Here is a 262,500-nt window from a genome sequence, read left to right as displayed (position 1 = left end):
AATTTTTAACCCCTTTTTTCACTTTTTCACCATTTTGCGGGGGTCAAATCTCCAAATTCTTGCCACCATCGTGTTCTACGTCCAAAACTACCCCAAAAACATGTGTCACACGGTATTTAAATGTTATTTTGAAAATTCGACTTTGTGTGACCTTTGGTGACCTGACCTTGACCTTGACCTGTGCTCCAATTCGCTTTAGACACAATGAGACTTTTCTTACATCTTTTGGGCACATGCCAAGAAATTTTGAGCTCGCTGCTGTCGGTAGTTCGGTCTCTGGGGCCCAAAATGAAAACCCCTATTTTTTACCTTTGACCTGACCTTGACCTCAAGTTTGACCTGAGAACCAAATTTAAGTATTCATCAGATGCGTCTTGTTTAGAGCTTTCGTTTGCCGCCTCGCCTGTCCCGCTGCGACTAACCGTTCTCGAGTTATGGGCTGGGGACGTCTGACGGCCCCCCCCCCCCCCAGCAAGTGGAGTTATGAAAATACCCCAGCAAATGCCGGGTTAAAACAAGTTTTAAATGCTAATCGAACACATCTTGTTGAGACCTTTCGATCGCTGCCATGCGCATCTCGCTGCGACCATTTGTTCGCAAGTTATAGGCTAAGGACGTTCACTACCCCTCTCCCAACCAGATGGTATAAAAATACCCCAGCAAATGCCAGTATAGCTCCTAAACTAGCAGCGAAAAGCAGAAAAAATCGACAACGGTTCGAAAGTACAACACTTGCCCAATCTTATTATGCCGTCAGAATTAGGTGCCAAAAATAACGTTTTTATATAAGTCTAATTGAATATAAGCTTATGTAGATGTCTGCAACATGTTGCAAACTCACTATTTAGAGTGCAATCAGATGAGTGAGCCCAATGAAATTGGTTATGAACATGATCACAATAACCGTGTGCATCATGTGCAGTCGTTTATTTTCACCAATAAGATGTTCATTCATGAGAAAAGAGCAATTCAAAATCTAGTCGAAATCGTTCAGATAGCCGCTTCATTCCCTAACCGTCAGTTAGACTGTGTTCGGAGCTGAATATTGGCCGTGACATCGGTCTCATACTTATTCACGGCACGGCATCGTATCCTATGATCAATTTCGAGTCTGTGGGTATTAATTTTTTGCACCCTGAGCACGTTTCATTTTTCGGCATTTCTAGCGCTCCTGGCGGCCGGCCGGCCTACTGTGCGGTGACGCCGCCGGCCAGTGACAGCTGACCTTTCCGCCGGCCGTACTCGCCTCCGGTGTGGGTGGCGCGGCCACGGGGACGGGACGGGGGAGGACGCCCACTGAACCCTATTGATCGGACGCGGGCCCGACTACGCCTGTGCTCTGTTCTCGCCTGGGGTTTCATTGAGCGTCGGCGTGCCGGCTGAACGTGATACGATAATCATCGACCCCTTGAGCGCGACCTCCGCTGGAGCCACACCCGGGTCCTATAAAGAAGGCCACTGCGGGGTAGCCAGGGTTGTATACGACTCAATCAATAGCAATCAATTCAATCACGACAAATTTGGGAAAACAATCAAATCAATCAAGTCAGAGCAGTTTTCGGGAATTGATTCAATCGACTCAAACGCGACAATGAAAGGAATCAATCAACTCAATCAAACGACTCAAACCAACACATACATTAGGTTTTTTGCCCCACCAACTTGGAAAAGTGTCCATAGCAGTCTGGTGTACCTACCTACCTACCTTCCTACCTACCTACAGAAGAAACATAAAAATATTGTCATTTAAAATTATAAATTGCCATGCCATTCAAAGTTTCTATGTAATAAGGATGGATACCTAGTGATGGACAGGTGGATCATGATATTGAGGTTCAATGGGTAGAATTGGAGCAGAAGTTTCATTTAATGGGTGCAAAATAACCCAGTAGTTCATTCGCCCCTTAACCCAAATCACCACCTTTCACCTACAGGTTGTCAATTTAATTTTGGCCATATTCCAACTCCATTTACACTAAATATCAGATATTCCGGTTGAAAGTTGGCTGCTCGGATTTTGGCAGTGTTCGTGATTTGGACAATTTACCCTACACCACGTCTATTTTAATGGATAATATGCATCAATAACATATTAACCATAGGGAAATAGAAATAAATATCTTACCTGCATGTGACGGTTTCGGTTAGACAGAGACTGACGGGCAGCCTGAAAATCTTTCCACACAATGTGCATTTGAGGCGTGGGATGTTATGTTGTCAGATTGGGAAGAAAGAGATTTGAAGTATTTAGCAGTCCACGACTCTGGACGTGGCATGTCAATGTTAGGTACCTATGTGAAGAATTCAAAACATTTAATTGCAATACAATTTGAAACTGTTAGGACTGGGGGATAAGGATGAGGATTAAAAATATACTTAAAAGGAAATGGAGAGGACAGGGACTCTGGAACCACAGGATAAGATAAGGACAAAGTAAGCAGGAACAAAGAAAATTAAAACGCGAAAACGGCACGGTGCGACTGCGAATAAAAGAAAACGTTTTGCCATTAAGTATGCTAAGCTTTTATAAATCCTTATTCTACGTGTTTTGATTTTTTTGTAAGATGACGTCATTGATTATCATGTACTATGGTAGATCATCATAAAATAAATCGGTTGTACAACACCAATTTCGTTTTAATTATTATTTCATTTGAAATAAAACCACTTGATAATATTTGGTAAAATATTTTAAGGAAAATGAAATGTATTAAATATGTTATGCTTAGGCTCTCAGGAGAAAAGGATCAACAAACGTTCTGCTGCAATTTAAACAATGCAGCAAATTAGCTATTAATTGGTATACGTAAACGTAATTAGCGAGACGAAAACGGCGCTTTTGTTTCAGTTATTTTTGTAGGGGTTTCAGATATTTATAGAGTTCAGTGGGTTGTTTCTGAGAGGAGATGTGGATATGTGAATTATTAATTAATCACTTTATTAGTATATAGGGCCTTGCACTTTATCATCTGGATTAAAAAAAAAACGTTTCCTGCTGAGTGCAGAAAGGTAGGTAGGTGCATCGCCAGGTTCTATCACCAGGATTGGAGCAGTTATTGCAGTTGAAAGTCAAAGTTGGCTGTTCATGTTTAGGCCCTGTTCTTTATTTGGCCATCTACCCCATATTGCAGTTGTGATGACAATTGACAAGCAGTTTTCAGTGTAGTTTTGAGATCTTTGATGTCATCAATTGGTGTCATTATTTTTCATCAACTAAAACTTATTTGAACTTTCCATTCAATCGACTCAATCATACGAGTCACTCTAATTTTCGGGAATCAAATCAGTCAACCAGTCGCTAAAGTCAAACGAGTCAGTCAACCAGTCATCTCGAAAAGTCAATCGACTCAATCCAATCAACTCAAAATACGCGTTGAAACAAATCAATCAATTCAATCGACTTGATTGGCATACAACCCTGGTAGCCATGCACCGGTGAGGTGTGCCAATGGCCGGCTCACACCGGTCCGTCGGTGTCGTGCACCCTCATACACTGGTGGGAGTGTCCGCAGGATTGAGCCAGCAGCGTGGGACCGACTGCGCGACGGGGCGGGCTGTCTGCGGACTGAGTAGGTATCTGTTTGTCCGCGGGACTGGGTGTCTGCGGGACCGGGCCAACTTAGCACGTACCGGCCGCCACGGCCCGTCGGCCGGCCGATCGGACTCGCCGGCTGTTGTCTATTTCGGTCGGCCGCCGACGCCACGTGCCGGCGCCGTGGTGGGTGGACGGTGGGTGCCGACTCGGTGCCGAGTGGGTGCCGGGTAGGTGGTTACTGGCTAGCTGATCGCGCCCGCCCGCCGCCCGCTGCACTGGTAGGTGCTCGGTGGTGCTGGGCAGTGGACACCTCCCCGTCAGACAGGGGAGGTGTCGCCGTCGGGAGGTCTGCTGTAAGGAGGCGCTGCTCGGCGGCGCTGGACGGGTCCCCATCAGACAGGGGAGGCGAGCACATGAGTCCTAGTCGGCCCACGCTTTAGGCTGGTGGAAGGGCAGCGCCGCGCGATTTGACTGTCTGCGGAGACGCGACTGCGTGCTGACTGCTGATGTAGCGCTGGAACCTGAGGCGCAGGGGAGGGCAGGTGCTGAACCCGCGGCCACGCCTGGGGTGCAGAGAGGTGGTACCCCGGGTACAGGGAGGTGTCCACAGGTGCTGAACCTTGGAATGTTCCCGGAGAGCAGAGACGGAGGGGGGGGAGGGGCAGGTGTTAAACCCGCGGCCCGCGGTCATACCTGTGGTACAGATGAGCGTCACTCCAGGCACTAGGTGTTGAACCTTGGAATATGTCCGGTGTGACTATCGAGATGTCTTTGGACATATCACTGGATACGTGGTATAAGATAAAGATATTAGATACGCCTAACGCAAGATGCCAAGTGGCTGAACTATTATTTCTACGCCCCGCGTCTCGGTACGACTCGGCTGGTTGGGGTGGCGAGCCTGCTGAGAGCTGCAGCCGAGGACATGCAGGTGTCCCGAGGTGTGACGCTGGCTGTCGAGTGTTGACGTGGTCACTGGTTAATCAGCTGAGGCTGCTCTGTTGTCTCGCTATATTGTGCCAACGGGGTGTCGGTGTCACGGGTCTCTCCGGTGCTCCAGGGCGTGCTCCGAGTGCTCCTACAAACCGCCACCTCTCCATTAATGATTTAATGTCTGTGAATCAGGCCACGAGCGCCATTCATTTGGGTGGACTCGGGCCGGCTCCCAGATGGGACGGGGACGGGCTGATGGAGCGAGCTGCCCCGGTCACAGACCGCTCCGGTCGGCGGCTCCGGTCGGCGGCTCCGGTCGGCGGCTCCGGTCGACAGCTCCGGTCGGTCGCTCCGGTCGGACGCTCCTTTCGGCGGCTCCGCGTCACCTGTGACGCCGTAGCCAGGAGTGGGAGGCCGGAGGGGGGGGGGGGGGCGGAATGCCGAGCACCGGGCCGGCGCGGCGCTATGCCCAAAGTCTGACTGAGGCCGGCCGGGTGGGTAGGTGAAGAGGGCTGCCGTCCTGGTCAGAGCTGTGTAGTGTGTACTCGTATTCACCGAGTGGGGAGAGACTGGAGAGGGGCTGCGGTCCTGGTTAGAGCTGTGTACCAGCTGTGTACCGTGGTATAGTAACCGGGTGGGTGAAGAGGGCTGCCGTCCTGGTCAGAGCTGTGTACTGTGTATTCACCGAGTGGGGAGAGACTGGAGAGGGCTGCCGTCCTGGTCAGAGCTGTGTAGTGTGTATTCAGTATTCACCGAGTGGGGAGAGACTGGAGAGGGGCTGCGGTCCTGGTTAGAGCTGCGTACCGTGGTAGTACCCTGGCGTACTGGTCGTTTGACCGCGCGAATGTTGATTTAGCGGCTTCATCGAGCGTCCCTAGCTCCGCGGGACAAAAGCCATGCCTACCGCTAATGAAATGCGGATCTTGTTTAGCGCTCCATGCTACACTGGTTTTTAAACGTGTCTCAAACAATGGACGTTAGTTGTAAAGCCCATCCTGGTTCACTGAGTGGTGAACTTGTCCATTGCCATATCCAGTGCATATCGAGCGATCCGCCATTGATTTCACGGAAAGTCAATGAACTTAGGAATGTTTCATTATGCTTACTTTTATAATTTTGATTTAGGTTCCTATTAGAATCCCCGCGGGGCGGTTTGATCGCGTGTGTCCCAGTCCAGTTTTCTCTAGTTGCTGGAAACACCCGGTAAATTGTGTGTACACCACACCCTACATGTAATTAGCGGTGTCAGTTGACATTGAGTTGAAGCCTGCCTCGTATTCAGCACCTGGTCTGGTGGTGCTGCTGCAGGGTCGGCGGCCGGTCCGTGGGTCTGGTTTGTGGTGCCAGTATCCCGTGCCGGCCGTCACCCCCCCCCCCCCCTCCCCGGCGGCGCCGCTGGCGACCGTACGGACTTCGGACGGCGGCAGCTGGCCGGCCGGCTGGCTGGAATGCTGGGCCTCTGCCGTGGCTGGGACCGCCGCCGACCGCCTGCACTGTGTTCAGTGGCCGCCTGGACTGTGTTCAGTGGCCGCCTGCACTGTGTTCAGTGGCCGCCTGCACTGTGTTCAGTGGCCGCCTGGACTGTGTTCAGTGGCCGCCTGGACTGTGTTCAGTGGCCGCCTGGACTGTGTTCAGTGACCGCCTGCACTGTGTTCAGTGGCCGCCTGGACTGTGTTCAGTGACCGCCTGCACTGTGTTCAGTGACCGCCTGCACTGTGTTCAGTGGCCGCCGACCGCCTGCACTGTGTTCAGTGGCCGCCTGCACTGTGTTCAGTGGCCGCCGACCGCCTGCACTGTGTTCAGTGGCCGCCGACCGCCTGCACTGTGTTCAGTGGCCGCCTGCACTGTGTTCAGTGGCCGCCGACCACCTGCACTGTGTTCAGTGGCCGGGCCAGCGCCGGGGGTCTGTTCAGTGGGTGGCCGACGACCTAAGTAGGTGTGCTCAGAGGTCAGGCCCTGTTGGTTCTCTGCCATTGGACTTCTTGGGCTTTTTAGGTCCTCGGTATTCGCCCATGTGACCTTTCAACGTTGTGACGGGGGTGGACAGCCGCCAGCCGGTCTGGTAATTACAGCCCCCTGAAACCTCTACATTTTGAAGGCAGGTTAAGCATGGATTCACTAATTACCGGTGAGCACTCGTGAAAACCCTCTGCCGTGTCCATTGGACCCGTCATTTCCGGGGCCTGTGGGCTGAGGGCGGGACTTGATGAGCCTGACGGCCGAGCACCAGGGAGCGTCGCCGCCGCGATGTATGTGATGACATCGGTGTCCGATCCGGCGTCCCGCCTCCCGTACTGCCGTATGTCTGTCGTATGTCTCATCATCGGAATGCTGCTAACACACTGGGAGTATTTGGACGAGTACTTTGTCCAGCTGCACATTATTGACACACCGAGCTGAACACAGGTCACCCAGCTGAGCATCTCAAATGTGGTCTGATTCAAGCCATTCAAGCCACCTTCCAAGCACGAAATTACCAGAGATTGTGTCAAAAGGTGTCCGTGGAGAGTGGCAATGGGCCGGAGTCGCCGTGCAGGTACCGCTCTGAACCTCATCCTGATCCGCTCTGAACCTCATTACTGACGAGTTAAAGGGACCCTCCCACCTTCAAAAAAGTTAATGAATTGGCATAAAAGTGATGTAGCGTGAATCACAAAGAGCGAAAATGAACATCTACCAAATTTTACCGGAAAATATTCAACCGTTTTCGAGATATAAGACTTTTATTTTTGTTTACTTTTTGGGAACTCCGCTGTTTCTATGACGTCACATAAAGGTTTTCTTTACGTCGGCATTTGGAAGCAATAATTTGGTATCAAAGTGCGACAAATATTGCGCGAATGATGCGTTTATCTTATCAAGGTTAATATATGATGGCCAACAAAGGATTCCAGGACAATTCTTCTTATGGCATTTTTTCGTATCGCAATTCTTCGTCTGCAAATCTTCGTCAGGGCATTTATTCGTATCGCATTACTTTGTCTCGCATCAGGGTATACGTATGAAAATCGGGTCGCATTTCTTCTTCAACGCAAATATATGCAAGAGTAAGCATTGATGGACAAATAAATGCACCGACGAAGATTTGTAGACGAAGAAATGCGGACGAAGAAATATCATGCGAGGATTCGTTCGGGTACCATGACATTTATGTGATTTCAAAGTCAAGGTTCACAGCTGATCTGCTAAATCAAGCCAAGAATCCAAACTATCAAAAAACTATAAATATTTGTTTGTCTGTCACAGAGGTCTCAAGCAATATAAGGTTGACATATGTTGAATCAAAAATCTACTGCCACAACTCACATCTCCTGCCTTAGTTTATCAATTATCATTATTGTTTTAACTTGCTTTCAAGAGAAACAGAAGCCAGTATCTGATATCACTTCAGATGATTGTTTCAAGATCTGAGTTCAAATGGAAATAAAAGCAAGATCAAGATGAAACAGGGATTATTGCTGTTAAAGTAGTTTGGCCATGATACAACAAGCACATAAATCATTAGCCAAATCAAATACTGGTTGGTTTGTCAAGATGTTTGTTGTCTGTCGTCTGTCGAGCTGCTATGAACACTGAACGCTCTCACTCTTACTTTAAAGAGAGTAGTTTAAGTTGAATGGTAGTGAGCTGTAATTACACAAAGCAGCTATTCAGTGCTCACATCAAGCCAGGCTAGGAAATGGCATCAACTGTGGTGGGAGGAAGCAGGTTCGGCAGGCCTATGTTGTAAACTTCTGTTGTGTCTTGTGTTTGATCAACTGATGTTTTCTGCTCTGTTTTGTGCAGTGATAGTAGCAGGTAACTGCATGCTTGTCAAATTATGTGAATAAACGAATTCATAACATTGCATTTTTCTCTCCATGCAAGGAACAAGTAAGATGTTGTAGAAAATGTAATAGAGGGCTGCATTGCTGATTTCATGCACTTTATCAGAGCTTTATTTAGAATTGCTTTCCTGAAAGCTACACACAGGCCACAGCACTGAAATTCACAATGTCATAGCTTTTGGCAGAAAAAAGAAAAGACTTGCCTAGGTAAAATTGGCTGAAAGTATGGCAGAGCAGGTCTTGATGCGTATGCCCATCCGTGTGCTTGCCGAAGCCGAACTGACTGCAACACATTAACTCTGACCCACCATGGTGGCTGGCATATCCTGAACTTTCACCACTCTAAACAAGACAACTTTCAGCCCTCAGCATTGTATTAAAACACTGTACATGGCAGTTGACACTCAAAATTTGTTTCAGTGCCATCCACGGACAACATCAGTCGCCATTCACCAGGCCAGTAAAAACAGAATAGATAATAGCTTCAAACCCATGTAGTCAGAGTTACTAGGTCTGCACCTCAAAACAAAATCCAGGCGACATTCACCACGCCAGTAAAAAAACAGGTAGGTACTCAGGTAACGTAACAGCTTCAAATCTGGTAACATGTTGGTCGGACTTAACACTACCATATGTACATGGAATAATATGATACCAAACAATAGTGCAACCATTCTGGACAACAAAAGTGTATGATAAAATTAATTTAGAATACTTTGGCAGCATGATTTACGAGCACAGGCAGGTGTTACCTACCAGCCTTCTCAATGCTCGTAAAACCAACATTGTACCGGGTGTCCCAAAAGTAAGGTCATCATTTGTTTTGGCCACACTGCCAAAAATACGCGATGGATAGATATAAATAGGACATCATATGAAAGAGCATTTTATAAAATTTTATTCTGACATACATATGAGTCAATACATTGGCTCGTAGCCCCACATTAGCTGCTTTTCTACATGGCTACCATTTCGGGCCGCGTGCATGAATAGACTACGTTTGACTTCCTCCACTATTCTGGAGCGATTCTCTGGTGAGATGCCGCCTATGTTTGCTCGAAGGGATCATCCTTTAGTTCTTCCCGGCTCGTTGGGTTGTCCTAAAAGACAATCTTTCTGTTGTGTATCCAGAGAATAAAAATATGAAGGTGTAACGTCAGGTGACCGCGGAGGCCATTCAATGGCGTTGCCCTGACTGAAAATTACGGGATCTCACATCCACTCTCGGAGACAATGCATGATCTTCAGGACGGTGCAAGCATAGTCTCCATCCTGCTGAAACCACTGCTGGCTGATGGTGTCGGCACAGCTGCGTTGCGACGAGCGGAAGAACCACTGGGAGGACTCTCGGCCACCTCTCTTGATTTATTGTCACCCGATCCCCGCTGTCGTCCTCAGGACCTCGAAGCACAGGTGGCTAAGTATACATGCCCTGTGCGTACATTACACCTTTTTTCTGACGTTTTACCGGTTGAGGCGAAAATATGCATGAGTTCAGAGATAGGGCGAGCTGATAGGGTCTGCTTAGGGCCGAAAACTGGGCGGTATTTACCCTTTGTTTTAATGACGGACCCTCTCTAAGAGTTGAATTTCGACCTTCTCAGTTTTATGCCTACTGCTCGGTGTAAATATGATCAAAAATGGTTTAAGCATGCAAGAAAATAATTTTATGGATGTACCTTGCACGTGTTAAAATTGGAAGTAATTCGGACTCTTACTTCTCGAGATATGTAAGTTTTAAATCATGACCTTACTTTTGGGACACCCGGTAGTTTTGATTTTACCTTACATAATAACACACTTGGCAGCAATGGCACATTTAATTTAACACTGTGAAAAGACCAGTTATAACCACTTCACAAGCACAATTGCACCTCATGCCGACATCCTTTTCCAAAGACAGTCAGCAGCGTCTTTCGTCAAAACTGGAAGATCAATCCCCTTTCAACTGTTAACATCAAAAATATTTCTTCATGGTGTGATCTCCTATGGAAACCTTGCGGGAAAAGAATTAATGTCAATTGTCAGCTCTTCAAATTTCTTTGGACTTAAACTTGCAGTACCATATCCAGTTTGCTTTGATATTTTGTTTTTCATTCCATGTTGAAGTTGAACACCAAGCTCCAGATATAGCAGGCAGCTTGATCATCTTCGGCCTTGGTATAATATCAGTCCAAGTTCCAGTGGTGGGTATCTTCTAATATTCAAATTAAAATGAAAAGCAATAGGCTTTCTCAGCGCCGACGACGGATTTCACGTTGATAAAAAAGGGAGCTCAAGGTCAGCAAAACTCGGGTTCAAGGAATGGCGGGCGTTGAAATGACTGCTGACGTCATCAACAAACCGCTAATGGTTAAGAGATAGGGACTAAGCTGGTCCCACCCTGAAAGTAAAGGGAAGAAATTTCTTGAACACCATAAAGCTGCGGGGGTTGCGACCAGGATAAATGGTGGTTTCTGAGCCTGGCCGCAAACTTGGCTATCTCAACTCAAAACTAATGTTAAGGTGGGATGGTCCCTTTAATCCGGCGCGGGCAGGGGCTGTCACACCGGGGGGACTGATGGGGACTGATGTGACGGCGGGAGGAGGCGGCCTCCATTCAGGTGGAGTGGGTGCCTGTCGGCGCCGGTGGCGGCGCCGCGCCGCGCCGCGCCGCTCGCGCCGCCCTCTCGGCGGCTGGGCCGCGGCTGGGTCCGGCGGCCGGCCGACGCCAGACGCCCGTGAGAGGCCGCCGCGTGAGGTGGTGGTGCTGTGTGTGCTGCGCGGCCGGCGCGCGACGGGCCGCCGCCCGACCGCCAGTGGCCCTGTGACAGTGTGTCTCTGTGTGTGTTTGTGTGCCGCGGCGGGCCCCGTGTGACGGCGCGTGTGGCCGGCAGGAGGCGAGGTGCCGATGTGAGCCGGCCGCGGCAGCGACAGACGCGGCTGGGACCGCCGCCGACGCACCGCCGACGCCATGTACAACTCAGCCAACAACCCCATGCTCAAGGGCTATGTCTCCAGGTGAGTGGGTCTCCGGGCGCCGCTGTGACCGCTGTACTGGGTGGTGGGTGTCGGGGCGGTGTTGGCTGGTACGGGCCCGCCGCCACCCCCGCCGCCCCCGGCGCGGCGCGCGTCACCGACAGCTGGTGGAGTGTTTCGTCATCCTCGGCGGCGGCTCCGGCCGGGCCGGTGCTGTGGGGCTCCCCGTCCCTCTCCCCGCGGCGGCGATCGGCACACCGAGGGGCTGCGGCCGCCGGGCTCCCCGGCCGGACCGTTACACAGGGGGCCCTGATGATGTTAACTCGTGCCTGTGACCGTGCCGCCGTGTCTGTCGTATGTCGCTCGCTGCGCTCTGCGCTCTGTGTGTATGGTTACTGTAACTGGTGCGTGCTCCTGCTGACCAGCGGCGTATTTAGAAAATCGCGAAGGGGGGGGGCCAAGGGTTTGGAGGGCGCCACCTCACCCAAGGAGGGCGCCATACGGTCGCGAGATAAAAAATCGCTCAGTGGGGGTTGGGGGGTTGGGAGGCGTTTTTTACCATGCCACCAGTTTTTTTTTTTTGCGTAACCTCGTATAGGTCGTGCTGCATTGATTTTGCATCGTGTGTATTCATTATACTCCAGGTCACAAAAGGTCAAGTGTTCTTGAAATGCTGCGCCGAAGGAGCGCGAAATTTTTGAAAACAACCTTTTCCTCCGCTTTTTAGGCACGCCTTTTATACGATCACTGTTCAAAGCTCCTCTCGCTCTTCTACCAAATTTGAAGGTGTAAAAAATACCTAAGGTTTGGTCGGGCCGCTGCCACACAAACTGTACAGAAAGCTTGGCTCATGGGTGTCGATGTATAAAAGTTTATTGGCGGTGGCATATCTACGCACCAGATCACCGTATCGGATTGATACCGGAGCGCGAGATGCGTAAACATCATCCAAATTACCTCAGACCAGCCTTCATAGCCTTCTCACAGATGCATACAGTGTACCCACATAACCAGTTTCAATCACCGAAACTTCAGATGCCTGCTGTTGCGCCCGAACCTGTTGACAATACTTAATCGTAATCCATATAGATGCCATGATGCACGTAAAGTAGGATCAATCCGTTAAGACCAAAGACGTGTTTTATGCATCGTAGAGCGTAGATAGTTTTGGTAGGTATAGATACTTCATTCATTGTGCTGAATGCACGTTCATTTGTGGCAGTTTTCACAGGCAAGACATCAACTATGTGCAATAGAACGACTAAGTTGAAAAACATGCAAAAGGAGTAAATAAATGATAGGAGGGCAGCGATCAACGGATGTTGCCAATAGGTAGAAGGGCTGCGATCCACAGGAGGGCACTAATAGGTAGAAGAGCCCCGATCAACATCCCGAGTTTCGACAGTAGGGCACCGATAGGTAGGAAGTTGGCGAGCAGCAGGAGGGCGCCAATGGATAGAAGGGCAGCGATCAACAGGAGGGCACCAATAGGTAGGAGGGCGCCGATCAACAATCAACAGGAGGGCGCCACCAGGTAAGAGGGTGGCGAGGAACAGGAGAGCACCAATAGGAGGGTGGCGATCAACAAGAGGTCGCCAATAGGTGGGAGGGCGGTCATCAACTGGAAGTCGCCAATGAGCGGAAGGGTGACGATTAAAATGGGGGTGGCAATGGTGAGGAGGGCGCCTTTGCTCAAGAGGATGACACGAACAGGAGGGCGTCTGTGCGGAGGGCGCTGGTCAACAGGAAGGTGCCAGTGGATAGGAGGGCGGTGATCAACAGGAGGGTGCCAGTGGTTAGGAGGGCGGCGATCTACACGAGGGCGCCAATAGGAGAAGGGCCCCGATTAACATTCAACAGGAAGGACAGGGAACCAATAGGTAGGAGGGCGGCACTGAACAAGAGGGTGCCAAAAGGGAGAAAGGCGGCCTTCAAAATTTCACATGAGGGCTCAATAGGTAGGAGAGCGCCAATAATTATGAGGACGCCGATCAGCAGAAGGGCGGCAATGTGTAGCAGGGTGGCGACCTACAGGAGGGCGCCTTCGGGTGAGAGGGCGCTTATTTACAGGACAGCGGCTTACATAGGCGACCACCGTTACGCTTAGAGAGCTACAGCCTACAAATGTGGTTGGAGGGCGCCCGAGGGAGCCCTCCAACCGTATTTGGAGGGCGTATTTGGAATGGGCGTCCTCCGAGGGCGCCCTCCATCCGTATTTTCCCTGTAAACACATTCGCGATTGGAGGGCGCCCTCCAGTCGCGATTGTTTTTCGATTCGATTATATCACAATTGCATTTGCGATTGGAGGGCGCCTTCGGCGCCCTCCAATCGCAAAGGGCGCCTTCGGCGCCCAAGGGGGGGGGCCATGGCCCAGTGGCCCCCCCCCTGCCTACGCCCCTGCTGCTGACTGCTGTGTGTTTGCCGTCCGTGCCCCGCGCCGACGGCTTCTCCCTGAGATTATTGGTCGATATCGCCGGTCTGTGGGTCTGTCGGCTCAGCCAGGACAGCTCAGGGAGGCCGGCCGGCGCGGCAGGGGGTGAGCAGAGGGCCGAGACCAGAGGGAGTGACCTGGGAACATTCCGAGCGGCGCCGTCCGCGCGTGTCTCTGGGCAGAGGCGGCGCAGCAGGCTCCCACTCCCCAGTTCACCGGGTCTCCCGCCGCGGACCGGTGTCACCGCCGGGATTTGGTTTGTGTTTACGGCTAAGTGTGCAGCTCACGGGGAGGGCCGCCGCGCCGTGGGCTCGGACCGGCTGTTTACGCAGTGACGACCGTCCCACCGATTGTTCTGGAACGATCACCGACGGCTGCTCCAGCGCGTGCGAGCGGCGTCTATGCCGCCACGCGTGCGTCCTCTCTCTCCGTTATGAAGGGGCGTTCCGAGTATAGAGGTGCGTCTCCAGGGCCACCTGGACTGTGCGGTGTATGTGTGGGGGGAGGGGGGTCGGTATGTGGTTCGGTCAGTGGCCCGTGCCCTGGTCCACAGGTGACGGGGGGGGGGGAGGGGCGGCGCTGGAGCGGCCCAGCGCCTGTCGGCTCGGCACCCGCCGCCAGCCGCCGGGAAGCGCGCGCGCGCCGCGGTCGTCGACCCGCGCCACCTGATGATGCCCTTTTTGCGGCGCCCAGCGTGTTTTCTCACAGACGGTCCGCGGCGTCCGGTCGCCGCGACTGGCTGTCCAACCGGGGGGGGGGGGGAGGGCTGTGGCAGCTCTCGACAGGGGAGGGCTGTGGCAGCTCTCGACAGTGGGGAGGGGCCGCTGGTTCCCCTGGCAGTGCCGGACGCTGCCGTGAGAGCCGTATTTGGCGCTGACAGCTGCACCTAGTCTAGAAAACTGTCTGCTCTGCAGTGCCGCCGTCACCGCGACTGCCGCTGCCATCGCCTCTCGACAGGCAGCTTTTTTTGCGGACGGCGGCTTTCACCGGTGGGCCGCGGAGCGTGGCGCCGAGCGTGCCTGTGAGCGTGGCGCGGAGCGGGTCTGTGGACGGCCGGCGCCGGCTGACCGCTCTCCGCTCAGCCGGCACGGGGAGCCCCTGGCACTCGCCGTCCATCACCGCAGCGCCGTCGGGGGTACAGCTGCACCCTGAACGGTACAGATCTGTCAAATGGTGTCACCCACTGACTGTCCAGTGCCCACCGGCCAGCACAGTGCCGCAGCCGAGACCGCGGCGCCAGCGGCACACGACTGGGTGACGGGATTGAAACCGCCGTTGGATTGAAACCGCTCGGGCCGCCAACATGGGTCGGCACGAGTGTGATCTGGGCTTGGCGCCGAAAATAGAGATGATACTCGCTTTGACACATGGATACTCTCGGAGAATCCTTTTGCTAATTACATAAGGCTCTTATCTCCCACCGGCAGAAGCTGTGATGTTTCATAAGCTGAATTGGTGATGAATTATAGCTCCACGTAAACTCGGAGGCAGCCTCCATCGGTCGTTCGGTCGTCAGTTTCATTGTGTGATGTTTCACAACCGTTTGGTTTCGCTCTCGCTGCGCGGCAGTCGTCCGACCGACATTTGTTTGGTATCTGTTCTCTCACCGGCCGCCGGCCGCCGCGGCTCCTCCCTGGGCGGGCCGGAGCGGCGGCACCACGCGCGACCCACTGCCGAGACCGGCTCACCGTTACCGGACGGACCGTGACGTCACTCTGACGTCACGCCGGGCCGCCGTGCAACAGAGGAAGGAAGCCGGCCGACCGGCCAGCGGAGCCGGGTGGAGTGGCCGGCCGGCCGGCCGAGCGGAGCCGGGTGGGGTGGCCAGCCGGCCGGCCGGAGCGGAGCGGAGCGGAGCTGGGTGGAGTGGCCGGCCGGCCGGGACGGAGCCGGGTGGAGTGGCCGACCGGCCGACCGGCCAGCGGAGCCGGGTGGAGTGGCCGGCCGGCCGGTCGGGTCCGCCGCGCCGCTGCTGGTCGGCGGCTGGCCGGCACCGGAGCACAGGTCAACGACCAGGGCGACACGCCGCGCCGGACCCGGACGCACCGCCGAGCCGAGCTGCCGCAGCCGCCGCCGTCTGTCCGCTGTAAGGTCCCACCGGACCGGGGCCCGCGGCCTGGAGCGGGGGCACTCGGTCCGCGTCGCAGGGCGCTGCGGTCCCCGCCAGCCCCCGCCGCCCATCGCTCCCTCCCCGACACGGCGCGGGAGTTGCTGAAACGACCGAGCTCTGGAACTGAGGCACCCAGCACACACGCACATACCGCCCACAGACACCCCGGTGACCCGCCGACCTTGGCCGGGGTAACGGTCGGCCGCCGTGACGCGCACCCCGCCACCGGCGGCGGCGGAGCGCGGCGTTTTGGGCCTCTCCGAGCGGGGACGCGGTGGCCGTGGAGGCGCCCGGGTACCGCGCCGGCGGCCGTGTCGAGGTCGGTCGGTCGCCGGTCGTCGGTCGTCGGTCGCCGGTCGCCGGTCTCCGGTCTCCGCTCGCCGCTCCGTGTGGCGGGGACGGTGTCCGTCTGTCCGACCAACGGGCTGTGCGCGCCCCGCCGGCGGTGCTGCAGCCGACCCCGCGGCCGGTGTGACATTTAGTGGCGCCCTGCAGCACTGCGCGGCCGTCACGGCGGCCTCAGGACGGAGCCCCGCCGCTGGGCTGTGGCCGCCGCCGCACCGACCGCGGTCGCTCGGCGCTCCGGTTCTGTTGCCCAGCTGGAGGCTGTTGATCCAGCCGCGCCCGGCCCGCTGCGGGCTGCCGCGGGATGTGGGGTGTGTGGCGCGGACCTCTGAGCGCCGCCAGGCACCGCCACCGGCAGCCCGTCCGACCCGTGTTCGGTGTCAGCACAGCGTCCCTCCCCGTGTGACACGGTGTCGGCTCAGGGTCCCTCCCCGGGTGACACGGTGTCGGCTCAGGGTCCCTCCCCGGGTGACACGGTGTCGGCTCAGGGTCCCTCCCCGGGTGACACGGTGTCGGCTCAGGGTCCCTCCCCGGGTGACACGGTGTCGGCTCAGGGTCCCTCCCCGGGTGACACGGTGTCGGCTCAGGGTCCCTCCCCGGGTGACACGGTGTCAGCCAGGGTCCCTCCCAAAGCGAGTGGTGGGAGAGAGACGGAGAGATCGCGAACGGAACACGGACCGCGGGGTGGGATAGCAGCGGGACAGTGGGACAGCAGCAGGTCAGTGGGGCGGCAGCGGGACAGTGGGACGGCCTGGGGAAGGACCTCCGACGGCGATAGCGACACTCACGGTGCTGACATATTGCAGTCAGAGGCCAGGCGAATGTCCACGTCACATCTATTTCGGGCTCCGTGGCTGGTGAAGCCGAATGCTTTGAAGCAGCTTGACTGAGGATTATACACATGGTGTGTAGCGTCATTTCAGTTGATGCGCAGTATGCCATTTAATTAGGCTGGGTTCGTTTGTTGTGACGCTTTGAGTGCTATCTAATCTCTGAGTGTGTCGTGCCTTTATGTTGGCCGGTGCGCGGGATGGCCGTGCTGCCAGAATAGCGGCGCGGTAGCTCGGGCTTTGAACAGCGCGGCGTCAGGAGGCCCGCGTCGGTAGCGGGGGCCGCCGCCAGCCTCGCCCGCCGTCCGTCAGCTCACAGTGCAGCGGTCGGGCCGTGCCGCCTCACCTGCACTGTCGTGATTGGACACATTCTGATCGGCGTGCCGCCCGCTCGCGGCTGCCGCCCGGTGATGCAGCTCCCGGCCGCGCTGTGACCGAGGCCTGTGGGCCTGCCGTCTGAGTTACCCGCAGCGGCTCCAGACCGCCGCTTCCAGCGCCAGGAGGGGCCGCTCAGCCACTCCGTCCGTCACCGGGGCCAGGGGCCGCTCAGCCACCCCGTCCGTCAGTGGGGGCAGGGGCCGCTCAGCCACTCCGTCCGTCACCGGACTCCGCTGGCGGCATTGTGTGGACCGCCTTCCTCCGCAGAACTGGTTTGCACGAAGGTCGCATTAGCTGGCGTTTTTACGGAGTGTCGTGTACGGTCCCACTGCCGTGTCATCAGTTGGAGGCCGCGGATCCGGAGCCGCAGCCGGACCCGGACCGATCGGTCCCGGACGCCGCGCGCCGGAGAGGACCCGGATATTCCCAGGATAGATCCCCTGACACGGCAGTGGCGGGCCGGGGGAAACGGGTCCAATCCGGAAATACCACGAGCTGCAGCGACTCGCGAAGGTGTCATCCACCGTCCAAATGTTTATTGTCGTTTTGTTCATGGTTCTTACAGCTACATAGGCGATTCTTTTCAGCGTATTTTCACCGAATCTCAATCGTACCGTTCTACTGTTCTCATCGTGGTCCCAGTTCTCATGAAAAGGCCACGCCACCTGAAGATGCCACAAATTTCGTTCACGGACGGCATAGCCACAACCTGCAGAACCACATACAACTCTCCAGTGTACAGCGTAACTGGCTGCGATCAAACCGTGGCGTGGCCCTAATCCGCCCCGCACGGTCCGGACCTGCCGTTCACTCGACTCAGTCGGGACCTGCCTGCGGTGCTGGCTTCAGGCGCTCCAAGGTCATGTCGGACTCAGCTGTTGCATTTACAGACGCCCCCCCCCTCCCCAGTCGGCACTGTGCTGGGCCGTCAGGGTGGGGTCGGTGAGGTCGGGCTGGCACCGGCCCCTGCTGTGGGGTCGGCAGCGCCGTCTGATCCACTGTGACCCGGCGACAGGCATTTCCAGCGCCGTGTGATCCACCGCGACCCGGCGACAGGCATTTCCAGCGCCGCCCGACACACCGCGACCCGGCGACAGGCATTTCCAGCGCCGTCTGATCCACTGTGACCCGGCGGCGTATTCGCCAATAGTATTACACGAATCGGCCCGACCAATAGCGTGCCTCTTGAGTGACGTCAGCGTGGCGTCATACGTTCGGTCCTCGCCCTTGGTGGAGTCTATTGAAGCAAGTTTTAACTTAAGGACATTTAAATTCCGTCGCACGTGTTGTCGCCGTGGCGCAATGGTTAGAGTATCGGAGTGGTGATATGGAGGTAGGTGGTTCGATTCCACTCGGCGACATCAATTTTCGTGTTATCTGTCATTGTGCGTTTTTTTTGGATACATTTGCAACGGCGTGCACCTAAGAAATCAGAGGTAAGCATTCTTCAAATGAATATGTTGCATACCTAAGAGAAATATTTGCAGTCCAACTGATTGATTCGGTTTCGGTATTTTCCAATGGTTTTTGTTTGAATTTGGTTTGGTATCGGTGTTCTGATTTTCTGTGATTGACAATTGACATCACTAATGCATAGTGCATACTGCATACTATGCGAACGTAGCCAATGGAAAGACAAATGGTGCTGGGCGATGACCATTGATCAATATTTCTCACTGCCAATGGGTGATAGCACCGAGCACGCAGCTCCTGCTGGATATGACAGGGGTGGCGCTGACCTTTTGAAAGTAGGTGGCACTTGTCAAGGTAAAGTACCTAAAAGTAGCGAAAACTAAGCTAAAAATCGCACGCTGGTTAGCATGCAATTAGATAGTTTTCATGTAAGAATCACCATGCACAAAAAGTTGGGCATAGCTGTTAGCGTAATCAGGGGACGAGATTATCAGTTTCCAGCCGTCAAAGGCGTCATCTATAGGAGCTATGCCTTAAAGGGACCCTCCCACCTTCAAAAAAGTTAATGAATTGGCATGAAAGTGATGTCGCTCGGTTCAGAAAGAGCAAAAACGAATATCTACCAAATTTCATCGAAAAATATTCACCGGTTTTCAAGATATTATACTTTTACTTTTGTTTACTTTTTGGGATCTCCGCTGTTCCTAGCGACTTTATTTGAAAGTGCGGCATTTGTTGCGCGCAAAGCAGCATATACCACTGCGTGCTACAAAACGTTTTAGTCAAACATTTAAAGGTAGTGTGCCACCTTTGAAAGATTTCCCATTTTATTTTTCCTAGGATAAGAAGCTTCTGTTTTTACCTAATATCGCAAAAAAAAAAATCAAAAATGGGCCTGGAATAGTGCCTTTTTCGCCTAAAAGTTAATCGGTTTTTAGATATGTATAACAACTGTAGTGGGCTCACCTGCAAACAGGCGTCGGGCAACAATCGCGAATGCGGCGCACTTGTGACAATAAGCAAAGGTCATTATAGTGTTACGACCATACGACGTACGGGAATGAGTTATCAGCTGTCTAATCGTAGACAACACAATGTCGAGCCTTAAACTGTAAGCCCGTATTGGTACTGTTTCTTTTATTTGGCTGTCGAACATTATTTATGGTTTGAAATATGATTTTATGTAAAATAATTGATATGAAAAAGCCGTCTTATAAGTTATGACCCCATTTCACCACACGCAAGTGGCAGAAATGACAATGATCAGCTGACGCATTTTTATTGGCCGAAGTCAGAGCGCGCGGCCCGACGCACCACGCGTATTTGGAAATTCCGACCTCGACGAGCATCAGAAGCCACCTAACAGGCGTGTTCGAAACCGCAGGAGATGATGATGAACGGGTTTATCGAAACTTGATTGGATGAGCATATCGGTAATAGCGATTTCAGTGTGTGCATTTATTGTTCATAGTGGTGTGAAATGTGGTTGGGGTACGACCGACAACCCGTCGGGGCGAATTTCGCACTGGGGTACTCAAAATTTGAAGAATTTAAGACGTTTCCATGAGTTTTGAAGGTATGGATAAGTTCTAAAAATCCGGTTCTCCTTATCTGGGCCATTAACTCCATACGGTCCAAGAAAGCTGGCACACTACCTTTAACGGACGTTCGAAAGCCTGATGACGTCATCAGATTCCCGTAATGGTTAAGAGATAGGGACCACGCTGGTCCCACCCTGCAAGTAAAGGGAAGAAATTTCTTGAACACCATAAAACTGCGGGGGTTGCGACCAGGATAAATGGTGGTTTCTGAGCCTGGCCGCAAACTTGGCTATCTCAACTCAAAACTAATGTTAAGGTGGGAGGGTCCCTTTAACTATAACTTTAACATTTCTGCCACCAGGGGATCGACAGTATCGACAGTACCGTAACACAATTGGTATTTCAGGTACAGACTGCAACTGCAGTTCTTTTGCAACTTATTCCTTAATCATATGAATACTTGTCATAGATTTATTGGGCGTACGATATTGGCGTGCGAACTTAGGGCCTAGGGGCCAAAAATGCGTGTCTAAAACCGACGTCTTAGAAAAGAACCGCTAAAGCAGGAATCGATCCATCGCCCTTTCGCTCATCACACCGAGACTCTAGCCACTCGGCTACGACGACACACTGTCTATTGAATTGCCATATACAATTAGAAAAGTCTCAACTCAAATCTGGCCTCAATGCATGATTGTCACGTCCGATGGCTATGACGTCGCACTAGAGATGTCGCTATTTGGTGGGCCGATTCGTGTAATACTATTGGCGAATACGCGACCCGGCGACAGGTACTTCCACTGTGGCGCCGGGCAGTTTTGTAATGCGCGACGATTGGAGAGCGGAGGTTATGGCAGGCACCGAGAGGTGGTCATGGCGGGTTGGATTATGTCGGATGGATGAATATACTCATTCAACCTCTGTGCTATAGAGGAATGATGTAAGGATACCAACAACGCGGCACCGCACCGACTCGTAAGCCCGAGGTGTACGATGGGGAGAGGGACCGCGTTTAGGCAGCGATTGGAGGAGGCTGCTCGATTGGTGAAGTGCAGTCCACCCACATTGTTTCTAAGGCCCACTGGCGCTCCGAACTCGATTCGAGACGAAAAGCACCAATGAATAAACAGACAAACGAGCTGCGAGCCTGATATATTCCCTCTGGTTGCTGAGGTCAGGGGCCACGCAGGGTCGGCAGAGGCTCTCCCCTGGTCCCGGCTCCCGTCGGTGGGGCCCTGTGCCGCGGACCCTCCTCTCGCCGGTCGGGATCTCGGCGGACGGGTGGGCTCTCCAAGTAATCTTGGGCTCTCCAGCGCTGATGTCTCCGGCGTGCAGCGTGAACAGGCGCGGTCGGCCAGTCGCTGGGCACCGCTTCCGCTATGTGCTGCGCTCAGGCGACGGCGCCGACCCGGAGACTGGTTACCATCTGCTGCCCAATTAGAGGCCGTTTTCGAAACCATGAATGGTGAAGGGCGAGGACGAATCTGATCTCCCAGCCGACTTAACTACCCGGCTATAGAAACTTAGCCATTTGTATATAATTAATTTGTATAAATTCGTGATCAGCACCCCGAATATTCCGAACGTTACGTACAACAGCCGGGGTGCCTTGTAAAGCCGCAGTCGTTTTGAGAGAGGCAAATACACATTTCGAAATATTTTCGAATGCGTATCTCGACTTTTCCTGTTTGTGGCCAGGGATGTGCCGTTAGGTATCCTTAGTAAGTGTAACACACGCCTTTCTCCGTGTATTTTGTCCGTTTGTAATTTGAAACACTGCTGGTGTGACGCCGTGCCGGACCCGTGTCATCCCAATCCAGTTAACATTCACCCCCTGCGCCGCCGTTTTACGATCCCGGCCCAGATATCACCGGTGTCCGGAGTCCAGTGGCGGATCCAGGGGAGGGCAAAATGGGCATTTGCCCTCCCCAAAGCCAATTCGTGTGGGCAAGACTATCTTTTTGCCCCTCCCAAAGCATGTAGCGATGAGAAAATCTAATACGGCGTCGATGCCGATATGGACGAAAACCAGGTCTTCTTTCCTTGACGGCCATTCCGAAGTAAGGAGCTGACCACTGGCTGCTGATATTTTGGGTCGGTATGCTGATAGATGGAACTCCCTGAAGTCTGAACTGAATGCATGCATATGCATTATGCAGTGTGGCCATGGTGTGGGGTAACACGGGGCAAGATGCCCAGTCGGGTAAGACGCCCACCACCCTTTTCGAAACTACCTAAGCAATCCACAGTTTTTTCGTTTGTTGGGAGCCTCAGCGCTGTGGAGCGTTCCGCGTAAAAAAACGGTGGCGTTCCGAGCCGCCGTTTTCTACATTTTTTCATGTGTTCTGAAAATTTCAGACCAAGGTCTCTCAAGGTCACGAAGTCACTAAGTCACGTCAAGTGACATAACCTAAAAACAGTTCCAATGCTTGCCATAGCTAAACCGAGTGACGGATTGCTTTGAAACTTTCAGCAGTTTATAAGGGCAACAGTACCTACCTATGTATAAAATGTTAATCGCATGATTTTTATATCGGTGACCTAAGGCTAGGTCAATTTTGCGACCTCTCCACTAAAAGTCAAGAGAAAATTGAAAGGCGTCTGTTTTGGGCAAACCTGTCCGTTAGCTCTGTTGGTAAAGCAGCAATGGAGTCCCGGTAGTGAGAGCCCGGGCTTGAGTCGCTCCGGCGCTCGACATTTGAGACTCCTGACGGGGATGGTCTGAGGTTGGTGGAACCAGCCGGCAGCCGCAGCCAGTTGAAGTCAGGAGTGGGACAGGCCGTGTCTGGCTTGGAAGGGCACGTTAACTTTGGCATCTAAATTCTCCCGTCACCCGGAATTACGCGATCGGACGGTAGGGGTCGGGCTCTACGCAACAAGCTCTGCTTAGCGTGGGCTCCGGCTCCGTCAATCCGTCCTTTCAAACATTCGTGCTAAATTTATAAAAAAACGTCATTCTTAACAATACCGAGTTACAACCTAAACAGGACACAGTGAACCGGAAAATGGCACCCGTGACCCCTTCTTATGTCCCTGAGGTCATCTCAGGTCACGAAAGATGTGCAACAGTTTGCAACAGTTCGCTAATAACTTTTGATAGAGGCAATCTAGAGCAATAGAAACCCCTTAGATGTGTTCAGCTTGACAATACGGATCGACTGATATGCAACGCGACCTTTTCCGGTCAGGTCATGACCTTGACCAATTGTCAAAGTTTTAAGTTCACTCTTTAAGATCAAATTATAACTCATTCGACGCGTCTTGACGAGAGGAGCACGATGTCGATAGAAGTAAAATCTTACAAGGTTTGAGTCAAAACTTATCGCAGAAAATCCGCTCCCGTAAAAATCGTATATTTTGGCAGTTCCCCCTAGAGGCTAAGCCATTCATCTGAGGTCCAAGCTGAGGGAATTATCCAGAAAGAGCAATAACAGGCCTCAAATCAGTTTTTCTGGGGTGCTCTAGCTCTATTCGTTTCCGAGTTATGCGCCGGTTTTTCAAAAGTTGTCGAAACTGGATCTAAATATTATCGAATTCGGCCTTTGATGGCCTCTGGTGACTTGACCTCTGACCTGGCCTTAAAAGTGGCTGGGGTTATTTGGTCATTACGATTGACGATCTTTCAAACGCCGCCTACCGCGTTTTGCTACGTGGCCCAGGAGCCGAGTTAGAAGGTAGATGGGGGTTCAAACATCCCCCAGGGTCGTGAATCTCCAGGAGCCCCAGCGCGACTGCGCACGGGTTAACATAGGACATTTTACACCATCTTACCCCGTATATGGGTAACATGACCTTTCCTCTTTGTAAATCGCAAAAATGAACAACTTCCCTTCATCAGGAACACTGAGCTCTTGCATACATTCAAGATAAATAACCAATTGATAAAATAGCATCACAAGCTCGTTTGTAATAAGGAAAACGTATGAGATATATGCATTTTCTATTGAGGTGGGCGAATTGCTAAAGTGACCAAGTGACTTTACTGGCATTGTAAAGTCACTTGGTCACTGACGCGGTGGTGGGTCGGGGTCGCCGATGGTCGGCTAAACTTTTGCCCTCCCCAAACGGATCGGCTGAATCCGCCCCTGGTCCGGACTGCTGCCATATGGGCTCCGCTCTCCCGGTCCCCCTCTTCTCTGTCGGCCCGTCTGATGTAGGTGTGACCGGTTTATCCGTGTCGTGCTCCGGCGCCGTCCATCCCCGTGGCCTCTGGGCGCCACCGGCAGTTTTATAGCCGACCAATCGGCCCAGGGCGACCCATTTCGGATCGGCGCCCGCCCGTCCGCCCGTCCGTCCGTGTACCCCTGCGTCCGGCCGCCACAGTAGTCGCTCTGTGGGCGGCCGGGCGCCACAGCGGCGCGGCGGTCGGACCGGCGCGGCCACTTCCGTCCCGCCGAGCGCCGTGTCGTGACGGCCCTTTCCCACGGCGCCGGCCGTGACCCGTGACGGCGCGCGGCGCCCGTCACCGGTGGAGCGGGCCCAGCGGCGCGCCCGTCACGGGGGGACCGGGTGGACGGCGCGCCGGTGACGGCGCCTTGTACAGCGAGAGCGGCGGCGGAGTAAATGTCGAAGGTGGAGTGCGATGGGACGACATCGCTTCTAAACCAAAGAGGCCGGTGGGTTCGCCCTTAGACTGCAGGATGCCGGTGGTGTTCACAGGTTATTTACGATCAGTGCAGCTGGTGGCGTATCAACCTGGCTCGTGTGTCAGCCTCTGTTTACATTGGAAGACTCCATCCAGATGGTAGCATCGCGGGCCTCAGGCCGATCAAAGGCGTGCTTTTGTCTAAGATAAGGACTGTCATCCCCAGCTCCAGTCCATGGGGTGAAGAGAAAGCTTGACATTGGGGCCTTGCCGCCAAAGGCTTGCTGTCCGGTGCGAGCACCCCCCAGTCCCCATTACCGGCCATCACTTGACACACCTGCTGCGGTCACAGGTGCCACGTCTAGTCGGCACTCGCTCGACGGATTGGTCTCTATGTTCACCCAGCGCTTCTTCTCTTGTCTCTCATCTTCTTTGGCTGTCTGTGGCCTCATTTGCTCTAGTCGGCTCTCCTTTCCGTTCTTATCGGGCATCACCCGGACTTGTACCTATGTCTGTTCTGACGGTAGCCGCTCTCATCTTTTCGCCTAGTCTCTCCTTGGCATACTTTCGTTCTCTCTTTTCTTCTCCTGTCACATCACGGTTCCTGTTTACTTTTACCTCCGTTGTTTTCCGGTACCTCGTCTTTGTTTCTTCTTTCTTCTCATTTGTTTCCTTAATCATTTCTTTTCCCGCTTGTTCCCGCCCGATGCCAGGTCCTGGTTCCTCTCCCCGCCGACTTGCGTCCGTCCGTCCGTCTGGTCCGTCTGTCCGTCCGTCCGTCCATCGGTGCGTCCCACTTGGCGCGCCGACTCTGGCCCGAAGTCCGGAGAGGCGGCCGGAGCCGGTTTCACCCCAGAACAGCGCGTCACCGGTGCCTCTGAGAGCGAGACGACCGCCTGAGCCGCCTCCGCCGACTCTGCCCGGTGTTTGTACACGCCGTGAGGCAACTCTCGGCAAACCGGGCGGGCGGCTGTCGGCTCCAAGGCTGCCCCGCGATAAGGCCCGGCGAGCTGTGAGCCTTGGTAAGCTGCGAGCTCTCGGTCGGCATTAGAAAGGGGTCCCCGAGCAGAAACCGGTGCCTTTGTTACGTCTGCGACACTGGCCGGTGCCGGAGAGAGCTGGGGCAGTGTTCGCTGCAGTTCGGTGGGCTGCTTCCACTGTTGGTGGCGGGGGTCGGCGCCGACCTCATGGACAGCGGGAGGGTACTTCCCCAGCGGCCTGATCGTCTGTCCCGAGTGCCTACTCAATGGTTATTCCTTACACTCCCACCTCGATTACGGAGAATGGCCCGTGCCGTTTCTAGACTAGCTGGGAGTCACTGTGTGCCCCATGGCCGGACTGGGGGTGCCCAGCTGGGGTTGCGTCCGTCGTCGCCGGGAACCGTGTCCTATGGACCGCCAGCCAGTCTCCCCCAGCAGCAGCTCGGGCGCGGAACGGGGGCGGCGGTGGCGCCCAGCAGGCGTGACACGTATGTACGTCAGCTGAGGAGCCAGCGGTCCGCGGGGGACGGGCGGCCAGCGGAAGCCCAGAGAAATCACGGCCGGCGCTAAAGGTCACGATGAAACCGGTACCGGGAGACGGGCCGGCCCGCGCCCGTCTGCTCCGGATGGCCGGTAATTAATACAGTCCACTGCTCCCCGCGCCGGCCATTCCGCTGATGTATGTGAGAGGCTGGCAGGCGGCGACCGGTCCCCTGGAGGGGGTCCGGGGGTCTGCTGTGAATTTATCTGCCGCCCGCTCTGTAAGTCCTTCGACCTGTACATTATACAGAGCCATGGCGCACGATCTGGTCCATGGTCCAGGGTCTGTGGCCCTTGGTCTTGGTATCGTGGGCCGTGGATGTTGACCTTGGCCCGGGTGGGTGCGGGCCGATTATACGAGCTGCGATTTTCCCTTTAAACCACAGGTAAACTCTTTGGCTCGATTACCCAATTCCGAAAACTATTTGAATCCCGCACACCAGAGTGTCTGCCATGTGTATGAGATGGCCGTTGTAAGTCAGCTCCGGCGAGCGCTGTGAGTGCGAGCCCCGGACACCAGTTGGGTGGCTCCGGCGTGTAGCACAGACGGATGGGACCCGCTCGGAGACAGTCGGGCCCGTTTCTAAAAAGGCACACCGGCATCCCGTCACACACCGGCCCGGGCGGCCATTCAGCCGTCTCGTCCCTTCCCATCCCTTCTCTTTGCGTCCCGTTTCTAATTCTGTTCCGTTCCTTCCGGTCCGTTCCACCGGTCCGGACCAGTCGGCACTCCGCCGCGGCCCGCTGACCTCGTGCGAGCGTGTTGCGTGCGCCTGGGTCGCCGCCACGCCGCGCGTTGCACAACGTTGCAGCGGCGCTGACTGTGTGTCGGCTGTTCGATGACGGCCTGCTCAGAACCGGCCCGACACGGCTCTGCTGCGCTGGTGGGAGGAGGGACCGCCGCCCCAGGAGGGTGGACGGGTAAACGGCGGTCCGGCGTTCCTCTGAGCTCCGGGACCACCCTCGGGGAGGCCGGCGCCATCCGACTCTGATTACGGCACCCCGGCTAATGGCAGATTAGCATAACGAGCCGGCCGCTTGTGGCCGCTGATGGGGGTAACTTCCGGTCGGTACCTGGCTGTCCGACACAGTCTGGACCGCCTTACCGGGCTGATAGCCACGCGGCGGTCTCCGTCTGACCGATACGGATCTCATCTCCTCACCAGTCACCAGGGCGGGTCCTTTCCGGTCGCCACGGCTATAAGGGACTGTGAAATCTGGCGACAGGCCGGCACAGGTGGACAGAGGCGTGAAGGCTTCTAGTGCCAGCGCGGTGTCACCCCCGGGGACCGAAAGGGTCACCGCCACCCGCTGTGAGACCCGCTGCGTCCCCGCTGTGACTGTGAGCCCACCGCCCTGTCACTGTGAGCCCACTGCCGCTGTCACTGTGAGCCCACTGTCCCTGTGACTGTGTAGAGGCGTCTGACGGCCACCCGAGCTGATGGAGGAGCGGACCTGTCACCGCGTCAGCCATCTGGCTGTGGTCTGTGTGTTACAGCAGCAGTCAGCGCTCTGCGGGTGGCGGGCTGACCGCCGCCCAGCAGCCCACCGCACCTGCCACCGACGACAGGACGGCCTAACGGGGTGGTCAGATACATGGCCGGGAGGCTGGTCTATCGGCGGGACGGTCGGACGGGGAGCTGCAGCGCCTGTAGAGGACACGCTCCTCGGCCGGCCCGTCGCCGCTCGGCCGTGGGTTTTCCCGGTAATCCGCGGACCGGCGCGGCCGCTGCAGCTTTCACCTGGCGCGCCGAGCTGCCGCGGCCGTCCGACCCGCGGCGGCGGCGGCGGCGGCCTTGGCGACCGCGGCGCGGCGGCTCCGAGCGCCGGCCGGCCGCCTCACGGACCGTTTTCCTGCGGCCGACCGCCACCGGCCGCTCCGCTGGTCCGCTGACGACCGCGGCGAGCGGCGACCGGCCGGCAGCCAGAGCCGGCGCCGGGCGGTGACAATGGACTGTCTGTGGGTGCGCCGCGGCCGCCGGCGGCGTCTCCGTGGCATGGGCAAAAGGCGGGCGACCGGGCGGCCGTCCGGTCCGGTTCTGGTCCAGGTCTAGTCTCGGATCCTGCCGGCGGCGACAGAGCGTTGTCACACAGTCGCCGTCTGATGAATAAGGTCCGGCTGAGACCTGTCGACTCACCGACGACACTCGATCACTGGATATCACCGCCGCATGCCAGGAGAGAGGTGCGAGGGAGGGGGAGAGAGGCCGAGCGGCGGCGCGGGTGACTGGAGGGATCCTCCCAGCGACAGCCGTTACCCAATGCTGTCAGCATCCAGTGCGTGGAGGTTGGGCAACCATAGTGCATTTCCTTTTAATTAGCCCGCATCCCACTCATCTGTTGTGCACGTACGCACGCACAGCGCATTGGGAAACCATACTGGGCGACATCTGTGAGAGTTGTGACGAACTTCGAACACGGCCATCGCGTCTGCTGGGCCGTGCCCCGGCTCTGGTATCGGCCCGTGGTGACGTCACGCGGCCGTGACTGTGACGTCACGCGGTGGCGCGGGGCAGACGCGGCGGCGGCGGCGGCGGCGGCGGTTGGTGGGCACTGGCAGGGTCAGGGACGGCCGGCCACACCCGGGCCCCGGGCCGCGGCGGCGACACCCTGGACAGGGTAACGACTGAGAGACGCGGCCGACTCCGCGCCCACCTACACGGCTCAAACTGGCGCTCATGGGATGTGCTGAGCTGAGTGTAAAACCGGGCTGAGGCCGGATACCATGCCCTCCACCTGCCGCCTTTCGCCACCGCGTCCTACCCTCAGCGGCTGTCGCCTTCCGCCGCCGTGTCCTACCCTCGGCGGCTGTCGCCTTTCGCTGCCGCCGGCCGCCGCCGGTGACCGATCTGCCGGGCGGTCGGTGGCGCTGCGCCACATCATCCCCTTGGACTCCGACGTATGCTGCGGCTCGGCGTATACGAACTGCGCCGTCCGTGAGCCGCCCTGACGCACCGGGCGACGTCCGTGAGCCGTCTGGAGGTCACCCCGCCCCGCCGGTCACGACTGAGCACATACTCCGTGGGACGGCGCGAGGGCTGCGGCCGGGGCTCCGCCAGGCCTCGCGCTGGATCGGACCGGCAGTAGAGACTGGAGTTCTGGGACTGGAGCCTGGGACCGGAGCCTGGGACTTGGACTGAATGTGAGGCTGCTCAGGGGGACCACTGCTCCGCTCCTGAGCCGCTGCTCCTCTGCCCGGGGTGAGACCGCCCGGGTGCCGGTGCCGGCGGCTCCTCTGCGCGGGATGGACGGGACGCCCGGGTGCCGGCGGCGGCGGCTCCTCTGCGCGGGATGGACGGGACGCCCGGGTGACGGTGCCACTGCCGCCGGCGGCGGCCCAGATCGATTGGCCCGTGTGCCGGCGGCCCGCTGGCGCACGTGTCTGCCGCTGCCGACGGCGGGCGGAGCAGCGCCGGCCGACGGACGGCAGCCGTCCCCCTCCCCGCGGGCCGCCGACAGCCGGCAGCTACCGTACCCCTCCCCGCGGGCCGCCGACGGCCGCGGCACGGCGCGTAACCGACGAACGCGGCGCGTAGTCGCCTCATCCCCAACAGTTACAGTGGCAAAGGGGTGGCAGAGCCGGATGCGTCCTGCGGGACGGGAGTTATCGAGCCACCATTATTAGCGTGTTTCATCCGAGCTGATATCGTATTTGGCTATAAATGAGCCCGTAATTGGCACGTCCATATATCTGACTGCAGCACGCCACGCCGTCCGGAACAGCTCAGAGTCCCAGCTGACCTCTGATCACCCGGGGCAGGTCGGAGTGTGGCGGGGGTCAGTGGCGTGGACGGGGCCGGAGGAGGTGGATTAGTCGGTAGCCCGGCCCCGGCAACGAGCCCGCTCTCCGTGCCAACAGAGGATAGTTTTTGTGCCGCCATTGATTGATGGTATCGTGCCCGACCGCTGACATACTTTTTCATCTCGCTGCCGTTGTTGGTACTGAGAAGCCTACATCGAGCTGAGATATTGCTGTTCTTATGTTTTTTTTCGTCTATGTGCCTGTAGCCTATTTAATGTGAATAGGTGAAGAAAAGTACAATTGGAAAAGGAACTGCTGCGATGCATATTGTGACCACAGCAATGCTATCGTGACCCGTTGTTGACTGCTGAGTTCGTTTTGTGGTGACCTCTCCCCGGCATGTTCTCACCTCCCCGTGTTCAATACTCATACCAGAGCCTGGTCACAACCGGTGCCTCCCCTAAGGACGGCCACCTGCCGCTTATGGGACGTGAAACTGGTCCGATCTGCGCCCTCTGGGATCTGATAGTTGTCCCCCTCTGGCCGTGCCCCTCTGAGGTCGTCCGTCCCTCCTGTACCCACGTCCCACAGCCAGGAGCGGGACCAGATGACCTCCCTCTGACCGCCCTCCCTCCCCCCTGTACCCACAGCCAGGAGTGGGACCAGAGGACCTCCCTCTGACCCACTCCTCCCTATACCCGTCCCACAGCCAGGAGCGGGACCAGATGACCTCCCTCTGACTGTGTCCCTCCCCCCTGTACCCACAGCCAGGAGCGGGACCAGAGGACCTCCCTCTGACCCAGTCCCCCTGTATCCACAGCCAGGAGCGGGACCAGATGACCCCCTCTGACTGTGTCCCTCCCTCTGTACCCACAGTCAGGAGCGGGACCAGATGCGCGAGCGGGAGCGCAAGTCGCGCAGCCAGATCGCGCAGCAGGCGGCGCGTGACACGTTCATGGAGCAGGCCAGCGGCGCCGAGTTCGCCGAGCCCATCAAGGTCAGAACTCAGCACTGTCAGAGGTCACCGGGTCACGGCCTGGCCGACGGGCCGCATGGGTACCGGGGAGGGGGATTGAATCGTACAAGGGGGGGGGGGGGTGTACAAAAAACGGGATGTGGTGTAGTATGGTTCGCACGTGGGCTTGTAAGGATTATGGTGCAATTTAAGCTCCTAATTGTCTTGTTTTATCCAGCAATCATACAGCAAAAGAAGCTTATTTAAAGGAACTGCTGCTGTGAGTGGCTATTATGATCTGTATGAGCTACACGGCTGATTTTCATTAGATTTGTCCTGCATCTTCCCTCTCCTAACATCAACCTAGGAGTCCGTGCATCCTTCACATGCTTTCGACTGAATGAAAGCGAGTTCTGCCCGTCGAAGAGGTCAATTAAAGCGAGATCTGCCCGTCGAAGAGGTCGAGACAGAACAAGTATCCATTTGGTGTCCACTATCCACGGTATCATCTATCGTGCATCCAAATTGTATAACACATTCGCCATAGATCATCATGTGAACCACCTTAGCATGACTTCTTTTAAGCGCCACATTCGCAAAATGTTGGCTGATGCATCGTGATTTTTTTCGTGACTAGTTAGTTTATTTTAAGTGTCCTCGATTTTGTTCTCATGAAGATGTGTGTGTGTGTTTTTATAACTTGTTTTTTTTTATATACCGTGCGGTGTTACATTGTATGACGAGGGTATTGGAATAGCCCATTTTGTGTGGAAATACCTGACGATGTGAAATAAATAAATAAATAAATATTGGGTAATGCGTCGGAGCACAGTGTTGTCCCCTTCTCATTAGGTACTCGATTGTACCTGAAACCAGTTTTCGGTCTGCCAAGGTCAAAGATCAGTCGATATAGGTAAATGCCTGCTCTATTCTGTGTAATCGCTGCCATTGAGTGCAGCTAACTGTGGCCGGCGCTGTGGGCCCCTGTTCCGACACCTGTGGGGCTGGCCCGGGTCGGCGTGAGGCACACACACAGGTGGTGACATTGAACAGCGGCCGATCAGCGAACCGCTCTGAGCCGCCGCTGTGGTGTGGCTGCTTTTCCTGAACATGTGTGCTACACAGAGGCAGCGTAGTTATGCCGTAGTAGCTTCGTAATGATTTCCCAGTGCTGGTAATACACATGTATCAGCTTACTTTTAAGAGTTGAGTTTAGAGGAAGAAATACGCCGCACGATGCGTACTTAGAGTACCTACCCTCGCAGTAAAAGGTCAGCCAGCGAAGCTGCGCTGCAGCGAACTGCGCCGGGCGGACGGAGCTGGTGTGGACTGGAGGTAGCCCCTCGCCTGGCGCGTCGGCTGTGGTAGCTGGGTAGCTCTGAGCAGTGAACTGCGCCGTAACTAACGCCGTGGTACGGTTTGGCGAGCCGCTCGGTCGTGCTGTTCCTCAGCGCCGCTGAGACCGGCCGGGTCGGGGTACCTGTCCGCACAGACGCCCCCCCCCCCCCGGCACTCGGCACTCTAGGACGCTCCGACACTGGCTGCTAGCGCCTCGCTGGCCGCCATGGTGCGCGACTATCGGCGGCTTTCATTTACTCATATTGATACTGGAGCAGCCGCGCACCGTAACGACGCCGCGCTGTGACCCCCGACACCGCGCTGTGACCCCTGGCACGGCGCCGTCAGAGGTCAGAGGTCAGCGCCGACTGGCGACCACCCGGGTCCGTCCGTCCGTGCTGAATAGGCGCACGGTATCGAGCGCTGTCAGTGTGATGTCGCTCAGATGATATTGCACTGTTGCAAGTGGTCGTAGCGCCATGGTTTCGTAGTAGTTCCTCAGTAGCACTGTTCTTTAGCACCACTGCACCGAGTCACCGCGCCTGTCTGATAGCGGTAAGGTGTGTGCGGCTGTTCGACAGTTTCCGATCGTTTCGTCAGTCATTACCATCTGATTCATGCCCTCTCCGCCGCGGCCCGCGCTCTGCACGTGCACGACGCGTAGCGGCCGGCCGGAGTGAATCATACGGGCTGATTGGCTGGTCGGTGTGTGAGTCAGTGTGGTTTTCGGTAATGTATGGCGCTCTGGGCCGGACTGAGGGCGATGAGCGGGCCGCTCAGCTGACCGACCTCTGCCGGCCGGCTGGGAGCTCTGCCAGCGTGCGGCGGGGACGGGGCGGGCCGCGGGGGCTTGCTGGCAGGCGCGGACGGCGGAGACGGACTGAGTCATCTGCTCGTGTTGGCTTGCTAGCTTTTACCATCGCTTTCATAGGCGTGTGGAAGGGCCGACAGAGTCCGCTCAGCCAATTCTAGTCGCTGGGAATTTCCTAACTCAGTGGTACGCTTGGTCTGCGGCATACGATGCTCTCCGTAGCTGCTAGCTGGTGTAGCGCTCAGGTTACAGCTCTGCTCACCGGAGCCACTCTATCGGCGCCGAGTCCGGTCAGAGTCAGAGTCAGAGTCTCGGAGCCGCCCCGGCGCGGCGGAGCGTTATCGTCCGCAGGTGTCCCGGTTCCCATCGGCCGGCCGCCGTCCGACCGCGCCGGACGGCACCGTTGCCGGGGGGCGACGCGCCCCGCCGCGCCCAGCCGGTCAGCACCCAGATCTGGGGTGCTGCCTCAGAGCTGCTCTGTGTCGTCCGAGGGCAGAGGCGCCCAGATGTGCATCACACACCAGTGGCCACTGGCCATGGTCCCGGGTCGGCCTCTCGAACAGAATTAGGCCGTTTTCTCCGTACCCAGCTGCTGACGTAGAAATGTGTGAATGTGGTCTCACGTTCAATAATGGATGCCGCCATCCCCTCCCTCCTGCCATCAGCTCTGGTAGCGTGCTCACTGTTGAGCCGAGCCGTGCGCCGGGCCGCCGGGCCGCTGTAACAAAGGCCTGCGCCGGCCGGCGCTGGGGTCACAGGGTCGTGTTCCCGGGTGGACACGGTGACCCCCGGGTGGACACGGTGACCCCGGTCAGGCCGGCGACAACCAGTGGCGGCGGCCTGTGCGGCAACTCTGCCCGGCGGCTCACTGGGCCCGTCGTGCAAGGCGCGTCTCATCAACCTGCCTCAACTGCGGGAAAATGATCACGCAGCCTCGGATGGAGTGATCCCTCAGCACTGATTGTCCTCAGAATGGTCTGCCTGTAACGCTAACCGGACGGTGGGATGTGCAGCCGGCCGGTCTGCTGTATGTGGCGGCCCGCGCCGTGTGCAGCCGGCCCGTATGCTGTATGTAGCGGCCCGCGCCGTGTGCTCAGCCGGCCGGTGGGCTGTATGTGGCGGCCCGCGCCGTGTGCAGCTGGCTGGTGTGCTGTATGTAGCGGCCCGCGCCGTGTGCAGCCGGCCCGTGCGCGCAGTGTGCAGCCGGCCCGGCCCGTGCGCGGTGTCAGTGCCAGCGCCGGCCGCGCGCGGTGGCTGTCGGCCGCGCGCGCCAGTCGGTGCCGGCTCAGTTCGGTGGCGTTCGGTTTGTTTACGGACGTGCCTGTCGTGCCGCCACAGCCGCGGGGAGGGGGGGGGGGGGGTAGCAGAGCCCGCTGTTGGGCCGCCCCGGCAGCAGGCTGAATGTAATACCCGTCACTGTCCGCAGGCCGGGCGGTAGGTATGTGGGAGAGCCGCCGGTTGGAGGCCACTTGCACTGACGCGGGGTGGCACCTACTGACTGACACACTCAGTCTCTCGAGTTCTATCACCCCAGAGCCCCAAATCATCCTCCGAGTGTAATCAGCCCGATGGGCCGGCCGACACGGACAGCGCGGCCTCCGGCCACCCCGGGCGGGCGGCCGTGCAGTGTCGGTGTTGCTCGTAGGTTGCTGGCCCGCTCTGGCGGGTCAGAGGCGCGGTGCGGACCGGGTCGGCGGCGTCACCCGATACTCTGTGCCGCCAGCCGCTCGGCTCGTCCCGCGCTGTTTGTTTTCCGGCGGGTCCGGGCTGCCGGCCCGGCCCAGCGCGCCGCCCCGGCGCCCTCCATAGAGAACGGGTACGCCGCACTGAAGGGCGGCCCGCTCGCCATGCACGTGTCATGCCCGAACACGGCTGAGCGGATGGCGCGGCAGCGGACGGCGCATGGAGTGGGGTTTTCTGCGGCGACTTTCCTGGAGGTGTTTGTTTTGGTCTTTGGCCGGCGGGCCGCTGCCGCCGCCCGGTGTCGGACTGACACGCTCGGCGGCCCGTCTCTCGCCCCCCCCCCCGCGCCGCCGTGCCCGCCGGGAGGTCAGCCGGGTCGGCGGCGACAGGCCGGCCCGCCGCCCGCTGTTTGTTTTGGGTGACGCGCTGTTGGTCCGGCTGTATCGGCGATACGGGCGCCGGTCTGCGGTGTGGCGCGGCCGGCGGGCCCAACTGCGCACTGCGCAATGACCCGCTGGCCGCTGCTGAGCTGCTGAGACCATGGCTGCTGAGACCACGGCTGCTGAGACCCGCGGCTGCTGAGAGCACGGCTGCTAAACACGGCGGCTGCTGAGAATTACGGCTGCTTAAAACCATGGCTGCTGAGGCCTGAGGCGGCTGTTGATACCCACGGCTGCCGGGATTTGGGACGGCTGCTGGTACCCACGGCTGCCGGGATTTGGGACGGCTGCTGAGGGTGACATGCTGTGTGAGTTGTGACCGATGGCTCACATCTGCTGATGCCGAGTGGTGACGGATATCAAAGCCTGTTTGCCGAGATCTGCGGGACATCGGCCGCCGACTGTCGTGTCCAGACAGATTTCCCCGGACAGTCACTGTTGTGTAAGCGTCCGGGTGCGTATTATTTAGGCCAGGGTTCATAATGTCCAGGGCACAATGTGTCCAGTGCTCCAATTGGCCAGTGCCTTGAATTGGCCAGTGTTCACATTGTCCAGGGATTACATGGTCCAAAAGTGGCCAACTGGCTGCAGATAGGGTAAATTCAAAGAGGCCAGGGCTCATAATGTCCAGGGCACGATGTGTCCAGTGTTCAAAATGGCCAGGGTTCATAATGTCCAGGGCACGATGTGTCCAGTGTTCGAAATGGCCAGGGTTCATAATGTCCAGGGCACGATGTGTCCAGTGTTCAAAATGGCCAGTGCCTTGAATGGGCCAGAGTTCATAGTGTCCAGGGATTACATAGTCAACCCAACCCAACCAAACCTAACCTAACCTAACCTAACCTAACCTAACCTAACTTAACCTAACCTAACCTAACCTAACCTAACCTAACCTAACCTAACCTAACCTAACCTAAGGTAATGATGTTTGCCTACCAGGGATAAGGAAATAGTTTCTCGCATGAATAGATTGCAAGCAATAGTAAATCAAATATTTTTAGGTTAGGTGGTTATGCATCAGGCTTCAGGCCTTCGGCCTGAAGCCAGATACATAACCACTTAACCTAAAAATATTTGATTTACTATTGCCTGTAATCTCTCCTAAGGCAATGCCTTCGGCACTGCACTGCTTTGCATTGAGCTGATTCCGTGTTTTTTTACATAATGACGTCACTTTCAGTGACTATGTAATCCCTGGACATTATGAACTCTGGCCCATTCAAGGCACTGGCCATTTTGAACACTGGACACATCGTGCCCTGGACATTATGAACCCTGGTCATTTCGAATACTGGACACATCGTGCCCTGGACATTATGAACCCTGGCCATTTTGAACACTGGACACATCGTGCCCTGGACATTATGAACCCTGGCCTCTTTGAATATACCCTATCTGCAGCCAGTTGGCCACATTTGGACCATGCAATCCCTGGACATTATGAACTCTGGCCCATTAAAGGCACTGGCCATTTTGACACTGGGCATAGCGTACCCTGGACATTATGAACCCTGGCCAGAATGAATGCTCCCCTAAGCGTCCACTTTCCCTCTGCGGCGGACCCAGATGGTCCGCAGTGTGTCGGGCTGAGCAGAAGCCCAGTTTATTTTTATAATCACGCCATTCGTCGAGGCCCAGCTACATATTTTTTTTTAATGGTGAAACGTAGTTTAGTTGATGCAGCACCAGTGTTATCCTCGATGCGCAAGCGATAGGCATTTGTTTGTGTGTCACGCTGTTTCCTGTTTGTGTGATGTCGCGGGCTGCCGGTGCTTTAACCCTAGAACGCCTAGGGGGGGGTATCAACCCCCCCCCCCTGAGGTTTTTTTCGAAGTGCACGCTAAACGGCTTGTCGTAGCGGGCTGAAATTTTCAATACCCTCTGGGGCAACCTTTGCGCATCTTTTGCCGAAAAAAAATTGATCGGGTCATGTCAGGTCACGGAGTTATGACGTCATAAGAGGTACAGCCTCCGGCCGAAGTTACCAAACGTGTGCGCCGAATCCCTAGGTTTTCTGCCGGTGATACCCACATTGTTTGATGGATCATGATGAAACTTCCCATGCATGTTGGGGCAAGCATTGGCTATCGTGTGGTGCAAGAAAATTGACCGGGTCAGGTCAGGTCACGGAGCTATGACGTAACAAGAGGAACAGCGTCCGGTACTATTTTTGAAAAGCGCCCGAACCACTATTTTGCTAATTCTTGTCACCTCAATGGGAATATGCAGCAATATTAGCTTCTATAGGGAGGAAATGGACCTCCCAAATCCAAAAATACAATCAGATTTCAAAAATTTAAATTTTGATTTTTCGAATTTCTGCCGCCGACTGTGACCTTGCCGACTTCCGGCGCTCCCAACGCGCCATTTTTAGAGCTAGGGAAACGAAATACATACCAAACGATAGAGAATTGATCAAGGAACACGATAGTGAAGGTTTCAAGTCGATATCTCCCACCGTTTTGCCGCAATCGCCGCGGAAAGTTGAAAAAGTTTGATTTTTCGGAAAATTTGACCTTTGACCGGTCATAAGTAGGTCAAATGTTGACCTAGGACCAAAAATATACCACCAATCGCGAGATCTCGTTGAGAGCAATCCGTTGGTTTTTTCCGCTAAGCTCTACGACCTTCCGTTTCGAAACGCCAGGGGGGGGGTCGTAACACCCCCCCCCCCCTGGTCGTTCGTGTTATGAGAAATGGCGTGGTCGTGCGAGGGTTAAAACGCCGATTGTTTTGATCCCCGTCTGACCGTATGATAATGACACCCCGGTAACCCTGCAGCACCCCTGTCTGGCCCTGTGACACTCCTGTCTAGCCCTGTGACACCCCTGTCTAACCCCATGGCACCCCTGTGTGACCCGTCGCTGACGGCTGCTCCCCGTTCGTCCACAGAAGCGGCAGAACCCGCAGATCACGGCCATCCTGGGCGAGTTTGACCGTCTGGCGCCCATCATGCGCTCGGAGCACGCCAGCGCCAGTCTGGTGGGCGCCGACGTGATGCCCTGCACGCCGGCGCCCGTCCACCAGGACCACGACCACCTGTTCGAGGCGCCGGCGCCGGCGCCCAGCCGCGCCGCCATGCGCGCGCCGCCGCCGCCGCCGCCACCGGCGCCCGAGCGGCGGCCGGCGCGCGTGCCGCTGCTGCCGCCCCCGCCCCCGCCCCCGCCGCCGGCCCCTGCCCCGGCCCCGGCCCCGACCGCGCACCACTCGGGCCGGGCCCCGCGGCCGCCAGCCAGGAGTGAGAAGGTGAGTGCAGCCGCCGAGGGCGTGTGTCGAGGGTGGTACTGATGCGTGTCAACTGTCGTTCCTGTCCCCTGTTCCTGGTCCCACACACTGGATGTAGGTGGTGGTCGCCCCGATCAGAGCCGTTCAGGGAGCCGACCGTGGCTGCCTGTCGGTGGAGTCCGCTGGCAAAGGCCGCCCGGCGCCCACCTGACCGCCGCGCCGGTGGGGCGGCCCGACGGACGCACAGAGGGTGGTCGGGTGGACGGACACTGCAGAGTGCAGGGTGCCCAGCGGAGGAACGACGGGGCTGGGCAGCTGATGGGTGGTCGCGGGCTGAGGAGAGACCTCACCCCGCGACTGCTGGTGCTGACTGCTGGCCAGACCACCAGTTGGCAGTATGCAGTGGCCTAACCATGGCAATGCATTACACATTCGGGCTCTCTTGCTTTGTCATACGAGGACGCTGCAAAGACAAGGCTGCAACTAAAATGTGAACATAGTTTCAGGTTCGATTTGTTTTCTGCTCGGGAATGACGTGTCGCCATGCCCGGCGTCTCCTCTCAGTTAGTCCGTCTCGCTCCGGGTTTGTTTGCGTCTCCCACGTCTGTTTGGTACTCGCGCCGTCCTCCACCCTCACGGCCTCTGTGGTCGGGCGGCTACCGGCGAGCTCCCAGCTATTGCGAGCCTCCCGCCGACAGTCTGCCGCTGTTGACTCGGCCCCTGATTAGCCAAGAGAGTCTGTCGGCTCTGCCGGCGCTAAATTGGGCGGGCGGCGACCCGGCGGCCGATAGCGCGACCCCGCAGTGTGGGGCGGCGCGGCAGGTCACTGTGACTTGGCTGGGACCTGTGGGGCGACCCCTCAGTGTGGAGCGGCGCGGCAGGCGTCGGTGGCTGTGGCTGGAACCTGTGGCGCGACCGCCGGCTGTGGGACTGGATGGATACATGTGTCTGTGGCGTTTTAACGCCTGTGAGGTGTCCCCGCCGGCGGACCAGCAGGGTATGGCGGTGCGGACTGCGGACCGTTCCGGGCGGTAGTGTGACCGCCCAGCTGCCTGCCGGCTGTCTGCCCGGGTCAGGGAGCTGGCACACTCCACTATCATTCCCTGTCCTCTGCCGCCGTCAGCGCTGACTGATGAATAGGGTCGCCGCCAGCCGTAACGTGTAGCGGTGGACACTGGAGTCTGAGCGGCCCCGGTGCCGCCGCCAGCCGTGAGATGTAATGGTGGAGCCACTGCTGAGACGGAGCGGCCCCTGCTGGCCCCTTCTGTGGACGGGGCGGACAGGCAGACCCGCCGTCTGACCGCCCGCGGCCTCTGGATAGGGCGGACAGACAGACCCGCCGTCTGACCGTCCGCAGGCAGACCCGCCGTCTGACCGTCTGTGGCCCCTGGACAGACCCGCCGTCTGTCCGCCCGCGGCCTCTGGACAGACCCGCCGTCTGACCGTCTGTGGCCTCTGGATAGGGCGGACAGGCAGACCCGCCGTCTGACCGCCCGCGGCCTCTGTCGCCGTGCCGCCTGTCGATGGCCTCTGTCGCCGTGCCGCCTGTCGATGGCCTCCGTCGCCGTGCCGCCTGTCGCTGTTTACGCAGAAGGGGGCCGGTGGACTGTCCAGCCTCCCGGCCGGCCGGTCGGTCCAGTGTTGCCGGGCGCTGCACGTCCAGCCCGCTGACCCAGCGCCGGCTACCCGCACTGCGCCAGCCGGTATGTGTCGTATGGGTTCTCAGTTATCATCCAGTTCAGCCGACCCATCTGCCGAGACCGCTCTGTCAGCTCAGCTGGAGTACGACGCCCCAACTCTGTCCGACAGCCGAGTGTAGCTCAACGCCCCAACTCAGTCCGGCAGCCGAGTGCAGCTCAACGCCCCAACTCAGTCCGGCAGCCGAGTGTAGCTCAACGCCCCAACTCAGTCCGGCAGCCGAGTGCAGCTCAACGCCCCAACTCAGTCCGGCAGCCGAGTGTAGCTCAACGCCCCAACTCAGTCCGGCAGCCGAGTGCAGCTTTCGGACTGGGCTGAGCCGTGCGGTGTTACCGAAAGGTCGGCATTCCCGCGTGTCGTTACCGGCGCCGCGCTGGTCGGCGCCGGCGGCCGGCCAGTGACCCCGCCGGCGGTCCCTGACCTTTCTGGTCCGAGTAGTCTCCCGGGAGGTCGGCCGGGTCACCGACTGTCCACGGCGTTCTGACCCGTCCCCCATCTCCCCCTCCCTCCCACCGTGCACTGAGGCTGGCGTCACGTGTTCGCGGCTAGTGCCGACGACAGACAGCTCTTCCGCGTGGCCAAGGCCGGGAGCTAACGGCCGCCGCCACCGCTGAGCCGAGTCCCACCTACCGGCGCGGACGGCAGGGACCGGCGCGGCGGCTGACGGCTGACGGGCGGCGGTACCACGCATGACTGTTAACGTGACGAGAGCTGTCAGAGAAGTAAAATAGTGTCGCTGGCGGTTGAGCTATGTGTTGTCCCCGTTTTTCGACTTGCAGCGCTACAAGTGTGTGAGAATCCTCACCAATCGATTCGTGGTTCAGCAATGAGCGCAGGCTAGCGGCATGCGGCGCGCTGGTCACGCTGTGCAGAGTGGTCCTTCGGTCCAATTAACGGACCGACCATGTCCCGGCTGAAGGCAACAGCACAGGGCCCGTGTGGTCAGACGCGGGCTTGGTCCATTTGAGAAACTCCGGAGAGGCAACGCGGGGTGACGGGAAGTTGGGAAGACAGGATTGTCGGACTACTGAGAGCTCATGCCTTTCTGCGGAACCGTTTTGTTGTCTCAGGCACTGAGTCACTGACTAAAGCGGAAGTGCCAGGCAGGGATTTAACGAGTTGACATTTCTCGTCCTGTGCTGCCCATCCCATCCCATCTCGTCCCGGATGAAGCCGGATTTCCCCTCCCTCAGCGGACCGGGAGGACCGGTGCGGTGTTTCCTAACTGGGTGTGATCGATACCCCGGCCCGTGGTGGTGGCGCCGGGCGCTCGGACTGAGGTGGCGCCGGGCGCTCGGACTGAGGTGGCGCCGGGCGCTCGGACTGAGGTAGCGCCGGGCGCAGACATTCGCTGGAGGGGGGGGGGGGGGCAGCATTCCGGGCCGCCTCCGGGCAGCACTCGGCCGCCCCTGGCCGTCAGCCAGCGGCGGCAGCCCACCGTCCACCTCCCCCCTCCCCCCTCCAGTCAGGAAGGGACTCGGCTGGGTCAAGGCCGACCGCCGGCGCCCGGCGCCTGACCAAGGTCACGGCGCTGCCGTGACGTGTTGTGCCGTCCCGTGCCGCTCCCACCAGCCGCAGAGCTGATTACTACCGGGGCGCGGGACACCGTGGGTCTCTCCGGCCGCCCGTCTCTGGAGCCTGCCACCGCCTGGGTTACTGTGCCCCAGTCCTCTCGTCGGGTCCCGTTGTCACCCTCCTGCAGGCAACCATACCACTCCAGTATTGGTCGTGTATACGGGGCAGCCTGCAATGCCGAGCGGGGTGCCGCGGGCGGTACTGGAGCTGCGCTAACGGGACCGGGCTGGCGAGTCGGCCTCTGAAGGACACCGGGAGGGGCCGTGCGCCGGCGGGGGCTGGTGTACCCCAGACGCCGCCCTGTGCTCCGCCCAGTGTTGGCCGATGTGTTACTGCTCTCCGGCCGCGGTTGCGTCAGTATGTTGCTGTCACTGCCCGGCAGCTGCCTGAGCGGTGAGTTCGGTAGAGCTCTCTGCAGGTTTGCCTGCTGGCTGCTGGCGGAACGCGCAGGGAAAGTGGCCAGCACGGACCGCCGACCGCCGACCGCCGCCAGACACGGCCACGGCCGCGGGTTGGGACGCCGTGTTTCGATTGGCTCCTTAGAGTGACGGCTTCCCTCCCCCCGCCCTCTCCGTCCCCCACTCCTGGAGTGACGCTCGACGCCCGGCGGCCCTGACGTCACGGGTGGGCGGGGCCCCGACGGCCGAGTGACGTCACGGGCGTGCTCGGTGGGCGGGACCACGTGCTCTGAGTCGGGGCGGCGCACGGCGCGGGGCCGCGGGCTGCAGGCTGCTTCCGGGGCTTGTGCCGCGTGACGTGGCTCCACGGATAGAGGAGTGGTCGGCGGGAGGGACCAGCCCCGCTGGGATTCCCTGCTCTCAGCTGAGTGGGTCGGGTGGAGTGCGGTGGTCCGCTCTGCCCCGCCGCTGTGGAACTGTGACACGAACACAGACACTGGGTTAGTCACTGGGCCGTCACGCAGCTCTGTCACAGGGCTCGGTCCATCAAGACGGCCTGTTACCGTGATGATCCCCGATGTCGCGGAACAGGGACGGTGTGCCGCCGCTCCCAGCCCGATCGGTACGGCGGCGGACGGGCTGGCCGTGTGCGCGAGCCGAGGTCGGCCGGCGAGAGCTGCACCTATCGGCGGCCATCAGCTCCCCGTCCAGTGTCCGGCCCGCCGCGGCTGGGACGGCCTCTGGGGGCGCACTGGGCCCTCTGAGAGCGGCCATCAATCGATGGTGACGGGTGGGGGCGGCGCGGACCACCGCGGCCGGCGGGGAGCGGCCACCGGCGCCAGTCACCGGTCAGGGCCTGACTCAGGGCCGGACGGGCAGCGTCCACCAGTCACCCTGCAGAGGCCCGGCGGTGACCAGACTGCCGGCGAGGGGCCGGGAGTGCACGGCGGTCGTAAGGACGCCCGGTTTGTAGCCGCTGCGCCGCGCTCGGTAATCCATACTGAGCACGCCGCTCCTTCCGGGTCGGGGATGAGCTGCGCCTGCCGGGCCGGGGATGAGCTGAGAGTGCCCGGCCCGGCCCGGCCCGGTGCCGGTTTTTACGCCGACTGACTGGGTCCGGCGTGCCGCCCGAACGGGGAGAGCTCGGGGCTGTGTCCGCCCGCTCTCTGTCCGTATAGGCCGTGGTGTATCAGGCTATCAGCGGCGTGGTGTCTGCCGCGGCGCGAGTCGGCTCAGCGCCGCCGGCCGCGGACGGCGGTCGATGCTGGCCGCGGTCCGATTCAATAAATCTTCGCCCGATCACGGCACGGTCGAGGACCGCGTCCGACCGGGACGGAGGGAGATGGAAACGGAGACAGAGTCAGTCCGCGTCCGACCGATACTGAGACCGAGGGGGATGGGGACAGAGACAGAGTCAGTCCGCGTCCGACCGATACTGAGACCGAGGAGGATGGGGACAGAGACAGAGTCAGTCCGCGTCCGACCGATACTGAGACCGAGGGGGATGGGGACAGAGACAGAGTCATGCATTAGTTAGTGATACAAACGTGGAAAATGAAAATTGAGACTCTGGCAATGGAGGAAGCGGTATCGGGAATGAAGGGGCGCAAGGCGGAATAGGTTTCATGGAAACGGTGTTATTGTACTTTGTGAGTCGACATGCTGAAAAACGCGGCTCCTCGTTCTGTTTATGCCAGGTCACGCTGTTAAAAACTTAAAATGGACGCATGTTTTTTGTTCAAGTTTTGCCACACCGAAGGACGGTAGCGGTGTGACACTGAGGACCACGGGCTGGTTCACTCCCGGCCATCAAATGTGATCACTTTATGCCCATTGCTGGCGGCCCACACCCGGTGCTAGCTGATGGCGCCGTGCAGGCCGCGCGGCCGATGTCTGATGTATCGTTTTGCAGGCCGCCGTCAGCTGAGGAAGCTATTACTGGCGGCGGTGTTTGGTCGGCTCGGTGCAGTCGGGTCGCCGAGTGGCGGTGACGGCGGCAGTTCACGCTGTCCGACAGCCGGCTGCTGCAGCTAGGCAGCTGTCGTAGGTACAGCTGTCGGCTGTCAGCAGCGGCCAGCGGCGCGGTCACGACTCGCGGAGACCGGACTGGAGCGACGGCCGAGCTGTGGAGATAGGGAGTGAAAATATTCGGCGTACGAGAGCGGCGAGGAGAAAAGTCACCATAGCTCAGAGACGTGACTGTGGCTGTGGCGCAGCGGACCGGAATCCAAAGCCTGCCAAAAGTCCCATGAGAAGCTCAGAGCGATGATGTGCTTTGACGGTGTGCTGCTGGCACGGTCAGGTATGGTTGGCCGTTGCGCCGCGCCCCCTTCCAGCGCTGGCCTCCCCAAACCGGTCCCCACCGGCCTGGTAGCGGCCGTCTTCTGCCGGCTGCTGCTGACCCCGTGTCACCGTCTCCCCGTCTCCGGTGTCCCGCCACCCGCTCGTGCTCCGCTCTCGGCGGCCGGGGGCCGTTTTTCGTCGGCCGTCTGTCGGGACGCGGGCTGCGGTCTCGCCACCTGGCGCCGTAACGAGCTCTCTCTCCGACACGGCGGGACTGGCGAGCGGGGCCGGCAGCCCCCAGTCCCGGCCCAGCCCCGGCTGCCGGGAGTTCCCGGCTGCCGTGGACCCGCTCCGGGCCGCTCACCGCTGACTGCCGACCGCCACCCGTTGACGCAGGAGAGCACGGTCCGCGTCCAAACAAACAGCGGCCGCCGCGCCGCCCAGCTCTCCCGGCTCTCCCGGCTCTCCCGGCGCTGTCCCGGCTCTCCCGGCGCTGTCCCAGCTCTCCCGGCGCTGTCCCGGCTCTCCCGGTGCTGTCGAGCCCTGCTGCTGCAGTATGACGGCTGTGTGACTGCCCGGAATATGGTAAATGTAGCGCCCTACCGGTCTGACAGCCTCAGGAGTGTGTACTGGGGACACGGCGTACCCCGGAGGGGGGGGGGGCTAACCGCTCAAACTCGGCCGCCGATCTTTCGGAGTGAGCTGGTCTGCGCAGCGCCTGATTGAATTTCCTGTCCGCCGGCTGGTCAGTCAGTCAGTCAGTCCGTCTCTGATCGGCGCCGGCCCGTCCCCCACCACCCCGACGGTCGGTCCGGTGTGGTCCGGTCTGTTAGACCCGCCGGTCCGCGGCCGAACTCATCGCCGTGTGCGGCGCGGCGGGCAGCAGCCCCGGCCGGCTCTGGCTGGCTGCTCTGCTCTGGACCGGGCGGGTGGACGCTGCGCACTGATGGTGTCCCCTGAGCGGCCTAGGGGTGATAGGGGTAAGGGTCGGCGGTCAAGCCCAGGGTAGATGGTGCTCGGCAGTCTGCTCCAGATTGCCTCAAAGCGCTTCGCCACTTCATTTCCTGTCTCATCTTCTATTTTTCATGCTTCCCTTTTGTGTATCTCTCCTTTGTCTGCACTTTTCTCTCCCCTCAGTTTCCACTCTCCCTCTCGCTCCGGTCGCCGAGCTGCTCTCGCGGCCGGTGCGGTGTGGACCGAACCGTTCTCAGGCTGTCGTCTGCGTCCGACGGCCACCTGCCCGACCGCCCCCCTCCGCCGAGCTCCCGCCGAGCGAGCTGGGGCTGCTGGTCGGCGACCACCCTCCCATTCAGCCCTGCCCACCGGGCGGCCCTGAACGGGCGCTGACGCGGCCCGCCGGCCGGCCGCCCGCCGTGGAACGGGGCGGATGGAGCTGTGGGACGGGACGCACAGGGACGCGGGACAGGACGATACCGGGCGAACGCTGCCTAGAGATTGCCTTGAGGGCACGATTCCTGTTGCGTACCCTATCGCTCATCTGCCGCTCATTATAAATTGTCAACGAAATCTGTTGGCGCAAATTGACCTCAGCCGTCTTGTGTCCTAAAGCTTTCATCAAATAAACGAAATCTGTGAGATGTTAATACATTATGATGGCTTCGGTACAGGTCAGGCGACGTTCGTACCCTGCAAACACGAGGCTACCGGGCTGCGGGCGAGCTCCGGCACGCCTTTTGATGCTGTTTTAAAACGATTGCCGGGTGTGACAGCTCATCAGCATTCAGCTCCAGAACACCAAATGCTTCCCGTTTCCATTGCATCATCTGAGCTCGGGCTGTGTGCTGTGTGGGCGCTTGTCTCGAAGTTGATCGCTGTCTATGTTTATCATGCCGGCTATGACAAAGCTCTTGTGGTGCTCTTGTATCGACATGTGGTGTAATCTGTTCATTCATGCATTCAACATGCGTGCTTTGTCAGCTTTCTGTGTACTTGTGTCAGCATCTCTGTCTGGGACTGTGTCGTGTCGGTGTAAGCGTCCCTTCTCCCGTCTGACTGTCTGACCCCACCCCTTTTTCTGTCCACAGCGGGACCGGCCGGAGCTGACCACGATCCTGCAGGAGATGGTGGGCCCGTTCCCGGCGCTGGTCACCCCGCTCAAGGTCAACCCGCCGCCCTTCCAGTTTCCCGCCTCCAGGGTCAGTACTGGACCGCTTAGCGTCATCGAGAGGCAGGGCAAGGGCAGAGGGAGTCTCCGAATCACTCGCTGGGCCGCATAGGAAGAGCCGGGGCACGGCTCCGTCAGTCACTTGGCTACAGGGGAGCGTTAGGGCACGGCTCCGTCAGTCACTGGGCTACAGGGGAGTGTAAGGCATGGCTCTGTCAGTCACTGGGCTACAGGGGAGCGTTAGGGGCTAAGGCACGGCTCTATCAGTCACTGGGCTACAGGGGAGTGTTAGGGCACGGCTCTGTCAGTCACTGGGCTGCATGGGAGCGTTAGGATGCGGGCGGCAGGAAGTCACTGGGTCAGTCACCGATTCGTCCGACCGTGCTGCCGTCCCAGGTGGACGGGTATAGGTTGGTGGCTCGGTTGCCTCGGCCCATGTGAGTCCGCAGGTTCAGTGGAGTCTGTTTGGGGTAGATTGTTTTACCCTGGACTCCCGGGGGCGGTGGTGTTGCCGCGGCCGGTCCCGCGGGCTCCGGTAGGCGGGTGGCTGGTGGTTTATCCGGCTGTACTGATCACGGCTGTACTCAGATCAGAGACAGACACTCTCCCTGCGCCCGTCGCGGCCCGCCGTTAACGGCGCACCGTTCGCCGTGCCGAGCGGTGCAGTCGGCGCGGCGCCACGCCGGTGAGTGTGTTGCTCAACGCTGACCCCGTCACCCGCCCCGCCTCACGGGCCGGGGGGCGGTGAGGCGCCGCGGCGGAGAGACCGGCCGAGCACGGCGCTACGCCGCCGTAGTCGGAGCACGCCCCCGGCGCGGCCGGCTTGTTAGCCGGCCGCCCGGCGCCCTCGGCAAATAACGTCATTTCACACGCGGCCGCCGCTTAATGAGGTGCCGCGCCGTGAGGGCGAACACCGGGTGGCCCGAGCTTTACCGGTGGCCGGAACCGAGTCTGAGTCCGCCGTGAGCCGGGGGAACTGCAGGTCTGTGTCCGCCGGGGTGAGGGGACCGGTGTCAGACTGGTATCTCTCCTATACCAGCGGCTGATCACCTGATTTGGGTGTGTCGAAGTGGTGGTTCACATACAATATCCTCATCTCTCAGCACCCGGTTATCTCATTACGACCAGCCCATTTGAAGGCCATTTGCAGGCGCTCGAGCCCGGTACTCATGTTTCCGGCATGGAGATAACGCTGGAGCTTAGTGGTGGAGGTGAGCCGCTTTGTCCAGCCAGCCGCTGAGCGGTGCGGCGCCATTTTACGTCGGGCCGCTATCGTTTGGTATTGCGAGCACACCTGGACCGGCGGAGATTGGAGGGATATGTGGCCGTACGGTGGCCAGCGGGCAGCGGCCGCCTGGGCCGGCGGAGATTGGAGTGATATGTGGCCATACGGTGGCCAGCGGCCGCCCGGAACTGCGGCGCTGTCGGCCGGTGACCGTCCCCAATCAATTCGGCATCAACTGTGGTAGCTGAACAGAGTCGCGATCCTTATTCACATAATTGGTACCTATATTTGGAGGCTGAAACAGTCCCTGAATGCTGGTGCAAGCAATGTGTCAAAATTTGTTGGATTCTTGTATACCTAATGGCGTGTTGGACATATCTGTCATCAATGCACCCAATTAGTGCTGCTTCATTTCTGGAAGGAATATCAAGTAGGCGTTGAAACTAAAGCACAAGTGTTTGCCGACTGCTCACGTTCACTCCATCACTACCTCAGTGACTGGCTCGACGGCAGCAAGTGATAGCTGATCAGTGATCCTGATAACCGATTCCATTCATCAGCGATGGTCGGGATGATCCTGTTTCAAGGCAAACGCACCTGGTCGCCGCTTGGGTACCTGGCCCTCACGGTGGTCTCGTGACGGCGCCGTGATCGACACGAACCTTCACCGGGCGCGGCAGTCGGCCGAGCGGCGGCCTGTGTTTGCAGCTTTCCCTGAAGCCGGCCGGCTCGGAGGCTCGGAGTGGCGCCGCCACTGCCATCTGTGGGCGGCGGCGCCAACTGACGGCGGCTGCCGCCCGGCGCGGCGGGGGCCGGTGTCGGTACTCGGCCGGTGGCCGCCGGTAACCTATTGATCCCGGCACGAGTCGGGGTATTTGTGGACCGGCTCTGATTCCGTCTGAAGACGGCCAGCGGTGAGCGCGCCACGCCGCACAGCTGTGGGCCGGTGACGAACCTCTGATCTCTGACAGAGGTGTGGGGCCGCTCCAGGGGCCGGTGACGGGACTGCTGGGCTCTGACAGAGACGCCGCGCCGTACCTACCGCCGCGCCGGACCGGTGACAGACCTCTGGGCTCTGAGTTCTGACAGAGACGCCGCGCCGTACGGCCGGCCGGTGACGGACCTCTGAGTCCTGACAGCCGTCAGTGACAGCTAACAATGGTCAGCCCGCAGCGGCCACTTTGGGGACCGGTGACGGGTCCACGGGATTCCGCTCAGGGTACCGGCCGGTGCCGCCCTCCCTCCCACTCCCTCCCGGATATATGGACCGCCCCCAGCCCCCCCCCCCCCCAGCCTCTCTGATGGGCTCACACCGAACTGGACGCGTCACGACGGCCGTGCGGTGTCGGTGGGGCCGCATTCCGTGCTCTGATGGAACGACTCTCGGGGAATTTATCTGGTGGTGATGGGAAGGGTTGGCGTCTGTTGGCTGGATTATCTGTAGCGCCACGATGGCATTGATGATAAACATTGAACATTGAGATGGCGCGTGGTGTATTTTGTAAACGATCGTCAGCTCGCCCTGGGGTCCATTGCAGAACCGCAATGTAACGGTAGCCATGGAAAATTAATTTCACGTCCCGCTGTTGTCACAATTTATAATGTAGAGGCATCTTGGAACGGTGCGGCTGGCATGGTGACGCCTCCTTTGGTGTGGTGCTATTTGTGTTTCACTCGAAACGTGTCGGCCTTTCGGGAACGTCCCGTTTTGGAATGGAGCTGCTTTGCTGGGCGTTTTGAGACGGTACTTGGCGTCGGACAACAAACGGACAGACACATGGATATATAGACAGACAGACAGACGCATGGATAGACAGACAGACGCAGACAGACATGGATGAAAGACAGACGAACACTGTCGTGACCGGTGACGGTACGGCGCGGTGACCGGGTGGAGGCCTGTAACTGGGTCAGAACAGCGCGCGCGCGGCGCGGCCGAGCTGTCGCCGGCGCGGCCACTCGGACTGGGTCAGGGCTAGCCGCCGCCGCCGTCACTGCGGCTCGGCCGGCACCCGCGGCCCCGCCGCCCGTCACCCGTCAGCGAGCCGAACCCGCTGGTTTCACGGGACGGCCGCCCGGAATGTGGACGGAATGGCTCCGAGCGCCGCTGACGCAAACCCGTCCAGAGCTGCTGGGAACAGGTGATGACACGGGTGCGCGCAGTGAATAAAGAATGTCGGGTCGTGTGCGTCCGGGACGCACAGTGGACCGGTTAGCGTCCTTCTGTTGTCACATACCGCCTGAGTAAGGAGCGCAGAACAGTGTTTCAGACGCCGTCCTGTCTGTTCGCCTGAGGCAAACTGTTTCGGCAACGGAACCCTCTGGGTTTCTCTGCTTCCTGCCTCCGCGATCTGTTAGGGCTAGGGGCGTGGAATCTCCGCGGGCGGGAAGGGTTAGGGGCGTGGAATCTCCGCGGGCGGGAAGGGTTAGGCGCGTGGAATCTCCGCGGGCGGGAAGGGTTAGGGGTGTGGAATGCACACGGACGGCCAATGTAAGCGGCATTCCGGGCGGCCGACCAGGTCTGCCGGCAGCTCTCCGGACTCCGGAGCGGTGCGTCACCATTTGTGACGGGTCGTCAGCTGCCGGCCGCTGACTGCTGACCGCTGACCGCTGGCCGCTGACCGCTGACTGCTGACGGGTGCTGATCGCTGACCGCCGACCGCTGACTGCTGACGGGTGCTGACCGCTGACTACTGACTGTGGGCCGGGTCCGCGGTGGTCCGTTTCCACTGAGAAACGGACGGGTCGCCCCAGTGCTGAAGAAGAGGGACGGGTCGCCCCAGTGCTGATCAGTGTCCGGCGGCCGAACCGGGCCGGTCAGCGGCAGGAAGTCGCCCCATGTCGAAGAAGCTTGAGGTCATAGTAGATACAACATTCGTCGATGACGTACTACTGGCAACGGTTGATTTAAATTGGAATGGCCTATGGTACTTTCCACGTTCAACATTTCTGCAGCTGGCGAACCGTTTTGGACCACACGACTGTAAAAAGGGGCTACCAAATTCTAATCGGCATGGTTTGCCAATAGGTTCACAGATATGTGTCGTTGTGAGGCCGGCCCCACCAACGGTGACCGGTCGGTGCCCTCACACCGTGCCCGTCCGGCGTGCACGGCTCGGTGGCCCGCGCGGCAGGTGAAAGTGGCGAACAGGTTTGTGTTTGCCGACCGCCGGACACTGGTCACTGGTCAGTGGACGGCGCCGGGCCGGGTCAGCTGGTGGCCAGCGGGGGGGGGGGGGGGACAGAGACGGGGACACGGGGCACTACGGGGCGAACAGGAGGGGCGGGGCACCGCGGCCATAGGGCGCAGACATGTGGCGCTGTTGGTACCGACAAAGTGCCGCCGGTCGGTCGGTCGGCTGTGGCCGCGGCGGGATTTGTGTCTCCGGCGGCGCTGTGCCGGACAGGCCGACGGGCTCGACGGGCTGACCGTCGGAATGCCTGCCACTGTTTCCTCCAGGATAGATTCCCGTGACTCAAGGCATTGCGTTGATGATAATAAATAACGCCGCCACCTTTTCGCCTCCATTCATTCCATTGAGCGTCGATTCCCGTCTGTTTTGTGCCGCGCTGTGTTCGCCGTACGAGTGCCGCACTTTGCCGAGTTGTGAAGTGTACCTTTGTGATGTTCAAGGTCCCTCTTTAAACACCTGACCGCCTCATCTCCGTCTGACTGTCTGCTACCTGTGACTGTCCCTCTGTCTCGCTGGCCCTCCCCGTCTGACTGTTGTCTCCCGTGTGTTTCAGGACGCGCCCGTCACGCCGCTGCAGCGCACCCCGGAGCAGCACGGTGAGTCCGCCGCTGTATGTGCGGTAGTTGTGAGCGCGTCTCGCTGCGTACTGGTGTACACAGTCGGTGCATTGAGGCCGGTACCGACCGGGAACGGGATCGATCCGCGGAATGGGGCCGGCCGTCGCAGACCGCTTTAGTTCACACCTCGGCCCGCGCTGCAGTCGTTACCTTCCCGGGTTGGCCCCATCAGAAGGGCGGCGGGGGACGGGATGTCTCACTGCTCCCATATACCAGTGCGGACAAATCACACTGCTCCGCCCCGCACCCACAGCCCTGTGTGATGTCCTTGGGTATGTTCGCGTGTATGTGTGTGCGTGACCTGTGTGAGTCGCTGTGCACAGCTGAGTGTGCAACCAGCCGCTGGCTTGGAGCTCGGTGGTGCGCTGAAGCTGGGCAACCATTGATTGGAGCGGCGGGCGGCGGAGCGGAGCGCGGCCGGTCACTCGGCGCGCTGACCGGGCCCGGTGTGACGCCCCGCCGCCGCCGCCGTCCCGGCCGGCTGCTGGTGGTGCGCCTGGTCTCTGCCGGACCGCTGACGGCCCGTGTGACGCTCGTTACAGGTCGGGAGCCGGCCGCGCCGCGGGACGACACGGAGAGGCGGCGCGGCCGGCCGGCGGCGCCGCCCGCTCCGACGGCGCCCGGCCGGCCGGCCGCCGCGCCCGCGCCCGCCCCCGCCCCCGCCTCTGCCGCCATACCGTGAGTAGCGCTGCTATATCGTGATTACGCGTCTGAGTGTTTGATCGGTGGATTGTTTCTAACCTTTTATTGCTCTCAGACGTGGTTCCTCTGGCGCAATGGGCCGTGTTGTACGCGAGTTTGTCCATACTGTTCACATGACCAGCCCTGTCTGCGTTGGTTTGCGTTCAGTGAGTGCAGCACACTGTGTTACGGTAGCCCGTGTTACGGTGCACGCCGCACTGGGACCGTGCAGCCGCCGCGGGGGAGCCCCCCTCCCCCAGCTGCACATTCGGACCGTCTTATTACCGACACGAACCACGGTCACGGGATCAGCAGTCGGGGGTCGCCGGCGCTCGACGCGGCGTGTCATTATCGCCTGTGCACGGAGGACGGCAGTATCAGATGGCGCATTTGTACCTCGCCGCAGCGGTTTTAATCAGGCCACCAGGAAAGGTGTGGTCGTGACATATGCTGATAATTTCCAGCGTGATAGAGATTGCTGCAATGATGTGAGGGATTGAACACAGCACTGGTACTGTCGTTATGGAAGCGCACTCAGTGTAAGAAATGAAACCGATGCCCGTGCTTGGCACATGCTCATTTGGAACTCATTGTCCGGTCAGGTTTCAATAGAGGCCGGCTGGTTTTCCTTGTCGTGTAACTGCTGAACCGGACGGACGGACGGACGGACGGACGGGCGAGGACAGCACGGTCGGCTCCTGGGCCAGGGTCGCGCGTGTCGCCGCTCCAGCTCAGCTGTAACGGAGGCGCGGTCCCTCGGCGCACTGGTCCAGCCTTCTGTCGGAGGACCGGACTATTGTAACTCTATTTCAGGAGGCTGAGAACTCTGACTCCGCTGTGATTCTGCTTCAGCTCTCTGTCTGAGGGCGTACTACCGTGTTTCAGCTGTCGTTCGGAGGACTCTGACTCTGACTCTGCTGTGACCCTGTTTCAGGTCTCTGTCGGAGGACCTGACTCTGTCGGAGGACTCTGACGATGACTCGGCGGCGCACAAACACCAGCAGCCCCCTCAGCAGCCGGCGGTGTCGGTGTCGGCGTCCCGGGGCTCCGGCCGCCTCTCCGATCGGTCCAGGTCAGTGCGATCGGCCCGTCCTCCAGGGGCACGGCTGTCTGTGTGCCAGCGGGGGTAACGGTCCAGGTCAGTGCGATCGGCCCGTCCTCCAGGGGCACGGCTGTCTGTGTGTCAGTTAGGGGTAACGGTCCAGGTCAGTGCGACCGGCCCATCCTCCTACCCCAAGGACACGTTTGGGGTACCGGAGGCTCATAGGTGGAGGTGCGGGTTCTGTGCCCCAGCAGAGATCACAGACAAATTACTGACTGACGAGATGCACGAGCACGGACGGGTCGACGGGCCAGCGGAGGACGTGGACCACAGTGTGCAGTCAGGTTGTGCAGTCAGGTCTGAACCAGAGGTCAGTGGTGACCGCTGGTTCCTCTGGAGGTCGCCGTCGGTAGGTCAGGGTCAGTCTCGGCCCGCCGCACAGTGTGGCCAAACGCCAGATTAGCGCGAATTTAATCAAAAAACGAATTTTGGAATTTTGACTTTTTATAACTATCAGTCGATAGGAAATTGTCCAAAGTATGTCAATATCACAATACTTTGGTTCAATGTCTTCCTTTCGGTGTCCAAAAAGCTAGCTAAAGTGGACATACGCAATGCCGGTCCCGGCTGTGCTGAAATCGTCGAAAACCCGCGTCATGTTTACAACACATTTTGGCGTAATTGTCGGAAAGGTTTGGAAATAATTGGAGTGGCATATGACTACTGCGCCTATATTTGATAGTATACCCGAATTCTATAGGTATCCTTGGACTAACCGATGAGTTATGCTCATTTGAAAATGACCTTTTCAAACATCCCCTGAAAACACTGTCCATCTTAAAAACGTAGAGATATAAGAAAATGGCCAAAAAACTCCACGCCAAATCTACTATGAGAAGATTCGCCACACTTTTCTGGACATGATCCATTCAAGAAACCCTGCCCCAACCTGCCCCCCGGCCTTTGGCTCAGCTTTGAACGTATCGGGTTGGCCCGCCCGGGGAGGTCCGGCTACAGGGTGGGCGCGGCGGCGGCTCCGTAACGTTACGCGGATGGCTCAACCGCTGTATTTCTGACTTGTTATAGTGCAGAATACGGTCGCCAATGAATAAATCTTGACAATTTTTCAACCCTCGCCCATGTAGGGGGTGAGGGTGGGGGTCGAAAGGACCCCTCTCGGTTTTTCGCAAAAAGCTCATGTAAAAAGCGGCCGATCGCGACGAAACTTTCAGTACCCTCGAGTTTATCAATTTTACACCTACCCATTAAATTTCACGACCCTGAACCCAATGACCTTTGACCTGTGACCTATTTCTCGAGACCATGTTTGGCCGGAAGCGCGATTGGGCGTATGTTTGCTTGCATTAGCCGCGCGTTTGCAGTCTTTTCGTGGTTTCAAGCGTCTAAACATGTGATATTATGATGTTGGTCCCATGCATTATGGTCGGTGTCAAGATCACTTGAAGGTCAGGTCAGTTCAATGACCTTTGATGACCTTGGTTCACCTTTTTTAGTTTTACATGTTATCAGACTAGTTTTTGGAGCTGATTTCGGATTAAGTAAACATTTGAACATTTAGGAAGAAGTTTTGGTGCATTCGTAACATGCAACGAAGCTGTCACTGGCGGTTGACACCTATTTTATGAATACCCGGCAGGACTGGTTGGTCTGACCTGACCTGGCCCGACCTACGTTCGCGGCTAGCAAAACAATACGGGCGAGGGTTAATGACATGAAGGTGCTTATGGTGTAAGTCTTTGTTTTTACTCTTATTGCTGAGGTTCAGTCCTATCGTTGCGTGTATTTCAGCAACCATCTACCGATTCATGTGCTTCACCAGGAACATTCACACAGAAACATAATTAGATGTTGATTTTTTTTTTCAAGCAAACTTTGGACAATCATAAGAATTTACCAGAGAAATGATGGGAATTTCGTAAACGATTCCTCCTCCTAACATGCCCATCATTGCTGGGACCCACAATTTTATGCCTCTTATTTGCGGTTAAATTCCAGGATTTCGTAATCAGAGTCGGAGTCGTTCGGAGTCAACAGTTCTGACCCTGCAGTCAGAGTCGGAATCGGAATCGATTTTGGAATCCGGACCAAGACTCGTAGTCTGAGTCACCGAAAATCCATCGACTGCGTGGACTTGCCATGGCTGCGGAGTCAGAGTCCGAGTCGATCGTATAAGTCAACAGTTTTGCCCGGAGTCAGAGTTGAAATTGACTTTTGAAAGCCGTAGTCGGAGTCGGAGTAACTCCATCGACTTCACAGCCCTGGCCTGGTAAGCACATCACCCGTCGTAAGCTAGTTCTCCTTACTTTTAGAGGCGGAACTATGCCATTATATGTCAGCAAGCATTTATAATGCATCGTAAAAGGTCTCACATAGGTTTAAGTGTCAATTTTTAAACCAGGAAACAATTTTCAACGGATCCGAGCAGCGCTGGGATTTAATTCGCGCTAAACTGGTGTTTGGCCACACTGTGCGCCGTCGGTAGGTTAGTCTCGGTCGCTGTCGGTAGGTCAGTCTCGGTCGCTGTCGGTAGGTCAGTCTCGGTCGGTATCGGAGGGTCAGAGTCAGACTCGTCCCGCCGTCGGTAGGTGGGGGTCAGTCTTGGCCCGCCGTCGGTAGGTCAGTCTCGGCCACTGTCGGTAGGTCAGGATCAGTCTCGGTCCGCTGTCGGTACCGCAGCTGGTCAGTGTCGGTGCCGGGAGGTCGGTCTGTCCACTGCCGACTCCGGCGCGGCGCGGAGGGCGGCCGAGCTGTCCCCGCTCTCCGGCCGAGCTGTCCCCGCTCCCCGCTCTCCGGCCGAGCTGTCCCCGCTCTCCGGCCGAGCTGTCCCCGCTCGCAGGGCGAGCTGTCCCCGCTCTCCGGCCGAGCTGCCCCCGCTCTCCGGCCGAGCTGTCCCCGCTCTCCGGCCGAGCTGTCCCCGCTCTCCGGCCGAGCTGTCCCCGCTCTCCGGCCGAGCTGTCCCCGCTCTCCGGCCGAGCTGTCCCCGCTCTCCGGCCGAGCTGTCCCCGCTCTCCGGCCCCGCTCGCCGGCCGAGCTGTCCCCGCTCTCCGGCCGAGCTGTCCGCGCTCTCCGGCCGGCCGGCACTCCTTTCACCCAGCCTTGGCGGCGGATTTCGCCGCAGAGCGGACCGCGCCGCGTTCCGGTTCCTCCGGTTTTTCGCCGGTATTTGATGGCTCTGCCGCGGCTCGCCTCCAGAGGAGCGCCCCCCATTAGTTCCATGTTTCCGCTGGTCCAGGGACGGCGGCCGGCACGGCACCGGTGGCGCCGGTGTGTTAGAGCGGCGGGGAGCCCGGAGCGGGGTGTCCCCAGCTCGCAGTCCCCAGCTCGCAGACCCCCAGTACTGGACCAGACCTCTGGACAGTCACAGGTCACACCTCGCTGTCACAGGTCGCACACCCACAGTCACACTCACCGATCACTCGATCGGCCTGCTCTCCCCACGTGTCGGGCTGTTGGGTGGCTGCCAGCCCCTCCCACCCCCCTCCCACCCCTCTCCCACTCCCACGCTCACTCTCCCCGGCGGCTCGGCCGTGCCACGTGACCCACTCCCGCCGGCCATGGCGCCGTCACGTGACTGGGCTGTGGATTCGGCGGCCGGGTCACGTGATGTGTCGGCGGTGTCGTGAGTCGGTTTGAACAGGTTTGTCGTGGCCCGCGGGCCGGCTGCGGTGGGTGCTGGGGACGGGGTGTCGTCACTGGGCCTTTTCCTCACCGACGCCCACATGGGACGTGCCGTCCTGAGAGCGGGCTGGAGCCCGGGATCACAGTGTGTTTGAGCCGTCTATTTCGAGCGGCGACACCAGTACGCCACACGTGATCGGGGACTCGGGAGTGACGAAACCGGCCGGCTGGGAGAGCAGCGAGTGTCGGGAGCGGGAGCAGGGGAGAGCAGCGAGTGTCGGTAGCGGGAGCAGGGGAGAGCAGGGAGTGTCGGGAGCGGGAGCAGGGGAGAGCAGGGAGTGTCGGGAGCGGGAGCATGGGAGAGCAGGGAGTGTCGGGAGCGGGAGCAGGGGAGAGCAGCGAGTGTCGGGAGCGGGAGCAGGGGAGAGCAGCGAGTGTCGGGAGCGGCAGCAGGGGAGAGCAGGGAGTGTCGGGAGCAGGGGAGAGCAGGACCCGGCGGCTGTTTGTGTGTCGCCGCGGTCCGACCAGAGGCCGCCGAGGGTCACACTGTGACTGTGACCTGCATCTGCACCCGCCCAGTGTGTCGGCGGAGGTGGGCTGGGTGCGGCCGGCCGGAATGGCACGCCCTGCGGCGGCCGCTGGTGGAACAGAGGCGCGCTCGGCCGATTTCCCGAGCCGTGTCACTTTCCCCGGCGGAGCGGCTGACCGCTCCTGGCCGCCGGATGTCATAGGGCCTCTCACGGCGGCCGGTTCCGTCTGATCGATCCCGTCACCGGGTCAGCCCGCGCGGTCCCCAGCTCTCTGTGTCAGGCTGTCAGCAGGAGGCCGCCGTCAGCTCTCACACGAGATGATCGCCGAGCTGTGCAGTTTGTGTGTCTCTGTAGTCTATGATGTCCGCTTTAGCGTATCGTCTGCCGATTCGCTGCTGCGGAGACGCCTACTATGCCGCCCTCAATGAAGCCGCCTGTGTAGTATGCGATGCAGAGGCCCGGCATAGCGGCTGCGTCCCATTCGGTGTTCGGGCCCCGAGCTCCGGACATCGGTATTTATCGCTCAGCCTGCCGCAGCCAGCGGCCCACCGGGCTGATCAGCGCCGCCGTCCGCAGCTGATCCTGTGGGTGACAGAGATACAGTCACCCGGGTATCCCCGTCATCCTCTGGGTGACGGGGACACCCGCCAAACGGGCACTGCAACTGTGACAACTGTGCTACAGTGCTACAGCTATTGTTACCGTATTTAGGTATATCCACTCAAAGTCATGAGGCACGTCTAACAAAAGTTCATGTCAACATATCAACGCCAGGGCTGCGGAGTCGATGGATTTTCGGCGACTCCGACTCCGACTCCGGCTCGGGTTTCTAAAATCGACTCCGACTCCGACTCCGACTCCGGTCACAACTGTCGACTCCGACCGACTCCGACTCCGACTCCGACTCCGACTCCGCAGCCCTGATCAACGCATGATTGTCACGAACAATGTCTCTATATTTATGTTACCAATGTATGCAGCTGTAACTGCTGGCCGTCTGATCTGCCACCTGTGTTTGTGAGGGGCCGGGCTTTCCGTGTCCGCTGACGTCTGTTCGAGGCGGGGTCGGGGGCGCAGCTGCCGCCGGCCCGCAGCCGCCGGGGGGCCCCGAAGGGGGCGGCTCTCGGCTCTGTCCGGTGACGGCCCGAATGGAGCCGTGGCAGGCTCGGCGGGCCGCCAGCGGTGGCAGCAGCGAAGGTGGTCAGAAGGGGACGCGCCTCACCAACAGCGCAGCGCTGTTGTGGAGCATATCACCCAGTCCCGAGTGGAGCTCTTTTTGGCCTAGTAGTGGCCCTCAAGGCGCCGCTGTCGCCCGCTACCGTTTAGGGCTGACGTGATGAGCATGCGCTGATAAGCACCTCAGTGTTAGTGGCTCAGCGTGCGGCGAGCCCGTTCACTGGTGTGTCCGAACGCGGCTGGTGTGTGTGCTGTGGCCCCGCTGTACCTCGCTGTGTAGGTCTGTACTGCTCAGCTGCCGACTGATCCGGGCGGCGGCCACACGCGGCTCGCAGTGGCGCGGTAACCTTTAGCCGCTGTTTACCGTGCTGTTTGGCCGGCGCCGTATACACCGGCCGACATTTTGCCGGTGTGCAGTGTGACACTGAGCGGGTCACGGGCCGGCACACGGGGCGCCGGCCGGCCGCTCTCTCTCCGCGCCGCCGCCGGCCGGGGCGCCTCTCTCCGGACTGAGCGTGCGGACCGGACCGGCTGACCGTGACCGGGGCGGGCGGCCGGGGCGACACGGAGACGTCGCGGACTGACTGAGCGTCGCAGCCCGGCCGGGGACCGCCCGCAGCCGCCGGCCGCCGCCGGGGTGGCTGGGGCGGACGGGCGGGGAATCCACGGGGTAATGAAGCCCCTGCTCGGGTGGACAACGGGCGGGTCCTGCCTCGTCCTGTCGCCGCCTCTTCCAGCGATGGATGACGCCTTCAGTAGCGCCGGAGAGCTGAGGTCTGTCGGCCGGCCGGCCGGGCCGTAGTGAGCCGGTGCAGTTAGCAGTACCACTCAGAGCCGGGTGGCTGGCCTATCGATCCTGGCCGGGTGCTAGGCGCCGCCAACCGACCGACTGGCCAGCAGCGGAGCTCAGTTAAAACGCGCGCCACGCTGGCGACTTGATGACCGAGCTGCCGGGTCGGCGGGGGAGTTACGGGAAAGGTCCGGGAGTCGGGGGAGTCACGGACCAGAGGGACGGCTGGGGAGTCGGGGAGTCACGGATCAGGCAGGGTCGGCGCTGGCCGTGGGGCTGCCCCAGATGGCGGCGCGGCTGCCCCAGGTGGCGGCGCGCAGGGACCAGCAATATCATGACTCTTATCGTGACAGTTCTTTAGAGCTTCCGCTCTGGATTGCTAACTATCCATATTTGTTGGAATCTGGAACTTGCAGGAAGCTGGATTGGCCCTGCAACTCACAGTATTTTACGATCCTGCGGGCCTGACTCAACCTGGAAAGGGCGTTGGGGTTAACTGCCTCAATAACGTCCTGGCTGGCAAGCATGACTGAATGATAATGCGCTACGCGAAAGGGCATGACGCCGCACGGAGCGAGTAGCAGGCGGCTGCGTGAGGCGGTGACGGGCGCTCTCACACCCCTGCTTCCGGCTGCCGCTGCCGAGGTGCCGGCCGGCGGAGGAGCCGCTCGGGCTGTAGGTGCCGTGAATCATTGTCCGGCCTGCCGGCTATCCTGGCGCTCCCGGCGGCAAGGCCGGCCGGCCGGCCGGGCTGCACCGTTACCGGTCCCGGTCGGGGCGGCCGGAGACGGGCCGACACGGGTGGGTCGGACGGGCCGTACGGCCGGGTCTCCAGTCAGACACTGACGGCGTGGCGGGGCGGCTCGGTGGGAGGTGTGGCCTAATGGGAGCTCGGGAACCAGCCGGAAGGAATGACTTGTGCACTCGGCAAGACATCCTAGAATCCCGGAAATCAAATATATCCAACCTAATTACAGAGTGTTGGCATGGCTCCCATCATCATGTTCGGATCATTAGAGTTTCCACTCGCTGCATTAATGCCCTCTCAGCGTGCATCGGCAGGAAGCAACAGTCTCGATGGCGCCTCGGAATGCAAACTTCTGCTGCTCTGTGTGGTCGGCTCTGTCAGCCGCTCGGATGCAGGCCGGGGAGAGCGGCTGCTGGCGCTGGGTATCTCGACCATCTGTGAATTAATTAATTAGTTAATGACACGGGCGGCTGGCGCAGCGGGCCGGTGTATCACCGGGACAGCTCCGACCGCGGCGGCTCGGCCGGATCGATGGCCCCCGCAGTGGGTTTGTGCGACGTACGCACACGGCGGGAGACGCGGGACAGAGGTGCCTCGACGGTCTGCTCAGACGCCGTGGTGAGCGTGACAGCGACTAATGTAGTCGCTATATTGTACTTCTAGAGCACGGTCCGTTTTGGTCCGGGTAGAGCCGCAGCAAGTTCTGTGCCTGGTATGACACAACGGGCACCTATAAGTGGCCACGTCAGACCCGCGTCGCTGCGCGGTGGCGAGTTCGCTCCTCTCCAGCAGAGTCCAGCACACACCACTCCTGCACACGCTCGTCATTACCAAACCCAGAATGAAGACGGCTCCACTGAACTCGCACGACTGCAGCCTGATGGTCTAAATTCGAGCCCATCGCTATTCCCATGGGCTGAACTTGACGTCAGAGCTGGTGTTTTGACCTCTGCCGTGACCCTTGGTGCACCGTGTGCCCCGGCTTTCTGTGTGCTCCGGTGACCTTTTCGTGACCGAGCCGTCGTCCATCACTGCTGAGCGCCACTGCCGCCGCCTGCTGCTGGCGGCCCTGTCCTGTGGACCGCTGTGAATTCACGGGTACTGGTGTGTGGTGGTCGGGTGGGGACAGATGGCGACTGGTGTGGGGACCGGAGTTCGTCCCGCCGTGTGCTCTGACGTGTGTCCCGCCCGCCGTCTGACCGTTTCTCCCGGTCTCTGTCCGCAGGCCGTCTCCGTCCGGCTCCGCCGACCGGCCGGCAGCGCCCTCGGCCAAGTCGGCCGCCGCGCCGGCCGCCCCCGCCGCCCCCGCCGCCCCGGCCGCGCGCGTGGCCTCCAGCTGCTCGTCGAGCGAGTCCGGATCAGAGTCCGAGTCGGATGACTCTGCCGACGAGCTGCGCCCGGTGCCGGCGGCGGCCGAGCCGGCGCCCGGCTCGCCGGCCGAACAGAAGGTGAGCCGCCGACCGCGGGCGCCGCCGATCCGACAGAGCTAGTCGGGGGCGCCGGTCGGGCCTTCAGAGCCTGTGTCGCCGTCACCGTGACCAGGTTCTGCACATCCCCCCCCCCCCCCTACCGGCTCTTACTGTCGCCGTGCCGTCCCCTTATGTAGCAAATCGCTGCATCCTCCAGCGCGCTCCACTGTTTTGTTCCTCCATGCATCCCTATGTTGCCGGTACAGTGTCGTCATTTTCCTGACCCAGGGTTTCCCTTCCTTCCACCCTCCCACGTGTCTCCACCCTTCTCACCTTCTTCTGTGACTTGTCTCACCCTCTGTACCGCCTCACACCATAGGACCGGGGGATGCACCGCCCTCCGTGTCCACCCTGTGTCACAGTCCACCACAGCAGTCACCACCTCGTCGGACCGGGGGTCGACTGAGAGACGAGAGCTGTCCATTAGGGCCGCACCCGCCCGGCTGGTTCTGGCTGCCGGCCACACAGCGGGGCGGCTCTCCGGGCCGGGCTGGGTCTCTCTCTCTCTCTCTCTCTCTCTCTCTCTCTCTCTCTCTCTCTCTCTCTCTCTCTCTCTCTCTCTCTCTCTCTCTCTCTCTCTCTCTCTCTCTCTCTCTCTCTCTCTCTCTCTCTCTCTCTCTCTCTCTCTCTCTCTCTCTCTCTCTCTCTCTCGCTCTCGCTCTCGCTCTCGCTCTCGCTCTCGCTCTCGCTCTCGCTCTCGCTCTCGCTCTCGCTCTCGCTCTCGCTCTCGCTCTCGCTCTCGCTCTCGCTCTCGCTCTCGCTCTCGCTCTCGCTCTCGCTCTCGCTCTCGCTCTCGCTCTCGCTCTCGCTCTCGCTCTCGCTCTCGCTCTCGCTCTCGCTCTCGCTCTCGCTCTCGCTCTCGCTCTCGCTCTCGCTCTCGCTCTCGCTCTCGCTCTCGCTCTCGCTCTCGCTCTCGCTCTCGCTCTCGCTCTCGCTCTCGCTCTCGCTCTCGCTCTCGCTCTCGCTCTCGCTCTCTCTCTCTCTCTCTCTCTCTCTCTCTCTCTCTCTCTCTCTCTCTCTCTCTCTCTCTCTCTCTCTCTCTCTCAGCTAAAAAGGCTTAACTTTGGCCCACCTCGCTCAGTGGTCAACAGTTGGCGAGGAAACCTGTGCCGTTCTGTCCGATGACATGTGATGATGACGCTGGTCTGTCCGATGACGTCCGTGTCCGGTTGCAGGAGGGCGGCGACAGTCCCACCAAGCTGGGCGTCCAGTGGAGCCTCAGCTCCATCATGGGCAAGGACTCGGCCAGCACGCCCGTCTCGTCCATATTCGACGGCACGCCCGTCAGAAAGGTGCGCCGGCGCCGCCGCCGCCGCGCCGCCCTGGCGGCCGCAGCGCCAAACATACTCGGCCGCCGCGCCGCCCTGGCGACCGCCGCGCCAAGTGGCCTAATACATTCATCCAATTTTGAACCCGGCCTTCACTTGCATTAAATTTCCCTTTCACTTTTTCATACTAGTGCTGGAATAAGCTGCTCAGTCATACATGGGCTCTCTCCATCTGACCTGTACCAGTGTACGGCTCTCGCGAGATTAAGCGGTAGGTTTTGCACTTTTACATTTCCGGTTATATCTCAGAAACTAATCGATCTACGATGAAGCTATTTTACACGATCATGGCCGGTTTTGTTACCCAACAAGTCGATCGCATCTTCAACACTTAAAAGCTTGAGACTATGAAGATAAAGCCTGAAGTACACTAAATTTTCTAGGTGCAAAACCTACCGCTAAAACCCGCGAGACCTGTACCTTATATCCGATACAGTGTTCTGTTGACCAGCTGTGCCGGGGTGTGCGTTATGCAGTGTTTTGACCTCCGTACTCTTTGTCCGCTGGCAGCTGTCGCCGCCCGAGTTCCCCGGCAGCGTGGACCCCATGGGGCCGAGCAGCGCCGAGCCGCTGGACGCCGACGGTCAGGACGACGGCATCTCCATCGAGGACCTGGTCACCCAGGTACGTACCGCGTGCAACTGCACATCTGCCTCACAGAGGGTTCGGTCACCCAGGTACGTACCGCGTGCAACTGCACATCTCTACAGAGGGTCTGGTCACCAAGGTACGTACCGCGTGCAACTGCACATCTCTACAGAGAGCCTGGTCACCCAGGCTAGGGCTGCGATGGTTTACAGATCGGGCAGGCTGGTCGATTTCGGGTCCACCCTTCTCGTACGTGGTTTACGGCGGGCCAGCGACAGCTATTGACCGCCCCTTCTGTTGCCGTGACTGACCGCCGTGTGCCGCCCGCCCAGGTGAAGTCTGGCTCGCCGCTGCTGCTCTCGGACGGACCGGCGCCGATGGAGATGTCGGACGACTCGTCCGGCTCCGAGGACGAGCCGCGCCGGCCGGCCGAACAGCCGGCGACCGCTGCGGCCGGCAGCAGCGTGCGCTCCACCGGCGGCGGCAGCCGGCCGCGGCCGCGGCTCTCCGCCCTCAGTGAGAGCGATAGTGAAAAGGTGGAACGCTCGAAACGGCGCGCGCCGCCGGCCGAGGGCGCGCCGCGCCGGCCCGGCCGGCCACGGGTCAAGCAGAAGCCCTCACCGCGGCGGCCGCCCAGTGACAGTGACTCGGACTCTGACGCCGAGGCGCCGCCGCCGCCGCCGCCGCCCACCCGGCCGCCGCGGCCGCCCGGCCGGCCGCCCAACCCGCCGCCCAGCAAGGGCAGCCTGAAGGCGGCGGCACCGGTGGAGGCGGCGCGGCCTGGCCGGGGCCGCGGCCGGCCCAGCCCCAGCTACCCGTCGCGCGAGATGATCAGCACCACCGACTCGTCCGACTCCGAGTCGGTGCCGTCGGCGGGCCGCCGGGTGGCCGCCGCCAGCAGTGACGACGACCGGCCGGCGCCCAGGGCGGCCCCGGCCCCGGCCCCGGCGCCGGCGCCGGCGGCGGCCGCCGTGTCCGACTCGTCCGACTCGGACTCGCCGCCCAAGCTGGACGCCGGCGGCGTGAGCACCAGCGACGCTAACAAGAAGGCCACTGTCAACCGGCTCTTCTTGCACCGCGTCAAAAAGTCGACGCCGCGCGGCCGGCCGGCCAACTCGAGCGAGCGCAGTGAGGGGCACGCATCCCCGGCGGCGGCGCCGACGCCGCCTGCCGCGCCGCTGGCGCCGCCGCCGGCGCCGGCGCTGCTGGCCGCGCCGGCCGTGCCGCTGCCGCCGCTCAGCCGGCACAACGGCGTGCCGGTACTGCGCTGCCGGATAGAGAAGCGGCTGGTGCAGCGGACGGACGCGCGCGACGAGCCGCCGCCGCCTCAGACGGAGCTGCGCCGCGCGGACGTCAAGGCCGAGCCGCCGGCGGCGGCCAGCTCGGTCCGCTCGACGGCGTCGGCCGGCTCGCCGGCCACCTCCGGCCAGAAGCGGCGGCGCCACGACTCGGACCGGCGCGCCAAGAAGGAGCGACGCGACGAGGCCGCCTCCAAGTGAGTACCGCCGACCCGGCGCGCGGGGAGGTGTGCTGGCGGGCGCAGTGGGGTGCGCCGGGGGCTTGGTGGGGTGTGCCGGTGGGCGCAGTGGGGTGCGCCGGCGGGCTGGTGAGATGTGCCGGCGGGCTGGTGGGGTGCGCCGGGCGCGCGGTAGGGTGTGTCTGGGGCTGGTGGGGTGTGTCGGGGGCTGGAGGGGTGTGTCGGTGGGCGCATTGGGATGTGTCTGGACTGGTGGGCTGATGGTCTGTGCCGGCCGGCCAATTGCAACCGGTTTGTGCTGGCATGTCTCATGTTTCCAGCATGCTGGGAAGTGTCTGTGCGCTGGTCGCTGTGATTGTCGCAAGTCAGCTGCGTCCCCGTTCTCACCGGTTTTCGCTGAAAACTGGAAAAGTCATCACGTCTTTATATCGTGAGGTGTTCCCAACAGCCTTTCACAGCTATGCTCTCGGGACTTTCCTTGGCCAAACGTTAGAACAACGCATTATTCCACGCATGTACGCAGAAGCCATAGCAAGAAGCCATAACACTCAAATTGGAACTGATTATAGGTATCAGGCTGTGTGATGGAATCATTCTAGTTTGGCACTCAAGCAGTTACACCTTTTTTTACTTCGTTTAAATTGACGCAGACTCGTCTTTTTCGTTGAGGCTTCCGTCGGTACGGTTACTGACAGTTTTACTGGTCATATCCTGTATGTTTCACCTTGTTCGTTGCTGTAAAGCTCTATATGACTCCTCGTAAACGTCTTATATGCCATATGGCAGCATTGAGAACCACGTAGTAACATCAAGTTTCTATTCGCTACCCCATTTAGTATGGGTAACTTAGGCGATGGATCTGGGAATCTTTCCATGATGTCCATTCAGCTGTGCTGTGCTGTGCCGCTGATTGTGCTGAGTGGTGTGTGCTGTTTCGGTTGATGTGCTGTTTCGTCTCCCGATCAATGGCCGGCCTGTGTGGTCGTATTGTGTGCTGTGCCGGGTAGTGTCCTCCCCTGAACCCGCTGATGGCGCGGTGTTGCCGGCAGGCGGCGGCTCGGCCCCGTACCGTTCTGTGTTTTCATTATGTGTGCTGTGCTGGGTGTGCTGTGCCGGGTGATGTGCCCCTCCGCCGGGTGATGTGCCGTCCCTCCCGTCTCTGCCCGCTGACGGCTCGGTCTCTGCCGGCAGGCGTCTGCCCGGCTCCGTGCCGTGCTGTGCCAGTACCGTGTACTGTGCTGTCCAGTGTTGTGCTGTGTGCAGTGTCGGGTGATGTGCCGCTCCCTCCCGTCTGTGCCCGCTGACGGCCCGGTCTCTGCCCGCAGGCGGCGGCCTGGCTCCGTGCCGTGCTGTGCCAGTACCGTGTACTGTACTGTCCAGTGTTGTGCTGTGTGCCGTATCGGGCTCCCTCCCGTCTGTGCCCGCTGACGGCCCGGTCTCTGCCGGCAGGCGTCTGCCCGGCTCCGTGCCGTGCTGTGCCAGTACCGTGTACTGTGCTGTCCAGTGTTGTGCTGTGTGCCGTGTCGGACTCCCTCCCGTCTGTGCCCGCTGACGGCCCTGTGTCCGCAGGCGTCGGCCCGGATCGGTGCACTCGAACACGCCGTGTGGCGCCGGCCAGCCGGCCGACCAGCCACCCGCCGAGGAGGACGTGCCGCTGGGGAAGCGACGCGCCGCCGACGAGCCGCGCACGCACACACCGACCGGCGGCCCGGCCGGCCAGCACGAGCACAGGGTGAGGGGCGGTAATCGGGGTACCTACACACGGTGGTCCGGCGAGCACGAGCGCAGGGTGAGGGGTGGTAATCGGGTACCACACACGGCGGTCCGGCCGGCCACCACAGGGCGAGTCTGTAATCGGGTGCCTACACACGGCGGTCCGGCCGGCCAGCACGAGCACAGGGTGAGACCGGTAGTCGGGGTACTGACACACGGCGGTCCGGCCGGCCAGCACGAGCACAGGGTGAGGGGCGGTAATCGGGGTAACTACACACGGCGGTCCGGCCGGCCAGCATGAGCACAGGGTGAGGGCCCGAGGGGGTGGTACTCGGGGGCTTACAGTGAGAGGCGGCTGCAGCTCACGGCGGGACCGTGGGTGGACCGCCACTGTGAGACTCCAGGAGCACGGTGACGGAGCTGGAGCTTAGTGTGAGACATATGAGACGCAGTGGGTACATAGGTATCAGGGATGCCAGCCACCGGGGACGACACATGGCTGGGAGGTTAGTGAGACACAGAGAGGGCAGCTAGACACAGCGCTGGTGGCCGAGTCCAGGGGCTCCGTCTGAGCCTGTGTTTGTGCCGGCGGACTGAGTCGCCACCGGCCGGCGTCCGGGAGCTGGCTGCGCCACATTTGTCCGTCTGACTGACCGTGTGTATGTGTGTGTGTCGGCAGATTGAGTCGCCGCCTACCGGAGTCCGGGAGGCCGACAGCAGTACAAACCCCAGCGCCGAGCCCTACGACAGCAACGTACCGCAGGCGCTCTACACCAACCAGCCCTTCCCCATCCCGGCGTGAGTACGGGCTCCTCCCCATAGCGGCTGAGCTCCCCGCGTGCGTACCGGCTCCTACCCATAGCTGCTGAGCTCCCGGCGTGAGTACCGGCTCCTCCCCTACAGCGGCTGAGCTCCCACCCTTCCCCATCCCGGCGTAAGTACCGGCTCCTCCCCTACAGCGGCGTAAGTTACACCAACCAGTCCCTCCCCTACAGCGGCGTAAGTTGCACCAACCAGCCCCTGCCCATCCCGGCGCGAGTTGTACCCGCTGTTTTGATGTGTGTGGACCGTTGCCGATTTGCCTTTAGCGCTGCCTCCCAATGGGCTGTATGTAACTATACGGCTGTGCTATCGCCAATAACGTCCAGTGAATGCCGCCGGCCTGCAGCCCCGCTCATTTCGTCCCCAGCTGCCATGTTCATTGTCCATTATTGTCATGTTCATCTCATCATCGCATGGATCATTACATCATCACTATTCATGCACACAAAATCGTCTACCAAAAGGTTAATATCAAACAGTGAAATGAAGTAGGCGCTACCGTCCACTGCACGGTCGTTCTTTGCCAAGCTATCGTTAATCTTGATACTTGTTGGCCAACACACGAACCTTTCAGTGGCGTGCAAGCATTCCATTCTGATTATATAATTATGTAATGATCACCGCACTGCCAGCTTTTCATAATTTATGCATAGGAGCTTCCGACCTGATATATGTTAAAGTTTTACTCTTAAGTGTGGAGTTTTGTTGGCTGGAGTCATTGTTATTTTGAGCGTCATGCTTTCAACGTTTCAATTAGTGTTCATCAGACTTTGAAATATTTTTTTGCACATTTCTTACTATTTATAAAATTGCATTTTGCCATTTTGTATCAATTGTGATGTTTCGTGCTTCAAATGTTTAATTGTTATCAGTATCTTTCTTTAACTGTAACTGATGTATGCGTATTCATATTATGTGTTCTTCTTCTGCTATTCGATGCATTTATAAGACATGCTACGCTAGAATAGATATAGCCTAGCTGCTATGCCTCTGCTGGAGTCCTTCACGCTGCGCTGTCCTGCCTGAGGCCTATGAGTTTGCTCTGCACTGCCTGGTACCGCTATCGCTGGTCCGCGCGCCCACTCTGTCCTCGCTGACGGCGCCGCCGCCCCGCGGACACTCGGTCACCGTGTGGAAAACCGGGGAGCTTCTATCGCAGACTGTCGGCGGCTCCAGTTTCTGTAGCGCACTGCCAGGGCGCCTAACTATAGCGAATCACCAGCGGCTCCTTCTGTAGTGAATCGCCAGAGGCTCCTTCTGTAGCGAATCACCAGCGGCTCCTTCTGTAGTGAATCGCCAGAGGCTCCTAACTATAGTGAATCACCAGCGTCTCCTTCTGTAGTGAATCACCAACCAGCGGCTCCTTCTGTAGTGAATCGTCAGCGGCTCCTATAGTGGGCTGTTGGCGACTCCTTCAATACAGTAGAAGCCTACCAGTTGCTTTTATACCGGAACGTGTTAGCGGTTCCTTTGGCGAAGTGACGGCGCTTTCTGATATCTGATTATCAGCGGCTCCTTCTGTAGCTGACTGCTAGAGGCTCCTTACATATCTGACTGCCAGCGGCTCGTGGGGCCTTTTTGCCTCGCAGCTCTCCTCAGCTGCTTCTCTGCTTTTCGACGCTCGAATGCTTGATAGATCTGCAGTCGAGACTTGATTGCCTCTGTTTTAGGCATTGCTGTCGAGTGTCTGGATAGTGAGGCTTGGATAGATATAGCTGATTCTGGTTACTGATTGCCTCGGCAGTCGGCACTTTATCTCGCTTTTTGCTGATGGCTTTCGAGAGCGGGTTGACATTTTTGCTAGCCACAGCACCATACTTAAAGATATCTTACTTCTTCAATCAACAAATCTTAGTGTTGAACCACAGTGCTTCCATTTAGATCGGCTTGTCGCTTCTTCCTGGCTATCTGTCCGTTTCTCAGTATCGGTTCGGCTCGTCTATGAGCCGCCCTCCCTGTCTGTATTCGAGGCATGCATGTGGGCCGGGCCGCTGTGCCCCGGCCGGTCCGTGGGACGGCCGGCCCGCCGCCGCCGCGAGCGTGACCGTCTTCTGGGCTCTCTGGCAGGACGTCGTGGTTTGAGGCGCGCTCGCCGTGCGTAGACTCGTGTCTGGACGAGTACGTGGATAGGTGGGTTCCGCCGCGCCCGCGGTAGGTATATCGAGTCCGCCGGCCGCGCGCGACACGAGACTCAGGCCGCCGGGCCTCCCTGACAGACGTACCGCGCCGCTCCTGACTGCTGTCTGGCTGTCAGGGGCTCCCTGACAGACGTACCGCGCCGCTCCTGACTGCTGTCAGCCTGTCAGGGGCTCCCTGACAGACGTACCGCGCGGCTCCTGACTGCTGTCTGGCTGTCAGGGGCTCCCTGACAGACGTACCGCGCGGCTCCTGACTGCTGTCAGCCTGTCAGGGCTCCCTGTCATTCTGACCGGCCGGGTACTGGGCTACTCTGACTGACGGACGGGGCTCTGAGAGTTTATGACTGTTGGACCGGACCGGAAGGTTTGGTGGGTGGAGGGGGGGATGCTGCTGCTTATAGCACCCCATTCAGGAGTATCTGGCTAGTCGACAGTCTGACTGCCTGACCACCTGCGGCGGTTCTCTATAGGCTAGGCCATGCTGGGCCGGCTCGCTGTCCCAGTGACTACAGACTGATGTGGTCTGGGGTCCGGGACGCCTGGTCTGACTAACCGTCAGACTTGTAGACTGGTCTGGCTGGGAGACGCCTGGATTGACTGACAGACAGTCTGGATTGACTAATTGACTGACAGACAGACAGACAGACTGACAGACTGACTGGATCGGCTACCCCCAGACTGAGGTAGCGCCGCTCCCAGGCCCGCCCGCCGCTCAGGCTGCCCATGTAACCGCTGAGCGCTCCTCGTGTGTCCGTTTGCTGCTGCATGCCTGCCGATAACCGCTGCTGTGCCGTCGCGACTGAGCTATAGCCAAGCCCAACAGCAGTCCTCGTACGCTCAGTGTCTAGAATACATACGGGGGTGGTGACGATAGCTGAACGTCAGATGGTGCTTCCCCGCCTGTCATAACGGCATTGAACTAACGCGGTCAGAAGTCATGGTTAAAACTAGCAGTCAACGCGATTATCTATAAATCATGGCATTACTTTATTCATCTTTCACTCTCATTTAAGAATCATTTCATTCATTCATCATCATCTATCTCATCGTCACGATCGCCATTGTAGCCTGCTCGGTGTATCCTGCAGCCTGCGTCCCCCCCCCCTCGCCCTGTGTACATATCACCTCCGGTGGTGTTGGCCCGATACCGTGACTGTCCTGGAGGCATCTGCGCGGACCCTGCCCAGCCCCAGTCCCGGGGCCGGCCCGGGCCGGACCGCTGGGTGGTGGCCGTGACCGCGCACTGGGGATGGACCGGTCACCGGGGGTGTGACCCTCCTCTGACCGCCTGTGACCCGCCTCCCATACTCGCCCCTGACCGGCCCGTACCCCGCCGTTGACCCTCCTCTGACCCTCCTCTGACCCGCCCGTACCCCGCTTCTGACCCGCCTCTGATCCTCCTTTGACACTCCTCTGACCCGCCCGTACCCCGCTTCTGACCCGCCTCTAATCCTCCTTTGACACTCCTCTGACCGGCCCGCACCTCTCCGCTGACCCGCCCATACCCCGCCCCTGACCCTCCTCTGACCCGCCTCCTTTGCTCGCCTCTGACCCTCCTCTGACCGGCCTCTGACCCTACTCTGACCGCCTATTATACCCTATACCCACCACTGACCCGCCTCCTGTACCCGCCCCTGACCCGCCTCTGACCCGCCTCCTGTACCCGCCTCTGATCTTCCTTTGACCCTCCTCTGACCGGCCCGTACCCCTCCTCTGACCGCCTCTGACCCACCACTGACTCGCCCGTACCCCGCCGCTGACCCGCCCCTGACCGCCCCTGACCACCTCTGACCGCCTATTATACCCTATACCCTCCACTGACCAGCCCGTACCTCTCCCCTGACCGGCCGCTGACCGGCTCCTGACGGCGTCCACAGGGGCGACCAGAACCAGTACCTGAAGCAGGCCCGCTTGCTCAAACGTGCCGCCGACACCGAGCACGACCTCACCCTGCGGGTCATCAGGTGGGTCAGAGGCACCGGCGGCGGCCGCCCAGCCGGCAGATGACTCTCGGAATGACCCTGTTTTAGTGTTAAACACCAGTAAAACGCCTTTTGGGCGAAGAACGAGCGAGCGAGATAGTGAGCCCTGCACGTGCGGAAGGGCGAGAGGGTACTTCCAACGGGCTTGCGCAAAGCACCCTTCTAACCGGTCGCTAGCGGTGTACCAAATTTGAACGCAATCGGCCCAGCCGTTCCTGAGATCTGGAACAGGCATTCTGCACGTGCGCACGTGCAAACGGGGTCCAAACTGACTTTTGCACGGCACCCTACTAACTGGTCCCCAACCGTGTACCAAATTTGAGCGCAATCGGCCCAGCCGTTCTCGAGATCTGGAAGCGCCCCCTCCACGTGCGCACGTGCAGTAGCACTTTAACCGCAACACATGGGAATGCATTGCCTGGTGGGTGTCTACCTGTATGCCAAGTTTCAGCGAAATCGCCCCAGTAATTACCGAGTTATTAAAATGGGAACAAATTTGACACCTCTTATTGTTGTATTTTGCACGTGCACTGGGGGTGACCCACAGGGTTGGCATTTTTGCCGGCAAAAACTAGTTTATGCCATTTGCCGGTTTAAACCGGTTTTAACCGGCAAAAACTGGCAAAAACTGGCAAAAACTCAGAAATATCACAATGCTATGCCTAGACATGATTTTGAACAGGAAACATTTTAAGGAGAATTCGGTGAAAGCTTTATGCTTTCAAACAGAAGCGACATTGACCATTGAAATGTTTCATACCTAACTCAGAATCATTTTCATGGGCTATCCATAAGGAGCTAGTAAGATGCCTTTTGGGGGTGACAAATGAGCCAGTGCAAGGGTGACTGGGTGAGTCCTGCACAATCAGAAGTGCGAAGAGGTATCTGCCACTGATATGCGCACGGCACCGCATGGCACCCTACTTACCGTGGCCGCCTTGTCCCTGTCTCCCCTTACATGGAAAAACATTCCGTTGTGGATGTCTACCGACATGCATAGACATTTTAAGCAGGGATAAGTAATGAGGCAACTTCAGAATGTTTAGTGCATCTATGTATATAACTACTAGAAATGCATTTGTACATTTCAAATCCATTCCTAACTAGACAAGTTGAAGGTTTGGCCATCTGAGTTTTAGCCAGTTTTTGCCAGTTCTTGCCACCAGGGTTTCTGCCAGCCGGTTTAAACCGGTTAAAACCACTGGCAAAAACCAGTTTTTGCCACCCCCTGCCAACCCTGGTGACCCACATGCATCGAGAGTATCCTATTTTTGGTAGAAGGGATGCTGCTACCCTACAAAATTACCGCAAGACAATCGCCCAAGCGGCTGCTGAGATATGAGCCTCTCAAAATCACTACTTTTGCAAAACAGCTTGAACACCCTTGACTTTTCACGTGGCACGTGCCACGACGGTCACTGAGATGTATCAAAAGTAGTCAATTACGGGGTAGAAGGGATGGGGCTACCCAACAAAAAAGACCGCAGGCCAATCGGTCCAGCGGTTGCTGAGATATAAGCCTCTCAAAAGCGTTACAGGCCGGGCCGGGCCGGGCCGCTCATGCTGAGATTTTTCCGTTATATTGAAAAGACTCACTTCGCTCGCTGCGCTCGCTCGCTCGTAACAATTATAGAAGGGTGTGTAATACAACGGTCCCTATAGTCTGACCTCGTTTGACCTGACATAAAGCCATATGGTCATGTGCAATGTGCATTTTGCAGTTTGAAGTCAGAATTCATAACGAGTTGTTTTTTACTTGTGAGCCGTTGCCCGATCGTCGTCTCGCCCCGCCCACGCCATCCAGGCGGTACACGTACATACACATGTACATGCACTCGGGCGGTGCTGAACTGTACACCTGTCTGGCCGTGTGTCTGTTTGTCTAACCGTCCCGCCCCGCCTATAGGTACACCCAGGCTGTACATACTTACCCGCAGTCGCAGTACTACTGTACACCTGTCTGACCGTACCTGTCTGTCTGACCCCTCTCCCCGCTGACAGGTACACGCAGGCGGTGCTGTACTGTACACCTGTCCGACCGTGTGTCTGTCTGTCTGACCCCCCCCCCCCCCTCCCCGCCTACAGGTACACCCAGGCGGTGTTATACTTCCTGCTGACGGCCCTGTCGATGGAGAAAGACGCTGATGACGCCGAGAACATGCTGGTTATGCTCAACGACACGCTGAAGCTCATCAAGTGAGTGGGACGCGCCACCCTGTGGGCTGGTCGGTGGGCTGGTCGGTCGACACCCTGTGGGCTGGTCGGTCGCCACCCTGTGGGCTGGTCGGTGGGCTGGTCGGTCGCCACCCTGTGGGCTGGTCGGTCGCCACCCTGTGGGCTGGTCGGTGGGCTGGTCGGTCGCCACCCTGTGGGCTGGTCGGTCGACCGCGGAGCCCTGGGCTCAGCTGAGCGCTGCTCTGGGTTTGTGTAGCTGACATTAGTCCGCCCCGGGTGCGGCGGTCCAGTCTGTGCTCGGCGAGGAGCCCAGATCCCCCGTATCCTACATACGCACCGGTCTGTGACCCGGCCGTGCCGCTTGCGCTGTGGGACGCTGGGTATGACCCCTCCCTCGTCGGCCACATACCGTAAACTGGGCCGGCCGACCATTCCCTGTGAGTGTCCCAAAATTGTAATTTGGCTTGGGTGTTAGAGGGGAAATTCTTCTCGAAAAAAGAGGATACGAGTGGAAAATTGCCAGTGAGATAAGGCCCAAAGAGTGGAAAAAGGGATTGATGGCTTAATTTGTATACACGTAGTAAAATATAGGATGTTAAACTACCACCCATGCACATGTTTTTTTTTTCTATAAAATTGGAAGTGGCAAATTGCTCTTAGAAACAAGAGATGAGAGCACAAAATGATTTTCATTTGGATGTCGCTTCCCGCCCAAATAAACACATTTTGTGACACTGCGGCGGGCCCTGTCTGTGTCAGGGACATGCTGCGCCTCTCGTCGGCCACCTATCGGAAGCAGGGGAAGCGGCCGAGCCACATCGACCGGAAGCTGCAGACGCTGCTGCTCCGCTGTCAGGGCCTCATCTACCTGCGCATGTTCAAACTCAAGGAGCCCGAGCACAAGAAGGCGCAGCGACAGATCTCCGACTTCAAGAACCAGGTGCGCCGCCGCACGGCACTCGTGTGTGTATATGTAGGGGGATGTAGATATTAAAAATGAGTTGAATTGACACTGTTTGATGATGGTAACTGCACAGTTCACCGTTGACCTTTTCTAAGGACAGCTGTGCTGTGCTGTGCTGTGCTGTGCGCCCGCTGGTGTTCCCTGTGTCCCGGTGGTCGGTGTTGGGGTGGTTGTTGTTGTCTCCCCACGGCCCCCAGGCGTAGTCAGTGGTCGACGTGTATGCCGTCCGCCCCGGCCCTGTCGGCCTGTCTCCCGGTGGGCTGGACGTGCCGCCCCTCTGTCCGGTTAGATGTCTGACTCGCCGCCCCGTGTCGGTTAGATGTCTGTCCCGCCCGCGCGGCTGTGTCGGTTAGATGCTGTTCTGACCCGTCGCGCTGTGTCGGTTGGACTTTGTCTGACCTGCCACACTGTGGGTTAGATGTCTGACCCGCCGCGCTGTGTCGGCGAGATATCTGACCCGCCGCGCTGTGTCGGTTAGATGATGGACGAGTGTCTGACTGAAGACGGCCGGGCGTACCAAGTGCCGCGCGAGCTGCTCCTGCTCATGATCAAATGCAACGAGACGCAGGGCCACCTGCGGGACTGGCTCGACTACTGGGAGCAGGCCGACGAGCTGATGCAGCCCGCGCCCGACATAGGTGAGCTGGGGACGGCGGGGAGTGGGGAGAGGCCGGGGTCCATTGGTGGGGGGGGGGGGGTGCCGGGGCGCGGGACAGCGGGGAGTGGGGAGAGGCCGGGGTGGGGGTGCCGGGGCGCGGGACAGAGGGCATAGTGGATGACAGCGGGTGGAGGGAGGTATGTGTTTTAACACGCGCACTGCAGGGGGGATTGTTTTCAACCCCCCCCCCCCCTGTGGTTTTTCGCAAATCGCGAGAAAACGGCGGCGCGTAGCGCCGCCAAATTTTGCATACCTGTTCTCCCAACTTTTGCACACCTTGAGTAAAAATTTTGACCCCAGGTGACCTATGGTCAGGTCACCAGGTCAGGTCAAGTGACCCTACCTCGAAACGTAAATTTCGAAGTTTGCAATCCCACCAAGCCCACAGTTGTTGAGATATGATCTTGAAACTCACAGGAAATAGTAAAGTCATCACGAGCTACAACTTGTATATCTCGGAATTTTTATATCGATGACCTAAGGTCAGGTCATTTTTGCGACCGGCCCATTATAAGTCAATGGGAGAAATTTCAACTTACTCTGAATGCCATCCTATGACTTCAATACGCTCAGGATCATAGTATTACAGGTCCCTGTTGGTGATTTCATCGAAACATATCACTTATGACCTTTGGAAGGTGATCTCCAGGTCATCTTAGGTCACCTGAGGTCACCAGCGGTTTTTCTTCAATAACTTGAGATTGAATAGAGATAGAGACTCCGTTCGACGTTTATCGTGTTTTTCTCGTCAATGCGGATCGAATGATATGCAACATGACCTATTTCGGTCAGGTCATGACCTTGACCTGAGATCAAATTTTCAACTTGACCTTTCGGGGTCATATTATATATCATTCGATGCGCCTTGACGAGCTAAGAACGATGGCGTTCGAATCGATCCTCTGTCTTGTGTGCAAGACAAGCTATTCAAGAAAAACTACCGCGAAATTCCTGTTGTGAAAATCGTAACATTTTGTCTTCGGTGACCTCTGGTGACCTCGTTTTTGACCTGACCCAAAAATGATCTTAGTATTTCTTGTAGATCTCATCTCAACCTATCCAACGCCGTTTACCGCTTGTCGCTACGTTGCGCCGTTTTCGAGATCTCAGGGGGGGTTGTTTTCAACCCCCCCCCCCCCTGCAGTTCGTGTTCGGCTCAGACCCGCTGCAGTGCGCGTGTTAAAACTAGTCTCTTGGACACTAATGAACGTTGATCTCTGAGAGACGGAGTGTCGGCACGGCTACCAGGCCGGGATATTGACGAGGGCTCTGTGAGCCTCGGAGGGGATTGACTCGTTACTGCCTGGCCGGAGCAGGTAGGCTTGTGCTCGCAGCATGAAGGCTGTAGCCATGACGTGTTGTGGATATACATCTCCCCCGGGTGGTGTGATTGCTGACTGTGCGCGAACAGTACTGCTCTGATCGGTAGTTACCGCCTCGGCCCTGGCTGACGCGCCCGTTCCGTGTGCCCGCAGGGAAGTTTTTCGCCGAGATCGACCGCACGATGGGCGGCCTGCTCAACACGAGCACGCTGCTCCACCTGGTCTACTACATACGCGAGACGACGCGCCGGCTGCAGGCCATGCACACGGGCGCCGCAGTCTGAGCGCCGCCGACCGGCGCGCGCATCACAACCGTATCAGGGTACTCCGTGGCAATCCGAGCCGGGCAGCGGAGCCGCGGCGCCGGCCGAGCTTCCCTCCGAGGGCGGGCGCCGCGCCGGGCCCGGGCCGTTTTGTACCGGCGGCGCGGCCGGCGCCGCCCAGTGCAGGCCGGGTTTGTATTTTTGTACGGATCATCGCCATCGCCGGCCGGGCACGCAGACGCCGGCGGCAGTATCGCCGCGCGGCGGCCACCAGTCCAAACCATCGCCCATCGCTCTGTCTCTCTCAGTCCTCACACACCGGTTGGCGGCGGCGGCCTGCACCGGCCGGCCGCCGCCCCTCACACGATGCCTTGACAAGGCAGCCGTCCTGCCTCCCTGTCCCCGCCCTCCCATCCCCCCGGTCACGGTGCCTCTGGGGCAGTGCCCCGGCACACGCCGTCTCCCTCCTCTCGCTCTCCCCTGTCCCCCTCTCCCCGCCCCGGGTGCCGGGCCGCCGGTCTCAGCCGGCGCCCGCCCCGCTCCAAGTGCCAGCGTTACCGGATGCGTGCCTCCCCGTGTGCCCTGCCCCGGCCGAGTACCGGGGCTACCCCGCGCCGTCAGCCGGCCAGCCACACTGATGGAACGGTACTGACAATACACGTTCGTATATTGGGTATAAAACAGCGGCGTGGCCCGAGGCCGACCGTACACGTATTTATTTTGTTTGTTTAAGCTTCCAGGAGGCAGCATTGCGTCCAGCGAGGGTATTTTTGTAAAGACTGTTGTACATAGGTGCGGTGCAGAGTGTTGTGATGCAAGCTACAAATGAATGATGTGTTAGATCATTTTCATCCGCAGTCCGCACCCCAATAAACGTGTATGACGTGGCTGCGGCGTGTGTGCCGGGGTTGTGGTGGGCGGACCGCGCGCGCGCTGGGCTCAGGCGGCCTGCTGACAGGGCGGGCTACCAGGACAGTGACGAGCCGTGCTCATCATCATCACCAGCTATAACGCCAGCCGGCGTGAGGAGCACGGCGGATGGCACAACAGGTGGAGCGTGGGAGTCGGGTCAGAAGTGAGCTGGTGGCTGAAGCAGCTGCGTGACCCCGAGTGGGCCCCTCGTGGACTCGAGCGGAGGATGGCGGACTGCAGAGGGTCCGGACACACGGTCGGCGGGGCGCCTGAGGCGGCGCGGCTGTCTGCACTCCAGCCGGGGAGGACCGGTCGCTGTGCCCGCTGAACCTGGCTGCACATACCGACTGTTGTGGGCGTCGCCGGCCGTTTTTTACTGCGTGTCAGACGTATGTGGCGCCGGACGCGACTGTCTGTACATGCTACAGACTCACAGTGACCGACAGGTCAGCCTCGGCGGTTACGGAAGGACAGGACACCCGCCAGAAAGGTTGCGGCTGGATCCTGAAAGTGGGACCAGCCGAGAATACTTTACTAACAGGACCAGCTGCGCTATGAACTGTGCGGTCGGGTGGCGGCCCGGCGGCGCGGCTGTCCGCGACCAGAGCAGCTCCGAGACCGGCCACCTGGCGGGGACACTGCTCAGGGGTTGGCGGGCACTGGCGCTTGGCGGGGACACTGCTCAGGAGTCGGCGGGCGGAGGTGGCGGAGACCGCGCTCGGGGACGGTGGACGGAGGTGGCGGAGACACTGCTCAGGGGTCGGCGGCCACCTGGCGGGGACAGCGCTCGGGGGTCGGTGGACACCTGGCGGGGCCACTGCTCAGGGGTCGGCGGACACTGGCGGACACACTGGGGTCGGAGGTCACCTGGCGGAGACACTGCTGAGGGGTCGGTAGACCAGTGGCGTATCCAAGGGGGGACCCTGGGGGTCCTAGGATCCCCCCTGGAGCCTAGACAAAACGTTTTTTTATAACACGAAAAAATTGAAATGACTTCAAGGGCCCTTTTGACCACTTCCCATTTTATTCGCAAAAAGAAAAAGTATTGTAGAACTCTTTTAGGGACCCCCTGAGGACTATAAGAGGACACCTTTAGGCCAATGAGGGGCCTTGTGAAGTAAACAGAGGGCCCTCTCAGGTACACAGAGGGCCCTTTCAGGCACACAGAGGGCCGTCTCAGGCACACAGGGGGCCCTCTCAGGCACACAAAGGCCCTCTGAGACACACAAAGGGCCCTCTCAGGCACACATAGGGCCCTCTCAGGCACACATAGGGCCCTCTCAGGCACACAGAGGGCCCTCTCAGGCAAACAGAGGGCCCTCTCAGGTACAGAGAGGACCCTTTCAGGCACACAGAGGGCCCTCTCAAACACACAGGGCCCTCTCAGGTACACAGAGGGCCCTCTGAGACACACAGAGTGCCCTTTCAGGCACATAGAGGGCCCTCTCAGGCACACAGAGGGCCCTCTCAGGTACACAGAGGGCCCTCTCAGGCACACAGAGGGCCTTCTCAGGCTCACAGAGGGTCCTCTGAGACACACAGAGGCCCTTTCAGGCACACAGAGGGCCCTTTCAGGCACACAGAGGGACCTCTCAGGCAAACAGAGGGCCCTCTCAGGTACACATAGGGCCCTCTCAGGCACACAGAGGGCCCTCTCAGACAAACAGAGGGCCCTCTCAGGTACAGAGAGGGCCCTTTCAGGCACACAGAGGGCCCTCTCAAACACACAGGGCCCTCTCAGAGGTACACAGAGGGCCCTCTGAGACACACAGAGTGCCCTTTCAGGCACACAGAGGGCCCTCTCAGGTACACAGAGCGCCCTCTCAGGCACACAGAGGGCCCTCTCAGGTACACAGAGGGCCCTCTCAGGCTCACAGAGGGTCCTCTGAGACACACAGAGGCCCTTTCAGGCACACAGAGGGCCCTCTCAGGCACACATAGGGCCCTCTCAGGCACACAGAGGGCCCTCTCAGCACATTGCCCCAACAGACGGTAAATAACTTTTGAAAATACCAATTTCCAATTTTAGTGTTTTCTGGACCATAATTTTGCGAGGAATCCGATGGTGTGGTCCCCGAAATCTGAAAAATTTCCATTTTGTAGATAGCACCTATTTTTTTGAAAAATAAATATTCGTCAGGCTTAATAGTCAAATAAATTGGAAATATAATGAGTTAATTTTTGTAACAACACTAGAATGTGTCGAACATGAATTAGAGATATATTTTAGCTGAGATGATACTATATCTGCGCATACATGTACATGAACTAGTACATTAACCCTCGTCGGCCGAGAAGGGGTGGGGCGGGTGCCGCCTAATAGGGCTTTTCGCGATAGCTTAAAATTCGCTTAGGGTAGACAGCTGAAACTTGGCATACCTAATCTTTTATTCAAGCTGGATCTTTTGATCTCAACTGTGTTTTCAGGTCAGGTCAGGTCACTGACCTATGACGTCATAAATGAGCCTCTGCGAGGTCCTCAGATGTTGCAACTTTGCAACGCCCTCAGTGCCAGAGGAACTTTCACAGGAAGATGAAACTTACAGGACGTAGTATCCTTCAGAGGTCTCACAACTTGTATATCTCGGATTTAACCTAAATGTCACATGAGGTCAGGTCGGTCACGTGACCTCACCATTATAAGTCAATGGGGGAAATACGAAAACTGTTATTTTGGCGCCGGTAAAGATCTAAAACTATCCCAAGCACATGAAATCGTGGTTTCATGATCGGACCTTACAAAGAGTACATGAAACCACGATTTCATGTGCTTGGGACAGTTTTAGATCATTTCCGGCGCCAAAATAACAGTTTTCATATTTCCCCCATTGACTTATTAGGGTGAGGTCACGTGACCGAACTGACCTCATGTGACATTTGGGAAAAATCTAAGATATACAAGTTGTGAGACCTCTAAAGGATACTAGGTCCTGCAAGTTTCATCTTCCTGTGAAAGTTCCTCTGGCACTGAGGGCGTTGCAAAGTTGCAACTTCTGAGGACCGTGCAGAGGCTCATTTATGACGTCATAGGTCAGTGACCTGACCTAACCTGAAAACGCAGTTGAGGTCAAAAGATCCAGCTTGAATAAAAGATTAGGTATGCCAAGTTTCAGCTGTCTACCCTAAGCGAGTTTTAAGCTATCGCGAAAAGCCCTATTAGGCGGCACCCGCCCCACCCCTTCTCGGCCGACGAGGGTTAATGTACTAGTTCATGTACATGTATGCGCAGATATAGTATCATCTCAGCTAAAATATATCTCTAATTCATGTTCGACACATTCTAGTGTTGTTACAAAAATTAACTCATTATATTTCCAATTTATTTGACTATTAAGCCTGACGAATATTTATTTTTCAAAAAATAGGTGCTATCTCCAAAATGGAAATTTTTCAGATTTCGGGGACCACACCATCGGATTCCTCGCAAAATTTTGGTCCAGAAAACACTAAAATTGGAAATTGGTATTTTCAAAAGTTATTTACCGTCTGTTGGGGCAATGTGTCAGGCAAACAGAGGGCCCTCTCAGGCAAACAGAGGGCCCTCTCAGGTACACAGAGGGCCTTTTCAGGCACACAGAGGGCCCTCTCAAACACAGAGGGCCCTCTCAGGCACTCAGGGGGGCCTCCCAGACACACAAAGGGCCCGCTAAGACCAGCAGAGGGCCCCTTAAGACTAACAGAAGGCCCTCTGAGGTACCAAGGTCAATTTCAGGCCAAAAGGTGTCCTATGAGGCCACCAGACGGCCCTCTTATATCAAAGATAGTCCCTGGAGGTCACCGGAGGGCCCTCTGAGGTGAACAAAGGGCCCTCTCAGCCGCCTCAAAGAGGGCCCTCTGATGTCGAAGAGATCAAAGAGATCAAAGAGGGTCCTCACTCCTCTAAGGCGAATGAAGGGCCTTCAAATGCCACAAAGTGCCCTCTGAGGCCACTGGAGGGCTTTCTGAGGTGCTATGAGGCTATGTCAGACCATCATGAGCCCTATGAGGTCATCAGGCCCTCTGAGATCAAAGAGCGTCCTTGGAAGTCATCGGAGGACCCCTTGAGGCCCCTTGAGGCAAACAAAGGCCAGAGGGGCCCCTTAGACACCATAAAGAAGTAAAAAAGATCCCTCTGAGGTCAAAGACAGCTCTCTGAGATGTAATAGGGCCATGTGAGGCATCCGAGGGCCCTCTGATGCCACAGAGAGGCACCCTCTGATGCCAAAATAGGGTCCTCTGAAGTCTAAATCCACCAGAGGGCCCTCTGAGGCGAACAGAGGGCCCTAACATCCACCTCAAAGAGGGCCCTCTGAAAATCAACTGGCCCTCGGAGTCAGTGTCCCAAAATTGTATTTTGGCTTGGGTGTCAGAGGGGGAAATAGGTCACCCAAAAGGGGGATAAGAGTGAACAATTGTCAGTCACAGCGCAGTCGGAGCCCTCTGAGAAGGCCACTCGAGCCTTACAACAGAGGGCCCTCTGAGGTGATATGAAGGCTATGTCAGGCCACTATGGGCTCTATGAGGTCATCAGGCACTCTGAGGAAAAAGCTGGCCCTATGAGGCGAACAGAGGGCCCTTTAGGACAATCAGAGGACTTTTTAGGCCAACTAGGGACATTATGAGGCCTGAACAATGGGCCCTTTGGGACACAAACGGCCTCTCAGGCACCCGGAGGGACCTCTTTTCTAAGGCAAACACGGGGTCCCCTTAGATGATATGAGGGCTTTTTAGGCCACCAGGGGTCTCATATATTAGACCAACATACGGCCATCTGAAGTAAAAGAGGACCTTTTGAGGTAAAAAGGGTCCCTGGAGAGAAAACAGAGGGCCCTTTTGGGTACTCAGAAGGACCATGGGGGCCACTAGAGGGCCCTTTGAGGCCAGAAATGGACTCGTCAGACCGAAAGGGCCTGGGCCCAACCCAACAAAACAATCAAAGCTCTTTTAATGCTCTTTCTGTAAACTGTGCTCAGATTTGACCTAGGCCTGTCAATTCTACACCTTTTAAGTCGGAACACAGGCTCCACACCACAGGCTCTGTAGGCCTGTGGCTCTTCTTGCGAAACCTTTTTTTTGGGGTCGAAAATGGCAGAACATGACGTCATTCTGACGTCATTTGCGGCCAACCTATCATAGCCTCTGGAAAAAAATTGGTCACAATGTGTAAAATGGATGCCCAGAGAGGTCCTGAAAGTTTGGTGGCGATATTTGCAGTCATTTAGGAGATAGCTACGGAAGAGGACAGGGGGCCGTTTCGCCCCCCCCCCTCCCTACGGGGCGCGGGTTAACGCCCTTTCAACTCAGGCTACAAGGGCCCTTTTGCCACTTAAGGGCCCTTTCAACCCAGTCAGTCAAGGGCCCTTTTGACTGCGGATCCCCCCTGAGAGAAATCCTAGATACGCCACTGCGGTAGACGGAGGTGGCGGAAACAGCGCTCGGGGGTCGGTGGACACCTGACGGGGACAGTGCTCAGGGGTCGGTGGACACTGGCGGGGACAGCGCTCAGGGGTCGGCGGACACTGGCGGGGACACTGGTCGGGGGTCGGTGGACACTGGCGGGGACAGCGCTCGGGGGTCGGCGGACACTGGCGGGGACAGCGCTCAGGGGTCGGCGGGCAGAGGTGGCGGTGTTGGCGGGCACTGAGCGTTTGCCGCTCCGCGTGTGGGGAAGACTGAAGTAATCAACAAGAAGTTCGTTCCGAACATTATGCATAAGGAAGTTAAATCCGAGCTTACGACATTGTCCCTTTTTTAGCAGTTTGCCTTCGCCCCTCCGCAGCTTTTCAGCAGTGGCGTAACCACGTTCAACGAGCGGTGCGGACAAACTGGCATATGGGGAAGCATCCCTCAGAGGGGGAGGGGGCATCACCTAAAGCCCTAAGGGAAGGGGGCGCCTGTGGTGCCCTGTGCCTGCATGCGAAAGAGGGGCGCCTCTCAGGTCCATAGGGGCGTCTGCATGCAAATGAGGGGCGCATATGTGATATGAAGGCCATAGGGCACCTCTATGCGAGGGGGCTGCTGCATGCAAGAGATTGGCATTGCATGCAAGAGGGGTGCAGATGAGGCCTGTAATGGCACCTCTGACATGCCTACCCTGCCTCTGACAGCCATAAGGCGCCTAAGTGCGAACAAAAAGGCGCCTATGAAATTTATAGGGTCACATCCATGCGTAAAAAGCCGTCTTTTATCACGGCGATTTAAAAGGCCCTCACAATTTGCCCAAAGCCTTATAAGAGTTTGCCGACAGACGCGTTAGCCCAAGCCCATATATGGCCTTGGCCATACCTATATGCCTATATATAGGTACCTATACCCTTGCCTATAACTATATAGGTGATACATAGGTAGGTATATAGGGCCTTGCCCATATGTTGATTGAGTCGGATCTGGTCGGGTCAGTCATTGGCATTGGTCATCAGTGGCCCATCACGGAAAGTTGCAGAATCCTGCATCTCTAATGGACAAATGTTTACGGTCGTCAAGTTAGATGTAAGTGAATCCTAATCTATAATCTAAGATTCGGAATCAGGTGAGCCCCTACGATTTGGACCAAACTTGGTCAGTGGATAGTACGTAACGTCCTGATTACGATGCACCCAAAATCTAAGCTCGGCCCGCCATATTTACGAAGTTACGGATGTTTGAATTTCAAGGTCATTCGGGAGAGCCCCTGCGATTTCCGTCAAAATTTGTGTACGGACACTCTAGATGCTCCTCATTACGAATATCACAAAATTTAAGCTCGGCCCGCCATATTTACGAAGTTACGGAGGTTTGAATTTCAAGGTCATTTGGGTGAGCCCCTGCGATTTCCGTCAAAATTGGTATACGGACATATTACATCCTCCTCATTACAAATATCATAAAAGTTAAGCTCGGCCCGCCATATTTTTCAAGTTACGAAGTCACAAAGTTACGGAGTTTCAAGGTCATTCGGAGAGCCCCTCCGATTTTCGTCAAAATTTGTATGCGGACACATTACATGCTCCTGATTACGAATATCGTAAAAGCTAAGCTCGGCCCGCACTATTTCAAAAGTTAGAGATGTTTGAATTTCAGTGAGTTTCAAACGTCAGTAACTTTTGAAATAGTGCGGGCCGAGCTTAGCTTTTACGATATTCGTAATGAGGAGCATGTAATGCGTCCGCATACAAATTTTGACGAAAATCGGAGGGGCTCTCCGAATGACCTTGAAACTCCGTAACTTTGTGACTCCGTAACTTGAAAAATATGGCGGGCCGAGCTTAACTTTTATGATATTTGTAATGAGGAGGATATAATATGTCCGTATACCAATTTTGACGGAAATCGCAGGGGCTCACCCAAATGACCTTGAAATTCGATCCTCCGTAACTTCGTAAATATGGCGGGCCGAGCTTAAATTTTGTGATATTCGTAATGAGGAGCATATAGAGTGTCTGTACACAAATTTTGACGGAAATCGTAGGGGCTCTCCCGAATGACCTTGAAATTCAAACATCCGTAACTTCGTAAATATGGCGGGCCGAGCCTAGATTTTGGGTACATCGTAATCAGGACGTTACGTACTATCCACTGACCAAGTTTGGTCCAAATCGTAGGGGCTCACCTGATTCCGAATCTTAGATTATAGATTAGGATTCACTTACATCTAACTTGACGACCGTCAAATGTTTAGGTATGTGAAACATGCTCGCTCTGCTCACGATTTGAGCATGCCATTTGGTTCTGAACCCTTTCCAGTCCACTCCAGCTTCCTGTTAGGTTAGGTATATGGCAGGTGACGAGTTAACAAAAATACAAATATATTCATCTTGAATTACTATGTTTAAGAACCTGCGTTTCAAAAATCCCATGAAAAACGCTTGAAAGAAATGATCGGTTGCGAGTCACTTTGATGTAGTTGATGCTGACTGATGCTGACGAGGCACACGAACACTCGCTAGTCGAGTTCATTGCACTCGTAGGCGAATATGGCGCACAAAGGAATTTCACGCATTGTGATGTGTGGGATGCGAGAGGTGGGCAGCTGTGATTGATCGTCGGGAATTTTATGCATTTATCGAGTTATTTTGCTCTATAGTTGTAATTCACCTTTAAATTAATGTGAACAAGAATAAGCTTGCTTTTGTGATTGGTACCTCGTTTCGGTAGGTTGGCTTCACTGACCTCGGAAATAGATGAGCATTACCGTGACTTCAACTTGCCCTCCAGATCAGCGCAGCTAAAGCTTGGGAGGTTTTTAGCCTTGACTTGGATTAAATTACACTGAAGTGTTCATGTTCTGTAATTAAAGTGATCATCCCATCCTAACATTAGTTTTGAGTTGAGATTGGCAAGTTGGGGACCCTGGCTTGCACTTACCGGTTTCAGTTTGGGCACCCACCCCACAGCATCAAGAACTGCTTTAATTCAGAGATATTTAATTTCAAAATTGCAGTTTTCAGATTGTAAGGGGGATCTGAATGCCCTCTTAGAATTTGTGATGTCAGCGGAGGCCTAACTTTTCAAATTTTATGCTATAACTATCAGTAAAATGTGGTGGTAACTGGTATATGCTGCTTTGCTTGCAATATCTGCCGCACTTTAGTTTAAGGATGCCAAATTATTGCTTCCAAATGATATCGTAGGAACAGCGCAGGTCCCAAAAAGTGAACAAAAGTAAAAGTAATATCTTGAAAACCAGTATATTTTTTGGTGAAATTTGGTAGATTTCATTGTTGATCTTTTTGAACCAGGGGACATCACTTATATTCTAATTCCATTAACTTGTTTGAAGGTGGGAGGGTTCCTTTAACCTTACTCGAAGGCCGGGGCCTTATTTTGAACTATATCTGATAACTTACCTTCATTACAGTTACCTATCAAGGCAATAACCAGGCTGAACTGTAATTCTGATAAAATCATTGACAAATGCTCATCATGACAATTCATGGTGATAATATTTGAACTCCGAAGGGAAGACTGCTTAGATAACTTTCTGCACAGGACAGCTCTGAATAAGGTGAGTTGGTGTGTTGGGTAGGGGAGAGTGGGGCCAGTTGAACCACTTTTTATATATTGACATGCACAGGAGATCTAGTTGTCATATCGAAAAATGCACAATGCCATGAAAAAAATATGCTCTTTTGGCTTTATTTTAAGATATGTAAAATTATGTTTCAAACATATTTTGCTGCCAAACGCATGCTTATAAAACAGCTCTACGCCCGTTTCAAATGACCCCGATGCGAGGGTCAATTGAACCAGCCCATGGGGTCAATTGCACCTATCCTTAACAATGGGATGTTTTCCTCTTTAAGGCCACTTTCTTAAGGAGATATTTTGTCCGGTTTACTTTTCCAAATGCTACATTCAATAGGTCGTTGGAAAGCTAAAAGTGCAAAGTTCCTCATAATAGGTGACATAAAGTACATAGACCATGGTAAAATGGGCGGATGAGAAAAATGAGAAATATCTCAGGCTATAGTGTGCTTTCAAGCAAACGGCTGGAGAAAAGGGGTCAAAAATTGAGCTCTATTAAACTACTATTTCAGTTTAAAAGCTCATTTCAAAGGTGGACTATTTCCTTTAATGTTTACAGCCCCTGAACAATAACCATTGCAAAGGTCACCGGGGTCCATTGAAACGGCCTGTGGCCCTGTTTCAACTGACCCTCAGAGAAGCGTTTCAATTGACCCCATCCGCTCCCGCCATCTCGCACGCGCCGTAAAGCACATGTCAAACGAGCTGGAGGGACGGCATCATGCTGAATGAGGGGCCAAATAAAGTGTTATTCCGGAGCCAGGAGTTCTTCTTTCAGCAAACAAAGGTATATGAGATATCACAAAATATTCATAAAAACGATTTGTCCCAAACGCCCCTCAAAAACACAAAAACAAGTGTCAAATCAAAATTACCGTCCGTTTGCCGACCAAACGCCGTTGACAAAGGAAGTGGTCGAGCGCGGATGCGCAGTGGTGTCGGCAACGCCATATGTTGCATACTGTTGAAAATAAAGCCATGTTTCATCTGACCCCGTGTTTCAACTGGCCCCGCTCTCCCCTACCTAGTTGTAAAGCAGGTGTCACACTTGCTTTTTTGCAACCAAGGAGACGCACTATACCCAGACATACTTTCTTATCAAACCAAACTTAATCAAACCTAACTTAACCTTACCTACAACCTACATACTAAAACATACCACCTAAACCTGAAACCTACAACCTAACCTACAGCACCTGTCTCCCTGGTTGAGAAAAGTGTGATGCCTGCTTTACTGCTACTGAGTTGAGTGTTGATAAATGTTTTTAATGTAACCACAGGAACAATACAAAGCTATTGCATTGATTAACAAAGAGTGACAAAGTACAGGTCTCGCGAGATTAAGCGGTAGGTTTTGCACTTTTACATTTCCGGTTATATCTCAGAAACTAATCGATCTACGATGAAGCCATTTTACACGATCATGGCCGGCTTGTTACCCAACAAGTCGATCGCATCTTCAACACTTAAAAGCTTAAGACGACGAAGATATAGCCTGAAGTACACTAAATTTTCTAGGTGCAAAACCTACCGCTACAACCCGCGAGACCTGTACATACATAGTTAGTGAAGTGTAGCAAAGAGCTGCTGCTGGGTAGTGCCCCTAAAATGCTGCCCATGGTCTCAGTTGTTGATCTGACTGACTGGCCTGAATTGTTTTCCACATGCTCTCAAGCAAGGGCACTGTTGAATATCTAGATAGAGTATGTAGGTACCTATTCATTGTAAATTGATGCCATTGTTAAAGGTAGACTGCCACCTTTTTTCCACAAAACGGTTTTCACTAGAGCTGAGCCACCTATGTCCCAGACTGAAGTCGGTTTTCCGAAATTCGAACCCGTTTGCGAGAAATCGGAGACCAAAGTTCAGTTTGATGCCATTTTTTTAGTCCAAGAAAACCGACATCTCTACTGTTTATCGATAACTTTGAAACATGAATTTTCTTATCTTTTGATAAATATATGTCAAAACTTTGATTGTTTCGAGATCAGAGAAGAATTTTGGAGTGTCAAAATAAAAGTTAAACCTATATATTCAGTAGTTCATTTTTTCCAAAAAAGTGTGGGAAATGGGGTTTAACATGGGCCAGACCCATTCCAAATGAGCCATGATTTTTAAATGTTTTACGAACTTAAATGCAAAATAAATTAAACATGGCCAATTTCTTATGAAATCATATATTAGTAAATCATAGAATACCTTACTTTTTCAAATAAAATGTAATAATCTTATGACCTTGAAGTCTAGTGATGTGTAAACATTGTCGCTAGACATTAACCGATTGATAATTGTATGATAATCGACAATTTTTTTTCGCGATTCACGTGATGATACTTTGTCAGGTGAATTCTAAAATTTTGTTTTGTCCAGGGAATAAATCATAGGCCGATCTGAGAAAACTTTTTGAAGGTGGCAGTCTTCCTTTAAGGTAAATTTAGACCCTTTTATGCAACTGGAGCCTGGCCCTGACCTTTTTTTTTTTACTGATTCTGCTTTTATTTGTAGATTTTCCTCCAGGGACCCATGCCATTTGGTCATGAATGAGGAAGCAGGTGGGAGGGTGATTAGTGGTAACTAGCTTAGGCACATGCTGAAATGTTGCTAAAAAGCAAAATTACATGCAGAAACTGGAATCTGGGAGCATCATAAAATCACATGGGTTTCCATGCTTGGGTTGTTGCAATAGTATGTACTTAAATTTCACCAGTCTCTTTGTTAGGTAGGTATGTCTCTTTGTCAATGTTAAGTGTTAAGTTATTTCAAATTTCACATAGGTGCCTATATGGAAACATCTTTAACAATAATGGCGCCGATGGCCAATGTACCTAGTCCAAGCGCCCAAAAACCCCTTAACAATAATAAATAATGTTGTGAATGGCTTGCTTTTTAATGACTCTTGGCCAGTGTCCCTGCAGTGTACAGTGAACAAATGCTTTAATTTGTTGTCTATATTGGTAGCAGGTGTGTGGGTTGTGACCCAAACTTTACAAAAAGGAAACTATTTTAAACATTAGAGTTATTAAACAATGTCCAAGCCTTTCATTGTGCTTATTGACCAGTAGGCAATAACTCTCAGTCCCTTGTTGCTATGTAGTTCTGGCCAAGTCTTGCAGTGGCAGTTGTCATACCAGTGTTAAGTTCTGAAATCATCAACGTATTTGATTAGTAGGAGAAATTGACATGGAAAGGGAAGCAGTTAGCAGACATTTGCTCACGCTCCACTTTTCATTAATGGAGAGTACATGGTACGCATAGAATGGGGAGCTCCCTGCCTGGAAGAATGCTTGATAATTGTATGGTACCTTCTTGTGCGCCCAGAAAGTCCTCGTATTATTTTCCCTGGACATTTTGTGGGCGTTGTTGATTGTCCTGGTAGGCTCCGGGTTTGCTGGCTGCCAAGTGCCATGTCCCGTCACTGACCAGGTCTCGGGGCGGTGGCTGTGGTCGGTCGGAGGCGTCCCATGTCCCGTCACTGGCCAGGGCTCGGGGCGGTGGCTGTGGTCGGTCGGAGGCGTGCCATGTCCCGTCACTGACCAGGTCTCGGGCGGTGGCTGTGGTCGGTCGGAGGCGTGCCATGTCCCGTCACTGACCAGGGCTCGGGGCGGTGGCTGTCGGGGGGGGGGGGGGGGGGGGCTGACCGGCCGTGGTTCCGCGCGGCGTCTGTCCCGGGAGGCGTTGACTTTGACCGTGCCACCACGTCAGGGAACGCCAGGCTTTTGGTGATTTCCAGGCTGAATGTGTGGTGTTGACTGAGGTTCTTACAGAGTCCACTTCCCCGGTGCCTTTAAATCGTGTGTCATTGCTGACTCAGTGGATATGGGTACCTCTGCTTATCTTGTATAACTATGTGCCGGGCTCTTCAGCTGCAGCTCATACTAAAGTGCCTACTTATTTGCATGTTAAATCCACCATAAGTATTCACCATATCATACACAAATATTGGGAGTGTCTGTGGTCAGGTATGATGGCTCAGTTACCTTCGCTACACTTGACTGAGGCGTCTAACCCCAGTGTCTGGGTGCGCCCGGCACGGTCCTGCGTCTGCCACACGGGGCTCTTGGCGTCACGGCTGTGTCGTGGCCCACAGGCGTCACCTCGCGGCTCCAGCACGGCGGGGTGATGCCGCGGGCTGTGCTGCCGCTCGTGCCCTCCGTCTGTGGCCGATCGGCTGACCCGCGAGGTGGTCGGCGGCCGGTCCGTCGTCCTCGGACCGCCAGCTCCGTCCCCGGACTGAGTAATCCTGCCCGGACTGAGCGGTGGTCCCTCAGCTGATAATTTGGCTGACCATTGTGCCTGGCTGCTTGGGCTGGCCCGTTGGTCGGTCTGTCTGTGGCTGTTTCGTCTGTCTGTAGGTCCGTCCGTGGATGTCTGCTGGCTGTTAGGTCTGTCTGTAGGTCTGACCGTCGGTCTGTCTGCTGGCTGTTAGGTCTGTCTGTAGGCCTGTCCTTGGAGGTGTGCTGGCTGTAGTCGGCGGTCGGTCGGTCGGTAGTGTAGGTCGGCCGCTCCGTCGGCGGTGACGCGGCCGCCGTTTTCCGAGCTGGTCCCGTCCCCTCCCCGTCCGCCGGTGTCGGCGACTCCCCCTCCCCGTCCGTCGGTGTCGGCGACTCCCCCTCCCCAGCAGACAGTCACCGCGGAGTAAACACATCAAGGCGTTCGGCCGCGCGGCTCCGACCCGACACGACGGCGTCAGAGTGCTGCGGGCGGTGGACGGAAGCCATTCCAACGGTATTCACTGCGTGCCCACCATCCAACACGGGTGGAACACTCACGGGGGGTTGAGGAGCGCGCTGTTCCGTGTCTGTGGCGCTGCTCACGGACTAGCCGTTCGTCGCAGGCGTCTACCGTGTAGCGATTCGTCTTGTGCCGTTCGTTTGCAAGTGTGGCTAGTTGCAATCAATTGCCTGTGGTCTCTGGCAGGCCGAAACATGTATAGGTTTTGTACTTGAACAAATCGACCCATTTGTCCAGGGCTGTTCCCAATCTGTCGAATATTGAGCGGGACGAGCCCGGATATTCTCAGTTTTGGAGCGCCACCTTGCAAACAGCGCGCCTTGTCGCTATGTTTTGTGCACACGGAATGGCCGCAGTGCTTCCGCTGACCCCAGCTGTGTGGACCGGCTCATTACAGTGCAGTGCGGTAAAACTGTGAGCCGAATCCCGGCCAAAACAATGGGCCCGCTGAGGACGTCCTGTGCGCGGTGCGGCGTCGCTTGCAGGCCGCCCGGCCCACGCCGGCCCGCGGGCGTGCTCTGTATGTCATCGCCCGTTTGCGAGGCGGCGACTGGGTAACAAGCCTGTTCTTTGTAAGCAGCCGAGTCACCGGCGGCGGCGCAGACACCCCGGGCAGAGCGCCAGAGGGGCTGCACGCAGCACCGCCAGCGGCGCGCTGAACCGGGCGACCGGGGTCTGGGTTTACCAGTGAACGCCGCTGCATATAAGCTGACACGGGAAGATTGTCAGCATGGATAATTCTCTTGCTGCGTTTACCAAATTCGAATAAGTGTTCCTCTCATATGTTTCGGAGAAGTGTGACAAGGTTGGGTCATGGGCTTTCCGGTTTTCCGGTAACGGTATCTAATTAATATCCTAAAAGTGTTTGGTTTCTATTGTTACCTGTATGTGTTCACTGGATTGGTTTGCCGCCTACCATCGCCGGCTCTTTTCCCGTCATTCAGAAATCGGTGAGCTTGAGCTGATGTCGGCTGGCCATTTGCCGGCTGCTGCCACCATTATTCGTGTTTCTAACAGGGATCGCCGTCGATGAGCTCTGTAAACACAGCGTCCACACGCCGGCCGCGAACGGTGGGTGTGCCGGCCGCGTACGGTGGGTGTGCACCAGGTCGGGGCGTGCCTGCCGCGTACGGCGGGTGTGCACCAGGTCGGGGCGTGCCTGCCGCGTACGGCGGGTGTGCACCAGGTCAGGGGCGTGCCTGCCGCGTACGGTGGGTGTGCACCAGGTCAGGGGCGTGTCTGCCGCGAACGGTGGTGTGCACCAGGTCGGGGCGTGTCTGCCGCGAACGGTGGGTGTCGGCGCGCGGTGCGGCGCCTTTGGCACGGGCCGGCGGGCGGCGGCGGCGCGCGCCCGCGTCGGCCGCCCGTTAGGTGCCGGTTTTTGTGCCGGCACTGCACGGCCTCCGGAGGCCGGCGCCGATGTGTGCCGCTCTGAAGGACACGTCACCGCCGCGCCGGCCGTCTAGCGGCCAGGGCCTGCGCCTCGGTCGGCTGTTTGACACGGGAGCTCGATCAGGGGCGGGTCGCCCGGTCGGCACCTCACGCTGTGCTGCGATACGGCAGCAGCCAGCAACCCTCGTATCCGAGCCGTGTTTCGCAGCCGCATGCTCTCCACTCCGGTGCGTTCCGTCACGGCTCTGAGGAAATTCGACATACCGGTGGGAGGCTTCACCTGATCCGAATCCCATTCCAATGCTGTTTGAATTGATGTTGTCCAGACCAGTTGACGAAGATTGTGAGTCTCGCTGCGCATATTTTGGGCCGCGTCTTGGCTGGATTGTGACACTTCCCTCAAGGATTGGATAATAAATAATAATATCGGAAATTCCTCTTTGTTGGTATAATTTTGTTATAACGAATGGTGACTTGTGACTTTTCGACGGTTGAGCAAGGTGGTTCGCTGAGTGGACTTTTCCTCTTTCGCATATGGTTTTGCTGAACAGCAGACGCCACTGCACTGCCCCCTGCCGGTGCCGAGCGGCTGCGTTGTCTTTCAAGTGCTCATGCTCTTGCTCATTCTGCATGGTCCAGCCGTTACCTTCCCCAGATTTTCAGTCTCTTTTTCTCGCTGTTCCCTATCTGCCGAGCGCCGACTGGCGTGTGGAGTTTCTCTATCTCTGTGGACGGTGGAGCGACTGTGCCGCCGGTGAGACCCGCCCGGTCCGCCGCCGCCGCTCGGTCCGCCCCGCCGCCGCCAGTGCCGAGCGTGGCGTGGCGGCGGCAGCACGCGACGGGCGAGCGCGGCCGGTGTCCGTGTGCAGGACGGCAGGACGGCGACTGTGCAAGTGCGGTGGCCAGGGACGGCTCGTGTGCAGTGCGACGGCTGTGGTGTCCGGGAAGTACGCCGCTGATATGGTGATGTCGGGGTGAGGCGCGCACCCGCTCTGGTGACTGGCTGAGTCCGCTCGGTGCCCGGTGGCCGGGCCCGCGGCCCAGCCGGTCGGCTCGGTGCGGCCGCGCAGCCGCCGAGTCGGTGCCGACGCGCCGCCGACGACAGCGACGCGCTGTGACCGGCGGGCGGCGGCCGCGCGCACAGCGGCGGCGGCGGCGCTATTTCTGTGAGACGCAGCGCGCCCGGCCGGGTGACGCCGGTGACATCGACAGCGGCTGAGGTCGGCGGCCGGCGAGCCCCACCCGCCGCGGCGCGGACACCCAGCAGGTAACTGAACCTCGCCTATCGGCCGATCCGGCGGCAGCAGGCTGGCTGCCGGCCGGGTCGCCGCGCGGACGACCCATGCGGGCCGGCCCAGGGCTGATAGGGGTAGGAAGGGCGATATCGCCGACTACCGGCCTCCTGTCGGTGCTGTCGGAATTTACCCGTCTGTTCAACGTGCTGTGCTGTGGTGCTGTTCCTCGATGACAGATTTGTCCTGCTAGTTGTGCTGTTAATGCTGATGCTCTTTGCTGTTAAACCAATTCCAATGACAGCGGTGGCTCGATAAGCACCTGTTTCGCATTCCAGCGTGCTCTTGATTTGGCTTCCTACCATTTTTGACCGCCGGGGACGGGTATCACTGATGGCACACGAGGCTGCCGGCACGCGAGGCCGTTTCCTCCTACCCCTCCGCTGCCGGCTGCCGGGCCGGCCGGCCGGGTGGCTCATGCAATGCAGAGCTCTGTGGGCCGCCGCTGGCGCTGCCTGCGGGCGGACAGCTGCACTGTGCTCACAGTGACTGTGTGCCGGCAGCTGCTCTGCCCGTGGCTGCGCACGCCGAACTCGGCTGCGGACGGTGCCGGGGCGGGATGGCTCACTAGTCACTAGTCTTCCTGGACCATGGAGGCTGTCAGCTATGCCTCCCACCGGCTGACCGCCGCGCCGGCGGAACTCGCCCGTCCCTGACCGCGCCGCCGGCCGTGACGGCCTCACCTGACCGGCGATGGCGCCCGACCAGAGTTATCACCGGTACGCCATTTACAGCTGCGGCGCCGGCCGGGCGGGCACAATGTCGGCTGCAGCGGGCAGCCGCCGGGCCGGGCAGCTGGCTGGCCGGGGTGGGCCGAAGGCCGCCCTGTGACTGGGTACACTGAAGGACGGTGGGGGAGGAAGGTGAGGGCTGCTAGAGCCACCGGTCAACGGTCGGGACCGCTCATAGGAGGCGATTGCTGACTTATGAGGACGGTGTCAGGCCGCCAGTGATTCTGGCTTTGGGAGGTGGTGATGGATTTACTGTCGACGGTCGATTGGCCTGCTCTGCGACACTGAAGGTACTGCTGGCTGGCTATATGACGGTGACCAGGACTATCCTGGCAGGTGTTTCCGGCAGTGGTGGGCGGGAGCGGCGGCAGACATTGATTAGCTCGGACCCGCCCCGGTCCGGAGGCAGGGATCGCGCCCCGCGCGGCTGAATCAATGGAATCCGGACACCTGCTGTTCAATTATTAACGACAGTCGACACTAAGTGCGGGGCTGGATTTGATTGTATCCGAACAATCATGGGGTGTCTGTTGGATGCCTGAGAGGGTGGTTAGTTTTCTGCAGCCGGTGTCGATCTGTTTTGTCACCATTCTCGTGTTAGGCTGTTGCTCTCGAGCTCTCAGGTATGGCGCTTGACAGTGGCGTTTTAGCGTTCCACTCGCTCATTTTTCGTTTGTGCCACTACCTAACTAGAAAGATTCCCAGCTTTGTTTTCATTGTTCCTTGCCCATCTATACTTACAAGCGACATATAACTACATATAAAGCGTGTATAAAGCGGCTCTGAAGCTTGTCAAGCGATTGGGCGCGGACAGGTGCGGGGACGACGCGACACTGGGCCACCTCCGGGGAGTGTCGTTTGTCCCGTTTGTCGATCTAAATGCAGATGCTCTGACTCATGCCGGCCGGCCTGGGCCGAGCGGCGTCCGCGTCACATGTCGTCCGGCCAGAGTCCGTCCGGGATTCCTATCTCGGCCGATTATGATGTCCGTCCGTCCGTCCGTCCGTCCGTCCGTCCGTCCGTCGGTCCGTCCGTCCGGTCTGGGACTGGCGGGTGGCGGTGTGGGCGGCTGCGACTGTGCCGGCGGGTCGCACAGCGCACTGCTCCCGCCGCGCCCCTGAGGCCGGCAGACCGACACCCCTATGGCCGACAGACTGCCGTGTTGCGGACAGACCGGCTCCACGAGCGGCAGACCGGCCCGTCACGGCAGCGGCACGCCTCCAAATCGGGCCGACGGTACACCTCGCGGCCAGGGGCCGAATCGGGCTGGTCGGAGTTCGAGGAAAGTCTCTGTGCTGTCGATGCGGGCTGATTGTTCCCGATCGGCCGCTGTTGTAGGATGTGTGAGTGGCGAGTCGGCGACCATCTGGGGCGACGAACAGCGCCCTGCCGTGCTCTGGGCGGTGGCTGCGGAGCCCATGTGGCCGGGTATCCGCGCCTGCCGCGCAGCTGCGCAGCAGACGAGGCTGTCGCCGTCACCCGGAGCTGAGCTGCGGTGGGGACATCGGCCTTATTAGGGCCAATTCACTCAGTTAGCCGCTCGGGGGCTGTCCGACTGCGAGATCACGTCTCACTTTCAGCCATCTGACGGCACTGCCCTGTGCAGTTGATGGCCTGCGGTCTGGGACGTGCACAGCGCTGCCCTGTGCAGCTGTGCACAGTGCAATGGCCTGCAGTGTGCACTGGAGCGTTGTGTGTGCACGCGGTAGCAGTTTGCGAAGCACGCCACTGGGCTGAATCTCACCGTGGCATTTTTACTTTGTATTCCTTTTCACGCGTGTGACGCTCGGGCGGGCTGTGCTGTGAGCGGCTGCCGGCTGTGGCCAGCCCGGTCACACCGTGGTTGGTACGCACACCGCCAGCGCGGGCGGGTTGTCGGCCGGCCGGTGGGAGCCGCGGCCCTGGAATGTGGCCGTGCGCCGCCGCCGCGCCGGTGACCCGGCCGCCATCGGGGTCACGGGATCGCGCGCGCCGGCCGCGCCGGCCGCCAGACGCAGGATCTGGGCCAGTGCCGGCGGCGGACGAACAGCGCGCGCCGGCGACACTGTCATCGCCGGCCGCCTGCGGACTGTGGGCGCTCTGGACCGGGAAATGGGACTTCCATGGGCTTTGGCTGGGTGCTGATGAACTATTCATCAGTGGTAAATACTGGTATGCAAATGAGTCATTTGTCTGCAGTTGCTCTGCTCGAGCCCATATAATTTCCGAGTTATTTTTATGTAGGCTGGCGCGGCCCGCCGTCTCCGCCGATATTCCTACACACTCGGCCCGCCGTCTCCACCGATATTCCTACACACTCGGCCCGCCGTCTCCGCCGATATTCCTATACACTCGGCCCGACGCCGTCTGGCTTTGTGCCGATGATTTCCCTGGGGGAGGTCTGTACGGCCGTTACGGGTCGGGGACGGCACGTCTGACGTCACCCATAGTGGCGCGTCTGCCGGAGACCGGCGAGCAGCACCGCCGTCCCACACTGCCAGACTCGGCTGTTTGGCGGTGACGTGTTGATTGCGGCTCAGCAAAGGCTTACGGCCGGCCGAGGCGGGATGAGCTGGCTCAGAGCGGTGCGGCGCCAGGACGCCGTGACGCTGTGTGTGATAACACCGCGGGTCTGTCCGGGGAGTACCCAGACGGCCTGCTGAGCTCTGTATATCCACCGAGAGCTGATGGCGGTGGGTGTGTGCTGGAGTCTCGGTGGTGACTAGAGATGCCCCAAATTTGCAATTTCATTACCCGCCCCGCCCCGCAGCTACCCCTTGCCCAACCACAACTACCCGCAAGCTGATTTTGGCTGAGCCGAACCCGCAAAAAACCCGCAATCTTAAAAACATACTTTTGCAAGAAAAAAATACAGCTGAGTCAATGCTAGAGCTATATAAACCTTACTTGCTTCATTGCTGTGCAGAAAAAGACAGCCAAACAAATAGTAAGGACTTGAAATTGCTATGCTAAGTCCTCAGGAAGTGCACACTGGATAGTGGAAAATGAATAATGCATCAATACATTTGAAATTCCTTTCTGAAGAGTTCAGTAAAATCTTTCTCTCACCTTACCCTTCAGCATTGGCTGAGGATCAAAATTTCACTCTGGCTCCCTCTCAATGTTAGGCCTCTCACTCTGGAATGATATTGTTATCAAAATGAATGTTGATATAAAAAGATATGCGATTTCCAGTTAAAAATAAATAGTGACACAGTGAATAATGAGTATCCAGTCGATCTACATATCCAGTCGATGTACACATAAAACAAATCTTGCAAAATCCCAGCAAAAACCAACTATAATAACATATATGGCCTTGCAACTAACCACCAATGAACCACGCATTTCTGGAAACATGCGTCAGAAGCGTCACCAACAGCTGATTGCGAGGAATGTTACAGCGACTAAATTATTGCGGCCGTAGTTAGTCGAACTTGTTGCGAAAACACTGTTGTATAATGCATATTCATGTGCCATTCTGATTAAATTATTTTACACAACAGCTAAAGTTTTACAATTCAGAGGTTAATCACCGGTTAAGAAATAAAGAGACAGTAAATGCTAAATTAAATGTAATGATTTTATAGATGGTCTTGGTAATGCTCTCCGGCTGGTCATCTGTCGGCATACAAATGATAAGGACGTAAACAGACAAAAGAAATAAATGCGACCAGCTACGTGGTTTTGTAACATGTATAACTGCTATTTTGAGGCATTCAAAAACCAAGACAGAAAAACTGATTGAAAATTATTGCGTCATCAATGACAGCTTTCCTTCGCCTCAGAGACCAAAATTGACGCAGTCAAATGCCAATCCTTGTCAGAATGTCGGAAGTGCGCCAGTATTGTATTGCGTTATGTTTGGGCCGGCCAGTCCATATTTTGATTTTTTGTAAGGGTAATTGGTGTGTTATTTTCGTAATATAGGGTGGAACAGAACATAGAGTAGGATAGGTAATCAATGAATTTGCATCAAATTTTGTTTAGCTGATAGCTCTTTTTTTATGCCGACCAGACGCAAATAAAGTAACATGTGGCATTTGCTCTGATTTTCAACATCTCATTTAAGTCTGGGTTCTTCCATAATGTATATCTAGTGCACACTGCACAGTGCACATAGACTTCAGTTCAGCTTCCTATAAGTTTGCTTTCAGGGTCTTTTATGTTTTATGGAATGCTTTCATCAGCATTTATTTATGCTTATTAGTAGTTTATTGCTCGTACCCTGGTTTGGTCATTGCCAGACTGTGGATGCTATTGCTGGTTGTTTTCAGTTTTGCATTTGAAATGTGCTTCCTTGGTATATTTTTATATTTGGTTCTGTTTTAAAAGTTGTTTTGATGAATATTGTATTGTTAACCTGAGCAAATGCACTTGGCATTGTGTTTTGCATCTAAAAAAAATAAAAAATTATAGGTTCTTAAGTCTGACCGCCAAATACCCGCCACACGACAAGTTTTGCTTCTCGAACCCGCCAAAAACCCTGCGGGTTTTGAAAACCCGCAGAAAGCGGGTTCGCGGGTTCAAAAAGGGCATCTCTAGTGGTGACAGCAGCACATGGACCGGCTGACGGCTGGACGGACCACCATCGGCCGCCATGTTTCTGACGCCGGCCGGACCGCCGCCAGGACGGCCGAGGGCCGGAGAAATCGGCCGGGTCCGCTCTCGCTCGGATGTCCCCGCGGCAGCCAGCCGTACAGAGGGACGGACGGACGGACGGACGGTCGGACTGCGCCCTCGGCTACGGCGGCGGCTTGATTGGCGTGGCCGTCACGGCGGGTGGAGGCGCTCTCCGTCCCTTCAACCCGCGGCCGTCGCCTGCACGCCGCCCCGACTCGGCACGGTGGAGCCGCTGACAGTATGTGGACGACATCATATAGGCATAGGCAGCGGAACAGGGAGGGCACCGGGACACCGTGCCCCCTTTGATTTTGGCATTTTAGCATTAGCCCTATGGGCGTTGCATGGATAGAATGGGACCAAAAGTCGGCAATGCCCCCCCCCCCCCTTAATTGAAGGTGTTCCGCCGCTACTGCATATGGGGTGTGAAGGGAGATGTGAATAGTGCGGGCAATGTCAGCTGGATATGATCAGTTTTTCCTGGGACTGATAGATATGGCGCTCTGTCGTGATGATTGCTGTGGCCGGATTTTACGTGAGTCGGCTGTCGAAAATATCAATAATCAGTTACTTCGTATGGTGGCGCTCCTGGTCGATTTATTCCCCGGTCAAACAGCGCACGATGAGCGCAGCCCTGTGCTTCACCTAACCTTAGGTCTGGCCGACCTTCCCTTCGACCCATTGCCGGGCCCAGGAATTTCAGCAACCCGCAGCTCCGGCTTCGGCTGCCGCCTGCAGGCCAAACGTCGATGCAAAGTGGCGGCGCGCGGCTCCACTGACTCACCGCGGGAGGAGCGGGGGCGCATATGGCGGCATGGCGCGTGTACGCGGCGGCCATGGGGCTGTCTCGTGCGATGGGTGCTGCCGGACGCCGGTGCACCAGCCCGCTGGCCAGACGCTCTGCTCCTGTACCACCCGGCACCGGATGTCCCGCGGTGCGCAGGAACCACCCGACCCTTTGACCCCACGGATCGATTTCGTCGGCTGATGGTCGCTTTGTTCAGGCTGAGGACTGGAGACTTTAATAGTTCCGGTGGCATCGATGGCAGTATGTATAATGCCATTGCTGCTTCGGACGTGGGTCTACAATCTACATCGTCACCTTCCCAGCGATCCAAGAAGCCTCTGGCGTGTGCTAGCTCCGTCTGTTTATTCCGTGATGGTGAATCAGGGGCTCCAGCGGCTGCGGGTTTCTGGGAATTACAGTGACTGGTAGGTAGGATGATGTGAGCGGGGGTTCACTTGGCGCGTCCGTTCAGCCGCGGTCATGGCGGGCGGGAGAGCGTGTCACCGTTCCGCTGACACATCTGTTATCTCTCCTCGGGGATCGTTCGCTGCTACTGGATGGTCTGCAGAAGTTCACGGCAGGCACTGGTGACGTGTCCATATTCGCTGACTATTGTGCTGGTTGTGCTGGGTTCCAGGCTCCAATGCATTTTCGAGCAACACCTTTTGATGGCGTGCATTTTTCTCGACCAGCGCATTCAGATTTCAGGACTGCAATATGGGAACTCAGGGAAGCCAAGCTAAGATCCTGCTATTCTCTTGGCCACTGGTGGCACACCATCCTTTTCTCTCAAATTTAAGGGGATGTCTGGCTGATTCAGCTGACCCCACTCCCTCGCTCAATCGGCGTCACTCCGGCTGGCTGCATGCGGCTCAGACTCGGCGTTATGGGACATACATCGCACCGAGCGGCCGCCCGATCTTCCAAAAAAGGGGCAGCAAAGCGGCCCATGTGGTGAGCGGCATACGCGATGGCGCCGTCACCGTCCCAGCGTCCGCAGGCGGGCTGTTCGGGAGAACTATGGAGGGTCCCCCTGGCGCACCGGCTGCTGAATACCAATGACGCCCTCACAGTCGCCTCATGGGCCCACAGCCACATTCAGATGAGGGATTGGTGTGGCTTTGGATACTGTCCGAGGCAGGTGGCGCCGTCGGCTGCAAAGTGGTCGCGCGTACAATCGTCCAACCCACAACTGCTGATTGCTGATTGAGATATAGGTCATATCGCAAAGCCCCGGGGCTTCGCTTTGGCCCGCGAGAGCCGCATTCGCTGTTATCCGTGGGATGATACATATTCCACATCCTTTGGCACCGACGCTACCCCGTGGTGATCCTTTTTTCGTGCTTTTTTTCCACTAGTTTTACTGCGTGTTGTAACTTCAAGTTTTGTAGTTTTCATTTGTCTTCTCATGAAATGTGCAAATGAAGGGAGACTCGTCCCTTTGCTGATAACGAAAAACCCGAAAGCAGATACCGACTTTAACTATCTTCTGAGAGCAACCGTCTCCTTTCAGACCGAAGCGCGGGCTCTTTTCAGGGCCGAGGCTTCTCGCTCACGGCTAATATCACGATGTGGTGAGACTCGGAGATGGGAGTTAACCCGCCGGGTCACGTTATTTACGGACCGCTGGGTCACGGTGTTCACGGGCAGCCGGGTCACGGTATTTACGGGCCGCCGGTTCACGGTATTTACGGGCAGCCGGGTCACGGACCGTGAATGCCGCCGGTGCCGCGCCGTCGCCCACCAAAGCTGAACGGGTGATGCACACAGTCGGCCGCCACAGCCCGGTGAAAGGCCGCTGTGGGGGGCGGCCGCCGCCCTGGCTGGTGGCAGCGCCGGCTCGGGTCGGCTGGGGCGGCGGCGGCGGCAGGTGTCACCGGGTCACTGCTGGTCACGGTGAGTGATTGGACCCGGCGGCGGCGGCACCGAGCTCAGGTCCGCCGGGGAGCTCAGTGGCACCTCCGTGGACCGGCCGATCTCGCCAGCGACTTTCCAGGAGCGCGTCGTGCCGCGCCGTCGGTCGCTGCACCGCGTTTCTCCGTTTTTACTGGGGACTGTGCGTAAGGCCGGCTCATGGCGGCGTCTTTTCCTCGCCTCAGCCTCGAGCTCTCCCCCGGTGCGGACGCCTCCGCCGGCGTGCCGTTAGCCTAAGCGGCATTGTCTGCCTTCTCGTCGGTACCAGTGTCGTCATTTCGGTGTATTCCTCCACTCGGCTGTGCTGTGGCCCTCGTCGGTTTCTGTGCCAGTCACATACCAGATTTCCACGCCGCCTGCCAGACCGGGCGTATGTCGAGCTCTCCATTGTTGACACACACATTTCTTTCAGCTCCGGCCGCCTGCGGGGCTGTGGACCGGCCGCTCCAGCTGCTTAGCTCGGGTGGTGCCGGCCGTGTGCGCTGGTCCGTCAACTCAGGTGTGATACCAGCTGATGCAATCCGGCGGGCTTCCGGCTCCGCGCCTCAGAGCGGTGACCCCTACGACCTTCCGTCGTCCTCGCGCGCCGCTCCGCAGAGCCGCCGCGACGCCGCCGCGACGCCGGGGACACTGCGTGGGCGATGGAGCGTGTCACGCGATGGCCCGTCACTTTGTCACGGGAAACGCCGACGCCCGACCGCAGCCGGGTGGGGCTCGGCGACGGAGCAGAGAATACGCCGCGGACGGAGCGGAGACGGAGCGAGGACGCTGCCTAACGAACTGTGCCCGGCAGACCGCAGACGGCTGGTTTGGTAGAAAAGGCCCTGGCATAGCTTAGACCTCCTTCCGGCTCTGACAGAACTACGACGGGGGGACAACGACGCTACCGGGCATGTTTATCGAGCAACTGTCGTGTTAACGGGATTCTGTCTTATCTAATAATGACCATGAATGCCTCTATTGAACTTGCCCTCACTTTTTATTATCTCAGCTACCTGGACTGCATCTGGTTTGAGACGTCAGGTCGGGTCAGTGGCGGGGACAGCCGGCTGCAGGTGGCAGTGCGGCCCGCCGTGGCTCGGCCGGCGCGCCTCTGCGGCCGCCGTGTGCCGTCACCAGTCCGCGCCGCCGTCGTGGCGTCAGTGGAGCATGTGGCAGCCCAACTGTGGCGAGTTTCCCGCCGACGACGGACTCGCTTTTACTCGCCGCCGATTTCTACCTGCATTGTGTTTTGTTGCAGGCCTGTTTTACCTGGCTGGGCTGGGCTGGGCTTTCGCCGGCGGCCGGTGAATGCGTCGTTTGGTGGAGAGTACCCGAGTGGCCGCCGACGATAAACACACCGCGCCGGAGGGGGGGGGGACTCGCTGTGACGTCCGTCACGGCCGGTCACGGTGGCCGCTCGCGGGAAAACGTGACGCCGGCGTCGAGTGTACTCCGGTGCCGTCATTCAGGGCGCCGCGCCGCTGCGTCTGGGCGGCCGGCGGCACGGGGCGCCGCGGGCCGTTCAGCCGGGCGGCGCTCCCGGCGGAGAGATACACAGTGCACACTGACCCGTGTGCTGGTCAGGTCAGCGGCCTCCCTGCACGGGCTGGTGACCGCTGTGGTGCAGCTGGTGCCGCGGGTCGCGCCAGGTGCGGTATGGCTCAGTGTTCCATTTTTCAGACTTTTTGGTGGCAAATTACACCTAATGGGGAAAATACTTTCATCCCTAAAATACGAATGACCGACTTAGCGTCCTCTCTGAAAAAAGTTTCATGTATTTCCAACAGCCAGTTTACATGTCACTTGACAGGTTGATGCACCCACATTTTTGTTTCACAACCTGTCAAGATTCTGACATGAAATCCTGGTTTATCAGTTGGCATACAAATTGGCATTATACCATTTTGCAAATACACTTTGGTTATTTATTTCCTTTTTTCTCATCCTACGATTTTTTTTTCTCCGTCAGCACACCCATCCAAAATCCAATTTTAGAACACTGGTATGGCTCCCCATTGTTCACTGCCGGCCAAGGTCACACCCCGTGGACCATCTGGGTCAGCCGCGCCCGGCTGCAGTGACGGCCGTCAGCGGCGTCTTCCAGCGGGCGCGTCTCGTGTGCTCACCCCGCGGGCAGGTTCCCATCGGGCGCCTTTGTCACCGAGCGGCGGCCGGCCGTCGGCGGCGCCGGCGGCCGAAACGTGTGAACGTCGCCGCTCGGTAGCGGGCGAGGAGTGCGCCGTCCGCGACCGCACGTGACCGCCGCGGGGGCAGGGCCGCCGTCTCCGTCCGTGCCGCGGGCTCCGAGCAGCGCCGGTCTGCACCGGAGCAGCGACAGGGGCCGGTCTGAACTGCCCTCCCTCCCGGTCACAGCGGGTCCGGGCTCCGGCGGATCCGGGCTGCCGGCTGGGTAATGGGTGCGGACTGCGGATGACTGACACGGCCGGCAGGGGCTTTCCAGTACCACCCCCTCACTTCCCCGGCGCTGCCCGGCTCAGTGCAGCGGCCAACAGCTGGTGTTTGTTTGTTTTCCGTTCGAGCTGGCATGCAGTGAGGCACTGGGCTGCCTCCTGTTGCAGCCTACAGTACAGTGGTTATGGAGCTGGCGGAGGAATGGCGCCAGTCTCCTCCGCCAGCTCCTCCGTCTCCCCCTGAGTTCGCGGGCGGGACAGTGGGCTCGGATCGTCCGGCATGTCCATGCGTATGAGGGATATGGCATGTTGTCAGTTTTGACTGCTAGCTGGAACTAAAGTTGGAATGATATTTGCGGAAGCCAGCTAGTGGAGCTCCAAGATTGTCGCATATGAGAAGGCTGCTAGCGAAGTTGCTCTTCTCTCGCGGGCCACAGGCAGGGGTCGGCCCGGCCGTGTGTCCCGAGGGACGGGGCGACGCTGCAGTGACTGATCTGTTGACATTACCGACATGTGTCGGTGGACGTCACGGCGCATACCGGGCTCAGGACAGCGACTACCGTGCACAGATACCGCGTTCGTGACACGAGTTTTACACGCGCCGGGCGACAGCTACCCGTGTCTTGTCTTGCTGTGACGGAGAGATTAAATATTGTCTCTCTGCCGCCGCGCTGCCCCGGTCACGGGGTCCGGTCCGGCCCGGCCAGCAGCGCGCTGAGAGACGCCCGCCGCCTCTATTGATCGTCTGACGCCGCCGACTGGTGACGTCAGGGGTCGCGCCCGGAGCGGCCCGCGGTCCACAGTTAACACCCACAGCTCCATCTCCTCCCCGACGGGACCACGCCCCGGTTACTGGCGCCCGGAGCGCCCGCGGTCCACAGTTAACACCCACAGCTCCATCTCCTCCCCGAGAGGACCGGCTGCCCCCGGGAGCGGCCAGCAGTTCACAGTTAACACCCACAGCTCCATCTCCTCCCCGAGGGGACCACACCCCGGTTACTGGCGCCCGGAGCGGCCCGCGGTCCACAGTTCACACCCACAGCTCCATCTCCTCCCCGAGAGGACCGGCTGCCCCCGGGAGCGGCCAGCAGTTCACAGTTAACACCCACAGCTCCATCTCCTCCCCGAGGGGACCACACCCCGGTTACTGGCGCCCGGAGCGGCCCGCGGTCCACAGTTCACACCCACAGCTCCATCTCCTCCCCGACGGGACCACGCCCCGGTTACTGCCGCCCGGAGCGGCCCGCGGTCCACAGTTAACACCCACAGCTCCATCTCCTCCCCGAGAGGACCGGCTGCCCCCGGGAGCGGCCAGCAGTTCACAGTTAACACCCACAGCTCCATCTCCTCCCCGACGGGACCACACTCCGGTTACTGGCGCCCGGAGTGGCCAGCCGTTCACACACCGGGTCTCCAGCTCCTCCCCGAGAGGACCACACCCCCAGTATCCTTCAGTGACTTCTGTGTTTTGGCCAAGGTAGGAGCACATATTGAATGCTCATTGCTCATGCTACGTTTCGTTGTGTGCGGTATTTCGGGGTTCCATGAATATAACTACATGCATGCCTACTCATCGCGCGTTCCACCCCTATCACCTCTTTATTTTGGATAAGGGTTTCAACTTATCGATAACTCCTGACTTTCATCGAGACCATGACCATTCCTAACAAAAAGTAGGTAGTTTGATTGGTTTTGGTGTCTAGGATCGCCGAGTCACCACTCACCATCCTGTCCAGTGCCGGTGGCTGTCACGGGTGCCGCCGACTCGTTCCCGTGTGGGGGCGTCACGCCGGGTGTCTAGTCACCCTTTCGGAGGCTGTGGACGGATGCCGCCCGAATTAGACCGGGGCGGGGGGGGGGGGGGCGGCAGACGGCGGGCACTGCTCGTCTGTCGTCTGTTGGTGACGGCGGGAACCCGTCGCCATGCGGCCGGGAGCCGGCGCGGCGGTACGCGCTGCCGACCGCTGTAACCGCCCCGCACCGCCGGCTCTGGGGACGCGCTCACCGCCGTCAAACGCTAACCTGCGGCGTATGTGGCTATTGGGCGGCTCTGTGGGTAGCGGGCAGCGGTGCTTGTGGGTTCCCTGCTGGGTCACACAGCAGGCGCCGGGCCGGCTCGGCCGCAGCAGCAGTGCCCGCCGTGCGAAGGTCGTGTTGGGCCGCGGACGTGTCGAGTGGCCGGCGGCGGCGCTCGCGCACGGCAGCGTGTAACGGTAGCTGCCCGATCACGTACCGGCCGTGATACGCCGTACACTGTGCAGGTGCCGAGTGCCGCACATACGGCCGATCCGGGCCTGCGTGTGACTCGGCACGCTGCGGCCGGTTGCAGCGGCTGTGAAAGGCGGCTTAGCTTTTCCACCTTGTGCATTTGGATGGCATTTGGATGAACAATAATCGTCACGAAATGAAACACAATTGTTGTCTTGCACATCATTCGCACAGTAGCACGGAGTCGTCTTCACGTTGTAATGGTGTTCCACTCAGCACTAAGTCAGCTGCGCCGAGCTGCCGCGGCCTTCCCGGGCCGCAGGGGGTCGCCGGACGGCTGCCCTCGGGACAGCGGTGTTGAGGTGCGTGCCGTCCCCGGTTAGTGCCGGTCCGGCCGGCTCCGGTGTTCATGTGATGGTCGGCAGGGCGTGAAACGGACACCTCTAACACCGCTTTGTTCTGGACCGAGACACGCCACCCGACCATGCGGTTAAAGTGCCGCGGCGGACAGTGGAGCGGACAGTGGAGCGGAGAGGCTGCCGCCGTGTCCCCACCCGCGCTCCTCCCAGGGATCCTCTGGGAACGGCTCGGGATCCTCCGGGAGCGGCTCGGGGTCCCCGTAGAACGGCTCGGGATCCCCTGGGCACGGCTCGGGATCATCTGGAAACGGCTCGGGGTCCCCGTGGAACGACTCGGGATTCTTTGGGAACTGCTCGGGATCCTCTGGGCACGACTGGGGGTCCTCTGGCAATGGTTCAGCCGTCCGTCCTATCTCCCCGGTGCTAGCTCCGTCCGCCCCCCCCCCCGGTCCCGTCCGTCCTGTCTCCCCGGTGCTGGCTCCGTCCGGTCCGCCCGGTCCCGCGCAGTCCCCCGGTCTCCTCGTGGCTCCCTCGGAACACCATCTGCCCGGATGCTGAGCGCAGTCGCCTAAGGCAGCCCCGGCGCTTCCGGCGCCGGTCGCCGGTGAAGCGTTATGCGCCTGCCTCCTTATCGCTTCCTCCCCAGGGACAGGGCGTCGGAGTCTGCCCGCCGCTGGAGGTGCTCTAGGGGACGGCACACTGCGGCCGACCCCCGTTCGCTCCACCCGCGCGGCCTGACACTCAGCACGACTGAATTCCTGCCCTTCTGTCCTGCTCTCCTCTGTGGTCGCCGTTTGATGAGCCTGGACTGTAATCTTGGCGGTTACAGGACGAAGCGTCGACGACATGCGAGACGGCGTAAAGCGACGAGGAAATGCTGTTTATCGGTGTAAAACTGATAAACAAATGGTGTTTATCTTTCCCGGGAAGATAAAGTCGGTTTACGGCGGCGAAGTAGTTTGTTGGGTGGCGTCCAAAGTCGAACGCCGCCGAGCTGTGTTGATCCACCGGGTGATACTTCAGAACTGTTGCTCAAACAATGACGCATCGCCGTATAGTGAGCCGCCGGCGCGGGCTGGCGGCGCCACGCCCGGCCATTGGGAGCCGACCCTGGCAGATTCTGTCGGCTGCAGCGCAGCGCAGCTCTGATGGACGACCGAACGGCCCGGCAGTCGGCGGCGTCACGGGCCTCAGCTGGCTCCTTCTGCCGAGCGCACGGCTAAAGTCAATGAATGCGTCGCGTGCGGAAAGCACACGTGAGTCAGCCTGCACTTGGACGGGACGCGGGGCCGCCACAGGGACGGCCGCGGCCGGGACTCGGCCGGGACGGACAATGGACGGTCTGACTTTCCTGCTGGGTGGGGCTGCTCCCCTGTCGGCTCGGCGGGACCCGGCGCGGCTCGGCAGCCGCCGGAGAGCTGTGTTCGGCGCCGTCAGGTCCCGTAGGACTACCGGCTGCCCGGCGCGTGCCTGTCCTTTGTGCGCACTGAGACACCGCCTCCCCCTCTGTGTGCACGGGGAGGCAGGCGCTGGGAGCTGCTGCCGAACTCGGCGGGCGCTGTGGTTCGCCTCCGGCGGGGACTCCGTAGCACATGTAAGGTGCACCGAGGGGGCGGGGATCTCCTGGTCGTGTTCAAACAGCGAAACCAGTACACCCAGCACGAGTTGCCGAGTTATCACAGAGCTCTGCGCGCCTACCCCGTGTGGTCGGTGGGATCGGGGAGCGCCAGGACCGCTGGCACTGTATCGAGTTTCGTTCGACCGGCGGCGGCGCTAGTTCGGCACACAGATCGGCGCCCTGAGCTCCGCACACAGACTGTTGGCTTAGTAAACACTCGAGATTATTATCGGGCGCCAATGTTTTGACACTTGACGTGGCTCTCATGCTAATAGGTCTGGGATTTAACAGATGGATTTACATTGAGGAGCTTCACACATACGTTGCAGGGAAGGGAACACGGGCGTGGTACGGCCCTCCAGCAAAAGAGTGGTTGGTTAGCCTACGTGCTTTTGGTGTAATAACTTTGAATGACAGGGACACTCCTGTAAAATGTCTCAATAGAAATAAGAAGAGGGTTCGTGCACACACTTCGGCAATGGTTTTCAACAGCCATTAGACGTATTCATCAGTGCAGATCGCTTATTGTGATGTTGGCAACCAACCACTAAATACCTGGAGGGCCGTACGTGTCTCCCGCATTGACTTGTGTCTGTGTGACTGAGTGGAAACTAACCCCCACTGTCTGTGTGTCTGTCCACAGGCAGGATGTCGGTGTCGGCGCCGGCCAGCTGGTCCAAGTCGCAGAACCCGTACCGGACGGCTCCGGCGCGGCGGCACCGGCGCCACCTGGTCAGCCTGCGTGATGTCAGGTCAGTGCCGCGACACACGGTAACCCATGCAGTGTAACACCAGTCGGCACCTGGTCAGTCTGCGCGATGTCAGGTCAGTTGAGGTCATGTCAGGTTATTACCGGTCAGGTCAGCTGAGGTCGGATCAGGCCAACTGAGGTCAAGCCAGCTGAGGTCATGTTGTGTCAGTGCCTACTGCCTAGTCAGATGAGCTGAGGTCAGGCCGCGCAGACTGCAGCTCCGTCACCGTATGGGGACCGCTGGCAGCGGCTGACGTCTGTATATCGGCGCCCACGGCCGCTGCGCCGGGCCGTGGTGAGAGGATGTGCCGCGCCACATGGCCCGAGGCTCAACCGCCGAGCCACGCCACAGGACACGGATGTTTGGTCCGTCTCCGGCCAAACAATGGCTAACCGGAGCAGCCCGCCTTAGAAACGCGACCCGGCCGGTGTGGTCAGGGGCATTGTTTGGAGCTGTGAACAATACACAGCACTCGGGTGAGGGGCAAACACTGGATGGCGAGCTTCTGGGCTGGTGTTTCAGAGACAGGCGTGCCGCTCTAATTGCTAGGCGGATGCCATCGATGATCGAGTTGGTTTGCTGAAATGCAGGCTGACCGCGAGTTGCCTGCAGTAGTGTATGTGTTAAGTGTGGGTATTGACGACTGGACCTGTGCTGGCTCAAGGTGGTTTGTGGCAGCCGATACTCAGCCAGGCATGCACAGCTTGTATCGACGGCTGTGGCGAACCTGCTGATCGCTGTCCATACCCACATGCCTCGGGCTCTCCTACGGCCACTGGTCGGCCCAGGCAACAGCTGCATCGGCGCTGTCAGGGCGGGCCTTGCACCCAGGTCCCAGCATCTGAACTGGCTAGGCCGGGTGCCACAGCTAACCTTCATTGCCGCTTAGGAACTGTCTCATTTTGGGAACATTGGCGCCGTTGATGAACATGAGTGCTCACTGCTCTGTATCCACTCTTGTCGCCAAGTCTCGCCTCCGCTCGATGGCTGCTCTCGCCAGCCTCGCTCGCCCGCCACGCACGGACAAACTCTCGGCGGACCATGTTGACCCGCCGCAACCACACAGTGCCGATCGGTCGGTCGTCAGTCGGCCGATCGGTCGCGCTGCCAGCTCTGCCGTCCCTCCCTCTCCGAGTGGTGCGCTCTGACCTTCCGTAATGTATGGCTGCCCAAGCCGGCACGGAGCGGCCGCCGCCAGCCTAATGCGGGGCTGCGTCATCGCACTAGATCGCCACAACTACGCATAGCGAACAACCATCTGGAAAGCGAACGGGATATGCATACCAAAATTAGGGGATAGTACGTATTTGGTGGTAACTGGAACTGTGTGTGGTCAGTACCTTTCACATTTGGTCTGATGTTTAGCTAGTTTCAGTGCCTACTTCTATAGCTGTACACAATTAGTTAGCAGCAGTGGATAGCCTATATCGCCCTGGAGCCTGGCCTGCAGAGTGGGAAAACCCTGGTCATCAGATGGGCTGCGCCCTGGGACGAACCGCTAGTCCGGCCTCGGGTGGACCTCGGCTGGACCAAGAATGACCGCACCGCCCTGGCGCCGGTCACCGGCCTGCACGGACCGGCCGTCCACGCGGAGGGCCTCTGCGGACCGGGCACCCGCGGGCGGGGCTCGGTCCGGCCGCGCGTGGAGCTGAGGAGGTAGTCTCGACTGCACTCGGACCGCATTCAGTCAGATCTCTGAACAAACTTGGATTTGATTCGCAGGGGATTTGACAGAGTTTGTATGGGATTTAGCCCCCACGCTGATACGAAATCCCCAACAAATCCTCTGGCAGTTCCGGCTATCAGTTGGCGGGGTATTCTGTCCACCAGCTCCAGCTATTCTGTCCACCGGCCCGGGCTTTTCTCCGTCCGACTATCGAACAGTCGCCATCAGGGCTGCGGAGTCGGAGTCGGAGTCGGAGTCGGTCGGAGTCGACAATTCTGCCCGGAGTCGGAGTCGGAGTCGGAGCTGGTTTTTGAAAGCCGGAGTCGGAATCGGAGTCGGAGTCGCCGAAAATCCATCGACTCCGCTGCCCTGGTCGCCATAGAACGACGATCTCCACTGAAAGGGCGAGGGCACACGCAGCATCAGACACGCGGGGTCGTGTGGCGGACCTCGGCTCCGGTTTCCGTGGACAGGGCTGCTCCTGTACCGGCGGGCGGCGCGGCGCCTTGTAAACCGGTACCGGCGGCCCTGAGGAGGCGAATAGTCCGTGACCCGGCGGTCGGCGCTCGCGGCGGACGGGGTAGACGGTACCGGCGGCTCTGCAGAGGTGACCGGGTCCGTAACCCGCGGCAGCAGCGGCGCCGTCCATCCCAGGCCGCTATCCCGGGCAGCATACATACACCTGCTTCTGACCGTGGCAATAGTGAGCGAAACGCCACGCTAGCTCATCGCATTACCCAGAGCATACATTGACATCCAGGTGAGCTGTGGGGAAAGCTAAGGGGAGTCGCAAACAAGCGAGGAACTGCTGTCAGGGCGGTACGAAAGTGAGTAATTACGCTATTGCTGGACAAAATCAGCGCTGGCTTGACTCATTGAGGGGCTACTTTTCCTGGATCGACATCAGCGCTGGCCTGTGTGCTGTGATTCAATAAATGCATTAAGCTGAGGAGGGAAAACGCGTCTATCGGGAGCGGTTTCAATTACTCAGTGGGCCGTATCGGAGTGAAATCTGAACGGGCCTGCGGAGAGAGTGGAGAGCGGATCTGCTGGCGGAGCAGATAGAGCGGAGGGCAGCTGCGACAACTGTACTGGCGGCTGGCGGCCGAGTGGCTCCTGCAGTCACTGTTATTTGTGGTGGTAGCTGGCCGCGGCAGACGGGTCAGGTGACAGCCTGATGTGGTGAACGTTCGCCTTTCGCTGTCCACTGTTCAGTGACCGTCTGACTGCTCGGTGACTGTCTGTGCGGCGTGCAGGGATCGCTTGCCCCCATCGCCGAGGAATCACCCCGCGCCGCTCCCGTCACTGCACCGGCGCAGCGGAACACGCTGGCTGGTCGACCGTGCGCTGTTCAGTGCAACAGCGGTTTTGAGGTTTCGATCTGAACAGTTCTTTACGGGCGGCTCTGTGGGAAGAGCTCTATGCGACCAGCTCCGTATGGGCAGATGGACGGTTGTCTCCGTGCGCCATCAGTTCACGGGAAGGACCGGGGGCGGCTGGGCAGTGGGCACCACAACAGCCAGCGGCCGTAGAAGAGCAACGTGTTGTGCCACTGGAGCCACACTGCCTGCCCATGGCCGCCGATAGGGTGTCGGACAGTAGGGGGAGGGGAGGGGGACCCAGTCCGGCAGACGGAAGGGGCGTGCCAGTGACGTCGCAGGCTGTGGGAGGGGTCGTGATTGGAGCTGTGATTGGAGATGACCAAACGGGGCCAGAGGAGGATGGCCGGAACGAGTGCCGCCGATCAGTTCAAACACCGAACAATGCTGACCGCGGGGAGCCGCCGAGGTCAGATGTGTCGATTGTGAGTGTCGCGCCATGTCGGAGCTCTGACCAGTCATCGTTTCGTCGCTGCGTCGCCTTCTAAGGCGTCTGTTTTACCCGTTCTGCGCCGTGCCGTCGCACGTCGGTCGATGCCCGGCGCCGTCTCGGACGGCTGAATCACACGGACTCTGCCGACAGCTCCGTGATAGGGCGGATTAGCAGAGACGGCCGCTGTGGTAGATTCAGCCCTCAGTCAGCCGCCCCCCCCCCCTCTCCCCTCCCAGACGGCCGCTGGGGCCGGTAGATTCGGCTCCAGCCCGCAGCCGCCCGGCCCGCCCCGCCGTACAGGCGAGGGATGACATATGCGATCTGACAGCCCCCGGAACCGCCGACTGGATGTGCTATGGTGGGAACCCGACAGGCGCTGAGTTGGAAAAGGGAATGCCGCGCGCGGCTGGGACCGACCCGGCTGCCGGAGTGGCTGGTCACTGGTTGGCTAGCTGGCTGGCTAAGTGGCTGTTTAGCTATCTGGTTACCGTTCGACTGATTACGGTCCGCGCTTGCTCCGTCACCAGTGCTCTATGAAGTCACACCAACTCCCGACTCCGTGTCAGCTGTCCATGACATCTGTGCATGCAGCTGGCTTTCACCACTGCTACTTTGAGCTGCATGAGACTTGGCTACCTTGCCGCCCTGATAGTTGCACAACAGCATTTAGGTAAGTAGCATGTTGAGTCGAGATACGTGACTTGGTTAGTCAAACATCATTGATCAGAAGACCCATTATTGACCTGGCCTCGACCCCTCGCCTCATGGCGCTTTATCCTTCCATTCTAGATCGCTAATTCTAGACCCTGTCTCAGTCTGTTTGACCTCCACGACAGGGATAGAGCAATGGTGAGGGTCTGCACTGGTGCCAGGGGTGTCGTTTTCCGAAAATGATTGGTAGGGCCCAAAGGCGGCGGCCGGCCATATGTGACGGGGCTTAAAAGGTAGGGTACCCCCAAATCTGCCTTTCTCATCGGATTTCGGCCACTCATTTTTTCGCCCTGGTCATTGACAAGACAAACCAAAATATAAAAAAAAAACATTTCGGAAGTCTAGGTCCTCACCGAGCTCCATGCACAAAACGTGCAGATAAATAGGCAGTTATAATAGTGTCGGAGGAATGCACGCCATTCTGAAAGAGGCCCACGGCACGGCTGTGCTGCAAGGGGCCAGGAACGGTTTTGATGGCCCAAGCCGAATGAAAAAGACTGCTGCGGGGCCAGGAGCGGCTTTGAAGGCCCGCGCCAATTGCAATTTGCAGGGTTCGACAACTAACGAGGTCTCGAAACACCACGATAGTTAGAAAGGCCTGCTTGCCAAAATAAAAGGATGACAGTACGAGCCGGCATTCAGAAAGTTACCTGCCCGACCATGAAGAAGTAGAGAGATACATCATCGACTTATTAGACCAAAAAGTTCATTTATTCAAATAACCACCGCTAAGACAAACACATTTCGCGCAGCGCTTCGGGAGAGCCCTCAAAGTCTCCATAATCAAGTGGGTTTTGAACCCATCCCACGTCCAAGACGGCTGCTTTAGTCTCCCTGCAGTTAGCGAAGTTGCCACTGCTAATTTCCTTATGTTGGGGTCCTGGGGAAGAGGTGGCAACCAGAGGGTGCAGAGTTCGGAAAAAAGTGGATGCGACAACAACTCGAAGCCACATTTCATCGCTTCACTGATCGTCACCCGGCCGCGCATGTACGCAAGTGCGTGGACGTGGATCAGGTGCACACTTAATCAGCTTCCCTATAGCCTCTCCTCGATGTCTATCGAATGGACGCACATCATCAATTGTGCGCCCCTGTTTTAGAAAGTTGACAAGCAAAGCCCCGTCGGCATTCCAAAATGCAACCGCTATCACCTTGCCGACTAACTTCAACTCGTAACACTCATTTGGTAGCCGTTACTCGGTGTGCTTCCACTTGCGCAACTCGGCACGGTGTCCCTTAGTGACACCCACGTGACACCCACAATTCCTTTACGGTGACAAGTCAATGACATCTTCTAGATATTCGAAAATGTTTATATTACTTGTATACCGCTGACGAAGTGACAATAATACAGTCACGAAACTGTCCGGAAAAGCCGAGTACTTTAATTCTAGATATTCGATAAAGGGGCTAAAAACACCGCGCTAAGCCTCCTTTCGAGCTTGCCTTTTCTCTGCAGAGTCCGCAAACGGGGGATACATCTTGCAGAGATCTTAAACATAACATGATAGATTCCAGTGGCGTAGCCAAGTGAGGGGGGGCGGGCACAGGGGGCACGTGCCCCTCCCATCGGGTCCAGGGGGCCCTTCGGGTCCCTGCGGCGCCAATCGGCCGCTGAGGGTCCACGCTGGCCATATTTCGTCTCAAAGGGACCCCACAGGGCTCGTCAGAGCTCAGCAGCTCTAAGCGGTCCCACGCATATCTGTGATGGCCATAAACCAGTGTATCTGAGGACCCCGAAACGGCGCTTAAGAGGGCCCTCACCGGCGACTGTGCAGGTCCCACACCGGCGCCTCTGAAAGCCCCACACATGTGCATCTGACGGACACCCACCGGTGACTTTTGCGTGGCCCACACCGGCTATTCTGAGGATCCCACCAGAGTCTGAGAGTACCGTGCCGTTCTCTAAGGACCCCACTGAACTTCTGAAGGTGCTGCCGGCCTCTGAAGACCCTTTGCCGGTCTGAGGAGTGAGGACCCCTTGCCGTTCCCTGAGAACCCCCTGCCGGCTTGCGAAGGGTTCGCGACAGCAGCTCCTACGGCCCAGCAGGCCACACACATCTGTGACGACTGTACAAATATGTTTATTTGCTTATCTGTTTATTTTGATTTTTTGCCAACTGATAAGTGACAAAAGATTGGTAGGGCTCAGCGAACATTGGTAGGGCCCAAATAAACATTGGTAGGGCTCGGGCCCTACCAGGCCTATACAAAACGACGCCCCTGACTGGTGCTGTGATTAGATACAGTTCCATGTGTGATGTATCTGTCTCGCAGTGGTACGGCGGCTCGGTCCGCCGACCTGCCGCTCCCCATCCCGTCCCAGACGGAGCCGCACCGCTCACTCACGTGTCTGCCACGCCGGGCGCCCGGCGGCGCTCGGCGGATTTACGGCATTGTTTTCGTATTTGTTTGATTGACGACCGCGTTGCCGCGCTGTGAAAAAGGGACCTCGCTGGAGCGCTGCTCACCTGACCGCTACCTGTGGGCTGAAATGTAACCTGTAGTTTGCTGGAGAGTGTGCAGATGGCGTGGTGGTCGCGGTCCGCCGTCAGCCCGGTCTGGATCGATCCCTCCATGGCGGTTCCGGTGGCCCGCCGAGCTGTGGCGCCGTGCACAGACCCACGTGTGGTCGGGCGGTGGCGCGGGCCGCGCTGAATTAGACGCAGGTGACGACGGCCGGCCGGCGAGCCACGCGAGATCCATCAGAGGCTCACCGGGCTGAGGGCTGACGGCGCGGCCGTACAGACTGCGCTCAGTACTCATCAGAGGCTCGCCGGGCTGAGGGCTGACGGCGCGGCCGTACAGACTGCGCCAGTACTCATCAGAGGCTCGCCGGGCAGAGGGCTGACGGCGCGGCCGTACAGACGGCGCTCTGTCGCTCTTGGCGCGCACGCATGAGGCTGCTGTTGATTTTAGTCGCGGTGCTCATTTGCGGCGAGCCCTTCAAAGAGTCCGGGTGTGACAGTGAGCGATTCGCCCATTGCCCTGTGGCCGGGTTGGGTCTGCGGCCGGTCGGGTCGAATTTCACCGTCCATTTGACCGGTGACCGGCAGGGTGGAACGGTGCGCCCCACGGCCGACCGGTCACCGGATCAGGCCGTCCAGATAGTCACTGCGGCCGGGATGCTCCGGGGTAATGACTGGAACGGGATGAGACAGATGGTGACCCTGTTTGGCTCCGAGGGTGACCCTGCCCGTGTCCGAGGGCGACCTCCCCGGGCCCGAGGTTGACCCTGCCCGGGTCCGAGGGTGACCCTGCCCGGGCCCGAGGGTGACCTCCCCGGGCCCGAGGGTGACCTCCCCGGGCCCGAGGGTGACCCTGCCCGGGTCCGAGGGTGACCCTGCCCGGGTCCGAAGATAACCCTCCCCGGGCCCGAGGTTGACTGGGTCGGCTTGGGCTGCCGTCACGGCGGACGGTGCGCTTAGAGACACGGATGTTTGATCTCATCACGCTGACCGGAAGGCGGTAAGAGGGGAAGAGAGGGATCATTGTCACTAGGTCGGTGCCCCAGTTTCCCACCGACCTCGATTCGTACAACCCTACCAGTCGCCCGTCAGTGGCCACACAGGACGCGCTGATTGAGGCGGAAGGATATCAGTTTTCTGGTGACTGAGCTGCGCTCTGATGGTAGGGATGTGACTGACGGCGTGAGACAGCTGATCGGTGGGCTCCGTGTCGGATGGAGGACACCGGCGGGAGGCGCCGGCAACATAATTAGGAGCGGTATTACACCACACACCAGGTCAGGTTTCGTGCACGGAAGGGGCTGCGGTCGGCTCCGCGCTCCGGGGCCGCTCTGTGGCATACCGCAGTGATATCGTACCCGGACCGTGTCCCCATCGAGAGGCGCTATGAGGAGCCCGCTGCCGCCGGCCGGGCCTCTGACCGATGACGTGCGGCGGCGGCGGCGGCGCGGCTGGCAGCGGCCGCCGGACGTGACGCCCCCGGTGACGTCCCGGGCACCACTCCAGGGCCCCGGCCGGCCAGTGCTCGCCCGCTGCCGCCGCCCGCTCACGCATCAAGGCGGCCCGCCGGAATAGGGGCAGTAGGCGCAGCTCCGTTTTCAGGAGACCGTCCTTTGAGCCCGTCGGCCGGTCGTCGTTGGCGCTCAGCTGAGAGAAATTAATGGACAGGTGAACTCCAGACGAATCTTGGCAGCTCCTGAGAGCACAGATGAAAATAGTTAGCGCAGTCGGCTCTCGGCAGTGGTGAAGGGAGGACAGCGGCTCTCGGCTGTGACCCGACCTGGACCGGGCGCTGCAGTGCAGTGGTGGCACAGTGACCTAACCTGGCGCCGGAGTGGTGACCTTTCCCCAGTGGCCAGCTCGGCGGGACCCAGCTGACCCGGCCGGAGCCATGAGACCGGGTCCGGCGCGGCGCGGTCACAGCTGACGGCGCGGCGATCGGCGGCGCCATCCCCAAACACCCCTCCGCATCCGAGAGACGATGCTGAGGGCGTGCGTGGGACGGGCCGGGAAGCGCCGGTCCGTCTGCGACCCGGCCAGAGCCGCCGAGCGGCCGCAGCGGGCCACCAAGAGGCGGCGGTTGGCGGTCACCGGCTCCCTGTCCCCGCCGCGGGTGGACAGAGGCGTCGGGCGCACTCCGGCGAGCTCCGCCCCGGTCACAGACTCTGCTCCGGTCCCAGCCTCTGCCCCGGTCCCAGCCCCGGCGCCAACCCCGGGCCGGGGCAGGGAGCAGGCCGTCCCACAGCGGGCAGAGACGGATGACGCGGCAGGCCGGCTGGAGTTGCTCATAACCCGGCTGGAGGGTGCTGTGGACCAGCTGGAGGACGTTATAGGCCGGCTGGAGGGAGCCGCGGACCTCCTCACGGTACTGGCGCGGTACCGATGGGAGAGGTGTCGCCAGGATTCCTCCCGGCAGTGCCCTGGGAGGCGGCCCCGGCGGCCGGCCGGTCCCAGTGAGGGACCCCGGTGGCCATCCTGTTCTACTGAGAGGCCTCGGCTCGCTGAGAGTCCCACTGAGGGACCTCGGCGGCCGCCCTGTTCCACAGCGGCCGGCACCAGGAGGCGAGTCGGCCCCCGGCCGACATCCGTGCTACAGAGGTGACTGACACAGACCCCAGGAGCTGCACTGTATCTCTGAATGGGATACCCACTCGGCTAACATGCATGAGCCCGGCTGCTCGTCATCGCTGTTGCGCTGCACTAGCTGCCCCGGGGGTGCTCTTGCCCGGTATCCGCGTAACAGATCTAACCACAGGCGCTTCTGTTTGTGAGTGTGCCGCTGACCGGCGTCCCCAGCCGCTGTGACGTCCGTCCGTCCGCCCGGGCTCAGCTGACGCGGCCAGTGTGACTCAGACAATAATCACCAGCTGTGGCCGGGCCGCTTTTTTGCCCCGGCCGCCGACCGTCTGAAGTGGCCGCCGGCCGCGGCAGGGCAGTGTGGTGCGGCAGGGTGACTCCGTCCGTGTGCCATAGTTCGCGCCCGCCGCCGGCCGCGGCTACAGTCTGGTGTGTGTGGCGTCTGACTGACCGACCGGCTGGCTGGCTGTGTGTGAGCCGGACGGCGGCTGCTGACTGCGCTGCCGCAGTGGTGGACTGGCCCTCCTGTAGTGACCTGTGACCTGGTGCTCCTGTGGTGGTGTCTGTGGTGATCGGCAGTGGGACGGTGACCTGGCGTGGATACCGTCTCATGGGAGCGCCGTGTGCCGGTATCGCCGCTCGTCCCGGGCCCCGTGACTCGGCTGTGACCCGCCTGAGAAGGTGATCTCTCTCGGCAGCCGTGCCAGCGCTGGCCCGGCAATGGCCGTCATCCCCTGTCCTCCTGGGCTAGGGCTACCGTGGTCCAGAGATAGCTGAGACGCTCAGTGCACACCACTCGGCTTTGCTGTGTCAGCGAACACATTGAACACCAATCGAATATCTCTAATCGCATGTGGAAAATGGATTTTACTCTCGAGCCATTCCACGGTGTGTTTTTGACGATATGCTGTTGTCTAATGCGATACTGTCTGGTTTTTCTCAGTTAGGCTGTGTCTTATCGCTCACCGAGGCTGTTCAGAAGCACCACACCAGCCGGGACGACATGGCGTGCTGCTGTGGGCGCGGTACCAGGTGTCTGAATGATTAGATAATCACCCCTGACGCTCTCTGTTCCCCCTACTCTCTCCCATCGCGGCCGTCGGCGCCTCTCCCTGACACATCCCGACGCCAGTACGACTGCCAGAACATTGGTAATTACATGGACCAGGCGGGTGTGTGGGACGACCAGCCGCCCGTTTTTGTAGGTGCTGGCACGGCCGCCTGTCCAGGACGCCGGTTTTGGGGACTCGAGGTCGCCCGTCCATGAGCGCAGCTTTGTGACTCGTGAACCGCTGCCTGGCTGTTTTCTGTCGGCTGTGGATGTGGTGGATGTTGCCAGTGCCGCTTTGGGTTGTGTTGTGTGCTTTGAGAATGATGACCATCGAATGGTGTTTTTTGACTCGTATGTTCTACTGGCACCGCTGCCGCAGTGGGTCTGCGGTGTGATCTGACAGAGTTCTGTCTGCGCCGTCCGCAGGTCGCAGGCTTCGTGTGTGTGTGGACGTGCTCACCACCCTTCTGTCATGGTTGTGTTCTGCGCTCTTCTGACAGTGTCGGCCGCGCTGTTGGCAGGTCGCACACGCCGTGTTTCAGTGTGTGTATGGACCTGTCCCCCCGTCTGACAATGTCCGGCGCTGTCCACAGGTCGCAGACGCCCTGTCTGGGGGAGCGGAGCGGCCTGGCGGCGCTGGCCGCCGCGCCCGTCACCACGGCCGCCTCGCCGCCGTCCACCGCCACCACTCCCCTCTGCCGGCGAGCGCGCGAACTATCCGACATCGACCCTAAATACGTCTCACAGGTCAGTGGGGCGCGCCGCCGCCCGGGGAGGGGGCGGGTCCCTCTGCTGAGCCTGCACAATGGGTCCGCTGGGCTGACTGCGCGACCAGACCAGCCGCGTTTTCTGCTGACAGCATGTGGTACCGGCTTACAATGCCTCTCCTTTAGTCATCCAAATCCCACATTTTTTGTCCTGGGTCATTTGTTTTGTTTTATGCTGAGCGATTAATTAGCGTGGAATGGTTAAGTTGTGGTTGATTTTCCTCCCATTTTGAATGCAATTATTCACCCATGGAATGTTTCCACCCCGGCTGTTTAGGGCGCGGCTGGAAAGAGGAAAGAGTTCGCCGCGCACTGTACGCCTTACTTTCAATTTATGTATGTGATTTCCTGTATCTCACATGGGCCCAAGGGCATCCTTAAACGTCCAATGTACAAACGGTGCAACCATCCTGAATAAAAGTGCTGCTTTTGCAGTCCTTTTTTAACAACGATACAACCATGATTTTTTAAAGGGCATAAATCGCTTTGCATTGCGCTGTTCCGGGTCAGCGCTGAAGTCAGCATAAGCCCCTGAAGTAAACAATGGCACTAGCTGGACCCTGGAGGATTTGGTACGCTGTTGTCACTGCCGCTATGATGTCATGGTGGTTTGTTTGCCTGCTCGGCGATAGGCGGCAAGGTACTTAACTGTTCGGTGGCTGTTGTTCATGTGTAAGTATTATATCACCGTTTGTTTGTGGCCTTCTGGACTTCTTGTTGAGACATTGTCGATCCAATAAGCCTGAACATAAATCTGAGAGGCGTTGGGCCGCGGCGTCCTCCGTCCGTTTTCTGGTGGTGTTAGCTGTGTGGCTGGTGATAGCTCTGTGGTCGATGAGGAGCGACTCCCGCCGTTACGGCCCTGACGGCAGCCCAGAGCGTCCGACAGATAGTTCACAGATAAACCGCGCCGCTCTCTCTCAGAGACAAGTGGCTGCTTCCTCGGCGACCGCGACCTTGGAGCGCGCGCTCCATGACACCGGAAATGGCCCATATCCGGCTGGCGGCGGCGGCTGGCCGTGCTATCTGGGCTGGGCGGCACGTGGAGTGACCGGTGACGCACCCTTGTCCCTCTGGCACAGAGATACCCTTTGAGGAGCTCCATCTCCGGTATCCCCGTCCTTGCGACAGAGCGAGATACGATAGATAGGTCATCCCAAAAGGTTGACATACAGAAGCTGTCTTTGGCCGGCTCCGCTGCTGATTTGGCTCCATTTTTGGAAGGGATGTCTCACAGATGGGTATGATTCGATGGTGTCTTGGTTATGTCGCTTCTGGTTTATCGCTGTTTGGCACAACTGTAAGTGTACTCATACGTCACTTGGGTTCCTCATTGCCATTTGAGCTCATAGACACTGGAACTGTTAGTGCTTATACAATGCTACAGCAGCACTGCATGCAGGCATCTGTGTTCTCGAATTCAAGTATGCTTAAAGGGACTATCCCACCTTCTAAAATGTTGTTAAAACCAGTTAAATTGTGCCCGACTTTATAGATTGGATGACCAGGAACACGGTTCTGGCATTTATTTTTCATTAAACATCTTAGGCTTCCCATATTCCAAACAAAAACTTTCAAATATGTGACGTCACAGCCCAAAATTACCTCCTTCCCCAGGCCACATTACTGTCATAAAGCTGATTCTTTTTACTCTGTAGGCACCACAACAAAGTTCAGACCAAGTTTTAAGCAATTTTTCAACGAATAAACCCATTTAAATCAGAATTACTAAACGAGGTGACGTCACGCTAACGGTCGCTCCATGTTGAAGATAGGGCCTTGCACAAGGCCCATTTTCAAATGAAGGGAACGAATTTCTTCAACACCAAGAGGCCGCGGGGGCTGCAACCTAGATAGATAGTGGTTTCTGAACCTCGCCGCAAACATGGCTATCTCAACTCAAACCCCATGTTAAAGGTGGGATAGTCCCTTTAAGTGCTTTCGTATATGCACAACCTAGCAGTCATGATGTGTCTGTGATTGTGTGCATATCAGTGCTTGGAAGTTTGTGTTCTGTTGTGTCGGGGTTGTGTTTGTGCTTGTAAGAGCAGCATTGGTCTGTTTAGATTCCTGTGAACGGGTGCCCGTCTGTCATCTGTGTTTGTGTAGTATGCCTGCACCGGTCTGCGGCCGCGGTGACCCCGCGTCAGTCCGCCGGTCTGTGCTGAGTGACCCCGCGTCAGTCCGCCGGTCTGTGCTGAGTAGTGATGTCAATTACGGAAAATCGGAATACCGATACCAAACCAAATACCAACCAAAATCATGGGAAAATACCGAAACCAAACCAACTTGGGAAACTGAGGGAAATACCAACTTTTTACCGATTTCTTAGCCTCTTATACATTAGTGAGGGCTTATGATACCAACAAAATACCAAACACATTACGATTGAAATACCAAATACCAAGTTGGTATTGGTTTGGTATCGGTATACCACAAAGTTGGTATCCGATTGACATCTCTAGTGCTGAGTGACCCCGCGTCAGTCCGCCGGTCTGTGCTGATGCTGAGTGACCCCGCGTCAGTCCGCCGGTCTGTGCTGAGTGACCCCGCGTCAGTCTGCCGGTCTGTGCTGAGTGACCCCGCGTCAGTCCGCCGGTCTGTGCTGAGTGACCCGGCGTCAGTGCGCCGGTCTGAGCTGTGTGACCCGGCGTCAGTCCGCCGGTCTGCGGCCGCGGTGACCCCGGCGTCGGTCGGCCGGGCGCCCTCCCAGGTGGCGCGTCTCGGCCGCTGACGGCACGTCACCGCCGTCCCTCCTCCTCCGCGTCACGGCGCTGTCACCGCCGCACGCGCCGTTTTCTTTGGCCGCCCGACCGGCCACCGGCGGCCCACACACGCACACGCCCGCGTGCCACCTGCAGGCTGCCCCGGCGGTCGGCCCGCCGCACCCGCCGCCTGCTGCAGACGGGGCCGGCTGTACGGCCGCCGCTCTCACACCCACCCCTCGGGGCTCAGATTGGCCCATTGGGACCAGTCGCCCATTCATTGTTCTGTAAAGCGCCGGCGATTGGCGCTACGGCGGCAGCTCCCTGTAGCCGCGGCTGGCTGTGGCCGAGGGGACCGCTAGCCGCCGCAGCTCCCTGTAGCCGTGGCTGGTGTGGCCGAGAGGACCGCTAGCCGCGGCTGGCTGTGGCCGAGGGGACCGCTGGCCTCCGCAGCTCCCTGTAGCCGCGGCTGGTGTGGCCGAGGGGACCGCTTGCCGCGGCTGGTGTGGCCGAGGGGACCGCTGGCCGCCGCAGCTCCCTGTAGCCGCGGCTGGCTGTGGCCGAGGGGACCGCTAGCCGCCGCAGCTCCCTGTAGCCGTGGCTGGTGTGGCCGAGAGGACCGCTAGCCGCGGCTGGCTGTGGCCGAGGGGACCGCTGGCCTCCGCAGCTCCCTGTAGCCGCGGCTGGTGTGGCCGAGGGGACCGCTTGCCGCGGCTGGTGTGGCCGAGGGGACCGCTGGCCGCCGCAGCTCCCTGTAGCCGCGGCTGGCTGTGGCCGAGGGGACCGCTAGCCGCCGCAACTCCCTGTAGCCGTGGCTGGTGTGGCCGAGAGGACCGCTGGCCGCGGCTGGCTGTGCCCGAGGGGACCGCTGGCCGCCGCAGCTCCCTGTAGCCGCGAATGGTGTGGCCGAGAGGACCGCTGGCCGCCGCAGCTCCTTGTAGCCGCGGCTAGTGTGGCCGAGGGGACCGCTGGCCGCGGCTGGTGTGGCCGCAGCTCCCTGTAGCCGCGGCTGTCTGTGGCCGAGGGGTTCACGAGCCGCCTTGCTGGCGTTTGTGTGTGGGCCATCACTGACTGGCCATGGCGGCCCGGCCGGTCGCCGCATCTCATGGGGCCCGCCGGCGGCCGGCCGCCGCGTCCATGGCCGCCGCCGCAGCGCGACCCGGCAGAGCTACTGTCCCCGTCCGCCGGCTGCCGGCCGCAGCACCGACCATAAGCCGCCCAACGCCCGCGCCGGGTCAGCGCGCCGGTCACCGGGCTGGGCCCGTGGTTGTAGTGGTATCCCAGTGAGTCACCGGGCCGGTCGCCCCCCGGTCGGAGCGGAATGTCCCGGGCCAATGACACTGGAATCGGAGTCTCACGGGCCTAGCTGCTGACGAGCGGCAGAACGCACCCCCGTTCGACGATCAGTTGGGCTCGCGCACCAGCGCCGACGGTGAGCTCACAGCAGTGGTGCTACTCGCAGCCCGGGACCATGGCCTTTCTGTTATCATCGCAGTTCGAGATTATAGCGGCTCTTGTCCAGGTCGTTGTAGGGGACGATAACGCTGTTATCCAGTATGTTATCGGGGACGATAGCGCTGTTGTCATTTCCATCGGAAACGATAGCAGTGGTATCCAGATGGTTGCCGTCTCTGTCATATACGATGGCTGTTATCCAGTCTGTTGTCATTGCTGTGGGAGATGTGCGTGCGAAGGAATTGCTGTCTGCGGAGCCGGAGGCTGCTCGTGACAGTGTGGATATTGTGTCCGCTGTCGGGGAGCGGGACGTGCCTGTTCTTCCAGAAGGAATAGCGGAATGCGCAGCATTGTTGCTGGCTTCAAATGACTCGTACAGGGACGCCGGACCATCTTCTGTGCCATCCACTCCTACTGTAACTGTTGAAGCGGAAACACTGTTTCCGCTCCCGCCTCTATAGCGCCCAGCCCACTGCACTGAGAGGCTGGGAGGTGGCTGTGTATTACGCACCGGATTAGCACTCGTCCTCAGAACGTCAGTCTCAGCCGAGCAGTTATCCACCTTGATCCCTCTGCGTTCCTGCTCCGGGGATTCATTAGATAGTGGCACCGAGCTCTGAGACTGGTCTCTGGGGCCCTCCGCATGACGCTCCGGCCCTGGTCAGCCGTCCCCGCCGACCCACTGTCGGGGACTGGCCGCGCCGCCGCTGACCTCGGCCCGCACTGAGACGCGACGCACCGAGGCCGCCGTCGGCGCCGCGACGGTGCCGACGATCAATTGTCGGCCGCCGCCGCCGCCGCCGGCGCACTCAGTAACCCAGATCGGCCGGCGGCGGGCGGACGCGGCCGGGGGCGTGGCGGGCGGGTGTGACGGCGGCGCCGTCAGGTCAGGTCCCCGCGGCGCGGTCAGCTCGGGTCGGGTCGGCCGCCGGCAGTGTGTGTGCGGGCCCGGTGAGGGTGGGACGCGGTGCTGAGCCGCGCGGGGCGGCAGGACTGATCCCGGCGGTGTCTGTGTAGTGTCGGTGGGTGGCGGGTGATCCAGCCGCCGTGTGAGTGACCCGGCCCGGCGGGCCCAGTCCGGTGACCGGCGCGCTGACCCGGCGCGGGCGTTGGGCGGCTTCTGGTCGGTGCTGCGGACGGCAGCCGGCGGACGGCGGACAGTAGCTCTGCCGGGTCGCGGTGCGGCGGCGGCCGGCCGGCGGCGGGCCCCATGAGCGGCGGCGACCGGCCGGGCCGCCATGGCCAGCGCCGAGCCCGGCCTGTGGGCCATCACTGACCGGCTCATGTGCTCCTTCCTGCCGCTGAGTGTGTTCTGCGGCTGCAAGCCGACCGTCATACCCGTCTGTCAGGTAGGAACTGTCCCCCATACCCGTCTGTCGGGTAGGAACTGTCCCCCATACCCGTCTGTCGGGTAGGAACTGACCGTCATACCGTGTTAGATAGGAACTGACGTCATACCGTCTGTCAGGTAGGAACTGACCGTTATACCGTCTGTCAGGTAGGAAATGACCGTCATACCATGTCAGGTAGGAATTATCCGTCATACCGTCTTGTCAGGTAGGTTGTTCTCACAGACAATGACAATACAAAGGAGCTGTCCATACCCGTCTGTCAGAAAGGAGCTGTCCATACCCGTCTGTCAGAAAGGAGCTGTCCATACCCGTCTGTCAGAAAGGAGCTGTCCATACCCGTCTGGTGGGTATGAACTGTCCCCGTCTGTCAGGTAGTAAAAGGGCTGGCCGCTGGAGTGCTGTTCCGTTGTCGGATGTCGCAATGTATTTTGTCACCCCAATATGTCACAGTGAGCTGCGTGCTGTCTGTTTTTTTTTTTCAGGGTTATCAATATCGTCTGATGTTACCAGGTTTGATAGTTTGATTTTAATCGTGCACGAGTTCGTACCCACTATCCATCGATCCTGCTTCTCTGACGGGTCTGCTGATCCATGGTCTGTCACCTTGGTGTGGTGCTGGTCCGCTGTCTTTGGCAGTTTCTCTGACACCACCGGGCGCGTATCTCAGCACTAAGTGCACCATCTGGACAGTGGCGCTGTCGGTTCTGCAGCCCACCTGGTGCGCTGTCCGCCGGACCGACTCGCGCAGCGCGGCCCGGACGTATCTCATCGGCTCTGTCCGGACACGGCTCGCTCCCCATATCTCTGCCAGTCTCCAGGCGGGACTCTCTCAGCTCCCCTACCCGGTCCCGGGTCTTGGCCTCAGCTCATTCTCTCACCTCCCGGCAGCCCACCGTTCCCATTCCAACTCTAACGTAGTAGCTCACTTTCGCTCCAAGCCATTTCTATACCCATACCTGTCTGGCCTCTCACATTATCCTTGTCGCAGTCAGTGCTGCAGTTGGCGGTCTGTGCGGTCCCACCCGCCGGCGTAGCGCTCCCGGCTCGCGGTCTGTCTCTCCGTGCGCCTGTGAACGGCCCGGGGACAGACTGTCGACGGTACGGGACCGTCCCGCCGGCGTGGCGCCCCCGGCCCGCGGCCTGTCTGTCCGTGCGCCTGTGAGCGGCCCGCTGACAGACTGTCGACGGTACAGGACCGTCCGCTCCTCCGGTGGTGTGTCGACCCCACTGTGTCCCCGCACACCTGTCTGCCGCCCGCTGACAGACCGTCGGACAGTACCGGACCGCCCCGCCGGCTGTCACAACACCGGGCCGGGCGCCGACTCTGTCCGCCCCTCCGTGCACGAGGTGCGTGGCGCACTGTGCACACATTGTGCGCGTGCCACCCGGGCACTGTGCACGCGCCGCGGCGCCGACGGCCCGTGATTGATGATGGCGTCTCCAGAAGACTGTCCGCCGTAGTCCAGGTGGTCTGTCTCTCCCCACCCCCAGCCCCCTCGTCATCTGCTAGCGCCTCCAGGTCTGCTGGAGCTCGAACCTAGAAGCTCATGCTCTGAAGCGTATATTGTAAACTACCCCACACTGGCATTGCCAGTGGTGTGCACCGCTGGCGGCCGGCTGGCTTCAATTGCCGAAGTGGCGCTTACTTCTGCCCCTGGCCAGTCAAGGCTGTGCTTAGTCGGGCGTCTCCATCAGTTTCTGATCCGTTGTTCGATGCTGGTTCCCGGAGCGGTCTCAGGACCCCGCTCGGTTGGTGTTTTTCCGGAGTGGATTCGAGCAGAGTGTAGGTACGCTGACTGTGGGTTGTCCGCGCTGCCCTGTTTCGTGCTATGCCTGATCATTTGGCTGTGTGCCGGCCTGCTCTGGCGGGCTGGACGGGGTGTCTGAATAGTTCCGGGCTGGACGGGGTGTCTGAATAGTTCCGGGCTGGGTACGGGGTGTCTGAATAGTTCCGGGCTGGGTACGGGGTGTCTAAGTAGTTCCGGGCTGGACGGGGTGTCTGAATAGTTCCGGGCTGGACGGGGTGTCTGAATAGTTAGTTCCGGGCTGGACGGGGTGTCTGAGTAGTTCCGGGCTGGACGGGGTGTTTGAGTAGTTCCGGGCTGGACGGGGTGTTTGAGTAGTTCCATGGCGAGCTAGACGGGTGTCAGAATAGTTGCGGACCGCTCTCGGTCCTATTTCTCGGTGTGAGGAATTGGATCGACTCGGACGGACGTCGGACCGCTCTGCGGAGCCGACTTTGGACGGTCTGGTAGCCACCCTTCTCCGGTCTCCAGCTGACGTCCGTAGAGCAGCTGGGACGCTCTGGTCTGAACGCCCGCGCAAATGGCCAACATTCTGAGCGAATTCCACGGTGGGATGAGCTTTCCGATGGATGGATGCTGGGCTGTCGTAATGTATCATGCTAGCTGCTCGTTTCACTTCAGGTTCAGCGGGTTTGCGCAATGCACTAAAGCTATAGCGGATGGGCTTTGCTGGAGATATTTGGCTCCCGACTCGGGGTTGTTTTCGCTGGCGTGTCGCTCTGTTCTCGATTGTAAGTAGATTTCGCTCTGGGGCCGATTTCATTAGATCTGTGTACTGCCGGCCGATCGGTAGCTCTAACTTCCCGTCCCGGAATAACTATTCTCAGCCGATCGGTAGCTGAAGTTTCCGCCCGCCATGTTCTCCGTCCAAGAGCGCGGAGTTTCCCCTTCTCTGTGTCTAGCTCAGTGCCTCCCCGCTCTTCTCAGTTTTATCCTGGCTGCTGACCTACAGTAAGTACCACTGTGATAAATGAAGAACATAGCTACCATGGTGTCCTGTTCGCCAGTCGCCATCGGCTACCATCGGTGTATGCCTGCTGGACCAACTGCTCGGATATGGCTCGGAGCTGTCCTCTCTCGTGCTGTGACCCGGTGCCGTCCTCCCTGGGCGGTGACCCGGTGCAGTGGTTCAGTACTTTTCTCCCCGGGCGGTGACCCGGTGTCCCGCCGACCGGCGCTGATGGCCGACCCATGTCCAGTGGAGCTGTCTGACGAGTGCCGGCCCACACGGGTCAGCTCTGTCCACTGTCCCGTCCCCGGCAGGGTCCTGCCACAGCCGGCCGGCCGCGGGGCCAGTATCGATCCGCGCGCCCCACCCCGCCCGTCCACCGCGGCCGTCCACCGCGGGGCCGGCCCGTGAACTGTGAACTGTGCAGCCGAGCAATACTGGACTCGAGCCGAGCAATACTGGACTCGAGCAGCAGCAATACTGGACCCGGGCAGCAGCAATACTGGACCCCAGCAGAGCAATACTGGACCCCAGCAGCAGCAATACTGGACCCCAGCAGCAGCAATACTGGACCCCAGCAGCAGCAATACTGGACCCCAGCAGCAGCAATACTGGACCCCAGCAGCAGCAATACTGGACCCGAGCAGCAGCAATACTGGACTCCCAGTCTGTCCACCAGTCGCGACCGTCGGTGGTCAATCGCCGGCGCCACTCAGGCGCAAACACTCCTCTGCCGCCGTGGTGTGTGCCCCCAGCTCCTCCGGCATTGCAACGCACTGTGGGGCGCGGGCTGCTTTTTGAAAGCCATTTGACTGCGGTATAGGAGTCTGGTGTATGTGGCAGCACCACGAGAGCAATCAGCCTCATTTGTCCGGAGACAATATGCTGCTGAGCTCTGAACATTTCGCTTTCCACCGCTAGGCTGCCTCATCACTCCCCCTCCCCATACTCCCCGGTCCTCAGCGCCCCAGCCCCCAGCTCGGCCTGAGCTCCTCGATCCATTCGTAGTCGAGCCGATCCGATTTGGCGGTGACTTACTGGCTTTTTATGCAGACGGTGGTCGGCTGAAAACGGCTTAGAACGGCTCTGAATGCCGCGCTGTGGGGCGGCGGCGGATACTCCGGCCCCTCCGCCCGGCTTCCCTCCGTCCGTCTTCGTCGACCCCACCCTTTCTTTCCGCCGCCTGTTCCGTTCTCCGTCTGTCACTGTCTCCTGTCCCCTCCAGGGGATGTTTTTAAGCGCCGCCAGCGATGTCCCGGCAGGCGCCCCGTGTCTCAGCCCAGGAAGTGCCAGGGGGTGAGTATTTGACCCTCGTCTCAGCCCAGGAAGTGCCGGGGGTGAGTATTTGACCCTCGTCTCAGCCCAGAAAGTGCCGGGGGTGGGTGTCGGCCGCCGTTCACCCTCCCCCGAACTGTGGGGAGGGGAGGAACCGATGCTGACCGGCTGGTGGCCACGCTATGAGGAAGGGCTGGCGCTCGCTCGATCGAACTCTGTCGAAGAGCTGATGGGCGTGGCCTGGCCGTCCTGGGAGTGGGCGTGGTCTGAGTCAATGCGTGTTCTTGGTGGGCGTGGTCTGAGTCAATGTGTGTTCTGGGTGGGCGTGGTCTGAGACATGAGTCCGTGCGTGTTGGCTGTGGGCGTGGCTCTAATCCGTCCGTGTGGTCAGTGGGCGTGGTCTGAGTGTGTTGTCAGTGGGCGTGGCACAGCTTTGGCCGTGCGTGTGATCAGCGGGCTGGCCCGAGCTTGGCCTGTCCGCGTGACGAGCCTGATCGATTCCGGGCGCGTCATAGGTGCGCTTGGTCCGGCCGTGGGTGGTCGGTGGGCGTGGTCCGACTCACCGGCTGCGTCGACTGGTGGGCGTGGCCTGATTCCGGCCATACCGACCGGTGGGCGTGGTCCAACTCGCCAGCTGCGTCGACCGGTGGGCGTGGCCTGATTCCGGCCATACCGACCGGTGGGCGTGGCCCGACACGGCCGTGGGAAGGTGGGCGGGGCCTCTCAAGACGCCGTAGCGAGTCACAGAAGTGGTGTCGTCGGCACCCTTACCCCCACGTCAAAACAGCTAGTGACTATTGAGCTAGTGACTTTTGAGCTAGTACAAAAGAGCTAGTGCTTCAAAACAGCTAGTGACAACACAGCTAGCGCCAAAATAGCTAGTAATGCAAAATAGCTAGTGCATTAAATCAGCTAGTGACTAAACAGCTAGCGTCAATATAGCTAGTAGAGCAAAATAGCTAGTGCTTCATTATAGCTAGTCATAAGCGTAGGAACCATGGGTGCAGTGGGTGCAGTTGCACCCACAATAATTCTCCAGTGGGTGCAGACAATGTATTCTGCACCCACAATAATCTGGAACAAAAACCCCTTTTCTCATCAACACTACTTCCCATGCAGCACAACAAATTCAGGATATTTTGCCCACTTTCCACCTTTAGAAGCGTTTGCTACTGTGATGGTCTTCAAAACTTACATTTGCGCTCAAGTAAAAAAGGAAGCAACGGAACACATGTGATTGAACACATACCGATGACCCACTGTCAAAAGTTTTAGCCCGATACCTATCTTCGAAAATGGCTAAGTTAGCCGCATTTAGGTACTTTTTGCGGTAGTCAATATTGACATTATCAACGCTTCTAAATACACTTATCATCGGTAGGTACCTTTTCGACATGGTACACCCTCAAAGCTCACAAGGAGCCTCCGCTCGGGTGCCGCTTCCTACCCCCTCCCCCCCCCCGGCTTCACCGGCCATGGCTGGATTTCTGCACCCATGCACCCACAATGTTCCAGCCGTTCCTACGCCCATGTAGCTATAGAAATCGCTAGCGTCGACTAATAGCTAATAAGCAAAATAGCTTATTCGTAGAGCAGCTATTATAGATTCTTTCCCGACGAAGAGTCCCCACGGGTAGAAGGAGCAGAAGAGCACCGTAGTTTGACAAAATTATTTGGAATGCTAGGAGGGCAGAGGACGGGATCCCTAGGACAAACAACAAATTAGAAGCGGGGCACCGGGGAATTAACCCTCGCCCGCACATGCCATTTTCCCATCCTAGAACGCACATGGGGGCGCAGGGTGGTTGCCACCCCCCCCCCCCCCCTGCGCCATTTCGTTCCTGTTGGAGATAGAGCTTAGCGGTAAAGACCAAAAAGATTCTTTGGGAAGAGACAAATCCAATGATACCCAGTTTTACCTTCTCAGGTCAGTCATTGACCTTCCGGGTCAGGTCAAACTAAAAAATGTTGCTGTTTTGGGTCGCCGCTTGATATCAAGTGCGCTGCTTATCATATACCGATGACGATGTCGTTTTCTGGTGCCAAGCCAGCTAGAACCTCTTTGTCACACTACCCGACCAGGTTTTTGCTGCTGAGGTCATTTCAGGTCAAGTTAGTTCAAGGTCAATTATATGTGTTTGTATGTCTGTGTGTGTCTCTGTGTATACTGATGTGTGCACCGATTGTTTATGTGTCCATATTACATGAAATCATGATCTGAGAAGCTTTTACCAAAAATGCAGTCAAAAAACTTCACAAAAAGTAAATTCCGCTTGCCTAAAACGCAATTATCTTAGATGACCTAGGTTGACCTTGACCTTGACCTTGACATCTGAACATCGTCGAACAACATGTTCCATGATATAGGTGGGAGGTAAGACTGGTAAAAAAGGCCGAAATCAAGGTGTCAAAAGCTCACAAGGCCCATAGCCAACGCAAGATGTCGAGAATTGGCCATTTGGGTCATGACATGACCTGAAAAACAAGGTCATATCTCCGAAACCAAAAGTCACAGAATCTTGAAATTTTCAGTGGACATCAAAAAAGGATAGAGGAGCAGCTATGCGAAAAATCAGCCTTTTAGCTCTAAAAATGTTAAGTGCAGAGCAGAAAGTCTACCTGGGGGGGGGGGTGGCACCCCCCCCATGTGCGGGCGAGGGTTAAAGAGATGGCATATCGCGGGAAATACATATTTACAGTCATAGATATCTTGCATTTTTGAAGCGAAGTGAATGGGAAGGGAACAGAGGTCCAACGAAATTGCTATTTTGACGATAGCTATTTCGTCACTAGCTGTCTTGAGGCACTAGCTCTTTATGCTTCACTAGCTACTTTGACGCTAGCTGTTTTGTCACTAGCTGTTTCTAAGCACTAGCTATTTTGCTTCACTAGCTATTTTGACGCTAGCTGTTTTGTCACTAGCTGTTTTGAGGCACTAGCTGTTTTGTACTAGTTCAAAAGTCACTAGCTCAAATGTCACTAGCTATTCTGACGTGCACCCACCCCTAGGGCGATGGGATATAGGCCGGCGGGAGCGATCGGCCCGCTGGGTCATGACTGGGGTATGAATCTCACTCGGCTGCCGACAGCTTCCCGTCGGCGGCGGCCGTCCTGACGTCACTGCGCGGAACACAGGCCGGCCTCCGCCCCTCTGCCCCCGACTGGCGCCGTCCCGGTAATCTCGGTGTGTCGTGTCGGTCCCGGCGTGCATCGTCCGCGCCTCCTCTCCCTCCCCTCCCACACTCCCTAGCCGGCGCTGCTGTCCGTCGAACCGGACCTGTGAATACCGGGCTACCCCGCAGCGGACTACTGTCAGAGCTGTAAATGCCATCTGCTCCGCAGTGCGCCTCTCCCTGCTCGGCTGCCGCTGCCGCCGTTTGGATGGCACCCAATTGGATGCAGATTGGTCGCGAGTGCAGGCCATTGCTCGGCCGTGCCGCCGGGGTCTGGTGCGGTCTGGACGGCCGTGCCGGGGAGGGGGAGGAGGGTGGAGGGTGCTGATGACGGCCCCGGTGACGGTGAGGAGGGCAGAACGGATGACGCCGCGGTAATGGTCTCAGTAATACGCAGCAAAAGACAGAGCCGGTACTCGGCTGATAGGCCGGGAGCTGGGGAATAGACGGGCGAGATATCAGTTGGGCCAGTGACAGGCGCACGCCGCCACCGCAGTGAGCGCGGTCAGTCAGTCGGCCGGCCCTGCGGGACTCCGGTCCTCTCGCGCCGGCAGTCTCACACTCCCGCCTGGGACCGGGCGCGGCCTCGAGCTCTGTGATCAGATCACTGCGCTCCGGGTCAGCCCCGACATCGATCGAGAGCGCCGGCCTACATCGAACCGCGGAGAAGTTTTCAGTCCCATTTGTCTGATGCATTTGTTGAGCGGGGCGGGGGACGGGGACGGCGGGCCCTTCGCAGATCGTGTGCAGACTAGTGGTGTCAATTTCAGAAAACGTATGTTTAATGTCCGTCCAATGTCCAATACTTACGTCGACTGTCCGTCCAAAAATGTCCAAGCCAGCCATTTGTCCAAAGATGTCCGACATCTACGCAATAGTTTACACTCAACACCGTTATTTGATTCGCTTTTAATGTATCGTTACCAGCTCAAAAGTGTTAATCATATGGAAAACTGAGCTTTCTAATGGCCAATCAATGTTAAACACGATTACTTTATAAAAAAAATGAGGTGTAGCAAGCGATTGTCCAAAGTTGTCCAAAGCCTGCTGTCATTGTCCAACCAAATTCCGAATTGGACATTGGACAAAATCGGAATTCCGAAGATTCAAGTTCCGATTGACACCACTAGTGCAGACGAGGGGAAGTGTTTGCAGCGGGTAGTGTACAGAGCACTCGAAGAAATGACATAGTACTGGGAGTCTTTTTCAGCATTTGAAAGGCCCGGTGTTGGAAGCATTGATCGTGATGCTGTAAACGTTTAGACATCCTTGGTGGTATTATCTGATGTTAAAATTTCATTGAAATTTTAGTCCCTGGTTTTCATCCGTATTACCTAACTAAGCTGACAACGCGTTTGTCTGACCGTTATATTTATTGTCATTGCCATTGTTGTTTTGTCCCTACAATACACTGACCTCTGTGCCCCCGCCAGTATACTGACCTATGTGTTCCCCGGCTGTGACTGACATATGGGCTCTGTGTATGTTGTCCTCTGTCTTCCCCGACTATATGCTGACCTCTGTCTCTACCCCTTCCCCGACAGTGACCGTGACCGACCTATGTGTCCCCTGCTGTGGCTGACGTCTGTGCCCCCGCTGTGTCCACAGAGCGGGCTGTGCCTGTCTTCGGACATGGAGACGTCCCGCGACAGTACTCTGACCTCTGTGCCCCGCTGTGTCCACAGAGCGGGCTGTGCCTCTCCTCGGACTCCGCGGCAGTACACTGACCTCTGTGCCCCCCGCGGCAGTACACTGACCTCTGTGCCCCCGCTGTGTCCACAGAGCGGGCTGTGCCTCTCCTCGGACTCCGCGGCAGTACACTGACCTCTGTGCCCCCCGCGGCAGTACACTGACCTCTGTGCCCCCGCTGTGTCCACAGAGCGGGCTGTGCCTCTCCTCGGACATGGAGACGTCCCGCGGCAGTACACTGACCTCTGTGCCCCCTATTGTGTCCGCAGAGCGGGCTGTGCCTCTCCTCGGACTCCGCGGCAGTACACTGACCTCTGTGCCCCCCCCCCCCCCCGCGGCAGTACACTGACCTCTGTGTCCCCGCTGTGTCCACAGAGCGGGCTGTGCCTCTCCTCGGACATGGAGACGTCCCGCGGCAGTACACTGACCTCTGTGTCCCCGCTGTGTCCACAGAGCGGGCTGTGCCTCTCCTCGGACATGGAGACGTCCCGCGGCAGTACACTGACCTCTGTGCCCCCGCTGTGTCCACAGAGCGGGCTGTGCCTCTCCTCGGACATGGAGACGTCCCGCGGCAGTATCCGCATCCAGCACCTGACCGGCACCCGGCCGCCGGTCGGCGAGCCGCGCTTCCCCAAGCTGGAGGAGTGCGCCCACTTCCACTATGAGGTGGTCGAGCTCGGCCCGCTGCTGGTAAGTGAACTGACCGACCCACCCGCCGGCCCGCTGCTGGTGAGTGAACTGATAGACCCACCCGCCGGCCCGCCGCGGAGAGCGAGGGCGGGTGCGTCCTGTCGGTGGCGGGTAGCGGGTGCGTCCAGTGAACAGACCGACCCACCCGCCGGCCCGCTGCTGGTAAGTGAACTGACAGACCCACCGTGGATAGTGAGGACAGGTCCTCTTGTCGCTGTACCGGCTAACTGCAGTGTCCTGCAGATAATGGTTAGAAACGCTGTCTTTGGCACTGATTCCTTGCATCCGGATGCGTTCACCGCCATCCAATCTTATTAAGCTGCGCCATTGTCACCACATTCAGGACGCTGGACATTTTCATTGCACATGTGTCTGATCCCAGCTTCGTTCTCGTTTGCCTCCTTCCGCCCCTGAATCATGTGTTGTATAGTTGTTCCCCCTGAGTCCACTGTCACCTATCCGCCCTCCTCCCTCCCGTGCCTCCCTCCGTGCCGAGCTGCCCGCCCTCTCACCTGTCCTGATGGGTCTGCTACGGGAGCAATCACGGCCCGCCGAGCCGATCGGGAGCAGGGCGCTCCCTCCTCTGACGGCGCGGTAATAGTGTAATGGGATGTGGGCATTGATTACCGCTGTGTATCAGAGGAGGAGCGCGTGTCTCGGGTGGCCCGCCCCGCCCCCTGGGTGCGTGTGGGACGCGGGATGGCGTGGGCCCGGCGTATTAGCGGGCGGGCGGGGGCGGGCGGGCCGGGGGGGGGGGGGGGCTCCCAGCGGAGTGATCAGCGCGGTGTGAGGGGATGTGACGGCTAATGTCGCTGGCAAACCGCGGAGCCGCCTACCTACCTCATATTGTGGTCGCTGATCGGAATTCAATAGAGGCCAGCTTACGGAGGCCGCAAGCTGGTGTCATTAATTCGGAGGACCAATATGGGGCATATTTGGTCGTAAGTTGAACCTAATTAGCATGTTATATTGACATTGTTTCCTGTCTTCGTTGCTTTATGGCTTGCTGCCACTGACGCATTATGTTCCATCGGGGTAACATCACCACTGAGTTTGACTCGAAATATGTTTGATATTAGCTTTGCTGCTGTTATATCGATGGTTATGGCCTTCGGCCGTTAGTCGGTCCGCTGCTCCAGTCCGCTGTGGACTGTGGACTGTGCTCCGCTGCTCCGGTCCGCTGTGGACTGTGGTCCGCTGCTCTGGTCCGCTGCTCCGGTCCGCTGTGGACTGTGGCCCGCTGCTCTGGTCCGCTGTGGACTGTGGTCCGCTGCTCTGGTCCGCTGTGGTTGGGCGCTGGTCCGATCGGCTGTGGACTGTGGCCCGCTACTTTGGTCCGCTGTGGACTGTGGCCCGCTGCTCTGGTCCGCTGTGGAGCTGCTCTGTTCCGCTGTGGACTGTGGTCCGCTGCTCTGGTCCGCTGCTCCGGTCCGCTGTGGACTGTGGTCCGCTGCTCCGGTCCGCTGTGGACTGTGGCCCGCTGCTCCGGTCCGCTGTGGATTGTGATCCTCTGTCCTGGTCCGTGGTGGTCGGTCCGCTGATCTGGTCCGTTGTGGACTGTGGCCCGCTGCTCCGGTCCGCTGTGGACTGTGGCCCGCTGCTCTGGTCCGCGATGGTCGGGTGCTGTTCTGGTCGGTTGTGGACTGTGGTCCGCTGTAGACTGTGGTCCGCCGTGGACTGACCCGCTGCTCTGATCCGCGATGGTCGGTACGTTGCTCCGGTACGCTGTAGACTGTGGCCCGCTGCTCTGGTCCGCTGCTCTGGTCGGCTGTGGACTGTGGTCCGCTGTGGAGCTGCTCTGTTCCGCTGTGGACTGTGGTCCGCTGCTCTGGTCCGCTGCTCCGATCCGCTGTGGACTGTGGTCCTCTACCCTGGTCCGCGGTGAACTGTGGTCCGCTGCCCTGGTCCGCTGTGAACTGTGGCCCGCTGCGCTGGTCGGCTGTGGACTGTGGTCCTCTGTCCTGGTCCGCGTTGGACTGTGGTCCTCTGCCCTGGTCCGCGGTGAACTGTGGTCCGCTGCCCTGGTCCGCGATGGTCGGGTGCTGCCCCGGTCCGCTGTGGACTGTGGCCCGCTGCTCCGGTCCGCTGTGGACTGTGGCCCGCTGCTCCGGTCCGCTGTGGACTGTGGCCCGCTGCTCTGGTTCGTTGTGGACTGTGCGGCCGTCAGCCGTCGGTCGGTCTGTTTGACTCACCGTTCCGCGCGGACAATGCTGGATCGATTGGGTGGTCTCTGGCCTTAGGCCTACATGTCCTCATTGGGGTGCCAGTGGCTGGCGGTGGATGTGGCATTGTCCAGGCTCTGACCGCTACGGAACGATGACTGCCGCCCGGTGGCCCTCTCTGTTTTACTGACTAATGGACTAGACTCGGGGACCCGTCGAACGCCGTTCCCCGCTATCTACCCTGAATTCCCGGGTGCACATGTCTGCCGGCTGGCGGGCCGCAGAGGCCGTGTATACAGCGCGCGCGTTATGTCACAGCGGCGCCGCTGTTTATTTGAACTCGCGTCTCACAGCGCCGGGACATTGAGGCAGCCGTCTGGGACACACGTCTGGTGCAGCTCACACTCCGGGCTCATGTTTCAGGGTGACAGCGTGCAGACGGTTCCCGGGAATCCGAGCAGAGTTCCCCGGACAGACCCCGGCGCAGTTTACATGTTTGGGATGCTTCAGCCGTGTTGTTGATGTATAAACCATGTTTGTCGTGGCTAAAAGGTCAGATAAGCCCCAGTCTTACTTGAGCTAAATATACAGTCGTGCTCTCCCAGAGAGCTGCTTTCCAAACGAAGTCATTGTCGGGATCTCCGTCGCTGGATCCGGCTAATTTTCCCCTACTTCAGGCTGTGGGTGTACACTGTACAGTTCCTCTGCCGCCGACTCTCCCTTGTGCTCAGCTGCTGACACCAACAGCTTTGCCTGCCTATCCTGGGCCGGCGCCCTTCCCACCCCTTACCGCTGCCCGCTCTGGCCCGCTCTACCTCCCTCTGACCCGCTCTGCCTCCCTCTGACCCGCTCTGCCCGCTCTGCCTCCCTCTGTCCGCTCTGACCCACTCTGCCTCCCTCTGACCCGCTCTGACCCGCTCTGACCGCCTCCCTCTGTCCGCTCTGACCCGCTCTGCCTCCCTCTGACCCGCTCTGCCTCCCTCTGCCCGCTCTGACCCGCTCTGACCCGCTCTGACCCGCTCTGACGTCTCCCTCTGCCTCCCTCTGACCGCCTCCCTCTGACCCGCTCTGCCTCCCTCTGACCCGCTCTGCCTCCCTCTGACCCGCTCTGCCTCCCTCTGCCCGCTCTGACCGGCTCCCTCTCTGCCGTGTGCAGGTGCAGCTGTACGACGAGGAGCTCAAGTGGTCGTCGCACGCGCCGGACGAGGAGGCCGCCAGCTACCTGTCGCTGCAGGTGACCTCGTTCGGCCGCTCCTGGGTGCTCCGACGCACCTACGACAACCTGCGACTGCTCGACACGCAGCTGCACCAGTGCGTCTACGACAGAAAGTACTCGTGTCTGCCCGAGCTGCCGCTCGAGGAGAACCTGGCGCCCATCGACGACAGCCTACAGGTGGGTCGGGTCGCCCCTCACTGGCGGACAGGGGAGGGGAACCGGGGGGGGGGGGAGCAGGGAATGTGGTGGGTGAGGTGTTGGTCTCATTTCAGCCGGACCAGGTGCTTTTTCAGCGTTTTTTTTTTTTTCACACCGAAGAGGTAAGATGAACGAGCGCCATGCAATCTAGCCGATGCGGATGGATGCAGTCCACGCGTGGCCATGCAGGTGTACGGCGCCGCCATCTAGTGGCTGTTTTTGTTACCACTAGTACATGCCGCTGCCGTGAGATGTCGCTCAGACACGGCTGTCGCCCACTGGCCGGTCTCTGTTTAGTATGCGGCCCGGCGCTGCGGCGGCGATGGGTCGTCGTCGGCTGGCCGGCGCCGCACCATCCACGGGGCTTTGTCCAGCCATGAACCGGGCCCTGGAGAGGTGCTCAGGGGAAGGGGGTGGGGCCTGGACGGAGGAGACCGGGGGCGATTCGGAGTGGTGATGACAGATGAGGAGCAATACTGATACACGTCGATGAGGGGCACAATTATCACTATATCGAACCAGATAGCCGGTGGTCTGATAGCTTCATGCTCTGAAGCATCTTGCAAACGATTTCTTGTAACCTGGCCCAAGTTCATCGCCTATGTCCGTCTTTGGAAGGAGTCATCTCACCGACTGCCCGAGTCCCGCCCTCCTGCCGTCCCGCTGCTGGGCAGGGGGGCGGGGGATAGTGTAGGTCACGCGCACCTCATCACTCCGCCCGGGGCGGGGGGCTGCGTCTCACGCTTACTGAGCAGTGGCTGAGTGGAGGGAGGGTCGGATGAAGACGGTGTCCGTTTGGCCGGCGCCCGCCGCTCGGCGGACATCTATTGTCGGCAGAAGATGGAGCGGCCGGCAGTTATATGAGTGACCTGCGAGGGGCCGCTGTGCTGCGGCGCGTGTCTGCCGTCGTGCCGCCCTGTACATACACACACACACACACACACACGGAGTTTATTGGCATAGTACATGAGGTACATCGAGTACGTATCACGGAGAGTTGGCGCAAAAGCCATGGGCTTATCTCGAGGCGCCAAATCTCGACCTCTTCACTATCTCCAGTATCACTACCACTACCGCCATACGGGGGAGGACAGCCGAGCCGCGCGGTCCGGGCCGGCCGGCCGCCGGGTGTGACGCCGCGGACTGAGGGCGGACCAGGGCGCTCCCGTCCCATGCATATCGATACCGCTCTCCGGCGCCGCTCCCCCAGGGGCGAACGTGACGTAATCGCCGCGGTATCACACTGCTGAGTGCTGGCACGCCCCTGGGAGTCTCCGTCGCTCTGTCGGCCACCCGGCCCTCTGTCGCTCTGCCGGCCGCTCCGTCCCTCTACCTTTCTGTGTGTTTTTGCCGGTGTCTGCTCGTTGGTTCCTGCGCTGCTCTGCCGGCGTCTATCAGTCCCCGCTCTGTCTCCGGGAACGTTTGGGCGGACGGCTGACGACGGCTCGGCTCCGGCCGACTGCCGCTGCAGCTCACACCCGGCCCTAAAAGCCGCCGGCCGTGACCAGAGCAGTTCGCCTGCCGGCAGACTGCTCAATCAAATCAGACCGCTCTCGGTAACACCCCAGTTAACCCGGGCGCGGCCGGCGCGGCGGACCGGTCCCAGAGACGGACGGCCGCGGAGTCGCAGGCACTCGGGGACTCGGCGGGTGGGAGCAGCTTCGTCTGAGCTGCGGTAAATGCACCGAGGGTTTCAGCGTGGCAACCCAAAGGTCGTCGGTTCGCGTCCCGCCCCGGGCGACGCCTTTTGTCGTAATAGCGACGTGCTGTGCATGCTGAATTATCTCTTGGCGCCTGCATTGGCGCCGCCGAGACTGGCCGACGCCCTGGGGCGGGCTGGGTATGGCCTTTGTGGGTACTACTCGGCAGCGCGGGCACGCCCTTCCTCCCGGGACGGCGGCAGCAGCTCAGCCGAGAGCCGCGGCAGCTCAGCAGAGAGCCGCGGCAGACCGAAGTCCAGAGCCGCTGCAGGCCGACGGAGAGCCGCGGCAGCTCAGCAGAGAGCCGCGGCAGCTCCGGTCCCAGACCGACGTTAGGGAACGGAGAGCCGCGGCAGCTCAGCCGAGAGCCGCGGCAGCTCGACGGAGAGCCGCGGCAGCTCAGCCGAGAGCCGCGGCGGCTCAGCCGAGAGCCGCGGCAGCTCCGGTCCCAGACCGACGTTAGGGGACGGAGAGACGCGGCAGACCGACGGCGGGGAGGTGATGTGTGGATCATGCTGAGTCTGGTCTGTACGCTGATGATATTTACTGGTGACGGGTGGATCCTCGAGGGTGGAGGTGTCGGCACGGTGAAGTTGTCGGCAGTCCAGTGTCTCCCAGCAGCGCCCACCAGTCCCCGCTGGGGGCCGGTGACCGGTCAGTGCCCCTTCGCCGCCCAGGCCACAGCCCTCGTGCAGCGTGCACCCACCGCTGACCCTGAGACGGCAGCCCGCCCCGCCCCCGCTGTGCCGAGCTGCAGCCGTCGACAGCTGCGTCACGGCTCCATTAGGCGGCCATGATGACGGTGTGATGACGGCCCCCGCTGGATGTATGACGGGTGATGAGGCCGGCGGTCCCTGGTGACTGGCTGCAGGCCGCCGCGGCTCCGGCGACTCTGCCTCTCCCTCCCCTCCCCGCGTCCGGCTGTGCTGGAGGTGCCGGCCCGCCGGGAGGGCCCGTGTCGGACGCCGGCTCCCGGCGCTCCCCGTCTTCCCCGGCAGTTTTTGTGGCCCAGTCTGCCTCGGATCTGGCGATGCGGTGCTGTGTCGGCTGATGTGATAGGGCCGCACTAAAGAAATTAGGTACCTAGTGAAGAAGACTGCACCTGCCGGGACACAATGTCCCTTAGACGGTGTCTCTCCGGACCGCTGATTGGCGGATTTAAAACCCCTCTGCCAGCCTGCCGGCTTTCAGACCAGCTCTGCCGTCTCCGCCAAATCGATGGAACGTCCTGTGGATGGGAGCTGTGCTCAGCCGAGTGGCACAGACCGTCTCGTTTCGGCTCGTTCCGGCCCCCGCCTGCTCCCGGCTGGTTCCGGAGGAAGCCCTTTGTCGTTGGTCTGGTTTTTGGGACGCCGGACGTTTGTCTCAGTGAGAGCGAGACATCCGGAGATGTTCTACCCTTCCATCGGCACGCGGCCGCGCCACTCTGTTTTCCCGAGGGTGTTTAAAATGTATCAGCTGCTGGCTGATTAAGATGTATGGACTCGGCGAGTCTGAGACGCTTTGAGCCGGGTTATCTGGGCTGTGCTATCGGAGCTGGGATGAGTGGGATGGGCTCTGGTCTGAGAGGGGTGGCGCGAGTCGAGGCCCGGCTCGGTGTTTGCTGCGGAGGCGGCCGGAGCTGCCGCCCCTCCCTCACGGTGATGTCATCCGCTCACCGCCTGCATGACAGTCTCCTGGCCCGCCCCTCCGCGGTGAACCCTCTCCGCGGACACTGTGCAGACACCGTGTGAGGCCTGCCGCTCGCAGCTCCACCGCCTCCATGCAGATGACGCGCGTTAATCTACTTATACAGCCCTCCCGATGGTTACATGTGTAGTGCGTGGGTCTTCGCTGTCGGGGCGGGAGGAAGGGTAGATCAGGAAGTGAACATGGGAGTGGCCGGGGGAGGGGGGATACTCCGCCGCAGCTGGCGCTGGAAATGTCCGCCTAACTGCCGGGACCGGCACCATAAACTGCTGAGGACCTGTCGCCCCCAGCCGTGCGGTGCTCCGGGGTATGTGTCCGCCGTGTGCGGCTGCGGTGGCGACGGAACGCACGGCATTGACCAGTGAGCCACGGGGCTGAGCTGTGAGCGGCGCGGCGACCGGCGGGGCTGGCCGACGGCGGGGTCCGCGGGGCTGACCTGGACGCTCGATATCGCCCCTCTGCCGGCGGCGCCCAGGTGACGCCGGTGCCGACACCCGGTCCGTCCGCCCGCCTGCTGACTCAGCGCCCTACCTGCCGCCGCGCCGCCCCGCCGGAGCCCATTGATTGGGCGCGGCCGGCCGGCGCCTCAGCCGGCCATCAAGTGGTCTCGGCGCCGGCCGGGAAGCCCTGTAGCTGCAGTGACACGGCTCTGGGCGGCGACCAGTGTCGGAGGCGAGCGATACGACCGCGGCGAGTCGACCTACCAGCCCGACGGGCCGGCACGGGCGTCCGACAGAGCTCTGTGGCGCTCCCCCCCCCCCCCGCCGCGCGCTGATCCCGGCCCGTCACCGCGCCGAAAAACAGGCGCTCCTGTGTGATTCAGAAGCTGCGGGGCGGCTGGTTTGCGAGGCTGCAGTCACATTGGCTGCGTTTGATGGCGCCCCGAGGGGATGGCTGCTGATCGGATATGCGTGCTCCGATGTTTGGCTGGTTGGGATGATGCTCTGAACTATCCCAGCTGGAGCCCGGCGTACTGATACGGCGTGCTGCCCCGATCGTGTCAGCCCAACTGCGCCATATCCCGGGCGGTGAGCCGGCCGGGGCGCGCAGTGTGTGTGTGCGTCTGACCCTGGCCCGGCGGCGGCCGGCGCCGTCTGACCGATCGGTCACGGTCGTTGCCGTGTGACCGATCGGTCACGGCCGCCAGTGCCGCCCATCGGTCACCGGTGACCGTCCGTCACGGCGCGCCGACTGCTATTCCAGAGGTGTGCTGAATAATGCAGCCGGTCCGCCCGGCCGCCCGCTGCGTGGGGACGCAGTGTGAACACACGCCGCACGGAGAGCCAGCCGCTCCTCTCCTACAGTCGGTGTTGGGACGGACGGAGCCGGCAGATCCGCGGCGTTCTCAGGACGGAGCCGGCAGATCCGCGACGGTCTCAGGACGGAGCCGGCAGATCCGCGGCGTTCTCAGGACGGAGCCGGCAGATCCGCGACGGTCTCAGGACGGAGCCGGCAGATCCGCGGTCTTAGGACGGCAGATCCGCGGCGTTCTCAGGACGGAGCCGGCAGATCCGCGGCGTTCTCAGGACGGAGCCGGCAGATCCGCGACGGTCTCAGGACGGAGCCGGCAGATCCGCGGTCTTAGGACGGCAGATCCGCGGCGGTCTCAGGACGGAGCCGGCAGATGCGCGGCGTCTGGACGGACGGAGCCGGCAGATCCGCGGTGTTTAGACGGCAGACCGCGGCGTTTGGAGCACCCGGCAGTGGCCGGCCGGTCCGGGAGTCTGACCGTGACCGGGCGGGGGCGGGGCGGCCGGCGCCGACCGGTCCCCGCCGCCGGAGACGTCACGATGACGTCACTGGTTCACTGGCCCGCCGGTCGGGGCGGACAGCAGGCACAGCACAACTGCGGAGAACGTAATCTGCTGTATTGGTTATCTTTTTATGACAATCGTGTTTTTTTCTAGAGTTCATCCCTTTTGAATGTATTCGAGATGTTGCTTCTTGTCGTATAATGCCGCGACGGCCGAAATTGCATTGATGCGGATGCTTTTATTTGTTAACTTAAAGGGCCGTTTTTTTCTGCGACTTTTCTGATAAATGACACCTTACTGTGCGTCACCACCCACCAACTCCAAGAGTCACACAATGCAGGTGGGTATGGCCAGAGGTGCAGGGACAGGGCCGGCCGTGACGCTCTAGCTACGGCTGGAGCCGGCGGCGGCTGCGCCCGGTTCTATGTCCAGCGGTCAGAGCTCTGCTGAGGTACCGCTGAGGTATCCCTACCTGTCCAGCAGTGGGCGGGGGGCGGGCGGCACAGCGGCGCCGCCCTGTCGGACGGCAAAGGGCACCTCTGCAGTCTGCACTGGTCCGGCCAGCGGCCTCTGACCGGACACCGGCACAGGGGGAAGGGCACCTCCGGCCGGACACCGGCACAGGGCCAGACTGGGAAGGGCGCCTCTGACCGGACACCGGCACAGGCCAGACTGGGAAGGGCGCCTCTGACCGGACACCGGCAAAGGGTCAGACTGGGAAGGGCGGCCTCTGACCGGACACCGGCGCCGGGGTGTGGGTGTGGGGTGCAGCGGTGCCGCGCTGTCGTGTCCCGCGGCTGGTGGGGGGGGGGGGAGGAACACCGTGTCCCGATGCTGGTGGGACGCCGTGCACCGCTGCTGATAGGGCACAGTGTCCCCGCTGTTGACGGTACGCCACCGTGGGTGTGAGTGTGGGTGGGTTGTTGCCTCTGCAGAGTGCAGGGGACAGCATGCAGTGGGGGTGACACTCCTATCGACCACTGCAGTGGCTGACGGGGACAACTCGCCCAGCAGTTGGAATTGTCTCCCATTCGTCCGTCACCGGGTCAGACCGCGGTGTCCCGGTCAGTGTCCGGGTGGGTTTCAGGCAGGGATGCGGAGCCGTGGAAATTTCAGACGGCTCCGACTCCGGCTCCGGCTCCGGAGAAAAAAATCGGCTCCGGCTCCGGCTCCGGCTCCGGGTGAAAGGTCATGGCGGCTCCGGCTCCGGCTCCGGCTCCGAGTAAAATGATCCGCCTCCGGCGGCTCTGGCTCCGGCGGCTCCGGCTCCGGCTTCTACTAAGTACATCCCCTATGCGATCAATTAAATACGGGTGGAAGGAAAAAGGCGATGGGATTGGTGCACGTAGCTACTGTATTTGTATAACAAGGCTATTTTGAATACCACATTGTTTTACGCCTTGTAGGTGGTGGCAGCATTGCTTTGAATGCGAGGCGAGGTGTAACCGTGTATGCGAACACTGAAGGTAGAGAACACTGACCAGGACCTCGACGGTCCCTACTGTCAAACCGAACTAGGTAAATAATTGTTTCCTCTAAAGAAAAGGAGCCGGAGTCGCCCCCTTTTTTGACGGCTCCGGCTCCGGCTCCGGCTCCGGGCTACATTGTTTCACGGCTCCGGCTCCGGCTCCGGGCAAAATATGCCGGCTCCGGCGGCTCCGGCTCCGGCTCCGGCTCCGGCTCTGCATCCCTGGTTTCAGGGGCGTCCATCGATTTAACTTTACACAGCTGATTGTGCCTCGTCGGGCAGTCGGTCGCAGAAGGCCAGTCAGCGCCGCCCGCTGGGGAATTCGACGGAGACGCAGTATCCCGAGGCACAAACGGCAGTGTCTATCAGTCAGTCCAACAGACCTGCTCCCTCCGCAGTGCACAGGCGTCGGCCGCCCGGGGTCTGCCCGGCGCGCGGGTCGGAGTTGGCCACATAGACTCTGCCCGGCGCGCGGGTCGGAGTCGGCCCGCCCGGGGTCTGTCCGGCGCGCGGGTCGGAGTGGCCCGCCCGGGGTCTGTCCGGCGCGCGGGTCGGAGTGGCCCGCCCGGGGTCTGTCCGGCGCGCGGGTCGGAGTGGCCCGCCCGGGGTCTGTCCGGCGCGCGGGTCGGAGTCGGCCACTCGCGTCTGCCCGGTGCGCGGGTCGGGAGTCGGCCGTGACCCAGTGCGTGCTGGCGGTGCCCCCGGGGAAATCGGCGGAGCGGACAGCGGCCCGGGTCACCCCCCCCCCCCCCACCGCGTCCAATATCCGGAGAGTGGCTGGTGCGGGCTGGCGCAGCGCCAGGACCGCTGCCGTCCGGACTCCGCGCGGCCCGGCCGGCCTCCGGAGGCTGAGCGGTCCACAGACCACACTGGCATGACGGGAACCGCGGACGGGGACCAAAGTCCGCCTTGGTGATCGGTTTTGGGCGACCCGCCGGCAGGCCGACCACTGAATTTAGTGGCATTAACATTCTCGTGGTTCACTAAGTACGTGCCACTGTCATTTTTGGTAAATGGCAGCCGAAATTTCCACCCGGTGTTGCAAGACATGCGGCACGTGAGGCTTGTTAGAGCGCTCAGCCGACTCAGCACGACAACACGGCGCTATTGTCCTCAATGCCGTGTGCCGTGTGTTTGCTCATTTAGCGATATCGCCAGCCAAAAGTCGCAGTGTATAGCTGACAGCTACAAGTTACACCAGCGGACGGGCTTTGGTGAGCGCCCGTGACTGTTGGTTTCCCGGTCCGGCTGGTTTCCCGTCCCACCGTCAGATGGCAGTGGCGGCGCTCCGTCTCTGCCCCCATGACCGTTCCCGTGTTACCACCAGCGGCGCTCGAGTGTCACAGTCGTCAGCCATCCCTCAGCGTAACTCCACAAACACTGTCGACGGCGGCGAAAGTGACGCCGCTGCGCGCCACGCGCCGCCCTCCCGCGCTGCGCCGCGATTGGCGCCGCTGCTCGGTGGCGGCGAAAGTGACGACTCGGGTCGTGGGTCGGGTCCGCGCGGGCTGCGACGGGTCGGGTCGGTGTGGGATGCGACGGATGACTGTTCGGGCGAGCGAGGAGTTTGGGAGACCCCTGCGACGCTGCCATAGTTGGGATGGCGGCTATGACAGCTATAGGTGACATCGTGTCATTGGATACGGCGCTGCTCTAAGCAGGTGACCTCCAGCCATCCGATTCCGACTCGCTCCTCGGAGGCTGGACACGCTATTAAACACTACCTGAACACTGCTAAAGGTATATCACAGACCGAGTGCCATTTGATTGGCTGCAGAAAACAGTGCCCACGGCCGCAGTGTGTGTGATCTGTGGTCGGCGATAGAGGTCTCCGGTCGATTTTCTGTGGTCTGCCCCCGGTACGGACCCAGCGGCCTGCAATCGGTGGTCTGTGGTCAATCAGTACCTGTGATAGGTATCATTTAACTGTGTTTTTGGGCCGCGCTTGGCTGAGCTGCGGCCGCTGCTGCCGCAGTTCGTCCAACCTATCAGATATCTGTATTGAGTATGTGTACTTCCGCCTGCATTGTTCCTGTGGCGTTTCCTATGTTCTTTTTGTCGCACGTCTGAAATCGAGCGCTGTCATTTTAGAACTGAGCTCGTTCTGCAGAAACCGGTAACTGAGATGCCGACTCGAAATTAAAGTTGTGTGTAAGTGGGTATCTGTATCTGGTTATATTTCGACGTGGCTTTTGTATGATGTTCTGTTGCGGCTAACATTGGAAATCCGGTTGGTGACAAATGTTGCTAATCCATTATAGCTTAACCTGTCTGATCGGACGGGGCAAATGCGGAGAGACGCAGGGGCCTCCATTCGCGCACGACGAATGAAAACTGCTATGGAAGCTGAAGTGTAGACCTCTGTACTGGCTGAAGTGCCCGCTGTGGTAGGAAGGCCGCGGCACCGGTCACCGGTCCCCGCCGGGCTGACCGCGCGCCGTGGCTGCCGTCAGTGCAGTGGTTCACCAGGCAGGCCGCAGGCCGCTCCGTGACACTGGTCAGTGGTCACCGCTCCGCCGGGCCGCCCCGCTCCGGCCGCCGGAAGCCGGTGACCGCCGTGCCCGGCCGGCGGCCGCCTCCTTCCGGCCGCACGGGAACGGTTCCCAGCGCGGCCGCACACCAGCCGCCGGCCGCACCGTTTAATTGCGGTAATGATCAGCCCACACGCCACTGCTGCGGACGTATGGAAATGCGCTATTTCTGGTATTTCCGCGTGCGGTGCTGCAGTGGCTGGGCGCGACCATATATCAACCGGGGTAAGGTTTCGTTAATTGTGTGTAAGGTGCGGCTGAACTTATTGGAAGAACGTATTCTATACCGTGATGCCCTTTAAGTTGACAGTTTCGTTCCGGTTGATGTATCAAACGATAAACGCATACGGTTGCTTGAATGCGAATTTGTGAATTGTTTGGCGCTCAGATGATTCAAACGATTTCATGGTTGCAGGTGGTGTTGTTAAGCCGGAGGATCCGCACTAACTACCCAGGCATATATTCGTGTTTTTCGTGCCGAATCTCAGTCAATCTCAATTTCCGGTGTCAATGTGTCAATCTCAAATCTCAGTTACCAATGCAAGTTACTAATGGGGTTGACTGCTGGAGCTTGCGTATCTGTTATTCTCCGTCGCCTCGTGAAAATTTATGTTTGTATTGTGAGATAATGCAAAAATAATGGTCTGTTTTGTGCTTTAGACCAATCGGATTACATCATCCTGGTCATTCATTTATCCATGGACGGATTTTCTTATCTCGCTAGAGCTTTGCATAACTTCAGCTAGTTTTCGTTAGAACGCCATGCAACAAAAACCGTTGTCGGTAATCTGTCTGTGCTGATGGCGGAGGGTCGGGCGGTCGTTGCGGAGGGCTCGGCGCCGGCGGCCGCCCCCGCCGCCGCGGTCCGGGAGGCCACCTGGGAGGACTGCGGCCCCGAGTCGGGCGTGGCCGTCCAGGCGCCGGAGCGGACGGCGCCGGCGCTGGTCGACGTGGACGGTCTGGGCGCGCTGCCGCGGCCGCGGCCGCCGCCGCTGCCGGCCGTGCTGCTCTGGAGACACCTGAGCTGCGCCGACGTGCGCTCCATCCGCGGCGCCAGCAGCCTGGCGCAGCTGCGGGACGTGGTCGGCCTGCGCTGCCCCGAGGTGCTGCACGCCTCGCCCGGCTCGCCGGCCGGCCTGCTGCTCGAGATGCTGCTCTACGTGCTGCAGTACGCCCGCGAGCGCGAGCTCAGCGAGCAGCAGACCTCGGTGGTGTTCAGCGTGGCCAAGGTGACGCACGAGTACGCCACCAGCACGTGCTTCGGCAACGTCACCGAGACGTTCGGCTACTTCCGCGACCTGCTGGCGGCGCACTGCGTCAACCGGCCGCCCTGGAGCCTCGACCTGTTCGAGCCGGCCGTGGCCGAGCACTTTGCCCGCTTCTTCGCCGACATGTACTTCCGCCACTTCAGCCTGGTGAAGGCGGCGTTCACGCGCTACGTGACGCTGGACGTGGACATTTGGTACGAGCCGCGCGTGTGGCGCTCGCCGGAGGAGCTGGCCGCAGAGCGGGCGCTGCTGGAGCGCCAGCAGAAGGCGCAGCTGGAGGAGGCCAGGGACGCGGAGACGGAGAAGGCCGACCAGTGAGCGGGCGGACCTGCTGCAGGCGCCGGCGCCCTCTCGGCCGGGCACCGCCGCGCCGACCCTAATTCAGAGTGACACGTACCGAGCTGTTTTTGCGCCGAGGCCGTTTTTGTGAGCGGACAGAACCGATGTCGGAAGGTGGTCTCGGCCGGGGTCTGATGGCTGCTGGGGCGGCGATGTGGCTACACGCGGGTACCCGAGCTTGACGGGGGCGACCAGCTGATACCCATCGCTGTATGAAACTCTGTCCTAATGGAGTCCAAATACGGCGGGGGAGGTGTTGTGCTGGTGAGTACACGTCTGCCAGCTGAGACATCCGACTGCGTGAGGCACGGTGCTAATAGTTTAATGCACCTGTGCACCTGTTTAATGCACCTGTAATATTACTTACTTCACTTCCTCATTAAACAAATGATCAATAAAAACAGCTTTATGTCGTGGAGGTCATGAGAAATGATGAACATGTGACGTGTGGCCAGGTTGGCCATTGGGTTCTTTAACGCGGCACGGCACGCCACTGCGCCACTGGTCTTGCCCCCGGCTGATGGTTGCGTGTGCCCGCGGCTCATCTATCTGAGGGTGTGGTGACGCAGCGCTGCGGTGCCGTGCGCTGCGATCCTGTTCTCTCCCGAAGACAGTCCGGCCATCAGCCCAGCAGTGCTCCCGGGTCTCGCCGCCCACCGAGCGCCGCCACACTAACGCGCAGGGTGCGCGGCCCTCCACAGCAGGGCACCGATGCACAGTGGGCGTTTCAGGGGTTCTAGCCTCTCACAGCCTTTCAACCCTTATAGCCTTGGATCTAGGAGACCTACGCCTACGAATTACACACCAAACTGTAGCAAATTCATTAATGAACGTGAATGCATGACGTTTCCCATGTTATAAGCTTTTGCAATATGCAGGAACATGCATGAAATGTTGCATAAACGTGGCAAAACGGAGCACATCCATTCCCCCTAGCCGTTTGGCCCCTGATTGAGCTAGAGCTTCGCGGAAAAAGCGAGCGTGCTGCCCGTGATGAGAGGAAGCCGATGATACCAAATTTTATGGTCCTAGGTCATTAGTTGACCTTCCAGGTCAGGTCAATTACCCATAAGTCGTGAAAATCGGAACCTGTTAAAACATCGTAAAGTGAGGTTGCTTTGGGACTTTTCGGGGTGCTGATCACGAATTTCATGCTAGTTTTGATCACAAATGATTTCTTCATGCATTTATGCCAGGTCGGGTCAGGTCAGGTCAGGTCAATCAGTATGCGTCCTGCCGGGTATTCATAGTAGGTGTCAACCGCTACTGACAGCCTCGTAACATGATACGAAGGCACCAAAACTACTTCGTAAATGCTCAAATGGTTGCTAAATTCGAAATCAGCTCCAAAAACTGGCCTAGAAACATGTAAAAGTCGAAAAAGTGAACTTAGGTCACCAAAGGTCAATGACCTGACCTGACCTTCAGGTGATCTTGACACCCAGCATAATGCATGGGACCAACATCATTTCACATGGTTGAGCGTTTGCAACCACAAAAAGACTGCAAACGCGCGGATAATGTGAGCCGACATATACACTGAATCGCGATTCCGGTCAAGCATGGTCTCGAGAAATAGGTCACATGTCAAAGGTCATTTGGATCAGGGTCATGAAATTTTTAGAGTAGGTGTAAAATTGAATAACTCGAGGGTACTGCAAGTTTCGTCTTGATCGGCCGTTCACACAAGAAGAGGCAGTTTGGGCAGTCGCAGAATATGGTAGGCTGAGAAACGTAACTGCGGTCCGCCGTAGGTATGGGTACCATTTTAAGGAAAAGCGTAATGTACCATTACGGAATTACGGCGCAACCCTCCCACTACACTTCTGGAACTGCAAAACACTGTGGATGCATTTGCTCGCGGGCTGGAGCCAGAGGACGTCAGGCAGGCGGTTCGGCATGTCTGCAGGAGGGCCGAAATCTGCCTCCGCAGAAACGGCGCCAGTGCCGAAAACTGAACGCATGCAAGTGTCTGAAGCCATTACGACAGAAAAAGCCATTCTTTCGCCAATACAATGGTATATCGCTCTATGTGTTATGAATACAATTACTCAGATTTTGAGCCTATTTAAAATGCACATTCATTATGGAACACCCTGTATAATAGGGAAGCTGAGAGTCTACATTCACGCTATCTTTGTGTACGGCGCTTTGTCTGTGCCAATGCGAGTTTTTCAAGCAATTTTCTCCTTCGTCTGAATGGTTTAAAGCACATTTGGAGCTATTCCGTCCGCTGTCTAACCGATTGTGCACACGGCGTCCTTACCGTCCCCGTGTCGGCGCCCGGCTGTTCTCGCAGCTTCCGCCGTGCAGTGGGCGTCACCCGTGGGTCTGAGGACCCAGTTCCAGCCACCAGCCCGCCGTGTGTGGGTCTGAACTCCCAGTCCCAGCCACCAGCCCGCCGTGTGTGGGTCTGAGGACCCAGTCCCAGCCACCAGCCCGCCGTGTGTGGGTCTGAGGACCCAGTCCCAGCCACCAGCCCGCCGTGTGTGGGTCTGAGGACCCAGTCCCAGCCACCAGCCCGCCGTGTGTGGGTCTGAGGACCCAGTCCCAGCCACCAGCCCGCCGTGTGTGGGTCTGAGGACCCAGTTCCAGCCACCAGCCCGCCGTGTGTGGGTCTGAACTCCCAGTCCCAGCCACCAGCCCGCCGTGTGTGGGTCTGAGGACCCAGTTCCAGCCACCAGCCCGCCGTGTGTGGGTCTGAACTCCCAGTCCCAGCCACCAGCCTGCCGTGTATGGGTCTGAGGACCCAGTCCCAGCCACCAGCCCGCCATGTGTGGGTCTGAGGACCCAGTCCCAGCCACCAGCCTGCCGTGTATGGGTCTGAGGACCCAGTCCCAGCCACCAGCCCGCCGTGTGTGGGTCTGAGGACCCAGTCCCAGCCACCAGCCCGCCGTGTGTGGGTCTGAGGACCCAGTTCCAGCCACCAGCCCGCCGTGTGTGGGTCTGAACTCCCAGTCCCAGCCACCAGCCTGCCGTGTATGGGTCTGAGGACCCAGTCCCAGCCACCAGCCCGCCGTGTGTGGGTCTGAGGACCCAGTCCCAGCCACCAGCCTGCCGTGTATGGGTCTGAGGACCCAGTCCCAGCCACCAGCCCGCCGTGTGTGGGTCTGAGGACCCAGTCCCAGCCACCAGCCCGCCGTGTGTGGGTCTGAGGACCCAGTTCCAGCCACCAGCCCGCCGTGTGTGGGTCTGAACTCCCAGTCCCAGCCACCAGCCTGCCGTGTATGGGTCTGAGGACCCAGTCCCAGCCACCAGCCCGCCGTGTGTGGGTCTGAGGACCCAGTCCCAGCCACCAGCCTGCCGTGTATGGGTCTGAGGACCCAGTCCCAGCCACCAGCCCGCCGTGTGTGGGTCTGAGGACCCAGTCCCAGCCACCAGCCCGCCGTGTGTGGGTCTGAGGACCCAGTTCCAGCCACCAGCCCGCCGTGTGTGGGTCTGAACTCCCAGTCCCAGCCACCAGCCTGCCGTGTATGGGTCTGAGGACCCAGTCCCAGCCACCAGCCCGCCGTGTGTGGGTCTGAGGACCCAGTCCCAGCCACCAGCCCGCCGTGTGTGTGTCTGAGGACCCAGTTCCAGCCACCAGCCCGCCGTGTGTGGGTCTGAGGACCCAGTCCCAGCCACCAGCCCGCCGTGTGTGGGTCTGAGGACCCAGTCCCAGCCACCAGCCCGCCGTGTGTGGGTCTGAGGACCCAGTCCCAGCCACCAGCCCGCCGTGTGTGGGTCTGAGGACCCAGTTCCAGCCACCAGCCCGCCGTGTGTGGGTCTGAACTCCCAGTCCCAGCCACCAGCCTGCCGTGTATGGGTCTGAGGACCCAGTCCCAGCCACCAGCCCGCCGTGTGTGGGTCTGAGGACCCAGTCCCAGCCACCAGCCCGCCGTGTGTGGGTCTGAGGACCCAGTCCCAGCCACCAGCCTGCCGTGTATGGGTCTGAGGACCCAGTCCCAGCCACCAGCCTGCCGTGTGTGGGTCTGAGGACCCAGTCCCAGCCACCAGCCCGCCGTGTGTGGGTCTGAGGACCCAGTCCCAGCCACCAGCCTGCCGTGTATGGGTCTGAGGACCCAGTCCCAGCCACCAGCCCGCCGTGTGTGGGTCTGAGGACCCAGTCCCAGCCACCAGCCCGCCGTGTGTGGGTCTGAGGACCCAGTTCCAGCCACCAGCCCGCCGTGTGTGGGTCTGAACTCCCAGTCCCAGCCACCAGCCTGCCGTGTATGGGTCTGAGGACCCAGTCCCAGCCACCAGCCCGCCGTGTGTGGGTCTGAGGACCCAGTCCCAGCCACCAGCCCGCCGTGTGTGTGTCTGAGGACCCAGTTCCAGCCACCAGCCCGCCGTGTGTGGGTCTGAACTCCCAGTCCCAGCCACCAGCCTGCCGTGTATGGGTCTGAGGACCCAGTCCCAGCCACCAGCCCGCCGTGTGTGGGTCTGAGGACCCAGTCCCAGCCACCAGCCCGCCATGTGTGGGTCTGAGGACCCAGTTCCAGCCACCAGCCCGCCGTGTGTGGGTCTGAGCTCCCAGTCCCAGCCACCAGCCCGCCGTGTGTGTGGCCGACACTCCGCGGCGGCAGTCGGCAGTCTCTCCCGGCGCCGGCTGCAGGGGACAATTAGACCGCATAATGAGCGCGGCGCATCGTCAGTCTTCCCGTCTATTTTTCTTGTGTTATCATTTGTTAGGGGCGCAGTCGGCGCCGTGTGGGAGTGCAGTCTGCCGGTGGACAGCGGGAAATCCGGATCAGAGGCGGGCACAGAAGCTGGGAAAGGGGCAGAGTGTCGTGATTCGGGGACTCTCCGCCCGCCGTGACTGTCCGCCAGGCACGCCAGCCGCCAGACGCTCACCGATCAACGAAATACAACCGGCCACCACGAGCTGGCAGCTTCGTCAGAGCTGGAGAAAAAGGGAGCCAATTTGTGGAGCCCGTTCAGAGAAACTGACTGCCGCCCATCAGGAAACTACCCGGCAGTCGCGGAGCTGAGCCGAACTGTTTCGCAACTGTGTTTTCACCTTCGGGGCCAAATTGAAGCTCATTTGTTTTGTGTAAAAACAGCCGGCTGTTATTGCCAAGCCGCTTTAGATTGCGGTCTACGTCTTGTAGCATGATTCGTTGTCATCAGCTGTGATCTCGTTGAGGGGTGATGTCATCCCCTCGCCGCTTACTGCCGGCCTCTGCTGTCACTGACGTATCCCCGGCGCAGCAAAAACGGCGTGTTTGAGCGGCAGAAAAACCGGCGGGCACGCGTGCTGACGCCGCCGGCCACCGGGCTTCTCAGCCATCAGCAGTCAGCTCCGTCAGCGATCAGCAGTCGGTCCCGTCAGCGATCAGCGGCCGGCGCGGCGGGCGGTCCGGGGCGCTCATTGGGGCCAGGGTCGCCGCGGCCCGCTACCAGCCGCCGCCGGCGCGGCGCGGCGCGGACAGCGCGTGTCGCACCGGTGAGCGGTGAGACGACCTTCCGCGCCGCATCCGGTCCAAGAGGTCATCTGCTGCGCCGACACAGCTGGCTCATTTACATGCAGAACGCGTGTGTCGTGGTAACTACCATAGGCGGACCAGAACCAGTCTCTGGGCCCAGCACCAGTTCTCGGCATGGACCGGTCTTAGGACCTCTCCAGTTGGCAGACCGCCACACTCGTGTCGTCTGCCGTTGCTGTGTGCCGCACGTATTGCCGTCCCGCGGCGGCCGGCTCTGGACCTGCGGCCGTCTGCGGCGGCGGCCGGCCGGTGCTCGACGCTCACCGCTCCCGCGCGGCACGGCACCGCACCTCGCGGCGGCGGCGGAGCCAGTTGGGCCGCGGAGCTCGGCGCGGAGACACCTGCGCCGCGCCGCAGAGAGAGTGGCCCGGTCTGCACGCACCGTGTGACCTGGCGGTGCGGTGCGACGTAGCTGCCGTGTGCGAGAGGCGACAGCAGGGCAGAGTGGTGGTGAACTGTGACATCCCCAGCCAGCCAGCGAGGACAAGCTGGGTGGCGGAACTGCAAGGACTGCTCGGGCCGAAGTGCGATTTAGCGTCTAGTTTTGAAAAGGACTATTCAAAGCTTTGCTAGAAGAGCATCAGCTCTAACAGACGCCTAGTGCTACGGACGGTACGCGTGGCTGGCTCAGTCAGGTGAGCGGAGTGAGAGGAGTCGCGGTGCTGGTGTCCAGCCTGTCTCCGGGGCAGCGTTTGGACGGCAGCCAGGCCACCGCTGCCGCCCGATCCGGTCATTGTTCGCCCGAGGCGCGGCTGCACCGGCTCTGCAGCCGCAGACGCGGCGGTGTAGCGGCTGGCCGGCCGAGTGGACGGGCCAGTCGGAGCGGCTCTGTGGTGCGGCAGGGACCGCTCAGTGCGCGGTGACCCGACTGAGTGACCTGGTCCGGTCATGGAGGAGCGCGCCCGTCCGCCGCTCGGCGGCTGAGGTAGCGCGCCGGGTCGGCCGGACGCAGGGGACACCATGATGGCCCCGGTGGAGGACGTGGCCGTGTACCACAACTCTGCCGGCGCCCTGTTCAGCTCCTGGGAGAACAGCGGCTTCCACAGCGAGATCCACCAGGTGAGCCGCCCACCCGACGGACTGGAGACGGATGAAGGCATGACAGGACTCCAGACACGAATCCCGCGAGCCTCCGCGGCGTCTCCCGCGCCGCTCCTGCTGGGCGTTCCCCGGCCGGTGTCTGCTCTCCGTGCTCGTTCCGTTCATCCCGCGGGCTGTTGGTGTCCCTCGTCCTCCTTCCGTCCCTTTCGCTGCTGTCGAAGTCCCCGTTCGGCTTCGGCTCTCAGTACACGTTTCGTCCCTCTCGCGAGATGTCGATGTCTGCGCCCTTCGTCCTCGTTCCGTTCCTCTCGCGGGCTGTCGATGTTCCCTGTCCTCGTTTCGTTCCTTTCGCGGGCTGTCGTTATCCCCGGCCAGTGACGGATGTCGCTCCTTTCTCGGCGCCGGGCCCAGTACCGGAGACCCGAGTCGCCGTTTGTCCGACTTTCGACGCGGCTGTTTTTTACGCCGGCTGTTGGCGGCAGACGCCCCGAACGGCCGATCGTTTACGCCGCTCTGCTGACTTTCTGAACATCCCCACGGCGTCTGGGGAAAAGCTCGAAAGACGCTGTCTGTTTATTGCGGAGTAGAAAAGTGAATTTGATTCTAGTGGGAGAAACTATATGTTTTGACAATACTTTAGGATCATATCATACTCAGGAAACCTCCAGTCATTGGTATGTGTTTATCTGCATGTCGGTCTGATGCCATTGTCGTCAATTCTTCGGTCATGGGTAGCCACGGCACCCTCTCTGCCTCATTGTTCTCCGTTGTCGCGGTCACAGCGAGTTTTCCACGGGATGGGAGGATGGGCTTGGTCCCGGACCTGGCCGAGCGCTCTGACCTCTGACCTCAGCCGCCGGGTGCCGCCTCCGTCTGGGTCACCAGGTCACCGGTCGCGTGCGCCCCGTGTCAGGGGTCGCGTCTGAGGTCACGCTGCGCCTCGGCACGGCTGCGGGCGGCGGCAGATGACGCGGCTGGATTCCGGCTGGTGATGGGCGCAGCCTGCCTTTCACCCCGCAGTGCCGTCCAGCGTCCCTGGGCACTGCGGGTGCCTCGATGGCGCGGCGGCCGGAGGGAGGAGGGAGGGGGCGGTCCGGGCCGGGCGGGGCGACGGTCAATGTCACTCGTGTCCGCCGCCGTCCCTCGCGGGATGGATCGCCCCCTCCCCGGTGAGCGATGTTCCCTGATGATGAATGGCAGCTGGTGATGAAATACCTCCGCGGCGGCGGGAACTGATGCAAGGCGCCCCTGACGCGCCGGGGACGTGCGCCGGCAGCCCGGCCGATACGGCTCCGTAAACACCGCCAGCGGCCGGCCCTGGGCCGCGCGGGATGGCTCGTCTCGGTACATGGACGACACGTGTGTCAATTCGGGCGCGTTTATACCTACTATTATCAGCCTACTTATATCAACCAGTGATGTCTGGCTGCTTGGCGATTAATCCAAGTCTGCGGTGTGGTCGCAAATGCTTGTTTGAACTGCGTCGGCCATGATGTTGATGGGTGTGCCTGGAGGGTTGTTGCTTTCTCCGCATCTGGGGCCCTGAGCTCGTTCCAGGTAGTGGCTGGTCCCCCTTTTCCGGCACAGAATTACTGAAGTGTGGTAATGGGGCCGCGATTGTCAGAAGTCGCCTCATTACCGCCTACTCCAGCCGGTTGTGCGATCTTGTCAGGCGTCACGGAACGACGAGTTTGGAAAGGTCTACCCAGCCCCTCTCTGTGGACTTTGAAGAAGGTTGTAGTTTCCCTGCTTGCGGATACAGTCCCCCTACCTGTGGGTGTAGCTCCCCCACCTGCGGTTAATGTCCCCCCTGGCTACATTCAGTGTCTGGTGCACCCAGCCTGTCAGAGGCAGAGTGTTGGTGTTCCGATGCCGGCTGCCCTCGGAATTCGGGTGCTCCATTGACATCCCCGTAACCAGGACCGAGCTGCCAGCGGAGGGGGCTCCGTTTCACAATCAGAGCTCCGCCGCCCCTCTGCCACCATCCTGTGTCGCCGCCCGCCCCCTCTGGTCAGTCACTGAAGACCACTGGATGAGTTTGGCCGTGGTGGATGGATGGCGTGGTCGTTCTGCGGTCAGTGGCGGGGAAGCCGAATTCCTCCACACTGCTCTGTTTTGTGACACGAGCCTTTCGGAAGCGTGATAACGCAACGCATCGCGTGATAAATACTTTGACTTGGGAAACAATGATTGATACGACGCCTGAATTGCCCCACCGTCACACATCATTTAAGCCGGCCACGAAATCGTTGACTAACGCCGGACTGGGCGTTTTGATTGTTAAACCACGTGTGACCCGGGCTGTGTCTGGAACAGTTAGTTTGCCCCGGGCCGGCGCGGCGGGCCGGCGGTGCCCGGGGCTCCGTTCCCACACGGTGCTGGAGTCGCCGACTCGCCGCTGGCTGTGCGGCCGTACCGAGTGCCGACTGTCGGCCGGATCCCGCTGTTCCTGTGCCCGTCTGAGGGCTCACTCGGTCGGAGTTTCGAGTTCTGTCCCTGGAAGAGAAGGGATGGGAACGGCGCAATTCGGCACAACCAGGAGTCCTTTGGCTCATATCGTGCCCGATTCACCTGTAGAGCCGGTAGAGGTTATCACAGATCGTTCTTCTCCATTAGTCTTGCCATCGAATGTCGCCTGTATTCCATGTTACTCATATTAAATGCTGCACTGCACTGCAGTGCTCTTGGGAAGCCAGTTTTTAGTGAAGGGAGCGAAACCTTCTACCCACGGCTGATCGCTGCTTGATGACATCCGAAGGAAGACCGGTGGCTGTGATGTTCATGAGAAATATTTGCGATTTTCTCTTGTTGGTTAACCCGCGCCCTGGTGTGGGTCTGAGCCACCTTCGCCCTGGTGGGGGGGGGCCAAAATGACCCCCCCCCCGTCTAACTCGAAAACGAAGAGGGCTAGGAAGACGCGGAAAAAAACAAACGAAAGACCATAACAAGTACGTTCGAAAGTATTTCGGTCATTTTTTCGCTAAGGTCAATATTGAGGTCGCTAGAGGTCATCATAGGTCAAATTTCAGTGTTTTCGGTGTTGCCGGACATATTCCGCTGTAGCTCGGAAACTAGAAGAGCTAGAGAGCCGCGGAAAAAAGCAATCGATAGCTCTTTTCAAGATCTTTCGCCAAGGTTCGTCAGATTTGACCTCAGCTTAACGGTTTGGCCTACAGAGGTCATGCAAGGTCAACTTGGCAAATTTTGTTGAAAATGTTTTTAACTATAGCATGCATTCACGAGGAAATAGAGAAACGATTCATGCACCATCGTGCTTGGCTCGTCGAGACGCGTCGAATGATATATAGTTTGACCTCGAAAGGTCATTTTGAAAATTTGACCTCAGGTCAAGGTCATGACCTTACCGAAATAGGTCATGCTGCATATCATTCGATCCGCATTGACGAGACAAACACGATAAACGTCGAACGGAGTCTCTATCTCTATTCAATAACAAGTAAGTGCAGAAAAACCGCTGGTGACCTCTGGTGACCAGGGAGATGACCTAGCGTGACCTCAGCGAGGTCACAAGCAAATGGTTTCACATGGGCTGTGATTTGCTGACCCAAGACACTTCAATAACGAAATATAGGATCAATCACGCCCGATTTAGCTGAAAAACAACTACTTTTCGATTCTCCCATTGACTTATAATGGGGAGCAGCGATGACCTGACCTGACCTTAGGTCACATTTATAAAAAATCCGAGATAGCCATTTCGTAGAGCTGGGTGACATCTTCAAGTACTGTAAATTTTACATCGATCGGATAAAAGCTGTGCCTTTGAGAGAGCTTTGAACTTTTTTAGAGGTGGTGTCAGTTTTGGTGACCTTGTGACCTGACCTGACCTGACCCGAACCCCCCAAAACAGGACATGATGTAAAAATGTTGAATAAACAGCTATACAAAGTTTCAGGGCGCTAACTCAAGTGGTTTCTGAGTTATCGTTGAAAAACCACAGGGGGGGGCCAAAATGCCCCCCCCCCCCACCAGGGCGAAGGTTAACCGCTCTGAAGACCCTTTTGCCGAATTACAACTCTAACGCCAGCTGTGCTTCAAGAGGCTGTTTCAAAACTACATCCGGCTGTATGCCCACTCATTGTTGGCTGCTCGGTGGGTGGAGGACGGTGCCACCGCCCTGTTTCATCCTCGGTCGCCTCTCTGACGTCAGCGCGCACACAGCCGGCCGGCCGCGCTGACTGATGGGGCTCTGCAGCCTGTCGGCACCGCTCCCCGCCGGCCGCTCTGCAGCCTGTTGGCACCGCTCCCCGCGGGTCCGGTGGACCGGACGAGTGCGTGTCGCCGGCGGAGGCGCTGGTCTCATCTCGTGGGCCCGGGAGGGTGTCGGGGCGGCGCCCGCGGACCGTCTGTAAGGGCCGGGCGCGCTGACACCGCGCCGCGATTGTTTGCACACCCGGGGGGCGGCGCCGGCTTGCATCATGGCCAGGCTGGTGGCCGGCGGGGCCGGGTGTTTCCCAGGCGAGGCCGTACATACATACACTGTGGCGCGGTCCAGCGGGACGGACAGGCGGCCGGGCGCGGCATACCCTGGTCCCAGGGTGTGGTCCGGCCGGGTACTCGCTGTGTGGGTGCCGCCAATACTGCAGCGTTTGACCGGGGAATGCGACGGATCAACATTTACATGGAACGCGTAAATACCGCACTACTGAATCCGATGCGAAGGGACAAGCATTGAATGCTCCTCGTTGCTGTATATATGTTGCTGAATGCATCATATTTATGGGATTCGTGTCATTACATCCTCTGAGACCTGCTAACGGCTGGCTGCTGACGGCGCCGTCGCTCGTCAGCCGTCAGTTCCGGCCGGTCGGTGCGGTCCGTTCCGGTCGCTGACGCCGGATACGCGCTGTCGGACGGGCGTCATCAGACGGCTCCGTCATCCGAGGTTATCGCGGCATCGGGCGCGTTTGTCTGACGTCAGTCGCGTGTGCTGTTAAACCTGGTTGCGCAAAGCGATTTCGAAGTGGTTGGGAAGTGACGCGATGGTTGTTCGATAGTCGCTTGCGTGACTGATGAGTGGGAGATTACCGTGATTGTTTAACTCTGACATGAAGGACATGAGAGCCTAGCCGCTCGGCTCGCCTGCTCAGCCTTCTCGGGAGTCTGACCGGACCCGGCGACGTGCTGGGAAAATGGGACGCATATCGGCATAGCCTCGCGGCCTGCCGCTGTGTCTGCTGTGTATGCTGTGCATCTGCTGTCTCGCTCCGTCTCTGACGGCCACCGCTGACACTGCTGACCTTGCTTTCTGTTGTTTCAGGTGAGTTACGGGGCACGGTGGCGGCTGCATGGTCCGTGAGTACCGGCTGCTACGTAAACAACTGCACCGGGTCACTGCCGGCGCAGTGGGTGGGTGTTCGCTGTCTACAGCATCATGGTACTCCGACCAGCCGTTTATCGTGGTTACACTGAACCTACATACTTGGGCAATCGTATCGATAGTAAATGTCACATCTACAGCCCTCTGCAAACTGCGTGGTAGGTTTTTTTTTGACAAAACCGAGAATAACGCGGATACTATGTTATCGGTCACTCGGGAATCGTAACAGCAAAGATGCGCGAGACCCCGCACCTTGGATTGGCATTACCATCGTATTCATTTTCCATCCAGTTTGGCAATAAAACCCAAAAGTTTTTATTTGCCCCCAACTTTTGCATTTTGTTGCCACACAAGGCATATACTTTGTTTAGTGATAGACCCAATCGAAGGAGTGGAGCATGGCGCCTCTATTTCCAGTGAGTTCCGACCGACTGATGGCATATAGCCTTTGAGTTATTACCGGTTTTGTCGAGAAAAAAATACCTACCACGCAGTCTGCTGATTCTGTACATTCTGTACAGGCTGTACATTCTCTAATCAACGTTTTGTTTGGTGATGACGATAAACACGAAATGAAGACTGATCGTATCTTTGTATTAGAGCCATATCAGATAACGAGGCGCACGCACTCACCACGAAACAGTCCGTGCCGAAATAGAATCCAACTAATTATTGATTCCTCTCGAGCCCAATGGCCTGGATAGACGCGATAGCGCACACTGGACGGATGGGCTCCCGCGTCCCACCGGTCCGCAGAGATGTGGGTCTTATCTCCCTACGAGCTGACGGAGGGCCGATGGGGGCGGGGGCGGGACTGCGGTCCCCAGGGCCTCCGAAGAGTTGCCAGTGCCGCCTCTGTGCAGTTTCCATCCCCGGCGGACGGAATGGCGCCGGGACCAGGTTGTGCGTGGGACGGACCGCGGTGAAAGTGCGCCTCTCACGGTTCGTCGGAAGGTCATCTCAGGCTCAAAAGAAACGGTATATACCATTCGAAAGCTGACGGTGAGCTGAATCCAAAAATGTAATTTTTATCAAAATCGATCGATGGCCTTTTTTGAAAATTGCGTTTTTGTAAAAACTTAATAATCTTTTATTCAACGGGCTGTCCCGGACATTCTTGAAAACATAAACATGTATTTTTGAGTTCCAGTGAAAGCTGAACGCCAAAAGAACAATATTTAGCGAAGCAATATTTCCAAACATTAATATGCGTCTCTCACAGCCGATAATAAGGCGCAATCACACAGCTCAGTGTCACGATGGACCAAAGTCAGCCACACAGAAGCGTGAAATGACCCTTATCGACTCGCAGACCCGGCGCTCTCGGCCCGCCTGACCGGCCACGGAAAGAACGTTCGGCTCTCGTTCTACTAAACAAATGTCATATTTGTCAGTTTAACTGTCCATATCGCTATTAAAGTTATTCAGGATACCTGTGAAGAAAACTCATTGTTCTGTCATCTTCACATCATGCATTAATTTTCATTTGTTCATGTCTCCTTTGCTCAATCGAGCTTGGCATCATGCCCATATAAGGAAAATTGGCCGCGCTGAAATGTCAGAGGCTGCACCGGCCTCAGCTCGGGTGGAGTGGGGGTAGCGCCCGGCGGGGCAGGGTAACCTTTGACCGGTCGCACGGCCGAGCAGCTGTCACCAGTACAGCCTCTGACAGTGAAACCCCGCTCACTTCCCCTGCGCGGGCACTGATCGCAGCTGGATGGAACAAAACATGTAAAAGAAAAATGTAAATTAAAGCATGTTGTAAATCAAGCAGAACAATGATTTTTCTTCACAGGTATCCTGAATAACTTTAATAGCGATGTGGACAGTTAAACTGACAAATATGACATTTGTTTAGTAGAACGAGAGCCGAACGTTCTTTCCGTGGCCGGTCAGGCGGGCCGAGAGCGCCGGGTCTGCGAGTCGATAAGGGTCATTTCACGCTTCTGTGTGGCTGACTTTGGTCCATCGTGACACTGAGCTGTGTGATTGCGCCTTATTATCGGCTGTGAGAGACGCATATTAATGTTTGGAAATATTGCTTCGCTAAATATTGTTCTTTTGGCGTTCAGCTTTCACTGGAACTCAAAAATACATGTTTATGTTTTCAAGAATGTCCGGGACAGCCCGTTGAATAAAAGATTATTAAGTTTTTACAAAAACGCAATTTTCAAAAAAGGCCATCGATCGATTTTGATAAAAATTACATTTTTGGATTCAGCTCACCGTCAGCTTTCGAATGGTATATACCGTTTCTTTTGAGCCTGAGATGACCTTCCGACGAACCGTGCTCTCCGCGCACAGCAGCAGCGCCGAGGGCGCCATAACGGAGAGACAATGCGCAGTATGTGGTGAGAGGGTCGTGAATGAGCAGCGCTCTGACCTGACCTGACTTGACCTCAACGTCCCACCGGCGGGACAATATGTCGATGGCGCTGGCGTCCAGCGCTCTGGTGTGACCTGGCCTAACCTGACCTGACTCGGCGCCCCACCACCGGCCAGACATTGTGCCATATATGAAGCGATTGTGTTGAGTGCCCAGTGGCCTGACCTGCCCGGACCTGCCCTGACAGTGCCGCCGTGGCTCCCCTCCGGCTGCGCAGTTTTGACTCGGTCTCGGCCGTCCAGTCACTCCCTCTCCACTGTGGTGAGGGCGCCCCTGCCGCCGGCAGCGGCCGGTCACAGTGCTGAGCGGCCCATCCCTCCCCGCGGCAGCCCGCTGCAGCCTGACGGACCGGCGGACGGCGGACGGCCCGGCGTTATGGCCGGTTGACAACAGCGGCTGCGTAGTTGTGCACCCATCGCGTGTGATTTATGTGGGCGTTATATCCCGACAAGGGCCGCCCCACTGCTCGTGATAAACCCCTGAGGCGGCCGGCAGCTGCGCCCGGTATTGCGCGGCCCGGTCCCGCACGAGGCCCAATCAATTTGAATCAGGGCGCCTTACGGCCGTCGGTCGTCGCTGAAGGTGCTTCATTGGCTTTCGGGACACAGGCGCGGCGCCGGGAGGTGGGGGGGGGGGGGGCGGCGCTCTGCGCAGCTCCGGTGGGATCTGCGCTCCCTGGAGCAGCTCCTGGCCATCTCACTCCTCCGGGAGGCTCCAGGTGACGGCGTGCGGCGCATGTGTCTGTTTAATGGAGTTTGTCGGTAGAGGCCGTGCTGACCGAGCGGTGCCCCTCGCCGGCTGATCGGGAGACTGTCCGGCCGCCGCTGCCGGGCCGTCAGATACGGGTCAATAGCTGCCCGGCAGCCCAGCCCGGCAGACGAGCTCAGCTGCAGAGGACCGGGCGGCGCGGGCGACGGTCCCACAGAGGAGACCGCTGTGACCAGATGATGAACGCAGAAAAAGCCGGGCTCACCATCGGTAGTACATAGATTGAATGGAAGGTACCGGCCCGAGCTGGCCTGGTGAGAGATCGACTGCTATGGCAGTCGAACGATTGTGAGTTGTGTGCTGTCGCAATGGTCACAGCAGGACCTCTGGTAGTTCCCCGTCCGTCCTCCCTCGAATCGCGCCCATCGCCGTGTCACACGGGACGGCGCCGGTGCCGCCCCGCCCGCTGTGAGCGCACGCCCGATGGCATCACGGCGCTCTCCTCTATCTCTCCAGCCGCACCGCGCGCTCCGTCTCCCGGCGTGAAGCCTTTCTTCTCCCAGCTGCGCCCGCTGCTGATCAGATGCCGCCGGGGGCCGTTAGTGGTTATCTGTCGACCGCCGCGCCGTATCGACGGCCTTTGTGGCGCATCTGCGGCGCTCCCGACTGTTTGTGGCATATTTACGTCTGGACAACGAGTTGCGGGGAAAAGTGCTGATTGTGTTGTAGTTTTAGGAGCCGGTGATTAGGCTGGATTTTTGGGTTACTTTTTCGTTCCGATTCATGTATTTCATAGTGTTTGGCTTTTGAATATTTTAGTTCTTTCAGATAAATATTACTTGCCTTACAACTTTTGTAAAAACGTTTCATTTTTTTATAAGCCGACGTTCAGAGTCCTAAAAATACATCAGCACTACAATCATTGTAAACAAACAAATGGAGCACCACTTTTGGCTCCGTTCCAAGGCCATTTTTTAGTTTATCTGGTGGTTTTCTTGCTCTTGTACGTCGTTTTGTTGGATGTTTTGAATCCCTTAAGATTGACTTATATCATATTTAAGAAGCATGTTGACTGAAAACAATCTGTAGTATCCAGGAGGCTGACAGAGGTCCTGACTACTGAGCAATATCAATATCAAGTTGAACAAGTTATGAAATTTTAGTTGATAAACACAAGTTGATCGGGCTCATATATCAGCAAGAAAAAGTAAAATTAAAAGAGCAATTATTGTCCAAAAACAAGCTATAATATTGCAGACCTTGGAGCAATACTGAAGAGCACGCTGAGCAGGATCATGCCAGAAAATGTTGACTGATGAGCGCATATTGATGTATTGGTATGAATATTGAATCATGATAACTTACAACAGCAAGATAAATTAGTGCTAACTATCAAGTTAAAATCTAGAATGAATGGACTTGGGCAGTTTTACTATGCTTAGATGCTATGCAGATTGTAATGTGCATCAGGTAGGTACTCAGTGTCTGGCAAATGAAACTTGCGATAATTCCATTGCTACTGGAGGAGAAAGCTTGGATCACTAAATCCACTTAATGTTGATTTTGATGTTAATCATCATCACTGTATTTCTTGAAAAAAGGATTGTAGTAAAATTGTCAATGTGACAATCCATGCAATGATGTGATCATATTATGTGTTCATAGTCATTCGTGATAGTCATTATTGGTCCAATATACAATGGCAAAGCTCTCAGTCTCAGCGTTTCTTCCTGTGGATGGCCAGCAGTGACTCAGAGCTTAGAAGTATTAGTTTTCTTCACAGGGCTGGGATAAAAAGTACTGAGGGTAATCTTCCACCAAGGAACTCTACTTTGACATGGTATGAGATGTAGGCACAAGTAGGTAGGTGCTCAGTTCCTATAGTCAGTAGTTGTGTATGTTTAGTCGGGTTAGCTTAGATCAGATTGTTAGTTTTTTAATTTGTCAAATGTCCATAAAAATGTGACCTGAGCAATGAGCATACCTAAACCTGACTTACCTGACAGCTGACCTAACCTCAATCATCACACATATTTGCAGCCTACCCAAGACCTGCATGGCATGGTAGCACCCAGTTATAGGTAGGTACTCACCCTAACTCAATCTTACCTGCTAACCTTTAACTTGCCAAAAGTTAGCTCACATTGCCAAGCTGTGTCCAGGGAAACAGTCAACTGAGGAACTGGCTCATTGGGTGGCTGGTGTGAGTCTGTGCATTTAAAGTGTTTCTTCTCTGAAGCTGCTCTGCACTGCTGTATGTCATGTTAGATGCTCAGAAAATGTGGGAAATGATTACTAAGCTACTTTAGTGCTTTGTTAATGCTCGAGACATGAACAAGTACAGATCCTGCAGGGTACAGCTAAGAGTTACTATGGACGTCAAACCCCTTGAGACCCCACTTTTTTGCGATAATTTTTAAATGCGTCAACTCTTGTTGACAATATTCTGGCAATGTGTGTTTTAGAACCTGCCGAAACTTTTATTACTAAGGTATTTTGACGCCAAACGATTATGAAAGGTACTTCTCATTCACTCGTAATGTTAAATTTCACGGAACGAATCTGCTGTTTGGGTAGAGGCTACGCGCTCATGGGGCGGAGCCACGCAATGACGTCAGCGCTAAGCTCCGCCCTACCCCTCCGGCGCTCCTTGCCCGGCGACCGGTCACTCGCGTCTCTCGCTCCATTCAGGCTTGATGGTGGGGTAGCTGGTAGCGGTAGCGGGCGCTGGTAGATGGCATTTAGAGCAGATGGCGCTGGTGGCGGGGCTCGAGTGTGGCCGAGCGCAAGCCTCTGCCCGGGCCCGAATTGACCTTAGCATTACGAGTGAATGAGAAGTACCTTCCATAATCGTTAGGCGTCAAAATACCTTAGTAATAAAAGTTTCGGCAGGTTCTGAAACATACATCACTGTAAAAAAATATTACAAGCCCCTTGTAGGAAAACCGCTGGCGCAAAAATGAGCATGCAGCGACGTGTAAAAATCGCCTCATATTTAGCTAGTAAGAGGGTACAAGCTTGTTTCGTTAGTAACTGACAAGCCCACGCCTCATAAACCGAGCACCCCGTGTCAGCCCCTCGTTTCGTTATTCGGTACCTCGTTTGAAAACGAGGGCAAAACCAGCAGATCGGTACGCCGATCAGGCTCCTTAGCAGGACTCGCCTGGTAACCCAACCAGCTAGCGCCTGCTATTGCTGCCCAGTAGTAATACTAGCTCAATTGCGTCACCCCCCCCCCCTTCTCCCCAGCCGCCCCTCCGACAGCCACGACAGCGTGCCAGCCACGCTACAAAAAAAAAAAACATACACAAAAATAACGTTTATTACTTATTAGCATACGATACAAAATATCTAAAATATACATATTACAATATCATAGTGGAGTGGTGCAAAAGCTGATTCGAGTCACCACCAATAACATTCACAAAATAATACGGTTGCATGAGACACGATCGGGCACTTCCACGGGCTCTGACGCAACGGCACTTACAACAGGCGAGTGAGCAAGTTGATCCTGCCATGTCAGGTACATTGTGCACTGTGCAGTCCATCAAATATTTGCCATACTTCGCAGATTCAAGCAAGTATTTTTTTTCTGGGCGAGGCTTACCAACAGAAATATCGCTGGCTTCCGGTATACCTTCATGCCTCAGTCTCCCACAACTTTAAGCAGCTCTGCAAACAGAAAAGAAAATTAACTGCTGATTTTAAAATGTCAGTGAGGATGGCTTTATTATCTACATCAACTGACTTTTGTATAAGATAAATCAATGTGAGGCAATATGTGTAGCTTACACATTTGGAAAAAAGGCTAGACAGCAACTGAAAGAAAGTCCGTCTTCCAATAGTCGGAATTCAAACCAAACAGTGGCCCACAACGGTCAAGGGATGAATTCTATGACGCAACATGTGTTCAGAATATTACAAAATAAATAAAATGTCGCCCATTGCTACGTAAATATCATACAATATAACGTACCTTCGAAATATCCCAGTCCGAGAACTTCACAACGCACCGTGCCACATCACAACCGCACCAACCGCCGGCAGCCGCAGAACTGAACAATGGCGGCCGGAAATGACGGCCCCGCGCCGGAAGTGAAGGACGCGTTTTAGAAGCAGTCTCAGACTTGTCACTGCTCACCGTAGCAGGAATTTATGAGGCACTACCGAATCAAAGTCGTTTCGCCTCATTCGGCAACACGAAAACCCTACCAGGACTAGTCCGATGATGAATTTCCGACTAGGTGGCGTGTGCGCAGGATTATATTTAAAGCACGTGCAGGGCGGTGCCTCATTAGCCGACATAATAATGATATGACACGATAATGAAACACGCATGTAACTAGCATGCAACAAGCTTCTGGCGGATTTACTTATGAGACTATGCGTAGTTTTCCGACACAGCGCGAAATCTGTTGATAAGCAGGAAGGGGTGTTAGGGAAGCATTTAAGTTATTAGGTTACCGTTTGTAACCAATTGTTTCACGAGGCCACTCTTTAACTAACAACTCTCAGGCTGATAATGTCCCTATATATAACAGCAAGGTACAATGGACGACCGTGTAACCCACTCCTTGTCATAGAATTGGCTCGTGACATTTTTTTACAGTGATTGCCAGAATATTGTCAACGAAAGTTGACGCATTTAAAAATTATCGCAAAAAAGTGGGGTCTCACAAGGGGTTTGACGTTCATAGTAGGTGCTAGGTGAGTATGTTATGTGAATGTGCTGTTCCCTGTTTGACCGTAAGTATACAAACAAGCACAGGGTCACAGCTATATTCAATCTCCACATAAACATACAACAAAAACGGCCATATAGCCTAACTCCGAACACACCACAGTCCACAGATAACTTAAGCCTTTGAAGGCACAAAAATGTTTTGATTAACAGGACAGGTTTACAATATATCCTCTGTCCTTGGGGGATCTTGCTGCCAAGTTGAGGTATGATGGCTGAACTTCAGGATTGATCAACCATTTCTTAGCCACGTCTTATATACGAGAAAGACCAAATGCTTGTTTGTTTTGATTTACAGGACATGTATACAATATATCCTCTGTCCTTGGGGGATCTTGCTGCCAAGTTGAGGTACGATGACTGAACTTCAGGATTGATCAACCTTTTCTTAGCCACTGCTTATAAACGAGAAAGACCAAATGCTTGTTTGTAAACTGCGTTGAAAATTTAATGATCCACCCTCAATTCTGACATGAAGGCACAAATGAAATAGTTCCCTCTCCTTTTGAAATACACAAAGCAAAATATTTAATAAATTTTAGTGGATGGACAAGAGCAATTAGCATAGCTTTCCCTCAAGTTAACTTCTGGCACTGTTGATGAATTACACTGACGCTTATTCGCTTCATATTTTGTAACAAACGCGCTAAAACTGCAATATAACAGCACTATATGCTTCTTGACAAAATACAATAGTATTAACCCGGCAGGCGGTGGGCCTACCAGCCACCTTCCGCGCGGTGGGGGGGGCACTTTTTTGCCCCCCCCCCGTATCTCCGAAACTACTGGACGGATCCGGAAAATTCAAACGGCGTTCGATAGCCCTGTCAAATTTGTCGAGGGAAACCAAATTTCATTGACCTCGGGGTCACCGATGACGTCATAGGTCAGGTCAAAGATAAAATGTTTCACCGTTCACGGGGCTTCTAGGGAAAGCGCTATAACACCGAGTAAAACGCATTTTGTCGAAAATCAGCGATAAGGCGTCAGTTGTCTAGTACATATGTTGCTATTAGAGGTCACTGGTCATACCAGGTCAGGTCACAGGTCAGGTCACCAAAGGTCACCAAGGGTCACCACATGAGCCCAACTTTACTAAGGTTATGCGATGCATGTTTTATGGCCAGTTTTTCATTTCAAGCTCAATGGTGTTGGTTATAAGACCATCAGGTACGGTTTAGGTCACTTTCTGGTGGAGGTCAGGTCAAGGTCAGGTCAAAAAGGTCAAATTTCAAAGTTGATATTTTTGCATAAAATGGGTATCGATTCGATGCAGCTCGTCACGGGGAGTCTAATGGTGGTCTTTGTGTTGCGCTACGAGGTCTAGAATTGCTAAAAATTGAGTTTGAAAATTTGACGTCATCAACTTTGAACAGTTTTTTCGCTATAACTTGGCCAAAAAAAGAGGTATCGATCTCAAATTTGGTATGTAGATAGAAGGCGGTAGGGGCTATCACATATATTCCGGGTTTTTTGAAATTCAAAAAACTTCTTGGATTTTTTGGCTATTATATTCAAAAAATCTATTTTTTGATTTTTGGGGGTCAAAATCCAAAAAATTCGAAAAACCGAGATAGCAGTTTTGTAGTCCTGTCAATTCCACACCTTTTATGTTAAAAACATTTTTCTGTATCTCTAAAGCTGTAGGCCTGACAGCTCTTCCCGCGAAACCTTTTTTTGGGTCGAAAATGGCAAAAATGACGTCACTCTGACGTCATTAGCGGCCAACCTATCGTAGCCTTTGGAAAAAAATTTTGGTCACCATGTGCGCTAGCTGCTCCCGGGAGGGTACTGAAAGTTTGGTGACGATCGGCGCAGCGGTTCTCGAGATATATCGAAAAAACTAAAGGGGGGGCAAAAAATTGCCCCCCCCCCCACCGCCTGGAAGGTTAAAAATTTAGCCCGGATGGCATTCATTCTTGGTGGAAACGTAATTACAAAATATTTTGTAGTAACTTTTAAATTCCGGCCGTAAACAGTGCACGGTTTAAAAAAGAATCATTCCAATGACGGTCCATTCTTGCGGTCCTGAAATCGCCACTATTTCCGGCCTCTCCAACGCAACTCGTTGTCCAGACGTAAATATGCCTGTTTGTGGCGTACCCGGCGCGCTCCCGACTGTTCGGTGGCGTAAATACCCGCCGTGCTTGGGTCGCTCAGCGCCCTCTGTGGTGCAGGTGGGCCGCTCCACGTCTTCTGTGCTGTACTGGCTGCAGGCTGGATATACTGCGTCTCCCTTTCACTCTCTGCTGGGCGGTGCATCCCGATCTGATTGTGCACCCACTACCATCCGCGGAATAAAGTATATAGTGAGGATCGCGACCGTCCTCCGGGCTGCGTTAGCCGTCACACTGGAGCGCGCCTAAACACCTGCTGCACCTGTACCCGGTGCCGCGCCAGCACCTGACTGAGACTGTGATAGGTGTCTGTGTATGAGAATGAGCACTGGCGGCACAGTAGATTCGCCTGAAATCGACATTAGGGCCCCCTAATGAAGTTTAGTGGCTCGACGAGGCGCGAATGGGAGACTCCGCGAGCCGCCTGGTCCGAGGCAGGGTCGGGAGAACACTCTGTGGGGAGGGGGCGAGGACGGGGAGGGAGGGGGAAACGGGACGGAGGGGACAGCCGTCAGTCTGCGGCAGAGGCCGGCGGGGAGCGGAGATGGACCGCGGACAGCGCGTCCCTGTGTGATAGAGCGTGTGCTTTACGTCCTGTGAGTCGGGCTCGTGAGTAGTGTGGGTACGGCGCCTAGTGAGCACCATCGAGGACGAATCAGTGGAGAAACGGGGCATGGACACCGCTTATCACTACGACCGCGACAGTCACGGCATGGCAGGTGGGTCCGGTACGCCGGCACCAGCGTCCTCCACATGGGTCATGTGTGATATGGCTGGCTGTGTTGACGAGTTACCGGGTACCTGTTATGAGTCGTGTTGTGCGTGTGTTTGTTACACCGGCAGCGGAGGGTGCCGGGCCGTTCCAGGCTGACAACGTCGAGATTGGGCCGGTAAACGGCCGACGGCGGGCGAGGGGCGTGCAGGCCGACAGCGCCGACACAGGGCCAAGGCGGCCGACAGACCGGGTGCCGGGCCGTTTCAGGCCGACAGCGCCGACACAGGGCCATGGCGGCCGACAGACCGGGTGCCGGGCCGTTTCAGGCCGACAGCGCCGACACAGGGCCATGGCGGCCGACAGACCGGGTGCCGGGCCGTTTCAGGCCGACAGCGCCGACACAGGGCCAAGGCGGCCGACAGACCGGGTGCCGGGCCGTTTCAGGCCGACAGCGCCGACACAGGGCCCATTGCGGCCGATCGACCGGGTGCCGGGCCGTTTCAGGCCGACAGCGCCGACACAGGGCCATGGCGGCCGACAGACCGGGTGCCGGGCCGTTTCAGGCCGACAGCGCCGACACTGGGCCACAGTGGCCGACAGACCGGGTACCGGGCCTGTTTCAGGCCGACGACGTCGAGATTGGGCCGGTAACGGCCGACGCCGGGCGCCGGGCCGTGCAGGCCGAAAGCGCCGACACAGGGCCACCGCGGCCGACAGACCGGGTGCCGGGCCGTTCAGGCCGACAGCGCCGACACAGGGCCAAGGCGGCCGACAGACCGGGTGCCGGGCCGTTTCAGGCCGACAGCGTCGACACAGGGCCACAGCGGCCGACAGACCGGGTGCCGGGCCGTTTCAGGCCGACAGCGCCGACACAGGGCCACAGCGGCCGACAGACCGGGTGCCGGGCCGTTTCAGGCCGACAGCGCCGACACTGGGTCTGGGCCGGCTAGCGGCCAACAGCACGGGTGCAAGGCCGTCAGACTGTCAGCGCCGACACGGGTGGTGGTCGACGGGTGAGTTCGCTCCGTCTCTCGTACTCGTCCGCGCTCCGTCTGCACAAACGCACTCGCTCGTGTCTAGCCGCGTACTGTTTATTGGCGCAGTGACCGGTCAGATGCTCGCTACCGGCCTGCCACCTAGCGGACACACGCAGAGCTATTAGTTAACACTCTCACACCCCCACACCAGTTTCAATCTAAATATATGAATAAACATTGAGACAATCAAATCACCAGAGCGGTGAACAACGAAAAAATAAATACAGAAAATAAAAGACGATTAGTCCAAAATAGACGGAACTCAATGGACAGTTCAAAGCGGCACAGAAAGTGCCTAACACCAGAACACCGCAATGATAGAACCAAACACCTCACTCCCTGGGTAATAACTCAAGTTGCTGAGAACATTCACCTTACACAGTCATGAAATATTCGCAAACTAACGACAGAGTCGGGGAATATTTCACATTTCCTCGATGAGTCTGCGCGTCTGTTTCTTTATTCTCGTCGATCGCCTCAGTGGCTGCTGCTGCTGCTGTTGCCGCCGCTCAGTCTGTGCAGGTTTCAGACTCGTCTGCTGCTGCTGCTGCTGCTGCTGCCGTCGTAGCTGCTGCGCAGCCTGTGCAGGTTTCAGTCTCGTCTGCTCCTCTTCCACCGCCGGGGAGCTGACTGCGTGCGGTTCCGAGTAAGCGTATCGCTGGCGAAGGAACCTGCGGTTCCTGGTGAGGACACGTCCGCTGGGGAGCCGGATGAAGTACCTCCGCCTCCTGCCGTCAACTTCAGTAATCACTCCGGAGCGGTCCCAGCGTTTGTTGACGTGGTTCTGCACCATCACCTGGCTGCCGACGCGCAGGACAGGCAGATTTCTGGCGTGCTGATTGTAGCGCCGCTCTGAGTCGTCCTTCAGATCGGCGGCAGCTGTGTCAGCTTCATCAGCCGATCTTTGCCAGCGAGGATCGAAGACACGTCGGTGAGCCGGCAGAGTGTCTCGGACTGGTCGGCCGAACACTATCTGAGCCGGACTCCTGCCGCCCGGTCCCGGTGTGTTTCTCTGCTGCAGTACGCCGCGGGTCCACGCGTCGATGTCCAATCCACCAGGCGACTTCCAACACCTGCGAATCAGCTTGCTTGCGGCCTTGACCCCAGCTTCTGCTCGTCCATTTGACTGAGGGTAATGCGGCGATGAGATGACGTGCTCCACTTTCCACTGCTCCATGAACTGCTTGAAGGCCCTAGACGTATACTGTGGGCCACCGTCACTGAAGATTGTCTCGGGTGCTCCCACCGTGCAGAATATACTTTTTAGCTCTGCGATCACCCGAGCTGATTTCATCGTTCTTCCCAGGTGCCGTGAGAACTGCCACCCCGAGAACGGATCCACCGCCACCATGAAGTACTGACCCGCGTGCTGGAAGAGGTCTGTACATAGGTGCTGGAACGGACGTGAAGGAGGACTCCTCCTGAGGTAGGGTTCCTTGGGGAGTGACGGCAGCTCCGCTTGACATGCCGCACATCTTCTCGTAATATTTTCTATATCATTATCTAGGCCGGGCCAGTACACGGCCTGGCGCGCTCGACTTTTCGTTTTTTCTTTCCCCATGTGTGATGCGTGTAACTCAGTGAGAACTGCTGCTCGCATCGGTCTTGGTATGACTAGCCGACATCCACACAGAACAACACCGTCTTCCACCGTCAGCCGATCGTGCACTGCCCAGTACGGTCGGATGACTTCCGGGAGGTCCGTCTTACTCGCCGGAAAGCCAGTGAGGACCGTCTGGATCAGCTGCCTGGCCTCTTCATCGTGGTCGGCCGCGCGCCGCACGTCATCCAGACGAATGTCTGACTGTGCTTCTTCCAGAGCGCTGCATACCACTGCGTTGATGCTGGCTACCGTGTCGTCTTCAGCCAGCTCGTCTTCAGCCGTCGGAGAGTCGACAGGTGATCTCGACAGGGCGTCAGCTGCCTGGTGCTCCTTCCCCTTCGTCCAGCTTGCCGTGAAGATGTACATGCTGATACGCCCTCGAAGGCGTTGTAGTCTCGAATTTTCAATCTCGTCCATGTTCTTGGAGTTCAATATGCTGATCAATGGACGGTGGTCAACCAGGATGTCGAAGTGCTGCATTCCACTCAGAAAGAGTCGACACTTGCGGCTGACTGCCCACGCCACTGCCAAGAGCTCCAGCTCAATTGTGGCATATCGCGTTTCAGCATCCGTCAGTGACCGTGACCCAGCCTGGATCACGCGCCACTCTCCGTTCTGCTGCTTCTGTTGAAGGATGAAACCCAGTCCATGAAGTCTGCTGGCATCAGTAGATAGCAGCGTCGGCCTGGTGAGATCGAAGTATCCCAGGCTCCTTGTCGATGATAGCGCCAGTCGAGCTGCTTCGAACGCTGACTGGTGGCAGTTGTCCCAACAGAAGCTTCGCTTGGTGCTCAGTAGGTGGCGCAGTGGCTCCAGATGATGCGTCACTTCTTCCGAGAAGGGCGCGACTTGATTAACGAGTCCGAAGAAACTCCTCAGGTCCGTCACGTTCTGTGGCTCAGGGAAGGCGGCGATGGCTCGTAGCAGCTCTGGGTCCGGCCTGTAACCACCATGTGTCACCAAGAAGCCTGCGAAGCGCACCTCCGGTAGCATGTGCTGCGCTTTCTTCACGTTCAGCGTCACACCGCGCGCGCGACACCTCTCCAGGAAGAGCCGGACACGGTCCTCCAGCTCTTCTTTGGTGGCACCACAGATTAAAACGTCGTCGACGATGCGCTGAATGCCTGGGATGTCTCTGAAGCACTCGTCCATCCTCCGGTTGAAGAATTCGGAGATCGAGCTGATTCCGAATGGAGCCCTCGTCCACATGAAACGCCCGAAGGGCGTTATAAATGTGGTCAGTGGCTGGCTCTCTTCTTCCAGCGGACACTGGTGATACCCCTTGGAGGCGTCGAAGACGCTGAACCATCTCGCAGAGTCGACGATCGACGCCACACACTCTGCCGGGGTGTTAGACTGGTACAGTTCTCTGCGCACAGATTTGTTGAGCTTCGTGAAATCGACGCACATGCGGATGCCTCCGTCCTTTTTGGGAGCCACGACAATTGGTGCACAAAACTCTGTCGGTGTCGTCACTGGTATAATCATACCATCCTTCTCCAGTTTATCCAGTTCCTTCTTCAGGGGCTCCCTGAGAGCGAACGGAATGCGCCGAGGAGCATGAACAGCGTACGGTTGAGCGTCTTCCTTCAGAACAATCTTGTATTTCTCTCCTGGGATGATGTTGATCTTCTCGCTGAATACGTCGTTGTACTCGCGGAGCAATGCCGCCCACTGCTCCGTCGGTGCGCTGGTCGGCGCCGCCCGCTGCTCAGCTGGCCCTGGTGCTCCGGACCGCGCCGCCCGCTGCTCCGCTGGCCCTGGGGCGCCGGTCCGCGCTGCCCGCTGCTCCGCTGGCGCGCCGAGCGCCGCCGTCTGCCGCTCGGATAGCAGGCCGAGCGCCGCCGTCTGCCTCTCCACCGGCGAGCCGAGCGCCGCCGTCTGCCGCTCCACCGGCGGGCCGAGCGCCGCCGTCTGCCGCTCCACCGGCGGGCCGAACGCCGCCGTCTGCCGCTCCACCGGCGGGCCGAACGCCACCGTCTGCCGCTCGGATAGCGGGCCGAGCGCCGCCGTCTGCCGCTCCACCGGCGGGCCGAGCGCCGCCGTCTGCCGCTCGGCTGGCCGTGTGATTGTCCGCCGCGCCGATACCGCTGCCGTGATGTCCTGAGGAATGTTCCACTTCTGTTCGGGGTAGTCCTCTGGAATGATGCCGAGGCGCTGCGTCGTCTTCCACGACAGGATCAGACGCTTGACTCCAGGAATGATGTGGACCTGCTCGTTGACTTCGATGTCTCCCATCCTGATTGTGACCTCCACCTTGCCTATGGAGTCACAGGATCGCCCGTCGACCACCATCGGACGCACTGTTGAAGGTGTCATGCGACCACGGCCGAACATCTCTGCAAACTCAGGGCCGGCCAGGCTGATGTCGGCTCCAGTGTCTGGAAGAGCTCGCAACTTCCCGCGCCTGGTACCGAACACGTCCACTGCAACCGTCGGCGCCGATCTGTGCTGAACACCGTTCACCGTCACCATATTCAGCTGAGTACAGTCGTCTTCATAGGCGCTCTCACCGACGGATACCGCATTGGCCCTTCTCGGCCCCAGTCTCCTGTCGCACATACGGCCCCAATGGCCGTATTCACCGCAGCGAAAACACTCGCTGTCAATGGCGGGGCAGCTGTTCTCTCCCCGGCATCGCCCGCGGCCGCAGCGGCGACAGGCCTCGCCCGGGCGATCACGTGACTGCCGGTCGGCAGCGGGCCGGGCCGCACGGGGAGGGGCGGGCTGTGCCCGACGCCGGTCCACCGGCCCAGTCCAAACGCGGTCAGTGACGTCACGGTCCGGCCGCCGACCTCGACCGACCGTGCCCGCGGGCGGCACCACCGACCAGCCACGCCGCGCAGCCGCCACGCCCGGGCCAACGCTGCCGTCCGCGATCTGAAGGGCGTCGCGCGCCGCACACTCCTCTGACCGACAAATGTTTATCGCCTCGTCCAGAGTCAGACTTTGGATGGCACACAAACGCCTGATGACATCCGCATCACGGATACCCACTACAATTCGATCGCGAATAAGGCTGTCTCTGCACCGATCACAATATCCACAGTCCCTGCTCAAGTCTCTGAGACACGTCACATAGTCGTCGAATGTCTCGCCGTCCTGTTGGATTCTCAGGTTGAATGCTCGCCTTTGCATCACCTGGCTGACTTGTCCTATAGCGTGTCGCTCCAGATTCTCGATGATTTTGCTGACGTTCTCGCCGTCTGACCTTGACAGCCCCATATTCTCGACGATATGGACGGTGTCGTCCGAGAGGCAGGATCGCAGCATCGCCAACTGCACCGCCTTGGGCTGTGCGGTCAGGCCAGAAAGTGTGACGAAGTCGGTCCATCGCGTTTTCCACGTCTTGAAGGCGGCTCCTCTGTCCACAGAGAGGTCGAGTTTATCAGGTTGTGTTAATCGACTTAACCACTGCGCTGGTAAGGCAACCACAGCGCCGTGCTCACTCTCATCGTCACTAGCGGCCGGGCCCCCGCCGGGGTTCTCGTCAGGCTGCGCCATGTGTGAGTTCGCTCCGTCTCTCGTACTCGTCCGCGCTCCGTCTGCACAAACGCACTCGCTCGTGTCTAGCCGCGTACTGTTTATTGGCGCAGTGACCGGTCAGATGCTCGCTACCGGCCTGCCACCTAGCGGACACACGCAGAGCTATTAGTTAACACTCTCACACCGGGCCGCCCGCGCGCAGCGGGGCTCGGTGGCGGCGGCGCGGCGGCGCCCGTGCCGGGCCGGCTGCGGTCGAACCGGAGGAGCCGGGATACAGATGGTTTACGACCCTGGGTGGCCGAGGGTGCCGGGCCGCGTATTCGCCAATTGTATTACACGAATCGGCCAACCAATGGCTTGCCTCCTGAGTGACGTCAGCGTGGCGTCATACTTTCGGTCCTCGCCCTGGTGGCGTCTATTGAAGCTAGGTTTTAACTTATTGACATTTAAGCTACATGGGGTACGTTATCGCCGTGGCGAAGTGGTTAGAGTATCGGACTGGTGATTCAGAGGTAGGTGGTTCGAATCCACTCGGCGACTTCGATTTTCGTGTCATCTGTCATTGTGCGTTTTTTATACATTTGTAACGGCGTGCACCTAAGAAATCAGACGTAGGCATTCTTCTAATGAATATGTTGCATAAGGTAGATATTTGCAGTCCAACCGATTGGTTCGGTTTCGGTATTTTCCAATGGTCTTTGTTTGTATTTGGTTTGGTAGCGGTGTTCTGATTTTCTGTGATTGACATCACTAATGCATAGTGCATACTATGCGAACGTAGCCAATGGAAAGACAAATGGTGCTGGGCGATGGCCATTCATTGATCAATATTTCTCACTGCCAATGGGTGATAGCACGCAGCATTGACAGGGGCGGCGCTGACCTTTTGAAAGTAGGTGGGCACTTCACACTTGGCAAGGTAAAGTACCTAAAAGTAGCGAAACCTAAGATGAAAAGTAAAAATCGCACGCTGGTAAGCAGGCTATTAGATAGCTTTTCGTGTAAGAATCACCATGCACAAAAAAGTTCGGCATAGCTGTTAGCGTAATCACGGGACGAGATAATCAGTTTCCAGCCGTCAGAGCGTCATCTATAGGAGCTATGCCCTAACTATAACTTTTACATTTCAGCCGCCAGGGGGATACCTAAGTCCTCTTACTTGGAATCTAGTTAAAGTCAAAAGATTTATATTAGACGTTTGTGAAGATAACTTGGGACTGGTTGTTAAGTTGCATGCTCACGGCGGGCTGTCATCAATTTATCTCTATACATGTCTTATCTGATCGATGAAATAATACAGGAATCCGTTGTCATTCGAGTGTGTTTCATAATAGCTCTTCCGACTTTGACGAATATCGACAGTGCCGTAACAAAATTGGTAGTTCAGGTATAGACTGCAACTGCAGTTCTTTTGCAACTTATTCCTTAATCAGATGAACACTTGTCAGAGATTTATTGGGCGTACGATATTGGCGTGCGAACGTAGGGGCCAAAAATGCGCGTCTACGACCGACTTCTTTTTAAGAGAAAAGAACCGCTGAAGCAAGAATCGATCCACCGACCTGTCGTCCATCACACCGAGACTCTAACCACTCGGCTACGGCGACACATACATGCCTGATAGCCATATACAATGCAAAACTAGTCTCAACTCAAATCTAGCCTCAATGCATGCATTGTCGCGGCGGATGGCTATGACGTCGCACTAGAGATGTCGCTAGTTGATGGGCCGATTCGTGTAATACAATTGGCGAATACGCTGCCGGGCCGCCCGCGCGGCGGGGCTCAGTGACGGCGGCGCGGCGGCGTCCGTGCCGGGCCCGTGCGCGGCGGCGTCCGTGCCGGGCCCGTGCGCGGCGGCGTCCGTGCCGGGCCGGCTGCGGTCGAACCGGCGGAGCCGGGCCACAGATGGTTTACGATCCTGGACCCCTCCCCCTCCCCTTTATGGCAGGCCCGCCCCAGACGGCGGGACACGAATCGAGTATCACTGGTCCGTTGGGAGTATCACGTGTCTGGGGGGAGTATCACTCTTCTGTCTGGTGGGAGTATCACTAATCTCCTGGGAGCGTATCCTGTTCGGAAGGTGTCACATGGCTGTTGGACCATAGCCGGCGTCAGCTGAGAGGTCAGATGTCGGGTGGGGGAGCGTCGGGCCGGCCGAGGCGGGCGGGACGGTCGAGGGGATGGCTGCATGGCGGCGTCCGGGGGGGGGGGGGCGAGGCGGGACCACCGGCCATTTGAGCAGTACGTGCACGGCCGTGATGGCGAGTGGGTGGCCAGGGTTTCCCAACGGCGGCGCGCATCCGTGCGACAGTGACGTTCCATTAGTGACGGTGACGTACGAATTGCTACGAAACAGCCTGGCGCCGGGCTCCCGTCGAGCCTATGAGACGGGCCAACGTCGGTACATTGAGTTCTGCAGGCGGTACGGGCTGACAAGCGTTCCGGCGTCGGATGACACACTCACATATTTTGTGGGTCACCTGAAACGGGCGGGACTAGCCGACGTGAGGCAGTATTTGGCAGCAGTGAGACACCTTCATCTTCAGTGGGGTCGGCCGCTGCCAATGGGCATGCCCCCCTACACTGCGGCCGCGCTTCGTGGCTACGAGCCTCGGGGCGGCGGTACGGAGCCCCGCCGGCAGGCGATCGACATATCGGTTCTTCGCCGCCTGAAAACCCGTTTGGCATCATTATTGCCATCGGCTTGGGACCAGCGGTGCGTCTGGGCTGCATGCACACTGGCGTTCTACGGCGGCCTGCGGAGCAGCGAATTCCTCGTCACCGGCCACGGACGGGGAATACGGCATGGTGATGTGTCTTTCACATCGGTCGGCCTTCGGGTACTGGTGGGAATTCAAAAAACCGACAGCATGGACCGCCAACGGCCGTCGAGCTCCCAGTAACAGGCACGTCTACTTGTCCTGTGAAAGCTATGTACCTGTACCGACAGGCAGGGCGCGCGGCGGATGGAGCGCCGCTCTTGTACTGGACTCGGGAGCAGTGCTCACGCGACGACGGCTGAATGATCTTCTCCGTCGCGCGCTTGGGCCCGGATTCTCTTCTCACTCCCTGCGGATTGGTCTGGCCACGGCTGCGGCGGCGGCGGGTGTGGCCGACCCTGTACTGCGCCGCTTGGGACGGTGGCGGAGTGCAGCGTGCGACGGATACGTCCGGGGACACAGGAGGGCAGTAATCGAGGCCTTGGTCGCAGTGGCGGGGTCGGGCCATTAGCGCTCAGTCTGGTACTATCGGTATCTTTTTTGTCGTGCGTGTTTGTCCACATGTATACTAGTCGAGATTATGACCGTGTGTACGGTCTGTCAGGATTGCGGTCGCTCAGCGCTGCCAGCGGCGACCAAGATAGGATCGACGCCCAACTGCGAGCGGAGTTAGACTGTGCCTCGTGATGGGCCGCCAGGATGGCACCATGCATCCGGGGTCCGGCGACGAACGCGGCGGCGGTCACGAAGGTGTGCGATCGCATGCAGCATCCACCATCAGAGCCAACAGCGCGATCACCTGCCCCCGGCCGCCGCTACGGTGACGGCGGCCGGCGCGGCGACGGCGACGGGCCCGGCTTTCCGCAGTGGGCCCCCGGCAGTGGGGGCGGGGCCGTGTGGGCCGGGTACAGGGCCGGCGGCTGGCGGCCGTGACCGAGAGCCGGTGGCACGACCCCGGCGGCCCGGCTGTTATAGTGCGGAGGACTCGTACATACGGGGACGATGGGCCGGGACCGATGACGTTCTGGGGTATGATGACGATCGCGAACGGGCTGGCTCGGCGGCGCCGGCGACACGTTTCGGCGACCTTCGACGGCACGGCGGCGGCCCTGAGCCCCGGAACGCGGACCCGGAGCAGCGCGGCCGCACCGGGCGGCGGCGGCGCCGCCGACACAGCAGCGATGGGGGACCGGTGCGCCGCCGACGGCGGGACGACCTGTCGTCCTCATCAGAGTCGGAGTCTGACGAAGAGGACGGCATCGACCGGAGGGTGGAGTATCGGGCCGCCCCGACGCGGTCACGGACGGGGGCGGCGCCGACGGCTCTGCGGCTGCCTGCGATCCAAGTCAGAGCCGAGCGGCGGCTACGGAACAGGCGCCTGTATGTGTCAGTGGAGGAGGCTTACGATGCCGCAGAGGGCCGGCCGAACACGGACATGGAGTATGTCGACCGTGTGGCCGGCTTGCTCACACACACAGTGTTTCACTTCCCTGAGTGTGGGTTGCAGGTGGTCGGGTACCTGAGTTGACTTGCCGGGCTGTGTGCGCGGCGCTCGCTCCGCGACGTACAGGTGGCCGATAGCCGGGCGCGTCAGGCCATGGCCATGCGGCCGAGAGATTTCATGACGCATGATGATCTGGACCGGTTCGCGGCGCCCGCGGCCCCAGTGCGGAATGGTGGGAACCCAGGCCCCGGGGGAGGGTTTCGTAATGGCCGAGTGACATGTATGCGTCATGTTCAACGGAACGTGTGCCGTTTCCCGTGCCCCGAGAACAGGTATCACCCGCCGTGTACCGAGTGTGGTTCTCAGGTCCACCCTACAGGTTACCACGGAGCACCAATCGGCGGTGGCGGTTTTGGCCCGGCATTGGGCCGCGGCCGGGGACCGGTGAGCCGCGGCGGTGTTTTTCCCTAGTGCCCAGGTGAGTGCAACACCTGCCGCGGCGCGAGACGCGTGCCCGCCTACACCGGTATAGGCGCCGAGAGACTTGACCAAGTGTTCCGGGGCTGTCCCAATGTTAACCTAGAAACGCGGAGGTCGTCTTGTACCGCTTTCGCGTCAGAGCTCAGCGGATAGGGTTCAGAGGGGGCCGCCGGTGGAGATTCACCGCGACAACCGCTCCACCGTGCGGCGCAGCAGGGCCGTGTGTGCTGCGATTACCCGGGAAATCAATAACGGATTCCTTAGGGGACCTGTTCAGACGCCCGGCTCTTTTTAGACCTGTCCCACCCGATGGGAGCTTTGTGGTGTCGGTCGGGGTGACACGGACGACGCGGTCGCCGTCTACGATCGCATTCAGGCGATATGTCGCTATATATCGAACTTTTGGGGGTCATAATGGACACCGTCGCCACTGTCCGGTTATCGACTCTGCGTGTGCCAATACACTACAATTGCCTATCGGTTCCAGTTGGGGCATTTGGTGGTAGATGAGGAGCGCAACCAAAAAGTGGGTGAGTACGGCCAATAACAGCCAAATGGGAATGGGAGCACGGGACAATGGCGATAGAGGAGGAAACACTAATCGACATTAGGGCCCCCTAATGAAGTTTAGTGGCTCGACGAGGCGCGAATGGGAGACTCCGCGAGCCGCCTGGTCCGAGGCAGGGTCGGGAGAACACTCTGTGGGGAGGGGGCGAGGACGGGGAGGGAGGGGGAAACGGGACGGAGGGGACAGCCGTCAGTCTGCGGCAGAGGCCGGCGGGGAGCGGAGATGGACCGCGGACAGCGCGTCCCCCGCCCACCATCCCCACACAGCGGCCCCTCTTCCTTTCTTTTTCTCTCCTTCTCTCGTTTTTTTTAACTCCACTCCTGCTTCGTTGTCTTTGTTAGTTGTCCCCAGTAATAGGTACCGTCGTCTCACCCAAGGTTGTGGTAGATGAGGAGCGCAACCAAAAAGTGGGTGAGTACGGCCAATAACAGCCGTACCCGGTGCCGCGCCAGCACCTGACTGAGACTGTGATAGGTGTCTGTGTATGAGAATGAGCACTGGCGGCACAGTAGATTCGCCTGAAATGTATGCTGGCTCGCTCAGCCCAGCTGGTTGCATTACAAGTAGTTAGTGCATTTATTCCGTTGCTGTCGCTGCCTGGCCGGCTAATCGCGGCTCAGCTATGAATTCCTTTACTGCCGTTGGTGGGTCGGTGTAGTGGAGGTCGGCTGTCGGCTAGTTGCACTGGATCTGGACCTGCATTGGACCTGCGGCGGAGTGCGCGCTGCCGGTCACTGGGTCAGCCGCGCCGGTCCGGTCCGGTCCGGTCCGGTCCCGGGGGCCCGGTCCGGACAGACGGGCCCGGGTATTAGCGCCGTGCTGACCAGCCGCGCTGCCCCAGCGCAGCTCTCAGCGGCGGCTCGGCCGCGGCCGCAACTACCGCCGGACTGTCAGCGAGCTGTGAGTCGAGCGGCAGCCGTCACCGTCCGCCGCGGCTCGTTAGCGCCCCGGTGACTGGTGACTGGCGCCCGGTGACTGGTGACTGGCGCCCGGTGACTGGCCACTTTGATCTGAACTGAGGCAGGCCGGCCGGGCGGACCGAGCGGCCTCCCGCCGCGGCGCCGGCCCGTGTCGGAACTGCTGACCGGCGCCAGGCGCACGTGGCGCGGCGCGGCGGATGTAGGCCAGAGGTGCAGCTGATGGCGCGGGACGGGGAGGGCCCGGCCCGGCCCGCGCCGCCGCCGCTGCACCCTGCGCTCCTGGCGAGCGCCGCCCGCTCCGGACGGCAGGTAGGGAGATGCCGGGTGAGGCGGTCTGCAGCGGCCGGCGACACTGTGAGGTCAGACCGCCGCCACCAGAGGCGGCGGGTCTGGCCCGCGTCTGCGGATCGGGTCCCGTCGTGTCCCTTTCAGTCGGCCGCGCGGCTCGGGCGGCTCGCACTGCGCGGCCGAGGCGCTCCAATGTCGGCCGGGCGCCGAGCTGCGCAGTTGCACAGCCTGTTTGCAGCGGGTCGGCGGCACGTAATTGCCTTGCTTTTGCTCTCGTCAGCGGCGCGGCCGCATTGTGCTCGGCCGAGCGCTGATGGTGTTTGCGCGGATGTGCTGAAAACAAGTGCGCGCCGCTGCCGGCCGAGACACGTCACTCTATTGGGGGCTGTCCTTGATCCGGCTGGTGGCACGGGGCTGCCAGCCGCAGCTCCGCGTGGACTGCGTGGTGACTCGTCCTCTGGGCCCCGGCACACGCCAGCCCGGTGGCCGCGAAGCCGTGTGCGTGAGAGGCTGCGAATTGCCGCTGCGCCGCGCCGTACTACTGGTGGTGCGAGCGGCCGGCTGCGGCTGCTAACTTCGTCAGACAGATGTCCAGCGCCTGGTCCGATGCCACGCCAGTCTGATTCAGGGTCCTCGCCCCACTCACGCTGGTGATGCTCCACGCTGGTGACCGCAGTTTGAAGCGCGCGACCCTGGGACGCGTGTCACCGTCAGCGACTGCCGCGGTGATCGAAGGTCGCTGATGACACTGACTTGAGGCGCACACTGTCGGGCGTGCCGTTCTCAGGGTATTGAGGCGCTCCCTGTGGTGACCCGGTCGGCAGCAGGGATCCACCCGCTCTGAACTGCCGCGCTCCGCTGGGAGCGCCCAGCGGGCCTGTGTAGCCAGCGGCAGGCCTGCCCTAAGACTGATTCCTTCATCACATACCGGCTGTGCGTGATCCGACCATCACCGGTGGGACGCTGTCTCGTCACAGGCTCGCTGAGCGCACGCGAGTCTCAAATGCTCCTATCGCTGAGGCGGGGCTTGTTCAGGGAGCTTTACCGGGTACGCGCACGGCGCAACCTCTTGATATGGCCCGGTCCCTTACAGCCTCCCGGTCCAGCTCCCGGTAACGTCGGTACGTGGGTACCTGATCCCCAGGTATTACCCCCCTAATGGTTTTTCAATGGCGCATGGTCACTGTATTGCGAACATTGAGTGTGAATCGGGCTAACCGGTTTGTAATGTGCTCCAACTGAGCTGACGCCACCTCAGCGGCCAAATCACACGCTCCGAAAGCTGATGTCATCCATTATGGAATAGGAGTGGGCGCTGACGCCGATGTGCGATGTCAGTGATGTGAGAAACAGTCGCCAGTGAAAGGGTGTGCGGCGGCCAGCGCCGGCGGCCATAACAGGAAGTGAAACTCGGAGCGCGGCGGCCCTCCACCTGCTGCAGATATTCAGACACCGGTGAAAACTGCGGACGATATGTCAGCCCTCGGCGCTGGTAGTTTGATATAGAGAGATTCCAGCTGCGGACTATCGGCTCCCGCGATATCCTGAGGTCGTTTGTGTCGGGCGGGAACCCAGGCGGCCGTCAGCCCCCCCCCCCCCGGGTGCCGGTTTGTTTGGGGCGCTGTCACGGCACGCGGGGAGCGGCGTCTGGTTCCCACTGGGAGTCGGTCCCAGCAGTGTGTGTCGTGCTGAGCCTCCCGGCGGGACGTGGGCCTGTCCCAGCAGTGGGTGTCGTGTAGGAGCCTCCCGGCGGTATGCCCAGTCACACGACACGACCCCTAACCCCCGGCGGCCTCCCCGCGCGGTCTCACGGATCGATCGATCGTCCAAACCATATCTGACCCCGTGATGTCCGTATTTGCTTCTGCCGGAGTCCATCCGGAATGGTGTTGATAGGCTGAGTTCTCTGGCCGCTCTCTGGCGCGGTTTGTCTGTGTGGATCACCGTTCCATTATTGTGCTAGCGGCCCGGGTCCGCCCGCCGGCGCCTGCCGCCTGTCCGTGACCGGCGAGTAGCAGCCGCCGCCGCCGCCGCCGCCGCCGCCGCCGCCGCGGGCCGCCTCCGTTTGACCTGTGACCCGCGGCACGCGCGCCGGCCGCCGCGCCGGCCGTGACCCCTGACCCCGGGTCGCCGGGTCGCCGGGTCGCCGCCGCGCGCCCGGCGCGCCGCACTGCCTATGCATGCGCTCGCCCAGGCGCTGGCTGATGTTTGTCGGTGGCGAGGTGTGACCGGTCGGCACGCTCCGTGACCCTGGCCCGCCGCCGCCGCCCGCTGGGCCGGCTCACAGCAGCCATTGTCTGCGGGCGCAGACGGTTTGTATCCCGTCAGCACACCGGGTCGGCCCGACAGCTGCTGGCGCTGGTAACAGCAGACTATCGGACTGATACCAATGTTTGACCGCCACCGCAAACTCTACGAGTATAGCCATCCCGAGCTACCGTCACAATCGTGCAGTCGGGCGGCAGTCACGACTCACGAGTTGTAGTCACGACTCGTGGGCATTAGTCACGACTCACGGGCTGTAGTCACGACTCACGGGCTGTAGGCACGACTCACGGGTAACATTTACAGCTCACGGGCGGCAGTCACGAGTTTCTTGTGGCAGTCGCAAACGATGGACAGTCACGACGCACGTTTCACGACTCACGACCGACGACTCACGATTCACGACCCACGACCATTGAGCTGCCTGACGGGCGCGTGAAAGCGCCATCCGCCGTCGCCAGTGCAGTGTCTCGATGCCCCCCCCCCCCCCTGGCGCGCCCCGGGAGGCCCGTGACGACTCGGGTTTCGTGACGCGCCGTGTTTAATTCGCCCGTCATGTGTGTGACGGCACGGTCACGCCACCAGCGCGTTAGCCGGGAAGGAGAGTAATCCCTGTTACGGTTTCCGCCACCGCCGCGCACGCTTTCCACCGTAGAAAGCCGTGATATCCTCAGCAGCGTGACGGAACATATGTTGCATTGTGCAATGTGGATGGCCCTTGCCGTCGCTCTGGTTTGCGTGGGTTGACATGAACCGTGTTGTTTGTGTAAATCAGCTCACGGGTGCACTGTCGCGGTGCTGTCTGCGCTCGTATACAGCTATGCGGTGTCGGTGTGTTTCGTGGAGCCGCCGTGAGAACGGTTACGCCACGCTCGTGTGGGAGTAATGTGGATCGGTTGCGCGTGGGAGCAGTGGTCGCCGGTTGTGTAAGGCGCCTGGGACGCCGGAGATCATAATCGGCCGTGTTCAAGGCGACTGGCGCGCCGTGAGCGTGTCCGTTGTCCACTCCGCCGTGGATTACACTACAGTCGGGGTTACACCGCCGTCGTGGGCTAATCTACTGCGGAGATGAGGCCGACGGAGCCGGTCGGACTGCGCCGTCCGGGTCTGTCGGGGCGGCCGTTACGTCAGCAGAAGGTCCCGGGTGGTGGAGACACGCGCACGCATATCACGATTACGGACACCTTGACTCGCGATTAGGACACCCCAGCTGTCCCGTTAGCCCCGCCGTGGTCTGCGTGGGGCTGGTCGGTGTTCAGCGGAGACCCGGCGGGATGATCGGCTGCTGGCTCAGTGCGGCGGCGCTGCCAGACAGCCTTCAGGAGGCTCCGCTGGTCTTCAGCCTTCCGGTCTCGTTTCAATTACTTTGTCGCGGCACTTTGTCAGCGGTGAGGTCACAGTATGCCAGACGTTTCTCGCTGTAAGTTCGGCGGCTTTATGACGGGTGCCGAAGGCTGAGTTTGACGTCTGAAATGGTCGGGAACTGCGCTGGCCTCAGCACTGTGAGACAGCGGCCGTTCCAGTCCAACGACGATGCTGAGCCCGGCCCAGTAACGATGGGCTCCTGTCCGATGGGCCATCGGCGGGTCGTCGCTCTGTTCCGGTCCACGTCCGGACGATATTAGCGCAGGAACAGAGCCATTTCGGCCGACCGCCGACCGCTTCCGGCGCTGACGGGCGGCAGCGGAGCGGTACGGACAGGCGGAGCGGTCTGACTGAACGGAAAGATACTGATTTGAAGCATGATCGTCTAATTACTTGATGGTTGGACAAATTACTGACAAATAAATTATGGCTCATTTAGTGACTCGCATGCGTTAACCGGTAACAGATTGCAAATGCATCGGTAGATGGCTCGTTGATAAATCTTCATGTCCCCACGAAAACTTCTCAAGATATTGTCTATCTGGGGTGAGCAGGCGCCGACGGTAACCGCGCAGCTCCTGCTGTACATACTCGGCGGTAAGGTATCGGTGCTGGCCGGCGCGTCGCTGGCGCTGCTCGGCTCCAAGGCCGTCGTCTGGCGCCGTCGGTCACGGTGACGGGTCTGGGGGGGGGGGGGGAGGAGGGGTACCGCTGCAGCCGGCGGCGGCGACTGGCCGTCTGCCGGCGCTTCTGCCGGCCCCCGCCGCACTCTGGGACCGGCGGGGGTAAACGAGGACGGGGTGTGAGAGAGGGTCACAGTATGGGAGACTGCGACCGACGTCTGGGCGGCCCTGGGAGCGGTGACCCAGACCTTTGTGTCAATCTACGTAGATACGACCATCTACTGTAGTGTGTCACTATGCGCGGTCACGACGCCGGGTCTGTGTCGTGTACCTGTATCTGATGTTGAATCTCTGTGTTTCAGGTATGTTTTGCGGGAGGCTGGGCGCCGGTGACTGGCCGTAGGGTGAGTACCGGCGGCGTCACCCGGGGATGGATATGTCAGCAGCGGCTGCTCCCTGTTCTCGGTCGCCCGTGTCAACACCAGCCGTCCCCTCCACCACCACCTGTCACCGCTGCCGCCTTGACCCGGCCCGTGACCACTGACCTGCATTTCACCCCACCGGACCGCCGAGTGCCGGGCCACCCGCCGCGGCTGCCGAGTGCTGAGCCGCCCGACTTGCTGCTGAGTGCTGAGCCACCCGTCGCGTCTGCCGAGTGCCGGGCCACTGATCCGCGGCCGGTCTCCTCCACCCGCCGTCCGCTCTCGGTGTCGGCGCGCGCCCGCCGTCACCGCCCGCCGTCAGATCGCGGTACCGGTGCTGACCGCCGGCCGTCAGATCGCGGTACCGGAGCTGACCGCCGGCCGTCAGATCGCGGTACCGGAGCTGACCGCCGGCCGTCAGATCGCGGTACCGGTGCTGACCGCCGGCCGGCAGATCGCGGCCGGCCGCTCTGATCGGGAGCGGCCGCGCCGGATCGAGAGCGGCGGCGGCCGATCGGGGTCGGCTGCCGGTGATCACGGCCGCCTGTTCCGGCCCACTGGCTCCGCGGAGCTGGAGGGAGAGCCCGGCCGACCACCGGCGCCGGGACAGGCTCAAAATCAGTGTCGCTAGTGGTTCGTGTTCATTCGGGTCTCAAGGTCAATGTAAATCTCCCTACCATCAGTCAGGGTCGGACCTTGTCGAAGTTTTTTATGAGTTTTTTTTTCCTGTCGTTCTTATCGTCTCTTATCCTTCGGCTTCCCTATCGTTCTGGAGGCGGTCTTTTCACCGGCTTTTCGCCAAGGTGCTGCGAATCTGCCCAGAATGGACGACATCCTTTACATAATTGTTCTGATGGCCACACCGTTTTGTGTCGGGTTTAACTCTGCCTCTGTCGGAACGGGTTTATCATCGGTGCCGCTGATGTCCGGTCTCGCTGTAAGTGGCTGGATGTGAGGACTGCGAAGGCCGCGTCTGCTCTCACACGACCTGGACGGAGTGTGCACTGCAGAAGACTGACTCTGTCACCGTCATAGCGACTGCAGTAGCGAGTGACACAGCCGACAGCGTGTGTACCGCCCGGTTCGCTGGCTCTGCTGGTAGCGGCAAACACAGAGATAACTCCCAGCTCTGAGTCACTGGATCTATGTGTAGGTGTAGTGATAGCGGCAGCAGAAGCCGCTGAGTTGTGTGGCGGTCCAGGCGGGCTCAGATTATTTTACCGAGAGATACCCGGCTGAATCACTGCCGGAGCCTCGATAAGGAGAGGCCGCACCATTCAGTGCGGCGGCGCTGCACACTGGTCGGAAACGCTCCAGCGAGAGGCCAGCGGCCTTTCTGCAAAAGTTTTTTGCTTGTTATTCCACAACTAGTGAAGCAAACTTCATGAAACTTTGCATACCTTCTCTGTCATATGTAAGCTATCATTTGGATGTTAAGCACTAAATATATGACCTGAATCTGTTAAGTTATGACGTCATAATTGAGTATAATACAGGATCTAGCACCACTTTAAGTCAACAAGGGAAATTGGGAGCTGCTATTCGGGCACCGGGAATGGTTTCATGCACTCATTGCAAGGTCCAGTGCTTGACTTTAGCATTGTTGACTTTGCGTGACGTCATTTATGACGTCACTAAGGCCATGTAAGTTTTTCGTCAATAACTCCTGATCAGATGGAGCTAGGGAGTCGGGAAAGCCACCATTGGACTCAGGAAGACCTGCCGAATCGAATGATATGCGATATGACCCCCTTCAACCATTTTCGTGACCTGAGGGGCTCCGACCTGACCTTGACCCGAGGTTAACACCTTAACCCTCGCCGGCACAGGGGGGTTGATGCAACCCCCCTAAGGTTTTTCGCGAATAACTCGCGTAAAAAGCGGCCGATCGCGACGAAACTTTCAGTACCCTCGCATTGATCAATTCTACACCTACCCTGAAAATTTCATGACCCTGACCCCAATGACCTTTGACCTGTGACCTCTTTTCCGTGACCATGTTTGGCCGAAATCGCGATTCAGCGTATGTCGGCTCGCATTAGCCGCGCGTTTGCAAGCTTTTTGTGGTTTCAAACGTTCAAACATGTGATTTGATGTTGCTCTCATACATTAGGATGGGTGTCAAGGTCACCTGAAGGTCAGGTCAGGTCATTGACCTTTGGTGACCTCGGGTGACCTCGATTCACTTTTTCGAGTTTTACATGTTTCTAGGCTAGTTTTTGGAGCTGAATTCTAATTTAGCAACCATTTGAACATTTACGAAGTAGTTTTGGCGCTTTCGTAACATGTTACGAAGCTGTCTGCAGAGGCGGTTGCCACGTATTACGAATACCCGTCACAACCCCTACCGGTTGACCTGACCTGACCTGACCCGACCTGGTCTAAATGCTTAAAGACATCATCTCTGATCAAAACTAATACGATAATCGTGATCAGCACCCCGGAAAACCACATAGCAGCCACAATTTACGACTTTCTAACAGGTCCCGATTTCCCCGGTTTTCGGGTCATTGACCTGACCTGGAAGGTCACCCGATGACCTAGGACCTTAAAATTGGGTATCATCGGCTTCCTCTCGTGACGGGCAACACGCTCGTTTTTTCCGCGAGGCTCTAGCTCGATCAGGGGACAAACGCGAGGGGGGTCGTACCAACCCCCCCTTGTGCCGTCGAAGGACGCAAAATGGCCTGTGCCGGCGACTGGCGAGGGTTAAGTTGACTTCACCCGAACACCAAGTATAGCATTATTTAAATTTAGTATTAAATTATCTGGTTTGTATCAATATAGTGCCAGTATAGCATTCAACGCGCCTGAGTTAGACAAACACGATTATGCCAAAATCGCGGCAGTGCGACCATTTTTAGCAAGTAATTAACCTAAAACCGAGCCCGTGCCTTGTGGCACTTACCTGACCTAAGAGGTCACTGGCTGACCTAAGACCTTAAAATCGGGTAAAACCTAATTTTGCGTCTTATAAGTTATAACGGCACACAAGCTTGTTTTTTTCCGCGAGGCTCTAGCTCAATTAGAGGCGAAACGGCGAGGGAGTTGTACCAACCCTCCCCGGTCAATGTAGAAAACCAATCGGTCCGGCCAGGGTTAAATACCGGAATTGTGATCTAATGTAAAAAGACGGCCCAAGGTAACCCAACGTCAGTGACAGGTGTCCTATATTTGCAGCGTCTTATATTCACGAAGGTTTCAATTTCCACTTTCTTCAGCCGAGTGATGGTTGTCAATAGCAAGGCTCTCTAAATGCAAGCCGTAATCGCCACGCAATATGTGGAAGGCTTTTGATGTCAATACATACATAAATGCATACATAAAACACGCTTTTCACAAAATTCATAAACTCAAGCGCATCTGTTTTTAATGACCAGTCAACTACGCATGGATGCGTGCAGGCCACACACGTCAGCGTAGGCCGGGCGCGGCGGCCGAGCCGAAACTGGGGCCGGGGCGGGCGGTAGTTGGGTAGGAAGAGCGGCTCCTGCAAATTTTGCGCAAATATGCGCAGTTAGCTTTTATGTTGCCCTGGTGTAAATTTAAATCCTACTTCATCTCACAAAAAATCAGAGTGGAACTAGATGGGACTACCTGTTGTTTCCTTACCTAAACTTTGCAGTTACATTCCAGAATCACTGTAGGAGAGCCTTCATAAAAAGCTATAGTACATCTTAGTTAGGGAAAAAGTATACCAAAAATTTTACACTGACCAGTCGGCAGCTTCATAACGAACATTTTGATGCATAATATGTGGGATTTCAATTTGGTGTCTATCAGCAATAAGACTCTGAATATCCGGCTCAAGAAACCTCTTGCTCCGCGTCAGTTTCCGAGTTCTGGGATACCCCATCTTCGGGGGCTGATTACAGCTATTTTTGGTCACCCGGATTAGTTTTTTTGGCCTAAGTATAATAATTTGATCAATTTCAAATCGATTTATATAAAAAATAATCCGAAACTCCGGAATCGCCCTTGGCCTCTCGTGAGGGCGTTTCCGACCAGTGTGCGCTGGTACGATGAATGGACCGATCAGACGATATCTGGTGACGTATGTGTAGTCTGACGGCCGGCCACAGCCTTCCGGTACCGTCACTAAGCGTGCTGAGATCATCGGCCGGACGTCGACGGGCGGGTTATAGACCCCGGGCGCACTCAGATAAAGACCGGAATGAATGGCGTCGCAGCGCAGAGCGAGCCAGGCGGGTGTGTGCACCAGCCCCTTAGTGACACGTTTCTGTCGTTTTATTTCACCGACCGATCGGTTATTTCCGTCACTGCTCGGAGATAGTCCCAGCAGTGTCGCAGTTCGGTCGACACTCTCCCATCGATCTGAATACGTCAGATAGGGTGTGACGTCTGCGGCCCGGGCCCGCGGTCATGAGTTGGACGGCCGGCTAATCACGGCTAATTAATGGCCCCGCCTGCCGCGCGTCTGTTCCGGTGACGGAGGGTCTGGGCCGCGTCTGGGCGACACCATCTGGGGACTGATTAGCCTAAAATGTCGCCTGGCCAGTGCTGAGACCGTATCAGATGACGGCGCTGCCGCTCCCTCGGACCGCGCTCATGGACACTGGACGGGTCGCGGGTGGCTCGCCTCCGCGCGATACCCTGCGCGGGGCTCGTTCAGCCACCCTGCTCACTGCGCTCACGGCGCTCACCACAGCCCAGTGCACTCTCCGACCTGCCCTCCTCTGCCCCGTGGAGCCCCTCGCCTCGCTGGTGATCGCCGTCGACCCCGCGCTCTCGAGCCGCCCTTCACCGAACCATCGCCGCCAGCTCCATCTGCCGCTCACCAACAGACGGTCTCAGGTGTGGGCTTTTTGCCGCCGCTCTGATCGCACTGCCGTTTTTGTCGGGCCGTCCTCGGCACCGGGTTATCCTCATCCCCGGCTTTGTCGCCCCCCCCCCTCCGTTACCGTGGAAGGGGGTCTCTGTCGACCGGTGAGTGACCTGGGGCGATGGCAAAGCCGTGGCGCGACGTCAGCCGTTGCGCCGATTCCAGGTTGGCGCGCCGATAATTTGGTGCCTTTTTTGCACTGCGGCGGGGGCGTAAACATTGGCTGTCGGTCGGGGTCGGTGACCCCGCCGGCCGGCGGCCCTGGGCCGTGTTGCTGCAGCCGTTTTTGTGTCAGCTCCGCTGGCCGGGGACATGGGCCGACTGACGGCTGCCGGGGACATGGGCCGACTGACGGCTGCCGGGGATATGGGCACCCACGGACGGCTGCCGGGGCCGGGCACCCACGGACGGCTGCCGGGGCCGGGCACCCACGGACGGCTGCCGAGGCCGGGCACCCACGGACGGCTGCCGGGGATATGGGCCCACTGACGGCTGCCGGGGATATGGGCCGACTGACGGCTGCCGGGGCCGGGCACCCACTGACGGCTGCCGGGCACCCGCGCCGGGCACCCACGGAGGGCTGCCGGGGCCGGGCACCCACGGACGGCTGCCGGGGCCGGGCACCCACGGAGGGCTGCCGGGGCCGGGCACCCACGGACGGCTGCCGTGGGGTTCACTGATCCTGGCACCGCGGTCCGCCGGCCGCAGGCTGCCAGCCGCTGCGGCCTGAACACGGCCAGAACTGCTCCTTGCGGTCACGTATCTGGTTTTGTCGTCGTCGTCCCCGTGCTGTTGACCCGGGGCTGGTCGTACACAGGCGCGGCCCCGTCGTTCACAGTTGACTGGGGCGCCGGTACGCCGGTCCCGGTGGTGACTGGCGGCGCTGATAGTCGGCTGTATCTCCGCGGTGACGATGGGGGATGACTGTGCGCGGGGGCAGCGCCGGCGTCCCCTCTCCCACACCTGTCCCCCGGTCCCCTCCCCTCCGGTCAGGTGCACGGCGCGGGGGCAGTGACCGACCGACGCGGCACGGCACGGCTACGGCCGTTAGCTGCACCTGGCCCGTGCTGCAGGCGCGGGGGAAGGATACGCTGTGACTCGGGGTAACACGGGACACTGGGTCAGCCGAGACACACCTGGGGCAGCCGCCGGCCGGAGTCCGGACACTCTCAGACGGCAGGCACCCCGGGGCGGGCAGGACTCGCTGGGACAGTCGCTCGGCGCGGCGGTCCGAGGGACGTCGGACGGACAATGGACAGTTCTGGGTTAGCGGTGACGGGCCGCAGTGGACCACTGGGTGAGCGCGGTCACTGGGCGGTGACCGGCTCCGGGCAGACGGTGACGGCACAATGCCCGCCCGGTGACGGACGGTGGACCGAGGGGACGGCGGACGGCGGTCTCAATGGGCGAACGGGAGCGGCGGGGTTGGGGAAGTGTCACAGCAGCCGCCGCAGTGCGGCGAGGCCGAGAGATGGCCGGTGACCGGTACACAGGCTGGGATGGGCCTCTGCGTAGTCCTGGGCCTCGTTTCATAAAGCGAGTCCGTAACTTACGCCGGTTTTTGGTCTTGTATTGCAAGTGCATGTGAAGCGATAAAGTTATTTCCCCCTCTCCCTTATGTTCTTGCTTACAAGATAAATAAATTCAACGATTCAAACTATCGTCATCGCTTCACATGCACTTGCAATTCAAGACCAAAAACCGACGTAAGTTACGGACTCGCTTTATGAAACGAGGCCCAGGTCGACCTGGCAGCTGGTTATGCCGCCGTGCAGTGCCACGTGTGGCTGTGGCGTGGCGTGGCGCACGTTCCGCATCTTATCGGCTAATGCTGTGGACAGTGTGACCTTCAGTGTCGTGTCACTGAGTGCCTGGGAGCGGCCGGCAGTGAGGGGTCGGTGTGGGGGATATGTTTATTATCACTGACCCCGGGCCGCGATGGACGCGTGCCATGGCACGCCGCCGCTGTCACCGCCTGTCCGATACCACTGACGTGCGTGGCTGGATCGTGTCCGCTGCGGTTTACCGAGGTGTCTGCCGGGGGTGGGCCACGGCTACCGCCACCCACCCACCGACCGTCCTCGGCAGCCCACCTCCCGCCGTCCGCCTCCCACCACCCACCGACCCCCCCTCCGCAGCCCACCGACCGTCCTCCGCAGCCCACCGACCGTCCTCCGCAACCCACCGACCGTCCTCCGCAACCCACCGACCGACCGCCCTCCGCAGCCCACCACCCACCGATACCGTCCTCCGCAGCCCACCGACCGTCCTCCACCTCCCGCCGCCCGCCTCCCACCACCCACCGACACCCGTCCCTGCGCCTGCCGCCATACAGGAGCGCCGCTGGACGGGACCGATGGCGCCGCCCCGGCGTCCCATTAGCATACAGAGCGGCGGGAGATCGGCAGTCTCGCCGCATTCGCAGAAAGTGCGCGCCCTATTTGGAGATGTCGGCGCGGGGAGAAAGGAGCCCCGCCGCGGACTCGGTCCGTTTTCACCGTCTGTCGGCGGGCGGGCGCGGTCCGGGGAACTATGTGCGGCTCTCCGATAGCGGCGTGCCCACTCGCGTCCGGCCGGCTCCCTGACACCGGCACCCGCGCCCGGCGCTGACCGAGACCGGTCCGACGGCAGGTATTGCCCCACTCCGGTGATGGATGTGTGCCGCACTGCGTCTGGGCGTAACCCGCTGGGGTGGGCACTGCCGCGCGGCAGGCCTGCCTGCGCTGGCTATCGGTGTCATCCGCGCACAGCAGCCCTGACCCGCGGCCATCTCAGCCCTAATGCCCCTACCCTAGGCTTCATTGCTGAACCATGAACCGAGCTCAACCATGCTCAACAATGTCTTTCGTCTGCCTTTTGTAGCTGAGTTTCTTCTGTTTCTCATTGTTTGTTGTCAATTGGATTATTCCGCTGCTTTCATTTTAGCCCGTTACCGACCAGCTGTGAGCACTAATACACAGATAGCAGCAACACAATGTGGAAGGACTGGGTCATAAACTGCCGACGCTTGTAAGTCGCACCAGACTGTAGGTGGTTGGGGCGGGCGGTGACTGTATATGTGTCGCGGAGACGGTGCTCCGTCGACACCGACGGCACTCAGGCGGCGCTCCGTCGGTGCCGACGGCATCCCAGGTGGCGCCACCGTCGCGTCGGACGCTGTCGTCGGAGCCGACAGCCACAGCCGGCTTCGTGGGATCAAAAGCTGGCTGGAATGTACTGACAGAAAACTCAAGTTTTTTGAACATACACTGGGTCTTCTAGAACTCAGCGAGTGTCTGGTCGGGATTGATCACGGCGGACTCGCCACGGGTGCAGTGGTGGCTGCCCGCGGCTCGTGCTCACCATCCCCGTATACCGCCCTCGGTGACAGGTCTCGGAGAGCCCGGCTCTGCGCGGGTCCCCGGCCCGTCGCCGGCGGCCGTTCCGCCGGCCGCCGCGGCTTCTCTGTGCACGCCGTGCTCCGGCGGCGCCTGAGATTGGCGCGGCGACCGACGCGGCCCCGTATCGGCCCCGACGCGCCCCCGTCGCGGCCGACAGCTGCCGGTCTGGCGTCCCGGCGCGCCTTTGGTCGCATTCCGCGCATAGCCGCCGGCTGCCGCTGCGGGCTCTGTTGAGGGCCGGCGCGGCGGCGGACAATACCGGCCATCCGAGCCGGCGGTACCGGAGAGCTGCTACAATGGCGCCCGGCAGCGGCAGCCGCGCCGCCGTGCACATTGTCTGTTGGGGCGCAGTCGGGTCGCGGCGCCCTGCAGCGCAGCGGGGGCTGCTCGCTCAGCGCTCACCGGTGTCGAACGGCGGCCATTGGCGGCGGCCAGCTGTTCGGGCCGCCGCGTCGACCGCCGACAGCCGGCGACAGACAGGTGCCGGTCTGACAGCCTCACTACGCTACTCTTCTGAATTTTCATCTTTACATGATACGGGATCAGCCAATCAGATGTGATGTGAATACGGGCACACAGTCAGGAGTGTCATGATGCGAAAGGACACAGCCGTACCGGAGCTCACTCGTTGTTCACATCTTTACCCTTCAGTCAGCGCTGGGTCCTGGGTGACCCTGTCTCTGTCCCGGGCTCCACCCTCCCTCTCCTGGTGACGAGCCTGCTCGGTGTCCTGTCCTTCCTCTCCCCCCGCAGGAACGGATACCGGCGCGGACGGTACCCGATGGCCCGGGTGACGGCCGGTGACGCCCCGGCCGACCGGCTGACTGATGACGTCTCCGACCGACTGATGACGTCTCCGACACGGGCAGCAGCCGCCGGTCCCTTAGACCGGGCTGGTCCCTGAGACTTGCGCCCGGTCCCTAAGACCGGGCTGGTCCCTGAGACTGGGCTGGTCACTGAGAACAGGCTGGTTTTGAGACCTGACGCCTGGTCGCTGAGACTGAGCTGGTTAGACCACCCCTGGCCTTCGGTCGCACTGTTCCCCGCTGCGCTGCACGGGTCCTGTGAAGGAGACTGCGGCGCTCGGACCCCGCCGGTACGACCCGGCGCCACCCGCGGGCTGCGCCGCTCCCGCGCCTACCGGACCCACTCCGAGCCCTCTGAGGCGAGGTCACCGGCCGGCGGTGGCGTGCTGCGACCAGCGGCCTCAGCTCAGCTCAGTCCCGACTCACCCAGCGGCCTCAACTCAGCTCAGTCCCGACTCACCCAACAGCCTCACCTCAGCTCAGTCCAGACTCACCCAGCGGCCTCAGCTCAGCTCAGCTCAGCTCAGTCCCGACTCACCCAGCGGCCTCAGCTCAGCTCAGTCCAGACTCACCCAGCGGCCTCAGCTCAGCTCAGTCCCGACTCACCCAGCAGCCTCAGCTCAGCTCAGTCCCGACTCACCCAGCGGTCTCAGCTCAGCTCAGCTCAGTCCCGATTCACCCAGCGGCCTCAGCTCAGCTCAGTCCCGACTCACCCAGCGGCCTCACCTCAGCTCAGCTCAGTCCAGACTCACCCAGCGGCCTCAGCTCAGCTCAGCTCAGTCCAGACTCACCCAGCGGCCTCAGCTCAGCTCAGTCCCGACTCACCCAGCGGCCTCAGCTCAGCTCAGTCCCGACTCACCCAGCGGCCTCAGCTCAGCTCAGTCCCGACTCACCCAGCGGCCTCAGCTCAGCTCAGTCCCGACTCACCCAGCGGCCTCAGCTCAGCTCAGTCCCGACTCACCCAGCGGCCTCAGCTCAGCTCAGTCCCGACTCACCCAGCGGCCTCAGCTCAGCTCAGTCCTGACTCACCCAGCGGCCTCAGCTCAGCTCAGTCCCGACTCACCCAGCGGCCTCAGCTCAGCTCAGTCCCGACTCACCCAGCGGCCTCAGCTCAGCTCAGTCCCGACTCACCCAGCGGCCTCAGCTCAGCTCAGTCCCGACTCACCCAGCGGCCTCAGCTCAGCTCAGCTCAGTCCCGACTCACCCAGCGGCCTCAGCTCAGCTCAGCTCAGTCCCGACTCGCCCAGCGGCCTCAGCTCAGCTCAGTCCCGACTCACCCAGCGGCCTCAGCTCAGCTCAGCTCAGTCCCGACTCACCCAGCGGCCTCAGCTCAGCTCAGCTCAGTCCCGACTCACCCAGCGGCCTCAGCTCAGCTCAGCTCAGTCCCGACTCACCCAGCGGAGCTGGGTTCGCAAACAAAGCGGGCCGTTCGGCCGGCTCGCGTGACGCCTCATATCGACCGTCTGCGGATTTCGTAATGGAGCCGATATTATGCATCGCTGTGACTACTGTACGCGGCCCCGGGCCGATTGAGCTGTCGAAATACAACACTCGGGGGCGATATGAACATCAATGGTGCCCACGTATGCACCGGACGGCTGGTCCAACATCACCGGAGAGCCATAGTCGGCTGCGACGGCCGTTTGATGGGGCGCCGGCCCAGCTCTGGCCGGTTGATGGGGCGCCGGCCCAGCTCTGGTGGATGGGAGCGGTGGGAGGCCCAGCGGTGGCCGATGGGAGCGGTGGGAGGCCCAGCGCTGGTGGATGGGAGCGGTGGGAGGTCCAGCGCTGGTGGATGGGAGCGGTGGGAGGTCCAGCGCTGGCCGATGGGAGCGGTGGGAGCTTAGAGACATTTGAGTTGCTGGTCGGTAGCCACCTTTATGTACCGCTGCTGCTCTGGTACTCAGGAACACGAAGACTGGGGTCGGCAATGGTCCATGGTGGGACATTAGTTGTTCACATTACTCGCGATCACGGGTCTGCTGCAAAGCGAATAAGTACAATTATTTCCCAAGGTCTGCCGAAATTCGTATATTGGCCTGTAAACAATCTTGCGTACTAAACTAAGCGAAGCGACTTCAGCCAGCAAAATATTTGCGTTACCAAAAATTAAATTGGCAGATATGTTGTATTTCAGTGTAGTGTGTTGGTTGAGTCCTCTCCTCACCTGTTCTCTTCCCATCGCGTTCCGTTCGGTTCAGTGCCATTATCTTTCCCGCACTCCTCGTCCCCCGGTGGGTCGCTCGGACGCGCGGTCCGCCGGGCCGCTCGGTCGGTCGCTCGGACACGCGATCCGCCGGGCCGGGCGGTCGGTCGGCCGTTTGGCCGCGCCGCTCAATGGCCGGCCGGTCGGCTCGCCGGTGTCGGCCGACGCGCCGCCCGCGCCGCCCCGTCGCGCCCGACGCGCCGCCGGCGGGGGCAGTCGGCCGGGGGCGGCGGCGCGGGCCGGCGGCCGGTGGTGTAGTGTGAGCGGCCGGTGCCGATGTGGTGGCTGTGGTGCGGTGTCCGCCGGCGGAGAGGCGCGGTGCTGTGACGCTCCGTGTGGTCCTCGGTCGCGGTGAGCTGTCATGGTGCTGACGCCCGCCCAGAAGCAGCAGCGCCACTCGTGGTGCACCGAGTGGCTGACGTCCCTGCGGCCGGCCGCCGCCTGCCCGGACGGCGCGCCCTCCTGCCGCACCTGCGACTCGCGCTGCAGCCCGTCTGCCGGCAGCGCGTCCAACAACAACGGCCCGCTGCCGGCCGGCCAGCGGCGCCGGCGCCGCGCCGCCCGCTCCCTGGGCCGCGAGCTGTCGCCGGCGGCGGACCGGTGCCGCGCGCCGATCGCCGCGCCCGAGGACCTGGAGGAGGCTGGCGGCGTGTGGAGCCGCATCAGGAGGCTGACGCCGACCCGCTCGCTGCCGCGGCCGGGCCGCCGCCGCAGCGGCGCCTGGAGGCCGTTCGAGGAGGTGCCGGGCAGGCGGCAGCAGGCGGCGTCCAGGGCGGCGGCGGCGGAGGCGGAGGCGGGCGCGCTGGCCGAGCAGCTGCGGCGCGAGCTGGCCACGTGCGCCGACCAGGTACTGGAGCGCGCGCTAGGGTGGTGGGAGGGACGGCAGGGCTGCCGGCTGACTGGATAAACAGGTGCTCCTATGTCGGGAGGGGTGCCAGCCTGACTCAGCTGCCGCACACAATGGGCTGTGCCTGCAGCTGTCCTTGGCGGCTGGCTAACCAGCGTCTGTGAATACACCCAGTGGTAGCCTGATTGCGGCCCAGCCAACGCACCGTTAATCACCCTCACTAGCGGGCGGGGGGGGGGCGAGTCGGGCAGCTTGTTTCCTCGGTGCGGCAACCTGTTAGCGCCCTCGTCAGCGGACCAGTTTACGCCGGAGTTTACGCGTGGGCTCGTCCCCCGGCGTGTCGGTTTGTGCCGGTTTGCCGGTCGGTTTACGCTCGACGGTCGTCGCCCCGCTCGGGGGGCGCGTGCTGCCTTTGTGGCGGGCCGAGCCGGCGCTAACTTCATCGCGCTCACACCATTGGCTCTGAATGAGCCGCGCTGGCCGGCCGGCCTTCCATTGTTCGCAGTGACGGCTCCCCTGGCCGGTCCCTCGTCATCCTATCGTTACCGCCCGCTGACGCCAGCCTGTCCCCTGCTCTGTCCTCGCTGCTGCCAGCCCGTCCTGCCCTGTGCCGTCCCCCGGCCTGCCCCACTTCTGTCGGTCTCGTTACCGGGCGGACCCAGACGCCGCGCCGGCCAGACTAACAGAGCGCCGGCGGCCAGCGCCCCTCCCGATCTTGGCACCCGGCTGGGCGGCCAGACCGTGTCTGTGGCCAGGTAGCCGGCACCCACCGGGCGGGATGGGCGGCGCCTGGTCCCGGTGAGCCGGAAATGGCCCGCGTTACATATCACCAGTCACGCCGCCGATAATGCCGCAATGTGTTTGCGTTGGTGGCGCGCCGTTGCCATGGCCGCCGGTGCGTCTGTTTCAGTTGTCATGCCCACGCCCGGTGCCGTCTCATCTCCGGCCGCCGGGGCGGGACGGGACGCCGAGACGATCGATCGGCTCGGCGGTCCGCTGCTCTTAGGGACAGTCACAGGTGTGGAGCTAGCCGGGCCCGGTCGAGTCCACTCACAGATAATCACACCTGTGGCTACCGGCTGACCAGGTGTAGATTGGGGACCGAGCTGCCCTCGATCACACCGAACTGGCCAGGAGCGGTGCTCCACGCGGGTAACTGGCGACGGTCGGAACCGCCACTGAGTTCTAAAGCCGCTCAGACCGCGGTCGATTCTCATCTCCGGCTGGATCTGGGCCCCACTTTAGGGGGAAGTGGTGCACTGAGCTGTGGCATAGCGGACCGTGCGGGAAATGTGCGGACGTTGTGACCTGAGCTTCCCGTCGATCCCGATCGACCAGTCCTGTGCAGCTGCGTGATGGCGCTCTGCCGGTGTAGTGCGTGTCGTCGCCGGCGTGTGGCGACGCACCCGTCCCTCCCGCCCGTCGGCCGCCAGTGCCACCCCCGCGGTACGGGCCCGGACCCGTCACAGGACCTCCACTGGAGGCCGCGGCGCCCCGGACGCTGTCAGCCGCCGGCGCCTCGGGTGGGGTCAGCCGCCGGCGCCTCGGGTGGGATCAGCCGTCGGCGCGTGGGCGGTGTCCGCTTCCGCCGGGGCCCGGCGATGGCCCATTGTCGGCAGCTGGGCAGGTGTACGGTATCGGGCGGTAGGTCCGGCTCCGAGCCAGTGCAGTGGGTCGGTTCAGGTGCGCCGCGGGCTCTCGTGACGACCGGCGCCGGATCAGGGCGGGTGGGCTCCATTCCCCGAACACCGGAGCCGTACGACAGCACCGCGTCGGGCTGGCGCGATCCGCAGCCGGGCCGTCAGCCGCGGCAGTAACTGAGCGTCTCCAAAGAACAGCACCGTGTCCGTGGTAACGCCGCAGTTTCTTGAGCTTGATATCGCCCGGCCGGCGGCGCTGGGGTGTCTGTCCTCCCTCCCCACCTCAGGTCGGTGGTAAGAGCTGGGTCCGCCCCCGCCCCCCTCTGTCTCTGGTCAGTGCTCCCCACCTGCAGAGGTCAGTGATCGTCCCGAGCTCCGCTTCCTCCCTCGACTCGCACCTGCCCTCGACGCAGGGGCGGACAGCGGGCGGCGGGAGAAACGTGGTGATACGATCCCCTACCGACGCGGCTGTCGGCGCGCCTGTTGCGGCGACAGCGGCGGCGCGGCTGGGACGAGAGACGGCGCCGGTAAATAGGAAGTGGCGGCGGCCGTGCGGTGCCGGCTGCCGTGCTACCGGCGGCGGGCCCGCTGCCGTGCCGAGCGGTGGGCGGCGGCGCGACCTCATCCGATATATCGGTCCGTGATTAACTCGGCGCTCGGCCGCACAATCCCACCGTAATGCGTTTATTTGCGGAGGAATTAGGCGGGCTCTGTGTGGCTGGAGTGCGGCTTTGATGGGATCACGCCATCGAGGCTCGCCCGCACGCCACTGCTCGCACGACCTCGGTGCTCTGCACGGGAGCCGGGCCGGGCCCGCCCGGGCAGCTGCTGGCTGCCAGCCCGAGCGAATTATCCCGGCGCTGAAATTACTCCGGCGGGAGCATCCCCGACGTGCTACCGGCTCCGGTGCTCTCGTGACCGGCGAATGGCGTATCACTCGCGACTTAACGAGATGTACCGGCTCGTATCTTCCACCGGAGTTTCTGGAACTCGGAGCGGCGCGTCTGACTGGATGGATGAGATGCGCTGTACGCTGTGCCGTTTTCTGCTTCCAGTGACATCACAAGGACTAATGACAAATGACTGGTGGTAATGCAGTGTGTAATGTGCGCCGGTCAAAGTGCCCCGACATTGCTGATCGGGTGTCACCTCTGCCAGCGACCAGTCGCCTGGCCGTGCCATGCCGGGCGGGACGGATCGACCTGGTGACGGGTGCTCACTGTGCTGGTAGATCACCCTGGTAGCTCACTGTGCTGATCCGACGGAGCTGACTTGACCTGGCGCCTGACCGCACTGGTGTCTGGGGTTTGCAGGAGGCGGTGGAGGTGATGTCCACTGTGTTACCGAACCTGACTTGACCTGACTGGTGTCCTGTGTTCGCAAGAGGCGATGGAGGCCCCCCCCCCCCCTTTGGGTGACCTGACTGGACTGGTGTCGTTTGTTATCTGGAGGGCAGGGTTGTTAGGTGACGTGACCTGACCTGACCGTATGTACTGCCGTCCTGTGTTCCCAGGAGGCGGTAGAGGCGTTATCAGGTGACCTGACCTGACCGTATGCACTGCCGTCCTGTGTTCCCAGGAGGCGGTCGAGGCGCTGGTGGCCGACTACCTGCAGCGTTTCTCTCAGATCGCCGGCCCGCTCATCAACTGCGCGCCGATCCTCAACTGGTTCGAGCTCGACAACCGCGGCAACCGGCTGCTTGTGGCCGACGACTCGGACATCAACACGCCGGCCGTGGCCGCCGCGCTCGTCGGAAAACGCTACGTGGCACAGGCCAGCGACGAAATCAGCCTGGAGGTGAGCGGGGGCGGGGGCCAGAGGGTGTCAGCGGAACGGGGAGGAGGTGGGCGGGGCGGGGGCCAGGGAGTGTCGGCGGGACGGGGAGGAGGTGAGCGGGGGCGGGGGCCAGAGAGTGTCGGCGGGACGGGGAGGAGGTGAGCGGGGACCAGGGAGTGAGGGAGTGTCGGCGGGACGGGGAGGAGGTGAGCGGGGGCGGGGGCCAGAGAGTGTCGGCGGGACGGGGAGGAGGTGAGCGGTGGGCGGGGGCCAGAGAGTGTCGGCGGGACGGGGAGGAGGTGAGCGGGGACGGGGACCAGGGAGTGTCGGCGGGTGAACTCGGAGCAGTGACTGGTGGGTTGGCTCAGAAATTTGATCATCTTTCTACGGCACTGAATCATTCGGAGCTGTATGATAAAATGCATACTCGATCATATGCTTGGGGTGTTGTCTCCAGATGCTTGGTTGGTAGATGCATCAGAGACACATAGACCTATGGCGGAAAGCGGCTGTTTCATAGATAAAAGGCACGCCTGGGAATGTAAAGGGTTGTGCGCGTCTGTTCTGCGCGTGCCCTCACCTCGTTCGGAACACCTGGGGTGTCGGATCTCACACCATTCGGCTGAGGTACCGCCGGTCTCCCGGGACCCATTCGAGGGCTGTTACCGCTGCTGTATCAGTCGGGCGGGGCGGCGGATAGCTGGGACGTCCCTGAGCCGGGCGGCGGATGAACGGGGCGCGGCGGGCCGGCTGGGATCGCTCGCCAGCGCGGAGAGACTGTCATATCCTGCCTTGTGTGGGGGTGACGGTGTATCACTCGTGACAGCTGACCCCGTGGCAGGCGTGGCATGACAGGGGGCATGGCACTGACTCCGCGGCAGGCGACATTGTCCGACTCTCGCTACACCGGCACTGCACCCTCCTGCTCGTGGTAGTTGGCCAGGTGGACTCCTGTTAAATCACTCCACATCTCCCCTCTGTAGAACCCCTCTCTGGTTGGTGCGTGCCGAATCACTCCCCACCCCGCGCTGTTGGACAGGGAAGGGACGGGCGAGCTCCGACGTCTGGCGACCTTCGCCCCGTTCCCGTCGCGCTGCCGTTTCTGCTCGGTTTGCCGGCAGAAGGACCCGCCGTTAGAGCGGTGTCGGGGACGGCGGACCGGGTGCGGGGTGGTGGTCGTTCGAGTCGCCGTGGCTCTGACGTTCTAGTGGTGATTATCTCCGAGTCTGAGTCTGAGTCCGAGGCCCAGTGGGCGGTCGTAGCCCGTCTGTTCATCCTAAACCAGGGGTCGGCAAATGGTGGGGCATGCCCCCTTTGGGGGTAATGGCGCCCTTCGGCGAGGGGTAATGAGGGCCTCTGAGAAAGCCTCATCTTTTTTAGAATTAATGGCTCCCTTGATGGATGTGGACAAAGATCGCAACTTTTGTGCCCCAGGATTCAAAGATTAGTCGAGGTCAAACGCACAAAGCATGAACTGATTAGCTGGCGCATGCCAATTTTCATGTAGCTGCTCACCATTCCGTACAGTCGTGGAAAGTAACTGTCATGTGTACTGGCCGGCGCTCGTCTATTGGCGTTTTCACAGTCACTAACGCAAGGGAGAGGAGTCGTCCATTGCACCCTGACCTGAGCATCTCGGTCTCTGAGCTGGAGCTTTGCAGAAAAATTGAGCGTGTTGCCCGTGAAGATAAGCAGCCGCTGCTACCCAATTTAAAGGTCGTTGGTCATTGGGTGACCTTCCATAGGTCAATAACAACTGCCGAGTTAATCGGGTCCTGCTGTAACTTCTTGAAGTGAGATTTTGTGGCCTGCCATGATCTCAAGAAGGATCTCACAAATCAACGGTTATTCGGGTTAAGGTCATGCCATTTTCAGGACAGATAAAAATGATCGGCTCGATGGTACAGTTTTTTTTCGTGATCCGACCCTTTTAATGTGATCTATTCTCGAAAAATACCCGCTACACCTATACGCATGGAGGTTAACCCGCGCCCCGCTGGGGCTCCTGGATTTCCACGCCCTGCTGGAGATGGAGGTTGAACACCCCCTATTAACTTGGCTCCTGGGTCACTAGCGAAACGCCGTAGTCGGCGATCGAAAGAGCGTAAGAAATGATGAAGAAAAAACTATGGTCACCTTTTAGGTCAAATCAAAGGTCAGGTCACCAGAGGTCATCGAACGTAAAATTTTGCCAATTTCCAGGTCAACCTTTGACAGTTTTCGATAAACTGGCCTATAGCTCAGGAAAGGATAGAGCTACAGCGCTGCGGAAAAACGCATTCGATAGCTCTCTTAACGTTTTTTTTATGGTGCCTGCCCTCAGATTCAACCGAAGATGGTTTAGCCTGCATGGGAGACAAAAGCTGCCAAAATTAAGAATGTACGTTGCTTGCTGATAGTTTTCTTAAATAACTTTTCACTCAAAACTTGCAAGAGCTCACTTTTATCAGCATCGTGATCCTCCCGTCGAGAAGCATCGAAGGTTTTGTTGCACATCAGTCGATCCGTATCGTCGAGCTGAACACATCTAAGGCATTTTCATCGCTCTGGGATGCCTTTATCAAAGTTATTAGCGAATAGCTGTTAGATACCATTCATGACCTGAAATGACCTCAGGGACATACAGTGGGGTTACGGGTGCAATTTTCCGGTTCAGCGGTCATGTTTACTTGTAAATAAGAGTGTCACAGTGTTAGGAATGACACTGGTCCAAAAGAGGCGCCTTTCAATTTTCTACCATTGACTTTGCGCCCTCTCCCATTGATAATGGGAGAGGGCGTGAAATTGACCTGAACTTTGGTCACCGACATCAAATCTCCGAGATACAAATTTTGTACATGTTGTTGCCTTTATCAATTCCTGAAAGCTTGAAAGAGATCTGTCACTCAATGCAGCTAAAGCAGGCGTTGCAGTTTTTACTGAGGTGAGGTCACTTGACGTGATCTGGTGACCTGACCTCGAGTGACTGATGACTCTGGTCTGAAATATTCACAACATGTGCAGAAACGATGTATGATAAAATGTTCAAAAATGGTGGCGCTCCGTGCCAACGTTTTTGATATATTTGCGAGAACCGCAGGGGAGGGGGCCTGCTGTTTCTCGCAGATATGGTACCCAAAGAGTCACGGAAAAGTATGGAATTTCACTAACCTTGGTTGTATCACCAATGGGGTCTGGTTGGTGGGGGTAATGGCCCTGCCTGGCGCCAAAAAAGGGGGCACGACCCCGGAGGACCTGCCGACCACTGTCCTAAACGGACCTATCATAAATATCAGATAAGCTCTGCGGATGCCAGATAGCTTGTGGGTATTTCTGCTCTGATTTCCCAGGTGGTTCCGGCACATGGACCGACACCAGGTGCCCCGCCCTGTACCCCTGTATCCGCGCACGGCGCCAGGTGCCACGGGTGCCATTTGCCCGGCCCTTGGTACTCGGTGACTCCCACTAACCCCGGGTATCCGGACCAGGGGCGGGTCGGCTCCAGCGGGCGGCCCATACCTCTCCGCCACCGAACTGACCCATTTCCGGGGAGTGGCGACTGGGGACTGGACAGCGGGGCCGTCCTTTCTCCGGCGGCCGGCGGCTCGGGACGGCCGCGCCACCCTCTACACCTGTGTCTGCGGAGGGAGGGAGGGGCGGAGGGAGCCACTGGCACCTGTCCGGGGGAGACGGACCGGAGACGGCGGCGCTGGACCGGACCGGACCGACACGACACGGCACGGCACGCGTCCCGGCCAGCCCCCGGCTCAGACCGGGCTCGGTGTTAGTGACACTGCAGGTGGCGAACGAACGGCGCCGGTGATGCTCCGGTCTCTGGGTAGGTGCTGATCTCATGGCGGCCCCGCACCCGCCGGTCATGTCCGTCCTCTGTTCGGGGTGCCCGGGCGGCTGTCCTGTCCCTCCCCCCCCCCCCCCGGCTCCGGGTGTCCGGGCGGCTGGCACCGCCGCCGGCTCAGTCTGACAGTCGAGACGAATTGTGCGTGACGCCGTCGGCGTCGGCCGACCTCCGACACGGCTCCGTCACCGGCGACCTCTGTGGCCCCGCCCACACCGCCGGCGGGTGGGTGTCCTGACCTTCACCGTCGGCCTGTCCTCTCCTGAACACCGGCGACCGATCCGTCACCGGCGACCTCCGCACACGGCTGGTCCGCGTCCCGACCTTCGCTGTCGGCCCGTCCTCTCCTGTGCTGTCCGGTTTTCTGTCGTTTGCTGCCGCTTCTCTCCCGTCTCCGTCCTGACGGAGCCGGCTCGTCCGTCCTCGACTGGTCATTAATACTGCCGCCTTGTTAGTCGTGTGACGACGGCTCGGCGGCCGCCGGCCCGCGCTCCCGGCACCGCATGACGGATTGTGCCAGACTCATTTCTCGGCGCGCGTTTAATGTGACGGCTCGGCTCGTTAGACGGGGACGGGACGGCGGTCCGGTGACGGCGCAGCTCGTCGCTGAAATAGCCGCCCGAAATGATGCAGACGAATGGCGCGGCTCGTGGGCCACCTTTGGGCCTCGCTGGGGCCGTGGCTAGCCGTATGACTTATTTACGCGCAGAACTGTTTGTCCAAGCATAATGTGTCAAAAATTGCAAACCTTGTATGTTCAAATTTCCCAGCTTGTTCTTGAATGAAAAGCAGACCACAGACGCCGTTGAGACCGAGCCTGGTTGGGTCACAGCTGGGAGCGTTTTTCATCTGTCCCGACCAGACGGCCTGTCGCCGACTGGTCACCATGGCAACCGGAGATCAAACGCGCCCGCTCTCTGTGCTGTCCGACGGCCGGGCTGGTGTGGAAATAAATAGACCGCCGGTCAGAGTGACCGTCATCTGGGGCGGCTCGGCCGCGGTCGGCTCGGTTCCGGTAACTGCAGAGGGTCTGTGGGCCGGACCGGGGTGGACGCCGGACTAACCTCTGCGGGCCGGACCGGGGTGGACGCCGGACGGCGGCCGGGGCCGGACCGGGGTGGACCCGGACGGACGGCGGCTGCGGCCGGACCGGGGTGGACGCCGGACTAACCTCTGCGGGCCGGACCGGGGTGGACGCCGGACGGCGGCCGGGGCCGGACCGGGGTGGACGCCGGACTAACCTCTGCGGGCCGGACCGGGGTGGACGCCGGACTAACCTCTGCGGTCGGGCCGGACCGGGGTGGACGCCGGACTAACCTCTGCGGGCCGGACCGGGGTGGACGCCGGACGGCGGCTGGGGCCGGACCAGCCGGGCCGGGACGTGTCGCGGCGTGCTGGGGCCGTGTCTCGCCATGCCGGCTGTAGCGGGCTGGCACGGCCGGCTGACCGCTCAGATCACTTCGGTCGGACAGTGGCGTGCGACAGGTCCGCCCCCGGCCGGACGAGGTCGTCTGGTGCGGCGGCGACCCGAGGCGCGGCCACTCACATGGCTGCCCTCTCAGTTCGAGTTGAGCTGAGAATCACGGTATGTCAAAATGACACCGGGGCGCACCACCGTTCTGTCAGTTTCGGTGCATCCTGTGGTTCAGAGTCGGAGGCGCCTGGTCACCTCTGCTGCACTGTGTACAGTGTAGTGTGTAGTGCGTGCGCCTCTCTGATGATGTGTCTGTGGTGGGCGGCCGTCAGTGGCCGGTCTGGGTGAGTTCGAAGTCGGAGGCGCCGGCTAACTCTGCTGTACCTACTGACCCGCGGTCGTGTCAGTGCCTCAGTGCCGGTGGGGGCCGCCCGGCGCGGTGCACTGACCGGCCGCCCGGGCTGCAGCCAGCCCGCCGCGCGGCTCTGCTGGCCGCGAGTCGTGACGGCGGCCGTTTGACCGGCACTTGGCCGGCGCTCGGCGCCAGCTTACAGCCGCGAACGGCCCAGCGGCGGCGACGGCGCGATACATGTGGCGCCGCCCCCGACCCCGACCCCGCCCGTGGATGGCGAACTGACTGAGCCTCCGATTATATCATGGAGCGGTGACGACCCTGTCGTGTGCTCTCCTTTCACGACAACCGGCGACGGCAACTGCCGCCCTCTGAACTACCGTGTTACCTCCCCCTCTCCCGCCCACAGACACGCGCTTTATAAGACTGGCTCCCGTTTACTATCCTCCTACTTCCCTTTCACGTCCCACCGACGCACTGCCCTGTCTGCCGGCGTCCTTGGCACGTCCCACTGACGTGCTGCCGGCGTCCTGTGCACGTCGCGGCGACGTCCGCCCGAGATGCACGCGATCTGCGTGTCCGGCTGTATACAGAGCCGATTATTAATCGCACGCGGCGCGAGCGGCGGCCATTGTGCGCGCGCGCTGCCGTCATTCGTTACCGGCCGTAAATTGGCGCGGCGTTACGGCGGCGCTCCCGGTGGATTACCATCACAATGTACCGGCGCCGGGCCCGGCTCGGTGAGCTGCCGTACCGGGTACGCCGCTCTGGGAACGGCGCAGCAGCTGGGGCGTACTCACGCCAGCCAGCCGGAGCCGCTGTTCCGTCCGGCTGCGACGGTCTGAGGCGGAACCCCTGTCCTTGGCGGTCCCCTGGTTTCCCAGGGTCCGGAACTACATAGTGTGGTCAGTATGGTTGAATGTGTTCCAATATGGTTGAAGCCTCTACTTGTGACTGACAGTGGCTCCATTTCCTGACGAGCTCGCACAGAGCTCCTTGGTGCCCGGCCCGCCGCTCGACTGCTGGTGCGCGGGCGGCGCTGCGCTGCTTGTGTCATATCACAGGCGCCCAGTGTCAGCGATGGTCGGCTGACAGACTCTGTTGCGCCGCTCCTGTGTCCGCCTTGCTCTCCTCGCGGCGAGCCGGGCGCCCCGCTTGGTCTGCCGATACCGTCGCGCCCCGGGCGGCGCGGCGGTGGGGCCGGGTGCGCCGTCCGACGTGACCGGCCGCGCGGATGGGCTGCTCAGACGCGTCCCGATGGATGCCGCAGCGGCGGCTGTTGGCTCAGCGCCGCCCATAACGATCGGCCCGCCGCCGCCCACCGAGCTGGCTTGGCGACGGGCGCCCTGGCTGCGGCGGCCGCTGGCGCAGAGATCGCTGGCCCAAGTTTATCGGTTTTTGTATCGTCCGTTTCAGTCGGCTGTCGGCTTAAGTTGCTGGGCGGCTGAAGACTCCGTTCTCCCGTTCCCTCTCCGTCTGTGTGGGCTCGGCTCAGTGTCGGCCTTTCCTCCCTTCCTCCCGGCGTGGGACCGTCCCCCCCCCCCCCCGTCGGTCCGGCGTCCCCGGCGGCCAGTGACAACACGGCGCACGGACACAAACATTATTGCAGCGGCGGCGGCCGGTGGAGCGTTCTCTCTCATCAGGGGCGCCGCGCTCGGTCGGTGCAGTGTTTATTTTCCATCGGCGCGGCCGTCCCGCGGCGCTGGCCATGGACGGCCTGTGCGTGCGTCGGACCGCCGGACCGCGGCCGGCGCCGCTGTGCTGCCACTGGACGGGTGCAGCTATTGACGCCACGGGGCTCAGTGGTGGCCGTGGGGGATTTCAGGGAGCCGTGAGGTCTGACTGGCGGCTGGGCGGCGCTCTGAGACCGCTCTACGACGGCCGTCTCCACGCGGGCCGAGCGAGCGAGTAGTTACTGATCGCTCCAGCGTAGCCAGAAGCATGTTTGTGTTATCGATTCGCCGGTGTCCACAGACTGAGCACCGCCGTCGGTCTGTCCGATCTGTGTGTGTGTGTGCTGTCGTTCCCGGCTGCCGCGTCCTGCTCCAGGGGTAAGCAGTTCGGCAGCGGCGCTGTGCCGGCGGCGGGGCGTGGTGCTCTCTTCATTACGGCCGCCGCTCCATCAGCGACCTCACAGGCCGGCGGTCGGCCACAATGCGCCGCCAGCATCCATCAGTGGGTCGGGCACGCCGCCGCGCCACCCGGGCCCATTGTGCCGGCCGCGCCCTGTGTGCCGCCGTCGCTCCCGACGGCTGTCGGTATCGACGGCCGGCGAACGTCGATGGGGGGCGGGGGGCAGCCAGAGGGTCGGGCGGTGGGCGGCGGTGGTCGTGCCAAGCACAGGAGATGCACAGGCGCGTCTGTATGAATACAGAGACGTCTCCCGCGGCTCTGTCCGGTGTGTGCCGACCCGCCCCGAGGGCCGGGTGCTCCGCTCAGAGCTCAGTGCTCCGCTGAGAGCCGGGTGCTCCGCTGAGAGCTCAGTGCTCCGCTGGGCGCTGAGTGTTCTCCTGAGTGCTCCCATGGATTAGGTATTCCTGGATGGGACACTCCGCCGATTTTCCGACCACCCGGCGGCGGCGGCGGATTTCCCGACGGCGAGGGCGCTGGCGCCATTTTAGCATTGCGGGCTATGGGCGGAGCGTGTCTTTTGGTATACTTTTGTCGTTTATTACTTACCTATAACCGATTTTGATGAAAATTTTTGTGAACCTGGTAGAACAGGAATTGAGGAATGTCATGGAAATATTCTTTTCCCAGTTTTGATTTAAGAAGTTGCTTGAATTCTGCTGACAAGTGAGGGTTCGTGATTACAGCCGAAGAGCTAATGTTAGAATAAAGCTAAGTTTTATGCTATACCATGAAAATAAGTTGATATTTGTATTAAATCATCAATAGGAACTTGTTTGACTGCCGAGGAACGATGATATTTGATGATAAATTGCATCGGCAAGTCAAGAATACCGGCTCAGTTTATGGGCATCAGGTAATGATTCCGTATGTGATAGTGACTAAATGGAGCCATAATAATGATAAGAAAGGACTAAAAATTATGCTTAAAGTGTCTGAAATTGTGTCTTATGAGCTAAAGTTCGCTAATTTCGCCCTCCATTACCGCGTTTTTAGCACGCAAGCCGGTGCAGCGGCCGCCGGCGCACTCGCCGCCGATGTTTCGGAGCTCCGCCACCAGGGCGGCCGCTTGGTCGCCGGCGCTAGTGTTGGGGAATAGGGAGTGTCCTATCCAGGAGTACTTCATCCATGGTGCTCCGTACTCAGTACTGTGGCGCTAGCAAATCAGAGATGGCGCTAGTTACTTCACTGGCTGGGGCGTTTTTAGGTCCGTGGTGATGCAGAGTTCACAAGCTGAGCCAATATGAATAGGATGTCGGGTCGCCTTCCGTTCCCGGTCGTTGTCCTGTCCGTTATTCCTCCATCTCAATACGCTCCCCGCCTGTCCTATCCTATGGTGTCCTGGCTCGCTCACACCCGCTGCTGGCCTCCTTACGTGGCAGGCTGGCAGACAGGGCGACTTGTCTGCCGTTTTGACTGACTTTCCCGTGGCGAGCTGGCAGCGCGGCGTCAGGGGGTGTAACTGGCCCGGCGGTCCCCACTAGTGATGTCAATTACGGAAAATCGGAATACCGATACCAAACCAAATACCAACCAAAACCGTGGAGAAATACCGAAACCAAACCAATTTGGGAACCTGAGGAAAATACCAACATTTTACCGATTTCTTAGCCTCTTAAACATTAGCGAGGGTTCATGATGCCAACAAAAAACCAAACACATTAGGATTGAAATACCAAATTCCGAGTTGGTATCGGTTTGGTATCGGTATACCAAAAAGTTGGTATCCGATTGACATCTCTAGTCCCCACACGGCGTCAGGGGGTCTAACTGGGCCGGCGGTCCCCACACGGCGTCAGGGTGTAACTGGCCCGGCGGTCCCCGCACGGCGTCAGGGTGTAACTGGGCCGACGGTCCCCGCACGGCGTCAGGGGGTGTAACTGGGCCGGCGGTCCCCGCACGGCGTCAGGGTGTGACTGGGCCGGCGCGGCGGTCCCCGCACGGCGTCAGGGTGTAACTGGGCCGGCGCGGCGGTCCCCGCACGGCGTCAGGGTGTAACTGGGCCGGCGGTCCCCGCACGGCGTCAGGGTGTAACTGGGCCGGCGGTCTCCACACGGCGTCAGGGTGTAACTGGGCCGGCGGTCTCTACACGGCGTCAGGGTGTAACTGGGCCGACGGTCCCCGCACGGCGTCAGGGGGTGTAACTGGGCCGGCGGTCTCCACACGGCGTCAGGGTGTAACTGGGCCGGCGGTCCCCGCACGGCGTCAGGGTGTAACTGGGCCGGCGGTCCCCACACGGCGTCAGGGTGTAACTGGGCCGGCGGTCCCCACACGGCGTCAGGGTGTAACTGGGCCGGCGGTCTCCACACGGCGTCAGGGTGTAACTGGGCCGGCGGTCCCCGCACGGCGTCAGGGTGTAACTGGGGCCGGCGGTCCCCGCACGGCGTCAGGGGGTGGAGCTGGCGAGACGGTCGCCACATTGCGCCGGCCATTCGCGGCCCCCGGACGGCGGCGCGGGCGCCGGAGCAGCGGGTCTGGCCGCAGAGTGGTGTCGTTTATTGGAGCTACGAGCTCATTTTGGAGACTCCATTTACTGAGGCGGCCAGGAAGGACATTTGCGTTAATGCAAGAGCCCGCGAACTAATCTTATGTTTTGGTTTTAATTCTTGTCTCTGTGGGCGCGTAGGGTGTCTTCTGTGTGCCACTGATCTGCCTGGTGACCTGACCTGACTTCCTCCTCCCGCATGTCGGAGACATGATCTCGGTGATCGGTATGGCCTGACCTGACTTCCCCCTCCCGCAGGTGGGAGACATGATCTCTGTGATCGACATGGCGCCGCCGGACGAGTCTGTCTGGTGGCGCGGTAAGCGCGGCTTCGAGGTGGGCTTCTTTCCGTGCGAGTGTGTGGAGCTGATTGGTGAGAAGGTGCCGTCGCAGCTGGCCGAGGTGGCCGCCCGGCCGCGCCGCTCGGCCACGCTGCAGCAGCAGCCCAGCCGGCCGGTGCTGCGCAAACACGGCAAACTGATCGCCTTCTTCAGGTGAGCCGCCCGCCCGCCCGCTGAGCCGCGGGTCAGTGCTGGGGAGCGCGCGCCGCTGAGCCGCGGGTCAGTGCTGGGGAGCGCGCGCTCGCTGAGCCGCGGGTCAGTGCACCGGAGCGTCCAGGGGAGGGAGGGGTAAACTGTAAGGACGTGACTCGAGTGGACATGGCGAGCGATTGTGATAAATGTTACTGCATGCGCTGGTAGGGTGGTTTTTCAGGTTTGAGGTCTGCTATTAAAAATTGGACGCCTACAAGCGGCACTGAACGATGTGTGTTTTTAGTTTTATGTGGAGTTGTTTGTGTTGACATCTTGCGTGTATACTGAACGGAAAGGAAGAATCTCTCCAGCTTATTTTGAATGTGCCACGGAAGGCCTTTGGAAGGCTGTTAGAAGGATGATATAACTGTACTGTAGTGGACCTTAGTTGAATACCAATGCTTGCAGCCAACCTCTGCGCGAGAGACAATGATGAACTATGAGACTGGTCAATGCTATACAAAATAGCAAATGGGGTGAAGATGTCCTCTAAACGGCCGAGCTAGCGTGCCTTTGTGCTGAAACCAGACTGATTGGGATTTCTGAACGAATATTACGGCACGCTTGGAGGATTTCTTCATTTTTTTCGGTGGATCCGGTTACTTTTGCAGAAGAATGATGTGGTGATCGCATTGTTCCGACAACTCTAGTGATACGCTCAGTAAATGGGCGGTTTTTCTCGTTTGCAAGTGGTGACACCTCGCTGACGGCTGAATGCTGCGGTTATCAGTCCCGTCGCTACTCACTGGCCACAAATTAGGCGTCTGATCCGCAGTGATCGGAAGACCGAGTCGAGTTGAGTTGAATCGCTTTGTGTCCCTCCCTTTCTCAGTGTTTTGATCGATGTAATATTTTGATCCCGGTTTGCTAATCTGCATGCCTTCTCGCGTGTCAAACCAGATTGTTTTCGATGACGAATGGTCATACGAGGTCCAAATTTGTTACTACGGCTTACCAAGGGACTTTGATTAGAATCGGAATGGCAATTAGATCAGTGCTGCCTTCAAAATGGTGCAGAAGTACGACGCGTACTCGACGGATATGAGCTAGTTTAGGTACCCCGACAGCGTTGAGCTCGCTGTGCTGTGCCGGCGTCTGTCCTGTGACATCACTGGTTGATTTGCTGTACCGGTGACGTCGCGGGCCGCTGTGCTGTACCGGTGACGTCACTGGCCGCTGTGCTGTGCCGGTGTCTGTCCTGTGACGTCACTGGCCGCTGTGCTGTGCCGGTGTCTGTCCTGTGACGTCGCGGGCCGCTGTGCTGTGCCGGTGTCTGTCCTGTGACGTCACTGGGCGCTGTGCTGTACCGGTGACGTCACTGGCCGCTGTGCTGTGCCGGTGTCTGTCCTGTGACGTCGCGGGCCGCTGTGCTGTACCGGTGACGTCACTGGCCGCTGTGCTGTGCCGGTGTCTGTCCTGTGACGTCGCGGGCCGCTGTGCTGTGCCGGTGTATGTCCTGTGACGTCACTGGCCGCTGTGCTGTACCGGTGTCGTCACTGGCCGCTGTGCTGTGCCGGTGTCTGTCCTGTGACGTCACTGGCCGCTGTGCTGTACCGGTGTCTGTCCTGTGACGTCACTGGGCGCTGTGCTGTACCGGTGTCTGTCCTGTGACGTCACTGGGCGCTGTGCTGTACCGGTGTCTGTCCTGTGACGTCACTGGGTGCTGTGCTGTACCGGTGACGTCACTGGCCGCTGTGCTGTGCCGGTGTCTGTCCTGTGACGTCGCGGGCCGCTGTGCTGTACCGGTGGCGTCACGGGCCGTTGTGCTGTGCCGGTGTCTGTCCTGTGACGTCACTGGGCGCTGTGCTGTACCGGTGTCTGTCCTGTGACGTCACTGGGCGCTGTGCTGTGCCGGTGTCTGTCCTGTGACGTCGCGGGCCGCTGTGCTGTACCGGTGTCTGTCCTGTGACGTCACTGGGTGCTGTGCTGTACCGGTGACGTCACTGGCCGCTGTGCTGTGCCGGTGTCTGTCCTGTGACGTCGCGGGCCGCTGTGCTGTACCGGTGGCGTCACGGGCCGTTGTGCTGTGCCGGTGTCTGTCCTGTGACGTCACTGGGCGCTGTGCTGTACCGGTGTCTGTCCTGTGACGTCACTGGGCGCTGTGCTGTGCCGGTGTCTGTCCTGTGACGTCACGGGCCGCTGTGCTGTACCGGTGTCTGTCCTGTGACGTCACTGGGTGCTGTGCTGTACCGGTGACGTCACTGGCCGCTGTGCTGTGCCGGTGTCTGTCCTGTGACGTCGCGGGCCGCTGTGCTGTACCGGTGGCGTCACGGGCCGTTGTGCTGTGCCGGTGTCTGTCCTGTGACGTCACTGGGCGCTGTGCTGTACCGGTGTCTGTCCTGTGACGTCACTGGGCGCTGTGCTGTGCCGGTGTCTGTCCTGTGACGTCACGGGCCGCTGTGCTGTACCGGTGTCTGTCCTGTGACGTCACTGGGTGCTGTGCTGTACCGGTGACGTCACTGGGCGCTGTGCTGTACCGGTGTCTGTCCTGTGACGTCACTGGCCGCTGTGCTGTGCCGGTGACGTCACTGGCCGCTGTGCTGTACCGGTGCCTTCAGCGGCCGCTGTGCTGTACCGGTGTCTGTCCTGCACTGACCGCGGTCAATGACGTCGCTGGCCGGGCGTGGTCCCGGGTCAGTCTCAGTCGCCACAGAGTCTCGGCTGCCGGGCGGAACCGGACGGGCTGTTCGACTGCCGCCGGAGGCATTGATTGAATGGGTCGGCTGGCCGACTCGGGGCACGGTGCACAGTCCAGAGTCTGTCCCGAGGTGAAATAGCTCGGGCCACTGGTCGGGTCGATCGGTTCAGCCTGTGCGACTGCAGAGTCCAGGGTCTGATGGCAGGCAAAATAACTGAGCGCTGCGGTCAGCAACAGCCACTGATCCCGGCTTTTTACTTTGTAGAATAGCACGGTTGGAAAGTGAACAGCATGCTTATTGCTCGGCTGGCTGTATCAATGGCAGTGTGTTTAGTGAACGGATTACGCGTTCTGTGTCGCTTCCGTCTTAGGGTGGATGGTGAGCTCGCTGTGTCGTGTGACAAACCGACGACAGCTGATGGGCTCCGTGTGGTTGCGTTTTTACAGAAAAAAAGCTCATTAATAGCCGGTAGCTGGCTGCACCGTCAGTCAAAAAAGACGTCTCCGTAGGGGAGTATCTCTCATCCGTCTATCACGAGGTGTCCGTCTCTCCTCCTACGGAGCGGCACCGTCCGGTTCCGTCTCTCCCGACCGAACAGAGCTGTTTGCGCCCGTCGCTCGTCTGAAGGAGCGGCGGTGTCTCTTGTCTCTGTCCTGGAAGATACCGCCGACTGTCCGTCGGCTGTAAGGCTATTGGAGAGCTCCTGCCTGTGTCTGGGACTGAAGGGCCGTTGAAGAGCTGCCGTCTGTCTCTCTGGGACTGAAGGGCCATTGGAGAGCTGTGGCGTGTGTGGAGCGGCTCTCCCTGATAGAGGAGAGGGACAGCTCTCCCAGGGAGCGGCTCTCCCTCTCCCAGGGGCACTGAGCGTCTGTTGTGAGCCGCAGACAGCTGAGACGGATTAGTGGCCGGCCCAGGCCGCCGCCTCTGCCGGCCACAGTGTATCGACAGACAGACGCGGAGCGCCGCGCTGCTCTGGGTGCATCCCGTATTCAGCGCGGTGAGACAGTGCCCCTGGCGACCATTCGCCGCTCCCTGTGTGAGTGCTCCCAGTCGGCCGATTGTGTGGTAATTCGGTCGGATTACCCACGCTGTCACCGCCGCGCCGACCGCCGCTGTCGCAGTGCCGCGCTGCCCCGCCGCTGTTACCCCGCCGCTGTCCGCGGGCCACCGGGTCCCGGTCACGGCCTGGCAGCGACGATAAACCCGGCGCTACACGGGTGAACCCGGTGATCCGCACTGCGCCGCGGGCGCCGATAGTCGCCGCCGACTCTGGCCCGGTCGATGGACAACGATCGGCGCGGCGGGGGGGGGGGGGGGATCGGTACGGTCATCTCCGGATCATCCTGGGTGACCCTGTGCTGGGTGAGAACAGCGCCATCAGCTTCGGACCGGCGACTGCCTCGGGTGGTGGACTGGTGGTGTGTCACGGAGCGGGGCGGCTGCCCCGGTCACTTTGCTTTTCTGATGGAGGAACTATTTGTTCCCTGTTCTCTGTGAACCGCGGGCGTGCGGTCTCGCCCGGCTGTCCTCTAATGATGGCCGGCCTGTGGTCGATTCCTGGTGCGCTCCGCCGAGGTGTCGGCCGGCCCGCCCGGCCCCGGTTGGTGACCGTCTGTGGTCCATCTCTGGTGCGCTCCGCCGAGTTTGGTCTGGCCGCCTCACTGTTGGTCGCCGGTTGGTGTGATGTCTGGACAGTGATGTCCACTGTCCAGACTGGATATGTCGGATTCTTTGGATGTTATATAAAGGAACGGGACCTCACCAATTTCACATATTCACACGTAACGACAGTTGCCGATCGATGAACTGACTTTGAGTCCATCTGGAGGCTTACCTTAGTAATATCTGATCATCTGAGCCACGCCCGTTCCGCTGTCTCTGGTCCGTTCGCTGGGCTCCCCGGCAGCCCGCGGCCTCCTGTCGGTATGTTTGGATCTGCACGCCGCCGCCCTCCCACCCACACCGTGCGTGGCCCGCCGCCGCCGCCGCCGCCGCCGGTGACGGCATATGTATGCGGACCGACTGTGACGGTCACATGGTGACGCAGCAGCGGCGTCAGGCGGCGCGGCCGGGGGGCAGCGCGGACAGGCTGCCCCACCTCCCAGCTGCAGCCAGGAGGGCAGGGCGGGTGCTCCCCATCCAACAGCTCACCAGAGGAGGCGATACTCGGTGCAGCTGCAGTACTCCATTGACGGGTGACCGGCGAGGGTCGGCTCGGTCCGCCCAGCCGCCTGCCGTTCCGGCCGGCAGCGCCCGCTAATGTCGGACGCGCACGGCCGCGGCGGCAGCGACGGCAGCGACGGCGGGGGCAGTAGCGGCGCGGCGGCGGCCGGCGGCGGGGTGGTGCGGCTGGCGAGCGGCCTGGAGTGGCAGTGACAGTCGGCACTCCAGGGGCGGCTGTGTCGGTGGCGTCTGTGGTGACTGAGTCCCGGCAGGGTGGTGTCTGCAGGCGCAGTGACTGGTAGTTCCTGCAGATACAGTGACTGTGACACTGTCAGTCTGCGCTATGGCGCTGATCACTCGCGGTCTGGGGCTGCGGTGGCTGTGACTGATTGATTGGTGACTGCAGTGACTGTGACTGAGTGTCAGTCGGTGCCATGGCGCTGCTCAGCGGCGGTCTGGAGCTGCGGTGGCTGTGACTGAGTTCCAGCAGTGGTGACTGACAGTCACAGTGACTGTGGCTGTGACTGGAGTGGTAGTGCAGTGACTGTGACTGACTGACTATCAGTCGGCGCCATGGCGCTGCTCAGCGGCGGTCTCGGTAACGTGGCCACCTGTTGCAGGAGCTTCATCCAGACCCGGCCGTCGCGGCGCAAGCTGAAACAGTCTGGCATCCTCAAGGAGCGGGTGTTCGGCTGTGACCTGGGCGAGCACCTGATGAACACCGGACGCGACAGTGAGTACTGGTGGGGGCGCGACGGGACGCAGTGGGCAGGGGCCGGTGGGTGGTTGTAGTCCATAAATGTGTGCGATGTGTCGACTACTCGACTGACGTGTGGTAGGTCTCCCTGCTGAGTACTATTCATGATGTTACTGTATGAATTCTCAATGTGCTTACAGTTTTGATGTTCATCTGTCTTGTCAAGATCGTGTTGCCTCCACATTTTTACGTTCTCCGTTCACTGTTGTGTGTTTCCACCTTCAAGATCACTGGTGTGTATGCGTTGAACCCACCCTATGCTCGTTGTGGTGTGTTCCGCGCCCTTCAGTGTGATACCGTGCGCCCCCTACCGTGTCCCCGGTTCGTGTTCCCTGTCGTACGCTCGCTGCTGTGTGGCGCCCCGTGTTCGGTGTCACCGGGTCGGCCGGACTCGCCGTATGCAGGGCGTCGCGACCAGGGCGTCGTTTGGGATGCGGCCCGCAGGCGCAGTGTGCATTTCAGGGCTGTGAGGGGACTGACCGCATGTTCGGGAGGGTCTCTGTGTGTGTCTGCGGCCGTGGCCGACCGCATGTTGGGGAGGTTCGGTCGTGTTCGACCCTGGGGGCCTTGCGTGCTGTGCAGTGTGCTCACTGGTCGCCCCGCTGCTGCTGACACGGACTAGTGTGGTGTATGCCGGGGACGGTGGATGGGCGAGGTATGAGCGGTGTGTGCCGGGGACGGGGGGTGGGCGATGTATGTGCGGTGTGTGCCGGGGATGGCGGATGGGCGAGGTATGTGCGGTGTGTGCCGGGGATGGGCGATGCATGTGCGGTGTGTGCCGGGGGACGGGGGATGGGCGATGTATGTGCGGTGTGTGCCGGGGACGGGGGATGGGCCATGTATGTGCGGTGTGTGCCGGGGGACGCTGTGTCCTCCCCTCCACCCGTCCGACCTCGCCGGTTCCTGAGCTGAATCACGGAGCGGCCACCAGTGCCGCGCAGCCTGGCCCCTGCCGCCGCGGCCGGCTGGCTGTCTTCCGGTGTCCCGAGTGTTTATCCAGCCTCGGACGGCGCACTTCCGGCGCAGTCCGTGTCACAGTCTGTGCCAGAAGGCATGACTGGGAGGCCAGCGGCTGGGCGGGCACCAGTTCCGCTTTCGTTCATTGGTGTAATCAGCGATGAGTCGTGCAGCCATTGGCGTCACCACGGCCGCCGTGATGCGTCCATGCCTCTGATCTGGTCCACTCCTCCCTGGGTGTCTTGCTCTGTTTGCCCGCCATTGTACCAACTACGTGCCACGGCTGCAGTCGGTCGGCTCCTGGCTCGGCCGCCCGTGTGTCTGTCTGTCCGTGTCGCCCGCCCCCGGACCCTGTCCACGGACCGCCGGTTTGTTTTCATGTTTGGTGTGCCGTCGGAGACTGACCGTCTGGCCTGCAGGCCGGCCGGGGCCGTCGAGCGCGCGTGTCGCCCCTCCCGTCTGTCCTGTCCACTGTGCGGTCCACTCTGACCCGCTTTGAGGTCTGTCTGGTACCTGACTGACTCGCTGCCTGGTATGTCTGATGCCCGTCTGCTCCACTGTCTGATCTGGCTGTGTGCGTCTCCCTGCAGTTCCTGTGGTGCTGCGCAGCTGTGCCGAGTTTATCGAGGCGCACGGCATCGTGGACGGCATCTACCGGCTATCTGGCGTCAACTCCAACATCCAGCGGCTCAGGTGAGGGTCAGCTCCAACATCCAGCGGCTCAGGTGAGTCACCTCCAACATCCAGCGGCTCAGGTGAGGGTCAGCTCCAACATCCAGCGGCTCAGGTGAGGGTCAACTCCAACATCCAGCGGCTCAGGTGAGGGTCAGCTCCAACATCCAGCGGCTCAGGTGAGGGTCAGCTCCAACATCCAGCGGCTCAGGTGAGGGTCAGCTCCAACATCCAGCGGCTCAGGTGAGCCAACCGAGCAGGGGCCGATGTAGCTCCCAGACCTGACCAGACCTTCCGGTTCCTGACCAGACCTCCCGACTCCTGACCAGACCTCCCGACTCCTGACCAGACCTCCCGACTCCTGACCAGACCTCCCGGTCCCGACAGACCTGACCAGAACTCTGGTCCTTACCAGACCTCCCAGTCCTGACCAGCGCCTGACGCGGCCGGCCGGCCGGAGCGCGCTGATGTCACCGCCGCCGGGCGCGCTGTCTGACCCGAGTGCCACCCGCCGCCGCGGCGGCCCGGACCTCGGCGTGACCGGCCGTAAACAGTGCGCGGCCGGCTGAGTCAGTCCGGTCCGGGCGCCCCGCGCCGGCAGCCGGGCGGACCGCCGCCGCGTCTGATGTCTGGCCCGCTCGGCGCGGAGAACCAGCACGCTCCGCCACGCCCGGCTGCCGGCGGCGCCGCGGCCATGCAGCGGCCAGTGCGTGCCGCCGAGGGAGGTGTGCCGGCGCCGATCCTATCCGGCGGGACGGGGCGGCGGCCGACCGATGTACCCGTCCACGGGACGTACTCGCTGGACCGATGTACCCGTCCCCGTGATACAGGACACTGCAGTCTGGCTCTGTGCGGGTGTACCCCGGTGGCCGCAGGGTGTCTGTGTGACGCCATCTCCGCAACCGTCGATCCCGTCACTGACGTGTCATATCCAGTCGGCTGAGTCAGCTCAGTGTGTTTGCGACTTCTCAATGAAACTGGTTCTACCTGGCTAGCTCGACCCGACGGTCCCGCAGGCCCTTGCTCCCCGCTGGATGGTCGTTTCGTCCCCTGACCGGGCGCACTGTGTCCGCTCCCCGTGTGACCCAGTGTGACCCAGTGTGACCGTCGACAGGAACACGTTTGACGAGGACCGTGTGCCGGACCTGGCGGACCCGAGCGTGCGCCAGGACATCCACAGCGTGTCTTGTCTGCTCAAACAGTACCTGCGGGAGCTGCCCAACCCGCTGCTCACCTACCAGCTGTACGACAAGTTCGTGTCGGCCGTGCAGAGCGGCGACGACCAGCGCCTGCTGCGGATGCGAGACGTGGTGCAGCAGCTGCCGCCGCCCCACTACAGGTCGGTGGCGCTGGCGCAGCGGGCGCCGCGGCTGCAGGCGGCGGTCAGGGACGGGACGGGTCAGGACGGGGGTGTTAGCGTGTGGCCTCTGCTGGGTTAGGGATGGGGTACCGGCGGCTGACTAGCGCACAGTACCTATAGATATTTCAGCTGGTCATGGTAGGAAGTATCATTTTTATTTCCGGTTTCCTTTGTCTGATCATTTGTTTATTAAGTTTATTTTGTTTGTTTTTAATTAGCGCACGGAGTAACACAAGACGCACGCTGTACTCCGACTGCTGCGATACATGGTGTTCCGTCAGGATGTGCTTCGGGTCCGCCTCTGACCTGACCCGTAATAGCTGGCTGACCTGACCTGACCTGTTCCAGGACCCTGGAGTACCTGATCCGGCACCTGTCGCGGGTCCCTGACCTGACCTGACCTGTTCCAGGACGCTGGAGTACCTGATCCGGCACCTGTCGCGGGTCCCTGACCTGACCTGACCTGACCTGTTCCAGGACCCTGGAGTACCTGATCCGGCACCTGTCGCGGGTCCCTGACCTGACCTGACCTGTTCCAGGACTCTGGAGTACCTGATCCGGCACCTGTCGCGGGTCCCTGACCTGACCTGTCCCGTGTTCCAGGACTCTGGAGTACCTGATCCGGCACCTGTCGCGGGTCTCGGCTCACGGTCACAGCACGGGCATGACGCCCAAGAACCTGGCCATCGTGTGGGCCCCGAACCTGGTGCGGAGCAAGGAACTGGAAGTGGGCGGCGTGGCGGCGCTCCAGGTCAGTGGCACAGCGCGCGCGCACCGCGGCGAGGAGGCACGGGCCTCACAACACAGTGGAGGGGAGGGTCACAGACAGTGCACCGCGGCGGGAGGCGGACCTCACAGTACAGAGGGAGGGGAGGGTCACAGACAGCGCGCACCGCGGCGGGGAGGCACGGACCTTACAGTACAGAGGGAGGGGAGGGTCACAGCGCGCGCACCGCGGCGGGGGAGGCGGACCTCACAGTACGGTGGGAAGGGGTCTGGGCGGCCAGTGCGGGCTATCACAGGACGTCCGACACATCCTGGCTATGGCGCGTTTGGTTGTGGTGACTGGGCTGCCCTGTACCCGGACCGGATCGAGACCAGCGGTGCGGTCCTGAAGTCGACCAAAATTAACCACTACCTACCGACTGCGGGGCAGTGGTATGGATGTCATTTATGAAACCACTGACTAATTTATCAGTTATATGTAGAGTAGTGCCTATATGATGAAACAGCTGTCTAAATCCGAGTTACATTGCCGACATTTACCATCTGGACTGGTATCCCTCAGCACCTGCGGGCGGTGGCGTTACGGCCGCGCAGGCGGCCCGCCCTCTGTCCGTGTGTCCTCGTGTGTCCGTCCTCTGTCTGTGTGTGTCCGGGTGTCCGCCCCCTCTCTGTGTGTGTCCGTGTGTCCGTGTGTGGGTCTGAGCTGCCTGTGTGCGAGTCTGTGGGTCTGTGTGTCCGTGTGTGGGCCGGCGGTGACCTCACGGCTGACATACAGCCGCCGGCCGCCAGTATTAATGACGGCAGCGCCGGGCGCGTGGCCGCCGGCCAGTGCCGTCACTCACCGCCGCTCGCTGCAGAAGGCCGGCGGCCACGCCCCCACCGCGCGCCGGCGGGGCTGTATGGCCGCCGTGCTGATATACACCGTACACACAGTGTGAAGGACGGCCCTCTCTGGCGGCGGCAGGAGGCCGGGTCCTCACGCCGAGCGGGCGGCCCCCGGACTGTGGGTGCCGGGAGCGCTGAGCTGTCGCCCGGATATGTGTGGTGGGCTGCGTCCCTGCCGATGGCCGCGAACGTTTGCTGGCGGAGTCTGGGTGTTAGGTCGGCGCGGATGGAAGGGCTCTAGTTGGATGATGATGTGACCTTCGATGACGTCCCCGTTCCGTCGACAGTGTGACGGATCACCTAGTACCACCGCGGTATGGCTGACCTCCCCGTTACTACCGGCAGTGTGCAACTGACCTCCCCACTACCACGGGCAGGGTGTAACTGACCTCCCCGTTCCACCGGCAGTGTGTAGCTGACCTCCCCGTTCTACCGGCAGGGCGTAACTGACCTCCCCGTTACTACCGGCAGTGTGCAACTGACCTCCCCACTACCACGGGCAGTGTGCAACTGACCTCCCCGTTCCACCGGCAGTGTGTAGCTGACCTCCCCGTTCTACCGGCAGGGCGTAACTGACCTCCCCGTTACTACCGGCAGTGTGCAACTGACCTCCCCACTACCACGGGCAGTGTGCAACTGACCTCCCCGTTCCACCGGCAGTGTGTAGCTGACCTCCCCGTTCTACCGGCAGGGCGTAACTGACCTCCCCGATACTACCGGCAGTGTGCAACTGACCTCCCCACTACCACGGGCAGTGTGCAACTGACCTCCCCGTTCCACCGGCAGTGTGTAGCTGACCTCCCCGTTCTACCGGCAGGGCGTAACTGACCTCCCCGTTACCACCGGCAGGGCGTAACTGACCTCCCCGTTACCACCGGCAGGGCGTAACTGACCTCCCCGTTACCGCCGGCAGTGTGTAGCTGACCTCCCCGTTCCACCGGCAGGGCGTGGGCATCCAGGCGGTGGTAGTCGAGTACCTGATCCGCTACTGCGAGCTCATCTTCAGCGACAAGCTGCCGGCCTTCTGTCCGGAGCTGGCGCCTCAGACGCGGACGCCCAAACGCTCGCGGCCCAAGTCGCTGGCCATCTCCACGCCGACCAAGCTGCTCAGCCTGGAGGAGGCGCGCTCCCGGGCGCTCGGCGTCTCCGCCAAGGCCGACCAAAAGTACATCGAAGTCGGTCAGTGCGGGCGCGGGAACAGGTTTCGGCCAGGGGACACGAAACTGCGCGTTGTGGTGCACTTGTTATGGCCACTTGTTAGTCAGGGTGGTGCATTTGGAAAGATTACACTCTGAGCTGCGTGCATCCAATGAGTTACGTAGCTACAGGTTGTATGCAATTTGCCAGATTTACCCGTGTCGTGCAAGTTCGGACCTACTGCTGCCTAGCTGACCGCCCCGTGCTGTCCGCGCCAGGCGGCGGCCCGTCCCAGCTGCCCACTAAGTACCACACGGTCATCGAGCTGCCGCAGCGCAAGACGGGCTCGCTGAAGCTGGGCCGCTCGCCGCTCGGCTGGAAGTCGCTGTTCCGCGGCCGGCCGGCCAAGGCGCACCAGCGCAAGGGCTCCGAGCCGATCGACATCGGACTGACGGTGGGCCCGGGGGCGTGAGAGGGACGGGGGCGCGGCGGGCCGGGGAGGGATGGGGGCCACTGCTGGTTGGTGGGTAGCATGATGAGTGCTGACTTGCAGGACGCAGAGCCTTCTCATGGTTAGAATGAAAAAGTGGCGCTAATGCATGGATGGGACACTTTTATGGCCTATATGCTGTGTACAATTACGCTAACTTTAGTTGCTTCCACTTCTTCACTTCTGCATAATAACTTTTGGTAAAAACGCCATTTTCTCGCATGGCTGTGCAGTAATGGAACGTGCAAGCCTAATGTGACTTCAATAAAAAAGCCCTTTGCGTTTGTTCTCCATTTATGGCCTGCATCCATCGTGGACAGTAGGTATTGTCTGATGTATTTTGTGATCGGACCATCTGAACGTGCCGTGTAACTGCGCCGGTGTCTGACCCCCCCCCGCTCCCTCCGCGCCGCAGGACAAGACGCTGACCGAGTCCGACCTGACCCAGGGCCGGATGCGCACGCGCCGCCTCCGCTCCGTCAAATCGGCCGACTCTCTGGTCTCGCTCTGCCACGCCGAGAGCCAGCGCGGCTCCATGGTACGGCACGGTGTGGCCTGGTGCGCGGGGCCCTGTGGCTGAGTGGGGTGGTGGAGAGGGGATGCTCTAATATGAGTCCGAATGTTAATGGGACGCGGCAGACATTTCTGAGATGTATTTTTGTTGCAGCTTCCCGTGGGTGACTGTGGTGGGTAGTTTTGTGTTCCAGTGATGTGTTCCCACCAACTCCGCTCGCTCGACTGATCTGCTGTCTACCCTCCTCCCATACCCTCCCCTGCGCGCCCTGTGCCGCTGATTTCGCCCCGGCCACCCGGCCCACCCACTGACTGCGGTCCACGCTGTGCCCCCAGCTGCTGGACGCCAGCCCCAGTCCGGTGACGCTGCCGGCCTCGGCGCCGGCGGCCGAGCCGGCCGCGCTCCGCTCGTGCTCCGAGTCGGACACGACCGAGGCCGCCGAGCCGGCGGTGCGCGCGCACGCCCGCTCCGTGTCGCACGACTCGTACTTCAACAGCCTGCTGGAGCTGAAGCTGCCCTTCTGCGACGCCGAGGAGCGGCTGGAGGAAGAGGAGGAGGAGCTGCACACCCAGTACTGCTTCGACGACAGCGACATGCGCGTCTTCAGCGAGGACGAGACTATGCGCGCCTCGGACTCTGCCGGCTGGCGCGGCCGGATCCGGCAGCTGACCTCCCCGCCCAGGGTGCGGCGCGCCGCCCGCTCAGAGGACGGCGCCGTGAAGCGCGCCGCCTCCGGCTCCTTCCGCGACAAGGTACTGTCGGCGCTGAGCCCGGGCGCGCGCCGGCGCGCCGAGGAGGCCGCCGCAGAGGCGGGCGGCTCGCCGCGCGTCAAGGTGCGCAAAAAGGCCTCGGTCGAGACGCTGACCTGCTCCGAGTCGACCAGCGTGGACGTCTCCTCGCTGCGCACGGACGGCTCGGTGGGCGGCGCGCTGTCCGAGGGCGGCACGCCGCCGGCCGCCCCCGCCCCCGCCGCCGCCGCCGCCGTCCCCGCCGGCCGGCAGGTGGTGGCCGAGGTGCACGTGTCGCCCGAGCCCAGCACCTGCCAGGACATCATCCTGCTGAGCCCCATCAGCGAGTGCACGGCCTCCAGCGCCGAGCAGTACGTGCGCCAGTCGGTCAGCTCGCCGGCCGACGACGTCACCGAGCGTGACGTGTCCGAGATCGCCGACTCTGACGGCGCGCTCACGCCGGCCGCCGACGCCAACCGGCTCTCGACGCTGGTGCCCGAGGCGCTCGAGCTGCTGGACCGCCGGCTCAACTCGGAGAGCTTCCGGCGGGCGGTGGCCGACGCGGCCGCCGGCGGCGCCGACGCCGACGACACCTACGAGAACATCTCGCCGGTGGGGCCGGCCGACGAGCGCACGCCGCACGCCGAACACGGCGACGACTGCTACGAGCCCGTGTCGTTCGGCGCGCCGGGCGGCGACGGCGCCGGCGCCGCCGTCTATGAGAACGCGGCGTTCGCCAGCGCGGCGGAGGTGTGGCAGCCGCGCTCGGCGCCGGCGCCGGCCGCGGACGGCGACGGCGGCGAGCTGGTGTACGAGAACGTGTCGCCGCCGGCGCCGGACGCCGTGTACCAGCAGGTGCGCGTGTTCCGCGACTCGCTGCAGCAGGTGAACGCCCTGGCCGGCCGGCCGGCCGCCCCGGCGCGCCGCTCGTTCGTCGAGCCCGGTGACTCGGCGGCCGCCGCCGGCTGCTCGCCCACCCGCTCGTGCCCGACGTTCTCTGACGGCTCGCCGAGTCCGACGGACGTGCGCTACAGCCAGCTGAGCTCAGCGGCCAGCTCGCCGGACCGGCTGCCAGGCTCTGCCGACCTCACCACGGCGGCCACCTGCTCCGACACGCTGGACGAGCGGCCGCTGCCGTCCGAGGCCGAGCGCTGCCCGCCGCCCGACGGCCGACAGTCGCCGGCGAGCGACGGCGCCGACGACCAGCCGCGGCTCGGAGCTGCAGCGGGGCTGGAGAGTGATCTGACGGCGTCCGCGGCGGCCGGGGGTTCCGAGGAGGGCGGTTTGACCTCGTCCGGTGCTGCCGCTGAGGCCGGCACGACTCTGTCCGGAGCAGCTGCGGACGACGGTCTGATCTCGGGAGCACCTGCGGAGGTCGGTCCGACGCCGGCCATAGCACCTGCGGAGGACGGTCTGACCGTGTCCGGAGCAGCTGCGGAGGACGGTCCGACGCCGGCCGGAGCCGCCCCGCCGGAGCTGCAGGGAAGGCTGGAGAGCAGTGTGGCGGAAGAGCCGGTGTCGCTTGTGACGGGTGAGCCGGTGTCTGAGGACGCGACCGTGGACGATCTGCTGGAGGAGCTGGGCTCGGAGCTGACGGCCGAGGCCTGTGCTGATCTGATGGTGGCCGCCGCTGGCCGGGAGTGTGCTGTCGGTGGGACTGACGCGGCCCCGCCGCCGGCCGGGACAGAGGGCGTGCCGCCGCCCGAGAGTCGAGTCTCAGGAGAAGTATCTGACGGAGGCGGTCCGGGAAGCGACCAGGAGTCGCCGGACGCTCCGACCCCCGACCGGGAATCTGCGCAACTGGATCTGACCGGTCACGGAGTGAGTCTCGGGCCGGAGGAGGTGTCCGCACTCGCTGATCTGCTGCGCGGCGACTGTGCGGCGCCGCCGGAGGACCTGCTGTCGCCCAGCCCGCTGCCGCCGCCGCCGGCCGACGAGAACGGAGCGGAGGGCAGTGACGCCAGCGGGACGGAGTCTGTGGAGTCGCCGGCGGACGGCGCCACTCCCCCGCGGCCGGCCGGCGACAGCGGACTGGGCTCGCCAGAGGGGGGACTGGTGGGCGCGGCGCGAGCCAGTGCCAGCCCGAGTCCGAGCCCGAGCGGCAGCGGCAGTCCCAGTCCGCCGGCCGCTGTGTGCCCGGCGCCGGTCCAGTCTGCGGCGGCCGCTCAGCCGGACTCTGAGGAGCGGGCGCCGCCGCCAGCCGCCGGTGACGCTGCCGGCGGCCGGGGGTGCCGCGGCGTGACGCTGACCGCCGAGGAGGCGGCCGTGGCGCGGCCGCGGCCAGAGCCGGCCGGACGGGACGTCTCGTCGCCCGTCTCGGTGCCGGGCCGGGAGGCGGAGCGGCGGCCGGCCGGCGCGCGCGCCGCCGCCAGCTGGCCCAGCCCCGGGGACGGCGGCGGCGGCCAGCGGGCCGGCGAGCCGGCGCCCGCCTGGCTGCGCTCCGACCTGCGCCGGCTCAGCGACCGGCGCGCCAGCGTGCGCCAGCTGCTCTCCAAGTTCGAGCTGAAGGAGGAGGGCGACGGTGCCGAGGAGGGCTACGAGTTGGTCGGGCCGGCCGGGGAGGCGCCCGCCACCGGCGGCCAGCCGGACCGCGAGCCCGTCTCGCGGAAGACGTCGCTGCCGGAGCGGCCGCGCTACCTGTTCTCGCCGAAGCCGTTCCAGCGTCAGCTGTCTGACCAGACGGCGGCGCGCGCCCGGCCGGAGGGCAGCCGCGTCAGCCCGCTGGTGTCGCCCGTCTCCGGCGCCGCGCTGCGCATCACTGAGAACCCGCTGCACGCGGCCACCGAGCGGTTGGCGCGCTCGGCGGCCGAGCCGGCCCGGCCGCTGGACGGGCTGCGCGGGGGCTCCGTGCCGACCCACCAGCCGCGCGTCGGCTGCCTGCCGAGCCGGCCGGGCGACGCGGAGCCGGCCCCGGCGAGCGCCGCCACACCGGCCGCCCCGGCTGCCGTTCATCACTCGGCCCCTGCTGCAGCCCACCGCCTCGCTGCCGCTCCCGCCCCCGCCCCCGCTCCGGCTCCGGCTCCGGCTGCCGTTCACCCGGCTGCTGTGTCCCCCGTGACCGAACCGGCGGCGGCTGTGGCCGAGCCCGGCGCCGCGCTGGCAGAGGACGCTGGCCGGCCGACCGAGCCGTCGGCGGCGACTGAGCCGTCGGCGCAGGCCGGCGGCCAGCTGGACGCCACGGCACGGGAGCGGATCGAGCGCTACAAGCAGGAGCGACGCAGCGCCCTCCGCCAAAAGTTCAACACGGAGAGCTTCAAGCGCGAGAAGACGGAGGTGATGCAGGAGCTGCGCCGGCCGGCCGGCGTCGATCCGCAGTCGCCGTCGCCGACCCGGCGCCAGCGCGAGCTGCTGCGCCGCAGTGACAGCGAGGTGGGCGCCACGGCCGAGCGGCGCGCCCTGCGGCCGGCCGTGGTGTCGGCGCCGCCGGCCGCCGCGCCCTTCCGGCGCACGGCCAGTCTGCGCAGCCCCGGCCAGGAGGCGGCCCCCGCCCCCGCCCCCGCCCCCGCCCCCGCCGCGGCTCCGGAGGCTGCCGTGTCGCCCTCGGCCAGCGTCAACGACCGGCTGGCGGCGGCGCGCGAAAAGGTCTCCCGGTTTCGCAGCCAGGAGGGTTCGGCCGCGCGGGGCCGGCCGGCGGCGGCGGCGGCGCCCGTCCGCGACCCCACAGAGGACGTCAACGTGCGCCAGCAGGTGGCCGGCTGGAGCCGCGCCGCCCCCGCCCCCGCCGCCGCCGCCGCCGCCCCCGCCCGGCCGGCGGCGGCGCGCGGCCAGCTGCCGGACCCGGGCAAAATCCGTCACATGGCCGCCAAGTTCGAGGGCGCGCCCGAGGGCGCCGGTCAGGGCGGCGTCGTGTGGTCCGTGTAGGCGGCCAGCCCATTCCAGAGTGTGTGCCCGTATCGGACTGTTGGGACGTTGTTGTTGGCCCGCGCCCGGCCGCTGGAGCCATGTCATTTTGTATGTATTCGGTGTCGTACGCATGCCGCTCGCCAGTTCATCACCTGTGTTGTTCACCCTACTTTATACACCTGTTCATAATTTTTGCGCCAGATCTGTCCATGTGACAATATGGATTTGCTCATCTCGTGTTTTGGATTCGTTGCTCGTGTACTGTGCGGACGGAGCTTCGCTCTGACCTGACCTGATTGTGGATGTTGCCAAAGAAAGCGTGACGTGGAGAACAGAAATGGTATGTCGACCTGTCAGGTACTGTGCCACTCGAAATGATTTTGTATATAAGCTTGCTGCTTTTATTTATGTAAGAAAGTGACTGAACAATGCTTACATAAAAGAATGTAGTTACTGAGGACACGTTTTTTGATGGCTTGGTTGGAACGAACTAGAAAGTACTAAATTAAGCTGGAAGTTCAGTGAGCGAACGACAGAACGACAGGCCTCGTGCGCTGATCAGTTTATTTTACAGTTAACGAGAGTATTTACGTAGCAGACACTGTCACGTCATAAACTGGTCTAAATCTGTCTGTAGATATGCACCGAGAAGCGCCCAGGCTGTTGGGCGCGGCGACCCCACCACTCTATGTCAAAGAACTATCTGTTTCAATTTTGGATCAGCCGGACGTTGCTCCAGTTCAAAACTGGCCTAGCTGTCATTTTGAGACGCCCGTGACGTATCTCCACCAGGGGGTCGGGGGGGGGGGCCCTGCGGTGCCCCGGCGCCGGCGGAGGATCGCGCCGTCCTCCGTCCATAGATGGCGCTGCCGGTCGGCGCCTGCAGGTAGGCTGTGCCGCACGGCTCCGGTGCAGTAGTTCGTCGGTGTCCAGCGGCGGAAAGTCTTTTCATCCACAAAAGAAACCAAATATACCATTCGAAAGCTGACGATGAGCTGATTCCAAAAATGTATTTTTAATCGAAATCGTTCGATGGTCTTTTTCAAAAATTGCGTTTTCTAAAAACATACCTAATGATTTTTTATTCAACGAGCTGTCCAGGACAGTCTTGAAATCATAGGCATGTTTTTTTCGTTTTTCAGTGAAAGCTGAATACCAAAGGAACAATATGCAGCAATAAAGCATTCTCAAATATTAATATGCGCCTCTCACAGCCGGCAGCAAGGCGCAATCACACAACTGAGCGTCACGATGGATCAAGCTCGGTCACACAGAAGCGTGAAATGACCCTTATCGACTCGCAGACCCGGCGCTAGGCCTGTCTGACCGGCCACGGAAGAAACGTTCGAGTCTCATCCTGCTAAACAAGTGTTATATTTGTTTGTTTAAAGGGAGATTATGACCTTTTTCCACAAAATCTGAGTTAGGACCATTTTCTGACAAAACACAACAAGTTATAATGTAAATTAAAACCATTTTGCTCAATTCGGTACCTTGCCGCAAATATCTCAACTTGAAGTCACGTTAGCGGGGAGCGCTGAAAATGACCGTTGAATAAGTACTTACATCACTTTTTGGTACTTGCATGTAATTTTGTAAAATGAGCGTATTCATTACATTTGATCTTCATCACATCTAGTTAGTTAATGGTCGTCTATAGTGCCTTCAAAAGATATTCATGGTTTGGGGGTGGTTTATGTCTAAATTTACGCAACTATTTTTCCTGTTCATCATCTGTCGCCATATGCTGCTATTTTAGTAGCAACGACTCAATTTTGAATCGGTCCCGCCGACTGCACAATAAAAGAAGATAGATACAACACTTTTGCGGCATCACTGAAAAACTTATGCAGTAGGTACTGTTATCAAAATTCTCATAACACCGTTCGACAAACCTGAAGTCTTTTTGAAATAAATATGCTTGTATTTTTCGCTTCAGGCTCTGAGGCCAAAATAATGAATTTCGTAGTCGCAATCGCAAGATTTGGCTGCGTTTCTGGCGCATGCCGTTCATTTGTGCCGCATGCCGCATGCCGAAACAAAGAAGAGTAGGCACTATGTACCCCCGAATTAGAATCTAATTAATTCTAAACCGAATTAACTCTAATTCAAATTAGAATCCTTCGATAGGCGTTATCACAAGTGTATTCGCGGCCATTGGGGCGACGTAAGAAAAGAAGAAACCAACTGGCCCCAAGAACTTTAGATTATCAGTTAGCATGCACCTTTTCCTTGATGTGTGGAGAATTTACCATTACTTGTTACAGAAAATTGCATTTAAAATCTTCCATTTATGCTTTTTTCATCGTTTGCGAAATATGTTCTTTTACTAAGCTAGAAACACTAATAAGAAATAGTTCCCGCATCATCAAGAACAATAGGGAAGGCTTGAAGTGAATAAAATAATTTAAACGGTTTTGTAATCTATGTGAAGGCACTTCTAAAATTGCCTGTAGAAATATTGAAGGCAAAAGTTCAACTTTTTCACAAGAAGGTGCCTATAAACCTATTTAACTTGTGACAACTCAGCCGGTATTTCGTCGCCTACAGCCCAGCTTTCCCTAGTGACCGATAGAGGCGCTGCTATCGATGTCCGCCCGTGCCGCCTAACGTTACAACCAAGCAACGACAAGGCGATAACATAAACAAAAACCCAAGCGTCGCTGTTTGAAACAAAAGCGCCATATACTGCGACTTTTTTATAGAGAAGGACAACGCATTTCGGCGGGTGTTACAGCGTATTTACAAATTGCAACCGAGCTCCGCCGTGGGGTAAGGTGGGCAGGGGTTTTCACACTACGGCTGCGGTTGAACTACCGTCTGTGGTAGAAACTTCAGGACGATGGCGCGTTTCATACGAAATGTGGCGCAATGTTTGTTTGCTTCCGAACTTGTACTGTTATTGCTGTGAATTCTTGAAGTGGGAGTGTTTCAATAACAATTTGTGAATTATTTGAGTTTCTTTATATAAACATAGAATAGTATTATGAAACATTGTGTGGAAACTGCAAATACTGATATGATCAATTACTTAGTTTGGGAATTGATACACATTTTATAGATTTGTCTGGCAAATGGTGTAACAAACCTCAAGCCTATCATGATCTGAAGCTGTTGTAACAAATCAAAATTGCTTTGATGTTACATTGACATAGTACCTTGTTGGAAAGACTGGAGCATGGTTCAAGATGATGTGTAAAAATTCAAGATTTGTGGGAAAGCTTGTGACTGAAGAACGAAAACAGTTCTATATGATGGCTCAATCAAACATGGAAATGGACAACAAAAGTAGAGTTTCAACATTCCAGCATGTGAGAATAACTTCAGAAATTCATAATTCTTGTAGTATTGCATTCTTCTTATGTACAGTTATAGGTTTTGCTAGGGTATTTGAAATTCATTGTGTCAGTTGAGATATAGATGGATTGCGGACAAATTTTAGAATCATTGCATGGTAGCTAGGTATAAGGTACTTGTTCGGTAAAAAGGTATGTGATGAATGCCATGAGAAGGTTTTTTTATGATTTAATATATGGTCGTTGTTGTACCTACAAAAATGCAAGCTTACTAGCAACTACCGTAAACCGGGGTGACAATGATACCCGGGGTGACTTTGATCATAGACCAATTTCGGGCCTCAAATGAGCATTTAGCTGCTGTGAACTGTATTTGCTATGCCAATGATTAAATAAAGCAATGAAGCATTATAGCAGACACTTTGGGTCCCAGTTAGAATAATCATGTTGATGTCACAGCTTGTTTTTTTGTTGTCATTGGCATGAAGTATAAATTCGCTAGCATCTCCAGCAATAATAATGGTAAAGATGAGAAAGACCCAGATAAAGAAAGATAAAGGAAAGGCTTCGATACTGATGATGGAGGATGAGCATTGAGCTGCTCTACTCAGTGGTAATTGGAGCGTCAATGGGAAGTGAAAAAGACAATCGACTGGGAGGGGCATGAGCAGTGTGGCAAGCAGTCCCACAGCCACCAGCAGACAAAGTGTGATGTAGAACAGGTAGCCTGTGGCTTAGGACATCTGTGACTGCTACTTAATCTTGAAGTCAGAGGTTAAAGTAGCCAATTTTGCTACTTATAGCTCTGTAATGTGAGTTTAGACCCAGAGCATGCAACTTTATTTTAATACCTCAATGATTCATAGTTTTGCTGTAAAATGTTTGAGTTTATGTCAAGCAAAGCCTTTGCTTTTATTTAAAACATGTAAGTTTATCACACAAACCCCTTCTGAGGGCTCCTATGGCACATATAAGGTGATTTTAATGTAGTGATCATAGTCACCCCGACCTCTGGGTGAGAATGATCATTTTTTTTTGTTAAAAAATGAAATATTTATGATAAATTTCAAGACATTTATTGTACTCAGTTACATAGAGAATTGTCCAATTGGTATGATGAAACAGTTTCCAGAGTGAAATCTCAAGTGATATAGGAGATATTGTACCTTACTGGTCAAAAGTGATACAAAGGGCTGGTCAGGTTGATTTTAATCTTTCATTCTAATTTGACATAGATACCTATTACCTATTATCCAGCCTGAATTTCATTAGATAATGAGTTAATTTTGCTTTGTTCTTATCTGTCTTGTTTTGTGTTTTTGTCCCTTATATTTTGCCCCATAGGCAAGGGTGGAGCTTTTCCAGGGAAGGTGGTGGAGCATGATTGGAGGCGCTCCACCAGACGGCATAGGAGGGCACGGTTTCTGAACGCGCACTGATGCCTGATTCAAGCCACGCTGTCTTCATGCGTGGCGGCGCGCTACTTAAAAGTCCCTAAAAGAACGGGAAGTGATGCCGATAGAACCTTCAATTATTCTGGGCTAACGCTTATTACTTGGAAAAAGTCGCGATCCCATTTCAATCGAAAACCTGTGGACTCTTGTTTAGCAGGAGGTAATGAAGAGCCACCCGCCACTGCTCAACCGCAGGCACAGGTTTAGACGGCGTTGGTCCGCATCAAAGCCAGTGTGCTGGAAAATCCATTGGCTGAAATGCTCCAGAACATTCGCCACTGTGTGGGTTCCTCACTTCCTCTCTGACTGTCCCTTGAAACCACTCCAAAGATATGCAGAAACCAACGAGGTGAGTTTGGTGAGTTAAGTGTGTTTTTTTATGAAAGGTGGCTACAAGCTCAGTTAAAAGAAAAAGTACCAGATTGTTTTGCTTTTACAGCGGGAAGAAAGGTGTCCGGATAATGTCGTTACACCCCCTGTGATGTTCAAATGGTTGCTAAATTCGAAATCAGCTCCAAAAACTAGCCTAGAAACATGTAAAACTCGAAAAAGTGAACTGAGGTCATCAAATGTCATTGAGCTGACCTGACCTTCAGGTGACCTTGACACCCACCCTAATGCATGGGACCAGCATCATATCACATGTTTCAAGGCTTGAAACCACGTGAAGACTGCAACCGCGCGGCTAATGCGAGCCGACATACGCCGAATCGCGATTCGGGCCAAACATGGTCTCGAGAAATAGGTCACAGGTCAAAGGTCATTTGGGTCAGGGTCATGAAATTTTCAGGGTAGGTGTAAAATTGATAAAATCGGGGGTAGTGAAAGTTTCGTCGCGATCGGACGGTTTTTACGCGAGCTACTCACGAAAAACCGATAAAGCGCACCCAAATAGGCAGAAATATGCACATGCGATATCCTATACTGCGAAAAAAGGTGCATCATTTTTGAACGTCGCGGACAAATTGTAATTACCCTAAGCTCAGGCAGATGTATGGTAGAAAATCCACCAAGTGAAATACACTACGGCGGAAAAAAATACCCTACGGCGGAGCTCGGTTGCAATTTGTAAATACGCGGTGTTACAAGTACTGCAAGTACTGCTTCTTTTTTGCAAAAATAAAAACCTTTTTCACATACGAAAATGTGCTAGGAAATTTTCATATTTTATAGAAACAACAGTAGAAATAGTATAGATGTCAAGTTATTTTTATTTAAGAAAAAAGAAAGCTCATTATCTCCCTTTAACCATCCATATCGCTATCAAAGTTATTCAGGATACCTACCTGTGAAGACAGTTCATTGTTCTGCTAGATTTACAACATGCTTTAATTTACATTTTCTTATGCAGGTTTTGCTCCGTACCGCTGCGCTCAATGCCCGCGCAGGGAAAGTTAGCGGGGTTTCACTGTCAGAGGCCGTACCAGTGACAGCTGTTCGGCCCTGCGACCGGTCAGAAGCTTGCCCCGCCCTGCCGGGCGCTATAAGCCCAGCTGAGGCCGGTACAAGCTCTGACAGCTCAGCGAGGTCAGCTTTCCTGATGCCTAGCTGATTTGAGCAAAGTAGACATAAACAAATGCAAATTAATACATAATGGGTGGAGACTTCCATTTCGCGTCTAGCTACATATACGCGTCTAAGTCTTAGACGCGTCTAGCTGGACGGCCGCTGCGTCTATCTGGCGACGGCTAAATTTAGACGCGTCTAGCTTGGAAGTCTCCATAGACCCGGGAACAGGGGGGGCAGCGGGGGCGCTTGCCCCCCCCCCCAACTTTGGAGCCGAGGGGGTGGCGCCCCCTCAACATTGAGGCAGCTAGAAAAGGTCTTTCCTCCCTTTTCCGGATTTCTTTTCTTCTTGTTTCCTTTATACATCTAAACATCAACACACGGCATTTTCCTTGCCATCTGAAATGGTTTCTGCTGATACAGTATCGATTTGATAACATCTGCTATTGTCATCCCACTTTGATTTGGGCCTGACCTTGGCCATAAGCTTGGCAGGCCAGTTTTATACTGGACCATTTTGAATCAACTTTGAGAAATGCATAACGTACAACGGTGGTAAAATCGTTGCTTTAGGTATAACGCAGTTTACCCGCTCCGGGGGTGTGAGGGAGGGGTGTGGGGAAATGAGCGCACTGACGTGGCGCCCTCGGAGGGCCGGTATGGGATTAAAGCTCAGCGACACTAAGGGCTTGTGTGTGTGGTGCCTTCGGTTATCGGTAGCACCCTCAGAATCACCGGCGTAGGGCCCTCAGAGCCGCCGGTAAGGGGCCTTTAGAGGCACCGGTGTGGGGCCGTCATGCAGGTGCCGGTGTGGGCGCTCAGAGGTGCTAGTGTGATTCTCTCAGAGGCGCCGATGAGGGTCCTTACAGGCGTTGTTGTGGGCCCTCATAAACGCTGGTGTGGAGCCGTTGCAGACGGGTGTGGGGGCTTTAGAGCTGCTGACGCGAACTCTTTACAAGCCGGCAGGGGGTCTCAGTGACCGGCAAGGGGTCCTTAGGCCGGCAGAAGAAGTCCTGTGGGGTCCTTAGAGACCGGCATGGTACTGTCAGACGCCGGTGGGGCCCTCAGACTCATCGGTGTGGGACCCTCAAAAGTCACCAGTGGGTGGCCTTCAGATGCACAGGTGTTGGTTGGGTCCTCAGAGCCGCCGATACAGGGCTTAATTTTAATAGGCACTGGTGTAGGCACTCAGAGTTGGGGGGTGTGAAACCCTCAGAGACACCGGTGTGGGCCCTCATAGGCGCCGATGAGGGCCCCATAGTTGCCGTTATGGGGCCCTCAGAAAAATAAGTGTGGGACCATCACAGGCGGGAAATGCCCCTAGAACTGGCCCCTCATAGGCCGGTAAAGGACTCTCAGAGGCCAGTAACGGGCCTTTGGAGACCACCGAGGTGCCCTGAAAAGGCGCAAGAGGCGCTCAGAAGCCGGCGTGGGGCCCTTATGGAGATCTTAGTGTGGCTATTTAGTATTTAGGGCCCATGAGGTGCTCTAACGAGCCCCATGGGGCGGTCAGCGGTTTGACCTTCAGCGGTCAAATGGCGCCGCAGGGCCCCTCGGACCCGAAGGTCCCTTTGAACCCAATGGGGGGGGGGGGTACGCCTCCCCTTAGACCCCTAGCTACGCCACTGTTTCATATGCATCATGTCAGATATTTTAGGCTCGCCCCCCCAACTTGAAAATCGTTCCCGGGCCCCTGGAAGTCTCCGTCCAACAGTAAGACGCCAAGTTAGAAGCCAACTTGGACGTCTGCTCAGTTAGACGCCAGTTGGACGCCTGTGGAAGTCTCCACCCAATGTGAACATGACAGAACAATGAATCTTCCTCTCTATCCTGAACAACTTAGGTAGCCGTAGGGGAGACCCGGGAGGCATGGGCCCCCGGGAGGTATGGGCCATCGCAGTTTTGAGGAAGTGTTGCGTATTTTTACACATTTGACTGCGTAAAGGTAAACTGGTAGCAGCCATTCCGATATACCTACAACCCACATGATTTCCAAAATCTTCCTCAGTCTTCCTTGGCAATGAGCGGTGATGAAGCGTGCTTTCCCTCTTCGAGTAAAATACGGTACCTAACTACATACAGAAAATTGGTGATATATTTGAACCAGGCTCGTTTTATGATGTCAGACCATCGCTAACATAAAGTTTAAGGCATGCAAATTAAGACTGGATAGACATTTTGAAGCTTTCTTGCAAGATTATGCGCTGAGATGCTACGCACATTCTGGCGTCCTATAACCGGGAGGTTCGGGCCACCCACCCCCGTTGATCCTTAATCAATAAAATAGTGCTTTCATTGAATGCCCTCTTCAATAAGTCTTATTTTTGTCGTGCGTGGTTGTAAATTTAACTACAAGTTTTATGTATTCAAACGGAAAAAATATTACCTATTTGTCTTATGTCATAGAACCTGATAAATTTACCCACCTAAATATGTGGCCAAGTGCATAGGCGGCAGAACGGGGAGGGCACCGGGGCACCGTGCCCCCCTTTGATTTTGGCATTTTAACATTAGCCCTATGGTTAGGTATTGCATGGAAAGAATGGGACCAAAAGTCGGCAGTGTCCCCCCCCCTTAATTAGAGGTGTTCCGCCGCTTCTGGCCAAGTGACCTCCATGAAGTAAGCTGTTGGCTGCTTGTGCGGTTCCTGGGCTCTAAGAGAGCTCAAGGTAGATCCCAGCTACAAGTATTGTGCTTAATGTCGAGAACAGAATATGAGACATGACACTGGCCCATACCTCCCGGGCCATGGTCCATTCCCCCCCCCCCCCCAGTGTATATAGTGGATCGAAAAAGCGCATGATTTATTGAAAGCTACCTATCTCGAGACAAAATAGTTGATCCCAGATGCCTAATATCAGGCACATTTTTGTTCGAATTCACATATTCAGTATTCACATATTGTTCGAAATTGTTGAACAGAAAGATACTCCAAACGGCGCGTCGCTACGCGCCGCGGTTGTATATTCACACGCAAAAAACGCGACGGGGTGGTGACATATCCCCCCCCCCCCACTGGGGCGAAGGTTAACGCAATTTTTGAAAAAGCCTTAGGGGGTTGAACCAACCCCTTTTCCGGGCGAAGGGTAAACAGTTAACCCTCGCCGGCCGAGGGGTGGGGGCGGGTGCCGCCCCCCCCCCATTGGGTTTTTTTTCGCGATAGCTCCGAACACGCTGGCGATAGAGAGCTGAGACTTGGCATACCTGACCTTTGATACTTTTGATTCAAGCCGGATCTTTTGACACCAACTGCATTTTTGGGTCAGGTCAGGTCACTGACCTATGACGTCATAAGTGAACCTCTGCACGGTCTTCAGATGTCGCAACTTCGTAACGCCCTCACTGCCAGAGGAGATGTCACAGGGAAATGAAACTTGCAGGATCTAGTATCCATTATGAGTCTCACAACTTATATATCTCGGATTTTTCCTAAAGGTCATATGAGGTCAGGTCATTTTCGTGACCTCACCATTATAAGTCAATGGGGAAAAATTCAAACCGCTATTCTGGCGCCGGCAACGATCTCCAACTATCTCAAGCGCACAGAATCGTGATTTGATGCACTCCTTGCAAGGTTAGTTGCGTCACTTTTGCAATGTTGACCTTGCGTGACGTCATTTATGACGTCATCAAGGTCAAATTAGTTTTTCGTCAATAACTCTTGATCAAATTGAGCTAGCGAGTCGCAGAAGTCACCATTGGACTCAGGAAGACCTGCCGAATCGAATGATATGCGACATGACCTCTTTCGACCAACTTCGTGACCTTTGGGTGCTGACCTGACCTTGACCTGAGGTCAACACCCCAAGTTGACCTGACCCGAACAAAAAGTATATCATTCGACGCGCCTGAGCGAGGCGAACACGATGCTGCCAAAATCGCGGCTCTGCGGCCGTTTTTTGCGAAGTTATTCACCAAAAACTGAACCGTACCCTGGGGCACTTGACCTGACCTCAGAGGTCACTGGTTGACCTAGCCCTAGGACCTTAAAATCGGGTACCAACATAGGCGTAGGAACAGGGGGGCCAGGTGGGCAAGTGCCCACCCACTTTTCGAGGTGGGGGGGCCAACCATGTGTTTTGGCCCACCCACTTTTTACTCGAGGCCCCCCGTCTCGATTTGAGAGGACGTCGTCACCTTCCAGAATAAACAAACTCGGTAAAAATAAGTTCCACGAATCCCCACTCACGGACTCCAAGGGGCCGTGATGGATCCAAGGAGGCCCTCTGTTCATACTTGTCAGTCGAAGCCCCTGAGACTGATGGCCTGAGAGGCCCTAGTGGACCTGAGGAGGCCCCAATATCCACACTGGTCTGGGGAGGCCCCTGACACTGGCGGTCTGGGAGGCCCCTCTATCCACACTAGTCAGAGGTCTGAGACTGGTGGTCTGGGAGGCCCCTCCATCCACACTAGTCAGAATAGGCCCCTGACACTGGCGGTCTAGCCGAGGCCCCCTACCCTCACTAGTCAGAGGAGGCCCCTCTATCCTCAATAGTCAGAAGAGGCCCCTGAGACTGATGGTCTGGGAGGCCTATCCATATACACTGTAGTCAGAGGAGGCCCCTGAGACTGATGACCTGAGAGGCCCTCATAATCACACCAGGCAGAAGAGGCCCATGAGACTGATGGACTGAGAGACCCTTCTATTCATACTGGCGACAGGAGACTCACAAAACTTTCGGTCTGGGAGGTCCCTCAATCCGGCACCAGTCAGAAGAGTCCTCTGAGACTGATGGCCTGGGAAGCCCTTATATTCACACTAGGCAGAGGAGGCCCCTGAGACTGATGGTATGAGAGGCCCTCATATTCACACCAGTCAGAAGAGGCCCCCGAGGCTGATGGCTGTGAGGCCCTTCTGTTCATATAACTGGCCACTGGAGGCCCCTGAAACCGGTGGTCTGGGAGGGCCCTCTATCCACACTTGTCAGAAGAGGCCCCTGAGACCGATGGTCTGAGAGGCTCTTATATTCATACTGGCCACAAGAGGCCCCTGAGACTGATTGTCAGAGAGGTCCACTCCTAATGAATCTGAGGGGGCCCTCTATCCACATTTACACTTTTCTAGGGAGGCCCCCGAGACTGATTGTCTGAGAGGCCCTTTTAATTATACTGTCCACAGGAGCCCCCTGAGATTAATGGTCTGAGAGGCTCTTCTATTTATACTAACCAGAGGAGGCCCCTAGGATTGATGGTCTAACAGGCCCTTCTATTTATACTAGCCAGAGGAGGCCCATGAGGCTGATGGTCTGAGAGGCCCCTCTATTCAAACTAGGCAGATGAGGCCCCTGAGAATGATGTCCGAAGAGCCATGCGGCGGCAACTGGCCGTGGCCTTATTTCGGCTCGGTAGGGCCCCACAGAACTCATGAGAGCACCTCAAGGGCTCCTAAGTAGACACGCTTATCCCCATAACGGTGCCAATGGCTTCTAAAGGCTCCTTGTAGGCATCTAAGGGCCCTTTCCGGCCTCTAACGGCTCCACCCGCCTGTGATGGCTCCACACCAGTGTTTATGAGCGCCACCCAGCGGCGCCTTTGAGGGTCATACTAGCGTGTCTTAGGGCCCTATATCGGTGGCTCTGGGGGCCCCATACCGGCGCCTCTATGGGCCACACACCTGTGCATCTCAAGGCTCTATAGGTACCTACATCTGAAGGACCCACACCGACACCTCTGAGGGCCCCACACCAGTATCTCGGAGCTCTGAAGGCCCCACACCGGTGACTCAGGACTCACCAGCTCCTGAGAGCACCATGTTGATGTCTAACGGCTCCACAAGGCCACTGAAGGCACCACACAAGCTCTCACTGAGCTCTAATGTCCATGTACCGGCCTGAGGGCCTCGGAGGGATTTAAGCCAGCGCATTCATAGCTCCACACCAGCAATTGTAAGGGCTTCACACTGAAGTATCTGAGGGTTCAACACCGGTGTCTCTAAGGGCCACATACCGGCATCTCTGAGGGCCCCATACCGGCGTCTCTGAGGGTCCACATCTGGCGGGCACCCATCAGCGACTGAAGGTCCCACACTGTCGACTTCGAGAGCCCCATCTGCGTCTGGGAGCACCATGCCGTCTCTAAGAACCACAGCGGCTCCTCCGTACGAAAGATGGGCGTCTGCATGCCAAAGGGGAGCGGTTCTGAGACAGTAGGGCACCTACGTGCAATAGAGGGGCGCCTATGAAGCCCATAGGGGCGCCTCAATGCGAAAGAGGGGTGCCTCTGAGGCCTACATATATGGGGTCCACATGCAATAGAGGTCTGCAGACTGCAATTGATCAATGCCATGGGGGTGCATTCATAAGAAACAGGGGCGCCGGCATGGCAAAGAGGGGAGCCTTCAAGTGTCCATAAAAGAGAGACGCCTATGATAAGCGCACTTTGTATGCGACAACGGGGCGACTGTGGGACATATAGGGATGTCTCTGATGACTATACATAGGGCGCTTATATGCCAAAGAGGGCGCCTATGAAGCTAATGGGGGCACCTGGGAAACGAGGAAGACATTTGTATAAGGGTTTTCAGTGGTTATGCGCCGTTTGCGGCAAATATATTCTAAAAAAAAAAAATCGGAGGGGGAATAAGTTTTAAAAATGGTGTGGACTTTCTGCACTGTTCGCTTAAGCGGTTACGCCCCTGGGTACATCTGCCCGATCTCAGAAGCTAGATTTGGAGGTCATACTTGAAAGCAGCCAGCAGGACGAGGCAAAAGTTGCAGGCCCCTGAAAATAGGAGGCCCCCTGGAAAAGGAGGCCCCTTGACAGGGTGGCCCACCCACTTTTAATGACGTTCCTACGCCCGTGGGTACCAATCTCTGCGTCTCGTAACGGCGCACACGCTCGTTTTTTCTGCGACGCGCTAGCTTCACCAGGGGCGAAACGGCGAGGGGGGGGGGTCGTACCCGCCCCCCCTCGGCCGCCGCGTATGTAGAAAACCAATAGGTCCGGCGAGAGTTAAACTTGTTAGAACTAAAGCTGCCTAAATACCTATGTAAGCCAAAACATTAATGACAACAGTTTCTACATTGCCTATGAAAACACCTATCCGTATGTGAAAAGTGGATAGAAAAAGGAAGAGTGTCTGCTTTCCGAGCAGTGCTCCTACTCCTCAGGCAGTTTACATTCTGACCGGGTTCTGAAGCGTAATGCCCCATTCAATATTCAGTGACCTGCAAATTCACGATAAATAGTAGGCCTTGGTGATACGATAGTTGATTAGTGAATGCATCGAAGATGACCATAGATAACGACAGTGACGCATGAATAACACCTTGTTACTCTTAACCTGCGCCCTGGTGGTGGGGCTATTTTTTTGCTCCGCCCCCTCCAGACTTTTCGACATATCTCCAGAAACGCTGCGCCGATCGTCACCAAACTGCCAGTACCCTCTTGGCATCAATGTTACACATTGTGACAAAAAAAAAAACAAAAAAAAACAAAGGCTACCTATATGATAGGTTGTCCGCAAATGACGTCAGAGTGACATCAAGTTCTGTCGTTTTCGACCCGAAAAAGGTTTCGTGGGAAGAGATGTCAGGCTTTTAAGATACAGAAAAATGTGCGACAAATAAAAGGTGTAGAATTACCAGGGCTAATAAAATGCTATCTAGAATTTTTGAAATTTTAGGATTTTGACCCCAAAAGTAAAAAATTGAATAAAATAGCAGAAAAACAAAAAATGATTTATGAAAAACAGGAATAACTAGGTGTGATAGCCCCTACCGACTTCTATTCACATGCCAAATTTTAGATCGATGCCTCTTTTTTGGCCAAGTTATAGCGTATTCAAAATTGATGACGTCAAAATTTCAAACTCAGTTTTCAGCCAATCTAGACTACGTAGCGCAAAACAAAGACCACCATTAGACTCCTCACCGTGACGAGCTGCATCGAATCAATACCCATTTAATGCAAAAATATCAGGTTTGAAGTTTGAACTTCGTGACCTGACATTGACCTGACCTCCACCAGGAAGTGACCTAAATCGGTCATGATGGTCTTATAGTTATACCTAACCAGCATCATTGAGTTGGAAATGAAAAATTGGCCATAAAACATGCATCACACAGCCCTAGTAAAATTGGGTTCAAGTGCTGACCCTTGGTGACCTGACCTGTGACCTGACCTGGTATTATCAGTGACCTCTAATAACAACAAATGTACTAGACAACTGACGCCTTAACCCGGCAGGCGGTGGGCCTCCCGGCCGCGAGTTACCTAAGTGTGGAACTACAAGTCGATTCTAGGGCTCCACTGTAAAAAATATTGACGAGCTATGTGTCAAAACAAGGGTCTCGAAACAGTCACCAGGTTGTCAATGCTTCCGGTACCTACCACTTGACTAGTAACCGCTTAGTTAGCTTACAGGCTGAGAACTATCCAGATCGTTATGATCCGATATTGTAATGATACCCTAGGTGTACCTTTGTTTTGAAGTGCTGAATTAACTATAAAGGTTGTTTGACGTTTGTTTTCGCCTCATTCCGAAACGAGGAAGACCCTCATCAAATTATTAGGTGAAAGCCAGCCTCAGGATGATCAAAATACTAGGGGTAGTTTTGTCATAGTTATCTGTGAAGGGTGCGGAACAAGCCGTAGCAATGCACTCGTCACTAAACCAGCCTGAGATCATTCGCCAGGTAGCTGCTGCGTTTCCCTACTTGCTGAATCATGTTTGCAACTTTCCATTTCCAGACACTTTTTTACGGCAAATAAATTGTTGGGTTATTTGGAAGGTGAATGACAATTTTATTTCTATAAGTCAATACATTTGTATTTCCGATTGCCCTAAAACTTTTTTTTTAATCGTTTGCGGTAGGTTTTTATTGTTCTCAATAAAGTTGCGCACCTGTGAATCCTTCACTTAATGCGTTCCCGGCTTCCCGATCCCGGCGCCAGTTGCGCTGTGCGTGCCGTGCCGCGTTCGGTCGGGTGTGCGCGCGTCTGTGAAGTGCGTGTGTTTATCACTGGGCAAACCTGTATCGTTTCCATTTGTGCAGTGTCTAGTTATGAAGAATTGCTTGCCGATATATGACCTGCAGTGATCGACGTTCTGATTCAATAACTTGCCATAAGCCATTATTCTCAACCAAATCGCGCAGAGACGTTTGCAAAGTTGTCGAGGGGGGGGGGAACAAGAGCGATTTTAAATGAATTGCTCTCCATGCAGTGCAATATAAGGACTTAGGTTTAATTTTTCGAAAGTTGTGGAGCCGCCCCCGGTGTCCGGCCTGGCCAACTCTCTCAAGAACCGACAGCTAACGGAAGACTGAAGTTTCACTACGACGATTTCCGCCAAAGTTATGAAGAAAAGGCAAGTGCAAGAAGTACAAAACTTCTGTTGGTAATCAAAACTTAGGTTTGGCAAATTCCAAACCCTAAGTCACTACAACTGTGGATATAAATAAGCTGGTTATTGACGGCCAAGCTCTGGCCAATCTGAGGTTCAGACCTATCATCAAGTTCATGAGGCAGCTGCGGTTGGGCGGCTCACGGGCTCCACTGCATAGGCTCAGACAGGTAGGTACTCTACAAAATGTCTTCTGTGTTCTTAGGTTCAGATCTATCGATAGGTATGTGCATGCTTCTGATTCGATTGATAACTGTAAACGGGCGCTGGAAGTGAAAGGTTCGCTTGATATACGAAAGGTGCATTGCAAGAAAGCACATTATTTCAGAAATACACTTTCCTTTTATCTTGAGCGTTTTTGGAATGAGCCGGATGAATTCGTCATCAAACTGGTGGTGAGGGATTTCGTTTGAAGACCACCGATATTTAATAATATGATGGTCTTCAAACGAATTCGCTGGCAAATTCGATGACTGGATTGGGCGGCGTAGGATCTGCTGGTCATCTGACTATGGGTTGATTAGGGCCTAGTTGGGCCCTAGTTTTGACCTAGTTTGAGCTTCATTCGTTAAGTAGGAACAAGACGATGCTTCTTTTGAACATCGTCACCAAACAAGCCGCCCTCGTTTTGACATTGTTTTTCGTTATTATTGTTACTAGGTACTTTGTTATCATACACAGCATTAACAAGGACCTGCTTCCAAAACAAGGCAGAAACGCTCCAGCTATTTTGGGACGTGGTAAAAACTAACCGACACCTGGTAACTGTCATCTGACGAACACAAAACAAGCCAGGGGCTCGCAGCGTGTGTCAAAAGTAGGATGCAAAACTAGTCTGTACCCCCGACATTTAGCGTTGAGAATCATTTGACGAGGGGCTAGTCAATATTTTTTACAGGATCTGATTGGTGACTTTGGTCGGGGGATGACGCTTATAGCATGACGTCACTCGCGTACTTGGCCGGACCAACGGCGCAGCGCAGGCGCGCCGAGCCAACCCAGAGGCTCTCAAACTCAATTGTACAGATCCTGCGCATTGAATGGCGAAACTTCGGCGAGTTCGCTTGAGTTTGGAAGCCCCTGCCAGAGAACTGGAGACGGCCGTATTATTTGGCGCGCTCGACTCGGAGGGTGCTTCTCCCAATTTCTAGTACCAATTAGTTCCAAATAATGTTGAACTCAATGGGCAGTGCCAATTGCAGTTTCAAATCAGTCCCAAATGATACCAAATGCATAGCCGCGCGTGTTAACATTTGGAACTATTTGGGCCGCATTTGGGACTCATTGGTACTCGATTGGGACTGCCGGCCAGCGGCGGATCCAGCGGGCGGCGGGGGAAGCTGATTGGTTGTCTTTGCCCCGTTTCGCCGGCCGGCCACAGGGTGCGCTAGCGTCGACTGCGGGCGGCGGCGGGCGGGCGGCCGGCGCTGAAAGAACGTATTAAAATGACAACATAAAAATGTTTTATCTTACATATCTCCCCTCACATTAGTCGCATAGATTTGTTCTTGGATTCAATCGAAGGCGCTTTCAACAAGCTATGTTGCTATGCCATGTTTATGCCAGGATATAGTCGTTCAATGAAGTTATTGGTGTTTGAAGCCGTTTATTTGTCCTATTATTTCGCATTTTGCTACGTTAATTGTTGCCTCCTCCTTATCAGCTCTATCTACCGAAACGCCATGTTGCTATGCATTTTTTATGCTAGGATATAATAATTTAATGAAGTTATTAGTGCTTGAAGCCGTTTGTTTATCATATTATTTCGCATTATGCTTCGTTAATTGCTGCCTTTTCTTTATTCCTGAGACTGGTATCATTGTGACCCTCGCACTTGATCCCCGGTATGATGGCGACCTCATGATGGCGAGGTCAGGAGTCCGAAATGACCTCACGTGACCCTCAGGAAAAATATGTCCATCATGAATCGTAAAAAAAATATGTGTAGGTTGCTAAGCTACTAGCCTCTGGCGACACGTAACACGTCAGTGCGCGTTTCAGTCGGGTGAATGGCGATGTACCGAAACATTACACTCGTTCTTGATTAAAAACACAGCCGCGTGAACACTCCTCCCTGATCAAGACACAGTCACGGTGGGGCGCTGGTTGATCCAGCGAAACAGTTCAGTCACAGCCCACGTTTAGAAGGGTACCTACGGGACGATCTATCCAAACATTACAGCCCACGCGCCACATGTGCGTCGCCACCACTACGGACACTAGACAGTGTCCGTACAAGTTTTCGGACCTTTCAAAACTTGTACGCAATGTCCGTACATGTTTCGAAGACCGAAAATTGGCTTGTTGCATCATATTTGAGTGACATAAATGCCGCAAAAGTATTATCAGCATTGCTTTTATTATTTTTCTGTAAGTATTCAGGACATTTGTTTTGACAAGGAAAGGAAGCGGTCTTTATCACATTTTATTTTCGATGCATCAATGACTTGTTCTCTTTCAATTGTGTTGGTTAATTAGGAATTGATTTCAGATGATCTTTTGAAAGAATTCGCTTTTCCTCACACTACTGAGCAGTTGGCAGCGCAGGGGCCGCCCCTCAGCCCCGACTCTTTCCTTGTTGAGCATCAAAGGATACGGAAGGACAAAGTCAGCAGATTGAAACTGACTAGACCGGGTCGAACCGAACTGAACAGAGTGGGCGAGTCAGGTTAAGGCAGTTGATGGGGGAAATGTAATGTTGAAACATGGGCATTGGGCAGTGCCAAGGCAGGTGTAGAACAGGCAGGGTAGGGTTAACCCGCGCCCCACTGGGGTCTACGTATAACACGCCCTACTGGGGGGGGGGGGGGGGCTATTCATAGCCCCCCCCTCCTAACTCCGAAACTACTGGGCCGATCGTCAAAATTCAAACGGCGTCTGATAGCCCCGCAAAAACTGTCGAGCGAAACCTAATTTCATTGACCTCGAGGTCACCGATGACGTCACAGGTCAGGTCAAATTAAAAATTATTAGCATTTTGGCTTCTTCACGTTTTGGGCTCTGGCCGCCGTCTTACAAGTCAGATCAGGCTCATTTTTGGTTCACACACTCGTGAACAGATGCTCTAGATACTCTGAGGGTACCAAACTTGTACTTTGATTTTCAGGTCAAGGTCAGGTCATCACAGGTCACGAAAATATTATATCATCCGCCGGTCACGTGACACATGTTTTATGGTCCATTTAGGCCAAACATTTCGAATTTGATGTCGTCTGTGTCATTCGAGGTCATTTTGAGTCAAAATTAGCTCAGGTCAGGTCACTTTCAGGTCAAAAAAGGTCAAATTTTGAAGTTGAAATTTTTCTACAAAAAAGGTGTCTATTGGATGCAGTTTGAGCTCAGGAACACGATGGTGCTGCTATTTATATTGGCGTACGATGTCAAATTCGTGCTGGAAAATTGATTTGAAAAATTAATAATTGTTAATTTTTTTCAATAATGCGTATACCTTGGCCATTTTTGAAGATATTTAGCTAAAACTTGCTAGAGTTAGTCATAATAATGCGTTCTATCACATATATTCCGTTTTTTTTTCGGAAAGTCAAAAAGTTTTTGAAAAAAATGTAAAAATATAAATTTTGAATTTTATTATGTAAAATTTTCGAAATTTTCAAAATTTCGAAAATCCGAGATAGCAGTTTGATAGCGCAGTCTATTCTGAGTCCTCTCATGCAAAGAAATTGGATCTAGCTTAAAAACTGAGCTCTTGGGAGCGATTGCCGTGGTTCAATGTTTTGCGTCGAAATCGGCCGAACATGACGTCACTCTGACGTCATTTCCGGCCGACCTATGGTAGTTACGAAGTTCAAATTTTGACACAAGGTGTCGAATTGATGCAGCCGAAGGTACTGAAAGTTTGGCGTCGATACGTCAAGCGGTTTGTAAGTTATTGCAGAAAAACGGGAGGGGGGCTATAAATAGCCCCCCCCCCAGTGGGGCGCGGGTTAAAGGACAGGGATGTTAAGTTTTAAGACAGGCCGGGTCTGCTAGGGAGAAAGGAGGTTGAAGGGCGCATGCGGATGGTTTGCAAGACCTAAACCATGGACCGGTCATTCGCCAGGAAAAGAAGGGCACCACATTTTAGGGCATTGACGAATGGGGAGGGACTACCTAGAGCAAGCTGGGACATCAGACAGAAAGGGCACTGAGCTGGGTTAGGCACGGGAATCGACCGGGCGCAGGGCAGGATAAAGAACAGGCACGGGAGGGTAGGGTAGCGGATATGCAGTGGATAGGGCATGGCCATATGCATGGCAGGAAGCCGACAGGACCAGGCACAGGCAAGGTAATCACAGGATAGAGCAGATGTAGGAATGTCATATACAGGGCACAGGAATGGCGATAGATATACAGTGCAGGATAGAGCACGCCATTTGCCAGACAACAGGACAGGGGACAGCTCGGGGCACAGAACAGACCACAGGAAGGGCACCTACACACAACACGGGGAGGTACAGAGCCCAGGTAGGTGGGGACTCAGTAACACAAGGGCCTGTGAGAAAGAGAACTGTTTCCCACAATATGACGCATGCAAAGAGATCCAATACCGCTCTAAGGTGGTCTCACAAACGACACATTCATGCTAGTCAGAAAAGTATCAATATTTGGAGAACACAAGTGATTCTTACCTACTTACTCAAGCGGACCCAAGCGACGTGGGCCGATACGAGGAAACGTCATACGGGGAAACCGTTAATCGATAGAATGAAGAAAAACTAAAAGTGCCATCGTTATTGGTAATGTTGTTCGTGATGTTGTTTATGATAACCACAAAGTTTAACTTTCGAGTTAGACTGTCAACTGACTGGACTCAGCGATCGCTGGCCCGACATTCTTCAAGGCATGTCCTGGAGCCCTCAGAGGTCGACGCAGGCTCTCAGAGGCTGGTGGGGCCCTCAAAGTTCTGCAAGGGACCTTTAGAGGCCGGACTGAGGCCCTCAGAGACAAATGCAAGGCTAGGCCCTAAGAAGCCAATGGGGCCCTTAGAGGCAGACTTGGGCCCTCGTGGGCTGGAATGGGGCATCCAAAACCGCATGAAAGTAAAGTCAGCTGCGTTGGACTCCTAGAGGCCGGCTTAAGAGCTCCAAAACTCGGCGTGGGCTTCTAAAGATCGGCTGGAGGCTCTCAGCTATCTGTGTAGGGGTCTTCTAAGGTTTATATAGGCCCGCCCCTCAGTAGCCGGGGAGGGCTCTCAGTGGCCAACAAAGACCGTCAGGAGCCAACGCTGAATGTAAGGGCCTTAAAGTCAGTCAACAAACCAGTCATCGGGAAACATACTTTTTTGGACGGGTTTGTTATTCGAGGAGCGCTTGCAATTTGCATTTTGTATGCGGTATGGGGATGATGGGGATGTACAGTTACATACACTATTATACCAGATATTCCAAATGGCCCACTGCGGCCGGAATCCGATCTAAAATACCAAATAGATCCGTGAAAAATAGAAAATCAAGACGTACAAATCCTCGAGATGACCAGAATTCACGAAACGACGTCAGCATTGTCGCTTGAACCTTGCCAAAGGGCGCCAAATCTGATCTTTGAAGCCTTTTCATCCGTCAAACCGGCAGAACAACCGCGTGGGGACTGCTGATGCATCCGATGTCCCGCCCGTTCTACCCTTCCAGAATCCGGCAAAGGTGCAAATCACCGGGCAATGAGGCTCCGGGTGTTGTCAGCCTTTCATGTGGTGCCCCCAAAAAATCACCAAAAATAAGGCATATATGCAACCAGTGGAACATCCTCTCAGACGAGCGTCCCCGTCTAATCCACTGATGGGGCCAAAGTGGGGAGATTATTAAGCGCACTATCGTGCCCGACGCAAAGGAAATCTTTCTTCATGTTTGCTGAAGTCCTTCCTCATACGGCAAATATGCGCAAGATTGGCGCTGTGAGAACCTGTCCTTCCTCTGGACGAATATGTACAATAGCTGACCTGGGAATAACTCAGACCTTAATCCCATCAAAACTCTCTGGGCGACTCTTCAAGAGAACGTCAAAGGGCTGCTAGGAGCCACCAAGATCGTTTGCCTCACCAGACAGCTCCAGAAGGTGTGGACTAAGCTTAACCCTCGCATGTGTGCGGCGTTTGCCAGCTTCTGATGTGTGTGTGTGTGTGGGGGGGGGGGTCGGTTGGACCCCCCTTGCCGTTTCGCCCTTTATCGAGCTAGAGCTTTGCGGAAAAAACGATCGTGTTGCCCGTGACGAGAGGAAGCCGATAATGCCCAATTTTAAGGTCCTAGGTCAACAAAGGTCGGGAAAATCGGGCCCTGTTAGAAAGCCGTAAAGCGTTGCTGGTATGGAGTTTTTCGGGGCGCTGATCACGAATATCGTGTTAGTTTTGATCACAGATGATGTCTTTAAGCATTTAGACCAGGTCGGGTCAGGTCAGGTCAGGTCAACCAGTACGGGTCGTGACGGGTATTCGTATTACGTGTTAACCGCCTCTGACAGCTTCGTAACATGTTACAAATGCACCAAAACTACTTCGTAAATGTTCGAATGGCTTTTAAATTCGAATTCAGCTCCAAAAACTCAAGCCTGTAAACATGTAAAACTCGAAAAAGTGAACCGAGGTCACCAAAGGTCAATGACCTGACCTGACCTTCAGGTGACCTTGACATCCACCCTTATGCATGGGAGCAACATAAAATCACATGTTTGAAGGTTTCAAACCACGAAAAGCTTGCAAACGCGCGGCTAATGCGAGCCGACATACGCCGAATCGCGATTCCGGCCAAACATGGCTTCGAGAAATAGGTCACAGGTCAAAGGTCACTTGGGTCATGAAATTTTCAGAGTAGGTGTAAACTTGATCGACTCGAGGGTCCTGAAAATTTCATCGCGATCGGCCGGTTTTTGCGCGAGTTATTCGCGAAAAACCAATGGGGGGTCCATCCGACCCCCACCCCCCACCTACACATGCGAGGGCTAAGCCAGCAGTGCTTCACATCCTGATTTCAATCATGCCAGAACGCCTTTTGCAGTGTAGCTCCCCTAAAAAAGGATACCGGGCTGCCCAGAAAAAAAAACGTTCTAAACTTTAAATCAATATTTCTCAGAAAGTGATATAAATACAACATTAAAACTTCCATTAGTCAATGCGGCATATATTTTCAGCAAATGACATGTTTTTTTATGTTATTCGGTCAATTACTTTTTAAACGGTTTGTGTTTCTAGCATGCCATGTAAAAATTACTTTTTTGCTTAGATGCTTACTAAAAAATGTGAGTGAACGGGTCACTTGACTCGGCTCCATGGCCTGCTGCCATGACCATGCTACTGGCATCTAGTCTCATTGATGGTTCAGGCCTCAGGGTGACACATTCCATCTAGCTTTTTTCGTTATTCGGTCAATTTACTGTTTGATTTTTTTTGAAGGGAGGGCGATCAGCAGTAACCCATGCACCGATTTTGGCTCGTTATTTGCACTCGAATTTGAGATATAGGCCTTCAGAGTTCGGAACGTTTTTTTTTTTTTGGGGGGGGGGCCACCCGGTAATATTAAGAGATGAAATGTTTATGTAATCACCTCTTTTCATTGCTAAAAAACGAATAAGCATGTCAAGCTGAAACACGGTGTCAGGGTGTGATATGTGTCGGTTGAGGTCAGTAGCTTAGCAATACACAGGCTTGTTGTTTTATGATTGCCATATTTTTCCTAAAGGTCACGTGAGGTCACGTCGGACTTGTGACCTCGCCATCGTGAGGACGCCATCATACGAGGAACCAGGTGCGAAGGTCACGATGATACCAGTAGTAGAAAACCGATGGATAGGGCTGAAGCTGTGATTCTTGGTGATTCAGACAATGTGCGCATCGGCCACTCGGTGAATGATCATCCGTCGCGGTCGCCTGCCTGCCGGCCGGCCCGAGCCGACTCGCCGCCCGCGTCGCAGTGCCTGGCGACGCGTCTGCGACGGCGGGCGCCGGTGGCGCCGGCTGGCGATCGGTCGGCAAAGTGCCGGGCCAAGTCGGCGAATCAAGCTCGCTCTCTTCGCCCCTCTTGCCCCCTGGCTCCGCCCCTTTTATCCCCCTCGACGGAGAAGTTTATGCCCCAGCTTACGCGCTCGACTCGGAGGGTGCTTCTCCCAATTTCTAGTACCAATTAGTTCCAAATAATGTTGAACTCAATGGGCAGTGCCAATTGCAGTTTCAAATCAGTCCCAAATGATACCAAATGCATAGCCGCGCGTGTTAACATTTGGAACTATTTGGGCCGCATTTGGGACTCATTGGTACTCGATTGGGACTGCCGGCCAGCGGCGGATCCAGCGGGCGGCGGGGGAAGCTGATTGGTTGTCTTTGCCCCGTTTCGCCGGCCGGCCACAGGGTGCGCTAGCGTCGACTGCGGGCGGCGGCGGGCGGGCGGCCGGCGCTGAAAGAACGTATTAAAATGACAACATAAAAATGTTTTATCTTACATATCTCCCCTCACATTAGTCGCATAGATTTGTTCTTGGATTCAATCGAAGGCGCTTTCAACAAGCTATGTTGCTATGCCATGTTTATGCCAGGATATAGTCGTTCAATGAAGTTATTGGTGTTTGAAGCCGTTTATTTGTCCTATTATTTCGCATTTTGCTACGTTAATTGTTGCCTCCTCCTTATCAGCTCTATCTACCGAAACGCCATGTTGCTATGCATTTTTTATGCTAGGATATAATAATTTAATGAAGTTATTAGTGCTTGAAGCCGTTTGTTTATCATATTATTTCGCATTATGCTTCGTTAATTGCTGCCTTTTCTTTATTCCTGAGACTGGTATCATTGTGACCCTCGCACTTGATCCCCGGTATGATGGCGACCTCATGATGGCGAGGTCAGGAGTCCGAAATGACCTCACGTGACCCTCAGGAAAAATATGTCCATCATGAATCGTAAAAAAATATGTGTAGGTTGCTAAGCTACTAGCCTCTGGCGACACGTAACACGTCAGTGCGCGTTTCAGTCGGGTGAATGGCGATGTACCGAAACATTACACTCGTTCTTGATTAAAAACACAGCCGCGTGAACACTCCTCCCTGATCAAGACACAGTCACGGTGGGGCGCTGGTTGATCCAGCGAAACAGTTCAGTCACAGCCCACGTTTAGAAGGGTACCTACGGGACGATCTATCCAAACATTACAGCCCACGCGCCACATGTGCGTCGCCACCACTACGGACACTAGACAGTGTCCGTACAAGTTTTCGGACCTTTCAAAACTTGTACGCAATGTCCGTACATGTTTCGAAGACCGAAAATTGGCTTGTTGCATCATATTTGAGTGACATAAATGCCGCAAAAGTATTATCAGCATTGCTTTTATTATTTTTCTGTAAGTATTCAGGACATTTGTTTTGACAAGGAAAGGAAGCGGTCTTTATCACATTTTATTTTCGATGCATCAATGACTTGTTCTCTTTCAATTGTGTTGGTTAATTAGGAATTGATTTCAGATGATCTTTTGAAAGAATTCGCTTTTCCTCACACTACTGAGCAGTTGGCAGCGCAGGGGCCGCCCCTCAGCCCCGACTCTTTCCTTGTTGAGCATCAAAGGATACGGAAGGACAAAGTCAGCAGATTGAAACTGACTAGACCGGGTCGAACCGAACTGAACAGAGTGGGCGAGTCAGGTTAAGGCAGTTGATGGGGGAAATGTAATGTTGAAACATGGGCATTGGGCAGTGCCAAGGCAGGTGTAGAACAGGCAGGGTAGGGTTAACCCGCGCCCCACTGGGGTCTACGTATAACACGCCCTACTGGGGGGGGGGGGGGCTATTCATAGCCCCCCCCTCCTAACTCCGAAACTACTGGGCCGATCGTCAAAATTCAAACGGCGTCTGATAGCCCCGCAAAAACTGTCGAGCGAAACCTAATTTCATTGACCTCGAGGTCACCGATGACGTCACAGGTCAGGTCAAATTAAAAATTATTAGCATTTTGGCTTCTTCACGTTTTGGGCTCTGGCCGCCGTCTTACAAGTCAGATCAGGCTCATTTTTGGTTCACACACTCGTGAACAGATGCTCTAGATACTCTGAGGGTACCAAACTTGTACTTTGATTTTCAGGTCAAGGTCAGGTCATCACAGGTCACGAAAATATTATATCATCCGCCGGTCACGTGACACATGTTTTATGGTCCATTTAGGCCAAACATTTCGAATTTGATGTCGTCTGTGTCATTCGAGGTCATTTTGAGTCAAAATTAGCTCAGGTCAGGTCACTTTCAGGTCAAAAAAGGTCAAATTTTGAAGTTGAAATTTTTCTACAAAAAAGGTGTCTATTGGATGCAGTTTGAGCTCAGGAACACGATGGTGCTGCTATTTATATTGGCGTACGATGTCAAATTCGTGCTGGAAAATTGATTTGAAAAATTAATAATTGTTAATTTTTTTCAATAATGCGTAGGGGAAAGTGGGGTAAGACGGTCAGGGTAGGTAAGACGGGCACCCCTTCTGCAGACCAAACCAATAGCGCTACGAGCAAGAAAAGTTAGGACCAGAATTGCCTTTCCCACTACACACCACCATTCAAGTCTGGTGAATTTGTGTTCAGTCGATAATCTTTTATTTTGATTTCTTTAAAACACTCATTTCATTGAAAACATCCATAATGTATTGTGCAAGCTTTTGTGTACAGCACTATAGAGTTAAAAACTCGCAATCACTTGTGGTACACTCATATGCCAACAGTGTTCATTTACGGCGGATTTGCTTTGTCTGCATCAAATTGTCCACAGCGAAAAATCGTGCTGAACTTCTGACATTGAGTTTGGGGTAAGACGGGCAACTATGAACCCAATGGGTCTGTAATGGTGAAAATATTTTTGTTGCTGTAGGAAAAAAGAAGCATTTCTAATAAGAATATGTTCGATTCCGATACTCACAGACATGTTAGCAATATTCCTTCGGCACAGTTTATTCTCGAATAATGAATGTGAAAAACGGTTCTACATGGCTTCTGAACTAGGGCCTATATAGGAGCATACGCCTTCTGCACGAATCTCGTATACTGCCATTTCCGAAGCACTTGAGACCAACGAGCGACTGTATAAATGCGGCTAATCTCGGGCATTTGTTGCGAGCTGCGCTGATCGGTGAAAGAAGCTGGCCGTCTTGCCCTACCCATGTGACCGTCTTACCCCATGGGGTGGGGTAAGACGGGTTTTTGCAAGGTTTTGCAAAATAGCTGCAGTTTATTTGTTGAATCAGGTCTAAGTCTCATCTTCTGGCAAATGAAAGTAAAATGTCTGAAAAAGGTTTTCACCCAGTTTCCCGTTTCTATGATGTTTCTAACCGGCCGAAAAATGGCTCCAAAGTTAAGGTGCCCGTCTTACCCCACTTTCCCCTATACCTTGGCCATTTTTGAAGATATTTAGCTAAAACTTGCTAGAGTTAGTCATAATAATGCGTTCTATCACATATATTCCGTTTTTTTTTTTTCGGAAAGTCAAAAAGTTTTTGAAAAAAATGTAAAAATATAAATTTTGAATTTTATTATGTAAAATTTTCGAAATTTTCAAAATTTCGAAAATCCGAGATAGCAGTTTGATAGCGCAGTCTATTCTGAGTCCTCTCATGCAAAGAAATTGGATCTAGCTTAAAAACTGAGCTCTTGGGAGCGATTGCCGTGGTTCAATGTTTTGCGTCGAAATCGGCCGAACATGACGTCACTCTGACGTCATTTCCGGCCGACCTATGGTAGTTACGAAGTTCAAATTTTGACACAAGGTGTCAAATTGATGCAGCCGAAGGTACTGAAAGTTTGGCGTCGATACGTCAAGCGGTTTGTAAGTTATTGCAGAAAAACGGGAGGGGGGGCTATAAATAGCCCCCCCCCCCAGTGGGGCGCGGGTTAAAGGACAGGGATGTTAAGTTTTAAGACAGGCCGGGTCTGCTAGGGAGAAAGGAGGTTGAAGGGCGCATGCGGATGGTTTGCAAGACCTAAACCATGGACCGGTCATTCGCCAGGAAAAGAAGGGCACCACATTTTAGGGCATTGACGAATGGGGAGGGACTACCTAGAGCAAGCTGGGACATCAGACAGAAAGGGCACTGAGCTGGGTTAGGCACGGGAATCGACCGGGCGCAGGGCAGGATAAAGAACAGGCACGGGAGGGTAGGGTAGCGGATATGCAGTGGATAGGGCATGGCCATATGCATGGCAGGAAGCCGACAGGACCAGGCACAGGCAAGGTAATCACAGGATAGAGCAGATGTAGGAATGTCATATACAGGGCACAGGAATGGCGATAGATATACAGTGCAGGATAGAGCACGCCATTTGCCAGACAACAGGACAGGGGACAGCTCGGGGCACAGAACAGACCACAGGAAGGGCACCTACACACAACACGGGGAGGTACAGAGCCCAGGTAGGTGGGGACTCAGTAACACAAGGGCCTGTGAGAAAGAGAACTGTTTCCCACAATATGACGCATGCAAAGAGATCCAATACCGCTCTAAGGTGGTCTCACAAACGACACATTCATGCTAGTCAGAAAAGTATCAATATTTGGAGAACACAAGTGATTCTTACCTACTTACTCAAGCGGACCCAAGCGACGTGGGCCGATACGAGGAAACGTCATACGGGGAAACCGTTAATCGATAGAATGAAGAAAAACTAAAAGTGCCATCGTTATTGGTAATGTTGTTCGTGATGTTGTTTATGATAACCACAAAGTTTAACTTTCGAGTTAGACTGTCAACTGACTGGACTCAGCGATCGCTGGCCCGACATTCTTCAAGGCATGTCCTGGAGCCCTCAGAGGTCGACGCAGGCTCTCAGAGGCTGGTGGGGCCCTCAAAGTTCTGCAAGGGACCTTTAGAGGCCGGACTGAGGCCCTCAGAGACAAATGCAAGGCTAGGCCCTAAGAAGCCAATGGGGCCCTTAGAGGCAGACTTGGGCCCTCGTGGGCTGGAATGGGGCATCCAAAACCGCATGAAAGTAAAGTCAGCTGCGTTGGACTCCTAGAGGCCGGCTTAAGAGCTCCAAAACTCGGCGTGGGCTTCTAAAGATCGGCTGGAGGCTCTCAGCTATCTGTGTAGGGGTCTTCTAAGGTTTATATAGGCCCGCCCCTCAGTAGCCGGGGAGGGCTCTCAGTGGCCAACAAAGACCGTCAGGAGCCAACGCTGAATGTAAGGGCCTTAAAGTCAGTCAACAAACCAGTCATCGGGAAACATACTTTTTTGGAGGGTTTGTTATTCGAGGAGCGCTTGCAATTTGCATTTTGTATGCGATATGGGGATGATGGGGATGTACAGTTACATACACTATTATACCAGATATTCCAAATGGCCACTGCGGCCGGAATCCGATCTAAAATACCAAATAGATCCGTGAAAAAATAGAAAATCAAGACGTACAAATCTCGAGATGACCAGAATTCACGAAACGACGTCAGCATTGTCGCTTGAACTTTGCAAAGGGGCGCCAAATCTGATTTTGAAGCCTTTTCATCCGTCAAACCGGCAGAACAACCGGTGGGGACTGCTGATGCATCCGATGTCCCGCCCGTTCTACCCTTCCAGAATCCGGCAAAGGTGCAAATCACCGGGCAATGAGGCTCCGGGTGTTGTCAGCCTTCATGTGGTGCCCCCAAAAAATCACCAAAAATAAGGCTATATGCAACCAGTGGAATCCTCTCAGACGAGCGTCCGTCTAATCCACTGATGGGGCCAAAGTGG

General features: G+C 58.2%; 2 protein-coding genes across 2 annotated transcripts; both read left to right on the top strand.

The window, feature by feature from the left end:
* Positions 1-52,353: 52,353 nt before the first annotated feature.
* On the top strand, positions 52,354-78,108 carry LOC122391744 (nucleolar protein dao-5-like). Its single transcript, XM_043385966.1, has 14 exons — positions 52,354-52,394; positions 53,332-53,469; positions 61,548-61,770; positions 62,967-63,083; positions 63,630-63,743; positions 64,040-65,202; positions 66,754-66,916; positions 67,577-67,695; positions 69,787-69,849; positions 71,735-71,821; positions 73,925-74,035; positions 74,774-74,954; positions 75,457-75,616; positions 77,112-78,108. The coding sequence occupies exons 4-14, from the start codon at positions 63,021-63,023 to the stop codon at positions 77,240-77,242; spliced, it is 2,355 nt and encodes a 784-aa protein (XP_043241901.1). The 5' UTR covers positions 52,354-52,394; positions 53,332-53,469; positions 61,548-61,770; positions 62,967-63,020; the 3' UTR covers positions 77,243-78,108.
* Positions 78,109-86,952: 8,844 nt separating this feature from the next.
* Positions 86,953-233,067, top strand: LOC122391740 (rho GTPase-activating protein 32-like; the record flags this gene model as incomplete). The annotated part of the gene is made up of 19 exons (XM_043385959.1): positions 86,953-87,095; positions 109,786-109,894; positions 120,773-120,926; positions 135,881-136,039; positions 139,358-139,594; positions 190,046-190,087; positions 205,406-205,624; positions 216,078-216,313; positions 221,775-221,887; positions 223,459-223,561; positions 224,655-224,879; positions 225,504-225,651; positions 227,456-227,690; positions 227,927-228,102; positions 228,554-228,676; positions 228,988-231,435; positions 231,787-232,293; positions 232,537-232,749; positions 232,906-233,067. Coding segments are annotated over exons 2-19 (5,604 nt in total), but the record flags the coding sequence as incomplete, so codon positions are not given.
* Between the last annotated feature and the right edge of the window lie 29,433 nt (positions 233,068-262,500).

Source organism: Amphibalanus amphitrite, unplaced genomic scaffold (assembly GCF_019059575.1).
Source record: "Amphibalanus amphitrite isolate SeventyFive unplaced genomic scaffold, NRLGWU_Aamphi_draft 000452F_arrow, whole genome shotgun sequence".
Classification (NCBI taxonomy): domain Eukaryota; kingdom Metazoa; phylum Arthropoda; class Thecostraca; order Balanomorpha; family Balanidae; genus Amphibalanus; species Amphibalanus amphitrite.
Note: the sequence above shows the minus strand (reverse complement) of the source record. Positions and strands in the feature narration are given on the sequence as shown.

Bases quoted from the DNA above. Each gene is read 5' to 3' on its own strand.
- LOC122391744 (XM_043385966.1), top strand. From the start codon at position 63,021: ATGGGCAAGGACTCGGCCAGCACGCCCGTCTCGTCCATATTCGACGGC. The intron at 63,084-63,629 runs GTGCGCCGGCGC...GTCCGCTGGCAG, and splicing joins ACGGCACGCCCGTCAGAAAG to CTGTCGCCGCCCGAGTTCCC. The intron at 67,696-69,786 runs GTGAGTACGGGC...GCTCTCTGGCAG, and splicing joins CAGCCCTTCCCCATCCCGGC to GACGTCGTGGTTTGAGGCGC.